The following is a 228,156-nucleotide window of genomic DNA, read 5'->3' as shown; positions in this document are numbered from 1 at the left end:
GCGTGGGTTCAACGGGAGAGAAGATACGAGGAAAAAAGCACCTGCTGAAAAATGTCAAAAATTCAGGTTTTCGTTTTTTGGCTGTAACTGTTGATGCGTTGATCGCAGCGTATTGGGACTGCGCCCAATCGATTTCTCTCGCAAAATTACGTCGGAATAGTGCCACAATCAATTTATTCCAGCTCTTTTGAAAATCGCGAAAATTTTCGCCAAAAATACAAAGCGGTTAACCTTCCTTTTTTTTTGACCAAAAAATTTTTCGTTTCAGAATTGATTCGTATGACTCTTCCCCGACCAATTGGACCCCAAGGAACTCAGAAAACGCAGCAAAAGGAGCGTGGGTTCAACGGGAGAGAAGATACGAGGAAAAAAGCACCTGCTGAAAAATGTCGAAAATTCAGGTTTTCGTTTTTTGGCTGTAACTTTCGATGCGTTGATCGCAGCGTATTGGGACTGCGCCCAATCGATTCCTCTCGCAAAATTACGTAGGAAAAGTGCCACAATTGATTTATTCCAGCACTTTTGAAAATCGCAAAAATTTTCGCCAAAAATACAAAGGGGTTAACCTTCCTTTTTTTTTGACCTAAAAATTTTTCGTCTCAGAATTGATTCGTATGACTCTTTCCCGACCCATTGGACCCCAAGGAACTCAGAAAACGCAGCAAAAGGAGCGTGGGATCAACGGGAGAGAAGATACGAGAAAAAAAGCACCTGCTGAAAAACGTCGAAAATTCAGGTTTTCGTTTTTTGGCTGTAACTTTCGATGCGTTGATCGCAGCGTATTAGGACTGCGCCCAATCGATTTCTCTCGCAAAATTACGTCGGAATAGTGCCACAATTAATTTATTCCAGCACTTTTGAAAATCGCGAACATTTTCGCCAAAAATACAAAGGGGTTAACCTTCCTTTTTTTTTGACCAAAAAATTTTTCGTCTCAGAATTGATTCGTATGACTCTTTCCCGACCAATTGGACCCCAAGGAACTCAGAAAACGAAGCAAAAGGAGCGTGGGATCAACGGGAGAGAAGATACGAGGAAAAAAGCACCTGCTGAAAAATGTTGAAAATTCAGGTTTTCGTTTTTTGGCTGTAACTTTCGATGCGTTGATCGCAGCGTATTGGGACTGCACCCAATCGATTTCTCTCGCAAAATTACGTCGGAATAGTGCCCTAATTAATTTATTCCAGCACTTTTGAAAATCGTGAAAATTTTCGCCAAAAATACACAGGGGTTAACCTTCCTTTTTTTTTGACCAAAAAATTTTTCGTCTCAGAATTGATTCGTATGACTCTTTCCCGACCAATTGGACCCCAAGGAACTCAGAAAACGAAGCAAAAGGAGCGTGGCATCAACGGGAGAGAAGATACGAGGAAAAAAGCACCTGCTGAAAAATGTCGAAAATTCGGGTTTTCGTTTTTTGGCTGTAACTTTCGATGCGTTGATCGCAGCGTATTGGGACTGCGCCCAATCGATTTCTCTCGCAAAATTACGTCGGAATAGTGCCACAATTAATTTATTCCAGCACTTTTGAAAATCGCGAAAATTTTCGCCAAAAATACAAAGGGGTTAACCTTCCTTTTTTTTTGACCAAAAAATTTTTCGTCTCAGAATTGATTCGTATGACTCTTTCCCGACCAATTGGACCCTAAGGAACTCAGAAAACGAAGCAAAAGGAGCGTGGGATCAACGGGAGAGAAGATACGAGGAAAAAAGCACCTGCTGAAAAATGTCGAAAATTCGGGTTTTCGTTTTTTGGCTGTAACTTCCGATGCGTTGATCGCAGCGTATAGGGACTGCGCCCAATCGATTTCTCTCGCAAAATTACGTCGGAATAGTGCCACAATTAATTTATTCCAGCACTTTTGAAAATCGCGAAAATTTTCGCCAAAAATACAAAGGGGTTAACCTTCCTTTTTTTTTGACCAAAAAATTTTTCGTCTCAGAATTGATTCGTATGACTCTTTCCCGACCAATTGGACCCCAAGGAACTCAGAAAACGAAGCAAAAGGAGCGTGGGATCAACGGGAGAGAAGATACGAGGAAAAAAGCACCTGCTGAAAAATGTCGAAAATTCAGGTTTTCGTTTTTTGGCTGTAACTTTCGATGCGTTGATCGCAGCGTATTGGGACTGCACCCAATCGATTTCTCTCGCAAAATTACGTCGGAATAGTGCCCTAATTAATTTATTCCAGCACTTTTGAAAATCGTGAAAATTTTCGCCAAAAATACACAGGGGTTAACCTTCCTTTTTTTTTGACCAAAAAATTTTTCGTCTCAGAATTGATTCGTATGACTCTTTCCCGACCAATTGGACCCCAAGGAACTCAGAAAACGAAGCAAAAGGAGCGTGGCATCAACGGGAGAGAAGATACGAGGAAAAAAGCACCTGCTGAAAAATGTCGAAAATTCGGGTTTTCGTTTTTTGGCTGTAACTTTCGATGCGTTGATCGCAGCGTATTGGGACTGCGCCCAATCGATTTCTCTCGCAAAATTACGTCGGAATAGTGCCACAATTAATTTATTCCAGCACTTTTGAAAATCGCGAACATTTTCGCCAAAAATACAAAGGGGTTAACCTTCCTTTTTTTTCGACCAAAAAATTTTTCGTCTCAGAATTGATTCGTATGACTCTTTCCCGACCAATTGGACCCCAAGGAACTCAGAAAACGAAGCAAAAGGAGCGTGGGATCAACGGGAGAGAAGATACGAGGAAAAAAGCACCTGCTGAAAAATGTCGAAATCTCGGGTTTTCGTTTTTTGGCTGTAACTTTCGATGCGTTGATCGCAGCGTATTGGGACTGCGCCCAATCGATTTCTCTCGCAAAATTACGTCGGAATAGTGCCACAATTAATTTATTCCAGCACTTTTGAAAATCGCGAAAATTTTCGCCAAAAATACAAAGGGGTTAACCTTCCTTTTTTTTTGACCAAAAAATTTTTCGTCTCAGAATTGATTCGTATGACTCTTTCCCGACCAATTGGACCCTAAGGAACTCAGAAAACGAAGCAAAAGGAGCGTGGGATCAACGGGAGAGAAGATACGAGGAAAAAAGCACCTGCTGAAAAATGTCGAAAATTCGGGTTTTCGTTTTTTGGCTGTAACTTCCGATGCGTTGATCGCAGCGTATAGGGACTGCGCCCAATCGATTTCTCTCGCAAAATTACGTCGGAATAGTGCCACAATTAATTTATTCCAGCACTTTTGAAAATCGCGAAAATTTTCGCCAAAAATACAAAGGGGTTAACCTTCCTTTTTTTTTGACCAAAAAATTTTTCGTCTCAGAATTGATTCGTATGACTCTTTCCCGACCAATTGGACCCCAAGGAACTCAGAAAACGAAGCAAAAGGAGCGTGGGATCAACGGGAGAGAAGATACGAGGAAAAAAGCACCTGCTGAAAAATGTCGAAAATTCAGGTTTTCGTTTTTTGGCTGTAACTTTCGATGCGTTGATCGCAGCGTATTGGGACTGCACCCAATCGATTTCTCTCGCAAAATTACGTCGGAATAGTGCCCTAATTAATTTATTCCAGCACTTTTGAAAATCGTGAAAATTTTCGCCAAAAATACACAGGGGTTAACCTTCCTTTTTTTTTGACCAAAAAATTTTTCGTCTCAGAATTGATTCGTATGACTCTTTCCCGACCAATTGGACCCCAAGGAACTCAGAAAACGAAGCAAAAGGAGCGTGGCATCAACGGGAGAGAAGATACGAGGAAAAAAGCACCTGCTGAAAAATGTCGAAAATTCGGGTTTTCGTTTTTTGGCTGTAACTTTCGATGCGTTGATCGCAGCGTATTGGGACTGCGCCCAATCGATTTCTCTCGCAAAATTACGTCGGAATAGTGCCACAATTAATTTATTCCAGCACTTTTGAAAATCGCGAACATTTTCGCCAAAAATACAAAGGGGTTAACCTTCCTTTTTTTTCGACCAAAAAATTTTTCGTCTCAGAATTGATTCGTATGACTCTTTCCCGACCAATTGGACCCCAAGGAACTCAGAAAACGAAGCAAAAGGAGCGTGGGATCAACGGGAGAGAAGATACGAGGAAAAAAGCACCTGCTGAAAAATGTCGAAATCTCGGGTTTTCGTTTTTTGGCTGTAACTTTCGATGCGTTGATCGCAGCGTATTGGGACTGCGCCCAATCGATTTCTCTCGCAAAATTACGTCGGAATAGTGCCACAATTAATTTATTGCAGCACTTTTAAAAATCGCGAAAATTTTCGCCAAAAATACAAAGGGGTTAACCTTCCTTTTTTTTTGACCAAAAAATTTTTCGTCTGAGAATTGATTCGTATGACTCTTTCCCGACCAATTGGACCCCAAGGAACTCAGAAAACGCAGCAAAAGGAGCGTGGGATCAACGGGAGAGAAGATACGAGAAAAAAAGCACTTGCTGAAAAATGTCGAAAATTCAGGTTTTCGTTTTTTGGCTGTAACTTTCGATGCGTTGATCGCAGCGTATTGGGACTGCGCCCAATCGATTTCTCTCGCAAAATTACGTCGGAATAGTGCCACAATTAATTTATTCCAGCACTTTTGAAAATCGCGAAAATTTTCGCCAAAAATACAAAGGGGTTAACCTTCCTTTTTTTTTGACCAAAAAATTTTTCGTCTCAGAATTGATTCGTATGACTCTTTCCCGACCAATTGGACCCCAAGGAACTCAGAAAACGCAGCAAAAGGAGCGTGGGTTCAACGGGAGAGAAGATACGAGGAAAAAAGCACCTGCTGAAAAATGTCGAAAATTCAGGTTTTCGTTTTTTGGCTGTAACTTTCGATGCGTTGATCGCAGCGTATTGGGACTGCGCCCAATCGATTTCTCTCGCAAAATTACGTCGGAATAGTGCCCTAATTAATTTATTCCAGCACTTTTGAAAATCGCGAAAACTTTCGCCAAAAATACACAGGGGTTAACCTTCCTTTTTTTTTGACCAAAAAATTTTTCGTCTCAGAATTGATTCGTATGACTCTTTCCCGACCAATTGGACCCCAAGGAACTCAGAAAACGCAGCAACAGGAGCGTGGGTTCAACGGGAGAGAAGATACGAGGAAAAAAGCACCTGCTGAAAAATGTCAAAAATTCAGGTTTTCGTTTTTTGGCTGTAACTGTTGATGCGTTGATCGCAGCGTATTGGGACTGCGCCCAATCGATTTCTCTCGCAAAATTACGTCGGAATAGTGCCACAATTAATTTATTCCAGCATTTTTGAAAATCGCGAAAATTTTCGCCAAAAATACAAAGGGGTTGACCTTCGTTTTTTTTTGACCAAAAAATTTTTCGTCTCAGAATTGATTCGTATGACTCTTTCCCGACCAATTGGACTCCAAGGAACTCAGAAAACGCAGCAAAAGGAGCGTGGGATCAACGGGAGAGAAGATACGAGGAAAAAAGCACCTGCTGAAAAATGTCGAAAATTCAGGTTTTCGTTTTTTGGCTGTAACTTTCGATGCGTTGATCGCAGCGTATTGGGACTGCGCCCAATCGATTTCTCTCGCAAAATTACGTCGGAATAGTGCCACAATTAATTTTCTCCAGCACTTTTGAAAATCGCGAAAATTTTCGCCAAAAATACAAAGGGGTTAGCCTTCCTTTTTTTTTGACCAAAAAATTTTTCGTCTCAGAATTGATTCGTATGATTCTTTCCTGACCAATTGGACCCCAAGGAACTCAGAAAACGCAGCAAAAGGAGCGTGGGATCAACGGGAGAGAAGATACGAGGAAAAAAGCACCTGCTGAAAAATGTCGAAAATTCAGGTTTTCGTTTTTTGGCTGTAACTTTCGATGCGTTGATCGCAGCGTATTGGGACTGCGCCCAATCGATTTCTCTCGCAAAATTACGTCGGAATAGTGCCACAATTAATTTATTCCAGCACTTTTGAAAATCGCGAAAATTTTCGCCAAAAATACAAAGGGGTTAGCCTTCTTTTTTTTTTGACCCAAAAATTTTTCGTCTCAGAATTGATTCGTATGACTCTTTCCCGACCAATTGGACCCTAAGGAACTCAGAAAACGAAGCAAAAGGAGCGTGGGATCAACGGGAGAGAAGATACGAGGAAAAAAGCACCTGCTGAAAAATGTCGAAAATTCGGGTTTTCGTTTTTTGGCTGTAACTTCCGATGCGTTGATCGCAGCGTATAGGGACTGCGCCCAATCGATTTCTCTCGCAAAATTACGTCGGAATAGTGCCACAATTAATTTATTCCAGCACTTTTGAAAATCGCGAAAATTTTCGCCAAAAATACAAAGGGGTTAACCTTCCTTTTTTTTTGACCAAAAAATTTTTCGTCTCAGAATTGATTCGTATGACTCTTTCCCAACCAATTGGACCCCAAGGAACTCAGAAAACGAAGCAAAAGGAGCGTGGGATCAACGGGAGAGAAGATACGAGGAAAAAAGCACCTGCTGAAAAATGTCGAAAATTCAGGTTTTCGTTTTTTGGCTGTAACTTTCGATGCGTTGATCGCAGCGTATTGGGACTGCGCCCAATCGATTTCTCTCGCAAAATTACGTCGGAATAGTGCCACAATTAATTTATTCCAGCAGTTTTGAAAATCGCGAAAATTTTCGCCAAAAATACAAAGGGGTTGACCTTCGTTTTTTTTTGACCAAAAAATTTTTCGTCTCAGAATTGATTCGTATGACTCTTTCCCGACCAATTGGACTCCAAGGAACTCAGAAAACGCAGCAAAAGGAGCGTGGGATCAACGGGAGAGAAGATACGAGGAAAAAAGCACCTGCTGAAAAATGTCGAAAATTCAGGTTTTCGTTTTTTGGCTGTAACTTTCGATGCGTTGATCGCAGCGTATTGGGACTGCGCCCAATCGATTTCTCTCGCAAAATTACGTCGGAATAGTGCCACAATTAATTTTCTCCAGCACTTTTGAAAATCGCGAAAATTTTCGCCAAAAATACAAAGGGGTTAACCTTCCTTTTTTTTTGACCAAAAAATTTTTCGTCTCAGAATTGATTCGTATGATTCTTTCCTGACCAATTGGACCCCAAGGAACTCAGAAAACGCAGCAAAAGGAGCGTGGGATCAACGGGAGAGAAGATACGAGGAAAAAAGCACCTGCTGAAAAATGTCGAAAATTCAGGTTTTCGTTTTTTGGCTGTAACTTTCGATGCGTTGATCGCAGCGTATTGGGACTGCGCCCAATCGATTTCTCTCGCAAAATTACGTCGGAATAGTGCCACAATTAATTTATTCCAGCACTTTTGAAAATCGCGAAAATTTTCGCCAAAAATACAAAGGGGTTAGCCTTCTTTTTTTTTTGACCCAAAAATTTTTCGTCTCAGAATTGATTCGTATGACTCTTTCCCGACCAATTGGACCCTAAGGAACTCAGAAAACGAAGCAAAAGGAGCGTGGGATCAACGGGAGAGAAGATACGAGGAAAAAAGCACCTGCTGAAAAATGTCGAAAATTCGGGTTTTCGTTTTTTGGCTGTAACTTCCGATGCGTTGATCGCAGCGTATAGGGACTGCGCCCAATCGATTTCTCTCGCAAAATTACGTCGGAATAGTGCCACAATTAATTTATTCCAGCACTTTTGAAAATCGCGAAAATTTTCGCCAAAAATACAAAGGGGTTAACCTTCCTTTTTTTTTGACCAAAAAATTTTTCGTCTCAGAATTGATTCGTATGACTCTTTCCCGACCAATTGGACCCCAAGGAACTCAGAAAACGAAGCAAAAGGAGCGTGTGATCAACGGGAGAGAAGATACGAGGAAAAAAGCACCTGCTGAAAAATGTCGAAAATTCAGGTTTTCGTTTTTTGGCTGTAACTTTCGATGCGTTGATCGCAGCGTATTGGGACTGCGCCCAATCGATTTCTCTCGCAAAATTACGTCGGAATAGTGCCACAATTAATTTATTCCAGCATTTTTGAAAATCGCGAAAATTTTCGCCAAAAATACAAAGGGGTTAACCTTCGTTTTTTTTTGACCAAAAAATTTTTCGTCTCAGAATTGATTCGTATGACTCTTTCCCGACCAATTGGACTCCAAGGAACTCAGAAAACGCAGCAAAAGGAGCGTGGGATCAACGGGAGAGAAGATACGAGGAAAAAAGCACCTGCTGAAAAATGTCGAAAATTCAGGTTTTCGTTTTTTGGCTGTAACTTTCGATGCGTTGATCGCAGCGTATTGGGACTGCGCCCAATCGATTTCTCTCGCAAAATTACGTCGGAATAGTGCCCTAATTAATTTATTCCAGCACTTTTGGAAATCGCGAAAATTTTCGCCAAAAATACACAGGGGTTAACCTTCCTTTTTTTTTGACCAAAAAATTTTTCGTCTCAGAATTGATTCGTATGACTCTTTCCCGACCAATTGGACCCCAAGGAACTCAGAAAACGAAGCAAAAGGAGCGTGGCATCAACGGGAGAGAAGATACGAGGAAAAAAGCACCTGCTGAAAAATGTCGAAAATTCAGGTTTTCGTTTTTTGGCTGTAACTTTCGATGCGTTGATCGCAGCGTATTGGGACTGCGCCCAATCGATTTCTCTCGCAAAATTACGTCGGAATAGTGCCACAATTAATTTATTCCAGCACTTTTGAAAATCGCGAACATTTTCGCCAAAAATACAAAGGGGTTAACCTTCCTTTTTTTTTGACCAAAAAATTTTTCGTCTCAGAATTGATTCGTATGACTCTTTCCCGACCAATTGGACCCCAAGGAACTCAGAAAACGAAGCAAAAGGAGCGTGGCATCAACGGGAGAGAAGATACGAGGAAAAAAGCACCTGCTGAAAAATGTCGAAAATTCAGGTTTTCGTTTTTTGGCTGTAACTTTCGATGCGTTGATCGCAGCGTATTGGGACTGCGCCCAATCGATTTCTCTCGCAAAATTACGTCGGAATAGTGCCCTAATTAATTTATTCCAGCACTTTTGAAAATCGCGAAAATTTTCGCCAAAAATACACAGGGGTTAACCTTCCTTTTTTTTTGACCAAAAAATTTTTCGTCTCAGAATTGATTCGTATGACTCTTTCCCGACCAATTGGACCCCAAGGAACTCAGAAAACGCAGCAAAAGGAGCGTGGGATCAACGGGAGAGAAGATACGAGAAAAAAAGCACCTGCTGAAAAATGTCGAAAATTCAGGTTTTCGTTTTTTGGCTGTAACTTTCGATGCGTTGATCGCAGCGTATAGGGACTGCGCCCAATCGATTTCTCTCGCAAAATCACGTCGGAATAGTGCCACTATTAATTCATTCCAGCACTTTTGAAAATCGCGAAAATTTTCGCCAAAAATACAAAGGGGTTAACCTTCCTTTTTTTTTGACCAAAAAATTTTTCGTCTCAGAATTGATTCGTATGACTCTTTCCCGACCAATTGGACCCCAAGGAACTCAGAAAACGCAGCAAAAGGAGCGTGTGATCAACGGGAGAGAAGATACGAGGAAAAAAGCACCTGCTGAAAAATGTCGAAAATTCAGGTTTTCGTTTTTTGGCTGTAACTTTTGATGCGTCGATCGCAGCGTATTGGGACTGCGCCCAATCGATTTCTCTCGCAAAATTACGTCGGAATAGTGCCACAATTAATTTATTCCAGCACTTTTGAAAATCGCGAACATTTTTGCCAAAAATACAAAGGGGTTAACCTTCCTTTTTTTTTGACCAAAAAATTTTTCGTCTCAGAAATGATTCGTATGACTCTTTCCCGACCAATTGGACCCCAAGGAACTCAGAAAACGAAGCAAAAGGAGCGTGGCATCAACGGGAGAGAAGACACGAGGAAAAAAGCACCTGCTGAAAAATGTCGAAAATTCAGGTTTTCGTTTTTTGGCTGTAACTTTCGATGCGTTGATCGCAGCGTATTGGGACTGCGCCCAATCGATTTCTCTTGCAAAATTACGTCGGAATAGTGCCACAATTAATTTATTCCAGCACTTTTGAAAATCGCGAACATTTTCGCCAAAAATACAAAGGGGTTAACCTTCCTTTTTTTTTGACCAAAAAATTTTTCGTCTCAGAATTGATTCGTATGACTCTTTCCCGACCAATTGGACCCCAAGGAACTCAGAAAACGCAGCAAAAGGAGCGTGGGATCAACGGGAGAGAAGATACGAGAAAAAAAGCACCTGCTGAAAAATGTCGAAAATTCAGGTTTTCGTTTTTTGGCTGTAACTTTCGATGCGTTGATCGCAGCGTATTGGGACTGCGCCCAATCGATTTCTCTCGCAAAATTACGTCGGAATAGTGCCACAATTAATTTATTCCAGCACTTTTGAAAATCGCGAACATTTTCGCCAAAAATACAAAGGGGTTAACCTTCCTTTTTTTTTGACCAAAAAATTTTTCGTCTCAGAATTGATTCGTATGACTCTTTCCCGACCAATTGGACCCCAAGGAACTCAGAAAACGCAGCAAAAGGAGCGTGGGATCAACGGGAGAGAAGATACGAGGAAAAAAGCACCTGCTGAAAAATGTCGAAAATTCAGGTTTTCGTTTTTTGGCTGTAACTTTCGATGCGTTGATCGCAGCGTATTGGGACTGCGCTTAATCGTTTTCCCCGGCAAAATTACGACGGAATAGTGCCAGATAGAATTTATTCCAGCACATTTCAAATTCGCGAAAATTTTCGCCAAAAATGCAAAGGGGTTAGCCTTACTTTTTTTTACGCAAAAAACTTTCGTCTCAGATTCGATTCAAATGACCCTGACCTGACTAATTGGACACCCAGGAACTCAGAAAACGCAGCGAAAAGGGCGTGGGATCACCAGGAGAAAAGTTACAAAGGAAAAAGCACCTGCTGAAAAATGTTGAAAACTCAGGTTCTCGTTTTCTGGCCGTAACTTTTCATTCGTTGCTCGCAGCGTATTGGGACTGCGCTCAATCGTTTTCCCCGGCAAAATTACGTCGGAATAGTGCCAGATAGACCTTATTCCAGCACTTTTCAAAATCGCGAAAATTTTCGCTAAAAATGCAAAGGGGTTAGCCCTACTTTTTTCTTCAGTTTTTGAGCCAAAAATTTTTCGTCTCAGATTTGACTTGTGTGACCCTATCCAGACTAATTGGACCACCAGGAACTCCGAAAACGCAGCGAAAAGAGTGCTGGACGAACAGCAGAGAATTGTGGAATCAAATAGCAGCCGCCGCGTTACTCAGCTATCACTTCCAAATTCATGCTTGCCAAGTTTTCACTCACAGCGTTCATAATCTTGCTGGCTTTACTTTATTTCATCAACCACACGAAATAATACGCATTTTCGGGCAATCGGCATTTCTTCGTGGCTTATTATTATCATACCTTGCACTGCATTTACTCTTGGGTCAAATCTGAAATCATGGCATCGTTCTATGTCTATTGTTCAACCCCCCCGAATCACTTGATCAGTAAAGCTGCCGATTTTGCAGAACCGAATGGACTAATAAAATACCTATGGCTCCCGTCGAACATAGGCTCATCAAATACTAAGCTCTAAGCCACAAACAGCAGAGCACGTCTTACAACTGCAGTACATATCTTATTACGTCTGGAGTTAAATTCACTGGCCATGGACGTCTTCTTTGATACCGATTCAGCTCTCGGAGATAAGGTATCGTCTGAACGATATTTGTCTGTGTTGCAAAACTTTCACGTGTCACCTAAACTCGCGTCAAATTGTTCTGCATAATTCGTCCGAAGGTTGGGAATATTCTTATTCAAAAACTTGTATAAAAAGTCTTCGGGTTTCTACGACAACGAATTTTATTCTCATGCTTCTTGTCAAGCATTATTACAAAACCAAGCAACAGTTTCCTTATTATACTTACAATATTTCATGTGGCATGATATATATTTTACAACGATAATAATATATTTTATTCAATAAGATATATTCAACAATTATCCTATCATACATACACGTATATGTATATGTTGTATGTGTACGATATACATATGTATATGGATTATATAAATAAAACTATTGCTAATACATTAAACGCTAATATTATCCATATAATAATCGTGATAAAATTAGAAGTAATGTTATGTAGTGCTGGTTTTCATCATATATTCGTTACATTGACGTACGAACAAACTGACTGTCATCACTTGACAACTTCACACGCCAACGGATCATTTTATTAATAATTGGCGCTGCGAATCCTTTTTTATACGTTCATTTCCATTCCGTCTAGACAGTTGATTCAAGGTTTCACGATCGTTATCGAATATTCGATGATACTGATGTCAATTCGAAAAACGACATCGGTCGAAATTCAAAAGTGCTGAGTTTGAATACAATTCAAATAAACAGATGACAAGAGTAATTGTTAAAAGTGGTTCAAGTTCCAATTTGCGCTTACGATCGACGACAGACCGAAATATTTACTTTCTAACTTCTTTTGTATACTTATTTACGAATAACATCAAAAACTGATATCACATTCTGCACTATACACAATATACCAATAATTAGGTGTAACGTAAAATAAAAATAAGAATATTACGTAACCACGTGATTGAAACGAGACGATTCGTCGTTGTGTGTATCTGTGCTTGGTAAATTCAATACAATTTGCAAATAAACATCACGTTTCAATTCGATTGATGTTCAGGGTAATATCGTTATAAACTGTTATTACAATACTATCTACTTCGAAATATCAACGCAAGTATCATTATTATTATTATTATTATTTTCTTTGTCGTATTACCCTGACTTTATTTCACATACGCAGACGATGGCATATTTGCTAAAATCGATACGGCTGATCTTAGTAATAAATTGTTTCTATGATTATTAAATTATTTCGGATTTTTTGGATACCGGTTTTGTTCTTCACTCGTTCTTCACAAATAATTTAATTATCATTTCGCACGGTTGGTAATTTATCACTGTGAAAAATGACGTGTCGATCATACGTTCATCTATTTACACCATATTTACAACTTATACTCTATTATACGTGTTTTACGAACTGGGGCGAATCAGTTTGCTGTTAATATTATCAGACAAAACTCAATTTTCAATTTATATTACGGTTATATCGTCATTATTAACGCCTGTTTCCCACAATGTGCATTACTCGTTTGCGAAATATGTTATACATATTAAAACTTTCTATGTATATATGTAATAATATATAATACAAAACGTGTATCCTTTTTCTTTTTAATAAATAGTTCTACGTTTTTAGTATGGTTTCAGGACTACTATTTTATTTAATCATTATTATTATTATCGTTATTATTATTATTATTATTATTATAATATTATTATTATTATTATTATTACTTAACTTTTTCAAATTAATTTTTCTTCTCCCAAATTGATTCAGAAACGAAACAAAAAATAAAAAAAAAAAATGAAACGACGCAACCATCATATATTATAATTTGTTACTACGACTTAAAATAATTTTTCCATCCGTCGTGATAGGAAAAAACTTTACTTTATCCAAAGTTATTCTCATTATACGTATAATAAAATTATACCGTTGTTTATTCACAATTAGATACTATATATAATATATATATATAGGTATAAGTACGTTATGTAATTTTATTAGATTCTTAAGTTTCGTTGAAATTATTTCGTACCCTATGTGTTATTGTATGTACATATACATATATATTTTTTTCTCACGCGTGTATATATATATATATATATATTCTTCAGAGCAATAACCATATTTCATCCATTTCTCGTTTTCACTTAACTTGCTTTGCTCGAATAATATTATCTATGAAGTACCGTCGCTTCTTAGACTTTATATAACGTATTCATACGCGTATAACAAGACTACATTTGTCACGTATAAATATCGTTATTTATTACGTTTCTTCACTGTGTTTATATACAAATTTTTTTTCGTGTTTTTTCTATACGTATATAGATGTGTATACAGAAATTATATTGTACAGTTGAAAGTTGCGAAAAAAATTATTCCACTCGTTACGGTTATTCAGAAACGGTTCGATTATAAATTTCTAATCACAACGTCAATATAAATCAATTTAAACTCATATCGTACGAATTGTGATCAAATAAATGTATCCAACGAATTGTGATTGAATACGAAAATTGCGGAGAGATGAAAACAGTTTTTCGAGACAAAGAATCGGGGAAAAAAATTAAAATACATCAGAGAATATCTAACGATTTTAAACATGATCGGTTTTCTTAATTCTGAAAATTCCCTTTCATATTCAATTTGAACTCATAAATCCCAGTTTATATGTCAAGGACAGATTGTAAATGGGGCGAGTCTTCAGTTAGGAGATTATATTTTTAGACCGAGGATAAGATAAAGTTGTTAAAGGTATCATTTATCAGCCAGTGATTTGGTCCCAATGTAAAATCTGTCGGCAAAATGTACGATATTTGAAAAAACGGTACCAGAAATTTCAATGAAAATTTTCATGTTATACTTGAATTAAAGAATGGTATCATCCAATTGATATTATTATTATTATTATTATTATTATTATTATTATTATTATTATTATTATTATTATTATTTCTCCGTCAAACCCGATTTACAAGAATTTTTCATCACTTTTTTTTTTTTGTTCTTAGAGTCACTAATAAGCTTTATCCACATATACCGAATTGACTCGTAAAATATGAAAAAGTGAATTATATTGTTTCAATTTTAAAAATGAAAAAAAAAAAAAAAATAATAAAAAAAAATCGTTAAACGAATCACTGAAAGTTTCATGAAATAAAAGATATTGATGACGGTAAGAATATTAATTAGCAACATCGATAATAAACTAGTGCTGAGCAACTTCGATACGGTTACTCAACATGCTACAACTATCAGCTTTAGAATTCGTATGCTTTACTTGTCCTTATCCTTCCTATATAAATATGGGTTACAATTATCGTACGACGCTTTGATTTTACTATATTTTTGCCTTAGTTTCCGTTTTTTATTTTTTTCTTTTTGGTTTTTTTTTTCTTTTTTCTATTTTGTGTTTTAATATCTTAAAAAATATTACGTAAGTACATATATATCATATACAATGCGCTTATCATGTAGATATATATATGTATATATATATGTATTGTAATATTTTTTGTTATTCGAATATGTAACGTATGATAAATATGTAATATTACCGCAGGAAATCTTTGTACGACTGTTTTTAGTTCTTTTTTTTTTTCTACCTTTCACGCATGATACGATACTAGCTAAGTAACCTATAACTATATATGCCTCGGGTAGTAATTCCATTTTAATTAATATTAATTTCTTTCTCAGTTAATAGGCTTTTAAATGATGAACGTTTCTCGATAATCGAAAATGATTGCAATGATTTGATTCTAATTTTTACTTTTTTTTTTTTTCGTCAAAAGTCGGCACAACAAAAGACATGGGATGAAATTTGAGTTTCTTCGAATAACCCGTTTTCAGTACAAAAATGATTAAACTTCTGTTTTCGTTTATTTCTTAAACTTTGGAAAATACACACTGAATGCAATTTCAGATCAAATTCGTACCAGTATTTTGCTACAAGCTTTAAGAATTCAAAAACGATCGGGTAAAATTGCATCCGTTTTGATCGGGCAGCAAACGCCCAAATTTATTAGAAGTATAGGAAATTTTTTCATCATTTTTATCTGGATAATTTCAGAATTCTATGCTTCGGCCTTTCTGAGACTTACATTGAAAATTAATACCAGATGAGAACGGCTGTCTATGATTTTATAAAAAAAAAAAAAAACAACAAAGATTAGGATAATCCACGTGCAAAGCAATTTTTCGCAAGACGACATCATCCCCCGCCAATATTACTTGTTCGTTTGTTTTTCTTCTTTTTTTTTTTTTTTTTTTTTTTACTTTTCTTTTTTTTTTAACATACCGGGTGCCTATACATATACATGTATTGTATATTATATATTATAAATATGCCTATGTGCAAATTAGGTACCTACAGTCTGTATATAATCTTATTTCTCTTTCATTTTTCTTTTTTTATTTATTTTTTTTTTTTCTTCTTCTACTGCCTATAACGTCCGTAGTGACGTTACGTATATTATTACATATATTACATATGTATATACCTATACATACATATGTGAATATACATATATACCATATTTGTATATTCTGACCTAAGTTTTTATTTTATCTTATTTCATTTTTATTTCATTCATTTCGCCACCTTGAATCAGACAGTGCGGATCTTGATACAAAATATACCCAAACACAATTTATATTCTTCGTTTAATAGCAATTAATGATGCTGAAAGTAAGAAGAAAAAAGAAAAGAATGGAATTACAACGAATAAAATAAGCCGTATTATTTGAATTTCTTGGTAGAGACGAGGGATTTTTTATTCACAATATTTAATTTCAAAGAACGAGTACATGTAAATAAATTTTTAAGACGATATTTCCGGTCTTGGTTTACACGTCAGACAAATAAACGAGTTTTTTTTTTTTTTCAAATTATTTTTCCTCAACGTTTTTCTTTTCTGTTATCAGATTTTCTTTTACCTATAGTACAATACTAGTTTTAATCGCGTTTTTATCATTTTGTTAATAGTGGATACACATCATTTCTATAATACATTATTATGTTGTACTAACAATTAACTATGTAATGGCAGCTTTGTTGCGAAAATTTGAGCACAGACTATTTATATATATAATATGTATATATATATGTATATTATAATATGTGTCGCATGTATACATGTATGTATACCGTCAGTGTAGAAATAATATATAACAATATACATAATGTATTTGTCACGCACTCGATTTCATTATTATACATACACGCGTGAGTGTAGCGTATAATATTTAATCTTACTACGATTCACGAGTCTAAGTCATCTGGGTAATTTTACACATTTTTAATTTTTCGTTCCTGTAATTATAATTATAATTATCATTATTGTTATTATTATTCTATTTTTTTTTTTTTTTTCATTCATATATTTTTTTCTTTTCCGTTTGTTGGAAGTTTTCAATGAAACACGGAAAACGTCGTGATTACTGCGTATCGTGCGAACTATAAAAAATAAGCAAGATAGTATAAAACGAAATCCTTTTTTACTCGTTTATCAGCGGAAAAACAAAGAAATGTATGTAGTCACGTAGCATATATGTGTATATATACTAATTATTAATATATATATATATATATATACTTTAAGGATGATTTTTGAATCGGTGATGCAAAACCGTTTCGGATGACATCCATCTTTGTTTGTCTGCTCTTTCAGCAGCAATCGGGATGAAAATTTATTTTTAGAGAAAAGTCGAAACAATCGTTAAACAAAGTGAAAGAAAAAAAGTAAGAGAAACAAATTGGAAAACACGTGAAAGGCTGTATTTTTTATTATTTTTTGTTTATTTTTGGCCTGTGCAACGGCGATATTCGAATGGATATTTTAGTCCGCCAGGCACGTTCGGGTATTCAAAATTTAGTCAAATGTTTTCATAAAAAATTTCAATTTTCTTCTCTTGCAGTATCGATCTCGTTTTATGCGTCCTCGTTTCAATGTCGATGTTGTCTTTTTTTTTTTTTTTGTTTTCTTCTCTCCTCTTCTTTACCAATGTTTATATCGACTCGATACATTCTCCTTCGTTTATTTTCATTCTTATTTTTAACATTTTCGCCATTCGGCGGAGCCCTTTTGCCGTAATTTCGTGTTTTTCTTTTTTTTTTTTTGAGGGGGAGGTTTTTTTTTTTCGAATGGTAGAGGGGTTAATCTTTGGCTACGGTGCAGGGCTCGGGCGTTGACTATTGGGGCGGACATCGAACAACCGTCGTCGTCGCGAATTCGCTGAACTCTTTGTCGATCGGCGCTCGATCGTCGTAAAGTGTTGGTGCCTGAAGGATTATACCAGCCGTTCCGACAAGAACGGCTAGCGTAAATATCCACAGGAACAACCTGTCCAAAACCATAGCAACGTACTTCCAGTCTTCCTTCACCTGGAAATCAAGTTCGAAACTCTGAAAATACGGCTTTAAAGCATAGTTTTATGAGAAATTTGCTATATTGGAAAACTGCAAGGTTCGATCGTAGAACTGCAATTGCTTAATTACACAAAGTCGTGGTGAATCGATTTTTTTTATTTTTTAGATTTCTTATATTTTGATTTTGCTTCTTTCCGGCAACCGAACTTCCTCATTTATTCGTGAGAAAGCAAAAAAAACAGAATCTTCTTCTTTTGTAACATGTGGAAATTCAACAATTTTCGAAATATCGAGAAATTGAATTAGAAGATGTTAGAGAGATAGGGAGAATTGTTTCTTAGTATCAAAATTCTTACAAAGCATGCGCATAACAAGAACTAGGCTTTGTCGGCAAAAAAAAAAAAAAAACACTCGACAAGAAAAATTTCACACACCTGATTTATAAAGAATGTTTAAATACATTCACACGTTTGTGTAAACTTGTTTGATCGTGGTATTGAATTCATCGAACAAATAAATTTTACCTTCGTCGAATCCTCGAGCATTTTTGTGTGCTCCGCGATGAACCGGACGCAGATGCAAGATCTGTGCAATTCCGGGGGGCAATTCGAGTGGGAAAATACCGGAGGTGTGCGGAGAACCGGGCTTTTCACTTCTTCGATTGGCCCGTCACCGGATACTGATAATTCCTCGGTTTCCGGGTGAAGAGGCAACGGTAGAGGCGGTAAAGTTGGTCCGTGGATTTGGCAGCTACCGCCGAATCGGACACCGTCTGTTAAGCTGGAAATTCGGGACGGGGTTGAAGTTCCGAATTTGAAAAGTTCTCAAAGCGTCGAATTCCCAAGTTTTTTGTGGCGCAAGGTGAAGTAACGAAATTGAACTTTGACGAAACATCAAAGTTTCGAACGGTGCGAAACCCGACGGTCAAAGTTTCAAAAGAACGAAATGCTAAAAGGGAAAAATCAAAGTTCCGAAAGTGAGAAAATTTTTAAATCTGAAACATCGAAATTCCGAATGATCGAAGATTTTCAGTTCTGTGAATTTCTGGCTTGGCGAAATTTCACCATTTTGATCTGTTTTCGTTTTGGATTTTCGATATTTTTACGTTTGGAATCCTGGTAATTTTGATTTTCCGTTTTTTCTCATTTTTCACAACCACTCGTTGAGTGAACTACGCTGTGTAGGTGTATTTTAATTTTTAGAATTTTACTACATCGATACTTTATTTATCGGAATTTTGAGCCGTCGGCTTTCCGACCATTCGAAGCTTTCTTATTTCATAAAAGTTTGATTACTTCACTTCGAGTCTCGACACCAAATAATTCGGAATCAGGCGGTTTCGGAACTTTTCTAATTCGGAACTTCAACCCCGACGCGGAAATTTTTCGATTTGATAAACTCGCTTGCTGATTGAAATAACAATATGGATTACAAACGTTGTTCAGGGAGGTTCGACACTTCCTCCGAAAATGATTCTAAAATTGGAAGGTGAATTTTCGTCAAAATATTTACTATTTTGCAATATTCTTAAGTTTTCACAACTTTAGTACAAGTTTACTAAATTTTTTCAATTTTGTTCTGTACTGATTTTACGATACTTGTTATACTTCCTGTGATTCTTCCGAGAAATTTGTCACCGTTATACGGTAATAATTATTTCTGTTTTTTCTTCACCATCCATTTAGTCGAATTGATCTTCCCGATTGAAAAATATTGACTCTTTGGCTAGACGCACCTTTTAGATTAAACTTTTCTATTTAAAGCTACTGAATTCTTACAGAAAAAATTAAATACATTCGAACGTCAAATGCAGATACCAAAAAAAAAAAATGTCTAGTTGTGATTAGATTGTTTGAATCTGAATCTTGATCTGGTTATTTTCATTTTCTATCGTAACAAAAAAAAAAAAAACAATTTTGAGTCCAAGATAAACAAATGAAATATACTAAACAAACAGATCAACTTTGAAATATAATCTGAAAACTTCCGACAGCTATAAATACATCAATATTTATTAAAGCTAATTATAGCGATAATTTCTTGATTCAAAAGCTACATAACAAAATAAAATATCTCTTATTAGTCAGTAAGAAAAATTTTAGCATCCAATCATCCATCCAAACTACTGAGCTACTGATGCTGATAGTTGTCAAAGAAATTCATCAAAATAGTGAACGAAAAACTGATAAAACAACATGAAAGTTATACTTTTCCTGCTTTAAATCGAATTTCACGAAATTCCTCGCAGAGTAATAGTAAAAAAAATTTTTTAAAAAACGCATCAAATTTCACTTTACCTAGACGGCGAGAGATCCTCTTTCGATGAAACGCGGCTTTGGAATCTTTTCGAACCGATATGATTATCGGTGTCTTCTTGCGCTGTTGGATGATAAGGATAATAGCAAGGTTTTTCTTTGCCTCGTACGGTCCTCATCAGAACTCTGCCGGAAGAGTATCTGCGGTGAAATATGCTTTTACTACAAGGTATATATACATACATACATACATACATACATACATACAATGTAATACATAAGATATCAAGGAAATCCGAGCACGCTCGTGTGTCCGCGTATTTGATGGATGCGGAAAATTTTTGTATACGGAATAGTCGTACGTGAAAGGATGTACCATAAAAACGTAGGGAAGAAAGCGAGAAGAAGGCTGAATCATAAACAAAAAAAAAAAGAAAAAAAGAAGAAAAAAAGGAGAAAGTCCAGACTCCGGAGAATCTTTCTCTTATATAATATACAAGGTTCTGAATTCTATTATATTCCCGTGTAACTGCGCCTTCGAATCGATGAATTGTTGCTGCTTCTTTTCGAGCTTACGTGCAAGCCCGCGTGATATTGGAAAGCTTCCAGAAAGAGATAATACATCTCTCGTGATAGAAAAATGTATCTCTGATTTTGAGCTTCGGACGGGCTTTTCTTTTTTCTATTTTATTTTATTTTTTTTTTTTGGTTTTTCATTGTTTAGGAACCGTCAAGTTATAACGTAGATGTAATAAATACGGTACTTGGCATGTTGAAATCTGTGGGATTGGGTATCGTTCGAGAATTTTGATTAGAAAATTTTTCGTAAGTGCGACTCGCTAAGTTACGAATCGTTTTTCAAGCTTAAAAAGGTTTTACGATGAGAACCGTTCCTTTTTCACGAGAATAGGTGAAGAAAAAAAATCCTTGCCCCGCAAGCGGAAATTGAAAAATATTCGGACGTAATTAATTAAATTGTTTTCCAACACACGGTGACACGTGGAATTTTTTTTTACCCATGAATAATTCGAACCAGCTTACCGATTCGTCTCAAATTTGTACTGCGGCCTTCGCATGACGAGCAATCGTGGAAGAATGTGGATGAATACTCGTTTTACCCAGGGCGCCATTCTGTGGGTTTGGGGTGACCGGAAGTGGACGTTCAGAACAACGACCGTCACGCAGATGCTGAAACAGTGAAGGGATGCGGTTTAGTTACGCTCGGTAAAATCGACGGAAGTCTAGGATATAAATAATAGGATGATAGGACAGGAAAGGACCTCGTGCAGGATCGCTTTTGATGCGGCCGACTGACGCATATCCGCCGATGAACTCGGGGCGGGGATCTTTTTTTCAACGATCCTAATCCCGGGCTCTCGTTTATCTTAAACTGCTTTCGATATCCGCGAGCGCTCGGCCGGCAAAACCAAACCAAACGATTACAACCCGAGGGAAACAAGGGAGGAAGAAATTGACTGTGTATAACTTTTCTGAAAGCCAAAGAGAGATAGATAGATAGATAGATAAGGTTTGTTATTCCCGTGGGAATGTTGGACAAAAAATCTTGGACACAAGTAAGGCGGTAACAAGAAATAAAAAGAGGTGAAACTAAATGTGGATGTATGAATACATGAAGAAAAAGATATAATGATGACACAGAGGAGGATGACATGTGCGAATAAAATGAAGTGAGATTAAAGTATGATGGAAGAGAAATAAATAAGTAAATAAGTATAAAAAAAAAGAAATGAATAGATGAATTTAAGTAAAAATAGATGAACGTTTCAATGAGTTATTCAGTGGGTGAATAAATAAGTAAGAGAAAGAACCAGTAAATACATAAATAAGTAAATAAAACTGGACAAAATTAACACTAAAAAGAGAGAGAGAGAGAGAAAAGCCAAGAATAAAGTCGAACGTATCACGTGGCTTTAATTTACCCTGTAAAATGTGTCGTTTTTTTTCACTGTAGAATTATGTGAGCTTGCGGTGATCGATTCGAAGGCTTTTTAAATTTCTCTGTGATCCTTCGAGAATTCATTCCCCAAATTGGCGGATATTTAAAAAATTTCGTCAGGAAGGATCGGTAATTTGAAAGCTTCGTTTTTTACCGTATTATACGTTATTTAAATTTTTTTGCAATTTCAATTTCTTGGAAAATTTAGATAGCGTTTCATTCTACGAAATGTTTCGTTGAATATAACGTAACTAAAAACATTACGGATTTTTAACATTCTCCGAAAAACGCAGTTCTATTGATCGACTTCAGGTGCATTGACAAAAAATTTCATTTGTTACAGTAACTAGAAAAATTGAGTAAAACAGGTATCGTTAAAAAAACTGTTTGAATATTGTTGGAATTAGGAAAAACGAGGCACGTCTAACCACTTTGCGCTATCGTCGATCCTTTTTTGGTTGTTGCAACGCAAAATCAGTTTCTGAGGTTTACTCTAATTTTTCAGTCAAACAAGGCGTTAACGTCAATTTATTCTTGCACAAGTATTAAATTTTCGCAACAGTTGCAAGAAAATATAGCAACAGCGATCGCAATGAGAAAGAATAGTAACGGATGCTAGACTTTCCGGTAACAGCTAGAAAGCTAATTTTAATTTCCTACCTAGAACTATATTTTTCGATTGTGGTAAAAAAATAAAAATAATTAAGGACCGAGCGGTAACCGGAACTAAAAATTTCTCTCAGTGTGAAATACATTTGAAATTGTGGCTAGGAGATGGAACGTTTTCAGTCGATAGCTGACGACGAGATTGAATTACGTAAACCGAAGAACGAGGGGGAAAAAAAGCGTAGCTTTTTTTACGATCTGGAAAAATTGAAAATCCGGAAGAGCCGACGAAGCTGTTCGTTCCTCAGGGGAGAATGAAATCCTCATGGGACGACGGGATTCCTCGGAAAATATTTCCGGGTTATCTGCGTAATTTCACTCTCGTACATGTGAACGAAAATCCATCGTTGCTTACTGCAAATTTATACCAGCGCTTGAGATATTAAGGAATAAAGAATCGATAACGTCGATTTGTAAATCAGTATACTGAAAAAATTTACTTGAATAAATTTTCTCTTCCTTTTCAGCAGTCGCTCGATCCATTTATAATTTCATACGAGTTACACAGTCATATGTCGATAACAATCGATCTATCATTGTAATTTTGTAAAGGGTAACGAAAAAAACTGTTCCGGTTAATTTGTGGAAAACAGTCTTTCGAACTGACTTCCAAATCGTAGGATGACACCGAACGGACGGTAACATCTTTTGATAATTCAAAAACGATCTGAAATGAACCGTCGACGTCTAAATTTGTCTTTATACAAGTGTTGTGCGATTAATCGATTAATCGGAAGTTTGGACTAATCGTTTCTTCGATTAATCGATGAATCAAAGTTGCCTGATAAGAATTCTGCGCGTCAATCGGTAAATGGATCAAAACCGTCGATTGATCGATTGATCGAAAAAAAAACGATCAATCAGAGATATCGATTGATTGATTAATCGGAAAAGCTATCAATCGAAATCGTCGATTAATCCATTAATTGTAAATACAATCGAAAAGCTCAATCGTTAATCGATTAATCGCACAGCACAAGTTCATCCTCTCCAGTTTTCAAACATTTTTTCATTCGTAAATTTTCAAACAGATCTTCGTAGCTCAGAAATTAAATAATTTGATAAATACCCGATGTCCGATTATCTTGTTATAATACTGATAAAAAAAAAAAAAATGTCGATCATTGACGAACCAAAGGTCTCCTTGAAGTCGAATCCGCGGAGACCAGAACCGATGAAATCCGGGTTCTCGGCCGAGAAACGGCAATCTAAACTGCGCATTAAACTTTCCAACTTTTTTCACGGTCGTATATTTCCGGAAATCGCCGCAGGCGCACCTAGGGGTTTAGTTTTGTCCACCCCGTGGAACGAGGGGTCGATTTTCGTCCCGAGTGAACGGACTCGGAGGAACGAAATTGCGCCGGACTCGAAGAGCGCTGATCTTAAAGTCCGATCCTTCGAATTTCCGGCTTAGATCCGGCGTCCCGGTGAAACGAAAGGTCGTCGTTTGTCGACACGGAATTGAGCCCCTGACATTGTCTTGAAAAGACGCCGCCTGTTGTACACGGGCAATCAGAGCCGCCCCGTAAAACCGTCTATAAACATCCGAGAAGTCGATTCAAGGGGCTCGGTAAACCCGTTTGCCGTTTCTTCGGGGCTGAAATTAAACGGCAACGGGCGAATTAAAATCTACAAGGTAAGTTACCGCGTTTCGAAAGAAGAAAACTCCGATCCCCAAACCGTATTTCTTTTATTCCCGATGTCGAACGGCTGGAATTTCTTCTTGTTTTCTTATTTTACATACGCTATTAGAGAATTTAAAATGGTCGCGTAGCTCGATACCTCGTCTCGTTTTGAATAATTCATTCCTGAAAAAGTTTGAAAATAATGTATTTTGTCCTATGAAATAAGAGGGAAATATTCGAGTATAAAAAGAGACTCATAGCTAGAAATTACATTATTTTCTTTATATCTTTAATGTTGGTTTTTTTTTCTTTCAAATTTTGGCAAAAATAAAATATCGTGTCGCTACTTCTTGCAAATGAAGGGTAGTTTCATTTTCCATACACATTTCAACGACGCTGGTTACGCGTACCTCGTTTTTCGTAATCCCAACAATATTCAAACAGTTTTTGTAACAATAAGTGTTTTACACAATTTTTCTAGTTACTGTAACAAATGAAATTTTTCTCAGTGTATTATTGTAAGCGAAACGTGCGTTGCCTCGAAAGATATTTCGAGACGTTTAAAGTGTGCATAAAATTTCGTTTTTCGATATTGATCGTTATTGAATGCGAAATTTAGAATACGCGATCTTATGTGTGCGGTAAAGCAGGAGTTGTAAAACTTAATTTTCCGATAAAATGGATTGGTGTGCAGTCTAAGAGTTGTCGATTCTGTTTTTTTTTTTTAATATTATACATCAACGGCAGAAGAACGGTAAAGAGTGAAAAGATAACGCGAAAGAAAATCGTTGGAACATTTGTATAAAAAGTTATTCAACTTCTCGAATTACGTACAGTTACGGTGGAGAATTGAAAAGGAAAAGTGAAGCTGATGTTTGTTCACCCTTTTTAAAAGGGAACTGCAATTTAATAAAAAGAAACGAACAGAACACGGTATGAATAAAAATGAGTCTGCAGGAACGATATTCCGCATATTGTTTCTTCGTGCATTTTATGCCAGATGCAGCTGCGTAAGCTACACGGAGAAATAACCGGTATGAACGTAGGAAATAAATTTTTCCATCAATTTTCAATTGCGATCCGAATTTTATTCAGTTTTATTCACGTAAAAAGTCGTGTTCGCGTTACGTATGAAAATGGTTTGTTAGAATTGTTTCTATGTGTTTTTTTCAATTCACTTTTCTTCAATAAAGCCGTTCGAGTCCGAATTTTCTCATATTCCTAAATTATCTCCAAAAAGGTAATTAAATTGAAATATAGCACTAGTTTTTTTTTTTTTTTTTTTTTGTTTTGCAGCTCATCGAGATTTATTTTTATGCACTTTTAAACTATGTTTATGGAAAAGAAATAAAATGAATCTAAAACTGAATTTTCACGTATAAAATAAACGGCGTTAGGTTCAAGCAAGACTTAAGAAACTAGATAAATCAGACTTGTGATATCTTTTACTACTTTATTCAAAACTCTTGTCCAATGACAAGATTAACCGAATCATCTGTACGGGAGAAAAAGATTGAACAGGAGTTTTGAAGAAAGTAGAAAAAGATATCACAATTCTATTCGATTTATCTAGAATCTTAAGTCTTGTTTTAACCTAATGCTGTTCATTTTGTACGTAAACATTCAGTTCCATATTCATTTGATTTTTTATTTCCATAAAAATAGTTCAGAAAATGCATCAAAATGAATTTTGTATGTGCTGTAGAAAAAAAAAAAAAAAAAAACTAGCGCTACATTTCAATTCGACATACCTGAATACATAAAAAAAAGGAAAGCATTGTTACTTGAGGGAGAAATTACAAGTTATATTTCGCATGCCTGTGCAATCGTTAATCAGTGGGATCAGTTCGCTGCATCGATCCTTCAAAACATCCTGCTCTCATGCATATTCGCCTAACTACGTTTAGTCGTTGATTGCGAAGGCTTGCGTAACTTGCTGACCCCGATTTCCTCGGCCTGATCGAATTTGTTCGGTAATTAGTTCGGCTCTAAGAGAAGCGACCGCTTCGCTGCTTGTTTTGTTACTTTGTTGAAAATTATACGCGGAAAAATTTCGCCGGATTATCTCGGATAAGTTCTCCAGGTGAATTAAAGTACTGAGTGACGTGAAAAAAATTGAAATTGGATAAAAAAAAAAAAATGTTTTGCTATAATCAAATTGTAAAAAATTTATCAAAAAAGTTTATCTTTTGTATGAGAATGATTTAGTGTATGATATGCATGTATTTTATACGGACGGTGTAGTTTTTACTGGTTTAAATATTATAAAATATATAACACTCACGAATAATAATGGAATATGAAATATTGTTTTAGACTCTGACCGTATAATGTTTTTTTTGCTTCCTCACAGTGAATAACCGAGTGCACGTTAAATTTGTTTAATTTACAACTCTTATTTGGTTTTTTTTACATAGTTTAACTGATTGTAAAAATATTTTTCAAGGTAACTATAATATTCGGATATTGTGTGTAAAAAATATTAGTGTTAAAACTGACGAAGATTGACATTGGTTTCCGTTTTTGGAATAAATAAAATTCACTGCAGGATTCAGACTCGAATAACGGTTTTTTACGTTTTTCAATCACTTTTTCTATTTGTTTTAAAAATCAAAATGGCTGGCAGCATTCATATAAAATGAATTATTTTTTTCTTGAATCTTGATTGTGTGTTTTCGAACTGGAAAAAAAAGTTTAAAAAATCAGTAACCAAATCAAAGGAAGAATGATAAAAAAAAATCGAAAAACGTTAATCCAATCTGAATCTTGCGTAAAAATGTTTTGTTTTCGAAAAGGGAACGTTTTTTTTTTTGCTTTGAAATGAACTGAAAAATTTGTCGTCTAAAGACCGGTGATTGGAAAAATGTAAAAAAAATTTTCGCAAGGTTTTCAGGGTTTGTAACAACATAGGAGAAGTCGTTGATAAAATTAAAAAAATTTCACGGCTAACCGTTTACAAATTTGGTACATGAAGAAACAAAGTTGAGTCAAGGAAATACGTCGTATAAAGTATGATCCTTAAATCCGCGACGTGGAGGATAAATCGGGCAACGAAATAGAACCATAATACGAAACACGCATGCGGAAACGCGTCAGCACGGCGCAATTAAACGGAAGAGAAATTTCCTCTTCCTGGACCAATTACATACCATCCTCCCCTCCCTCTCTCTCTCTCTCTCTCTCTCTCTCTCTCTCTCTCTCTCTCTCTCCGAGGGCCGATTGGGCGCGGGTCGAGAGAAGGAAGCTGGGAAAAAGGGGGATGAGGGTCGCATAATCACCAGGAAAAGCGGGCCGCACTTGTGCGAAAATGTATAAGCGGCGAAAAGGGAGGAGAATTTCCGACTATTCTAATCTCGAAGTAATGCTTCACCTTCCTTCCTCGCCCTATATACACGTACATTATGACATGTGTATGGGTTATTCCGCGACTATTCATCCTACTGCAAAAGTTATCGAATACATGAGATATAAAAAAAAAAATAACATTTGAAGTGTCGAGTAGGGAAAAAGACACAAAAAAAAAAGAAGGATAGATTTCATCAATTTCAAGAATTCGGAATCAAAAAGTATAAAGAAACGTTACCCAACGATGAAACGATGAGACCTGACTTTTCAAATTTATAGAATACACTGCGGTACTTTTCAGAAGTGAGAAAAAAAAATTTCTTAATCTTAAAATAAAAGGAAGAGAAAAAAGATTAAAATTTATTAAAAAAGCTTTTGATATTTTTTGGCGTTTGATTTTTCAAAAAGTACAAATAAAAACGCACGATTACGAGAACAAAAAAAAAAAAAAAAAACAACAACTTTCCAATAATATATTTTTCAAACAGTTGTAAGTGTTTGATAAAATATAAGAAAAACTTTTCAATAATTCACATCTCGTGAACGGGTTGAACATAAAAAAAAAAAAAAAAAAAATTGATCAAAACTCATGGAACTTGATTGCACAGAATCCAAAAAGATGACTGAGTTTGGCCGAATCAAAAGTCTCAACTTTAGCATTGGATTGACTTGGCACGGAATACCCTATATACATATATTCGAGGACGGCTTCGAGTTCCATGCCGCGTTCTCGACAGTACAACGGCTCGCGTTTCGATCCCATGAATCTCAATCATGTCCGATAAACATTTTCAGAATTCATTGGCAAAATTTTTTAGTAGCTGCCATTCCGTTGTTACGTTAACGATTTCATTCCTGCATGCAGTTCGAAAGACCATTGTTGTGATTGACTGAGTAGTATTATTCTTCTCTTTTCTTCCCGTGAAAAATGTGACGTAAAAACGAAGATTTTTATATTCGAAACAGTTCTCGCGGAAAATTACGTTACATAATAAGTGAAACGAACTATTTGACTTGGGGTGATATTCATAACTGCCAATATGCATTCAATTATAATATATAATGAAACATTCATTACCTCTGAAACCAATTAATACTTTATTTGTGGCGGTACGTTTTTATTCGCCGCACTGAGAGAAATTTTTAGTTCCAGTTACCGCTCGGTCCTTAACTATTTTCATTTTTTACCACAATCGAAAAATATAGTTCTAGGTAGAAAATGAAAATTAGTTTTCTAGCCGTTACCGGAAAGTTTGGTATCCGTTACTATTCTTTCTCATTACGATCGCTGTTGCTATATTTTCTTGCAACCGTTGCGAAAATTTAATGCTTGTGCAACGATAAATTGCCGTTAAAGCCTTGTTTAACTAAAAAAGTAGAGTAAACTGAATAAACTGATTTTGCGTTACAATTACCAAAAAAGGATCGACAATAACGCAAAGTGGTTAGGCGTACCTCGTTTTTCGTAATTCCAACAATATTCAAACAGTTTTTTTCACAATACGTGTTTTACTCAATTTTACTAGTTACTGTAACAAATGAAATTTTTCTCATTGCAGTATTCGATCTTTTATGATACCGGAAAATACGTTCGTTAAGATTAAAAGTAATAAGGTCAGAGAAGAAGATAAACGAAGAATGAAAAATCACCAATATCACTATTTGTACACATCACGTACAGAAAGTTTTTACACCGAGTGCTATGAGTATATATATAATATATATTATATATATATATTATATATAGCAAATTATTCCATTCCCAGAAAATTCAATCAGTTCAGTTCTGGACCGTTGAATTTCACCGCGGAGGCGAATATAAAGAAGTGAAAGACATTTTTTATCCACACCTCCCCACAAAAAGGGCGAAAGAAAATATAGAAAAAAAAAGGAAAATGCTTTCAAGAATAAATAACCGTCGTTGGTGAAGCGACAAAGAGTCGTTTAGGCGTTCTTCGGTTACTGTGTTTATGTAGTTGTATACGTGATATGTATGAGGCAGGATATCGAAACTGATCGTGAGATGAATCGCGAACATCGCTCGAATAGCTTCGAGTGGTGAAAAATATAGACGAGAGACAGAAATCGAACCAGGAGAAGCAGATATCTCGTTAGGTCAAGTGCTTCGTGGCTCCGGTAAACTTCATCGTTTTCGCTGATCATTCTCAGGGCTGTAAAATTTTTAATCATAAAAATTAATGCATTAAACGTGAATTTTTTATTCTGTTGTAAGAAAACTTTCCGTTCAAAATCAAATTCAATGATTAATGGGAATTATACATCATCAAAAATTACAATATAATGGTTAACGGAATTATCTTACACTCGAAAATTGATATTACACGACTAGTGGATGTATTTTGTATTAAAAATCAAAAATAATGGTTAATGAAAACGTTAATGCAGGAAAAAAAAATTAATGACGTACCTACAGCCCTGATAATTTCTTCAGTGCTTACACAACATTTTGTATATGCGAATCAAATTGACAGAGATTAAAGTTTAATTTACACTCAAGCACGCGCATACACGTATTTGTTTTTACATACCTACAACACACTGCCTAAAAACATTTTCCTTATTTGCGGTAAAACGTTAAAAAATGTAAAAAAATTCCAGAAACTCTGCTCGAATTCCCGTCCGCTTCCCGGTTTTTCCCAAAAATTCTCCGAGGCCGTAGAACCGTGAAAAAGTTTTCTACACAGATACCTGCGGTAAAATTGGTCAGCCTTGATCAGGGACAACCCTGACAAGGGGTAGTTGTGCAGTTGTCATATCGCAGTTATACACGGTGACGGATGATGCCTGGAGATGGAGATCGGGGGGAGCGATGTGCAATGCGTGACGGGAAGCGAAGAGATCATAACGAACGATGTACCGAGTAGCAAGAGTCGACGGTAGGTACGCCAAAGCCGAAGGGTGGTTATTGATCAGTATACACACAGGCGCTAGCCAGGGTTAAAGCGTCGGCGGGAGGGGGATTGGACAAATGGATCGGAGAACGGTATCGGAAGCTCAGTAAGGGAACACGACGTTGGTCGTGCTTCTATCTATCGGGTTGCGCGTGCTGCGGACGATTAATTAACTGCAGATTGCGCCGGGTATGCGGGGTGTACAGGTTCAACCCCTAGGTTATACAGACTCGAAGGCATGTATCGGTCTACGGTATGCCATCGAGGAACCCCTAACGTGTCCTGAACACTGCACACTGCACGCCGAACTCAGGAGAGCCTCGTTCTCCGATCGATCGATCACACCGAGTCCGTGTACACTTGGCTGCAATGACTCTGAGAGGGTTGATTTTTTCGGTGAGTTAGTTACGTTGGCAACGCAGACACCGACCGCAGCGCCGCACCCGGACGGCTGCGAAACAACCTCGAAACGATCGATCCTTGTGAGTATGTACCCGTAATGCGATGCGAAAAAATCTGAATCTCTGTAAGCACAGCGTAATCCATGATCGTAGAATCTTGTATTTTTATGTTAGATTCGATTACGTTGGTAATGATTCTGCGTTACCGCGGTAACCGATTAATCGAAGAAACCTGTCGTATCATCCGAGAATGCTGAAAGCGTCACACATCCAATGATTGTCGGATCAAACACAAGAATATTACAATTTTACGGTCAGGGGTTTAAACGAGAACGATCTTTGTAAGCACAGCGTAACCTATGATCGTAGAATTTCTTTTATTTTTAGATTAGATTCGACGGTTATGGGTTGTGTCACGTTTTCAACATTCTCCGATGATACGACGGATTTCTTCTATGAGTCGGTTACAGTGGTAATGCAGAATCGTTACCAATTTAATCGAATCTAACCTCAAAATACAAAATTCTACGATCATGGATTATGTTGTGCTTACAAAGATTCAGACTTTTTCGCATTGCCAATCTCGAATCATCCGAGAATGCTCTCGACGAGTTCAGAGTAAATCGTTTGAGCCGTTTTTTAGATATCGGATAGGGTGAAAAATATTTCGATCAAGAATCGAATGGCTGGTTTTCAATACTCGAACATTCAAAATGAACCCACTTTTTTCAACCGTCTGTAAACACATCGAGAATATAGTTCTGGGTACTAAAATGAAAATGGGTCTTATGACTGTAAATAGAAAGTCTACCATTTGTGACTATTATTTTTTTTATTACTGTTACTCACATCATATTTTCTTGCGATTATTGTGATAATTTTATGTTGGTGAAAAAACGAATTAATATCGAGACCTCGTGTAGCGGGAAAAATATTGTAACCAGTAAATATTGTGCTTTCAACAACTGTAGTCACTCTAAATAGTCACTTGGATCACTTTCCCTTGTAATTACAACGACATTTAAACCGCCACTGTAACAATACCCGTTTTACTGTAATTTTGTAAATTGTAAACCAGCTATGACACAAAATCTTCCAAGAGTTTGAATTTCAGAGCAACTGAACGTTTGACACGCATTTGCTCGTATATAGAATAACGAAAAATGTATAATATTATTTCGAAATTGTACCTTTAAGGGTGTTTGTTGATAACGTATAATCGCTGGTAGATTAATCAATTTCTATGCGCTTACCCTTGAGAGAGAAGTAAAAACAACATTTAAAAACATCTTACGCTTCTGCCTGCAGCCTGTTTGATTTTCAAATTTTAATTATCAGCGTAAGCAAACAATATCATTCAGAGAGAAGCATCCAGGTTGGATAAAAAGTTTTCTCTCGGTCCTACCGTACTTTTATGTTTTACGTATTTTTCTTTACTCTCTTTTTTTCCATTCTTTCCTTCCTTCCGCAGTTTTCCTCTCCCCATGGGAGCCCTGCAAAAGGGGTTCGGATTTTGCTCTCCCTGCAGCATCGGAAGGGCGCTGGATGGCGGGTTACGAGAAGGGACGGCGCCTCGCTCCTACCGGGGACATAAATTTTCCCCAACTTTGGAAACGAATGGTTACCTAACAGCCAACGGCTTTCGCCCACGCAGCTCCCAAGACTGGGATTAAATTTCCCCTATGGTACTTGCAAATTTGGAGTCAACTAAAATACTGTTTAAAATACAGATACCGTAGAGAATTTCGCCGTTACCGACCCGATTTCCAGCTTAAATTAATCCAAGACCTCGATTAGTGGCAATTTTAATCATCGTTACTTTTTGGAAAATTTTACTCGTTACGAGACATTTATTACATACATTGCAGATTCGTGAAAAGTCAACATATTTGTAAGCTGCAGTGATTTTGGACATAATCACTTGAAAAACAATATTTCATAGGGAAAACTTCAGAGGAAAAATTCCTGAGTGCAAAATTTTTGTAGAATAAAACGGTTATCACATATTATGTAACTAGTTTTCGTTACATCAACTGGTAAACAAACAAAATTATAAACGCGAATATAGTAGTATAAAACGCTCTCAGTTTTTTCGTAAACAAAAGCATCGATGATCCGTTGAAAAATTAAGCAAAAGCAATTCCGAAACCAAAATGACAATCGGTAAAGAAGAGCTTATTTATTTACGTAAAAAACGCATCACTGCATATTTTTACATCATCATCGACATTACCGTCATCCATTATCACTCGTATCATCGTGTAATCTTGAAAAATGTTTTACCTTTCGTCGTTAGTCCGCAGCTTTCATGACTTCTCATTTCTACTTGTACTATTTCCACTCGCTGCAGGGCTGTTGTAATACGCGCGAGCAAGAAGTTATACAGAAAAAGCAGAAGCAGAGGAAAAAAACGAAGAGAAGAAAACACGAGAGGGAAGCAAGAAGGCTTAAGGGGCACATCCATCTTGACCGTTCACAACTGGAACAATTTTTCATCATTTGCAGGGCGAAAGAAATGAGGCGACACTCAGCTTTGATGATCGTTACTTGACCAAAGTAAGAGAGAGAAAAAAAAAAAAAGAACCATCGAATAAACGATAATAATGGAAACGTGACAACGAATATAATATTTAGAACTTGTACTTATAACGCAGCAACTCATAGTTCAATATTTCAAAATAGACACAAGGAAAAAAAAATAAAAATAATTCCATGGTTTATCATCGATAATTTCTAAACAGTCAAACGACAGTTTCATTTTCTTTAGATTTTCCTTTAATCAAAGAAAATGGCTTTTCTAATCCGTTATAATACGTAGAATTAGATCAAATTGCGCGATGGATAAATGAGCTTTTTTCCCCTAATATCTACAAGTAATAAAAATAATAATAAAAATACAAAAAAAAAAAAAAAAAATACCAATCAACCACCTCCTATTTCATGGATTATATTTTCATCGAGACTTGTTTTCGACGATGGAAATAATTAATTACACGGAATCTCTTTCAGCCCGATTCGTAGAGAATAATACAAACAACGGTGATGATTGATCGATAAGTTATCACCTCTGTAATAATAAATCGAACTGTCACGGCGGAGTGTAATTATTCTTGAAAATGGAGAAATCTTTGAATATTTTTCTTAATTTTACTTTTCAACCCGCAGAGGCTGTGACACGCGAATGACGTGCATAAAAGCTCGGAGTATGTTAGTTATGTACCAACATTGAAATAATGCGTCCATTAATATTAAACACCCGGCGTCACAGCGATTTCAAAGACCTTTCACCACCACCTCAAGGCATCTGTACACATTCGTACAGTTTGGGCAGATGCATGTACACGCTCGCTTGTATATTAAAGCACACCACGGGGGCTGAAAGATGCATGCGCGCAGCGTGAGGCGAGTCAATGAACTTTCAACTGCAGCTTGCAGCTTGAAAATCGCGAGGAACTCCAAGCGAACTGAGAGAAATTTTTAGTTACGGTTACCGCTCGGTCCTTAACCATTTACATTTTTTACCACAATCGAAAAATATAGTACATAAATTGACGTCAATGCCTTGTTTAACTAAAAAAGTAGAGTAAACCTCATAAACTGATTTTGCGTTGCAATTACCAAAAAAGAATCGACGATAGCGCAAAATGTTTACGCGTACCTCGTTTTTCGTAATTTCAACAATATTCAAACAGTTTTTTTTTTAATTATACCTGTTTCAATGAATTTTTCTAGTTGCTGTAACAAATGAAATTTTTCTCAATGCATGCCGAGACTTTCGGAATTAATGTATATTAGAACGCAGTCGCGATCCGAACACTTGCTCTTTACGACTCCTGTTTTCTTATTTATTTATTTTTTTCAGATAAACAATTCACCCCCGGGAATGTGAATTTTGCTACGAGGTTGAAAATAAAAAAAAAGAAAACAAGAGGAATGATATTTGAAAAGTATGAAAATATATTTTTTACAAAAATAAAGCTCATTTTGTGTAATGAATTTTATGTTTCGATGCATTTTCTCTCTTTCTCTCTCTCTCTCTCTCTCTCTCTCTCTCTTGGTTGATTATATCTTTTGTGTTGTCCTCAGGACGCTCATTGCTCTAGGACATTTTTAACCCTCTGAGTCACACATCATTATACTGAGAAAACTTTTAGAACAAAATAGTATTCCATGGTTTTTCGAGCCGCTGATTACGAATCTGAAATCGGATTTTGAAAATTCAAGGTGGCAGATACAATGTGGTGGTCGAAAATTTCAAATTTGATCAAATTTGGTCAAAAGACCTTTGGGGTTGCTGATTGGATTCGCCCTAATGAATTTTCAAAATCTGATTTCAGTTTCGTAGTCAGCGACCTCAGAAACCCCTGAGCAGAGTATCTTTCTCCGGATTCGATCGAATTTCAAATTTTTGTACGCTGTATTGAATCCGCTATTCTGAATTTGTGAAAACCTGATTTCAGAATCGTAATCAGCTACCCCAAGAATTCGTAATTCATGTAAAACGTATGCACGTGTAGAGGAGTTAACTTTCTCGGAAATGAATTGTTTCTTCAATTTTCACGAATTTTTTCAACCATTTGCTTTCCAAGAATAATAATTTACATTATATCACAATAATTCCTCTCGAGTAAATTGAAAACCTATCAGTATACTATCAGAAGTAGCAAAAAAAAAAAAAAAACTGCAAAGAAATATGTTGAAAACTTGTCTAAATATATGGTAAGAGTACTTAGCACTATGACTCAAAGGATTAATAAACGCTTTACTTTTTTTCTCTCTCTCTTTCTCTCTCTCTCTCTCTCTCTCTCTGCACCCTTTCGTGACATAAATTTTGACATATCGTATATAAATTTCCTCCAGTATTTGAACGTAGGTAAAAGAAGAACCAGACAGTATTAAAAATGAAATAATAATAATTTCGTAGAAAGATTAAGTTTCCCGTTTAAACGATAAATAAACCTAAAATTCATTCCACCGCGTCGTAATCCCTGTTTTTCTCATTCGTCAAAGTGAGATGCGTGAAAAAGACGAAACTCGTACAAGGTAGATAGGAACATATTTCTCACACGCCTATATATTGTGATTCCCTTGAAATAGGGATGAATTTAGAAAGCAGTTGATTTGAGTGCTTTTCCTCGACAGCTGAACGCCGCGGCGTAGTGCAGTTTCTGAATATTTCACAATCTCGAGCTCGATTTCGAGACGGGTAAAGGTGTGCAAGGGTGAGAGAAGCGACGGTGGGTTACAAATTAGAGACAATCAAACGTCAATTAAACCCCTGAACTATCGGCCGGATGTATATTTTAGAAATTGAAACTCGGGGGAGAAATCGAGATGGGATTTTGGCAAAGCAGGACAAGCCACTTTTGCCAAATTTTCCGCTCAAGTTAACGGGAATCGCAATATCCATGCCCGCAGAGCTGAAACTTATCGAAATCCGCCACCAAAGTGTCCCTTGAGGCTTGGAAAATTTTCTTCTCCAGTAACGACGATTGATCTTCGCACTCCGCGGGTTTGTCACTTAAATTATCGCAAATTCGATCGACGATACGGAATAAATTTTCTGTTCAAGATAGGATTGCATTTCGAAATTTTATCCGTGTTAATTGAAACCGAAACTAACAGCAAAAGGACATTGTGAACATTTGCGTAGTTTTCGGAAGGAGGAAAGAAGGAATCAGAAAAAAAAACATTAACCACTCAGAAACTAATTTTCGATAGGAGTGAGAATTTCTTTTCTCTTCGTGAAATTTGATAGCTTTATTACGTAGGTACGCAGACTGAGCAGTTTTCGAAGAAGAGAAATCGAATGCTAAAGAAAGCTCGGTTGAGAATGAGTTTATTTTTGAAAAAGATTTTCAATTCAGCAGAATGACTGCGAGAAAATTCATTCGATATCTGTAAATTGAAATGTTTTCTAGCAGATCTGACAAACGTAGACTATACATGTTACATAATTTATACATAAGATACAATTTCATTCTCGTGGAATTGAAAAAATATCTTATAAATACACATATTTTATAACTGAAATGGAAATGTTTAAATGAAATATTTCGGACGTTCCGTAACCGAATGAATAGGAACAAAGCTTAACTCGCTAAACCGTAATTAGAGAAATTTCTCCGTTAATTAAAAAGATTACAACGCGCGACTTTCCGCAAGAAAAAACGCGAACTCTCCACTTGCGCATTGCGGATTTGCGGCTAAGCCTTTGCAATACACGCGCACATCGAGCCGAGGCGCTCTTGACACGGTTTATTTGACGTTTGCGCCACGAACACACACCGTTTACTTTTTTCTCACGGCAGAAAGCGGACCGCGTTTGAAACTTTAAATTTCCAAATTTGCGGAAAAATGATATTGTCAATAGGATTAAAAATGTGTGATAAATACAGTAGGCAATTATTGAAGAAACAAGAAAACTACAGAAATTTAACAGACGTTTAAACATCAAGGTTAAAACAATTTTCTGAATACAATTCAATCCGAGAGTAATTGAATTTAATTATAAATCGATATGATTGAACTTTACTTAGTTGATACGGAATAATTATCGAGTATAATAGTATTACATTAAATTTCTCCAATCGAACGCAATTACCATTATCGAGTTGATGTAAAAATTTTTAATAAATTGCAGACGAAAAACGCTTGGAATGACACGTCAGTAATTCTTAATCACTTCTTAGATGCCATTGAAACTGTATCTTAAAATTTTTCTTATTAGAAATCAAATCCAACTTTGCAAACCACCAGATCCTAAAATTATTTTACATTGATATTATAATTCCGCATCGCGCGGTTTTGTCCCATCGTATTTTCTACAATTCTCGCTTCTGCAGGTAGGCGAATCTACACAGAGTAGGTGAATTTATGCACCTATTCATAACTCCGTGCACAGTTGGCTTCAAGCTGAGTACCGGATGCGCGGCTCTGGTTGTACGGGTTACGAGTGTTTCGCTTCCGCAAACTCTTGTTAAACCGGATATGGTTTTGTATAAGAACCTACAGTACCTTAGGTTACACCTTTGAGCACCGTAATTCTGTCTGAAATTTAGTGGCGGAAAGAAAATCCCGAAACAAACTTGATAATAAGATCTGAGCTATTGACATTTGTGACGATAAGTTTGACAAGAGTAATTATTACAGAGTATAATTGAGATTTTATCAAACATGATCGAATTTGTGAGATATATTACAGATTTGATTCTTTTTTTTTTCGTTTTTTTTTTTTTTTTTTACTTTCACTACCCAGAGGAAACGTGCAATTTGAAAAGTGCAGAATGGATACTCGAGGGAAATCAGTGGCGATGATGATCGGCGGTAAACTAAGGATAAAAAAGATGCTGGAGAATATATGTATATATATATATATATATATATATTTTTTTTTTTCAAGCAAAGGGACAAGAAAATAGAAGGAAAAAAATACAGACGAGATTGTTGTAAAATTCGCTGACGATTCAACGGTTCTCTCATCTCTGAATTGTACCTACGTTCGCGCTTGTATTTTCTCCTATGCAATAACAATCACAATAATAGTAATAATAATCGTTAGACGGAAGCGAATCTCCAACTCTCAACGGTCGTTGAAACGTAACTCGCGACGAAATTCATGCCGAGTTTTATACCTGATTCCGTCCCCTGGGATACGAAACGTTGCAATTCGTTCAACAAGCCACATTTAAAATAATTTTTCTGGCGTTTTTTTTTTTTTTTTTTTCTTCAGCTTCAATTATTCTGTAATAATATACATATTTAGTAACATCGTTGTAATAATTTTTTTTCCTCGATTGATCTCAAATTCGCTGAAATGAAATGTCAGCCTGATTTATCGACAAGTAGAATCTGTTATTACTGAGAAAACTTTGACAAATTTGTTTTTATCATATAACAAAGTATTATTGTTGATAAATTGAAATTTGCGTATATAATATATATACATATAATATTTCGTCAAATTTTTGGGGAATAAATGTGAAATATAATGTCAATTATAGTCCTATAATAATAAAAGTATATCAAACGTGAAAGTATGAATAATTTTGATTTCGAATAATTTGGCATTCGTAAGGTCAGGCTTTGTTTTATTCGCGACAATGCTGAGTCGAAATACGTGGAATCGTGAGCATAATAACAGAGAGAAAGAGAGAGATCGAGAGAGAAAGAGAGAGAGAGAGAGAGAGAGAGAATAACCCCGAGTGCTTATAATTATAATCTTACCTATGAACAACTCCGACGTAGTCCGCATAATAAGCCCAACTCAAACATGAACTCATGGCGAGGAAGTTTGGACCATTGTAACCATGCCCGTTCATACGAGGAGGTATTAATAATAGCGTTGTTTTCAAAACTGTGCTAACGAGACGTCGGTAATTATAGTTTACATGTGAACATTGCGTATAATGGATAAATAATGCGTGAGAAAACGAGAATCGCCAATCGTTTGCCTCGAAAGAGCTACTGTGATTAATTCCATGTACTCGTAAAGTGTTCCTCGAAAGCTTAAGAGAGTCGGAGAGAAATTATGAGAAAAAGAGAGAGAGAGAGAGAGAGAGAGAAAGATAAGGAATATTCTGCGGGGTGGAAGAAAGGTTCGAGATACGCTGGGTATGAAACTTTGTAATTCATTCTGACTGCCAAGTTTTTCTTGACAAAGAAAACAGCGTTCCTTTTTTTTTAAGGGCGACGAGGGCGGCTCGCCGCTAATGGCCAGAGAGAGAAATAGAGAGAGAGAGAGAGATAGGAAAGGGCGGTGGGGGGGGGGGGGGGGGGGAGAAAAAGTGAGAGAGAAAGAGAGACGGGGAGTGAGACCGTTTCCCGGATTCAGACCATTCGAAACTCTCGCACGTACAAAGCAAAATGCTTAAAATTCTCATACAGCTATATCACGTATTTGCAAACTTCTTCGAAGCTTTCAGTAATCGCACGTGATTCTCATCCCAGTTGGATACCGAACTACTCAACTCTGCAGACTCCTATCTCGGAGCCAATTGAGAGATTCGTGGGTAAGAAACAGATATATGGACGATCCTTCGATACGGTTCTCCAAGTTCCCCGGATCAATCCGTGCGTGTCTAGTATTTATCAAACCTTGCAAGGTCCGAGTATTTCCAAGAGTAAAATCAGAGAATCCGTAGTCGTGTGTTTTTCTTTTCATTTTCATACGGAATATTTTCACTCCGAGTCTTCGTCAAATTCTCGCTTTAGCAAGCTACGAACGTCATTTACCGAAACAAAAAAAAAAAAAAAAAAAAAAAAAACGAAAAAAAGGATACAAAGAATACTGAAACTGTGAACAAAAGCTCGGACATCGATGCTAATTGTGGACAAAATTTTATACGTCCTTTCGATTTGGTAGCTAAATTTTTTAGGAAGACTAATCCTAGACAATTTTCGAAATCCAAGAACGCCAGCTATCGACTTTTCGTCCGGTGGACATCGTGATTAGTTTTCCGGTTTTCCGGTCCAGTGTATTCGACCGAGTCAGACAGGCGTGACAACGAGTCCCTAGATCGATAGAGAGCCGAGGATGGGCCGGCATAAAAGCACTCTCGGTGTACCGCGAAGGATATTTTCTGGAAACAAAAGGTTATTGTTCGGTTCTGTGTTATCTTGTAAACGGACCTGCATGCGATTCGCGCATGTCGTACTTTTCGCTTTATTGCACGATCTTGGTATCGCGATGTCCGTTGATCCGAGCTTGCGGAGGAACGAGCTTGCAAGCTAGGCTCCGTTACCGTTCTCCCGCGAGATTTGTACGCCCGCGTTTCTTCCCAGTTTCACAATACGATGGCTATTTTCACACACGCGCGAATATTCTTACTCACCTTATGGACACGAGGATCATCGCGAATATTAGATACTTTCCAAGGAGTGGTACAACCAACGAAGTTGGCGGTATTATCTCCACGACTAACAGGAAGAAGACGTGAAGACTGATCAGGATCGAGATCGAGAGTGTCACCTGAAACAGAATCGTTGCACAGATAAGATTTACACCTCGAAATACAAAAACCAGAAATAGGAACAGCGAAAAAGCTCTACGTAAAATTTGGACTGTTCCAAAAATGTCAAATTAACGCAATAAGGTAAGTGTACAAGTTATTGACCCTTTTCTTTTCCAAAATGATAGATTAACGGAACGAATCATGAATTTCTCGATGACCAAAATCAATTGCTACGGCATTAAACATTGAAATTTATTTTTACGTCATTTTAGAACTAACGATCAGACAGATACAACCAAAAAAGTTCAATATTTGGGACAGGGTCAATAACTGGTACACTTACCTTAGTTTGAAACGCAACGATAAAAATACACGGCAGCAAACCAAAGGTCTGATATATCCGGGGTCGATAATTCGTAGTGTAACATTGAACCCCATCATTCAAATTTTCCGCACGATTTCCTTCGAATGTAAGGCGTGGGTTTTTCGGGCGAATAATTCGGAGCCTTATGCTTTCTCTCTTTTCTTTCCTCTGTGTTGTGACAGACGTGCTTTCGTTACATTGGGACGTTTTCTTGAGGCAAGTTCAGCTCGTGCTGGCTTAACAAAAAGCCACGGTAATCAGGGGGGTGATTTGAATGTGGGATATATGCAGCCGCTGGAAAGGAAAGGTGAAGAGAGACTTCCTTGAGGGATTCAGGCTGTCGTTTCGTCCCTCGCCTCTGAAGGGACCAACGTAAATGTACGCCCAATATACCCGAAATGAATTTGGCCCAACAAAATATATTCCCTGAACTTCGCACCTCGGTGAAAAAATCCTCGACAATAATCTAAATCCCTCCATGACGCATTTTTTTATTACACTTTTTATTTGTTTATTTTTTTGTTGAGAATCTCGCAATCATCGCATCACAATTAAATGAATTAGTTTCATGATATCGTCCAATTTTCAACTGTGTAAATGTGTAGAAACGTAAATGTCATGAAATCCCACTTCTGTCACCAAATATTGAGGTAGCCAATTAGTCATTTGAAAAATCACATGAGATCGGACTGAACACGGAATTTCGAATTGTTGGAAAAAAGTTGTTCTTTCCAATTGTCACAATGTGTGAAAATATTCATTACACTCTCTAAAACTTGTGAACTGGGTTTCTTTTTCGATGAAAAAAAGAAACTTGTGAGTTCGAAACCTTTGCGTTTGGTTTGTGGTTCGAAAAAGATGAGACAATATTTTCAGACCCTTTTCTTCTAAACCCTTGAAGAGGGGTGAAAAATTGTTTGTGTTTACTTTCCCGAATGGAAAATTGACTCCCTGTAAACGAAGTGATAATTTTTTTACCGCTGTTCAGTAATTTTTTAGAGTTATGAAGCATCATCCCTGTTGAAATGTGGAAATTTGTGGCCGATATAAAACAATTCCCGGGGGAATAGGTTTTAATTGAAAATGGGAGGGTTCCCTGCCTGTCGTAATACAGATACAACCTGGGGATCTATCAATTACCTTCAATTTCGTGTGTGAGTACAGATGCGGCACAAAACCGAGAACGAGCCGCAGGTGATAGTTAATCGAACGTTTTGCGTCGCTTCCCACGTTACATGATACAAAAAGCCAACGTGTAGAATCGTCAAATTAAATAAAAATATCGCAAGTCGAAACATTGAATTGCCAGAATTCTCACCAATTTTTATTTTGGTTTTGTGTACTCTATCTTTGTACATTTTCAACTTTTCTGTACTTCAACTTTCTGCTTTATGAAATTCTGTAAAGTAAATTCTCGCCTTATTCAAAATTCAATATTGTAATCCTTCTATTTTCTAATCCCTTTGAGTTTACAGTCCTATAAAGTACGGATATTTTTTTTTTTTTTTTTTTTACGAAAAGGTGAAAACTCGAGCTTTATTTTCAGATCAATTATCATACGATCCAATGAGTTGATATTTTTTCTGAAAAGCGACGATCCTTTGAGTTTCAGTTTAAGCATAGGCTGAACTCTGTCGGAGATTTTATTCTTGAGATGTCAAGCGATAGAAACCCTCGGTTTTTGACTCTAAAATTAAAATATCTGAAAATCCTGATGTGATCCACCATTTTTCTTACGTTTATTTTTTCCACCATGCTAGATCCTGTAGAGTAAAAAATGCTCGAATTTTATCAAGGCAAGTTACAAAATAACTTTTCTTGCTCGGTGTAATCGGTGGCTTTTACATAGAAGGTAATACGATAAAAGGTGATGAGGCCGAGTGTGTATTTTGTTTCTTTATGATTATACCGTGTCTGTTAGCCTAATCGCACCACTACGGCCCTAAATTATAGGCAATTCAGGGTACAAGTCCGCTCTGAGCAGCTCCGAGTTTCGTCGTGACGGCATCAGCGTCGCGCTAACAGAAACAGGAGACCAATTAAGCTGCTCAGATTGAACTTGTACCTCGAATTGCCTATAATTTGGAGTGTCAGTGGTGCGCTTCCACGAAAAGATGCGGTATAGGAATCGGACTTTCGATTCCTACGGGAAGTAATATCAGGGAGAAAACATATCTCCGCGTTACAAAAGTGGACTTACATTTTGGTCGTAAGTTTGCAGTACTGCTCTACTCGCAGTGCTAGTATAGTTAGCTGCACTGCGCCTGATGCCCGGCAACACCGGCAACACTAATAAACCGTCAAACTTCTGCGCGCGCAGCTGCGCGCGCATACTCTCGATGCTTCAAACGTCGCCAGCGCTGCGGGTGGCGCTATCGGTACTACAAAACTTGTACCCAAATCTGTCCCACTTTTGCCATACGACGTAACAGGGAGACATGTCTCCACCCTAATAATACTTCCTGAATTCCGAGAATCGAGGACCTTCATTTTTTCACATCATTCATATCGCAATTCTGTAATTGATCGTGATTTTAAATCGCAATAAGTGCTAAGCTCGTTCAAATAAGATAAATCGGGTCGATGTGAAATCCGGCATCGATGTGGCTCGCGAAGTTTCCTCGCAACAACGGCATCGTTGACGTGAAGTAGCATTACCCTGAAAGGGCAACGCGATAAGCTGGATTAGCAATTCCCAGGTAATTTCGCGATCGTTGCTCCACACATACCTCCCCCCCCTCCAACGCCCCATCGCCCCTCTCTCTCATTCCTCTCGCCCTCTCCGTATAATCGAATCTCACTCGAGGTCGGCGAACCCTGTACAAATCATCCAAGTAATTGCTTCAATTATTTATATCCACCCTTAATATTAAGTTCGCGTGTCGATCGGCCAACCCTTGAATTCCAATACATAATCAGAAACAGACTGATCCATTGACAAAGTTTTGAAATTTGTAACGCAAAATTTTTTCCATCCATTTGGTACCACTGATCCAAAGAAATATATAATAAATTAATAAATTAATGATGTGACATTGCTTCTGAATTTTCATGCAAGCTTTAATTGCTATTCAACTCTCCGGAAATCGTTCAGCGAAAATTATTTCAGCACTTTTGCAAATGTTAAACTATATTTCTCTTTCTCTGCATTGATGATAGGCAAGTTTTTTCATTCCATAATGTAAATTCTGTATAAATAATTGTTAAAATTCGTAATTTGATTGGTAAGTTGACAGCTTGATCGTACATAATAGACATAATTAACTGATTCACGTAATTTTTCACTTGGATATCGTTTAAAACAATAATTTCAATCAAAGTAGTGGATTATTTCTACATCTTTTTCTCATCACATCTTTTTTTTTTTTTCTTCTCCTCGTTTCATAAAAAATCATTTGACTTTCCAACCTTTTACCAAGTCTGGACATTTCTCAGCGAATACCGTAAATTAATATCTGAATGAAAATATTCAGATTAGATCAAAGGATTCGCGAGGACTCGTCGTTTTTTAATAATACGACGTTACGCGGGGAAAAATACTATTTCAACTACGTGAATTCCGTAGTGAGAATTAGTCTCGCGGTCGATTAGCCGGCCCTCTATATCCCCGGATCGGATTGGACCGGCGCGGCGTGATTACAGCCGTGATACGGAAAGTCTCCCTTGGCGAGTGTAAAACCTTGTGGCGCGTAATAGCGGCCTGTAAATAGCTAACCACTTTGACATTCCAACCTCGACAGCTCCACCTGCGAACAAGTTACGAGAGCAGAGGAGAAGAAGCATGGCATTTTACCAATTCAACAGTTGAAAAGTTCTGCGGACTCTGTAATAAAAAAGAGAGAAAAGGAGACATAAATAGATAGATATAAATGTAGACCAATATATAGAGAGATAGATAGAGAGAAAGATAGAGAGATAGCAAGAACCAGCTGAAACTCCCAATACCCAAATGTCGCGTCAAATAAACTGGTGGCACACGGTGGGATGGCCAGAAACGGTCAAGGAACGGATTTCTGCGGGATTTCGATTTCGCCGTTTTCTATCTACATTTATAGGGTGTTTTGTATTAAAGTAGCATATTTATTCTCGCTCCCGGTATTTTATTAGTACTCATAATGGAATTGATGAAAAGTCTTATCGGATTTTGGTGAGACCAATGTTTTCAAATAACATGGTAAGAATATCAGTTTTTTTCCAAATACTTACCTCTCAACCGTATTTAATGATGGGGATTTGATCCCGAATGAATTTTGGCGAGAATTGAACTCCTAATTACAAAAGTTGCGTCAATTCAACAAAGTCGACCACCCAAACGGTTTGAAGAACATAATCGAGCCTCGAATGTCAATTTTATGTGAATATTCATATTCTGACGTTTTTCGTACCCAGTTTTTTTATTTTTGTTACAACTGCAGCATAAATTTATACAAACAAATAAAGGGAGCAGTTTAATTCTGTATAAAATATTCTAGGGATCAAGCCCGTCTCATCAAATACGACTGAGTAATAACCATTGTAAAAAAAAGTACAAACAAAAAATTACACCTTTCTTTCTGTTATTTAATTGGAAAGACTTCAAATTCCACGATCGATTATTGAAAATTCGGTTTTATAGATATCCTTCGGCTAAGATATTCTTTCGAAATGAGACAAAAAAACAAAAATCCTACTTCAAAACGAAACACCCCAATGAATAAGCTAACGTCCGAATAATTACACCGATCAACAAGAATTTTAAGCTTGTGTTCTAGATATTAAATTTTGATTTCTTTCACTTACCTAATAAAAGAAAAGATAATTTCACTAGATAAAGTGTGCTTTTTATTTCGACTTGCTGCCACCTTCTGCTTACACACTATCTATCAAAAAACTTCAACATTTATTTGTCAAAGTAAAAAAGACCAAATTAAATTTTCCAAGTAACGAATGAAGATTTTGATTATCATTCGATGCACAGAATCAAAATGTATCAATTTAAATATAATCACGTAGAAAAAATATTTTTTTTTGTTGACCTGTGTTATTCGAGAGAATATTTGAAAATGCGAGGCGAGACGACGCGACTTTGATCCGATGTCAGATGTCCACCTTTTCCCTCTGAAAGCTTTACGACCTCTTGCCAACGTAGTCAGCCGGCTTGTTATGGGTTCACAAATGGATGTCGACCCCTCTGTACACGTTCGTGTTTCTCTTACTTTTTATATATATGTAATTCCGCGGACCCTCCTCGAGCAAGGAAAATATTTCTGGCTATTTTCAGGGCGGCACTGACCGGTAAAAAAGTGCTTCAAAAATACCTTTCTCAAATAAACAAAGTTAAACTTTGAAAAATTCTCTCTTTTCTCACATCATTTTCTGTAATCAACAATATGCGGGTGAAATTTATCGGTAATCCGATTGGCAATGTTGAATTGTAAAAACAACAATGGTTTACTACTATTTTCGCTCGTCGAAATCTTGCAGGGGTGAAAACGAATGGTGATAGAGATTGATGAAGTTTTGAATAAAGATGAAAAAACAATGTCAAAGATTCTACAACAGTTTTCAACAATTCGAGTATTTATTGCCTTCGTAATGAGAGCCCTGCAGCCGGAAGCATATTCCCTTATTATTAATCCGAGGCCTTCGCTTATGTGTTTCGAAGAATTCGCATGTATATGTGGCAATACGTTATCCTCCACCCTCGATAAGTCTCTCTCCAAAAGGGGGCGCCGAAAATCCCTCCGAGTTATCCCATAGATAAGACCGGTGATTGTCAGGCGAGGATGTTTTTCATTGTGTTCTCGAATATATATCGGTATGAATATATCCACATTCTTACGGTATTAGCGGAAAAATTTGTGACCGACGTTAATAACTCGTGCAAAAATAACCCAAGAAAAAAATAACCCGTAGCAAGAAATTAAATTATAATAAATTAAATTAAATTAAACCTGACACGGACAATTCAGTCTTCGTCCTAAAATTTATTTTCGAATGAAAATACGTGCGTTCGGCGAAGCAAGTTGAAATAATCATAACAGTCTTTTTTCTTTTTTCCCAAAAGTTTCAATTTCGATTGTTACATGCGATTGAATTCAATTTACAGTTATATCATAGCACGGGTGACGTCATTTGTTGTTTTACAATCCGCCATGTGAGTTATGATTTTTGTGCAATTAGAAAAGAGAAAGATTATGACCAAATTCTTTTTTTTCGTCAACTATTCGAATACCGAATGAAAAAAAGTTAGAATATGGTCTAATGCCTAAAAAAATTTATACCTGAGGATCAGCGGTTAAAAACAACATACGACCAGGTGATAGCACACATTAAAAACGTAACACTGATTATTTTCAAAATTTTTCTTCTCTATTACAATTTTCTGACAATGGTTACCTAGGATTTTTTAATATTCACTTGTCGTACCATCGGCTTAAATATCAATGACAATCGTGCAAAAGTCGCAATGAAGGAATAAAAATAGCAATATTCTTATATGGAAAAAAGTTTTCGATTTCCGATTACCTCGCAAACTGAAAAGAACTTCCAAAATCAAAGCCTGAATGTAAAAAAACGTTTTTTTACCCAAGCGACAAAATCACGCTCGTTTTACTTTCCTTGCAAATTTTTGCAAAACAATGGTTTATTATACGTGGTTATTTTTTTTTTTTTTTCTAAATATCGCTTATGATGCTTGTACACGTTATGTATTTCATTGTACACACATAATCGTTATAAAATTGATAAAACGTATCGATTTTTGGAAAACCAACATCCTTAATCCGTTCAGAACGGCTCTCCATTGCAGTGATCATACATTTCAAAAATTCATAAAAGAAGTTTCGCTCGTCAGATTTTCTATTTAAAGGATCGGTTTTATCAAAAGGTCCGATAACTACCTAAAAAAAAAAATATATATATATATATATATTGAAGACCGTCCGTTTACTTAATTATGTTTTCTAATTAAGAATTGCATTTGAAATAATAGAAAAAAAAGATGCGTTTAATATTCGTCCTCTAAGTTCCTAATTTGACAGACTGTTGGAAATCAATTTTTTGCCTGTAATGAAAAAAGAAAAAAGAGAAAAAAAAAACATGTTTCTAGAACAGTTTCAAAAGTCATGAATAAAAAATATACAAACTCGGGACATCTTAATGCAAAGTTCGAAACTTTCGAAACATTTATGTACGTGTCCACTGTAATGGATACGCGTCTAACTTTTGATACGGACTTGAAAAAATTCTGAACAAAAGAAGATATTATAGGTGAAAGATAAAGAATCGATAAAAGTTGAGGAAAAAAAAAAAAAAAATTCGTGTTTCCCACCACTAGATTAAAATCAGTTCCGAAAGGGTTAAAGGCGCGTATAATTATTCTGCTGGGACGAAGTTCGGGTTGATCAGCAGGCGGTTCGGGCCAATTGAAAAGCCCAATTTCCCTCCTAATCTTGTGTTTCAACTTCATTATTCCAACGCCGTATCCCCGATAGAATGAGTGTAAGATATACAAGGGAGAAATGGTGGGAGGAAAATGCGAGACCCGCGATAAAATTTATTGCGAGTCGCTGCGCGTGGTTTGGCAGGCATTAAAAAACGCCCCCAGACAGTTGAGCTGCAGCCTTTGGGCAACGATTACGTGCGTCTTACACCCCACGGAAAATATTACCAGCCTCTCTTTATAACTCGAAAAGTTATAAACGGTGATTAAACTGTACCACCCGCAGAAAGCGGGGCGCACGGAATCGGATGGTAATTAGAGTCGATGTCGAGGGCTTTGGGAGAGGAGGTAAATTGTGCCCTGCAGCTGCAGGAGTTGCTCTTAATCAGGCTGGTCATAAATTTTTTAGGAAATAATTCCGTGACGTTTCCGGGTTTTTCCCTGACGTTTTACCACTTTTGTTACACTGAGAAAAACTTCATTTTTTACAGTGACTAGAAAAATTGTGTAAAACAGGTATCGTTGAAAAAACTGTTTGAATATTGTTGGGAAAAACGAGGTACGCGTAATCATTTTGCGCTATTGTCGATCCTTTTTTGATAACTGCAACGCAAATTTAGTTTGCGAGGTTTACTCTACTTTTTTAGTTAATTGAAGCTTTAACGTCAATTTATCGTTGCACGAGCGTTAAATTTTCGCAACAGTTGCAAGAAAATATAGCGACAGCGATCGTAATGAGAAGGAATAGTAACGGATACTAGACTTTCCGGTAGCGGCTAGAAAACTAGTTTTCATTTTATACCCAGAAATATATTTTTCGATTGCGGTAAAAAATGAAAATAGTTAAGGACTGAGCGGTAACCGGAACTAAAAATTTCTCACAGTGTAAGTTACTGAAACCTAAATCGTTGAAATTATCAACTCTCTATTCGCTTCGAATTCAAGTCGATTTGAAAAAAATATATAATGTACAAAAAAGTCAGATTAAGACAATCTTCGTTGTATTTTTTTTTTTTTTCTCGATGTAAAAAATTGAATTTCTCGCATCAGAAAATCATTTCTAATTCCCGTTATGGAAAATTGATATTTTCAGTTTTTCCATCATCGAAATAAAAATAAAATTTCAGGAGATTTAACGCTCATGCCAATTTATCGCCACCCTTCCAGATCATGCGTGGCTGCAGTTTGTCTTATAAATCGTAAGAAGAAGTAGAAACTCCTGATTCAGAAATCAGTGTATAAAAATGATTCAACCTCGTTTTTCTCTGTTTTTTGTCACCGGATAAAATATTCTATAAAATCAATACACACCGTATAGTTTATATATTGATAGGATAAAAAACGTCTCAGTGGCTTACATTATTTATAAATAAGAAAAAATCTATATTCCTTGTACGCGCAAAAACTGCGAAGGAAAAAATAAAAACTATTCACTGCGTAATTCTTGCACAATTTGCAAAATTACATCATTTCATTTAGTTCGGAATTTCATTGATTTTATAAAATAATTTCACTGTCAATGAAAGCTGTACAATAACGATACTTAATACTTTCGTAGAATTAGTAAAACTCTTTTTGTCTCGATGAAATTATATTCACTAATTTGCAAATTGAGTAACAATTTCCAACTTCTACGAGTCAATTAAACTTCTTTCAGGTCAAATGAATCGGAAAAATTGTTTCGTGCATAATCGTATAAAAAATCGGGTTGACAGGCTGTTTGAAAAGCGATAATTTTCATTGCAATAATCAGCGTCACAAAAAGATTCAAAACGTCGTTCATCAATTTTTTTCATCCAAAAATGCGCGATCTAGTAAATCCTCAGTTTGACGAGTCTGGTAAAAAATCACATATGCAAAATGTTTCTGACAGTATTCAGGCGATTCGCTTTTCTGTAACTAGCAGACGAAACTTTAAACTCTAAATTCGGAACTCGAAACTTGATAGATCGACAGCTTCTCTCCGGAACTGAGTATCGACTGAACTTTCCTGCACCGATTGATTTTTCCCCTTTCGTTGCACCTTCCACTTTTATATTTACACCAGTTCAGTTTTACCAGGCCGATCTTGGTGGTTAAATTTAACCCCCGGGGTCAGGTGTGGAATATTTATTAATTCTCTCCTGCAACCCGTACGCTCTCGGCTTCTCCCCGCACGAAAAATGCATCCCTCGAAACTACGTTCGACGGTTATTCAACGCGGCGAATCCGCCTCTTCGCCACGACGCGTATTATTCAATCCCGTTTTTGCTGTTGCGGCACAATTGAATACCCGTAATTAATTTACACGCTCGTTCTGCTCGCGCGAAAAAAAAAGCTTTGCCCATTTTCCCGCTGCCTATACATAAATGAATAGGTGTATCGATTTTACTATTCGATGAATTGTTTCCAGTGATATAAATCAACTGCTTGTGCGTTTACTGTTTATATATATATATATGTATATATATATTCACACGATTCGGATGGTTTTGAAAAATTTTTTTTTTTTATCCTTTGTTTTTTAATAAAGTAGCGATCGTTTGAAATCAAACCGAGATTTTTCCTGAAAAATTTATAATACCTTTTTTTTCCACTTAATGATCATAGAAAATATAAGGATGACGATGATTAGAAGGATATGGGATTGTGTAAAAGAGAATAAACTGTCTAAAATAAGAATATCGTCTCAGAATCTGGCGTGAAATGTAAATAAAGTGGTTTTTGAGATATCGTGGTCACTGAACGTATTGTTTGATATCATTGTCGATAACAATGCTTCTTGGCATTTGATTCGGATAAAAAAAAAAAAAAAAAGAAAACCAAAAAAATGCACAAGAGAACGAAGCTCTATCTATACATTTGAATAAAGCAAACCCCGTTCAAAATGTATAATTGCTTTAAAAACTGGAGTTAAAATTACTGAAAGTCCGTTACGTTGAATCAACAATACGCCGATTTTAATCAACAACGAAAGAAGGTCAACGATGATTTTTTTCGTCAATAATTTTTCCCGATGGGACGTACTGTGGTGGAAAAATTTAATCGCGACAAGAAAGCGTCTTTTTCGTGGGTGTTTTGAACCGGGGAAAGGAGAAGTGAAAGATCACGATAAATCTAGATGCGTAATTATAACCTATCGTGGGTTTCAAGTATCTTCACCCTTGTTTAAATGAAGGTGAAAACAAGCAATGCGAAGACGAAGAGGAGCAAGAAAATAAAACGTGCCTGTATAAGTTAAAAAGAAGAAAAAAAAAACAAAAATGTTCAACTTTTTAAAATTTTTAACGGCGATTTCCTTTCACGAGTTTCAACGTTAAGTTGTAAACTATAATTTCGTGAAGCGAGATTTTTTTTTTTTTCTGTGGCAGTGTAATAATGTATACAGTAACATAATTACGGAATACATGCATAAAAATCAGTACGCATAAATATGTGAAAATTGTTAATCGTCGTCGAATCGAAGGATCAATATTCGCACGTGTTTTTCAGTAATGATATTACACCGAGATGTTTTTCAAAATCTTATACCTCAAACGTGAGACGCGCAGTTTTCACCTTTAATTTTCATAAACATCACGGTTAAAAATCATAGTCAAAGACTCACCTTTTCGCCGCTGTCGCTCGGCAGGTAGAATGTTAGAACGGTGAGAAAGGATATCCCCATGCAGGGAATGATGATGTTTACGGTGTAGAAGAGGGTTTTACGTCGCATCGTTATGTTGAACGTGATGTCCAGGTACGGCTCGTCGCAGCAAGTGTAAAACTTTTCGTTCCTGCGGTAGAAGAAGAAGCAGAATGAGGCATATACGTACACACCTATGTGGTAATAAAAAGACAAGAACGACGTAAACTGGGGTGGGAAAGAAACTTGCAGCCGCGGCAAACGATCGCTGTTGAAAAACTGATGTGTGTGCAAAAAAAAAAAAAAAAAATACTCGAATCTTATATTGTTATAATTAATATATAATATTATAACGGCGAGAATTCGTTTAGGAAGCGAAATGAAATGAAATTAAATATTATGTTAGCATCTGAATTTTTGAAGCAGGTAATCGCCATTTTTAACTGCGCATCTTTCTTTTTTTTAAAGAAAAACGAAACTATCGTAATCACCCCGAAAGTGAAAAGTTGTTTTTGTCTCGATCGACGCGGCTTTTTCTAACTTAGAACCGACCGGGTTTTGGCTTTGATCGGTTCGGTACGTTCTGAGTTATTTAAATAACAAAATTTCAAAAAGAAAAAAAAAAAAAAAAAAAATATCATCTCTCGAGAATGGGTGAATGAATGAATGGATTAGAATAAAAATTGGAAATGTAAGGTTTTTTCGCAGCTGATCACGAGTCTAAAGTCAAATTTGCAACAGTTAATTTTGGCGCATTCAAAAAAAAAAAAATAATAATGAAAATATTTGGATATCGATCAAAATTGGTACTCAGGGGTTTATTGGGTGACTGACAACGAATTTGAGGTCAGATTTGCGAAATCCAAAATGCGGCGAATCGAATACGATTGCCAAAAAATCTACCAAATATTAGAATTTTCGTAGAAATTAGTAACCGGCTGATTTTTGAGTCGCCGACAACGAATCGAAAATCCGTAATGGTGGATCTATTCTAGTGGTTTAAAATAAAAAAAAAAAAATAAAAACATCGTCACATTTTCACGCAACACGGTATCCGAGAGCTTTCAAATCGTTGATCACAAATCCGAATGTATAGTTACCAATTCAAACTGGTCATTAAGATTGTTTTTTTCTTTATATGAAATTGGATCCTGCATATTTGAAAACCGGAAGTTGAATGGCTGTCTCACGGCCATCTTGTTTTCCTACATTACGAATAACTTTTTTTCCTTATAATCAAAAGTTGCGTACATTGTACCGTGAATAAGATTGTCGAACCTTTGTTTTTCGACACTTTTTCGATCTGACCGTGCTTTTTGCGAGTTACGAAGAGCCGATTTCTCAAACAGCTCAATCGCGAGTTTCGTAACGGAACGAACCCCGAGAGGCATCGGGGGGAAGTTTTTTGTTTTTTTTTATTTTGTCAGACCTTCGTTAGCTCGGTCGAAGTCCTTTGGGCGAGCAAACCAGAGGACCCCATCTGTTCCTGCAGGACTCCCGGCGACCCTTGTCAAAAGATAGCCAGCCAACGTTTGAGGATTGACCAATTCGCAATCGCCACACGCCTAGCCTGCATCGTAACCCGATTGCGGTTCGGTCTTTGGCAAATATAGGCCGGAATCTCGACGGCAAATAAGACCCTGGTTTGATTAATAATAACTCTCAGAGCCGGGAGTTCGCGGCTCTTTGTTATTCGAAAAGGCGTCTGAAGTATCCCTTTCGAATTAAAGACGTGGGTTTAATCAAATTAAATTATACGTTATTGAAAATTTTCATTTGAAAATTATTTCACGTCGTTCCTTTGATCAGGAAATATTTCTGAGATCTGTGACACCGAGCTTCAGGTTTCACATTGATGATGAATTTCGTGTGAGAATTTTTGATCGCTTCAATCACTTGAAACTATATCGAAAGCATTTCTACTTTGTTGATAAAAATTTTAACGCCAAGCTTGCTTCTGCTTCTGTAGTAGCAAATACGAGTGAAATGAAATTCTGTTTTCTGGTATTGTATAAGTTTAAGAAGAAGAATATTATCTCACTTCTTAGGTACCGAACCAGTTAAATCAGGAGTTTTCGAAGTGATAAACTTGGGTTTAATTAACGACCGAATCTCAGTTCAAATACTCTTAAGTCTCAAATCTTTACGCGTAATATATTCTTCGTTGTTACAAGTCGATAATCGGACAAAGCCTCGGAACATGGAGATCCTGAAAGAGAATCGTCGGAAGAACTTTTTCCACTATCATATCGGGCGAAGCGAGTTTCGCGCAGATTAACGACCCAGGAATTTATTCTCTCCTTTAACCCGGGTCTTGCATTTCTCATCAGAAGCGCAGCGTTGCGGGAATTTACTTTATTCAATTTGATCGAATTGGCAAAAAAAAAATAAGTAAATAAGAAAAACCTGCGTATAATCTGAAAAATGCTCTTGCAAAAATTTGAAAAATACACTTTGGACGGTAAACCCCCCCCCGCCCAAAAAAAAAAAAAAAAAAATAGATTCAGAGGTAGCTTTGTAAAAAGTTTTACATACATTTATGTAACCACGTGAATTTTCCCTGATTGCAGATCCAATTGATATATCGCGTAGAAAAATTTGCGCGATAATTTCCCGTATAAAATATTCGTAAATTTGGTGTATTATTCAAAACGGTATTTCTGTATTTTCTTTTTTTTTTTTTCTAACGCACCGGAAACGGGGTCGAAGAAAAATATGAAAAGAGCAATTCGCGCTGAGGCGAGTTTTTCTACGTCTTCGGATGGAGTCGTGCGAAAGGGACGTCAAACAGTTACTTAGATCCCTGGTCTGAGAGGGCTTGCGGTAGAAAAGCGACGCTTGGAAAGCCGCAGCATCAATACGAATGTTATTGCACGCTGGACCACTTCGGGCGAGTGCCTGCCAGGCGGCAACGCCTCGTTTATTCACCGAGAAAGGACCCTCTTTTCGTCCTGCTAGCTTATACCCTTTTGCCTAGGATTCCCCGCTCCTTCGCTCTGTATATCAAACCTACCTCAATACATATATGTACATAAGTTTGATACATGCCACACGTGCTTCGAGTGATGATACTTGAAAATGCATTATATCGAGAGGTTTTTTGACGGGAAGTCGATGCGATACAAGGAACATGAAAAATTTAAACGAATATCATACGCGGCGATGAATTACCTTTTAAGTTGACAGGTTTTTCCTTTCTTTTCTTTTCTTTTTCTTTTTTTTTCAACCTTCCAACAGTTTGGAACAATTCCAGTGAATAACGGTTGATTTTTTTTTTTTTTTTTGGAAAGAAGTTCGTCGCGATGCGATTAATGGATGCTGATGAATTGAAATACAGTGATGTAAATGCGTGGATGAATTTAGAACTAATTATTGATTAGGGTTTATTATTTTCCAATTTTATTCCAAAATTTTTTATTTGTTGTAGTAAGTAGCAAAAATTGAGTAAAACGGGTATCGTTAAAAAAACTGTTTGAATGTTGTTGGAATTACGAAAAACGAGGTACGCCTAACCATTTTGCGCTGTCGTCGATCCTTTTTTGATAACTGCAACGCAAAATCAGTTTGTGAGGTTTACTCTATTTTTTTAGTTAAACAAGGCTTTAACGTCAATTTATCGTTTCACGAGCGTTAAATTTTCGCAACGGTTGCAAGAAAATATAGCAACAGTGATCGTAGTGAGAAAAACTAGCAACGGATACTAGACTTTCCGGTAACGGCTAGAAAACTAATTTTCATTTTCTACCTAGAAATATATTTTTCGATTGTGGTGAAAAATGAAAATATTTAACGACTGAGCGGTAACCGGAATTGAAAATTTCTCTCAGTGTGTGACGATTCAATTATGCTCGTTTTGAAATCAAAACAACGACTAAATATAATTTGACTGATAAGGTAAATTACGGGGTAGATACATTCGCCTGATTGTATTTATTAAATAATGTATTTCTAAGAAGCTTGGAAATAATCGATGACCGTATTAGAAATTGAAAACGGTAGACGGTGACGAAGGTTCCAGCGGTAAATAATAAGTGTAAACAAATAACATCAAATAGGGAGGAAAGTCGCTTGGAATATCATCAAAATCAAAAAGGGGAGTGGATCTTTGCTTCGTAACGAATAAGTCGCCGTTATTGCTATATATCTGCTGAAGACCTTCGCAACACAATGATCAAAGTTAAGTTAAGGGGGTATTCTAGTGTAGAAATTTGAAAAAATCGATTTTTTTTTTTTTTATATTTTCAAAGCTTAACCTTTTAAGAATGTGTCCTTGAAAGGACAAGTCAAAATTTCAATTATTTTCAGAGATATAGCTATTTTAGTGACACGTCTTCAATACTGGCTCGGCTGGAACGAATTTTAATCGAAACTTTAAACGCGTTTTTCTCAAAACTACATTTTTCAAAACGGTTGACATGATTTCTCAAGTTCTATTGAACCGATTTACTTGAAATTTGGTGAGAATCTTCTCAATACATGTCTCTATCGCACGAACCATTATTATAACGAAATAATAATTTTTACTATTTTTAAAAAATTCAGAAACGTCCAAAAAAGTCAAAAAAAACGTATTATTTTTTCGGACAGCCGTAATTTGGCAAAACAAAATTTTTTTTCGACTTTTTTTTAGTTAGTACGATAGCTGCATTTATGTAGATTAATAATCTTTTTTTTTTTTTTTCTGATTTTGAAAATGCTTGCAATCGTGACAACATTGGCGCGCCATTTTTTTTGTACCCCCCACTTCAACAACTCATAGCACTTTCAATTTTGTATTTTTTGACTTGTTTTTTTTTTTTTTGTAATCGTGAAATAATAATAAACGCCTGATAAAAAAATGGATGGTAAAAATATTTTTTGTTTTTTGTTTATAGCACTTCAAAAAACACCTCAAATTCATTCCTCTACACTAGAATACCCCCTTAATCGTGAGAAAGCTTTATTTAAAAATAAAAGAAATAACGACAGACAATTTCAAAATAAGAAACCCGAGGGAAGACAGTCTCAACTTGATAACTTCAATGTTGTACTCTTTTTTAAACAATTAAGCAACCAGAAGTACTAATTATCTAATGAATGAATAAATAAATACTTTTGATTGTAGTTGTACAGAATTTTATGTTTCATATTTCTGCCTCAACCATAAAAAAAAAAAAAAAACAGAGAAGCTAGGAAACAGAAAACCAAATATCATTAAAAAACGTCTATTTAGACATGATAACACTATTATTGTAAAATTATTTGTAAGAAAATCTAGCCTTGATTAGTGTGTCTTTTTCTCGAAATATCGGGGTTATTTCAAACTCCTTGTTTTGTTTTTCTAATTATAAGTTTGTAATCAATACTCGCGCAAAATGTATTTTCAGCTGATTTTAAATAATTCCCACAATTTTCAAAATGTATAATTTAATCATTCAGTTATGCCATCAAGACTGAAAATATTGTCAGTTTGTTGGTTCCAAATTTTTTTTTTTTCAATCCACTATTTCCATTCTCTTTTAAAATAATCCATTTGAAAAATGCACTTTTAGTTTTTGCCATTTTCTCAATTTACACGCTGTCCAATTAATTTATCCGGAAAACCGTTCGTTACAACAATCTAAAATAAAAGTGCTGTTCACGGATTAATCTTCGTTAAAATGTTACTTGTTTTCACAATCAGATTATACCTCTATAATTTCTCTGCTCGCAGGCTTTGTACACGAATAGTTTAGATTAATTTCACAATTTCACTCGATAGTGGAAAATCGTGTTCAGGTACACACAGAGTGTCTGCAGCTGTAATTACAATCTGTACGGAAATCCGAAGCCCCGTTTGTCCGTACGTTAAACAATAATCCGTATATAGTGTATTATTTCCTCTACCACTAAATTTCTGTGAAATTAATACTTGCCTGACCGCCGGAACCTCGAGTATATCCCATTCAACAGACATGTAGAATTCGGAAAGATCGACGCCAACCTCGACGACGTTGCTTCCAGATTTCTCGTCCATGTGCCTCAGGTCCACCTGGGATTCGAGTCAATTCGATGATTAGACGAATAATTGCGTTAACGATGATTTCGTTTCGAGTTTCGGTGAAGGTTGCAAGATAAAAAAAAAAAAAAACCGAGTGTGACAATTGTGCGACAAATGGTAGATGATCCGAATGAATCGAGTTACGTCCTTCGTGTCGAAATCACATTGAGAAAAATTTCATCCGTTACGGTTGAGATCGTATATCGATATATTCTTGAATAAAAATATCAAACGTTGTCGAAATTCTACGCAAAATTTATGATCATCGCAACGTTAAACCTGTTCGTTTGGTTTCCCAAGCTTTTTAAGTTGAAGGAAAAAAAAAAAAAAAACATTTCTTAACGTAAAATTATTGCTGTTACGTTTAAAAGAAAACAACGGGACGAGTACAGGTGATGAAAAAATTATGGTGAAACAAGTGAGATTTTTGCCTTTTACGCGGATGTAAAAATCGTTTTTATTTCCTGTAACCGTAACTGGAAATTTCTCTCTATGTAAAATGACCGATATACCCGAGATTATTGCATATATATTGATATCTAAGTATATATGTGTGTATATATACACTTAGATATGAGCATGAATGAAAGCTAGTTTTATACGATTATAATACGATTTCAAATTGCGTGCAATATATCCGCACGATTTCGAATTCGATATAGCCGCGAGCCAAGCTTATACTGCCCATTGATATTTACAACTGTAGTAATTTACACCGATGCATGTATTTCTGGTAGTTCGTTGCGGCGATAAGCTTGAGGCATGTAGTTTTTTTGTTTCTTTTTATTTCTTTTTTTTTTTACAGTCCCGTTTATGCTCGTAATACTTATACTTTACGCGATAACAGGGGGGATATATAGCACATAAAGTATTGATTCGACCGAGCGACCGAGGCGGACCTGATGGATCAGGAGACCAGAAATTGCGAAGAACGAAAGAGAAGACCGAAGACGAATAAGCGCGGTAATATGCACGTAAAAATTCGCGAGAAAAAATAATAATAATAATAATAATAATAATTAGTGATCCAGTGACGTAATATGATGTTTGTCAATTTTCATTCTCTACGTACCGCGTGTAATTACGTAGTCAATTTAATAACGTACATACGTGCGTACGTGAGTTCACACTTGAATCTATAGGCGATAAATACATGCATCCGCGTGTAATTTTTACCACTTCCTATTTATTTTCGTACGTATAATGTGCGGGTGTGTTTGTGTGTTTGTGTTTGCGCGGATTTTTATGTAAAGCACAATAAAGTTTATATTACATCGTATAATATTAACAAAAACCGAAGCACACATATTGAAATCAACAGGCAATACATTTATTTTTCATAAATATATATGTATATTATATATATATATAAAGCACATATATATGTATATCGTTATCAAGCAAGATGATAATCTATGAATACTTTTATGTTACATGTATTATATTAGCTAAAACCACATAGTTTTTTTTTTTTTTTTTTTTCGTTTTCTCTTCAACACTCATCGACACAAATTTATACACAGAATATATAAGCGATTCTCGTTATCAGTTCACACCTGAAAATCACAAGTGACAATAAGCAGCAGCGAAAATCAAAGAAATGCGTAAAAATGAAAAAGGATAACACGTGTCGCAACGTTTGTTTTTTTTTTTTGTTTTTGTTTTTTTTTTTATTAACCGCAGTTTGAATACGTTGGAAATTCAATCGCGCCAATAAAACAAAAACGAGAAGGAAAAAAGACAAAAAAGAAATGACGCAAGAGAAAATAGAAACAACGTTTTCCTCTTCTCTCTTTTTGTTTCTGTATTCGACAATGTGAGGAACGAATCGCTTTCCCGTTTCTTACCATGTACGTAGATACGTGAGAAACCTGCGACCGAGTTTTATTGCCAAATACACATGTTTCAAGTGCGCGAGGATGCGGAAAAAGCTACGTATTTATGTATTGACAAGGAGCCAAATCGAGTAAATATATACAAGAGACTTGTTGGTCGGTTCCGTGTGAATGATATTCGGTGAGAAATGAACCTCGGTAAACATGCGACGTGCCAATTATTCGGAAAAAATTTTTTTGTTATCTTTTTTACGTTCGTTTTCCATTCCTTTGTATTGAAAAATAATACTTAATTTTTCTTTTATTCGAAAATTAATTCCTTCACGAAAATCAAACAAATTGCTAAATTGCCAGTGATTGATAAATTTTCAATTTTGTTTCTTCTTCTATTCAATGCAGCGCACTAGCTGATATTATTTCACGAGGTTGAACAAAGTCAGTTTCTTCAGGAGAATTTGTTAGAAAGTTAGGGGGAGAGAAACACTTGATTGAATTCAAGTGTAGCGAGATTGTACCGAATCGGTTTATTCTGCCAACCGTATCGCATCACGGGTAATTAACTTTATATTATTGTTATCATTATTACCTTTTATACCACCGCCCGAGTCGTTACGTACGTATAATAATAATATAAGAGGGTTGCATCGTGCAGCTTCTATTTCATCAAAGTCGAATTCGTTTTTATCTCCCCACCCTTAGCTTCGCTTTATTTATTTCTTTACCGATATTTCGAGTACTTTTAAACGAGAACTCGTTTTTCGTGTAAATAGCGATACATATCTATCGTTTCTCGGTTGATTGCCTGATTCACATCCACGTTTTACGTTGAACGTTTATGACTTGGCCTCATTTCGATTTTTCTCGTACCTACCTATGTCGTATCTTAAAAGATTATTACGGAAACTATTCTTCTCTAGTCTTTTCTCTGTACCGGGACAATCTCTTGAAACTTGAAAATCAACCGCGCATGCGCCAAATAATTCAATCTCATTGGTCGGCAAAATCTTCACGCAGCGATATTCTTGTCTGCGATGCAGGCGAGCCAACCTGCGCAAAATGTGTACGTTTGAATTTTCAAAGAGCGTGAGCGTTAAATTCCGACCGTTCTTTGAAGAATCCACTTTCCGACCGGACAACAAATGCTTCCGAAACCTTTCCGAGTCGCTGCCTCGATTATTTGAGATTCTAACCTCGAAAATTCGTATCAACTGCATCGCCGCAAGAAACAGTTTGACAGCTGAAACTCGGGATGGCCAGCCTGCGCGAACAGTCGATAAAACTCGCGCATGCGCGGTTGATATTCAAGTTTCAAGAGATTGTCCCGGTATATGGAAAACTGAAAATCTGTTTCCCGTTTGTTCGTTTATAACTCGAGATGAACAGCACCGATTTTGATTCTAATTTTTTCTGCAGATAGCTGCAATGTTTGGTCAGATTTTAGGCTATTCTTTGTTACAACTAGAATAATAATTTTGAAGATCTGACAATATTTGTAAGCCGAGTCGGAATAAGAAACTCTTACAGATGGAAGTTAGGTTAACCCTTCGAGCCATAGTGGTAAGTATTCTTACCACCCATTTTGTATCCATTTTTTGTATATTTAGAGAACTTTGAAAACATGTTTCTTTGCGGTTTTTTTTTGCCATTTCTGATAGTATACTAATAGGTTTTTCAATACTTGAGAGTGATTGTTGTGATATAATGTAAATTATTGTTAGATACAAAATCCAAAATGGCGGATGCAATATAACCGATAAAAATTTTAAATTCGATCGAATATGAAAAACAAACTCTGTCCAGAGGTTTTTGGAATCGCTAATTACGAATGTGATATCAGATTATGAAAATCCAGTATGGCGAATCAAATCAGCGAGCCCGAAAACCCCTGAATAGAGTTTTTTGCACGTATTTGATCAAATTTGAAATTTTCATTTCTCATATCGGATGCAACGTCTTGAATTTTCAAATTCTGATTTCAGATTCGTAATCAGCGACCCCAAAAACCCTTGTAAAGATTTTCTTCACTGGATTCGATCACAATTGAAATTTTCGTCCTCCATACTTTTGAATTTTTTAAATTTCACTTCAGATTTGTAATCAGCGTCACCGAAAATCGTTGAATACTATCTTGCTGTAAAAGTTGACTCGGCACAATAATGTGTGACTCAAAAGGTCAACTTAGGTTAGGTTAGGTAAGGTCAGGTTAGATTAGATTAGGTTGCATCAGGTTAAGTTTCAGGTTAGGTCAGATATCATCAACTTTCGTTCAAAGATTCTCAACAGTAACCAAGATTGTTTCATGCGAATAGAATTTTTGCAGTTTTTCTTTTTTTCTTTTTTTTTTTTTTTTAGCACTTCCCAATATTCAAACTAATATACCTAACACTCAATTCGTCATTCGGATTTGAAATTCACCGAGCATACAGAGAACAGAGACTGAAAACAAGGAGTTCTACTCGTGTCTGTGCGCATCTAACGAGACGGTGAGTCTAGCTGTATATGGATTGGGGGTTGAAAATATATATACATATGTGGTGGCGTTATTTAGGGTTAATTAGAAATTATGTAAATCGTCCGTCACAATGGCGCTGGGCTGGTATGCACACAGCATAAACCGAGGGGTCGAAATTAGATCCTGAAATTTCGCGTCACGTTGAACCTGCAGCTTTGGATTACGCGGGTAACTCAGACCGGGAAAACTAACCCCGTGAGTCGAGTTCGCGATAACTATAATATCCGGTTTGTCGCCGGAAGCACGCTCGTCTCGCTTTATATTTCGAATCTCGCACGACGCTGTCAAAATGTTAATTTCAACTTTACACCGCTCCCGTAAAATTATTCCTCGAATACATACATAGTAAAGTTGCATTGACTCGTACGAATTGTCAGGCGTAAGCTTGTTTTCGAAAACAAAAATTCGACGAAATTTTTCCTCACTTTCAATTCGTTTTAATTTATTTTTCTTCAGGTTGAGTGGTCTGTTTTTTTTTTTTTTTTGTTTTCCCGATTTTCATCGGAAGAAACGCGCACAGGTTATTTATTTTATATTCTTTTTATCGACGATCTTTTCAACGTCGTCCCGCCAAAATTGCCAGTTTATTTTTCATTCGTATTTAATCCCATTGACCGTATGACGGCATTCTTTCGAGTTTTGTAAACTCGGCGTAATTTCAAAGGCCGGAGGATATTCAAAAGGCAAACAAGAAGGGTTAACTCGACGTGAAAAGAGACGAAAGATTTCATTCATTCACAAAACGAATTGTGTTACAGTAGAGCAGTACGTTCCTACGTTTTGACGAAATAATTCCCATTCGTTGAAAAAATTTAACGCGAATTAACAAACTCTTTCGAATTTCGTATTTTTCCTATGTCTAATATCATCTAATTTATAATTGACACGTTTGTGGAATTTTATTGTTCTCAAACCTAATGTATTCGAAAGATATATTCAAAAGCTCGAAGTAAATTGGTTGGAAAAATTATTACGTCGTTTGTATCCTTGGAAGAATTATACATTTGAAGATAAATGAACGAAAACGTAACGAAAGAGAAGAACTAAAAGTAAAACAATAGTGAAACGTTTCGGTAGCTTGAAAAAATGTCAACAAGAAACGGATGGAAAAAGATTAAACAATATAAGACGGTGAAAATAAATAAATGGCAACAAAATGAAATACCATTAATCAGAGTCCCGCGGGATCGGGAAGCCGAGTTAATCTGGTTTGCCTTTGTGTTTTTGTCCGCAAGACTCTTAGCAGTGCTTGACTGATGGATCGATGGCGAAAAGTAGAAAAACACAGTCACCTATCGCACCTTGCCGCCTTGTTCCTAAATTGCTTCTGTTGAACTCTAATTTTTGTCCTTCTGTCTCCCCATTATCGATCGTTGCTGATTTAGGCTCGCGTTTTAGACGCGCGAAAAAAAGTCACGGACCAAGATCAGCAGCCTTGAATTTTTCACCCTAAAGCCAATCAAAGCGCAAATTTTTGAAAGTTGAGAAAGCTACCGAGAAATTCAGGATTCCTGAAATCAGTGGTTTTTTTAATTTTTTTTTTTTTTTTTTTTTTGTCGACACGTTTTATCACTGGATAATTGTGCATTGAATATTTGTCACATTAATGTATTAGCAAGAGCCAGGGAAATCTATTAGAAAATACGAGAATCGTAAAGAAAATTTTACGTATCGAAGATTAGTCTCTAATCGCTCAAAAATCGAGTTTACTCTGAGATGATTAATTTTATCGAGAAGACTGTTTCATACGAATTCATTGAAACACTTTTCTTCGTCACGTAACATTTGCAACTTTTCACTGATGTTGATTGTCATAAAAAAAAAAAAGAAGGCGGCATCTTAAATTGACAACTGAAAAAAAGGAAATCCGTGTTCCAGTGAATTCGTAGAAAATAGTCTTCCGAGTGAAATTACATCGTAAAGTAAAATCGGGCGAATTTAATGGACTTTGAAACATTTTGAAGTGATTCGAAACAAAGCATCGATGTATGTGTACCTAAACTTTTGTTCATAATTCCGTTACTCTCTATTTTTGTATTTTATGAAGAGATATCTTCGTAGTTTTGTAAAGTGCGATAATTTAATAACTATTGCATAATCTGTTAATGAAATTGAAAAACGTGCCAAATTTTGGCGAATCGAATCTTCTTATCGACCCCCGTTAAGGGTGAACATCAAAGGCTGTGGAAACGTTGAGTTTTGTCCTTTCTGCAAGGATCCTAAGACTTTAGTTAATGTTCTTGTCAGTCGCAAATAATCTCCTGCTGCGTTAAAGTCGAGCACTTTCAAAAGGATGACAATAAATTCGGACACGTATCCGTTGTTAAAGGATTTCCTCAAAACGCCCGAGGGCGAGCAAGGTACTCGGAAAAATTCGACGTTTTATATACAATCCTATAACAACTTTGTTGTGTAAAACATTAGTGTCTCCGCATCAGCGAAGCAAAGCAGAGGAAATGAAAGACAAGAATTTTGAATACCTCGAGGTGGTTTTTAAATTCAAAAACTGACGGCAACTTTTTACTTCAAGTTTGACGTTTGAATTAACCGCCAGCAACTTTCGGCGCAAGGATTAAACATCGAGGAGAAAAATACATTAAGGCTAGTCTGGGATTATTAAAACAACCAACTTTTATCGTCGACGGATTTTCTCGTTTCTTTTAACTTCTTATCCGAATTCCGATTTCGAGACAAGCAATTTCCCATTCGGAACAATCGCAGGGAAATTTTGGCACGAGGAACTCGCGACAAAGTGAAAGAAAAAAGGAAAAAAACAATTTCGACGCTACTTCTTGTTTTTCGCCTGTTTTATTCCGTCGGTTTTTTTTTTATACCGCTTCGAGCAAATCGGTTTCCCTGAAAATTGGGCAAATCGAGTGATAGAAATTCGGAACGGTCGGACGCCGCCGGATCGCGTGATACTCCGGCAAATCGTAAAGTGTTAATTTTCCGGCCCCTTTAAGAACCTTTCGCCGGAGGGAGAGGGGGGGGGGGGCAGCGACCCTTTGGACTGTAAAAAAAAACCGAGATACGTTGAGCGTATCCAATAGCAGAGGCGCGTGCAGGAATCAGATTACGGCGACAAACGCGAATGCTCGAAGAGACATTGTAGGATAGGAGATTCCGACTCCTGAAATTAGTCGCTGGGTATAAAAATCCACGAATTTTTACATTGAAAAGTGTCTCTGATTGGTGAAACTTTTTTTTGCCAAACGCAGCCTGGTGTTATTGATAATTATTAAAAACTCGTGAGAAAACGGTGATCGATCGTTTGATACAAAAGTTGAAAATTATCGTTACGGATTTTATCATCAGAAATTTTCTCGAGCTTTGGGCGGTTTTTTTTTTTTTTTTTATTTCATCTTCGAAAATTGACGATGAAAAATATTTTTCCTCCAACCTTTTTCTTTGAATTCTTGATTGATATTATTTTAACGTTCCGAGTGGAATGATTAAGTGATTATAGTTCTAAGCATTCACAAAGAGTGGAAAAATTGTAGAGTAAGATTACAAAGAGAAAGAAGAAGAAGAAGAAGAAAAATTCCGTTGCGTTAGTAAAATTTTTTTAATAAAATTATTGACATCGGATCAATACAAGGAATGTTCGAATTTGTGTTTGAAAATTGATTTGGAACGGATAAATTTTGATGAATAATTATTTAAATATACAGACTAAACGATTTCGTGGCAATATTCTCGCAAACATACAAAACTGTCAAAAATCTCGAAAATTGTCGACAAGAAGTTGACAAAAAAAAAAAAGTACGAATAAGATAAAAATAAGAATGCTTATCGTCGAACGAAACGAGCCTGTGTGCACAAGGAATGTGGAGAATTTTTCAAGTGGAAAAATACAAACTTTATGCCGAGTGTGTACGATGCTTACAAGCTTGAATCTGACGACGAGGACGAAGACGATGCAACGAAGAAGAAGAAGAAGAAGAAGAAGAAAAGGAAAAAGAAGAAGCGTTGCTGAGCTTGAAGCACGAGTGCAGTATAAGAAAATTCGCGAAAGGGTGCTTTCAAGATGTCAAAGCTGGAAGAGTAGCTGCAGGTGCACGATGCGCACAACATACACACACACACACATGCATACATGCATTATAACCACGCGCTGAGAATAAGAGACAAGATTTCATGCCGTTGCATCGTGCGATATATCTTCTAAACTCGCGTGTTGTTAAAATATATGCAAGATTGCAAGATGGACGGGGTGCATTGAGTGCACAAGGTATAATGTGGGGGTCCTACGACAAGGATGAGAGTGGAAATATGCTGGGGAAACATGCCATGCACGTGTAGAGCAGTGACGAAAATATAAAGCTTCGACTTACGAGGGTCTAAAAACGAGAGAGTAAACTGGTGAAAAAATTGGTGTATTTTGGAAATTTATGTCTCGGACAATTTTTTTTTTTTTTTTTTTTCTTGTTGCTCTGATTTTTTCCGTGAATTTTGAAGTTTTGAGAAAGTATAAATTACGAATATAATCATGATTATGTTAGATTTGATCTAGTTTTTATGTTATTGTAGCGTTGTAAGGAGGGTGATGGTTTCTATCGTAGTAATGATTTTATTCCCATGTCGACCGTAAAGTTGACAATTTTTATACCTCGAAAGAGGGACGAAAGTAGCATATTTTTACGTAAAACGAATTTGCGGGAGATATGAGGTCAGTTTAAAAGTACCAATTTAAATGTTCCAATTTTCAAATGAATATTGCGGCCAGAGTTGAGTCGGAAACAAAGTCCTATATTATAGTACAGGAATGAAAGTTGACTTTATTCCCTTGTTACGTAATGTATTATTATTCGGAAATTCTTTCTTCTCGAACATCAAAATAATCCAGGCGATAAAAAAAAAAAAACACGTTTTCCCTCAAGCTGTGTATTATTTTTTTAATAAACTTTAGTTAAAAAAAAAGCATAAAACAAAATAGAATTTATCATCTGAATATTACTTTTTTGATTCACACATGAAAATGTCGATAAAATAATTAACAGTAGCTAATTTCGAAAAACTAACTCATACTTCTGGGATCGTTGACATGAAATCTTAACAGGCGCGCTTGAATATCAAGGGCGAAAAAAAATTGGGAAAAATTAGAAGTTTGTCGATAGTATTTAATTTTTATACATTTTTTTTATCAGAATCGATTGACGAGAAGTATTTTTAGACACTTGATCCTTTTTCCTGAGATATCAACTTTTTCATTTCGCATGTTTCTTTCTTTTTTTTTTTTTTTTTTATCGGTCGTGTAAGAAAGTTGAAAATTTGAAAACCCAATTTCATTTTCATTTCGAACGGTCGCGATTTTAATTGAAAAAATTGAATCATGGAAAAGTGGATAAACTCACTAAGAATACTGTCTTCAAATTTGAAGCGAACTAATTTTTATAACCAATAACAATACTCCCTATAGAGTAATTCGAATTGAAAAAAAAAAAAAAAATACGAAAAAAGCTCAATTTACGTACTTTTGAATAAAACAAATCACAATAGAATTGAGTAATCTGTTATCGATGTATAAATTTCCAAAATTCATCCACTTCTTCAGCCGTTTCCTCGTCGTTAATTTTATACTTATCATTTTCACATTTGAAGCATATCCAGAGATGAATACGTAACGCAAAATTAGAAGCCTGATTAAAAGTTAATTAATTACCCTTAGTTTATTTTTATCAATATTAATTTTGTTCCTTTTAGATGGTGAATTTATTATCTATATCTATATATTGACGTTTCAGCAGCTGTAACCGAATTTATTTATTATAATCTATTTTGTTTATTTTTTCGAGCTATCTTTAGAATACATATATAAGAATAGGTCATTCTGCGATACACAGAAGTTTTTTTCATAAATAACTGAGCAGTTCAATAAAGAAACCGAAAAATCCAAACTACTGTTTCAGAGTTGGAACAGTTGCAGAAAATTTGTTTAAACACAAACAGAAACGGTGAGGATCGGACACTGGTCGTCTTCGCATAGAATTTGCCCGTGTATAATTGACAAGATCGCAAACTATTATAAATTCTAACCAACCTCTAAAGAGCGATGAAAATCTGTCGAATTTCGAAACATTTCAATATACAAACGGACGAGGTGGCTAAATTCCAAGTTAAAACATTACCGAGGAATTAATTTTCAACCCTCCGTCGCTACGAGAGTGAGGAAATACAAAAAGGGGCGTGAAAATTTACCGTTACGCATGAAATTGTGGTGGAGTGGGTGAGAAAAAAAAAAAGTAATAAAAATAAAACAAATAAAATAAAAATAGAATCGGAATAAGAGAGAAAAAACTACCGAAAAGCAAATAAAAATGAATCTCATTCGGAATACTCGCGACGTTTGAAACGCTGGTGAAGAGACGGGGCGAAAAAATATTCTAAAGATCGTTCAAGCGAATATATGGCACGGTTATTTTTGAATTTGTTGAAACGTTTCTAGCCGATTATAACGTCTCTGAGAAAGTTAATTTATATGTGATTATTAAAAAATATTCAAAACCGTCTCAAAGTTTCACCTTCTTTCAAATGATCTCACAAAAATTTTATTTTCTTTTCCGAACTATTTTTGATTAATTTCATGATGAGCTGATTTTTGATTTTAAATTACTTTCGACCGATCCGAATAATTTCGTGTCAACAGAAATCAATGTTTGACGTTTCGAGTGTAACAAAAAATATCGTGAAACATTATTCGCTGTGTGTAATACACGTTGAAATTAGTCAGATTCCATGAAAAATGTTATAAAAATAATAGTAACGATGAATTCACAGTTTCGAGAATGATTTTATCACTGAATTTCAACTACAATAAAAATTGTGAAGCTGAAAAATACGTATATTTTGTAATAGTTTTTTGAACAAGTTGAATATTCGTCATAAATATAATTGTTGGTCAACGCAAAATGAAGAAAAAAGGAAAAAAAGAATAGATTTTACTGTCTGAAATTTGACCGAAACAATATCAAAATCCGTGTGAATAATTTTGTTATAAAAAAAACCGCATCTTTGTTTAAGCTTTTAATATATTATGAAATTGAAACATTTTATTATCGTTTCGAATCGTTAATTATTGAAGATCAATATTTCACGTTATCTGGTTAGTTTCAGCTAGTGTATTTTAACTATAATTTTTAAACCACATAGTAAACATTACGCATATATTCAAAGATTTGAGATTGCTTTGTTAAATTCGAAGCACGTTCGGTGGATAAATTAGCAGCTGCGTTGTCTAATTTTCAGAAGCATTTACGAGTATTACACACCCTGTGTGAGCATAAGACTAAAGTCTAATACATATGCGTAAATGGAGTGGAAAATCCCTCCCTGAAGATCTGAGCAAATTGAGGATTACGCAAAACCTCAGATATTAAACTTACCCAAATTATCTGTTTAAACATCTATTTACCCGAATTCAATTTATCGTATTAAAATAAACCGAGTGTCAAACAATTCTTAGCGATGGAAATATGAACCAAGCTAATTATAATTATATGCATGACAAGTTTGGAAAATTACAACAAATACGGTGACTGAATTTTATCTTATCGTTATCAACATCGTTTGACGGTCATGAATTTGACATTTTTAATCTGTGAGAAAAAATTGTAAGGCTGTTCTATCATTGGTGTTAATATTGATTTTATTCCCAACTCAAGCATAAAGTTAATTTTCTTGTCCTCGAAAGTGGCATATTTTTCCCTAAAACGCATTTGCCGGAAATATGAGATTATATTTCCCGCAAATCCAAATCAGCCGGAAATATAAGGCCAATTTAAAAGTCCCAATTTTTAAATAAATATTGCGATCCGAGTTTAGTCGAAAATAAAGTCCTTTATGTAAAACAGGAATAAAAGTCCACTTTATTCCCTTGGTACGTAATGTACTATAATGTATGATGTACGAATAAAAAGATATATGAAGAGATTTCGCTCGATGTAAACGTTTGAAGAGTAAAGAAACACAAAAGACTATTTTTACACCCTCGTATAAAAATTAAGATTAAAATGACTCGGACGTATAAAATTGGTATGAAGGGGGGGGGAGGGGAGGGGGAGATGAATATAATTTTTGCCAGTGAATACAGATGAATGAAAAGCACGGCATTAACAACGCTAAGAATTTTCGCGTATGCATATTACACTGCAAAATCTAGTCATTTTCATCGAAGAAAATTTCGTGCAATTTTGTTGAAAGTAATTTTTATTACAAAAACGTAATGATTTGCGGTTTTGCGTCTCGCGCGATTTTATAGCTTGATTTTTATTTTGAGTACACTTTTGCGATACACGTATAATACACGATGAATTTGCATGTAGGTAGGTTGAAGTGAACAATAGGCGTATCGAATTTGTTGTTTCGACAAGAAATTGATGCTTAAATTATTTTTATCATGTAATAGTCGTTTATCGATTATTCATCAAACTGTTATATGAAGATCTCGTAAAAAGTACAACAATCGAAAATATTCGAATTGTGAAGTATAAGCTTAGATATCGATGCTTTATTTTAAATCGCTTTCAAATCGTTTGAAATGTAAATTGTTAAAAAAAGTGATAAAATTTGATAAATCCTCAATGTACGACAGTCATATAATAAGATTGTTGAAAGGTATCGATTTTTTGCGAATCAACCTCCTCAAGGACTTAACAGACGAGACCGCATGTCTGCATGAAGAGAGAAAAAAAAATTGTCAATAATTATTGCTCTCGAATATGAATTATATGCAGATGATTTATCGCTGGTAATGTGATCTCTCTTTTTAGAGAACAGACAATAAAGAATAATCAATCTTGATTTACGTAGGACAATAATTATTTAATTATTACCGCGGTATGATTTATTTCGTTCATATGTATTATACGTGTGTATCACATTTTTATGTACATGTTTTAATAGGTATTTTAATATTATGTGTATGTATAGCGTACGGAACGAAACACGTAACAAACGTATATACACACATACATATATACCTATACCTACGTATATGATGCATTCCACACGAAAGCGACCTACGTATGACCCTTACAATCAACGATTCTTTTTATTTTCAAGTACGGTGTAGAGTGCAATGTAAAAAAAGTTTTTAAAAATTCATCCCTCACTGAAAATTTATATTTTTTTGGGAATTACAGATTTTATACTCACTGCTCCCAGAAAGATAACCTAATTTTTGATGGAATAGCACTGATCGATTGGCTTTAAATTCTTCTCATGAACTCTTTGTTGAAAAACATCAATTTTGAGACCAAGATGGAATTGGGGAAGCTTTTGGTGTAGAAGCTACAGGCGAAAGAAATAATTCAAATGTGATAAAAGTTGAATTAAATATAAATTTAAAGAATAAAAATTTATATTTTTCACGTTGTTTCTCACTTTTCAATTTATACTTGTTTCCTCAGTAGCTTCAAAACCAAAAGTTTCCCCAATTCCAACTTGGTCTAAGAATTTTTTTATTCTAAGAAAGAGTTCATCAGAAAAATTTAAAAGTCATTCGAAAATTGTGTTTTTGTGTTCTTGGGAGCTGTAAAAATAAAACCTGCAATACCAAAAAATCTAAAACTCAACGAAACATGATTTTTTTTTGTACACTCTACACCATACTTAAAAATAAATAAAATCGTTGATGACGAAGGTCAGACGTAGGTCGGTTTGTGTTGGAATGCCTCATACATAATCATACGTACATATGCATATACATGTATAGATAAATAATTACCCAACAACGCCACACAACTCCAACAGCATCCTCATGGAAAAGGTATAAAATATGATATGTGCGTTCTCAAAAATATTTGACAGCACAAGCACAACGATGTTATTAAATACTCCAGGATAAAATATGTACGAAGTAAAAGATAAGAAGGAAATAGATTGCATTTGAATAATCAATAAGCGAATAGATAGAATTTTTTCTGCTTTGACGTTTTGATTGGTTTTTATTTTTCTATTTCTTTTTCCTTTTACAACAAAGAAACTTCCCAAGATACACTAACTCATTTTCTAGTTTCGCAACGTTTTCGAAATTTTGTTATTATATTGATCATCAGGAACGAAGGGAAATTAGACAAAGCGAGTCTAAGCCAAAAGACCCTTTCTTATAATTAGGACGCAATTGCGTCTCCGCTAATTAACTACCCCGATACCCTAATTACTCTGAAAATCATCTTTGGCATCAGCGTCGACGATACGAACGTCTTTGAAAGGATCGCGAACCTCGCGGGGAAAGAATTTTGTCACTAACTCGACTTACGAACAAAATTAACTAGAGTTAATTAAACTTTTTGACGGTTAGTAGGAAATTTTTTGGATATTCAGTCGTTGTTTTATTACTAAAAATATTTTTTTTTTTCTGCGCTTCGATTAATCGCAATTCGTATCTAATTATGAAATCCTGTAATTCCTTGTAATTGTGAGTTAATCGTAAAAGGTTATTGAATTTGAAACGAATCCCGTAAGCATAGTTTGGAAAATTGAAAGAAGTTGGCAAAGTAATTACCAGCATAAAAATTAAACGCTACGGAATTTAATTTGCTGTCGGATAAAATCGCAGTTCGGTAAAATTTGTATAATTTTCAAAAATTTTTCACAATTCTGATAACGCCGCGAAGATCTTGTGAAAATTTCGGATTTCCAAAACATGGAACGAACTCTACACAAGATAAAGATCGCCACGACCAGGATAAGAAAATGGGTTTGAAACCTAATTGGAATACAATTAAATTCGGCACGGGAAATTACGACAAATAAACGCGAACTTTTGCATATGAACTTGTTAATAAAAGCTGCAACTAGTTATATTTTTGCGGCTATGAAGCGCAGCTTTAAGTCGCAGTAATCCAAGTGCAAAGTCAATGATTCGACGAATGACTCGCTAATCAACCGTGATGACTTCACGTGACGCGGTCAGTCATCTGAGATCTTGAGTTTAATTTTAGCACGATTCACTACGCTTATGGCTAATTCTAATCACTGAGTTTAGAAACAAGTTTTTCGCTACAGAAATCAGACCACTAATATTGCAATAATTTTGCAGATTGGAAATCGAGTAATCATAATTTGCAAGTTTTCGCAAACAGAAAAAAAAAAAACGAAATAATGCTTCTAAAATTTTAATTGAAATATATAATTGTTTTTGCACGCTTTTGACAAAATTCCAGAAGGATCAGAGCTGATATAATAAAGTTCTTGGATAATATTTAATCGTGATTAACGGAACGGCACGTGAAAACAACGATTGTAGAAAATTCTGCAGTGTTTAACGGGTAACAGAAATACTTGATGTACAACTGTTGTTTGAATGCGAAAAGTTTTGCGCGTTACGATGAAGTATTCGAAGGAGAAGAAAATAAGAAGTAAGATAAGTTACTTACTAAGCGAAAATTCTCAATTTAAGTGGCATCGATTTCCCGTCGTATTTTATCGTTCTAACGTCATTGGATTCGAAAAATAGTAGAGAAAGTGAGTGGGAAAGTTTTTGTTTCCGAACGTGGAATGTTAATCTCGCCAACGTTTGCTATGAATATTTTATAAATGGGCAGAAAGAAAAAAAAAAAAACGGGTATTCGTGCAAATTGAAAATTTCGTGACGCTTATTTACGAGTATGAAAAAAGCTTGGGGAATTTCGCGTCAAAGGAATAAATAAATTGATGAATAAATAATTGTGAAAATCCCGAAATCCACACCGAGTTCAAAGATCGTAATGGCGAGCTTTTATCAAACCATTCAAACCCATAACGAACGAGGGCGCGGCCACGGTTTTCCATCCTTCTAACCCCTGCAGCGATAGCGGAAGAAGAGACACGGAGGGATATATATATACGGGGATGAGAGAAGAATGCAGGGATGAAAGCAATAACGATTCTCCCTACTCTCCGGTTCCGGGGAGAATCTACAACTGACAATGAAATTAACGCTCGGCGTATTATAAATTACAACGTTTATTTATTATTCCTTACCCCTAAAGCGAAAGCTTTTTACTCGCACAGCTGACGGTTTAATTTACATTTTTTTTCTTCTACCCATCAATTATTCTTAGTTTTCGTAATTCCTTTTTTTCTTCCGCATAAAAATTTTCCCTCTCAGAATTCAACGAGGAATTTGAATTTGATTTTAATATATTGTAATGACGTTGAGTCTGAACAAAAATTTTATAGCAAATTAAGAATACATGTCACAGGTTTTTTTTTTAACCGTTTAAAACTAATCTGATCATTCGTAAAAAATATCAAAACGAATTACCGGTAATAATTTCGAATGAAAAGTGAATAAATCGATTTAGAAGTAAGATTATTTAAACGAAGGAAAATTATAAAAATTATCAGTTACTGCAAGTGTTAAATATTCTTACTATTATCAACGTTGTATTTTATTGTCGTGTTCGATATCTTTTTGAAAGGAAGAAACATTTCGACGGTTTGGTTTCATCGGTTAAACTAACACCGGCTGCCTCGACAAATCACTTGAGTGAGCTACTCTGTACCTGAATTCTTGATTTTGGAATTCAACGACTGTCATTTCCAGCCTCGGAATCAGCTGCGCGCACTTTGGCTGGCAAATAAGGCAAATCGGACATCGAACAACCGGCAGAAAACCACGAAATTCAATTACAAATAGCTATATGGTTGTCCCGTATACCTAAATACCGGGAGAATCTCTTGAAACTTGAAAATCAACCGCGCATGCGCGAGTTTTATCGGCTGTTCGCGCAGGTTGGCCATCCCGAGTTTTCAGTTGTCAAACTGTTTCTGACGGCGATGCAGTTGATAGGAATTTTCGAGGTTAGAATCTCAAATAATCGAGGCAGCGACTCGGAAAGGTTTCGGAAGCATTTGTTGTCGGGTCGGAAAGTCGATTCTTCAAAGAACGGTCGGAATTTAACGCTTACGCTCTTTGAAAATTCAAACGTACACATTTTGCGCAGGTTGGCTCGCCTGCGTCGCAGACAAGAATATCGCTGCGAGAAGATTTCGTCGACCAATGAGATTGAATTATTTGGCGCATGCGCGGTTGATTTTCAAGTTTCAAGAAATTGTCCCGGTATGTGTTTATTTCGGGACAACGAGGCGCCACCTATGACCCTAGAATTCATCCATCAACGTCAGCTAACTACTTCCATTTTACGTCAGGCGAATTATCAAACAAAACCCACATACGTTCCAGGAATCTCTAAATTATTATGAGGGATAAGCGGCAAATGTTTGAGAAGTTGATTGATTTTTTTAACATTTTGTTTCGCCGGATATAAGGAATTTTTTTGTTTTCTGCATCAACAGAATTATCTATATGTTGTACAAACCAGCTGATATGATAATCGCTAATTTTGCGGCAGTATAAATTTTATTTATTCAATGAAACGACCAAAGACTAAAAACAACAATTATCATTGGTGAAATTGTTTAAAAATAGATTTATCATTTTAATACAATATCGATGAGTTGTAAAATTGTTCCATCACAGAACTAAGCTAAACAACCGGATGTGAAATTTCAGCAAAACAAATGCACAAATTGTTTCTTTAACAAAGAATAAAATCATTAAAAACAGCAAACATCACATGTAAAATTCTTGAAAAATTGATTTTCCATTTGAGTACAGTATCGATAAATTCTAAAATTATTCAATAACTTTATCGTTGTAGAAATAAAATAAAAGACTGGATGTGAAATTTCATTAACGCAACTGCATAAATTGTTTCTCTAACAACGATTAAAAATCAAAAACCGTACAAATCACTGGTGAAATTGCGGCAAAATTGATTTTCAGCTTTAATGCACCGAAAGATTGTTAAAATATTGATTAATTTCACTACTGCGAAAATAAAGCAAGCCAACGGATGTGAAATATAATTGATAGCTACCGAACAAAGAAATTGCTGAAAATAAAAAGCTGCCGATCGTTCTTCTTCAACAAGTCTTGGATAAACACGCTTCGCCTCGTATAACCAACTCGATAAGCTGTACAGTGCCTGTTATACCCGTAAGGGTGATAATTTCCACCGGAATACCGATAATACCGTATATCCGGTTGCAGGGTGCGGAACGCCGGCGTCGCGACGGTGAGTTTCTGCTTATTTACCGGAAGTTCAGCTTTGCGATTTCCAATGAAGGAAAACTCTACGAAAAGTAAGATCAGCGACTGATCGATGCGGGTAATTGCATCTCAATTTCAATAGTTTTTTAATTATTATTGATACTCTATCTAGTGAAAAAAAAGAGGAAAAAAGAAACGCAAAAAAGACGTCTCAACTTTATCTACTCGAGATCGAAGAAAAATGATCAATAAACCATTTTGAAGAGTTAAAGACGCGTTTAATTCGTTGCTCGTCGTTTCTCGGGCAGCAAAGATCATTATTCACGTGATCTTATTTAAATTTTTAGAAAAAAAAAAAAATGTGGTACGCGTTATAATTTGCAATCAGAATTACAATACGCGTATATCTATGTATTAAGCGCCAATTTAAAATTTTCTATTCATATTGGATCGTTTCTTAAAATTATTATATATACATCGAATAGCATGAACTGAAAATCATTTTCAAAGTTGAGAAATATTTTTCAATGTGCACGAATTGCTTGGGCTTTTTTTTTTTGCCTAGGAATCAAAACGCTCTTTACAATATTTTTCGAAGGCAGGATAAAAATACACGTGTCGGGATAATTACTAAACAATTAGAAGCTGTTTCGCGAAAGAGACTAAATTTTGAAGCAGCAACGGGAAAATCTAGTGTAAACGAGCTCATTATAAACGCGTGCAATATAATTATAATATTCCTTCGGCACAAAGCGAAACTTTCACCGGTCTTTGAAGGTGTAGAAGAATAGTTGACAAATACGGTGTTCCTTTATAGACTTCAAAAGTAACCACGTGTATATAATTATCGCACTTTGCTACACCTTGAATATGTATATATTTATATACATATTTTAGTTGTATTCTTATACAATTGAAGAGGTAGAGAATCTTTAATTATATAGTCTACGCGTAGAAGATGTAAAAAGCGTTGATATAACACGTGACAAAGATATTTTTTTGTAGAAAGAATTGAGGTTTTAAGCTTTTAATTTTCAGCGTGAAACTTTGAAAAAATTGTAAAAAAGCAGCTCTGTATTGCGTGAAATTTTAATCCCGGGTTTCCTAAATTCACAGACAGTAAAAATAAAAAGGAAAGTATTAAGCAAAGAAAATTTTTGATTCGTTATTATTTCGAGAAAGAAAATTGTTTCTACCTTTTATGTTACTCCCTGCATGCATGTATTATGTATATGTATACAAAGAAATAAATCGTGGCTTATCAATTGCGTTGCTGAAATAAAATGTTGCAGTTTTTGCATTTGTACATTGTATGAACAAAATTCGGCAACCGCGAATATAACATAGACTAGAAGTTTCTGAATGGCTGCAATTAACACCTCGGACGAGATATTACGTAGAATATTTAACGAGACGAGTCCGACGGGCAACGGGAGGAATAAAAAAAAAAATCAAACTTCGGAGATAAAAAGAAGCCGGAATACAATATAATGCATAACGAACCGCACGCGAGTTTCCCCGATGATAATTAGTGACGTCGATGTGCCGCGAAAGAGGATGAAACGCGTTTCGAACCTCGGAGGGAGAACTTGATAATAACAGCGAAGAAATATAAAACAAACATCCGAAAGAGAGAAACGAAGCACTTTCAACATTAAAGAGCTACGCGAGGCGGGGGCTTCAATCTGTGGAAAACGGGGTGCCGAGAATAGGGGTGGAATTGCTGGAGTGACGGCCGTGACACCCCAGCTTTTTTCATCCGAATCCTTCGGCACTCCGAGGATAAAAGCACAGGATGCGTATCGCGTATCGCGACTTTCCGATGTTGACAAAAAGGAAACGCCATCGCGTTAATATTTGATACGACCATCGATATTTCATCGTGTAAAAAAGCCGACGGAATATTTTCATTCTTCATCCTCCCGCCCGGCGAGTAGTCTTGGATTTTTATTTTTTCCTTTTTTTTTTTTCTCTCACTCTTTTCAATTATGCGAAACAAGCAGTAAAATATTAAGAGTTCTGCATACAGATCCCGATACCGACGTCTTACCGACATTTCAGCCACTTCACACCTCAGACACAAACCCTTTTTTTCGATTAAGGTTAATCCCCACTCCGGTCAACTTTATCGATCGTCGGAAAAAGCGGTTTGCGTCTGAGCTGTAAAGTGGATAAAAACGTCGGTATCGCGATCTGTACGCAGTACTCTTCTTATTACACTACCGAAATAACATCATTCGCTTGATTCAACCGATCAGTGCTTCGTTCCTATGAAGTTTACACGTGAATTTAACGAATTCGAGTAATTTGTTTGACGTTTGCTGGATCTAGGTAGCCAAAGTTTTTTCTTTCAATTTTATAACCAATAATTTGTGACCATATTATACAGTTGAAATAAAAGTGCGTCATACAGCGGATTTTTTTGATTTACTTTATTTTATTTTTCTATATTTGTGCGATATTAAAATTCCAAGTGCCGTTGAAGAAATTGTACAAAAAAATCTACGCATCGTCTCGAGTAGTTGGAAATGAAAGAGAAAAAAAAAAAACAAACCCACCCACACAATGCAATAATATTAGAATTGTGCATAATTCTACGTAGAATGAAGATCTTTGTGAGCGAAAAAAAAAGTGAAGATATGTAAAGATGGTACAAAAATAACGAATAAATAACACAAAGATTAACAAGTGAAAGGAAAATGCTTGCTGAATTATTGCTCTATGATCGCCTCATGCGTGCAAATCTATATTCTCTAATGATATGTAACGTTCAGCAAAAATGATCAGCCATTAATTACTCACAATGTATTATGTATTATACAATTATATAACAAACAATCTAAAACACACGTTCTACGATGTCTCGTTATGTATATAAGTATACGTGTAAATACGTTATAGATAAAGCTAATAGCCGTATAATCATCATCTATCGATGCATATTACGGGAATAATGAATAATCTGCAGAGTATCGTAACGTTTATTGTGTTGTGTGTGTCAATGATTTTCATTATCGCCTGTACAGAGGTTACGTTATTTTTTTTCTCCCTCTAATTTTCGTTTCGTATTACGCCAAGTTGTCGTACAAATTAATTATCCGCCTGTAATGAATTGATTAGGAAGAAAAAAAAAAAAAAAAAAAAACCCGTCACCGCAATTTTACCAACGATATTGAATAATTACTCATCGGAATATCGTGTTTTTTTTTCCATATCGTACGCGTTTTTGATGCTGAATCATATACCGCTTATGTTATTATATTATACGACGATAATATAATATGTATGTAAACATTGTGCTTCGTTGTATGATTATTATTATATATATATAGATGAATATGTAAATGTATATACATATGCAATATATCTCTGTACTTTTGGCGAGAGTATGTCAATACTTTTTTCGTACAATAACTATATAAATTACACATTTTTATACACAAGACGTATACTGTATGCACATTTATTAACTTCGGTCATCCTTTGTACAACCAATTTTATACCTTTCCCACGTGTTTCGAGCGTAGTGACGTCCAACAGCTATGCACAATCAGTACCTATATAGCTTAGCCTTTACAATTTATCTGCTCTTTATCCGTAGTATTTAATTATAAAGATCTTCCAACGGACCTACAAATATTACAAGACGAACTTTCACGATAACGAAAGAATGTGTTGAACGAGCGTTTAAACTGTATCGGCAAACTTGTCGATATCATCGAACGCACGTTTCATAAATACGATAACAATAATAATAACAATATGTAATAATAATAATAATAACGTATAATAAAATGAAAAAATTTTCAACAATTCGTAACACATATATAGATATATATCTATCAATATTAATGAACGACATCGATCAAACTGCTAATAATTATTTATATAATATTTATGTAATATATATATACATATATATATAATGTAATATATGACACGTCCAACGTACAGCCGGCGGCACGCAGCATTCCTAAAAGTGTTGCAAGAAACGAAGGAAAAAACTTTAAAAAAAAAAAAATATATACATATATATACAAAAAACAAAAACAAAAGAAGGTAAACGAAAATGAAAAAGGAAATCGTTGTTAATCACCACCTTGAAACCGTCATAGGTCCAGGAGCCTAACTTCAATACACAGGTTTGTACGTCGTATGGAAAGAACTCAACGTCAATCGAGCAGGACGATTTATAAACTGCCGGTGGCTGCCATACAACCAGTCCAGTATAGTAGACGATTGCCTTGGTCATCAGGGTCACCTCGTAGTTTCCGTCGGCGCTGGAATCACCGAAGAAAGAACGCGGCGTGACCCTTGGGAATAATCCTGAAACGTCCTCGGAGAAGATGGTCTGCCACCGTTTCTATGGTGTAACGTATCATTTTTATTACGGATCAAGGGATAAACTTGATGTGAGATCGTTTTTAACCGGATCGATTTCTCGCTTCGTCGATATCTGATTTATGGAAGGTGCTTGTTTTTTTTTTTTTTTCTCCACGATTCAAATCCCGTACAGTTTGTAGATAATTTTGAAAACTCGGGAGATGGAAATTGTAATTACAAAGCGAGTAACTCAAGTTTGGTGCTCGTGTGATATATATTGTAACTTTGAGTACTCGGAGTAGTTTCTCGCACAATTAGTTGATAAGTTTGCACGAGCCGCGCTTAGTCTTCGTAAGTTTGAACACGACTATGCAAGACGATAATCATCGGATGATCGGTTTTCAGTACCGTATTTAACGAAGCTGAGAACTCAACGGGGGGACGAGAAATTTTCAAAATTATAGAAGCGAATCGACGTCTGTTAAATCGGTGGCAGTCCTTCAAATCACGTTATATTTGCTATTCGCTGGTAATTTCGTTGCTCCTTCGACTGCATGTTGAACATCGCGTGTAACGTGAGATTGAAATTGTACATTAAAAAACGTCCAAGATTTTTGCAAACTTCGAAAACTACTTCTTTTTGACAATTTAATATGCTTTTCTACATATTTCAGGCCATTGCAGTAAGCATTTTCAGCCTATTTTGTACATCTTTTAAACAACCATCGAAACGTCTTACCGCATCTTATTTCATGAATGAGTCAGACGGGCAATTTTATAGCACAGGTCTAATCAGCGTCTGTATTTATCAGCGTCTCAAATCAGCTGAAAAAACCGCCTGAATTTATGCAATTCGGAATTAACGTTACGGAAATGTAATTTTAGTTACCAAAAATTGGACGGATTTGTGACTCGTGTTTTTTGTGTTGCATAAATGCAGGCGGATTTACTTTACCTTGTATTTTGCCCACGTGACAATTTCACGAAACAACTCGGGGTAAGCATCGCGAAACGTTTAGAATTATCGAAAGTAATCCTTTTCAAACAAAATCTTGCTTCTTCGACTTGTATTTACGAAAACGCAGATTTTACGCCGGGAAGTTAGGAGCTGATAAGAAAAGACTAAACAATTTGTAAACGTTTCCCGATGAACTTTATAGTTGTAAATTTGCCAGAACGATGAAGTTAAAGGAGCAGCGAATTTCCGTGGAAAAATCTGTCGAAAAATGAAAGTTCAAATCACACGGCCTGTACATGTATACCTGTGAGTAGGTTATGTTTTTTTTTTTCATGTTTTTTTGTTTTCCCAAAATTGAACAAATACACGATACGTATACATGTACACGGTATCAGACGTACATAATGTAATACACAACACAGATACAGACAAATCGATAATACACAAAATATACATATACATATATATATATATAATATATATGTAAAAGGTGGCGGAGCACAGGTTGGTGGTTGTTGAAGAATTGGCTGTCGTGGTTTAAAGATGCGGGCTGATAAATCGTAGAATAAATCAATCAGTCAATCGGCTTATCATCTACCATGCGGAATTTACCTTGAAGCCGTCATAGGTCCACGACCCAAACTTGAGGACGCAGGTCTGCTCGTCGAAGGGGAAATACTCGACGTCAATTTCGCAGGATGACTTATATATGGCGGGCGGCTTCCACTCGACCAGACCCTGGTGATAGATCGTCGCCTTCGTGGCTAGCGTCACCTCGAAGTTACCGTCCGCGCTGCGATCGAGGACATTAGTGGTTCTGGGCGCTGCGGCGGGCGTGCGCATTTTTTTACTTTCAATGATTTTCATCTATCAACATCCTCCGATCTCTAATAATCCTATCACATGAAATCCTACTATCCTCGTCTAGCTTTGTATCCCTGATGTTTTCCGTCAAACTTTTCGCTGAACGCCTGCAGTCATGGCAACCAGGGCTACATTTTCAATGCGCAGTGATACAACGTGCCACATCGGTTGCCAATCCGCCGGCGTTCAGCGGCGTAAACGCCTGCGGGCAGGCAACCGAGGCTACATTTTCAATACGACGCTATACGACGTGTAGCATCGGTTGCCTCTCTGCCGGCGTTCAGCGGCGAGTTTTACAGAAAACCTTCTGTATACACCTGGATGTAAAAAAAAACTGAATGGTAAAGGCGGCTAAATTCTTGTAGTTGTATGTGAAACTGATGAACATTTATGACGACACCAAATAAAGGTATAACATTCAATTTGGAGAAAATTTTTCTTCATTTCATCCTTGAATGATATATTTTCACCAACTTGTTCGGACTGATTTGGCAGAATGACGCAATTTCATTAATTCAAGTCGAGATTTACTTTCCAACGGGTTTATTATATTATACAACTGAAATTCATTAGCCTTTAACCTTTCGTTTTTTTCTAATTTGGTACGTACAACCCTATCCAGTTTGTTTAAAAATCTTTTTACTCATTTTCTTTTACATCTTCTGCTCTTCCAATCCTAATTTTTTTATTTCAGACTTAATTCTCTCTGTTTTATATTGTTGTTTACACAGTCCACTCAAACTTCCCACTTCAAGCGTATCCCCAATCTTTCTCGAGCTGATGTATCAACCATAATTTTAATCAACAGCGCAGTTGTCATGTTTCTTACGCTCTGAAAACATCATAATTTATATCACGTGCGTACAATACGTCCAAAATGTATTGATTTAGTTATTAATTAATCTTTTCCGTTTCATCTTTCTGTACATAATTCAGTTCAAATATTAATAAAAAATTTCGTCATTCCTCTACGGAGAAACTTAATTGGATTGCCCTAGATTAAACTTAATGAAGTTTTCTATAAACCCCATAAAACCGGAAGAGTAAATTTGTCGACGATAATACGTTCGTCAAAATTTTCTCAAACGACGATCACTTTTCGGAAAAATTCAGCTCCAATCGATAGAATGCAGATGAACTAGAAATTTCATAAGACAGTGTCGAATAGTTTAGACATCAACTCTGTCCAAGTAATCATTAGGAGATTTCATTTGCCAAAAAAGTGATCGAAACAACGAGTAAATATTCTGTGTAAAATGATTTGATGATCACGGCTTAGTCTGTATCTTTCAGGATATAACGAGAGGCCGATAAGATCGGTATCAAAGGGTCGAAATTTGTTCGATCGAAGGAGGCGCACGTTTCTCGACGAATTTGTCCCGTCGTTTGTGGTTCCCTAATCGGGTTAATCTGACGACGTTGCCGCGAGGGGTAGAAAATACCGGATAAGGGATACGTGGGCATGTATCGAGGGCAAGTTTCGGCGAGAATTCGAGCCGATCGCGTCTTACCGAACGGTTATTCCCGCCTCGGTTAATCCCCTGGGAACGCGGAGAAGTCCCGTGCCCGTGTTCTTCGTCCTCGACAAACCAGCCGCGTCTAATCCCTCATACCTCGCAGGATTCGAGGGCCCTCCTCTCCTCCTACTTTCCTCCCCTCGCGGAGAGTTTCGAAATAAATTGCCCAGCCCTGAGCAAGCAAGCCGTGGATTCAATACCGAAATTCGGTTAAATATTTGCACGGCGGAACGTAGAGTTTATTTGAAAATTTGTACATTTTCCTCATCATCGTTATCGCGTGCATGTAACGCGAGTTTGTACGAAGGGAGAGATAATTCCCAGATATAATTATAAACGGGGTTCATTTTATGCTCAGGGTTATTGTTATTTCAAGTTCAAAAATACGAGGTCAAGTGTTGGTCGTATTTTTTTTTCATCAATTGGGTTATCGATAATATATCGATTTTCTCACTCATCGAGTTTAAATAATCACGAGCTTTCAAAATTTTCGGTAAGTAAACAAGCCGTAAAAACAGTTTTTTTCTCGATACTTTTCGTCATCCTGAAAATGGATCGAAGACTGTCGGTCTGTCCGACAAACTTACGCGCGATGATCCGAAGAAACGTCCGATTCAAAAATTTGAAACTTACAGAACTTGGCAGTTAAATGAAAAAGTTTTGAAAGCATGTTAGAAAATAAAATGTCTGAAACGCAATAAGTTTATAAATTAAAAAAAAAAAAAGTAAATATACGAATTGGGAAAAACATGACCGTTTATTTGGAATAAAATTAAAAGTCGATTTATTTCCGGTACAAACGTAAGTTCAAATCAAACGAGACATGGCAATTTTTCGTGCCCATCATTTCGTTTTGAAACCCTGTAAGTTTCAAATCTTCACGTCCAGCCGTTTCGAGTTCATCGCGGGAATTTTTTTGAGAGACCGATATTTGTTTGAAAAGCTGTTTTTCGGATTCCGGAGATTAGAAAACGTGAATAAAACGAATATTTTTCACACGAACAATCGAGCTAAGCTGTGCCTCTTTGTTCGCAAATTTTTTAAGCAAGTTTTTAAAATTACTTCCTTGTTCGAAACAAGGGCAGAGGAAGTATTCGAGGGTGAAAACAGTGAACTTGGGTAATGGTTTCCATCTTCTCCGACCCGCCGCACGTTTTTCGGTCTCCATCCAATTACGTATTATATACCTACCCTAGTAGTCAATAGGGGAATTTCCCCAGCGATACACTCGCGACCCATATTCTCTTATTTCGCAGTCGCCGTTCCTCCCACGCCACTCGCAAATATAAAACTAAAGAAAACGTCTGGCTGAGGGAAAACCGTATGTAGGTAATTTTAATAATCTTGGCCAGAATTTAAAGTGTTTCTAGAATACGCGAAACGGGAAGAAAATTCTCACTTTTCAATTTATTTCCAATTTCAGAAATGATATTTCTACTCGCTTCGCATTGTTTAATCAAGATATTATTCATCTTTTTTTTTTTCACATTCTTCGTTTTTTTTCCATGTCCTAGTTTGAAGGTTCAGAGTTAATTCTGTGTTTGAATCTATAATTTACAAATTATTGTTTGAAACGATTGTTTTGATAAATTATGAGTTTATTGATTAATACTTTATCAAGATCTTGAAAACAATCTATTTTTGATATTTGGGAGCACTCGCGTCGAGCAAAATATTCGTTTCAGCTAACAAGGTGAGCTAAAATTCGTTCAATTGTGAACAAATGGTTGAAATTATTGTAAAGAATGAAAATCATGAGTCGCTTTGAATTGTTTTGTTCTGACTGATGAAATATTATTTTCCAATTTACCAAAGCTGTTAAATTGCTGACAGTAATGGCTCGTCAAATGTCGAATCTCGTGCCGTAGGATGTGCAACGCAATTATTAGTTCGAAACGAAATTCATTGCTTCAATTTCAGATTCGACCACATTATAACGTCTGCATGTATCACCGACATATACATATGTACATCTGCATATACCACGTTCCTTGTTTATTCACGTGATCCGTGAGATAGTAGGTGAAAAAAAAAAAAATAAATAAATAAATAAAAAAGAGAACGAAAGATTAATCGATTGAATTCTTATTACACTCTGAAATGTAATCGAACAAATTCATTATTTATGAAAGAGGAAAGTGAATTGTACTCAGAAAATTTTTTGCCAACACTGTGGAGAAAATCAACAGAGAATATTATACCCTCAAAGTATTTGAAAAGTTTTCTCAGGGGTTGGACGATATTAGGTTTTCGGCTGATATTATCTAAACGGCTGAGCGAAGGAAAATATTGTTAAACTTTCGTCCGTGTCTTATTAAGTTATAGGTATATCTATAGGTATATATATAGGTATATTTATATCTTTATAAAGCGGCGGATTTTTGCGGTCAAATATTATAAGCCTGCAATCGAGGTTTGAAAATGTTTTTGAGTTGAGTGAAAAAACATGTAAATCGATTTTTGTATCCAATTTTTTTTTTTTTTTTTTCATTTTGTTTCAAGTCAACGTTTCTTTTGTTTTTTTTTTTTTATTCGCATCGCGGGACAAAACGGGAGAGTGAAAACCGCGATATGATCGAGGGTGAAAATTAAACGTTGCCGATGGAAAAGAGGCGTGCACAATATCGAGGCGTGAGAGATTCGTCGCTTCACGATGACGCCGGAAATTGTATATCGAATTCTTTCTGGCAGCTATATCAACTGAATATTCAATTTCCTTGCGGTTGAATTAATTCTGAAAATCTTCACAGCCTCCGCTTTCGTGGCCTTAACGTTACGACCAAACAACTCGCTTCGTTTTTTACCTAAATATTCAAAGACTCGTCTACTTCACTCGCTATTAACAATTAATCTGTAAATAGTTGTGAATAACATTTAACTAATCTCGCCGATATTTCCCAAAAATGGAATTTCAACTTACACAGTTCAACTTGAAGTCCAATTATCTCGAATTTGTAACGTTTCTTTTTTTCTGCAATCATTCTTTCCATAACGAATATCAACAAGGACTCAGATTTTTTCCTCCAACTGTTGTTGGCAAATTTCTTGTGTTTGGTTTTATTTTTTTTTTTTTTTTTTTTTAGCACAGGAAGTTAAATTTGATTATTTGATGAAATTTTCCGCACCATTGGAATATTTTTTTCCACAACTTTAACAATTGTATTTTATTTTTATTTTTTTCAACCGAAAGACGATACATATATACAGGGTGGGCCAAAAGAAGAACGGGAACGATTTTAAACGTGAATAAAATCCAAGCGTATCGACCGATTTTCGATGACAGAATTTTCACTTTGAAGCGCGCGTTTTGATTTCAGTTTTACAAGAAACGTTTCGTATCGTGAAAATAAAATCTCGGAGAATTTGTAAAAACACCAGAATTATTCTTAGAATCACAATTTCAGGAAAAAAATAAAAAGAAAAATGACTTGAACTTTCTTTAATATTAATTTTCTTCAATCTCACAGCGATTTTGATCAAAACCTGTTGTATCTGAACAAACGATACAGAATTTTTCAGAATTTAAAACACGAAACGAAAGATTCGTTCTTTTACTTTCTAGAAAAAAAAAAAAAAATTTCCGAAAGTCGGTTAACACGTTCAGATTTTATTCACGTTTGAAATCGGTCTCGTTTTTTTTTTATTTATATATTTATTTATTTTTTTTTGAGCCACCCTGTATATATACGTAATGGCGACGGAGCTTGGGACCGAAAAAATCTTTTCCTCAACGTTTTAAAGGCTACCAATTTATTTACAAAACTCGACTCCGAAGAAAGTAGCCGCAGTGCACAATCTCTGCGATTCGATGATAAAGAAAAAAAACTTCCCCAGTTCCATTGACAACCGTCAATTAATTTACCCTTTCAAACTCCACGGGGGACGGAAAAAATCATTTGACGAAACAACTCGAATGAGGTACGCAGTGAAAGGAGGCCGCTATGTTGATAATCTTAGGACTTGGACCGACCCCGGATATTCAAATTGTAAAGGCGACTTTCTTCTTGACATCCGGATCGCCGAGTGATCCTCCACTTTGATACTCATTAATAATTTATGACGTAAACCAATTACATTATTCAACGAAATCCGTTTCATTCCGAGAGGAAATTTCTACCGTTGCGCGGATTACTTCAAAGTGCTTCACTATTTTCATTGTTTTACGTAACCGATAAACAAGTAACCAACAATATCGATCGACACAAATACTAGAAACTGTAAAAATATTCGTCAATTAAAATTCAATCAACAGTTATTACGGCGATCCCAAGAATTGAAATTACGATGCAAAATCGATCGTGCAAATTCGTTTTACCACCACGGATGAAAAATCGATGCAAAAGTGGTAAGAAACGCGAGTAAATGAATTGAAAGAAGAAAAAAAGAAAAAAAAAAAAAAAACAACATTTATGTGTAAAAGTAAAGAAACTGATGAGAAAAAAACGAACAAAAATTGAAAAACACACACACACACAATCGTTTGAAAGAAAACTGGCGGACAAACAATAGTAAAAATAAAATCTAAATACCACCCTCTCAAAGTACAAAGGCGAGCGAAAAAGTACCGCTGATTTAGCACCGAGTGCACTCCGGTTCTCTGGATACAATAGCGAATGGTTATATCCCTGACCGCTTTTCCCGCTTTCGTCCCCCGCCACCAAGTTTCCGTTAACACTTCTTTTTCCAGCATCCCATCGTCGCCTGCACTCCACCTCGTCTTCATCTTCGGCCAAAAAAACTCGCAAGCCTTTTCACTATTAAACCTTGACATTATTTTCCTTAGGTGAGAAACTCGACCGCATTTCGATACTCTTGAAGGTCTTTCGCGCGGCTTGAAACTTGGACTTGAAGTTTGATTTGATTTTATTTATTTATTTTTTTTTTTTTTTATTTCTACAACCGTCAATCGTTTTTAAACCGGATTTACCAGTATAAGGTCAGTGTTGTGTAACTATGCTGCAAAATTTTGAATGATTCTAGGCATGCATGTATCGAAAAATATAGTTCTAGGTAGAGAATGAAAATTAGTTTTCTACCTGTTACCGGAAAGTTTGTTATCCGTTGCTATTCTTTCTCATTACGATCACTGTTGTTAGATTTTCTTGCAGCTGTTACGAAAATTTAATGCTCGTACAACGATAAATTCACGTTAAAGCCTAGTTTGACTAAAAAAGTAGAGTAAACCGAACAAACTGATTTTCCGTTGCAATAACCAAAAAAGAATCGACAGTAGCGCAAAATGTTTACGCGTACTTCGTTTTTCGTAATCCCAACAATATTCAAAACAGTTTTTTCAACGATACCTGTTTTACTCAATTTTTCTAGTTACTATGCCAAATGAAATTTTGAAAAAGATTACATCAATTTAGTGAGCACAGCATGATAACTGATGTAAAATCATCCCATAATTTCGTGTATTATAATTATTGGGAGTTCATTCGACAGTGAAAAAAAAAAGCTGCGTGTTATTGCTAGGAAAATTTGGGCCGTCATAGTTATTAAAAGATTATCATAAAATTGAATTTCTTGTAACAACGGTTTTGAATATTATTGGAATTACAAGAAAGTATCGTACAAGCAACACATTTAGTTCGACTATAATTGTCGATACTAAATTTTCTGACGATTGAGACGTTGAATTTATTTGTTCAGTTGATTGACCAAATATTTTTACGCAAACAATGCATTGACGCTAATTTATTTCCACACCAGCATTCAATTATCGAAATGGTTGCGAGAAATTGAATATATAATCAAAAAGAAACGGACATTTATCTCAAAGTGCGCAGCTTTTTGGGATCGGTGAAAAAAAAATGAATAAACGTCCTACCACCTTGTCAAGCTCAAGTGTAACACGAGGATCCTTTGAACGGGTCTTCCCGCAGGACATGATGAACGTGTATTATAAGTCGTGAAAATTATCCTGGAGCTGCGAGTACAGAGAAATGAGGGAGCAAAGAACGTGCGGCATTCAATCATGCCGGTGAAAATAATGCGCAGCCCGTCTCGCGGTGGGAATTTCCATTTTCCTTATGAGCGTTCAAAATTACAGCAGTTTCCGTTTTCCATACCCGCGAAATTAATCGCGGAAGTTTAAAATGTATTTCGGAAATAACTCGCGAAATCTCTGACCCAGAAAATTTAGTTTACGGTACATGATGTATTCTGAACTACAAAGTATCGTGCATTTGTTATTGTTTTCACACAGTTAAAAATTGATTTTCGACGAAGAAAAGCAGGGTGTTTAATTTTCTTTCAAGTATATCGAAACTTGGGCATTAAATTGAAAAATGTTTCGGACAAAAGTGGTTGTTTATGAAAGGGGACATCAGGCGAGGATTCCAATTTTTGGGTCCGTGTCCTCTGCTGGCCCCATTGAGGCCCAACTTTTTTTCTTTTTTTTTTCTGTTTCCTATTTTTTTATTACGTTTTCTTATTTCTCATTGAAAATCGAGTGAGTGTGTCTCGTGGTCATTCTTTGGTTTTCGGCTTCGAACGGGCCCAAAACGTTATTATACGAAGTTTTCTCGCGAAAGAAGTGTCAATGCGTGAATCATTGAGAGGAATTTAAAAATGAGAACGAGTTCCACGATGAACAGAATCGTTCAACATTGTAAAGTGTTTAAGCTGTCGTTTCCATTCTTCATAACTTCGAATAACGTTTTGGGTCTGTTCGAAAACGAAACCCGGAAAAACGACTTGGAGTAAAAGTTATCGACTTTTCAATGATAAATCTGCAAGTGTAATAAAAAAATAGGAGGTTTCATTTTAAAAACAAAAGTTGGGCCTTAATGGGCCTAGCAGAGGCCTGGGACCCAAAAACTGGGATGCTCGTACGATGTTCCGTTTCATATACGACTTTTGTTAAAAAAAATTGCTCAATTTAATGCTTAGTTTTTGATATATTTTCAATCGGGATACCCCATATATTGCACATGAAAGCTCACAATGAGCGAGTTATAAAATCGAATTTGTTATTCGATTCCCGTTATTATACCGCATTGATATTCCATCGGGATTTTCCGCATGCAACTGCAGGGAATTGAGAGGAAATAGAGAAAGTTTCGACCAGCGTTATTCCGAACACTGCGGCATCATCATTTCGCCATTGTCCTCGACAGCACAATAAGAGCTGCAACGCGACCCATTCGCTCAATAGAGAATATACCCTATAATAAGCGATGAGAAATACCCGTTCACCAAAAATTTCGCACGTTATGCGAAATCGCAAAATTACATCGCGAATTATCCACGAACGTTAATTCCACCCTGTTTCGTCGATTGCGCATGAAAAGCGCCACACATAAATAATAAAAAACGTGCATATAACGTCTTGCAAAGAAAAGTATACAAAAACTATGAAAGATAGCAGCGATGCTAATCTTAAAACAATGTACGCGATTAGATAGTCAAATTTTTTTTACCGTGCCAAAATGAACAAGATGTTGCAGAAAAAAAGAGAAAAATAAAATACAAGAAAAAAAAAGAAAAAAGAAAGGAAAAACAAAAAAAAAAAACAAAAACAGCTCGTGAAAATTGAATTCTTCCCGTGCACTTTGCGCGTTACACAATTATCAGGCAAGTGTCCCGAGCCTTGGTGCCGTTTTAGATACGGAAGTATCGGTGGAAAATTCTCCCGAGTAAATATCGTCGAGGGCAACGTCACTCAGGCAGTTTGGAATGTCAAAGCTTTGGGACGAAGCCAAGCGCAGCGTTGAGGCCTGGTAAATCAGACCGCAAGGTTCGCCACCCTCGTCGCAAAATCCACCTGCAACCCCGATTTCGACGGACCACAAACTCTGCACGTCCTCGATTAACTGCAGCGATCTGTTGGCCAATTTCAATCCGATCAAAAATGAGTCGTATTTTTATCCTAGTTATTATTGATATTCGGGCGGGGTCGAAACTCCGAATTTGAAATGTTCCGAAAGCGCCAAATTTAGAATTTTTTTTTTTTTTTTTGTGGCCAAAGCTGAAGTAAAAGAATCAAACTTTGACGAAACGTCAAAGTTTCGAATGTCATGAAACCCGCCGATCAAAGTTGGGTAAGTGTAAAATTCAGAAAATGTGAAAATGAGAAAATTTGAACATCGTAAGCATCGAAATTCTGAGTAATCGAAGATTTTCAGTTCTGTGAATTTCTGGCTTGGTGAAATTTCACCGCTTTCATCTTTATTAGTCTTGGTTTATCGATATTTTTACATTCGAAATCCTGCCCGTTCCGATTTTTGGTTTTTCTCATTTTTCAAACCCACTTGTCGACTAAACTACGCACTGTGAGTATATTTTATTTTTTCGGAACTTTGCTCTGTCGTAACTTAAATTTTCGGAATCTCGCATTTCGGAACTTTGAGACATCGGCTTTACGAACAGTCGAAACTTTGTCGTTTCGTTAAAGTTTGATTTCTTTACTCCAAGTTTTGGAAGGAAATAATTTTCAAAATAATTTTACTCGAGCGTTTTTCACCCGATTCTGAGGTATTTCGCTAGAAAACTGTTTTTCCGACATTTGTCTATTTCTCTCCTATCCTTTCCTTCAACCTACTTGGATTTGCTAATCGCAGTGATACTGGGGGCGAAAATGCAGTCCAAGTTTTTGTCGGGAGTCGCTGTTATTTCTTCAGAATGCAAAGCACAGTCCTCACAGTTTTCGCACAGCATTGTGCAGTCGTCGAGAGCCTGAAGCGACTCTGTAAACCTCGCTTTGACTTGATTTAATCCCGCCGAACAGTCCGCTTCCAGGCTCAGTATCTTCCGCTTGTAAAAGTCCGAAACACTCGGTGACGTTGCCCGGAAAATGCAGCTCGACTCAACCGAGTCCAGATTCCGATGCAGTTTAAAGTATCTTCCATCATCCTGCAGCTCCTGAGAATCGATCCGTCGATTATTGATCCTTACAAGTATTTTCAAAACTTTTCCCAATTACAACGTGAAATTTTTTCGTTCCCTTTTTGATTCAAGGCCTGATCGAGGAATCGATGCAAAATAAAATTCGAAGCAGGGTTTAAAAATTGACCAAAATTGCATAATTTTCAATACATTACAACTATACGTTTTTTTTTTTTTTTTTTGCCCGTCAGATTGAAGGTTTTTCTTTTTTATGTTTTACACGAGATCGAGAAACTCGTTGAAGTTGAATGCGAAAATTGAGAAAATTTATCGCAAGTACTGTGAATTTTCGAACTTCTACAGCTGTTCGGAAAACAAAGTCCGAAAGAAAAGAAATAATTGACTCACTTCTGATTGCGAGTGGATTAAATTCGGTGGCTGCAGCTGATATCCAAAATAGTTTCGAATAGCTTGGTAATCGTGGAACTTTGAATACGAAGAGAGATCTGAATGGAAGTGTACACGTAATTAGAGTACGAGAAGAACAATTAAAGGGTGATAATTATGCGACAAGTTGAGCGAGTGTTTTCTCGGTTAATCGATACATTTGAATCGGGATTCGAGAAACAAAATCTGTAATACTGAATTACGTACAAAAGCTTATTTTCAAATTGATACACAGTTGAGGAAAAGATGAAACCAAATTGGAAAAATGGTAAAAACTGACCTTGAACCGGAGGGGGACGAATTTTCGAACGAACGGAAACCACGTGACGAATAGTATTATCGATTTCCTGTTGGAGATTTTTTCTCTCGTCTTGAAGCGCGCGTCGAAGATTTTTCAAAATTTCGCGGAGGTTAGAAATTCGAGAGGTTAAAACCGCGACGGAATCTTCGTCCGATGATGCAGCCGTCGGGTTTTCGTCGGCAGGCCGCAACATCGCCGAAAAAATTTTTTTCACAGGTTTTCTTCTCCTCAGGTTCTGTGCATTTCGCGCTTTTGAGAGTTCTCCGCGAAACGCGTGAAATAGCGTAAAGAGAGAAGAGGAAAGAAAAAAGAAAAAAAATGTCAGTATGTATCGGAATTCCGGATGAAGTTGCAGCCGAGTATCTTATCTTCTTTTATTTTGTACATATTATTTTTTTTCTTTTCGCAGCTTTTCCGGTACGTCAAGGTCATGTTTTACTCCTAACTTTACCGACCGAGCAAACTCACCCTTTTCTATCTCTATATGAAATAAACGGACGAACGGAAAGGGTTCAAATTTAAACGGTGTATCGCTCTTTTCTAGCGGAATTCAGAAAAGTTACCGATATTCCGAGAATCGTAAGAAAAATGTGTAATTTTTTGACACGCGTTACTATTTTTATATGTCCCATATTTCAGGGGCCAAAAAGTGCGTAGCTGAGATAATTTGCACAATTACGGAATTGAGTACCTGAATTCCGTTACAAAAAACCGATGCACCGTCGAAATTTGAACCCTTTCTTATCGTTTGTTTAGTTGATATAGGAAGAAAAAGGGCAAGTTTGCTCGGTCGGTAAAGGTAGGAGTACTTCATGACCTTGATGACACGTTTTTTTCTCAATAACGATTGACTGGTAAATTTTGTTACTACGGAATTTTTGATGTACCCTAATTTTGTATTAAAAAATTTTTAAATTACATATCCTGTGCAATTTTCCGAAATTTGAAAATGGTCCCAGATTTTTATTTTAATTAGTTAGCGAACATTTTTTTTCCAATCTTCGGTCCTTGTTCACTCACTGGATGAAACTTCAAAATTCAAAATTTTAAATCACGTTGTATGACAAAACGCGTGTGAATCTGAATTTCAAACCGTGAAAATTTTAACTTCAACTGTAATCCGTGTGAAAAAATTTCAAAGTATTTCGAATAAGTCTACGTGCAGCAGACGAAAAAAAACGTTTTTCGTGTCGGAAGTAGAATCTGGTCGGAACTGATGATGAAGTATTGCGTAAGAAACGATTTTCTAATCAACGTTCACAACAAGTAGGAATAAAAGATGCGAATATTGATTCAAAAAACGACGAAACTTTCTTCAGCATTCTGCAACTAACCGCCTGACATTTAATTCGGATTGATGACGACAAGAGCAGAATGCAAAGAAGTTTCAGCCTGCATCAAGGATCCTGCATAACCGGGATAATATCTCGGTAATAGCCTTCATTACATACACACACCGTGAAAACTTTTTGCATCCATTAACGAGACTTAAGGCTATTCACCGTGAAATTAGACCGCGGTAATCGCGTCAGTATTATAACGTACGATAGGTTTATCACGTTCAAATTGCAGCAATTTGCTTCACGTGTCTTCTTCAGGCTGTGCAGACGAGAAAAGGTAAATCAAAATCTTGACGTCGCATGAACATTTATCGTTCGACTCTGTTTTCTGAATGAAATCAAGGTTGAAAAAGAAAAATATTTGAATTATCCGTAGTGTTTTGAAACTTTTCGAATCCTTGATCCTGTTCCAAGAATTTTTCTTTTCACTCTTTTCAAAAATTCGAATTTTGGGATCACTCATTTCTTTTATCTCGCTATTTCTTCTTTTCCTCAAACTTCATTCTCTGAAAGGAATTTCAAAATTTGCTGTCGTTGAAAGAATGAGGGAAGAAGAAAAACCAGAGGTGTAATTAGAATCAGAAAATTTCGGTAATTATTACCGACTCATTGATAAACTAATCATCTGTAGGGACGTGTTGGAAATATTTGAAAAAAGGGCTGCGTTGCGTGAACAGATTTTTGGATCTGATCAACGTAAAAACGAAACAATAGTATGTGTTCAAAAAGGATAATCGAGGTACGAAAGGAAATCAAAGATTCATATTTTAATCTCCCCCGAAATTGCAGTCTGATCGCTACAGTGAATTACGTTTGACGTTCTGTCTAAGCGAGGATATAGTGATGAATGAAATGATTGATGTGCGATGATACGAATTCGCAGCACAAGGTTTAGCGGCTGTCATTCGCAAGCGGAGATTTTATATTTATCAACATTCGTTGCGTGGTGATTGCGGGAAATTTAATTAAAAAATACGGATGTCATTGCAGACGTGAAATGACTGTGCAATAAAATATTAAATCTTTGAATCTCACAAGCAAAAATTATTTTCCATCTAGGATTATTAATCGCAAAATTGATCGACAATCAAACTTGAGAGGTCAAAAAAAATTTCATAAAACTTGAACACGATAGCTGCAAAAAGATTACACCTCAAAAACATGTGAATTATTAGAACCGAGAAAAGGTTGACAATTTTGCTCAAGAATTATATAATTTAAAGTGATATTGATGATTTTACGTAAATGATTATCGGTATCCTCTGATTTTGCAGTTGAAATAAAAAATTCTTTGATTATTATATCACTTCCAAGTTACAAGTATTTGAACTTTGATCCAAAAATTCTACAATTTAAAAATTCTCTCACTAAAGAGCGATTTTGACCAGTTGATCGCAGACTTTTGAATATACCTAATCGACAAAAATCAATGTTCAATCTTTTCGAAGAAACGAAAAAGAATCCTGAAACATTTCGCAGTCTATGAAAAATGTGTGAAAATTATAGAGGGACAGAAATTTATCTTCCAAACTTTTTCTAATATTTCGAAAATAATGAGATAAATTTTTTCAACGAAGATCGTCAAAGTGTTGAAAAATTTGGCAAAACAAATGGTTGAATCAAGCGCAAAGTTCGGTTCTTCGAAATGAAGTATAAAAAAAAGATCTTAAAACGATGAGTGTAAAAAATTGAATGCTTAAGAATTTTTCGAATTTCTTTTGAAAGGTAGAACTTTGAGACGAAGGTAAACGAATGCGCGTGTATATTTGGGTAACTCGGTTGAATCGGTTCGGTAAAAATAATTTCACAAAAGTTGATAAATTTGCGTGTCTTTCGAATATTTATTACACGAAAAACTTGCAAAAAAATAAATGATACTAAAACTTGGTTGATTTAGCAGGGAACGTTCCACATTCATAAATGAGTGAAAATATATTCCCCCCCCATCTTGGAAAATCGTCAAGACGATTCAGCGATATTCGAGTCGTTCGTTTCGCCTTAAGACGAGGGGTTTTATCTTCAACCGTCTTATATAACGTGGCGTAGACCGACTGCTAGCTGGCGTGTATAAAAATATGTAAAGGAATGACGAGCTGAGATACAGAGCCGTAAAACGGCGTGTAGAGATTGCGAATCGATAGTCCATAAGGGTATAAATGCGCTTCGGGATTATCGATACAGCTGTGAAAATGGCCGGCGGTATTTGACGGGCGCATTTCGGTCGGCTTGAAGCGAGGCGTCTCGATATCGATTTCGTATTTGTACCAAGTTTTATCGCCGTCCCCCATCACGTACGTGTCGCCTTCCTAAGACAGACTGGAAATTTCTAACGTAGTTTAACGCGGCGATGGAAAATTCGTTGAAAGAATAAAATACACAGAGTTTTTGAAATTCAAGCCACAGGCTCGACGCCGAAAATTGATGCAAGCCCTCTTTTGGATTCACTCAAGTTTTTTTTTTTTTTTTTTTTTTTTTTTCTTCAACGGGGTATTTCAGTCGCTGATATCGACGCTAGGCGGTGAGTACGAATGACGTCTGCGATATCGACACGTGCATCATATTTCAATCGAAATATTAAAGATGTGTAAAGTTTCCATGCAAGCTGTCAGTCGGATTGAGACTCGAGATATCGAATACTTGTTCAGGGAAAAATTATCTGTTTTACAAGTTTCTAAAAGAAGCTTGATCTGTGAAAATCGCGGGCATCGTTTTATTGAAAAATTTCATTTTTCCTCAATAAACAGTCGCATTTAAGGACTTTCTAAATCACGGTCTCACTTTTTGTGGCTTTGTACATTTTTTTTTTTTGTCTCATATTTTGACCGTACGGCGTACGCTTTGCGAAGAATATCCTGAAATTATTGCTGAGAGATTATAATGTTCGGAAAACACATGGATCAAAATTGCTCCGTAATGAAACCGGTCTAGAAATGTTTTAAGTGAAAAGTAGTGTGTTGAGAATTTTCTCAAAAATTTTCAAACCATTCAAACGATGTTTGAAGTTGAACAAAAAATGGAAAAAAAGTCGGTCGATTACGGGGGTGGTCTCGAAATGTTCGAAACAGAAAATACAGTTTTTGAGAATTTTAATAAAGAACCTTTCAATATCGTTTGAAATATTTATAAATAATAGATCAGTTGACTAAAAAAATCGGGAAAAATTCAGGATACTGTTTCAGAGTTTGGACGTTTGTAGAAAATTTTTTAAACTCAATAGTTTTCAAGAGAATATATACCGTAATAAATTATCCGATAAAGTTTGATACACCGAAAACTTTTTCAAAAGAATAAAAATGTTCACGACATTGAAATTCGACTTTAACTCTTGTTAACTCTCTCTCTCTCTCTTTCTCTTTCTCGTTTTCTTAGCGAAAGGAAAAAAGAAAAGCTCGTACAACCGTAGGTATAAAAGTGAAAAGACCGGGGCAAATAAATCGTCTCATTTGGTGGCGCAAGGAAGTTCGCGTCACCGAAGAACGGCGATGTTGGAAACGAAAAGAGAAGAGGGTAAACAGCTAATGGGCCGACCTCGGATCTGGAAGGTAGAAAAGTGGCGAGCTACTAACGGTGACCGAGGCTGCAGAGGCATCTTCGATTCGTCGTGGCAAAGTATATAAGGAGAAGGTTGACGTGGCGAGAAGTGCGGGGAAATAAGCGATATTCAATGGAACGCTCGCCTGGGTTCGAGAAATTTCATCCAGTGAAAGGAAACTCAAGAAACGAGACGCGAGAAAATAAACTACGCTTGACAAAAATCACCAAAATTCCAGCTACTTAGTGTAAAGAATTTTTTACCGCACAAATAGAAGTAAAATATTCTAATGTAGGAAAAAAAGAAATTTTCGTTTTTTCTTTTATCTCAGAACGATCGGCGAACTTTACGTTGTGATTTTATTTGTTTAATTCACTGTAAACAACAAACGTCAAATATATTTATAAACAGGTAAACAACATACGGGTTGAACCGCAAATTTTCGACCGTTTAATTACGTATAATTAATCAAGGGGTGAAATTATTACACCATCGAATCAAACTTAACAAACAGAATACACATCTGACAGTAATTATGGTTAACGTATCAGCTGGAGAATATTTGTCGCTTGTTATGTGGCAGTTGATGTTCATTTGGGATTAAAATTTTTCCTGCATTCGTAACAGTTTTTAATTATCGCTTCCGTTTACTTATGTCTATTTAAACAGCTGTTCTTTTTATCATCATTGTTACTTTCTATTTATGTTTATTCGTTTTATAATACGATTATAATTTTCGAAGATTTTTACTCGCCGCCGCAGCGCCCATTTCTCATGCGATATAAAGATGATCTATCGACCCTACTACAGTACAGGTAATATATATATATATACTTAATGTCTTATACATAGTGATATAAACCGACACGTCTTTGCACGCATCGATGCGAGTAGGTATAATATTTTACAACTAAACAATGCGATAAAACGCTGAATCGAAACAGTCTGCGTACATCTATGATATTTCATTTCACTTTTTAATCGTGCGTTTATCGCACAAGTTTGCAAGAGACTTAAATCAGCTTATTATTACACATACTGCATTTTAATCGCATCAGCTGTTGCGTGTGAAATCGGTGATGTTATGTATTATAATTATAATGATACACAGTAATTTGCGAAAAAATTTTAACGAAGCGTGTACCGCGTAACGCTACTCTAAACCGCGTATGCGTATCCATGTGTAGAGACGAACGTGTGTGTTTGTTTTAATTTACACACATACATATGTATACGCATAAATACGGATAGTTTCCAAAATCCATACCGCACAATTTCCAATTTTCCAACATCATACGCTTGGATTGTGAAAACGAGCAGAGCTATTTCGACCATGATGAACGGATATAATATTCGTAACGATTGAACGCTTCGGCAATCGCCGAATGTTTCCGAAAAACGATTTCAACGATCGAGAGGCGAATGGGAGAAGAATTTTAAAACGCAAGCAAGAAAATAAATAGATAAATAAATAAAAAATTTGAAATTTGTTTCCTCGTGTTTGATGAAGACGAAATTAGGAAAATAGATGAGATTGCGAATAATCGACGTCCGTTCATCGGTCAGATTTTGGGGCCTCATGCGGTGCCCGGTTAGGCGTAATTTTTGAACACAACGAATATCACGCATTAAGCATCGACTTACTTGTTGTAGAGAACAATGTCAGGCCGCCATATGTGATCCGAGGGAACGTGCAGCATGTGAACGCCGCCGTATTCCTTCGGCTCCCATCGAAGTTTGTAGTCGTACCATGACTTGAAACAGAAGAGAGTAAGAACACACCTCAGAAAAATCGTATGGCGGTAAAGTTTAACGACAAATGAGCAAAAGCAAATATATACACACCCGTGTTGATTTTATGTTGAATCATTTTCACGAGACATTTTTCCCTCATATTCTATATTGATCAACTGATTGAAGTACCTACGTTTATGACGAATTCCATGCGACCTCAACCAACGGCTGACCTTTACCATTTTTGATTTTGTTTAAAAAAATTTCTGCATTGTTCCAACTCTGAATCGGTAGCCTGAATTTTTCCAGATTTTTTAGTCGACTTCTCAATTATTTATAAATAATTAAAATGATCTTGAAAGTACCTTCTTTAAAATTCTCAAAAAATTCTGAGAAGCTGTATTTTTTTGTTTTGAATATTTCTAGACGAGACCCATAGTGGGTCGAATTTTTTCCATTTTTTTTTTTTTTTTCATAGCACATTGAATTTTTTTGTTCAACTTAAAATATTGTTTGAACGGTCTGAAAATTGGCGCGAAAACTCTCGAAACTTCTACTTTTCATTTAAAACATTTCCAGACTGTTTCCATTATGGACCGATTTCGATCCATTTTTTTTTTTTTTGAGCATTCAACTTCATAATGAAACCGGTTTAGATATGTTCCAAGTGAAAGACAGAAATTTTGAGAAGTTTCTGGATATTTTCAGACCGCTTAAACGATGTTTTAGTTGGTCAAAAAGTTTAATGGTGCGAAGAGATATTTAAAAAATCGGTCCATTATGGGTCCAGTCTTGAAATGTTTGGAAAAGAAAACGCAGGTTTTAGCAGAATTTTTTGAGACTTTTCAAAAAGGTTCTTCTCAAAATCAATCAGTATTTATAAATAATTAAATGAATTAAAAATCTGGCAAAACTCAGGGTGCTGTTTCAAAGCTGGGACAATTGCAGAAAAACATTTCAACATAATCAGAAATGGTGAGGGTCAGACGTTGGTTGGGTTCGCGTAGAAATTCCCCTTAGGTATACATAAATTTCCATAAGCTAAGAAATGCGGCGTAGCATGATTAGGCTTATGGTTGTAGCTTGAATAGCTATTATTGAACAGTGTATCAACATATTGAGGAAAAAGTATTAATATCGGTCACAGTATTCCGAGTAACTGATCAATGAGGAAAATATCTGACCCATCGTAGCAGCAGTCCTTTGGTATTATGATTATATTTTTAAAACCCTCATTCAAAAATCAACCAGATTTATCACTATTTGTTAATTTCGCAAAAAGAAAAGCGTTGGAATAGTATTGGGGAAAGTGTCTGTTGGTGATTTTGACATATCTTGACGCGTTTCGTAACCAGTTGCACTCGGTTAGTCTAGAATTGAGGAATCTGAAATTTTGAAGACGCGAAACCGATTACGCTGTACAAGATGAAAATTCTTCGTTTCCAACCAGATTCGACTCCTTGTTATTCATTGCGCGGTAAACTGCAGTTCTTTTAATGAAGTGCAAACAAGTGCGTACGATAATTTTCAATCAATCGTGTTTGTCAGTTACAGTTTAGCCAGTGTATTACGATACTCGGAATTGATAAGATGTATGCCAAAGTTCAACAATGTCATCGTCTCTCAAGCCTTAAATACCAAGAGTGGAATACGTGTAGGCAGTACTTCTGCCGTTAGCCCGAGTAGTGGAATGATCGCGAGTCGAAATGCCAACGTCAAGTGCCATTCTGCCGCTCCATTTGCTTTGTCAGCTAATTGCTTCGAATTCGAACTCTGGCGTTTTCAACATCGGTAAGACTGAAACTGCGCCTTTTCACTCACACGCGTAAATTATGTGTTCGCTTTTTCTATTGGCAGCATCGGCTGGAAGTCAGACGTCGGTTCAGATCGCCAACCGATTGTCAGCCAATCTTCTGCAGGGCTACATTCCTCATCCCGACATCGGCTTCGCGTTCTAAATTCACGATGAAAAAGTGACGTGGCAGCGAGCGAGACGGCGATGCATCGGCGAAGGTGCCGATTTGGTGTCGATTAATTCCGCAGCCAAATCCGAGCGCGTTTCCAACCAGAGAATATTGAGAGATCGCCATATGCACGTTGGAGTTTTGCGTAAGCCTGATAAAAAACAATGGACCAATGTTCGAACAGGTAATGTCCTTGGACCTGGGTCCCTTTCCCTGTGTGATAACTGTGATTCATTAATTCAATTTCTTTCCGGCGATTCAGGGATGATCCAGCAGACTTTACCCCTAGGGCGCCAAACGAACCGTTGGGTAAATCGGACTGCGCGTCAATGTTAGCAGATAGTAACAGACTGGGGAATTGGAATTGCGATATTCGGACGACTTACATGTGTGAGATCCCAATCAACGGGTGATCTCGCGAAGTGTAGAATTCGGCGCCCGCAGCCAAAAGCATGTCCGATTTTCGAAGACGCAAACCAACGCCTCGACGATGCTTGAAAATGATGCTGCGGTGAGGACTCGTTGGACTTCTTCATTTTCGTCATCGTGTATTCAAAAGATGTACAACGAATCTTTCTGTGTATCGAATAAACTGTAACATTCTATCAAATTCCAATAGTATCCTTCAGTAATGTATAGGTCAGACATTCAATCTCAGGATGGTTAGCGGATGAATCACCTTTGGTTCTGTACAATTCCGTCAATCAGTTTCCCGAATGAATCATTGACGACGTTAAGGACCCCTGCGTTACATGTAACTCGAAATACCTTGCTATTCAACAACTGTGCCACTCGCTTCGACTCGTTCAGCAAAATCGACTCGTCCTTGAACGGTCGTTTTCAGGCAGTGGAACAGGTTTCATGGGTCCACAATCACCTTCACGTTGCTCTTGCAGAAATATTACAGTCGCGTGTAATGCTTTGATTTTCTAAACGCTCCTCTTCCGCGTGACGTGTATTGTACACGTAAGTACATCGAAGCACCTGACTCCCGGATTTTCAACTTTTATAACACGAGTTCCCATACCGCACAAGGCTCTGAAAGTGGGCGAAAATTTCTCCTCGCGAATTGTAGACGTGGCGGTTCGGGATGTCCAGTCGTAGACTAGCCTTCATCACTCAAATCCGAGAAGGATTCGATGCCATAATCCATCTCCACCGTGATTTTGCTCAATTTCTACATCAAAATGCGTTACATACCAGCATCATGGCAGCCATGCAGTCTGCGAAATCGAAAAAGCGGATGGTGAGGTTGCAGGGCATGTGGCAGTAAAGGACAGGCTCGAACCCATCGATCATTCGTTTTCGTAATTTGGATACCAGTTCTACGACGATGCCGGCTTCCGCCGGTTCAAGAATGATAGAATATCATAATCGGATGAAAAATGCCAGAGTCGAGGGGTCACTCACTAGGCAAAAAATGGCGTACACTAATTACTTACAATTACACAGATCACAAATTTATGAAAGTGATTACAGGGCTTACAGACTTATAACAAAGATCACAGAGATTACAGATATTACCTGAGATTAGATAGAGACTTGAAAAAGATATCAGAGAATAAATGAGATTACACTAACCTGTGTACACCGTATTACAACAATGGTTAACCCCTCGACCACATTCTAGTCATTTTGAACGATCCGACTGTCAAACTATTTTTCAAATTGTTGACGTCTTTGTTTGTATGTTATTCAAATTTGCTGAGCGTAATTTCTTTGACGTAATACAGAAATGCTGATCCATTGGTGTTCGCTATTACTGGAGAAATTAAATATGACATTGCCGTGTATTCTTCAAACGGTTTTGTCTCCTTGCTTAAGACTTTTGATGGAAAGACGTTACGGCCGATTCATCCTTAAGGCAATTAGCGTTTCACTGCTCCTCCTGTCTCTTAACGTCGACGAGTTTCTTCGATGAAATATAAACGGCAATGAAGTTATTGTTTTGGTATCACAATACGCACTTACGCTCAGGTATACATTATTCATCATCGCTACATACTCTTGACGCAGTTTCTGAACTTTAGTGAATTATTCATCCGGTGTTATAGATATAATGTATACAAAGTTGGCAGTATTACCCCGATGCCGACGTGTTCTCTTGAACAACTGCACACATCATGAATTCATTCGAAGCGAAAACGCGACCTTTATGCATTTGAATCCGTAGCGAGCATCTAAAGGTGGGTGTATGATATATTTACGTATTGCGGCTGAAATTGAAATCCTTTCTACGCGATATCGTACTTGAATCTTGACGTTGTACCAGCTTACGTATACAGTAATGAACCAAATCGTGACATTGATAAGCGATCAAGACTTGTCGATAATCCGAACGAATATTAACTGATGACTGAACGCCCGGAGTTCCGTCAAACTCGCTATTCGAACTACGAAAATAATTGAACGAAGGAAACGGTAGGACCCGGGAAAACAAGGAAAAGGGGAAAGGGGAAACTGGGGTGTTCGAGGATTCGACTGACGCGACGTTGAGGGATGAAACGTCGTTCCAAGACGTGCCTGGCATCCATCCTTCACCTCTCACTTCCCGGGAATGGTTCATCTTCGGGATTATACCGGAAGTGGAAAAAGGGAGAGAAGAACGGCTGTCATTTTTGGACTTGGTCCAGATGAGAAAGGGGAGAAGATAGAAGAAGCCGCGACCACGCCCAAATTAATTAAACCCATTATCATCCCCGGCGTCCTGGGAGAGGAGATCGAAAGTGAGAATTGGTAAGGCTTAGGATTAATTTAAGACTCACAATTACGGCATGCATCGAGAATCTGACAATTGTTTTTGACAATTGAAATTCGAACATCGAAAATGAGGTCCAATCATCTCGTCGAGTGATGAATTTTACTCACCTGTTCCACCCAGAGATTCGTCGTCATGATCTGGTTCTTCAGATTCTGAAACACACGAATTTTTCAAATTTTGATCAGTCGGATAATTAGTTAATTTTTTTATTTTTTAATTACCACCTGAGAAACACAAGATTTTAACTACCTGATTATCGGTAAAAGAGAAAAATGGCTGATTTAAGCTAGACAGACTCTGTGATTAATTTAACGTTACAACATTTCTCTGAAAAGACAATTAGGTTTGGTTGCTTGAATGTTCTTTTACTGTTTTGAAACTATTATAGGCTAGAGAAAAAGGAATGTGAAGAAGTATAGACGCATATGATTGCAAATTCATCGAATAAAGTTTGCCGAATCGACCGATCGAATCTTCGTCGTGTTATTCTTACCAAACAATTTTAACTTGTAGGAAACTCGTTTTTCACAATTTTTTCGTTATAATAATAATCCATCAAAAGAAGATCTTGCGAGGACTTGCTGAAACTGAATCTTGTGGAATCTTTTCTTATCAAGACTCTTGGAATGATTCGTTTGCATAAATTTACATTCCACGAATAGAAATAAATCATTGGTGAAACTTTGAAAAACAGCGCGGCTACAACCGTCAAGACTCGATGAAAGAGAAATCGAATTTCCTACCATGGCCAGATTACCTAAAATCAATAATCGAAGCTAGGTGATCGCAACAAAAAAAAATTCTAGTTACGGTTACCGTGCAGTCCAGAAGCATTTCCATGTTACTACTAGAGCCGAAAAATCAAGTTCCAGATACAGAATGGAAATGAGTTTTTTAGAAGTGACCAAAAAAATGTAGGATGTGTTCTTCCTCTCGTTTTGTTTTTCTTCTTCAATGTCATTCATACAGTATTTTATTGCATTTGTTGCGATAAATTGATGTTAAGGTCCTGTCAACCTGAAGAAAAATGCAAAACTAAACAAACAAACTCAGCGTTGCAATTTCCATAAAATTTATTAATTGATAACCTGCGGGTATAACGATTACACTGAATAGTTACTCGTGTCAAATTTCCTCCTAATTCCAATAATATTGAAGCCATTGCTGTAACAATGTTACTAGAATCCTCCAGTAATTATAGTAAACAAAATTATTTCTAGCAGGGAAAAAATATTATTGGCAGTTAAAATTGTTGGGGTTGAATTTTGGTTTGTTTAAAGCGTTTCCGAAGGGTTCGAAAACCCTGAACTCACCCTCGGTTCCGCGCGTAATTCAAGCCATATTACCGACCGTTACCAGCAATTACCAGGCATTAACACCACCGGTAATCACTTTGATGACGCGAAATGTTTACCGAGCAACAAGGCGGCTGCGTCGCGTACGCGTTATAATTACGCCTCCCACCCCTTGCCGCAAGTGTTTTAACTCTCCCACTAACAATTTTTCAACACTTTCATCCCTGCCTTCGACGTCAGTTCTCGAAGGTTTTACACATTCGTACACCCGGTAGAATTATTAATAATTTAAAACTCTGAAGATTAAATACAAATTCTAGGTAAGATCGCTAAAGAGACAGATATTTACATCGGGCCCGATTATGACCATGATTTGGGCCTGGCCAGAAACGTAACGTGTCATTTTGGAACGCCCTGATCAGGTTCAGGGCTGGGTTTTAGACAACGTGGCAGACCCTGATTAGAACTGGATCAGGGCCTCAGCGGGCGTTTGTCTCAACAAGTTCACGTTTTACTACTTAATTAGACTAAGCCAACGGTTGTTCAGGTTTATTGATTTTGGGAATACCAAAATAGTAGATAGCCACGCTATATTACAATTCACAGAATAATTTTATCACGAGAACGCCACGAACTACCATGACGCCTGGTGGCTGCTCGCGGTACTTGCAAGGTGTCAGTTTTGGTCAGGTCCAGATCAGGCACGTCTAACAATAAGTAGAGCAGGTACTCAGGTACTCAGACATGCCTGATATTAACCTAACCAGGGCTACGTCAGGCGCGCTTCAATAAGAGATGTCTGATTGCAACCTGATCAGGGCCTCGTCAAATTTCTGACCGGGTGAATGTAAAAATAATAACTAAATAGATAAAAATTGAAAAAAATCGAAATCGTTAACTGATTACAAATAAACAACAAAGTAAGAACCGTGAAAAAAAATAAAGAAACAAATAAAAAATCAATGCCATCGGCTTTTTTTCTTCCACTCAATTTGATTACCGTGGAAGCGGTGAAAAAAGGCGAAGATGTGTTATCCGGACGATTTTCGAAGGCTCGTTCGACGGTTGGGAAATTGGAGCCTGCGAGGCACTTTACGCGTGGCGTGTCTAACGGGGCGGGGGGGGGGGGGGGGGGGGGGGTGAATTTGTGGCTGAAAATTAATCCTCGAAAAATTGCGGAGGCATTACGGTGCGTGCAGTATCAAGGCAATTGTCGGTAGATCGGAGGGTGAATGTTTTTTTTTGTGTGATATCGTATATTGCAAAAAACATTGTTAACTGCGATCAATTGATATACACCGACTAAATCCGGCCCAGCGGGAATTTCGGAACGAGTTATTCGTGCTTGTTTATGACGCGCAATTCTGGGACTCGCCAACTCTGATAATCCATAACGATCGACTCTCTGACATCTCGACATGACCGATTACTCGGTCGGTAAAGAGATTCGGTCGTTTGGGGAATATTTTTTCAAACAATGTTTACGGAAAACGTGTTGAAAGTATGGAAAATAATAGAATTATTGTTTTATTCCGTGTATCTAGGTGTGTATAATTATTGTTATACGTAGACTGAATTCAATATTTATGAATGTATTCAAGTTTCTATTCTCGATTCATCGATTCAATTACGAAGATCACTCAAAGTGTTAAAATAAACGTATCGACGATACTCTTAGACAATTAACTTTCACTATCTAATTTTCAATATAGAAACGCTAGATGCAGTCAATCTTAGAATGCGACTTTTACAATATGAATATGGATTGCTGTAAAAGTACAGAAGAAATTATGGTACAAAAGAAAAACTTTCGATAAGTGCAATTAATGTAAGACCTCAAGAATTTTATGCAAGAAAGGAATATCAAGGATCACAACAAGTTGGCGACAAATGAAATACTTACGGAAAAAATAAAAAAAAAAATACTTGTCTTCTGCAAAAATATGCTTCGTTGCACTTTTTTCGCTGGAAGTAAGACCAAGTTGTTTTTACCTCCTTTCCAAACTTTTAAACATCGTTTTGACTCTCATTACATTTCAGGCATTTTATTATCGTCGCATCGTAATTACTCTGTAATATTTCAGCGTCAACATAACGAATGACAAACTTTTTATAGGCTAACTGATTTCATACAAATCACAATATGCAAATCGCTGCGGTAAATTGTACCGTACATTTTTTATAAAGTACCGTTCGCAAGGTGGATGATAAACGCACTCGATATCCTGTAACAATAAAAATTTCTCTAAAGCGGTAAAAAGTTGAAAACCGACGTCAAAACAGCCGCGAGTTATTTATATATTACCCTGCACGTGACGTTTCATGACCTGGAAAAAAGTTTCCAGGTTCAAATTCAAGAAACTTTTTGTAGCCGCCGCACGGAGTGACTAAATGCAATAATTCCTAGTAAATACGGGAGTCCCGCATTTCTCACCCCCTCCCAATCCCATATATTCTCCACCCCCCCCCCCCCCCCCCCCCCTCCCTCTTAAATTTTCCCTTCCTTCTCAACCCTCGCAAGTCTGTCGAGGGAATTTTCTAAAGTTTCTTCGCTCGAGAGTTTTCAATCGCGGTCTAAACGCGGTTCAACCTCATCCCTTCTCCACCCCACCACCACCACCACAACCACCAAATCCAACTAATAAACCTTCAATTCCTCCACTTGCCGCTTGAACAACTTTCGCCTGCACAGGCAAAGTGTACACATACACACGTACACGTGTATGTGTGTACGTATAGATTTTAGTTTCTGAGATAGCAATTCCATTCCCGTTACCAGGTACTTGAACAATTTTTCTTTATTTATTTATTTTTTTTTTCACAGTCCTTAACCGGATTTTTGTTTTCCGTTTTCCAGAGAGCTCAATAATTTTCACTCGATAATCTCAGATAGATTATTCGTCCCATGTTTTTTTTTTTTATCAATCGAAAAAGTCCTCCGTAATTTGTTCAAACTTTGAAACTCGAAATTTCAAAATTCTATTTCCCGAATGAATTGACAAATATTTTTTTCACACACGTCCTAATAGCTTCGAGTATTAAATCGGTTCTCTCTGCGTAATAGTTTGATTATAAAGCATCAATCCATTTGGATCCGCAAATGTATTATACAGAGTTTGGTTTATTAGTGTAAGTAAATAATTTGCAAGCGAGAACGGACACGTATAATAGCCTAATCCTAGCTGATTATGGTTCGCACAAGCCTGATGAATCGTTTGAATCACAAGTCGATAATGCGAACGTTAACGGGATTATGTATACCTCGAATTGAAATGCATTATGCATGTACAATCGCGGCTAGAGTTCGCTATCCTGACGCTCCTCCTGAAACTAGTCCTTCGAAAAAGCGGGATATGCGTGCGTGTATATATATATACAAAAGTGGAAGAAAAAAAAACCAACAAAGTAAATGTAATATTAATAATTGTCAGCAATTACTACGGGCAGCAAGTGCACGCGTTTGAGTCCAGCGGTTTGCTAACCAAACTTGTCGAAGAGTGATCTCTTAGGAAACGAAGTAATGAGATTTTATGTGTTCCAGTTTTATGAAAATAAGAATAAGCGGTAGCGATTGTGAAGTGATAAACTTATTGACTACCTTTCGACTGCAATAATGGAAGAAATTGTCTTTTGACTGGAAAAAAACGGTCGACTTCAAGTGTGGAAGAAAAGCAGTGAAGTGACTGCCCGGATAGAAGATAGAAGAACCAAAAACACGAATATCGAGTGTAAAAATATGAAGAGTCATATAAGAGTGATATATATGTATACATACATTTACGATTATCTCGTAGTAACATTAATGAAAATGACCAGTTTTTAGTCAACGAATTCCTGCTCAAAGAAATAAATATTTCAGATCAGTGAAACAGTACGATTAACCCTTGGTGGCACAGCGTCTTATATATATGAGACACCTTTTTTGAATGGGTTATTCAAGATTTGTACACAATTTTTGAAATACCGCTGTCATTTTTTTGCATCACTGGACTTCTAAGATGGCAATGTACATGTTTTAAGTCAGTGCTATACATGAACAAAGTGTTGAAAATGCCTGTTTTTACAGAATCAATGAAGTTGTGGGAAGATTGTGGGGAGTAGAAAACTAGAATTCTGTGATCTTGGGTTTTTGGGGTCGCTCATAACGAAAGCGATGTCAAGAAAAGGCGAATCCAATATGGCGGGCTCAAAATATAAAAATTAATTCGATTTGATTGAAATTTCTTGCCGGGCGATTTTCGGGGTCGCTGAAAACAAATCCGATGTCAGAATTGAAAAATTTGAGACAGCGGATCCAATGTGGCGGACTCAAAATATGAAAATTGATTCTATTCGCTCGTATTAGGTCGACCATTTCGAATTTTGAAATTTCTCAGATCTGACCCCATCTTTGAAATCAGTGAGAGACATCGAGAACCTCTGTAGGTCCAATTTGAATGAATTTAACTGCGGGAAAAAAAAAGTATTCTTCAAAGGATCGAGTACAATAAAAAAGAAAAATCTCAGTCGAACTTTAACCACAATCCGGTATTTCAGATCTCTATTTCTCGATGTATAAAATTGCAGAAATGTCGTCGTTCGGTTGTTATTTATGAGTTTCCGGCGTCCCGTACGGGAGCTACTTAACGGTGTATAAAAACGATGTGATGTATCGGTTAAAACTGCGCAGCATGGAGGCGAAGGGAGGGCAGTTTGCTCTGGGCAAGGTATAAATATATCAGAGCTTGCAGCCGCGGAAAGATTGATGCGATTCGCAATCACGAGCTTAGAAGTAAACCTGCCGTGCCGCTGCCAAACGTCTCCGAGACAAATGGTTGCCGCTTTTTAACGCTCGTCGATCCGGTAATTAGAAGCTGTAAGCCGGATGCGCAGTTTCTTAGTTTTCTCTGTTATAAGCAGAAAGAGATTCGGTCTATCCGTTTCAATTCTTTGGTTTCCAATTGTAATGAAATATTCGATTAGTTTCGTGGGATTGCGAGCAAAGCGAGCGCTTGAGGTTGAAATTCGATCCATCGTCATAGGTTAAAGACTTTTCTATTCACTTGCCAAAGAGAGAGAGAGAGAGAGAGAGAGAAACATGAAAATCGGGAAAGAAAAAAATGATTACTAAATGTAAGAGATGTACAAACCGTCCAAGAATATTTTCTCCAAATTCCAAGTGAATCGTGAAACGTATCGCCGATTGAAATGGTGAAAGTTATTGTCAATGACAATGGTTCAGATTCATTGATTCTGACGAAAGAAATGTGCAAATAAAACTCGATCTACGTACTTTCGAATAAAACAAAACAAGAATCCATCTCGAATGATTGGTTGTTGAGGTATAAATTCGATAAATTCAACAACTCTTTCAGCCTTTTTTATTCACACACTCGTTTATTACAACCCCTAAAACACCAAGGTCCGAACGTTCGGAATGTACAATCGACGTGGGATCGATACTTCGGTGTGTCTGAATTCTCGGTTGAATTTGTGTAAATTGCACGGTTGAACAAACACGACGAATGTATGCGATCAGCAAACGATGCAACGACTACAGCACGCGCATATATCCGTCAGCGAACGGGTTTTCCGCATTTCCTTCTCACATAGTGATTTTATAGTCCTGAGTGCGATTCGCTGTACTGTATTTTCCGCTCTCGTGTCCCCCGCGAAATTCGCTTCGTCACTTTGACCGATCGTCAATAATCCCCGGCATCCGGAAGTCGCTGCGGTGTTTCCGGTGACGGAAGACGAAGGATACTGCAGGAAAATGTAAACGAGGATTGGAACTTCAATTCCGCCAATTTGGTCTATTGAGAAATACACTTGTGCGGAAAGGTAGTAGGTATAGTACGGATACAAATATGCGCTGAACGTTACGGTGCGAAAACCATTTTAAACGGAATTTTAAATCGTTTAAAAATTGTCGCGACTACGATTACAATTTCACACGAGTTCAATTAGATTTTGATTTTGAACACGAGCCTTTTGTAATGTGAGATGAGATTTTTTTCACAATGCGTGATATAAATCTTGTAGAAAAATCATTTCGACAAATTAAAATTTGTTCCAATCAAAATTCCCCCCCATCGAACAGAGCTGCGTACAAAAACATTCCGATGGCACGAGGTACTCAAGCTGCGCTTTAAAGCTCCGACTGGCTGATACTCGGGGCGTTTCAGAGGCTAATAATTAATCACAATCAGAGTCTCTCGCTGTGGAAAAGAGGGAGGAAGCGGCATGCAATTATCGCGATAACCCACTTGAAGGTAGATCGGCACGGACGCCTCGCCGGCTGGATTGAGAAGCGGAGTAGAGAACGAGATAGTGTTTGATCAATGAGCGCCTCTCTCTACGTGTTTCCGGGCGCATTGCACTCACTGCCGTGGATATTCAACCCCCGTCTATGATAATACGTGCACGCGATGTCCCGCTTCTACCGATCGCGACTTTTACAACGATGCGAGAATGATGAAAAATAGAACAAATGATAAAAAAAAAAAGAAAGAAAACAAAAACTTGTTTCAGGCTGGCCGTAAGCCGCTGGTCGAATTTCCAGTTTACACATCGAAATGTCGCTGAATCCGAAGCGTTTGGGGTTTTACCGCGATATTCGATGACGATTTTCATGACTTCGAACACAGAGTTTCTACACCGATTTCAAAGTAGATCTACGTCGCGAATTTTCCAGACAATTCGACAAAAACTTGGACTTCGAACTCTTTACCGAATGTGAGATTTATGCTACATGACGAAAGTTGGATAAATTTTTTACCTCGCTCTGCAAACTTCCAAGACGTAATAATTAAAGCGACGATTCGATCGCTGCAGCTAATTTTACTCGTTAGATTTCGCCAGTCAAATAAACCCGATGGAATCAGCCTCGAAGAACATCCGAATTAAATGAGCGGTAAAAATACCGATCCTTGCAAAGTTTCCACCGTAATGTATCGCTCTCATTTTACGCTGATGTCTGCCGCGTCTTCTCTCTGACGCTTTTCACTCCTCTCTTCGTATTCCGCCCCTTCAATTACACCCACGCCTTAGCGCCATTCCGTCATCCATCAAGCCTGATTAACTTTCCGCCTCATTATTTGCCTGTAAAAATTCACCCACTCGCCATTCGTATATCCGTGAATAGAACGGGACGCGGAATATTTTATCGGAATTGCAGCTGACACGAATGTACGATATATATATATATCCGATCCATCAGATGTCGCCTTATTTACACCTGTAACGACATTCTCAACCAAGAAAATTCCAGACACTTTGCGTGTCGCGTTTCTCGCCAAAATCTTTGCAGCACCCTGTATAGTCCAGTCAAAATGGGTCTGAATAAAAAATATTCGGGGTATGGCCGCATTTTTTTGTACAGAGATTTTCGACCCCCGGTAATTCAGATTTGTAGTCATTTTTGAGATGCATAGCCGACGTTTCGCGAAAACAGCAAAATATGAGGTTTTTTGCCTTTTCCTCAAAAACTGCTATCTATAGATGAAAAATTACTCGACCATCGTGTAGAGCGGAAGATTCTACGTCGAATTATATCCTCACATGTCGGAAACGGAGTCGGATTAACAAATTACGAAAATAGAAATTCTACTTATCGACGGTATTTGGGGAATTTTGTTGAAATAATTTCATTTTTCTTAATTTGTTCGTCAAACTCCTTTTCCGACATATGAGGACATTATTCTAGGTATGTGGAATTTTCCGCTCTACATTATGGTCTAGTCATTTTTCATCTATCGATAGCAGTTTTTGCTGAGAAAAAAAAAATATTCTACTCATCGACGGCATCTGGGGAATTTTGGTGAAATAATTTCTCTTCCTTAATTTGTTAATCCGACTCCGATTCCGACACATGTGTACATAATTTAACATCAAATTTTCTGCTTTGCATAATGGTCAAGTCATTTTTCATTTATCGATACCAGTTTTTGAGTAAAACCGCAAAAAAAAGTAATATTTTGCTGTTTTCTCGAAAAGCCGGTTATGCAGCTCAAAAATGACTTGAAACTGGAGTTACTGAGGTTCAAAAATCCCTGTCGACGCAACAAATGCAGCCGTACCCCGAATATCTCTTAACTCAGACCTATTTTGACTGGACTAATATGTAATCCGTTGGGGGTAAAGGGGGGCTTGCGAAAAGTAACCAAAAGTCAGTCGTGGCAATTATTCGCGTATCGTTCCCTAGAGTTGAAATATCTTGACGCAGAGAAGATTTAAAATTCTGATACCTAATTTTTTTTGTTTTTTTTTTTTTTTTTCTTGTAGGGTGGGCGGAAAACGAACGACGGACGAACGTCAGAAAATCTCAGCGCGTCAAGGGTTAGAAATTTACACAGACGCCGTGATAAAGTCTGAGTAATTAAATTCGACAGCAATTAGAATGTCGAGATCAGATTAGAGTCAAGCGAGCTGAACCAGCCGGCTTCTATTACGGAGGGATGACGTAGCATGGGATGAAACGATAATGAATCTTATCGTCGCTCCGACGCCCGACGCGACGGACCCCACCTTCAACTTATAGGTATACAACCGTAGGTACGAAAGCAGAGAGCGACGAGCAGCACTGCAGCTCAAAACGTCCGACAAAATTCACCCGGACTTTCGTATCCGTCGATGTTCCTGATCCTCTTATAAATAACATAAGCCCGTATATTAATTTCACCATTCGCAACTCGAGAAGTTTTGCGGTGAGACCAGTTTCACGATTATTGTCATCGGTTGCGCAGTTGTACGACATTTAAAAAGCTCCCATGAATTTCGAACGAATTTGTAATTAAAATTAAACGTATTTACCACTAACTAGTTACAGTAATTATTGCACTTGTAAGCTTCGAAAGATTTCAATGTAATTTATGGCAATTTTTGTTTAAATCACAAAAATTATTTAGTCAAATTTTCGAACAATTCTTGGCTTCTTCGTTTGTTCCATTTTCTTTTCCTTTCTTTTTTTTTTCGATCACAACAGATTCTGACAAACTTTGTACCTTCGAACGGTTTACGTAACTCGACTGTATCTAAAAATAATTTGTTTCGACGTTTAAATGATACTTCACAAGGGTTGAATTCGCGTTTTTTAATTTCTGATGAAAAAAAAAGTTTTTTTCAAATCGTTGACGCCTGAGCTTGTACCGCTCGAATTTGCCTGGATCGATTCTTATCACGTGGTAGGAATGTTGTTTCATCCATGTTCATCATCAAAGACGCAAATAACTTTGATTCCTGAAGATATATTCAAAAATTTTTTTTTTCTCGCCATCATAACGACTAATTCATTCCGAAGCAAGTGATCAGCGTCCAATCAATTTTTGCGAATATCATCATTATCGTTCCATCAGAAACGGTCGAAGTTACACCGAGAAAAATTTTATTTGTCACAGTAACTGGAAAAATTTAATAAAACAGGTATCGTTAAAAGACTGTTTGAATGTTATTGGAATTACGAAAAACGAGGGACGACTAACCATTTTGCGCTGTTGTCGATCATTTTTTGGTAATTGCAATACAAAATCAGTTTCTGAGGTTTACTCTACTTTTTTAGTTAAACAAGACTTTACGTCAATTTATCGTTGCACGAGCATTAAATTTTTGCAACAGTTACAAGAAAATATAGCAACAGTGATCGTAACGAGAAAGAATAGCAACGGATAGTAGAATTTCCGGTAACAGCTAGAAAGCTGATTTTAATTTTCTACCTAGAACTATATTTTTCGATTATGGTAAAAAATGAAAATAGGTAAGGACTGAGCGGTAACCGGAACTAAAAGTTTCTCTCAGTGTATGTGACATGAATAAATGTATTGCTTCAGGTAACAAAGGCTCGAAAATATTGTTCCAAATCCGCGACCCATTTCCTCGAGTCGTTCAATCCAAATGATTTTCAACTCTGCTCACTCCTCGAGGAGGATTCCGGCCTCGCCATTTGTTTGACTCCCTTAATCCACGCCTCCTGATAACGGGGTGATATACGTGGTATCACATAACTTTCCAGGCGTTACACGTGGGAGAACCAAAAGAGAGAGAGAGGGAGAGAGTGAGAGTGAGACTCATACGCCCAGACTGGAGTTTAATTAAAACGGTCTTCCGAACTCAAAATTCCCGCCTTTGCCGGCGCGACGTGTTAGCCTCTCTCTCTCTCTCTCTCTCTCCTGCGAAGGATTCAAGTCGACCTTTTCCGAACCGCCGCGGAATTCTATGGCGGACACTCGAAGGTCTCTTACAGCGACTACCCGCGGAATTGAATGGAATTTTTATGAACCGCTCTGCTAGGTGAAAAAAAAAGAGAAAAAGAAAACAACCCCCGCGGGATTTCCCGGATTATAAACGAGCGGTGAATTCATTTTCCATGAGGAATCGTCCCCATATCCGAGTGGTTCGCAGCCCGCTTATCATCGCGATAAAACTATTTCTGAACCGCTTTTATAGGGTTTAAAGTTGAATAGCGATATCCTGCAGGAAGGGTAGCGGACATATAACGACGACTGAAAATTAGCTAGGCGACAATCGAATCAAATTAGTCCAACTTTGATGATTAATTGCTGTGGACAATTTTACCATCGATAGGATAGATAAGATAAATCAGTTAAATAAAAAATGTTTGTAATAGAGGCGGCGTTTAATTACCGTGAATAAAAAGGGCGAAAATCATTAATTTTCGTTACGCTTGGCGGTCATTTTTCAAGCAATCGAACATTCCACAGGATTCTCCAACGGAGCCTGAAAATCACTTTACAACCTCAATTTTTTAACAATCGAGTTAATTTTTTCAGGTAATACCACTCAATATAAACTGTCGCATAGATTTGTCTGCCTGAAATTTTATTTCCGCGGTTCATTCAATTCGTTCTATTGTTAAATATGTTTCATAATTAATTTCCACGTGAATGCGATGTACACACATTCGTGTGGATAAGTGAGAAGAATTCAAGGTACAAGTCTTGGGCAAGGAGTGTCGGTAACATGTCGGTAACGGGATCTGTGTTCAGGACTCTCCTTGCTTATCGACTGATAATATGTATATTGTATATTGTACATAATGATGCATGCATTGACATAAAACTTATTGTTAATTATGAGAAAAGTTTGCGAGGAAAATCCGTGAAAATTTCATGTACCGCGGCTTCGAAGCGGGTGTGAAAAAAAATTTTCACCTTTATAGGGGGGAAACGGATTATTGTGTAAATTAAGAAATATGCAAATATGCCTTCGCCCATTAGCGTCGAAAGACATTATACTTGGAGATATTTTCGTGAATTGCCCACCGCGTATATATCCCACAGCTATATGTATATACGCTCGTAATAACGACGGTTATTTTTTCAAGACTGCAATGAATTGTCCCGCGGCAAATCTTTCGTTCGAGAATTGTCGGAAAAATTTTGAAAATTGGGTTTAGATCGTTGTTGTGACGTTAACTCGCGGTCACGAATGATTTTTCAGTGATATTTAATCAAAATTTTCAATCGTCGTCGCTAACTCAGTTTTACACATTACACGTCGTAATGGCACTGAAAAAATTGATCTTCAAACAATTTCTTCGCAACGAAATGTTGACCAAAAAACAGATGTCAGACTTCAGACTGATAAAATGAAATCATTCAAATTTGTATCGACAATGCGCGATGAAAAAGTATAATAAATTATTATCTCAAAGATAAAAAAAATTCATTCAAAGTGTTTAAACGAAACATTTTCAAAGTTCGTTTCAACCTATGAGATAATAATCTACAAACTGCAGACAAATGTAACGAAAAGTAAATCTAAGGATGGAAATAAATTTTTATTTTTTTTTTTTCATTCTTCTTTCCACGAGCTTTGAGAGCGCGATAAGCTCGAAACAAACTCGAAGGATAAGAAAAGATGAAAAAAATCATTCCACGTATCGCAGTGCGTAAAGATAATCCAGAGCAGAGCGCAGAAGCCCCTGATGGTATTGTGTGGAGAGGTAGAGCTTGCAAAGTACGGTAGAGAAGCGGAGCTTTTTCCTTTTCATTTTCAATCCCTGTGAATCGGCGATGAGGAGAGAATGGAGAAGGAGAAGTAGAAGGAGGGAAGCCAGTTTTAAACTGAAATGTAAATCGGTAGAATATTCCCACCCCATCCCCCTTGCTCCCGGCTGGAGTCGCGGCGTTTCCTTTCAACTTTCGCGCCCATAGAAGCTGAGCGGACCTTGCAGAATTAATGTCGCTCGGTCGTTTTCACAGTCTCTTTGCTCCCGTGTTAGTATAACCCTTTTCACCCCATCGCAGACGGTTCGCAATGCCGACCCAAATTCTCCAGTCGACCCCGCGATATGAGCTACAAACACGACTGTCACGCTTACTTCCTGTAATTGTTGTGATCACGTTTCTCAGCCCTGGTAATCATGCGTCGACGCCATTACAGGTGAATAATAACACCGCGTGATTGGAGGTGAAAATTTTTTTTTTTTTAACTTTTTTGTTTGTTAAATGGCCGTCTTTAAATATTGAATTCCAAACAGCATTTCGTCAACTACGATTGTATTCAATCGTCGACACAACTTTTTTACGGAATTGTTGCATAAAAATATTTATGTTAGATCGATCAAATTTTTTTCTTGTCAGGGAAATTAATTTTGAATAACGCGCGTCGCGGTGTGAAATTCGTGAGGATGAAGTTATCATAACGTTACTGTAACGATGCATGTTTAGGAAAAATCGTTCATTCACACTGTCCGTTAGCAATGTCCGAAATTTAGTAAATCATGATGGACAAAAAAAAAAAAAAAAACATGCTCTTATTTTTAAAAGCGAACTTGTTTAAAATCATTCTAAAATTCTGCAATAATGTTTTTTTTCTCTGACGTTTCGTTAAGTTAATGTTACTAACTTTAGCCTCAGTGAAATTCGCTGAACATTTGGAATCGCACGTTGAAACGTTTAAATCTCGTTAAATTCGAATAATTCATACAGTCTCAATATTCCACAGAGAAAAGTCTAATTATAAGTAATTTGATGCAGGAAGCTCAACGGTGCAGAAATTATAAACATTTCTATGATTTTTTTGAACGTTCATTGGGTTAAATGCGATAATAAAAGTTGATTTTCTTACTTTGAACGGGGAGTATAATTAAGCTCTCTCTGTCTCCACCTTTCTTTTTCTTTCGCAATTCTTTCTGTTCCTTTTCTTTATCCAGTCGACCGAGCGAAAGCTAAATTGCATTGTACGTTCGAAAAGGATGACGTTGCGTTAAAGTCTTGTCTGATTCAGGTACAGTCCGATAGAAAACAATGTCCAATTGAACGAATTATGAAACAAAGGCGAAACAAGTTCAATTCGCAGGGTTAATCACTCGGATAATCAGGTTGAATTGAGTCGAAACAACGTCCTTCGAATAGATGGAGAAACACAAAGGAAGAAAAAACAAATGCTAGGCATTTAACACGAAAATAGCTCACTAACTTGTACCAATTTTTTTAAAGTGTAAAAAAAAAAAAAACTGTTCGTAATCTATAATCGATTTCAAGATATCACAGCTGATTTTTTATACAATTGTATTTATAATTTTCATATTTCAATTGTATTCAACAGATCTTAGTCTCAAATTTTTAATAAGCTCTTCGAATAATGGAAGGAATAATTCATGAAAAATGAATAAACGAATGGCGTATCATGATGAACCAATACTTAATTTCGAAGTGTGTATATTTCTGTTTATTGATTCTGATGAAAAAAAAAAAAAATGTTCGAATAAAACAAACCCCAAACAAATTGAACGATTGCTTCTCGAGATATACAAATTCCAAAAATTATCCGAATTATTTCCCTGGCATACTTTTTGACTTGACGGTACGCCTGACAAATACTCGTAATTTTTATAGTCTGAGGTATCAGCGATGCCCCGACAATTCGATAAGGAGTCGACACCTGAGTCCTGCGTGAAGTAGGGCGCAATTGCGAATTCAGAATCAAAAAAATAATCGAACGCGACTCGATTGAATCGGTAAAAATTAATCGATTGATCGATGACGTCGTATTTTTTTGATACGGTGCGTACGAAACCATAATTTCGTAAATTTCTGTACTTGGTCTTAATATTAGAAAAGTTTTTCAATTTCAGGTAAAAATATTCACTCATCATAATCAAGTACTTAGTAAGTAAGATAATGATAATAATAATTGGTAATTTAATGAGCTATATTGACGTTGCATTGGATCGTTTATGGAAGTAAAAAACAAAAACCGATCGTCAGAAAAAACAATCCAGTCGCTCGATTGATCGAGTTTGAAGAATAATCGATTATTATTGGTCATTCTTATCAAAAGATCAACGTATGGGTTGAGATATTTTGCTTGCATCGATTGCGAGAATCGGTGAAAATCCAAAGCCGGGCGTAGAATAGCAGAGAAATAGGTGTGCAGGGAAAGGAAAGTGAACCAAAGCTTTTTTCAGCTTACAAAGAGAAGCTTAATTACATACGTAGTATCGCCACAGCTTCCTGCTGGAAAGCCTTGGAAGGTTATTCGCCAACTTGAAACATCACCTTTACCTAGCAACAAATAAGAAATAAAAAAAAAAACATCGCAAAAGCGAACGGGAAAAGAGAAAATCCTTTTTCTGCAAGGTATCCCGAAGAAGAGCCGAAGGGGGAAAGAAATCGTTTTGTTTTCAAGTTTTAATATGAAAGCACGCGTCTCGTCCGCTTCAATTTCATCAACCGCTTTCTCCTCCGTCTCTGTTTTCACCTTACGAGACCTCTTTCTTTCCTGTTTTTCATTAATCCTCATGCTCCCTCATTTTCTTTCCGGTCGCAACGCGGACTTTCCGCTTCGTATCCTGTCCTTGAACCAATAATGTAAAATTCTTCCGAGATTTCCGCAACGATATGTGGATCTTGTCTCGTTTTTCATTTCCTTCTATTTGTCCTTTCTTTTTTTTTTTTTCTTCCGAACGAAATACTGAAAACCACCGTGAAAATTATATTTGACTCCGCCAGCTATGCTTGAAATTTTCCAATTTCAGAGTCGATATTGACGTTTCAGGTTCTTCGTTTTTTGAAAATCATCGATCAAGAGACCCGCGAGCTGGATCTATCGAATACGGCTATCGCTCCGATCGGTTTAATAATATCAGACGGAGAAATGCGATGAATCAAGCTAATGGAGGGAATTAATATCAATATATCACAATTCGAGAAAATACGAACGGGGCGGGGGAGGTTTGATTTCGCTGTGCGCTGCAGGATTTGGCTCGCCGCTGGTAAAACAAAGCCAAAACCTTGATCCGCGGACAATTTCGGAGACAAATTGGCCACACTTCACCGCTCCGGTGATTTATCTTGAGTCGGTGAACCACTCGACCTAGCTTTATATGATCTCCGACTAAAATTCAGCCCTGATTTACAATTCCCGTAAGTTCGCTGCGCTAAAATCCGAACGGCAAGAAGAGCAATCTGCAATTAACGTTACTCGCGATTAATTATTACAAAACGTATATAACTGGAATTATTTCTCCGTTTTTTTATTCCAAAATGTCCAAAAGATTTTCAATTTTTCGTACCTATCGAGCAGGACAATTTTAACCTATAGGTTTGTATCCAAATAATTTGTATACAAATATGGTTTTTTTTTTTTTTCAGTATAATGTTACAAATATGCGTTTCACGTTACGTAATAAAGTAAATAATACCAAAAAAACAGACGAAAAATTACTCTCCGCTGCACGTATCTAATTTTGAAGAAAAGCAAAGTGGTTCTGATAAATTTCAAATGGTAAATATCAAAAGAGCCGGAGGGATTCGCATAACGCGAACCTCGGCGAGACGTTTATTCGAACTCACGAAAACCGGCCGTCATTAATTGAGTGATCAAGGCAGAAGGTTCGGGGTTATACGGAATATGGAAATGTATGGGGATGATTTTAGTTCGTATTTGAATTCCGATAAGCAATTCAAGGATTTGCACAAATTAGCATCGCGAAGCGCGTCTGCGAGGCGACGCCGAAATAAATCTGCCGAACATAGCCGACGAAGCGCTTGTTTCTTTGTGTATAAAAAACGCTCTTCACTCTACCTCCAGAAATCCGTTCGACAGTTGAAGAACAATGGAATGATTCTGAGGATTTTTTATTAAATAATAAGGTTTTTTAAACACAGTTTTTCACGATCCGTATTGGAAATAGGAGAAGACACAGAGAGGGAGAGAGAGAGACGTGGTAGATCTACACTCGTCTCAATTTCATTTTACGGACTCATCTTTTTATCTTTTTATTTATACATTAATGTGTTATTTGTTATTAATTATGAGTTTTCTTTTTTTTTCTATCAACCATCAGGCTAATTTTGTTGGGCGTGCGACGAGTAGTGTTTCTTTTATATTGTAGAAATAAAGTAACGAACTTAAGAATGGGTAGATAAATAAAAGAAATGAAAAAATAGAAGTTCCCAAATTTATATAAAAGATTCAATTCCTCTTGGTGTCTGTTTTATTTTTCTGATTTTATTACGTAAATTTTAGAAAAAACTAAAATCGTTACAATTTTTGTCTTTTCGTTTACTATTCGCTTAACCGGTTGACTGGTAGTGGATTATATATTTATCTACATATTTGAATAATTCTGATATTTCCGGATGGATTTGAGCGAAAATTGGTATATTATTATTCCGGGGGTCACTGAATCCAAATTTGAAAGCAGAAGTGAAAAATTCAATATGAGGTATTTCAAATGGCGACTAAAAATACCGGTAATTACGACCCTTGTACCAAAAAGACAAGAACTTATTCCACAGTCTTTTGAAATTCTTTACTCGGGGGGTTTTTATATTATTATAAAAAAAAACAGTCAGCAATAAAACCAAAAATTCACTTCAACTCATCCTTATTTTCGCTCTCAGGGGGTGGCAGATTCAAAAAATGATTTCTGAAACGAACTCAGGAACCCAAAAGAAAAAAAAAAAAACCCGGATACCGATTTCGGTGTAATTTGGTCGATCGTATGTGGCTACCAGTTTTGTAACGAAAACTGGAAAAACTAGCACCAGTCAACCGGTTGATATTTTCACATTTTCGGACAATATTTTTAATGTCAAAAAGACAGCTGTTGGAAACAAAGATGCGCATCTTAAGCGTGTTAATAATTCGGCGAACTCTTCCGCGCAATTTAGCCAACAAAACTTGACCACCTACCCAAGTAATTAAACTTTAGATCAAGATCCGGGACCCACAGAATTGTGCAATCATTCGACCCAATTTCGGCCCGGAAACTGCGAGTATGATTCAATTCTGGGATCCCGTTAATTCCCCGAAGGGACATGGCGGCTCTTCCGTTTATCCCGATTTCAGTGCGTGATCAACGCCTTTGGGAAGAAATGAATGAACGCAATTTTGGATAAGAGTTAAACTGACACTTTACACAAAATTTACAAAATATTGCAATTTCGCAAATTTTACTATTCGACGAGTAAAGTCACCGGGTTAATGGATTTTCACCCACGAATTAACAGATTTCTCAGCGTGCGCGTTGTTTTTTCGATCTTTCAATTATCTTACGATTACACCGAGGAAAATTTTTTGTTACGGTTAGCGCTCGGTCCTTAAATACTTTAATTTTTTACCACAATCGATAAATACAGTTCCAGGTAGAAAATGAAAATTAGTTTTCTAGCTGTTACCGGAAAGTTTGGTATCCGTTATTATTCTTCCTCATTACGATCGCTGTTGCTAGATTTTCTTGTGACTGTTGCGAAAATTTAATGCTCGTGCAACAATAAATCGACGTTAAAGCCTCGTTTAACTAAAAAAGTAGAGTAAACCTCACAAAGTGATTTTGCGTTGCAATAACCAAAAAAGGATCGACGACAGCGCAAAATGGTCAGGCGTACCTCGTTTTTCGTAATTCCAACGATATTCAAACAGTTTTTTTCAACGATACCTATTTTAATCAATTTTTCTAGTCAATATACAAATGAAATTTTTCTCAGTGTAATTATTTTTCATTACAAGTGATGGAGACGTTTCAGAGTTTAAGGGGTAAAACTCGGTGCTTTGTATACACGAAATCAAGGGTCATTTTCTCCAGTTTATTTAACAAAAATGAAGAAATATTTTTTCATCCCGTTTTTCATTATTGTTAATATAAGTCTAGAAGTACGAGAAAAACATTTTTTCACTAATAAATTTTCAACCGATCAACTCCAAATTTCAACTTCAGCTTCATAATGACATTTTCTTTGTGAAGTACGCAAGATTATTTCGACGGATTTAAATGTAACGATTGTACGACCGTTTTGTGAACGAATTTTTCAAAAAAAAAAAAAGAAAAACATCATTTCCTTCCAATTGACGCCATATCTGAAAAATCTGACGTACTTCACTGGATTTTGGCATCTTTTTTAAATCTTTACCGTTTCTTTTTTTTTTTTTGTTCCAAATACCAAAACTATAGGTCATTCAGAAAAAAGTCAACTTTCCTTTCATCGGTCGATAAAAAAAAAAAAAAAAAAAAACAAATCACGTACTTCAAGACTAATATTAACGCGTATAAAAAACAAAATTAAAAAATACGCGTTCATTTTTTTTTTTAAATAAATTGAAAAAAACGATACTTGATTTCGTGTCACACAAACTATCACCCCGTACAACAACACCCCGAATTGCATCGGGTGACGAACACAAATGAGGCGCGAGCTAAAAGAAGGGAACAGATTCGGATGGAAACCTGTGATTCTGTCAAACCCCTTTCACCGAGCTGCCTTTACGAACCGATCGACAAGTCTGCAGTAGGAGCAGAAACTCGGAAGAGGAAGCGCAAGTCTGTCGGTGAGAGAGCGGAGAGTTGTCATAGACAGCGTAACCCGATCCTCTCTACTCGAGGTTTGAGAAAACCGAGTATTTCTAGCCACCAGAAGCCGTCTATTCGACTCGAGATTCGCCGAACGCCAAGTTATCCGACCGCGAGGCTTTATTTATGGCCATAGAAACTTTCCTGCTTCATTTATTTCGAACGTAATATACATACCTATACGCGTGTGTATATATATGGGGCATTCCACGCCAATTCGACCCGGGTTTTACCCTTGATCTCTCAGATTTGGCGAGAGATTTTTTCGATGATTGTCCTCACTTTGAAAGGTACTCTGTTTTTTTTTTTTTTTTTTTCATTCTTTATTTTTTTCTTCTTTCGACTCAATTTGAATTTTCTACAATTTTTAGAAACGATTTTACCGACCGACCATAATTAAGAATTTGAAGAAATTCTGAAAAATCCTGCGCTAGAAGATATCACAATTTTTAAACTTGGACCCGGAGTGGGCCGATTCTCCCTTCTTACTGTTTTCAACCTTTTTTCGAAAAAATAACGTTAAAAAAATTCGAAGCAAAAGTCGTTTTACTATTGGTGGTTGCTGAAACTTTTTATATGTCACACGGGATTTTGGAAAATTTTTTCAGATTTTTAATTTTGGTCGTTCGATAAAATCGTTTCTAAAAATTGTAGAAAATTTCAATTGAGGCAGAAAAAAAAAACAAAAACAAAAAAGAAAAAATCGCGCACCAAATCTGAGAGGTCAAGGGTAAAATTCAGGTCGAATTGGCGTGGAATGCCTCATATACGTACTAGGAAGAGAACCGAGCGGCCCAGTTTCCCAGAGAAGCTGCAGCAGAGAAATGTCAACCCTTCATCCCTTATAGCTGGTCATCCCCCCACGTTTCGTTTTAAAATTCCCTGACAAAGTGCCTGCACGCTGTTTTCTTTACCGCGAACAATGTTTCACACCCCGCGTCGTATTTTCACTACGTATCCTGGACATTTCTTTGCGGTATATTTTGGCGAGAAAGGAATCGCTCGAAATCAAAGACGTTGATTCAGTTATCCGTTTAGATGATTAGTTGAAACCCTACAACGTAATTGAATCGTAGAATAGCTTTGTCAGGACACTTTTGGCTGGTCAAAAGTCTCAAGTATTTGTGGATTTTATTACCAGCGATGGTCGTCAAATTTGTGTGATTAGAAAATTCTAATCACGTTAGTACGAGCTGCGAAAATCTCTTCAGAAACACAGAAATGGAGAGTAGGGTAATTGTGAACGAACGATTGAATATATCAATTCAATGAATTCGTTCGATTTCACTATCGAAAAATGATTCGACATTTTAGTCCGATAACTATTTTCTAAAAATATACTGAAACGTTTTTTTCATCGTGTTAGCATCGTTGAGTATTCGGTTTTATTGTTAGTGCGATGTACTGACACTTATTACGATTGAAAAATAGTAGTAACAATATCATTGAGTATTGAATACAAGGAAGAAAAGCTGATCCAGTTATTTTGTGAAAAGGAATATTCTGAATAAAATAAAGCCTGATTATAGAGTGAAAACAAATTAATCTGTTATATTTTGAAAATTCATGACGGTTGCTTCGACACGGTGATCGAAAGTTTGAAATTTTACAGAACACGGTGAAAATACTCTATGCACAGGTTTCTGGATTCGCTGATTAGATTTTCCATGCCGAATTTTCAAAATCTAATTTCGGATTCGTAATCAGCGATCTCAAAAACTGATAATTTACGTGCAACATGAATTCCTATAGAGGGGAAAAAATTTCAAAGTTCTCTAAATATACAAAAAAAAAAATCGTACCTCGGGTAGTCGAGATTTGATTATCCTGACGTTTTCATCCCCCGCGGAGTGTAAAATTCCAACCGGAAATTGAATAACGCCGACGAAAGTTTGTCGTGCGTCATTGAAATTCTTTTTTCGTGCAGAGAATTCAAACTGTTTCAGTGATTTTTCGAATCATGAATTTATATCGGTGTATGAACGATAATTCTAATTCGTAATTTCTGTATTTTGCCAGTTTTTGTTAATTGCCTTATAAATTGTCGGCCGAACGAAAGCTCGGAACTGATTGTGATTTGAAAATGAGGGAAAATTCAATTCGTGCATCCGTCAAATGCGGCAGAAAATAAATTCCAGCAACGTGTGTTTGTGTTCGGTGTGATGCAGAAATAACTCGCTGTCTCGGTTTCAGATCCACACAACGATGATGATAAAGAATTCCGGGAAGAGGGTGAAAACTTTAGTAGACGGTGCGGAGGTCGAATACGGCTTAGCTGTAAATACATTTCCTGGATTATTCAGAGGGCACGAAGGGCGAGGAAGAATCTCGCTAAGTAAGAATAAGTCGAGAAACTAGCGTGAGTAATAAATTCAGCTTTGAACGTGGCGTCTACGTCTCTCCTTCATTCTTCATTCCTCTCTCTCTCTCCTGGGAATCTGGGATTAAGAGTTAGAGTAAGAAATACAACGCGCAAAGTTAATCCTGACGACGATGATGATGATGATGATGATGACGTCGACGACGAAGTTATATGCGACGCTGCTTAATCTCGGATGAAGAAAATAATGCCTGCAGGTTCAATTCGTCTCTTTCCTTTCGATTAGTGTACATCAAACTTTTTCATGCTCACATTATATTGAACCGTAAAAACCGAATAATCGAAATTTGTTTGATTACAGACAATAAATACAATGCGCAACTATAAATTCACCGATAAAGTAAAAAATCCTCAGTAAAATTTACAATTTTTAAATCAATCTTATAATATTTTTCGCTTGCGTCGAAAATTTTCGAATTTAAATGAAAATTTAACCAAAATTTAATAGCTTACGATATTCGGTACAGATCTTGATATTCCGTTTCGTATATAATTTGTGAAAAATTGCCGAAGATTTTTCTTGTTACGAAAATCACGAATTTACTATTGTAAACGAACGTGGGTAACCGTTTGCCGATTTTGTAAAATAAAAAAAAAAAACACACAAATCTCTGGTAAATCGATATCCCCCCCCCCCCCGAATTTTTCCCGGAATTTGAAAACTGTAGAAAGATCATCTTCCGCGATTTAAATCATTACTCATCCGGGATGTTTATTTTTATTCCTTCACAAGCAATTACTACGATATTATTGACGCAGGAAGGGTGTTAAAGAAATTAAGTAGAAATAGCCGGACGGGAACGAAGCGAGCGCGGATGAATTCGAATAGGCGAATGAACAGCGAGCTACCGGAATAACGTTCAAAGGTGCATGGAGCTTGCACCTGCATTGAGGGCAATTCGCGGCGCCACGTGAAATAAAAGCTCACCACTCCCGACGTCCCACATTCGGCGACGCGGATGTTGCAGGAGAAACGGCAAAAGCGTGTAAATACATAGATACGTATGTGCCGTACATACATGCATACATGGGTAGTTATAAAAGTGTCAAGGGAGCTCTTTTTACCCTGTAGCCGGGCATTGTGCTCCTACGTACCTTATACTCTCTATACTCTCCGTGCCGCTGCTCCAGTGAGTCGAATCGGGGCCAATTTGGTTGGCCTCGGGCCAAGCTCGAAATATATTAACATACAAATAACTCCGCGCCCTTCCGTCGCCTCGTTCTGCTCGAGGAATGAAAAGCGCCGTGGCGAAGGATCGGAAGACGGGGGAAGACCGGGAGGGTGGTTTTCGCTGTTTCGAGAAAACGCTTCTGACAAATGATCAGAGAAAAATCGGCGGTGTGGCCATTTTTATACTGGTACGAAACATTCTTGTTTTTGAAGCAGCTTATTTTTAAAAGCTTCAGTTTCGGTGGCTCAATTTCGAAAAACTTGCCCTTGAAAAGATCGACTTTAAGGACTCGTTTTTGGAAGCTCGGCTTCGACGGCTCGATTTCGAAAAGCGTTACTTCGAAAAGCTCGGTTCGAAAGGCTCAATATTGAAAAGCTCAATCTTACAAGGGTAGCTGATCGCTTGACGTTTCGTTCGCTTGAATTATTGTACAAGTTTTGTTAACGATTCGAAAATCGATGGTTGGAGTTTGGTGATTTTTCAATATATTCAAATTAACGAATCATCTTTACTGATCTCATTTAATGGAAAATGAGAAATACTAGAGAAATCGGAATGTGGAAAAGTCACGAAGTACAGAAATATCAGGATCGTCGTGTTTGTTGGTGTTTGTTGGTTTCTGCACGAAGAGAAATTTCTAATCGTGGTTAATAGACAGTGTCCTTGACTACTTTTCAATTTTCTGCCAAAAGCAAATAACACGGTTCTGGCCGTGAAAATAAAGTCAGTTTCTTATAGCTTTAACCAGAAAATCTAGTACACGTCACTTTTTCACTATTGTAGTCACTTTTAATATATTTTCCTGCAACTATTGTAATAATTCTATCTCGTTGCCGCAATCAATTGAAACAAATGTAAATTTGTAGTAAACTAAACAAGCGGATTGAATGTTGCAGTAACCAGAAGATATTCTACAACCAACTTTAATCAACCCGAATGCTTTACTGGTCACGAATTTACTTGTAATTTCACAAGCATTCCAACCGTTATTTTAAAAACACCCTAATTACTGTAAAATTTCCTAGTAACTATAATAACGAATGAAATTTGTTTCATTGTGATTTAGATTTTAAGGTAAAAATAAAAAAAATTCAAACCGTAGATTTCATATCTCAGACCGAGTAAGAAAAAGCTCGATGAATTATTACGGAACATTTGTGCTGCAGTTTATAATCGGATCCAAAAAATGAATGCATAATGTAATACAATCTGCGATATCTCTCTTTACACAGCTTTGTGCTTCCACATCGTGCCCGTAATTTTCAACTTTGAAATTTTCACTTAATCCGTAATCAATATTTCCGGATAATAAAACTGCACGTATAAAAATTTCGTTCATTCGTCGGATATAATTCTCAAAATTCGAGTGCACAAATTATCATTTTTCTTTCACCGCCTAAAATAAGACCTTTCGATCATTCAGGCGATTAATTCGTTACTCTCTTTCAGCCACCGCGTTCTGCTTCGTAAACGAAGCAAACTTCACTCTTATGAAAAGTATATAAGCTGTAATTAAGACCGTTGACGTGTAAAAGTTTTGTAAGAAAGCTTATACACGGTTTTCAAGACGTCCGTTGGCAATACGAGAGAGAAACTTCTTGCTGATGAAATGTTGGAAACTGGAAAGAGTTCGAAGACGCGAGAATGAAAGAAGCAACATCGTAACTTCGTTGCTCAGATTTGACGTGCGGGTTCATTTCGTTTCAAATTGACGCGTGTCAGCCTTACAGATATGAGAAAAGTTTGAGTAAAACCACAGCCAGGAACTCGAACTCCGAATAATTCGAACTGTCGAGATGTGATATCCGGTATTTTTGGAAAAACGAAGAAGACTTGATCTTTGCGACACGCCAATTTCGGACTAAATTCAGAGCGAATTATTAAAGAGCTGAATTTTTTATTCCACCGTTACTTTTCGACTCGATTTTCAACTAAAATTGAAACTTACAATGTTATAATTATCCTAGAGAATTAGAGATCCTGGAAAATCCAAATCCGACTTGTAAGCTTTCAAATTAATAATTCGAAAAGCTCGAACCAATTTTATTTATTCACTTTTTCCGTAGCTCATCATCGCTCGATATTTGTTGAAAAAACACGCCTGCAGCAGAGATTGTATAAAATCCTACATGAAGATGAAAAAGATTAAAACGAACACGAATCGACGTTGCAAGAAAAAAGTATTCACCATCTCTCGTTTTACGAGTCTATCTTCTGTCTCGAAGCAACATCGCTAAGTTTTCCTTCAGCGTCACTCTTACGTGCCTTCGTGTATGAGATACGGGTTTCGAAAGAATCGTAAAACCGTCTATGAAACTAGAGGATATGAGAACAGATGTCGGAGAATATACGCTATGCGAGGCGAAAAATGGACGAGGATAAGAACCGGGATATTATGCTCGGCCGAAAAAAGTTTCCCATTTTGATGGTGAATAATCAAACGCCTCTCTTCATATTTTCTACTACAATATGTCGTAACCCTTGAAAGGCGATAAACTCGGAGAGAAATAAAGATGAATAGCGAAAGAACGAGAATGGAAATGTCGATTCATTGCAAAGGATCTGCAAGCGGCTTTAAACGGTCGATAGAAGATTAAAGAGATAATTTTCAATTAATTTTACGTTTAAGTTATACTTTAAGTATCGTCGAAACGGATAAATTGATCGGTTGGAATGAGTTTGAAACAATATTCAGTGAACTTTTTCTGGTACGCATGTTTTCATTTCTTTCTTTTTTTATATATATATAATTATGTATATATATATACTCCCGATTGAATTTCGACATTTCATCCGTTTCATTTGCGATAATATTAACTCACGGAAGTAAAATTGGGTGAATATTGTATATTTGTTGATCAACTGATGTGAACTAACGATGAGTGGGGATGAATGATTTGCGATGCGATAGAGAAAGACGAAAAGAAAAATTAATGAAAGTGAAAAAAAAAAAGAAGAAGAAAAAAAAAAAAAAAAACACTCCGTTGAAACTAACAACGCTAAAAAATCAGAAGAGTGGCGAGATGTCACGAAAGAGTTTTTGTTCGATCAGCTGCAGACTCCGTGTTTCAGGTGAAAGGAGCCTTTTCGGTTTGCATCGCGTGCCAGAATCTCACGAGCCGCGTATTATTTATCAAATTCCATCTAGTTTCAAAGCTTGAGCGACGACGTGATCGTCGATATTTTCGTATTCAATTATCTGCGAAATGTCACTTCCTTCTCTATAACTCGTGATCGCAAAAAATTGTGTGATAATAATTGGTTCACTTATGATACGTATATATATATATATGTTTTTTTTTTTTTTTGTTTTTTTTTTCCATTTATTTATTAATTTAGAGCGAGAGAAAAGCCCAAGAGGCGAACTCTAGGCAGGAAACACGGCGGATACGGTGAATAAAACCTTTTTTGAATAGCGTCAATGTAAAATATAAAATACGACAATTATCTGCTATTGTTGAGAAAAAATTCAATGCGTCTGAAACGAATAGAAAAAAAGTTTATATAACTTCATGTTTTCGATTTTTCACGAAATTTTAAACCAAACTTGTCGAAGCGTTGTGACAATTTTTATTTATTTTTTTCTATCCGTTGACCTTCGGCAGGCTTACAGGATAATTGAAATAAATCAAACAAATAAATAATGATTACGTACATTCTATGAATGTGCACAAGATAATTTATTTGAATCAAATCTTTATAATTCACAAGAATTCATTCGAACTTCTGTAGTTAAGATGAAAACATTTCAAAAAAAAAAAAAATTGTAAAATTGAATTTTGATGTTATTTTATCTGACAATGAGATTCAGGTTCTTGTTTGTTGTTTTTGTTGTTTCACTAATTCGCTGGAATTTCACAAACTTGGAAACAATTTTCTAAACTTGCTCCGAAACTTGTATTATCTCCAAAGTTTCTAGAAATTGAAAAAAAAAAAAAAAAAACGGACACGAATATTTTCGGCTGGTGAAAAGCGGAATAACGTAACTTTACACCAACTGCCTGTACGATTTTATATTCACGGCTGGAATTAAGTTCCAAGTTTTCTCCTCCAACCGCTTCCTGAATAGTTTTGTATAACCGTGTTATTTATTATACCTATACTTATATATACGAGAAATTTGTATTAATCAAGAAAAAAAAAAAAAAAAAAGGAAACTCGACCGGTTCCGCAATTTTCCTCGTTTTCCGCTGTTTTCTTTGATGCCGCTGCTGCTGCAGCTACACATATATAGGGGTATATATATATACGTAATCCTGTATTGGAAATATATAAAGAGCTGCATGAAATACCTATAATCGAAATATTCCGATCCGCGAGTATAATATCCCGCGTGTCACTTCCCCGTCCGCTTTTCAATCTTCCAGATATTCATCAATACCGGGACTGAAGTTATGATCCGTATAAATCGGAGCTGTATGAACGACGATTTCGTTGCCGTTAATATTATTATAGATAAATTTCACGATATTACACCAACTCGTACGAATTCAAAATCTGATGGTACAGTAGTACGATTTTCCTACATTGTGCGTCAAATTTCAACGTTTAACACAACAATTATACGTCTCATTATATTTCTCAGACAAATGATTTTTTATTCAAACTCTTTAGGTATTCCTCGTTTTTCCACCCGGGTTTATCCGATCGTTCGACTAATTCGTTGCAAGTGTTGCAACGAAGATTGAAAAAAAGAAAAAAAAAATTTGACATTATACGAGGGAAAAAAATCATCGATGTACGATGAGGAAAGTTCAGATTCAGGCCTTTTGAAACTATGATCGTTGAAAACCGACGAATGTGGAAAACAAAAAATAGTCAAGCAGAAATTTTGCGATTTTGATTAACATCTACAGATGTCAAACAGGGGTCGCCGAGGACCCCGCGTCAAAAATTACTGGGTAGAAACTGATACATAGATTCGAGTAAGTCGAAAAAATACTCTTCAACCATCGTGATATTTCAGCGCAATTTAGTTATTTTTGACAACGTGAGAAAATAAAAAATGTCATAAAACGACGAGATATCGGAAAGTACATCGTTCTACTGGCAAAAAAAAAAAAAAAAAATCATCACTCACTGAATCAACGATTTTTACTACATTTTATCATTTATATTGGATCAAATCAGATTATCTTCAATGTTTTTCGTACGGAATTTACGGCGAAGATGCCGTGGAGTCGATTAAAAAAAAGAAAAAAAAAAAAAAAAAAAAAATGGTCAATTTGTTAATGCTCAGACCATCGAAAAAGTAAATCAAAAAACAATATCTTATACCTCGCAGTCTCATCAAAACTGTTATTTCTTATAAAAGGTTCTGGACTTGGGAGCGTAGGGATAAAGAGGAGAGGGAAAAGAGAGAAATGTCGAGAGAAAGTTGGAGTGGAGGTTGAGAAGAGGATGGAAGTCGGTGGGGGGGGGGGGGGGAGGGGGGGGGGAGTGAGAAAAGATACGCGGACGTTATTGATTTCTCGGTGAATTGAAAGGGTGCTGATCAGCCGTGAGTATATTTTGCCGGCCACTTTTCTCGCGGCGCGGCGGCGTAAAAGATCTGTATTCACAATGTTCGTAATCTCCGATTGTTAGCGAGTGCAGACGGCAGATGGCAGCCAGAGTGCAAGCGGCGAGCTTTTTCGAGGTTGAACGGGACGAAAACAATTTCTTTTCCAATTTCTGCACCCTTTGTATCCCCGTTTCTATACACAGGCGTGTGTGTGTGTGTGTGTGTGTGTGTATTTGTGTCTATTTATATAAAGTGTACGCATCGTTACATTGGAAATATAATTAATGAAGGTAACGGAACGGCTAGTGATAATAATTAATCATACAACTGCCTCGGAACTCTGCGGAATTGTCGTATGGCTATATGTAATATTTAATGATGAACCAAAATTATGGCTCGATATGATAAATTAATCCGCAGGCTTTGTTCAATGCGAGTCGCGGCAAACTTTCGTGTAGGTATAATAAACGGTAACTTGAGCCATTTTATTCAGTCGTAATATTTCCAACGTTTTTCCGTAAGCTTTTACTTGTAAACGGATTTTACGTTTTTGTTTTTCTTTTTATTTTAAACAAATGAGGTAATCACAAGCGGAAATAGTCCGCGGGGAATTTCAAGTATAGATTCTTTTTTTGGCGATGAGATATTACGTTTTTTCTTATTTACGGCTAAGCGAGGTGAGATTCGCTCTCAGATCGGTGATTGGCTGTTGCAATGATTTCAAGAGATTTTAATGTTACTGGCTTTGCCAATAGTGATTTGCGATTTCAACACGTACGAATACACGTGCGATTTCACACGATTGCAACCCGTTTCAAGCAATTCCAATCGATTTCGAGTGATTTCAACTGATTCCAAGAGATTTTTAAAGTGACTAATTTTCAAAGTGGTTTTCTTTTCATTTCAACGAGTTCGAATATACGTCCGATTTCACACAATATCAAGCAATTTCAAGCGACTTCTACCGATTTCAATCGATTGCAAATGATTTTAAGTGATTTCGAGCGATTTTAAAGTGACTGCTTTCCAAATTGGTTTTTCAAGCGACTGTTTTTTAAAGCGGTTTGCCAGTTCAACAAGTAAAAATATACGTTCGATTTCATGCGATTTCAAGGGATTAAACGTGATTTGAAGCGATTTCACGCAATTAGCCGCGATTTCGAGCGATCTCAAGCAATTCGAAGCAATTTCAAGAGATTTCGAAGTGATTTCAAACGATATCGTAGTAACTACTTTCCAAAGCTGTTTGCGATTTCGACAAGTCGAATACGCTCTCACGGCTGTGAGTATAAAGTAACGCAACTTTGAATACCTGACGAGATTGCAACTCATTTAACGACGATACCCGTTTGTTCGTATGGCTCTGTATTTTGCTAAGCCAACCTCTTAGCTCGTGGTTAAAATCTTTGCCATCGACTGATTCCTGCTTGACAAGTGTCCCATTATTATTCATTCCAGGATCAATCATTTCAAAAATATAACATACAACATGCATTCATACAATTTTAATAAATCAGGGCTTGTTTTTCAATGCTTGAGAACCTTGAGAATGAACTTTTCCCGAATTTCCAAAAATCCCGTCACCGATTTTTCTCCACCAAATTTATTTCAGCACGTAATATTGTAGCCGAAAATGTATCTCGCATCCACAAATATTTCCCCGAGTGTGTCTCGTCAACGGATACCAGTTCGGTGGAATATAATAGGTACGTTTCGGGAGGATGGGTTTGCAGATAGTTTGATGAAAACGGGGTTCGAATCACCCACCAACCTGAGGAAACCGTCGGACCCGTTTATCTCGGACAGCACGAAGTCTTCTCTGCTCTCCAGAGGATTGTAATTACATTCGCCATTATATCTTCACCGTAATTCTACTAGGTATATATATATATATATTATATACTCGTATAGCATTCCCGTCGACCTGCCAGTTGTTTCATACGAGTTATGACGATACTCGGGCTACACAAACGCGTCGCTGCATATTCGCGAGTTTGATTGAATTCTGGCGAGAAATTCGATTGTTCGAATGTTCACGCTGAGAAAAATAAATTTTCGCAACAGTTGCAAGAAAATATAGCAACGGTGATCGTAACGAGAAAGAACAGTAACGGATACCAGACTTTCCGGTAAAAGCTAGAAGAGTAATTTTCATTTTCTACCTAGAACTGTATTATTCGATTGTGGTAAAAGATGAAAATAGTTAAGGACTGCACCCTTGTTGCCCTTATGGAAAAAAAAAATCTGAACTCAGTTGTAAGTTCGACGCACCCGAATCTCCTAGATAACTCTAAATTCTCATAAGAAAAAAGTTAAGGGTGTGAATTTAAACCCGAAGAACTAAAACGGAGAAAGATAAGATAAAAATTGCAAAAGTGATCTTTTATCCGCAAATCCGGTTTTAACCTTCAATATTTTTTTTTTCTCTCCTCCGCTTTTGGAATACGAGGAATACCGTCGGTTCGATTTCTTGTCATGAGAGTTATCGAATCGTCAACGACTTTGTCATTCCCTTCACATTGCGTCGAATACTCGACTAAGAAAACGCTTACCGGAACAGTTCAATTTACAGGTTCAAAAGTTTATTTAAAATGTGTGAAAATGAACTTCACCGTCGGAGTAAATTCTATGAATTGGAACGGTAATGAAAAATTTCAATTCCGAATCGATCGAGAATACAATAACCGTGAATAATTCTTTCGGGAGAAAACAAATCGTATCGATCATATGATGCGTTGCACGTTCAATTACCCGAAAAATGTGGGACGTTGTCGTCCGAGTAAATATGGGTCAATTATTTCCGGAATTACACCCTTCAGCGTAAAAGAAAAAAAAAAAAAAAAAAAAAAAAAAAAAAAAAAAAAAAAAAAAGCGAATAAAGACTGAAAGCAGAAGAATGTAATGAAAGCGGAAAACTGATGGAATATCGGTGGAAAAACGACAAAGCGACACGAGCCGTTAATCGGGTGAAAATATTTCACCCGGAGGTTTTGCGAAAACCCCTTTTTTGCGGTACTCGGCAAATATACCCGTATATAATATGGTCGGTAGGCTTAGCAAATTAGGTAACAGCAAAGTTTCCGCTTATCTTGATCCTTCGCAAAAAGTGACTCGCTCGTTACGATGTAGCTGCTTTTGTGAATCCCCTGCCGTCTGATTAATACAGATTGTATTTAACTTGGCAAAGGAGAGGCGGGGGAAGGGGGGGGGGGGGGATCGAAAATTGACTCCGTTTACCTGCAAATAACATTTCCGATACCGCAATGACGATAAATAACGGGAAATACAACATTGTAGAATTGTTTAACCCTTACACCGCACACCGGGGTCAAAATGTTGACCGTAAACTTCGTATAAATAATTCGATTTCATTCCAGATATATACATAGAAATTAGAAATTCATTTCCACTCTCGAGAAACATCAGCGTAGGTATATAATTTTCAGGAAACCCGTGAACTGTGCACACTGAGAAAAATTTCATTTTTTACAGCAACCTTAAAATTTCCCGAAAATTTTTAGCTGCTGAATTAAAATTTATTCAATTACGCTGCGTCAAAATATTATTCAAAAATTCCTAAAACGATCGAAACTGTTCCGAGCAAATATCTATCGATCCTTAAATGAAACAAAATTTGCCTTCAACCATCCTCACAAATATTGACAGGTTTTCTTCAGGCGTTTCGCGATACCAAACATGCAATAATCGAGCTTTTCTGTTGAGAAACATCCAAGAGATGCGCGCCATTTTCTCTCTCTCTCTCTCTCTCTCTTTGAATTACGAGGCCGGTTAACCCCTTTTTGGTTCCCGGAAATAAAAAGCGCCCCGTCGAAAGCCTCCACCCGCCCCCCCCCCCCCCTCCTCTCCCCCTTCTCTCTCTCTCTCTCCCCCTTTCGCGGTGTTTCTTCCCAACTCGCCCCGTATTTCGTCACTATTAATCTTGTAATTTGAACCCTCCCAAACACCTCGAGCAGCGTTCCACTCTCGGCCCACTTTTGATCTCGGCACTTAGCGATTTACCCGAGTCTTCTTCTTCAACTCGAAAATCTGCCCCCGGCCTCTCTCGACCTTTCCGCTTTCCAAACCAAACAGCTTCGACAACTGATCTTCAGGCGTATTATCCACCCTTAAGGTTTGTTTGTCATTTTATTTTTCACTCTGCGTCGGTTGTATTAAGAAAGAAATTTGAGAAATCAACGTCGTTAGACAGACAAAATTACGCGAGGAAAATCCTACGCGAAAGTGTAATTTTTCAGTTGTTCGACCAAGTTTGGGGAAATCGATTTGGAAAATCAAAAGCCGAGAATCCTCGGAGCGAAATTAACTCGCTTCTTGATCGTTGAACCCCCCAAGGAAGTTGTACGAGGTTTCTTGACGAAGTCGCAACGATCCGGTCGCGGCATTGAAGCGGGAAAGCTTTCCAAAGGCCCGAAGGCTCCACGAATAAGAAGAAGAGTCAAATATTAAACGCTCCGTTATTACACGTTTTCGGAAAAGCGAAGAATAACTCTCTTGTTCTGAAATTAATTTTATTTTGTTCCTAAATGCGGAACAAGTCGCAAAGTCGTCTCAATGTAATTGACAATTCTGTGAAAATTTCTCCGCTGCTTTAAAATTGAACCTTGCTAACGAGAATCAATAATTTTCTTCAATTCTAAAACGAGATTTTTATACATTAGGCATTCGTTATATCAACGCATCCCTAAGAGGCCAAAAAAAAAAAAAAAAAAAAGAGCTTAAACCATCGAAGCTTCGTTTGAAAATTGTACAGAACTTGATAAATTCGTTCGAGTTGACTCTAAAATAGCCAATGTTTATTTTTCACAAAACAATTTCGACGAATTGCTGCAAAATTTTTTAGTTTAAAAACGTTGCACGGACATCGATTTTATGATAAAAAAAAAAAATGACAATGAATCATCGTTATCTGATCTTGTTTTCTCTTCTTTTTTTTTTTTTTTTACGCAATTCAAGCGAACACATTCGATGTGTTTTTTTTTTTTTTTTTATTTCTGAAGAGAATATTACGATTATAAAAAATCAACGTCTGTATAATCGTTACGTAACCGTCGAAAGGTATCGATTTTTGGCAACACCAACGCTCAACAGCCGCTGTATCTGTTTTTCGTAAATTCGCGAATCTCCTTCGTCGATATGTTTGCTACCTCGTTAGCCGTACGAGAGGAACAATTTCGGGGTTAATCTGTTTAGGCAGGGTCGTTGTTTAGCGGTCGACCGGCGAAGGTGAGGCTTGAATAACAGCGGAACCGTGATACATTTGTAGACGTTAGGGTGTTGCAAAAAAAAAAAAAAAAATAATAATTTGCCATTTTTCAACGTGGAAACCCCTAAAAAGTTTCTTTATGTTAAAAGAAATATTCTGGGTAAAAAATGAGCGTTCCAATTTATGCGAAACATCGTCCTCATTCGATTTTTCATTATTTCTTTCTGACATTTTCTTTTTTTTTTTATCTATGAAAAAGTGGATACAATTTTTGTTTTTTTTTCATTGCCTATATTGATCAAAATATCAATTCGCGCCGTAAATAAGACGAGCACTTGCGATACTTAGCCTCCGGTGTATGTTTCGGAATTGTATCTGACGACGAATTATGCATTAATAATTCAATTGACACATAAAATATTCACAATTCGATATAAAGTTTTGATTGAGGAAAATAAAATTCCCGATCGATATGTTGTTACATTATGCATCGTGACATTTGTGTTGAATACAAAGTTTTTGATTCGCTATCATCCAGCGTAAATTCTGAAAAATGTTTGATAAATAAATAAAAAGTTCAGTGTAAACGATATTCAACATAACGTAGAACGTTCATCTTTGAATCCTGAATCCTGAATCCTCATCTCAACTTGAAAAAATTTTTGAAACACTCTGATAAACGTACACGGGGCAAATCTTCTTTACCAAATACCAGAGAGAAAAAAAAAAGAACCTCCTTCATCACTTTTATATTAAAATACGTTAACTTTTCGAGTCACACATTATTCTACTGATCGTGAGTTAACTTTTATAACAAGATAGTATCCCAACTTTTTTAGGGTAGCTGATTACGAATCTGAAATCAGATTTTGAAAATTCAGGACAATGGATTGCATACGGTGGGAAAAAATTTCAAATATGATTCAATACGGTCAAAAAAATCTACGCAGAGGTTTTTGAGATCGCTGATTGGATTCGGCCTACTCAATTTTCAAATTTTAACTTCAGATAAAAAAGCCTGGACAGAGTTTTTTTCCCCCGGATTCGATAGAATTTGAAATTTTCATCCGCTCTATTGGATCCGCTATTTTGAATTTGTGAAAATCAAATTTCAGATTCGTCATCAGCTACCCCAAGAACTCATAAATTATGTAAACCATGTTTATACGTGTAGAGTGGTAACTTTCTCAGGATTGAATCGTACCTTCAACTTTCACGATTTTTTTCAAATCAATTTGTTACATCGCGACAATAATTCTCGAGTATCGAAAACCTATTAGTATACCGTCACAACTAGAAAAAAATCTGCAAAAAAAAAAAATGTTAAAAAATTCTCTCAATGTACAAAAAATGGATGTAAAACAGGTGAGAATGGTTTTTCCGTTGCGGCTTATCGTATGTATATCTATGTAAGTATCGAGACACGAACCTACGTGTAAGGGAAATGAGAGCCAGCCGCCAGCGACTCTGGATCAGCCGGATGTTACGTTAATCTAGCGTAGAAACACGGGTGAAATTTGTAACGTATAGCGGGGGTGATATCGGGTTAGGCCTCGTGCCTCCATGATGCGGGATATTAAATTATTTTACCTTGAAGCGGAAATCTGGTATACGGAACATGCGTCGAGCTGACGCGTTGTCGCATCCAGTCTTCGAGGTACAACTTGCTAATATACTTGGATATATAATTCATCCGCCAATTTATCATCAAGTCTTCGAGCTAACGAGAAGCATCCGGAGCTGTGCAATTGCGAATTAGGGGTGAAACGCGCGTCGTCAAAATTCGCTCAATTACGTTTCCTAATTCTTGTAAGGAAGCTCAGCCACTGCCGGGATAAATGATGAAATACAGGTTCAAAACGTGAAAATTCATATTACGACGATCACAGATCGTATACGATATCATTCGGCGGAAATTTAATATACAAAACTTGGCACTCTGATCAATTTTTGCGAGCTTTGTTACCTTTCCCAACAGAAATTTGCAGACCCGCCGTTTCAACAAGTTCCGAAATGTGACAAACGAGAGTCGAAACTTCGTGTATAAAATTCGTGTCGAAAAGCAATAGAATAGATTGCAAACCATGATACGTGGCTTAGAGTAATAGACGACTGAAAACTGCAACAAAACTGCAAAAGCTGCAGTAAAGCGGATAAAAATTCAACTCAAACTTACATTACACGTTAAATCAAAGATTCATATTTCAAAGAAGTTATCCCGGGATGATCTCGGCGATTTGATTTCTCTTGTAATATGTTTTAGTAGACTAAAAACTAAGCGATACGTATTTTTTGTTTTTTTTCGATTTGCCATTAAACACTTTAAGGGGGTGAAATCACCCTCCAAAGTAAGGCCTGTCAAGGGGTGATTTTCTAGTTTCATCCGCAAGAACATGATATTTTTTAACCAATCCAACTGGAAAAGTTTTTTCGTAACGAGAAATGAAAAATGTAATTTTTTTCAATAAAAAAAAAAAAAAATACCTGCCAAATCGTCGCTTGACATGCGATACTTCAGAGGGTCGTTTCATCCCCTCAGAGTGTCGAACGGCAGATGACAAAAAAAATAAATAAATGTCTCGCTTAGTTTTTAGTTTCCAGCAACATATTAGAAAAGAAAATAAAATCCGAGAGATCTAGCTGGGATAACTTCCTTGTTAGTGACGCGGGTGTATCGGCAAAGTTCCTTTTTTTCCCGGGTAAAAGCCGAGTCGAAAAGGGATTGTCAGGAGTTAGCGATTAGGTGTGAGTATAAGAAGATTGGCTCGTCAACCCTCCACCTCCTCCGCCGCCGGTCGTGACGAGAGAGAAGCCAAAAGGGAGTTTCAGCTGTCTGAGGGGTCGCCGGTTGTTTAAACACTTTGGGTTCTCGCCGGGCCGTTTCGAGAGTTCAGAGATAATGTTTGGGTCATGTACCGGCTTTATGCCCCACTATCTAAGGGGCTGCCAGAAGATTAGGGTGCCACGTACCTCGATTCGAGGGAGGGGATGTTATTGCCACCGTCAAGCTTACCTTCGACAGCTAGTCGCGTTATACAGTCGTATGGGTGGAATATACGTATACCCGTAAAGAGGGGAAGTTTAACGCGCGAGGGTCGAATCGACCTGCATTTGCGCTGTTCGGGATGAGTTTCATCGAAACGGACTCGCATTTATAAGCAATTTAGAGTCGAATTTAATTTCGAATTGAGATTGTTTTCGATTAACGAACTGCGAGTCGAGGTACTTGGGGCAGGATTCAAGTTTCGAATTGGAAAACTTCTGAAAGCGCCTAATTCCGAATTGTTTCGCGACGAAAGTTGAAGTAAAGAAATCAAACTTTGAAGAAACAACGAAGCTTCGAATGGTCGGATAACACGACGGCCTTAAAGTTCCGAAATCCAAGGTTCCGAAAAATTCAACAAAACCAAAAATCGAAATGACCAGGATTCCGAAAGTAAAAATGTCGAAAATCCAAAACAGAAAAAGCTCAGATTGGTGAATTTTTTCCAAGCCTAAAATTCACGGAACTAAAAATCTTGGATCATTCGGAATTTCGATGTTTCTGAAGTTCAAATTTTTTCACGTCTGCACTTTCGGAACTTTGACTTGCCTTCCGGCATTTTGTCCTTTCGGAACTTTGAGCGTCGGGTTTCGAACCGTTCGAAACTTTGATGTTTCGTCAAAGTTTGACTCCTTTACTCTAACTTTCCGCACGAAAAAAATTGGGAATTACAAGCTTTCGGAACGTTTCAAATTCGAAATTTCAACTCCTCCCCAGGTACATTTCTTGACATCGTCGCGAGTCCCTCGGCTGCAGATTTCCATAAACCTGCGAGCGATGTGCGCACGTTTGCACGCCTGCATATGGCAAGTCTGCAGTTTGCAAGGTAAACCCTGAGCCAGTAACCCGACGCAGTACGAATCCCGCAGCTTGCAAGCTCCGTGTAGAGACATGTCACTGCACGTAGAAACAGAGAGAGAGAGAGGGGGGGGGGGGGTAGGAGACACAATCAAGAGAGATATTTTGCATAATGTTCCTCCACATTTGTCCGCCCGCTGCAACTGCAACGTTGCGATAATTTTGCAAGCTGTATTCAAATGTAGCAGCTTTGAAATCCATTCGGTCGGTGAATTTGTGGCAAACTCAGCAAGAAGGTCCGGACGGTTAATCGGTTCCATTAATCCAAACCACCTGGCGGGCAAATTAACCTTCGAGTTGAGCAAGAAAGCTTCACGCTGAGCATTTTGACGTTCGACTTGCCACTTTAGCTCCGCGTTTTTGTTAAGGATGAACCGAACCTAAAGATCGGTCGAAAATCTGTATCGATACCAAAAATACGACATAACGAACGTTTCAAAGTGCGGATGAAGTTGATCGAGTTTAATTTGGTTGGAACAATATTCCATCAGTACGAAAACAGTGAATAAAAATTACAAATTTTAGCTATATTAACACGGTTGTTTATGATTTTGAAGAAGTCACGTTGTCGAATCATTTCTACGATAAAGAAATTGCAAAGATTTACCGATTTCAATAAACTACGTCTGATTTTTTTCCTTGGTCAATTCTCTGTAAACTAACTAATAAAATTTTGTTTTCTATCTTGCGTTCCGGTTGGTCAAAAGCACACGATTACTGACGTCATTACACGTAAGTGCAGATGAATTGTAACCAAGAAAAAATCATTCAAAGTAGAAGACAAAAAAAATAAAACGCTTTACAGTTACCCGGATGATGATTTTGTATATTTGTATAAAATTCATCATTTACGAATACAAAATGAGCGGTACGTATTTACTTAAAATCCATCAAGTAACGACGAGATTTTTGTCATCGTCGTAACAAGTTGATGCAATATTGCAACCTCTTCAAGGTTATCAATAATCGTGCTACCGTAGCTGAAATTTATGTTATTAGTAATTTTTTTCCAACTAAACTAAGTTCAACTCGATCAACTTCAGTCGCACTTTCGAACCTTCGAACTGGACTGTGATATGTAATAACGTTTGGCGTGTCCTTTTCAAAGATTTTATTACCGGCTCAGCAGAAACCCGTCTTGTTATATCGATGCACGGCTCATTAAGCAGAGCAGTCGTTAATCCCAAATTGCGTTACGGCGCAAATATCGCGGATCATATTAAGAGGCTGATCCTTTATAGGGGCTTTCGTAAAACTGATACTCCCAACCTCTTATATCTGGCACGCAATGATACAGCATAACACACGGCAGAAAAAAAGGAGTTCGAAATGATCTACCGATTTCCGATCGATACCTGTTTCAGGACATGTAAAACCTTTAGATTCTTTGCGTCAATTGAAGAAGGTGGGAAAAATTTAATGCCGCATATTCAGGCAGTACGAAAGTGAACGTCATCGAAGGAGAAGAAAAGAAAAGAAAAAAAATATTCCGCTCAAAGGATGTCTTGTGACCCGTATTTTTGTGCCCGGGTTGAAATTTCGAATTTTGAAAACTTCCGAAAGTGTCGAAATAGCAAATTTTTTGAAGGCGAAACTTTGAGTAATGCAATCAAACTTTGACGAAGCAACAAAATTTTGAGTGCTTCGAAACCCGATGCTCAAAGTTCGGAAAGCGCAGACTTCCAAAAGGGTTCAATTCCGACAAGTCAAAGTTACGACGGCGCGAAAATGAGAAAAATTTAAACATCTGAAACGAGGAAATTCCGAGTGATCGAAGATTTTTAGTTCTGTGAATTTCTGACTTGGTGAAATTTCACCACTTTGATTTTTCACTGTTTTGGATTTTCGTTCGAGTTTCATAAAGCTTTTTATATTTCTTTACTTCAAGCTTCACCGTCGAATAATTCGGAATTAAGCGCTTCCGGAACTTTTCAAATTCGGAACTTGAACGTCGCCTCGTTTTTTCACGACCAAAAGATACGTTTGTGCCCGAGCGACGTGAAAAAATGGCTCGTAAGATATCTTTTATTCAGCGCATTTTTCACCACCTTGCGAGTTTTGTGCTTGTATGAGATATTTTGATGAGATAAACTTTTCTTATCCTGCCTTGAATTGATCTCTGCACCTTTAAGTCTGCAAGTTTTACCGAATGTGGTGCGGAAGGAACGGCGCAGGGAACTATTTCACGTGCGGTATAAATCTTCCGGCACCGCGTTTCGGATTGAAATCCAGTAATTTTATTCCACCCTCGCAAGAATTCCCTGCGATCAATGCCTCCGATTCCATTTCGCCACGTGTGCATCTCGTGATATTTCATTCGAAAGCATTCGCTGTAAAGTTTCCGAAAAGAATAAAAAATCAAAAATGCAATTCTCCAAGAACTTTTTTTTCACCCAACTATTATCGTTTATTAACTTGCTCTAAATTCTCTCTTTATCCAAAGAGTTTTCACTCGTCGTTTGTAACGATCAATTTTTTGTCCAACGTTGTATCGCAAAATCGAATCGATGAGCTTTTATCAATCATGCCTAAATCGATGCGGTTACTCCTGAATCAGGTCTGATCCTAAGCCGTTTCTGAGTGACTTGCAAATAACTGTGTTATTCGTCCGAAAAAATCGATCGATCCAGACGAAACTAATCGATTCGTTTCTTCAAAGTTATTATTCAAGCTTTCGCCAATGCTTTTCATCCCGTTTGTTTTTATTCCGCAATACAAACTCAGTTTCAATGTATTTTAGTTTTCGGCATCCGGGCAATAAAGCTTGGCCAACTTTATGCTACATAAAGTAACATGTACAATTTACCGATCACTCGATTCGTTACATCGTCTTTAATATAGCCGAAAAATTCCGTGTCGCTCATCTTTGCATTTTCCACTTTTCCGTACCTCCCAGATAACAGCTGTCAGTCAGATTCCTCTCGTGGGGAGAAATCGTTCACGGGGGTGAAGAAAAAAAGGAAAAAAAAGGGGGGGGGGGGGGCGGGGAAACAAAATAGACGGGATTAGAAATTTTCGGGCATCCTGGAATCCTGTTCCAGTTTCCTGCGGGAGGATCGATCAGGGTTAGAAGGCATTAATCGAGCATCCCATCTTTAACGCTGCTGCTGCTGCTGCTGACCGAACAAAGCTTGAGGGTAGTTTCCACATATCCATACCGATTTGTACTCAAGGGGAAAGCGAACGGGCGTCTCTCTCTCTCTCTCTCTCTCTCTTTTCTTCGTTTTCTTTCTCGCTCCGTCAATGGGCAGAGGCAGAAAAAGGCCAGACCGTAGATTCCTCGTCAATGCCTTCATCCCGCAGGCCTATCGCAAAGATGGTCGATCAAGGTCCGCCTTCCACTTCCCGGCATATCGAATCGGGGTCTTTTCTGCTCTCTGGACCGGAATTGTTCGATATCTTGAGAGACGTAACATAGCTATTGCCGGTTTATACCTATTTCTTACTTTTGCTTCTGTCTCCCTCCCTCTCTCTTTCTGAGAAATATTCGTTGATTCATTCGTTCATTCTCTCTCAATGTGACATTTTTTTACCGCAACACGACAATTTTTTTTACGATTTATAAATCCCGAAGGTTGCAAAAAAAAAAAAAGGAGTGGATCGTGAGTAGTCAGTCATTTTTCACAATTTCTTACCGTCTAATAAGAGATTTGTTTATTTATTTATAGAATCCCGAAAAATCTATCATTGGAACTATGTATTAATCCAAGCAACTTGAGTTTTCGTTCATACTTGATCGATCCAAACTTTAAGTAAGCCGGATCGTCTCTGTCAGAATATAAAAAAAGCAAGAAAGAACTGTTCAAAAAATCTCTTTCGCCGTTATTTGTGCTATCCCGACTATTTGATAGAAATGATTCCGAAAAAATTCGAAATAACACAGGATAAGATAGTTGCAACGATTTGAGAAAGAAGATTTTACAATGAGAACATTTGAAACGATCGAACTCTGCAGATGATTTTGATCCTATTCTGATTATTTCGGCGGCTCGTTTTAGTCACCAAAAATATATCCAGAGATTGAACAACGATTGATCGGTTCTAAATTCAAGAATCTCATTATCCCAGAGTCGATTCTCGAATGGGGATAAATAAAAGTCAAATGGAAACGGAGACTCTGAAAATAATAACAGAGTATCGTTTCTTCGTTGTCAGAGTGTGGAAGATGAGAAGAGTTCAAAAGTTTCGAGTTGCTTTGGAAAATTGAATTCAGATTGTGCAAATTACATGCAACAAATTACTGTTCTGCCCCTGAACGAGTCAGATAAGAGTGCGATGGATTTCGATTGAATCGGGTACAGGTAAGTATCCTGCCCATCGAAACGAAACCGATGAATATTCTATCAGACATTTTACTTCCTTCACCGCTCGTATTTTTGCAAAGGAGCTTTTCCATCAATTACCAGAGGTATGATAGATAATACTGCGGTAAAATTTCCGATACGGTCGAGAGCAGCTGGAAAGAAAAAAAAAGAAAAAAAAAAAAAAAACTGACTCTCTCAGCTGCATTACGTATACAGTGAAGAGATACGCTGAGTCTGATCATAGCGGGATGTTTCTACTGTATTCCTTGAACGAACCCGAATATTGTTTGCCTATTCACCGATCTTTGTTTGTAATAAGGCGCAAATACGTGACATTAAGAGAGAAAAATTCCAAGCCAATTTACCAAACATTGATCCAAAAATTACAACTCTAAAAAATTGATAATTTATCTGCTGAATAATTTTACATGTCTGATGCAAGCCGCCCTAAATGCGTAAAATATTTCAAGAAATCCGTAACGATGATAAAAACCCGAGGTCATCGAATGTTTGAGGAAATAACAACGATAATACGCGGAAAAATGTCACGAGCGGAAGAAAATTTCGATAAAACAAAAAAATAAAAAAATAACGACATAACGTTACGTTTGGCAACACAATTCATCGAATAATTTCGATTCTGGCTCGTCGTTAGATGTAATAATTAATTATAACTCTTGTTTATTTAAAGCCAGTATAATTTACGTATTATTGAGAACGGACTCTACCTATCGGGTATAATAAAACACTTCACTCAGCGCAAAAAATACCCTCAAGTGATTTGTAGTAGAATAACTGAACGGAGATAATCGCAGGATACATTATTGACGACAAAGAAAAATCTCTTTATTGCTGGTTGATTTTTTCACTGTGTTGAAGAACCAGGTTTAAGAGTATTGATAAGGAACTGAACTGAGAAGAATTTCAATAATCGTCATAGTTACTGGAAAATTCTGGTAAAATTATTATCGTTAAAGAATAACTGTTTAAATTATATCGTTGGAATTGGATGAAAATTTTACCATTGTAAGTAACTGTTTAGGGTTATTTTTAATCGTCGATACTATATCTTCTGTTTATTGTAATATTAAATACGATTTTTCATTTGACTGTCGTTTTTTAAGGTAAAAGAAATTTCAATTCATGTACAGCAAAATTCTGTTCACCGTAATAACGAAAATAGTACCACGTACTAGATTTTTATTTTGTTTTCGGTTACAAAACTAATTTTTATTTGGTAACCAGAGCTGTGTGTTTAATTTTTCGGTCATGGTAAAAAATGAATACAGTCAAGGACGTTTGACGGTAACCATGAATAGAAATTTTTATCGGTGAGTGATTAATTGTTATAAAATTATTTTTTTAAATACCGTCTCGGTTCAATGTAGGTATATATATAATTCAGACTTCAGCTCATTCCTTGCGGAGAATCCATACAACCGCAACGTGTCGTTACGAGAGAGGAAGAAAAACGGGTGCGAAACTCTTTCGCATTGAGTACAACGTCACGAATAAAACGTAGAGGGTGAAAGAGGGACGCCTTCGTGAAACTTCGTTAGAGACGTAAAACGGTATTCCGAAACGTTAATTCACACACTGAGGCTTGCAGTGCTCAAGGTGGACACAAATTTTTGAGAAAAAAAATGACATGACATTTCCAGCTTTTCCCTGACATTTTCCCAGTTCTAGTAAGTTGCTAAAACCTGAATTGTTCGGCTTGTTAGTATCTTTATTCGGTTTTCAAATTCAATTCGAATTAAAGAATCATGTAACGTACAAAAACAGTCAGCTTAAATCAATTTGTTTTCTCGATATAAAAAAGTAAACTTGTTACCTCATCTTTCCATGAATAAGTTAAAAATCCCCGTACATTTTCAGGTTTTCCATGACCCTTTTAAATACCCTGACATTTTTAGGTTATTCAGGTTTTCCATGTGTAAGGACACCTTCAGCCCTCCTCTTTGCTTCTCGACACAGAATACGACACGTATGGGATTTTCTCTTCTCGCGGAGACTCCGCATGTGACAGAATTCACGTAAAAAAAAATCGATAACAACAAATTTCCATAGATGAGAAAATCTGTCTCGTGTGTAATTAAAAAAATAACAACGATTCCAAGCTTTGGTTTTATAAACTTCGACTTTTTATATTTTGATTTTTCCATAGAATATTTCAACTTTCTGTATATTGTATCATATATTCATGAACACAACGCGCATGAAGACTTCTGCCTTGCGAATTGCAAGACCATCAATTATAATCATCTAATGTAGAAGCTTTGAGAAACATAAAAACAAAAAAAAAACTGTCAGGAGGCAAAATACCGGAAATCAGCGAATGATGGGATTGAAATATCGAATTTTCATAGATACAAAAATCTAATTCCTAGAATTATAAAACTGTACAAAGTCCAAGTATAGAAGATTGAAAATGTGAAAAGTTGAAGTGCAAAAAGACAAGATACAGAAAGGTCAAAACATACTAACGAAAAAAGTTCTGACGATTCTAAATTTTGGCATTCCGTACTCTGATCTTTCCATTTTCTTACTTCTCCATATTTTGCTTTCATACGTTCTTAAATTCTTCAAATTAAATTTATCAATTAATTCAAGTCCATATACTTTTTCATCATTCTGTATTTTTACCCCCACCAACGTCATGAATTAATACCGTGTTAAAATCGATAATACCAGGTGACCTTCCATGCGAAACATAATATTAACAACTCGTAATATTCGAAAATATCCTCATGACATCAGAGCCTGATTGTCGGTGCGATTTCGTCACCACACACGCAAAGTTTTCAATCTTAACGAGATCAAATCCAAATTATTTTGGCTTTCAAATAACTGAATATAACGCATAAATCAGTGAAACGTAATCAACAATATTCCCGTTCTACTTATATCCGCAAGCAAAAAAAAAAAAAAAAAAACACGGCAAACGGTCGGCTCTCAGTCTGGTTCCATAAGTTTGATTTTTTTCATCCACCAGACGACGCGTTGCAAAGTAACAATTTCAATATTCATACCGTTTCGTTGGTGAGAATCTCGAGCCTGGCGAATTTTCGTCAATTTAAACCCTCGAGTCTTCTGTGTGCCTGTACACGAGCATAACTCAAGCATACGTACACCTTGGCACACACACACACAGATGCAAACTTACATAAACCATATTAAGGCGCGCGAAGCATCGTTGAAGCGTTACATTTCGGTACGCTTAGCGAAAATGAAATGACGGTGTCTGCGCAGGGGGAAACAAATGTTTACTGCCCATCCACGGGGAGTCGCAAGCTGGCTGTTACACATCGGAGAGCTTTCTCGTACCAACCCCGAGGTATGCAAGCCTACCTGACTCGGTGCCGTCTAAAACCATCAACAAACTCTCTTCTCCGTCATCATAATGGAAGGGGCAAAAATCTCTCTCCCGGAGAAATATTCCTTCACCCTTCCTTACTACTTTCCCCTCGCTTCTCCTTGCTTCAATTCTTTTTTTACTCTCCCTCCTGCCTCTCCAGCCAAAATTGTGAAATTTTTGAACGTCACGCGTCAAAGTAACAACGTTTTTCGTGCATTTTTTTATGTCGTCTTTATACATGGAAAGAAAGAAAGAGAGAGAGAGAGAGAGAAAAGTTTAAAGCTACCGTCCCTCTTGGTTTAGTTTATTGCTCCGTTTTAAGTACGAGACTGCCGCAAAAACGATCCCTTTATTTGCGCCCTCGTTTTATTTCCTAACCGCGAACCGCAAGCTTTTACCAAAATTACACCGAAAAAGATAAATTACGCTGTGTGATTATAACGTAATTCGCATAGGAACGCGCTACGAGAATTCTTGCTTACAAGTCAACGGATACATTAATGTTTATTTATCACGCGTGGAACGTTGTACTTTGTTTCGGAGCAATCGATTATTTAAACAAAGTGGTTGTTTGCGTAAAGAAAATTGACGAACGTTCGTTTCGTCAATTTGATTTTCTGGGCCGTTGACAAATCGATAACTTACTTATACACTTAATTTTTATATTTAGATATTATTTATGCTTGTCATTTTTAGTGATCGTCGATGCTGCTTACGTTTCAAAATCGGTAGAAAATGAATGAAAATTGGTGCAACTCGTCACGGGAAGGGTTTTTGATAAAGGTAAAATATATTATTATGAAAATAATTGAGAAACAAGAGGAGATTAAAAATTGGATTAACGCAAGGATTAAACGAAGGGCAAAGCAAGTGCACGCAAAAATTTATCATCTACGAATAAATAAAACATAAAAATGACGAAGGATCGCACAACGTCACGTGATTAAACTTTTGAGGTTGAGATTCAAACAATTGGAATAATTCAACGTCGGTGAAACAATAAATTAATATCACAGATTTATCTAACTGAAAAATATCCAGTCAACGAGGGATTAATCATTGTTCCAATCTGGCTTACACGGGTTACAGTGATCTCTTGTATTCTTTGTAATCTTTAGCATTCCATGTAAGCTTTCGCATTCTTTATACCCACATAACACGAAATCTTTCTAAGAAACTTTCAATAAAATATTTCATAGAAAGATTATGAGAATCTTTTACGAACAACAACAATCAAGAAATCTTTCGCAAGTTTCTGGCGCGTACATTTTAAAATTGCAGGAACCTTTTTTTGTAATATTTTTGAAATGTTTCTTTCCTTTCGTGAAAGATTTCAGAAACTTTTCTGAAATATTCATTGCTACGTGGGTTTAAACAGTGTCACGTGTGCCTCAATTATTTCACAATGATCGACCCCTCGGTCTGTAAAATAAACAGGTACAATTTGTAAACAGCCAGGAAAAAAAAAAAAAAAAAAATTGACCAACGACATTATTGCGATGAAAACCAAACATACTTTTTTCTCCTTATCAAACGATTCAAATCGTTACGCTAACGAAAACCTGGAATCGCTTTTACAATCGTACAAATCTCGCATCCCAACCGTTTTCAACGGATTGAAATTCTTCCCGGTTGGTTTGGTAGACGGATAAACGTAACCTTATATATATATATATAATCAAACGACTTACCACATCGATCAGCTGGGAGAGTTTCAGCTTGATGCAAACCCTGAGTACGTCCGACGTGTTGACGACGGGACGCACAAGTTTGTTATAGTTTGAAAGTAGATCGTCGTATAGACGTTTCGCGTCTGGATTACCGGCGACCGCGACGTGGACGACCAACGCCGAGAGAAGCCAAACGCGGAGAGTCTCCCCGATTGTCGGGGACATGCTTGCCCCCCACCCCCCACCCCCCAACCCTCCACCCTCCACCCTCCACCCCCCCACCCCGACCCAAACCTTATTTACCCCACCGCGAATCTTATTTTGTTTTTTTTTTTTTTTATCCCTTCGGTCACTTTCACAGCAAAGTGGATTTACTTCAAGGGTACACGCTCCTTGTTATGTTATTATTATTGTTGTTTTTGTTATTCACTTCAAGTCTTGATACACCAGCTTCGATAATTATCACAGTCACGGGTGTTTTAGAGGTGAGGTTTATGTTTTTTTTTTTTTTTTTTGTCTTTTGCCTTTCTTTCCCCTCTAGTCGTTCGTCGACGAGAGTTTTCTTTATACGTTGATGAAAATTTTGGAACAATCGTTGTATTACATAGTTCTTATCACCACCGCGAAACAACGAGTGTTTTGAACGTGTTTCGTTGCGTTTACTCGATCTTATTTCTTCTTGTCGACTCTTTTTTTTTTTTTTTTTTTTTTTTTTTTCAACTATTATCGTCAATACTTCACGTTCGTCAATCGATTTTTGACAAACAGCACGAGTCTGTTCGGTGACTCGAACAGCTTCGCTATCAGAACCTGAAAAAGGATCGCGATATTTGGAGAGATGAGAAATGGACGAAGGGTTTAGAAAATCGAAAAAAAGGTGGGGCGGGAAATGGAGGGAGACCCACAATCCTGAATACGAGTTCTGCATAAAAACGCGAGAAGAATTATTATGCGAGATCGCGCGGATTCGATTTAGGATAGCCTGTAAGAGCGAGGCTCACGCCACACTGGCTGGAAGGAAAACGCCGACTGAATAATTTCCTATTTCGCTCTTGTTTTTCACATACTTATTTTACTGCCCGATTGTTAGTTCGAAACTGTACGTAAGGTTGTACGATATGATTGGAATCTGGAAAAACACAGCTTACTTTTTTGTCCTTTTACTTTTTGATCATTGAATTTACGAAAGAATTGGAATGAATTCGATGCCCGAACTTTGAAACGATTTTCTGTCAAGTCTCGTTACGAGATTACGTTCTCATATTATGCGTTGGGATTTTTTTTTTTTTTCTTTATCAGACGAGACAACATGAAACTTGAAACGATTTCTGCAAAAAGTAATTTCGATTCTCTCTGACAAATGATAATACGCTAAACTTAGTTCAGGATTGTAATATATATATATATATATATCATATCTGTTTAAAAGATGACAAAGATATTTAATTTGTACTTTTCGTACAAGAGTATAAGATAATTAGTCTAGATTGTAAGAAATAATAATACGCGTTGCAATTATGAAAAAAAGAAAAAAAAAAAGGAGAAATTGGCAAGAACGATAAATCGAATAAAATTCCTGCCGATACGGTAGGAAGTAAAATTCTGAACGCAGAATTGAGATGAAAATTATACAACGATTCAACCTGACGAACCCGATGAAATAACTTCCGGTAGAAGGATTTAAAGATGAAAAGAAAAATGTTTTTTCGCGGACGCTTGCTGCTGTTTATGGTTATCGTCGTTCTCAGCTTCGTCGTTTTGCATTTGCATAAACTTTGTTCCAATAATTATAGCGCACGTATCGTACCCGGAGAAGTTAAGATAAGAAACAGTCCGTCGCTTCGCGGCGTTGATGATCCCTTTCTCAAGATATGATGCGAAATTATACTTGGCTGGTTGGTTGGTTGGATGGATTTCCGCGCCTCGTAGTATACGCCAGATACGAATCTTAATTAAAGTGAGATATGTACTAATTCCGGAGTTTCAACCTGCAGCGAATCATCGCGGCGCCGCTCGGCTGAATTTCATTACGGATATGAAAACGGCTCCGCGAAATTCCTGAGAATTTCGCAAAATTTCGTTGTACGGCTGCCCTTTCATTTCACCCACCGCGAATTAAGCTCTTCTTCTACCCCTCACATTTTGCACACGGAGAGAAAGAGAAGAGAAAATTTAAGTGAAAATATTTCACGCTATAAATGCGCAAGATTATACCCTGAACAGTTTCAACTCTTTCTAGAGTAAATTCTACGTTTTAAAAATTATGTTTCACCAAAAAATCTCGTGTTTTCCTATTTTCCCGAAGCTTTCGGTCAAATCTGTTCTTTGATTCTCTCCGTGCAGGCTCCGGATACGTAAAAGGTATCGAAAATTTGTTCGATGTATCTTTTCGCCTCTCAAAATCATCCCCTCGGAGCGACTCGGAAAGCCCGAGAGAAACAAAGCGATTATTTCAATGCTAATGTCTCAGCCGTGTGTGAAATTTGAAAAACCGATCAATGATCCTCGCTGACAATATTTCACCGCGTAATTGTTACTCGAATTCCAAAACTGGTGCACTCGTAATTGCCGCAGTAACCTTTCCCGATCGTATCGTAACTTTAAAAAGCAAATTTTGCCAATTTTCGAATACCGATTTGATTCTCAGGCTTGATATTAGATTCTCCATTTCAAATCGTCTCGCAAAAACGTTCGTCAAAGTTACACGATCGACTTACAAACAAGAATTAATAAAACAGTCCCAACTATCGTTTCAGTTCAATTACGTAAAATAAATCAAACGATCAAACATCCGCACCGTTTAAATACGACCAAATTTCCACGCCATCTCTTTCACTCACGTCAGAAAAAAAAAGCATAATTTGTCGTTCGGTCGGTGGTAATATTTCGATCAAAAAATGAAAAAAAAAAAAAAAACTATCTTGAGATGCGGTACGAATAAGACGAGTGAAAACAAATACCTCGAGCGAAATTCAACCATAAGTAACGAACGAAGGAAAAAAAAAAAGAAAAAAATGAAAAAAAAAGCTCAAGGGTAGACAGGAGGAACGGAAAAAACGAGCGCGGCTCGAACCGCTCAATTTCCACGACTGGGGGTTGATGATAATTGCGAGAGTTTAGGGATCGGCGAGGGTTGGACACTGACCTAAGTACCGTCGGGGCACTTTCCGATTTCCCGCCCCCTCCCGCCGACGTAGCGCACGTCGTATCCTCTCTCTCCCTCCCTCCCTCCCTCTCTCTCTCTCTCTCTCTCCTCGCCTCTCGCACTTCGGCAGGTTCGCGCAGCCTGCACACTCGCGCGCACTTCACCCACGACTGACTGCGCCTCGGCCCCTCGTTTCAAGGCGAGAGGGGCTGTTGGCAAAGAGGGCGCCACTGGAACCGGCCGCCCCGACTCCCGAGGGATGGATGCTGCGACCTGGCCTGGACCCGCTGCGCGCGCCACTCTCGGGGAGAGAAAGAGAGAGGGAGAGAGAGAGAGAGAGAGAGAGAGAGAGGGTGGGGGTGGTGGGGAGGGGAGATACTCCGACAAAGCGGAGCCGGCATCAGCTGTTACCAACATTCCGTTATACCAGCCAGAAACCCCGAATATTAACCCGAACCCTTCTTCCGTCGAACCCTCCGGCGATGCTTTCTTTTGTTTTGTTTAATTGTTTTTTTACTCGTATTTTGTTTATTTTTTTTTTTTTCTCTTCTCTTCTTCCCGTCGTCTACTCTTTTTGTAACGCTTCTCGGTATCCCCGCAGGCGATTTTTATCGCTGCCGGTATTATTTACACCGGTGAACGACGGTCTTGCGTTGACATTTTATATTTGATTGGTCCTGCAGGCGGGTAAGATTCGATGTAAGCGATCCTAGGAGTTGGGGGTAGTTTTTGTGAAATTTCCTCCGTTTAGTTATTTTATCGACACTTTCGCGTGTTTGACTTGAAAGAGAGAAATAAAAAAATAAATAAATAAATAAATAACAAAAGGTAGCGCTGATTGAGATTATCCGCTCTTTTGAATTTTCTCCATCCCTCCCAACTTTCGTTCATTTAAAACCGAGGCCGGTATCAATTACACTAATCGTTGGCTGTTGTATATTTTTCACGTCAGGTGTTGGATGTTACGCGTTACGTTTCAGGGGTAATAACTGTTTCTCGGAGTGATAATTAACGCCCGTATATTTCTGCTTCAGTCAGTCACAGTTGGTAAACACTCACGGACACAGACTTAATGTTCACAGCGAGTATTGGTTCCCAGATTATACGCATTGTAGCGTAGGTCGTGAAATGGCAACAAAGAGAGGAGCGAACGGTTTTACCTCCCCACGAGGCAAACACAGCCGACAGTTCAATAACTAATAAGCTCGTCGTTAATTCTAACGTTTCCTGCGTTTCCCGTTTCACCCTCAGTCGTGTATATATTCTGCTTGTAAATAATTTTCGATACGACACGTGCTGATTCCACACTCGCATTCGTCTCTACGCGCGTCGTACGTTCGGTCATGTGTGAAAGTGAAATGTAATTACCGAACCTTTAAGAAGTCATTGCCGATAACAAATTTATTATAATCACACTAAACTTGACTATTTTCATCCACTTTATATTTCCTAGTAACTAATTGTTATTCATCAGCCTTTGAAGATACTCTCATCGTTCTCAGGCAGCTTTCGCAACATTTTTTGCGACCTTTGTTTATTCCTCGTCAATATTTTTATGATCGTTTATGCAGTTTCTACGATTTCGTTATCTGTTTTGTAACGGTTATTGTCTGTCACGTTCCGTTGGCACAAAAAAAAAAAAAAAACAAAAAGAAATAAATCTTATTTTTAAGAATACAAAATTCAAACTACATAAAGAAAATTTTTTAGACATGCGTTTGTGGACGTAATATCAGTCAAATGAGAATGAATTTCTTTCTCTTGAGGTAAGCTGCATACATTTTCTATTTGTTTAAGAAATGAATAAATCAGAGGTGCGTAAGCTTGTGCAAATAAAATAGTGAACAACGATTATTTTTAATCAATCAATCGCCCATTCGATCCTCGGCAAGGTTAAAATACGCCTTCTCTGTACATAAATGTTCATTTTTAATTTATTACATTAAATCAAACTGTTTAAACTCTTGCAATGTAATCCGTATGTTTCAATTTTTGTGAAAGCGTTGAATAAATTTGTGAGTAATCTACCGTGGCTCAACAGGTCACGTCTTACATGGTGTTAAAACGAGTGAATATCATAAAATATCATTATGTACTTGTTGTTCCCCACCGACGTCTAGAGATAAAATAAAATCTGATGAGAATTTTGGAACCGCAATTGTTATTAAAATTTTCACTCAAATTCGTCGAATTCAAAGAAAGGATCAATCGCATTGATTGTTGCGTAATTAATTACATCCGACTGCGAAGAATGTTCGAGATTCGATTCGGCTTCTAAATTTCTAAAAATCACGCAACCTTTCCGTGCATAACGCGGTTCGTTTCGTTATGCAAATTCAGGTTGTAATCCTCGGGGTTTATACACTTGGATTACGTACCTCCCACAACCACATTACGTATATTCTACACATTCCCGTTTCTTTCTTCTCTACAAATTGGAAGATTTAATTAAAAGACTAGAATGCGTTACATTTTACTACGTGAGATTTCCATAATCGCTTGCAGGTTGGTTTACCTCAAAGGTTTGCGAGTAATATTTCGAGATATAAACACGACGCTGTAAACCTTCAAGTTCGAATCATTTTCAGCGAGAAATTTGCGCCACAAAGAAAATCTGATTTTAAAAAATGCGATCTACTAATCGTTGCAAAAATCTAAACGCTCGTTTAATGACTTTTCGTTGATACATCAAGGTATGGGGTACAAAAAAAAATGTGTATATATATGTATGTATATAACACGTAATAAAGATAAAAACAATCGGAAAAGATTTATTCCTGCAAAGAGGGAAAAAAAAAAACGAGAAGAGCGAAGGGTATTTTCTCAGTTAAGGCAAAAGAATGTTCTGCACACACTCCGCTACGTGACTGAACTCGTAATTGTTTTGAGGATGCATGGGACGTATAGTCAGGTCAAAAATGTGTCTAATCAAAAACAACAGAAAAAAGAAAAAACGAAAGTTGAACAAGATAACTGAAGGAGGTGGTCAAGTTGAATCTGATTTAAAAAAAAAAAAAGTCTCTGTGATTCAGAAAGAGACGTTTCGACATTGAATATAAATTGCAAGAACCTTGGAATTAACAACGTCAGAGGAATCTAATTATTCCATTATTTCGTCACCGAAAAATCCGTACAGTTCGTTTTATTCTATTGAAAAATATCTCATTTCATTCGTAAATGAATTTTCTACAAGCTTAAGACTTTCCTAAAATCTGTCCAAGACAGATTTCGTTTTTTAGTTAGCCAGTTGGCACGAGAAAAATCTGATACAAACAATTATAATAATTTACATAAGTTGAAGTTACAATTCTTCAAGAAATACGTAATTGCTCATCACGACTCGACTTGAGATGAATTGAATCGGCTGTTGCTCGTGAGAATCTAACAGAAATTATTGATTTTTCGGTGAGAAAATATTAGAACAATTAAATTTCTATGACGCAGTTGAAATAATTTGGTGTTTATACTTGAAATTCGGTATTTCGAGACGTACTATTTTATCACGGTAACTTTCACAATTCAGGGCAAGCTTAATAGGCTTCAATAAAATCATTTTATAAAGTTTGTTGTCTGTCGTAAGTATTGTTTTATTGACGCAAAAAAAAAAAAAAAAAAAAAAAAACAAACGAAGAAAAACAAATTATTATCAAGGACACAACGTTCAACTATAAAGAAAATTGTTTAAACATATTTATGGAAGTAATATCAGCCAATTTCATTTTATTATCAGTTCTGAATGAATTTCCTTCTTTTCAATTAAACTGTAGGTATCCTTTCTTTTTTTTCTTTCAACAAATTAACAATTCAGACAGTGTATAAGCTTGTGCAAATAAAATTGTCGATTGTTGATTACTTTTAATCATTCATTCATCAATTCATTCGTACGTTCCCGCGATTAAAATACTCCTTCGCCGTATATAAATATTCATTTTTAATTTTGACGAACGTTTGAACGTTTTCGTAACATGCGTTTTATTTTTGTCGACGGCTATAAACTTGCTAAAATCGTAACGCTAAGTTTCAGAAGAATGTGACTATACTTTCCGTAATAACGAAAAAAAAAAAAAAAAAAAAAAAACAAAATACAGATTGTAAAATTGAACATATTGAAACGTGCAAATATAGATTGAAAAATTCATCCTACGAGGTATCGATACGTTGACGCTTCGGCGTCTTCTCGCAGAGTGTAAACCGATGAAACTCTTTCGTCCTTGTACCCCAAATGCATTTTACTGCTTTTCTTACTCCGATTTACGTGGTAGGAGCGCTGATTGAACACTTAAAATTTGTAACCATATCACCGTTTCCTCGCTAAAACATTACCAAACTTTTTCAATCCGACTGTACATCCCGAACATGACCGTCAAGCCTTGCAGAATTCTTCCCTTAAACCTACACGAAGACGGAGGACTTCCCACGGGTGGCAGAAAAGATATTAATGATCTTCGTCGCTCCGCTTGGAAGCCGAGGCGTCGCGGGTGGGTGGGGGGGGGGGGGGGGGGGGGGAATTATGTGGACGTACAATATATATATATACCTATCTTCACCTCTCTCGCAATCAGCTGCGGCGTCGCGACGCCGCCACACCTCCAACTCTCGGAGCTTAAACGCGGACGGCGTTTCTATGGCGACGAAATATTTTTTAATTCCCATTCTACCTATTACCCGGAAGTTGGAGCGTTCAGTTTCGTGCGACGCGGTGAAAACTCTTCTTCAAAGTTTCTCAACCTCTTACTCTGCGGAGAGTTTAACTTTCCTGGCTCGCGAGATTTTCACCATCGACGAGTTATATTCATCCTCAAATCGAAATATTCGCTGAATTCGCTTTTTTCTTCATTTACTTATTTTATTTATTTTATTTCTTTTGGTTTTTTCTTCATCGCAGTGTCGGTTGAATGTGTAATAAACAGGTTTATGGAGTTATAAATAAATCAACGATTGGCATTCAATGGTAAAGTCTTTACTCGTAGATTTTGAAAAAAGGTAATCTAATCACAAGATTTTTTCACTCTCTTGTTTATCCGACTGACCCGTGAATCTAGGTAAATTCATAAGTATAGGAAACAATCGAAATTTTTAAATAATTTTTTTGGAAAAGGAATTTGCTATTTCACGATCCTTCCGAAACAACCTGAATCAATATTTATGCGATTCACAGTTTTATAACTGGTGTAAAAAAGAAGAACTTGAGCGTCGGTTGGCAAGGGATGCCCTATACATTTTTACCCACACCGGCTGATAACTTTCATACAATTATTGTTATTACAAGGATTTTCCTAATGCTCGTGTAATTCAAGTAATTCAAGTAATTATGTACTTTGGAAGCTGCGTCGTTTTCATTTTCTCCTTATTTTATTCTCTATGCAGATGATAGTGTACTTTACTATTGTTATTATGATTCTTTTTTTTTCTAATTCTCTGCTTCATAACTATAATGCAACTCGTCAAACATATGTCCGTATAAAAATGATCCATATTGAAATTTAAAAAAACGCAACAAATTTATCAGAATTCGAGGTCTCGTCTACTAAACTTTCGCTGAAATTATTTCACTTGCGTTGACAATTTGTTTCGTTAGAAAATCTTGAAAGTTCAGTTTAAGAAAATAGTGACAAAATTGATATCTTCTCACAACAGTTTCTGTGTACGCGGGCGTGTGTATTAAAAAAAAAAGAAAAGAAAAAAAAACACATTTGTCATTAAAAAGTAATTCTAGCCATGAAACTTTTTCCGGATATCGTTTATCAATGATTCAATGTTTCTTCTCTTTTGCTGAAATTTTTTTTAAACAGATTCAGACTTTAAGAAATCACGCGCTAAATTTCCGAACAGAAAATATATCCATTTAAGTACATAAAAAATGGCATATCTAATATTGAGAAACGATGTTGTGATTTCAATTTTTCAAAACAGACGTGTCGACTTATATACTCATATCGGCGCAATTTCCTGCGAGATTTGAAAACAGCACATCGAGTCTGTTTTCCAACTATCCCGCAATCAGCGGATCTATATGACCGAGTTCACATCGCTACGTGGCATTTCTATGGCGATAACGCGCATCGTGCCACTAAAGGAGCGGTTAACGAGACATTTTGCGTAACCAGCTGGGAAGCTCAGTCACCGCAAGACACAACCCGTTCCCAGACAAAGCCTGATTCCATCCTGGATTATGCCCGGTGGGAATGTAACTTGCGGGAATCGGGATTTGCCTCAAAATTTTCCTGCCTCAACTGCACGCAGCGATGTTGAAGTTAACCGTTTGAGTCATTGTAGTAACTATTTAATCTTACCGCCTATTTGATATCCATTTTGAGTATTCAACGACTAATTATTTCTTCGAAAATAGCAGCAATCGAAAGTACTGAAATTATAAAGAAAAAGCTTGGTCGTCGATGATTCGTTTGAAATCTTTTCAAATACGGCGAAATATTTATTACATTCCTCAGATTTCATTGAACGAAATAAAAACGCTTTTTGACCACTCATTTTTCTGACGGAAGAAAAGGTAGTAAGATAATAATATCTGACAAAGTCATTAGGCATACATTCAATTACAATTAAAAAAATTAACGTCAACAAATAATCAAAATCATTCTCTCGCCAAAATGGCTCCAATGTCGCAATTTTTGAATATTTTTCGATAGCAATTTTTTATATCACACGTCAATATATGCCTAAAAACTTCCTCAAACATTATTATCTTATTATCTATTCTTACATTCAAAAAAATACTCTGCATCTTTTATCTTTCTACGGTGATGTTACGCCGTCACGTTAACAATGACTCCGCTGTATTGAGAATATTATTTTCTACACTAAGTTACCGTACCAGATACCATTTTTCCCGAATAGCCCCTTCGGCGTTGCAATTTTTTCACCGTCGTTAATATCAGTGTAATGTTGTTAAATTAAATACGCAACCAGATATTCTCACCGATTCGAAACGATGCATCGACACAAAAGCTTTTTTTCGTAATTCCATCATTTTATATTACCGTAATATTTTCAAAAGAAATTCCCGTCACGGCTAATAATGCATTACGCAACAAGGGAATAAAGTCGAGGTTTATTCCCGCGAGTCGGTTTACTGCCCGAGTTGACCGAGCTTGACCTCATATTTCCCGCAAATGCTTTACGCTTACGAGCTAATAATATTCTGTATACCTCGTCTCGTTTTTTGGGCAAAAAAAGTCTACTCGAGTTACGGTTGAGCCGGGAATAAGGTACATAATAATAATAACAACAATAATAACAATAATAATAATTCGATGAATATTCGATCCCGCGAATATCTCGCAATAAAATACATATCGGAAGGATCGATTCGTCGGGAACGCGGCGAGGATGAAAAATGTGAAAAAGTTGGCGAGTGCCGGTGATCGACGGACACGTTCGTCGGGAGTCGGTTGATCCTCGCCGACGTTGTAGGCCGTACACGTTCCGTCTCAAGTGGGAGGGAAAAATCCCCCCGCGTCACTTTATCGCGAAGGACTTTGGCGAAAAGCCAAAAATCCCGATCCGATCAGCCCCGGAGGACTTGGACACTTCCTCGAGCAGATCGGCGCTTTTGGAAGAAGCGAAGCCGCCGTGTAGTACGGGAGGAAATTCCCACCCGGGTAATTTTATTCGACGTTTTTTCCATGGCTAAATTGAGCGTAAGGAGATACAGCGGGAATTTCTATTCCTTACGCGGAATATTTCTGCGATTCGTACGCCGGATACGAACTCTGAGGCCTCCTTGGCTTACGCGAATTTTCACTGTATTACCTCCGCTCGTTATGGGCATGATAACAACAATGACGAAAAAGTTAAACGCACCTTTTTGGAGCTTATCAAGTCTCGAGAGGTTCTCTTGACGGTGAAATCTCGACCCTTTCGATGCAAAATTCGTCGAGGAAAAATCCTCCTTACGTCGATTTAATAATCCCGCTCTTTGATAAAAACGAATCGTTGTAGACTTGCGATGACGGTTTCTTGAAAATTATACCCACACGCATAATTGGCCAAAGTGGATTAGACCGCTTTTCTGTCATCGCTAGTGCCATGGATTATAGACACGCTCTCTAATTGTACCGTTACTTTGAGACTAACTTACGAATTTGGCAAATATCAATTTTTGAAATAATTACGCCCGGACTTGTTCAGGTGAAAGTTTCTTCAACAAACTCACCGAGATCAAGAAAATGATCGGTTATTAAAAAATTCACGCAAAATTTTTCCACTCAATTTCAGACAGGACACTCGATTTAACATGAATTCACGAATAAGATTTCAAAAACGAGTTTTTTTTTCTTGCCATTTTGGCAACATGCAACGTAACACTGTCTTTGAAACGGATCAAATTCCCGTGGAATAAAGTTCTTCCTGTCAAGTAAAGTATCGCGACTATCGTTGAATTTTATTTCAATAGCTTTTCACTATTATCCATCTGTTTCTAAGTGACAGAAAAAGTTTCGTACTTTGGCAAAACGTCGTTACAGCGGCAAAATTATGTCATATTGTTAGGAAAAACGTTGCGATTACCGATTGTAACAATATTACGTAGGGGGGGTTTAGGAAGAACAGCGACTGTATAGTCGAAGCAGAAGGATGGACGAAAGAATAGAAAATTCTTCGGGGATATCGTTATAGGCGAAACAGAAATCCGCAACATACGTACAATAACGTCTGACGGGGTGAAACGCGGAATGTTGAGAATGTGACGGAGGTTCCTGTTCACGTCCGGAAGTGCCTTTATTTTCCTGATGATTTATTCATACGTCCTCGCGCAGAATAACCGCGAAGAAGAAAAGAATCCCCTTTCCTCAAAGAACCAAAAAAAAAAAAAGAAACTTCAGTCCGTACAGTCAGCAGACAGTTTAGAAACTGTTGGAGAACGAAATTGCGGTATTCTTTCATTTTTTTTTTTTTTTTTTTTGGTTTCTCTGCTTATCGTAGAATTGATCGCGGAAGCTTCTCACTTCCGGTCGAAGAATGATTGTTACAAATGAAGCAGGAGAGAAGAATGATTTTTCTGACAGATTTTCCATGCTTCAAATATGGTACGATAAGTTTTAAAAAATGTTGTATTCGGTTAGAGAAATAAATGATTTTAAATTCCTTCACTTTCACTAGACTCAATAACGATTCTGAGACGAATTATCGATAAAAATTGAGAAGAACAGTTAATGAAAAAGAAAAGCGCAAGAAATGCGTGAGGCTTGAAAGACTTACGTTACTTTGAAAATTCCGACATCTGGAACAGTTGAACAAAAACTGGAGATCAGTTTCCTTTGTTCGTAAAAATTGCTTCAAAAATGGTGGAAAAGCTGCTGGTGAAACGGTGATATTTTATACGTTGAATACCAAAGCTTTAATATATTCCAGAAATTCTCAGTGAAGAAAATTATGCCGGTGAAATATCGTTCATTGTTCAAATCGAAGGAGAAAATTTATAAATATTCATGAGAAAGTTGAGCGGGGATTTATCCGTTGACACCAGCTATTCTTTATGGTGATGGTATAAAAGATGAAACCGGTCTGCTTCCTCAGTGTACCTGCACTCACAATCGAAGTTTACCTTGTACGATACGCATGAAGTATACAGCTTAGACTGTGTAAAAAAAATCGACTAGTTTTTTTTTTTTTTTCAAAATTCAAGTTCGAAATATTGTTTCAAATGATGAAAAAAAAAAAATGCTGTCAAAGTTTGAACACTTGATTTTGATAACAATAGATCCGTCAGGAATTTTAAAAACCTCGTCAGAGATAATTTGAAGGAAATTTAACGTTTCATAAAATTTTACGATTAGTCTGATAATTTCGGCGAAAAAGTAGAAAAATCATAAAATTTACTGTAAATTCTACTTTGACTTCGAATAACTGTTGAAAGAGTAGATTTTTCATAAAATTATAGAAGACCTATTTTGTAGAGCGTTCAATTCGCTAAAAAAATTCGGTTCGGTCTTATCAGCGCACCGATGCGTTGACGAATGACAAGATCCCAAAATTAAAAAAAAAAAAAAAAAAACAATTTCCCATGTTATTTGAATTGGAAATAAGAAATCGCGATGTTACACCGTTTAATACTTATATTAAAAACTCAAACTTTGGCAGGATTTTTTTTTTTCTTCAACTTTCGGCCGGTTTCTTAAATTAAAAATTTCAATCTTCCTACAATACATCCCGTATACCTGAAAAACTTATACCGATCCAAAATTACGATCCCGTTTTCATTCGACTTGACAAATTTCAAGATGTACTTAAAAAAATTTTACCTTCTCACGCAGGATAAATAAGCAGTTTATTTTTTCATCCCATATACAGAACTAAGAGATTAAACAAGAAAAAAAAAAAAAAACTAGTTTCTTGCCACTGCCCGAGGATTCATTACTGTCAAATAAAGTTTTAGCTTTTGCATACGGATAAAAAAAAAAAAAACACACACACACATCGGTCTTTTTTCGACGGCAGGATGCGCTGAAAATTCGAAACGTGATAAAATTTATCAACGTTTATAAAGGGCTCGAGGTCGCAGACGGGCCGGAAATTCGATCCCATTTATAATATTGTACAGGCCTCGAACTTTATATTGCCGCGAACAATTTTTCGAACGGCGCCGCCCTTCGTTGTGGCGGCTTGTGTATCCAAGCCGAAGGAAATCCTTCAGATATTGAAAACGCGGGTCGCTCAGAATTCCGGATTACCGTCATTACGTCACAGCTCCGTTGCTTGATGCATGCTCGATTCATCCGCCTACACGTGTGAGCCGTAAGCTCTGTCCACAGTGCTTTATGCCGAGGGTAAATTTATTTACTCCGGGTAGCGTCGTCCCGGACTCAGTTTTAGTTTTTCCGGCTCCGTATTACACCCTGGTGCAAAAGACTCGAGTAACGCGAGTTCGAAGATTTTCGGTACGAGGAAAGATTTCGATACACGCTCTTTACCTTTCAGAATCTTGATGCAATTTTACGAAGAGAGCTCTCAGATTAACCCTCACTCCACGTTAAAAAACATTTCGTAGAGCGTGAGTATTGATTCGAATGACTTGAAAAAATTCTTGGATTCTCTTTGACTGTTACATTACAAAGCGGATCGTTCATTTTTGGCAAAATGAAATTTTGAATACGAAAAGAAAATTCATAAATTAAGAAATCACCAGAGAATGGGTCATTTTACTCGGAAAATTATAACTCACCGAAGTTGCAACATCTTGTGCTGAGAATTGCTCAAGAGACGGATATTTGAGAAAAAAAATATGGCGATACTGAACGATGAAAACAGGTATTTATTTTAGTGCAATTAAATTTTTGCTAAATTTATGGATTAACGATCTTTACGATATTTCATCGTTTATCTTGGATCAAACCAAATTGTTTCCGATATTTTTCACATGGAATTTACAGCGAAGATGACGGGGGATCATTTTGACCCAAGTGTGTAACCTAAGGGTTAAACGAAATTTCAATGGATCGATCATGTTGATCGTTTCACCCGATGTTTTTAACAATTTTCGGGTACTTCACACACGATGATTACTTCAAGGTCAAAGTTTTTTGAATATATTTGCACAGATTTCATATTAATATTTCAATTAATTGCATGATGATGAAAGAATATTTTTCGAAAATTGCACGAGGAAGTCCGAAGTTTCCAATAGATTTCCTCAAATATTACCTCATAATCCCTCAGGATTCGGAGCATTCGAGTGATTTCGCAATATCTCAACGGCTGACATAAGCTCACTGGTTTCAACAATCATCAATTAACCGGACCCTCTGGCGAGTCTGAAAAACGATCACAACTCATCCCGTCGACACTAATCAGCTGGTGCAGGCGTGTCGTTTGAATTGCTATAAAAAATTATAACCACATGTGTAAGTATAAACAAAAGCGATACCTTTCTTGAAATTAGTGAAAAATTAAAAAAAAAAAAAATAATAACACCGAACCAAAATAAATTCTATAAAACCTGGTGCCGTTATTTCAAGTTCAATTCAAAGTTTAAGATCGTTCTGCCAATATAAAGTTAGCGATGGCCAATGAGCTAAAAATAATCGATGCATCGATTAATCGAGTCCAAAAATGTAATCGAATACGACTCGATTAAATCAGTAAAAATTAGTCGGTTAATCGATTATTTCGTATTTTTTTTGAAACGGTGCATGTGAAATGAAAATTTCGTAAATTTCAGTACACAGTTTTAATAGCGGAAAAGTTTTTTGATAATTTATAGTTTCATTAGTGATATTTTTCAATTTCAGGTGAATGTATACATTTATCTTTCACTTTTTATATCAAACAGGTACCTACTCAGTAAGCAAGCAAATGATAATAATTGATAATTCAATCGCAAAAATCGATTGTTAGGTAAAATAATTTAGTCGTTCGATTAATCGAGTTTGAAAAATATTTCATTATACTCGATGAACGGGTAAGAAATAATTCATATAATCGAACATCCATTATTTTTGGTCATTCTTAATGTAAAGCATATTTAGGCAGCTTATAATTACAGTCTTTAAGCCTAGGGGCAAAACTACCAGAACGGTGTGGACGTGCCCTTAAGCGTTTACATATCGAGATTCAGCGGGGCTGGTATTGAACCGAGAACCAACCCCCTACCTCGGAAGGGTGAAACAGAGGGACCCGCAAAAAGGAAGGTGAGGTGTGCGTTTATATTCGGTAAGATTGAACGTAACCCCGGATTGTTGCTCGCTTGAAAAATTTCGCAGTCTTCGCATTTCGTCATTTGATTGTATCGGGAACTGTTTAGCGAGGCAACGCCAATTTGCAGGATTGCAGAAATCGGGAAATCAGGAATTCGCCGTGAGAGTCGCCAGTAGCGCACAAATTTTAATCAACTCCAGTGAAACCCTGATATGTTTAAGATTCGCTGTCACTCGAAATTTTCTTTCTACTTTCTGTCGAAAAAATTTACCATCGTGAAATTGTTCACTCTTATTTAAATTAATATCAATTTTACAGCAAATTGGTAAATTGCTAGTTGACTTCGATTTCCGCGCTTTTTCAACAGACGTATTCGGTATATTTCATGATCGAGAATCAGGGATATTTTTCCCTCAAAATTACTACGATACCGGTGTACCTGAGACTCAATTTGAAGTACAGTACAACTTCCACGGTGATTCTGCGATTCCGGGAGACTCCAGTCCGTAAGGTGTTCAGGTGCCAACTGAGGTCATCCTACAAATTGCCCTAGAAACCGCGGACAGCGTTCGGAATATCTATTTCAGAATGTTCTAGAAATAGTCGAGGAATGGATATCTCCGAGTCCTTGTGTAATATATCTGATCGTGACATGTACAATAATATCGTTCGCACTTCGTGACAACGGGAGCGAAAAATCTTAGCGAAACTAATTGACTTAACTTGAGCGATAATATCATACGTGATAGAATGTCAGTTTTTATAGATTCAAGATCGTCTGAGAATCGATAAGAAGATGAATAAATTGACGTCAAACGAGCGAATGAAGTTGTAAAGTAAAACAGCGAGCGATGATCAATTATCGCAGAATTTCAAAGCGTGACTTGTAATTTAACTATTTTTTTTTTTTTGCTCCGAATACCTGAACCATGATTTTTTTTTTTTTTTTTTTTTTTTCATGCCCATTCTTTGTTCCTGTTTAAATTTTATTCGATATACATCTTATACCCGTAAACCTTTAGGCGGTAATGGAGAGAGAAAATTCAAACGGAATTCGGCTGGAGAATGGCGATTATTCGTTTGTCTCGACTTTGTTCTGTAACGAAGGCTGAAACAAAGCGGTGTGGTATGCCGTATTACAAATACAGGCGTGTATAATAATATCGTTCGAAACAAAGGATTTATCAATGTTTTACAACTTTTTATCGAACAAATAACGATGGCATTGCGAATGATCCGTCTCGTCGGCATTGCACGAGGAATTAGAAAGTTTCGAAGGGTGCCGCGTCCTAATTGGTATTATGCAATAATACTGTACATACACGCATTTATACGTGCGTACACTTGGTATATATTTATCTATAATGTAGACAGCGCGAAAGATTTCGGCGCTCGGGCAAATATTTAGGGATATGAATATTGAAGAACTTTTGGAAGAAAAGTTTTATCGTTTACTCACTTCGCGCGAATCGAATGACAGGTTCACCTTTTCCCTCCCTCTTCGTCTCTCTCTCTCTCTCTCTCTCTCTCTCTCTCTCTCTCTCTCTCTTATACTTCGTTAGGTACTTTTTATTCCCCCCCCCCCCATCTTTCTTTTTTTCTCCGATCCTCGGAGCTAATGGAAATTTACCTTATGGCCGGGGAAAAGTGGAGAGTCGGTAGTTTCTTTTTGTCGTTTTACTTTCTCGTTTTATTTCTCCCTTGAAATCACTCAAGATTAGAGGGTGCAAAAATTTTTCTCACGCGCATGATAAAACAAGCATCGTACTCCGTCACGCCTGACGGCTTGCATGCTCTTCGGCATCGATTTTCGCCCGAAATGGATCGCAGCTGCCCGAGCATGCAAAAGTCAAAAAACTTTTCCGAGCCATTATGGCCGGCGGTGAAGGCATCATAATTTATGCGCAAACTTCTACCGCCAACTGTTATTTATCACCTCAGCCACCGGCCAACTCGCTCGACGATTTACCGGATCCCGGATCATCCGAAAATTGGAATAATCGCGTTGGTCTTCGCATGTTCGAAGAACTTTGAAATTTTGACTCCGTAACTTATTCGTACCTACACTGTGTTGAAAAACAAATGTTCTCTCAATATTTATACCGATGACTTTACTAAATTTGACGATACTTGGACTTGTTTTCTCTTCTTTCATTCTACGTTCTTCGTTCACTCCAAAACCCTCTACGATCTTATGAGTAATTTGAAGAGTCAGTCTTGTCGAAAATTGTAATGTGTGGAAAAAAATAATTCACAGCGAAATCAATTTCATTGGTTCTGGAGAATGTTTCGTATTATTTGTACAGTCTGGAACGTTCGACGACTTTCTTCCGTTGTTTTACTGACATCTCTGAATTGGCGAAAAAAAATTTTGATTTTGCAATAATTTAATTGCAAGATTTTGGGATTTCCTCATCTTTTCAAAACAAATGGTGATTAATGTTTTTTCACCTCTTTTTTTCAAAAGTAACAGCTTCCAGAGTTTGCCACACATTTCTTCGAACCGTATTTCGAAATTTGTACCAAAGTTTTGATACTCTGATTTCACAAATGCAGTACGAGTAATTTGACGTATTTTGAAAACTTTTTGACTACTGATGGAGATTTTACAGACTGTGTCTTGAGAATATTCTGTAGTGATTCACTGAAAAATAATAATTTTGAGGTGAAATTTGCGAAAAAATGGAAATGAGATTATATTTTCTCATAAGTTCTAAAAAATTGTAACAGGTTCTTCATTTTTTTTTTTTTTTTTTTGTATTATTGACTTTCAGAGTTGGTAATTAGTTGTAAAAATTTTATTGGAATAATAGTGAGAAGATGTTACGGAGTGGATGACGTGTGAAGGAACCTAATATAGAAGGAGTACAGTGATTGATCACACACTTGATTCGTTGTAAAAGATACGAGGAATACTGCGAGAAAATTTGAAAGAGAAATTATTCGTTGGATGGTAAAGGCATAGGCTTAGTTTGATCGAAGGACTTCAAGTGTATTTAAGTGTGGGCCGAATGTAAAATGACTTAAGGGTGCGTGTATGGGAGTAAGGATCTGAGAGACCGGCTAGCTGCAGTTTAAAATTAGCAGATGTAGTGAGAAGCTGTAGCAGCTTAGGGATCAATCTACTGACAGAATATGGAAATCGAGATAGCGAGGTGATGATAAGAGGAGGATGCAAAGATTTTCCCATCAGAGATACCGATTAAACTGTATTTGAGTGCTACTTTTCTTATTGCACCATCGTACTCGGACGAGATTCCGAAAATCGAAGTAAAACTAGGTTCGGAATTAGTTTTCGAGAAATTATCGACCGCTGGTTACATACCAGCAGCTGATAATGAGAACCGGAGAAAGGGTCAGAAGTGCCGTCGATAAATGAGGAAGGAAGCGGAACGAAATCCGAGCCCGCGTTCATTTCCAGCGGCCGGCACGCGACTCGATTGATTTTACTTCCTGCGTCTCCTTCGCCATGACATTCTCGCAACTTCCTGCTCGAGGCGACGCTCGGAAAAAGGAATGGCGTAATCGGCGCCGCCCGAATTGATCACCGCCGCCATGACAGGGTCCAGCATTACCGACCGAGGAGATGCCGCGTCATCTTGCCCGAAACCCAGCTCATCGCCATACTGCGAATAACAAATTGAAACAATGGGAGGCTTCTAGCTAGAAAGCGCACGGGCGCTGTGTAACTTCCCGGTTTCGGGGCTACCGGGTCAAGGAACGTGCTTGGGAATCGGAAAGTTAGAGAGCGTCGTTACAGCTCCGTGAATAAGAACGATGGCCGTACGATTGATAGATAAATCGGTCCGCTCGGTTATTAGATTTTTCGATTATTTAGTTGATTGGTTGTTCCGATTGATCGTTTCTTCGAACAATTGATCATTCAGCCATTTTGAATATTCGTCTCTTTTATCGATCGATTAATCGATTGTTTCGATTGAACTTTTTGTCCATCAATCGTTTCGACAATCGTTCGATACCTGGACCGATAGAATCGATCGTAACGGTTGATCGGTTTTTCGACTATCTAGTTAATCGGTTGTTTCGATTACTCGTTGTTTCGACTACTTGAATATTCCGCCATTTCAAACACTCGATTTTTCGATCAAACAATTGATCGATTGTTCTAATAAATCGTTTTGCTAATCGTATGATACTTAGATCGAGTAGCCGCACATCCATAGTATGGATGAATATTTGGCGCATGTGGTCCGAGCGGGAACCAACGCAAAGTCGTTAGTGTAACTTGTTTGACAATTGCAGAAATGTACGTCCCGACCGATGACCTGATTCTTCATCTCCCGGTCGTTTTCCTCGAGTATTTATTGCCCACGCGCAATGCTCTCCTGAAGCAGTTTCCCCTGTTTTCTTCGGTGACCAGAAGGGCTTTTATTGCCCTCAGAGCACGATGTGACAGCTCGTGTAATTCGACGTTTCCGGCGTACGAAAATGCCAAAAAAAACAGTCAAGCTCCAGACTTGAAAAACAGTACACGCATTTCGATGCACTACGCAAAATACATCGTTTAACGATATTTTCTGTGTTTCACCGCATTGGCTTTGTTGATCGACGGACCACTTTATTCAAAGTAACACAACATCGTCGCATTGGTGTCAGAAGTAGAATTTCGATTTTAAAGCAGTGATGGTGAATTTTGAAAATATTCGATTCGTACACCATTCCGTGTACACTATATTCTTATCGCTTGTTGGGAACCGCACTCGAAATAGCTACGATTAAGTCTTCGCCACAAGAAACTACTGAGGATTTAATTCCATCAACGTCAGTCGAAACGTAGCCCCAAAACCGATCACTACATCTTGAGCAAAAATCATTCGACAGTTTCAACAAGAACAATAACAACAACAACTACTACTACTACAATTTGCACATGAAAGAAATAATGAAATTCGTTGTATAGATCATCGACGCGAAAGTGAAGAAATTCATTTACGTTTACAAGACATTATAACAAGGACCGCATCGAAGGCAGATCAGAAATGCCAAGTCGCCTGAATGATGTGACGACGCAAATTCAAAAAGTCCGTAACCCCGCGATCCGTCAATCTCCTTTAAAATCCCCTGGTTTCTTTCCATGAAATACTTCAGACCTGGTAGCAAAAGTTACCACAAAATTAGTACATTGTACGAAAGTTGATTTCCCATGAATCGCTTGTTTTAAGCCCGGACAAGGATAAGACTTATCGAGCGATGACACCTAACCTAACACGTTAATGCTGCTATATGAGAACGACATAGAATATAAAGAATAACGTACGGCTCGACGGTGACATTAAAACTTACAAAGAAAAAAGATCAATGTTGCGCGAAGACAGACACGTGTCGAGATATGAGTTGACAGGGTCCTCATACATACGGGATAATTTACGATTAAACGAACTTACCTAAGTGAAGTTCAATCGTGATTGTATGAGCGCCTCTTCCGAAGAGATCAGTCCCTCCCTCCCTTTTATCTCGTGCGAAATGCCAAAAATTTTTTAAGCTACCGTCACTGAAAAAAGTCTTTCAAGAATGAGGATCACCGATCACGCCTCCTATGGCACGTTTGGAAGGCCCCATAGGGGGAAAGAGGCTGTTTTTCGTTTTTTTATTTAAAATTGCGGTGACACTGGGGCGAAGTGGGGATACTACACAGTCTGATCTCTGAAGGAAGAGGCGCGAAATACAATTATAATAAGGTGGACGCTAGTACGTATCATGATGCTGTTGATAGAGACAGAGTTTCTCGATATAAAATCGATACTAAATCACCGGATGTTGAAAATGATAATATGAATTTTTATTCATTCGGAAAAAAATCCCGTATACCATCCAAGGATGCTATCAGATAGCGAAAACTTGAGAAGAGAAGTTCGTCCTGCTTAAAATATTTTTTTTCCCCTGTCTTCTGTTTCAGAAATAGCGGTAAATTGTGTGGCGAGTTGGTTTTTCCTAAAATAAGCAATATGCAAAGCCAAACCGTCACAATGAACGAATGAAGAAATAACCCAGGACTAGGGGCAGATCTTAGCGAGCACGAGAATTTGCGGTTACACTCACAATCAGTAGTATACAGGTGTTCCATTTTAGTTGAAGCAACCTAATATTTTGGGGAAATGACATTGTACGCGAAAATGTTTCCCATCAGAGTTTCATGGTATCGAGGAGGACACTTTACGGTATAAATGCTATGAAATTTTTGCTAACGCTCTGGCGAGATTTCGTATAACTAACTTGCGATAGTCGGATTACAAACGTATCATTTTTATCTCGTACCGAAGTAGTTGATTTTGAGAGGAATCGAACGCGATAAAAAACAGTGCTCATTTGCGTAATTTTGATCGCGGTCGCAGGATGAAAGCGAAATTTCTTGAGTTGGCGTACGGTCTGAGGCTCAGGCACTCGCATTGCTTTCTATGAAAGAAGGCGATGGTGTATTTGCACTATTTTTCAAATATCCAAGTGCTACTTCAAGGTGGGTAGATTTACTTTTTTTGCGTTTGATTCTTACCAGAATCGGCTATCCCTCTGCATAGAATAGAAACGGTACGTTTTTATTGATGTACAATATCAAAACATTGAATATCAATGATGAACATTCAAAAGAAAACAAGAATCCAAAATTGAAAATCATTAGAATCGATGAAACATTTCCCCTTCTTCATACGGTTCTCAAACTTTGATGTGCAACATACTTTCAAATCGTAGATCAGAAAAATATCAATGCGGCCTGAATTCTGGAGCTTTGTTTACTCATCATCATATTGTTGTTTCTACAGTAACTATGCATGTTTATGATATGAATAGTCATTTCGTCAGTTTAGAACCGTCGGAAGTTCAGTGAACGATAACGAAGCAAGGCATACGCGTACCGCAAAAACTTTACTTCTTCACCGCATGTTCTGGTACGATAATGCTACCAACTTCAACTTCTATGATATTCTCTATTCTGATGTGATGTCAGTACAAACGTTCGTCCATAATGCAGTAGGATGAAAATATACAATTCTTTTTACCGTATCATTAATTGCTGCAATCGATTTATAATTATAACGTGTTACACTCACACACCGAAAAGAAAGTTTACCAATTTCAGCCACAATTACTATTGTTCCAGCAATAAATATTGTATACGAAAATACGATACCGTGATGTCATCCAGGCAACAAAGCCATGCAAATATGATTAACACAATATCTTATGCGTAAGCATACCTGCACTATGTCACGACGGACCTAAAGCGAACAGCTCTGCGAGTCTGACAAGTACGTATTGGGAGAAAAAGCTTTGTGAGCGTAGGGGGGATGGTTTGCGAAAATATACATTCAGCTGGATCATCGGATTCTCATGAATATCCACGAGCCCAAGAGATCTGGCTGACTTGGAAATTCATTTCATAAAGATACGTTACAGGACGTTAAACTTACCTGTGCTCGTATGGCTAGTTGTTTGAGTACAAAAAGTTGTTGGTGACAACAGGATATATTCGCATCACAGGGAAATGTCAAAACCGATATGTTTCGCAAGTATATTTGAAACACGATTCCAACATCATTAAATAATCAAATGAATCGTCATGAACCTCGATTCGTCGGGTTGATAGTCCCATCTTCACACAATTCACTGTATCACTCTCACACACATAACGAGCTACTTTCAACGAGACTCACGTGTTATTCCTTCCGAGTTTCGACTGATACTGATCTGGTTTTGGATTCTTCTCCATATATAGACTTTGGACTGTACTGTCTTGTTTACCACTCGTTGTAGCGTGCGTAAGATGAGCGTACTTGGATTGATTCGCACACACGTCGTAGTATTTTAATACATTCCGCCCCTTTACTAATCTCTAGCTGATCTATAGCGGTCGTTCACCCCCCTCGCCGTACCGTACCTTTCTGTTATTACATATGGTTTCAAGTAATGCTCTTCCAAACTGTAGTCCTACTGCGTAGACTTCTTAATTTTTTACGCATTCTCAGGTTGAGATCGCGTTGAACATCGGATTATAACTTGGTAATCGCACGGGGCAATAATGATCTGGGGCAATGACAGATTACGAAATTATAGGTCATATGCTTCGCCAAAACTACCTATGCTCGTATGGCTGGTTAAACTAGAACTGCGTTCAAAACAATTGATACGTGTAAACCGCATGCAATTTCAGTTACCTCCGGATCTGTGCCGTGTGTTTCGTGAAATTTCAAAAGAAAAAAAAAAATTAACCACCGTTGTATTAACACGGGAAGTCTACCCAATTTCGCCGCCGTTTTAAACGACTCTGAAAAAGAATTTCAAAATTCGAAAAAATACGCGGCACAGATTACTCTTTCACCTTCAACATGCTTCAAAAACAAATTCGATATCTATATAAATAACGGAGAAAACTTGCATCGCGTAAACGTCTGCAAGCGCTAGCTGCGCCGGGAGTAGGCTACGTCCTATTATATTGCAGCGTGCCTGGATGCATCCAAAGTAGTGCAATTTTTCATTTTCCAAACAGATTTCGAAAGTGAAAGTATACTTCTACAATAGGTTTATTCTCATTTTGCGTTGAAATGCTGCGAAATAGATGAAAAATACGTGCAAACATGACTAATTAACTATTCCTAATACAAGTAACTTGTGAAACATTCATTACAAACCTACCGCTTTTGTACCACTGGAAGATAGCTGATTTTGGGAGGAATCCAATGCCACGGACAACAGTGCTGTTTTGCATAATTTCGATTGCGGCCGTAATCTTGCAGCGATGTATTTTGAGCTGGCTTGCGGTCTGAGGCTGAAACACCCGCATCACTTGCCACGAAAGAAGACGATGGTGTATTTGCGCTATTTTCTAAATTTCCACGTGCCATAACTTCCGTGTACTTCATGGTGGAGAGATCGTCTTCTTAGGCTTCGGATTCTTTTCACAATCAACTACCTTTTCAAAAAATCAAAACGGCAGGTTTGTATTGATGTACAATATTGAAATATTGGATATCAGTAATGAATATTAAAAAGAAAATATTGAAATACATTCAGCTTGATAAAATATTTCGACGTTTCGTACGGTTCTCAGACTTTGATGATCAATGTTTCTCTAACCGTTGGTTGAAAGAATAACCATGCAACCGAATTCCGATGTTTTCTTCATTTATTATTGTATTGGAGTTTTGTAGTAACGATGCGTGCGCAGAAAAATAGTTGTTTCGCAACTTGAGAATCGTCTGAAATTCAGTGAATCGTAACAAAGCAAAGCATGTAATGCATATTGTGGAAACTTGACTGCTTCAAAGTCATTCGAAAATTGTAGAATGGTGGATTCCTTCCACACATTTCGATGAGATAACGTTACTCACTTAAACTTCCGTTATGTTCTCTATTCTGATCTGATATTGTAAGTGCAAACATTCGTTGATAATGCAGTAGAGTGAATAGAGAATAATCTGTTTCCCGTATTATTTAGTGCTGCAATCGACTTATAATTATGACGAGTGACACTCGCGTGTGTATGAGCTAGTACGTGCAGAAAATTGAGTACCAACCCTACGACAGTCACGGCGTCAATGCCAGTAGAACGAAGACATGAAATGTTAACAACTTTCCAGCATCGCTGCTGCCGGCTCATTAAGCCTGGGAGTGATGCGTATGCCTGGCAATTATCACCGGTTTGATTCGAGACTAGGCGTGGCTTGTTTACTATGTTACGGACATTATATCCTTCGCTTCGAGTCTGCGAAACAAAAGGCCCCCTCCGCATACTTGTTTCAACCAATAGTTAGCCAGAAATCGGCGATCCCCACCTTGTTGGAATCGAAAGGCTTTCCGCTGCGTGGAACGCGACGCAGATATTCCTTACAATTAGCGAAGAACTAAACGGTAAGTAAGATTCATTGCCTGCTCATCGTCGGAGTAGGAAAGAACGGATTAGCAGACGTTGAGTTTCATTTCTCTCACGTGTTTACTGTGAATTAAAGTTACCGTACGACCGATAGATTTCGGAGTATTTCGACCGGATTTTGTAATCCTCGAATAACGAGTAAGTAGCTGGTGAATACTTAAACAGAAAAAATTTACGTTGATTTTCATATGCAATGTCGAATGGGCGCCAATTCCGGTACAAGGAATTATTAGGACGTTGAATAACGTTACGATGAACATTACTCATGATATCTACGTTGTTTTATTCTACGAATATTATAACGGAGTTACATCCGTCCCTTAAGGGGGTGCCCTGATCTCCAAATATTGAAGTCCACGTATCTCAAACGCGAAAAATGGTTCACCATCCCTATTCTTTGCGTAATTCGGTCCCGAAGTCTGACCCAAAAAGGAATTGACGGTTCATTCTCCTTCAATTTACATAAAACTCTATTGATCGGTTTCCGAGACATCGTCGACGCTGTACCGAGAGATTTCCCGGATTCGCATGAACGTGAAGGTCGGTTTGAAAAATTTTTCAACGTCAAAAATCGGAATATAACAACGTCGAAATAAGAAAATGTAAATTAATCTACGTACGGGGTTCGAACTTGGAACGAACGCATCGCTCGCGACATTTGTTGTACCGTCTGGGGATGCACCAAGGACTCAAAATGCTCGCGTGAAAACTAGTTCAATTTCTCGAAACTTATATCAGTTCAATGGGAACTCTCGTTCTTCCGATTATTTGAAATTCTGTATTATTGAGCATTGAGGACATGATGGAAAAGGCGATTCGATGGAACGAATTATTAGAAACGAATACAAATTTTGTGGATATTACTCTTACTGCGTCGAATTTGCTTTTTACACGAATTTTTTTACATTAAACGTCACTTGTGTGCATTTCATCTCTCCGAAAGATTTGAAATCTGAAATTGTTGGCCGTGGAATAATAATTTGAATTAAATTGATTGGTGAAATTAAGCATCGTCCGTACCGTCGTTTTACCGGCTCAAAGAACATTCGACGAAAGATGTGAAATTCAGATAAAGTTTAACTTAATTCCTTTATCTATTAGTGATTATGGAATAACTCTATTCAATCTTCCGTTTTGCATACGGACGATTGATGAATCTCTATCGACGGACAACAAATCCATGAGAATTCGTGCAAAACTTGCAAATATATTACGTTTGTACCGCGTATCCAGGTATATTGAGAAACAATTGTATATTTTTGCAAAAAAAGTTTTATAAGATTGTGAGTTAGTTGTCGAATTCGCACAAAATGTCTGGCAATTCCACTTTACGGTACAGAAATTGCACTCCCGCTTCGCTGCTGTGTAAAAAGACATCTGCAGTGAATTGACAGCAATTTTCAAGAACGAACAGATAACAGTGGTTATAACAAATGCGTACCTGTATTACTTGTGGTCAAAAAATTTTGACTCGAACCCTACGAAGCAAACAGGACTGTTTGGATGACTCGGATAATTTAGGTATCCGAATAGATGAAATCTACCTTTTCGAATATTTCGGATAGTTCGAATACCCAGGAATTCACGTACCTACTCGAACTATCCGAATAGTTCGTATGTCCGAATTCGAAGCGTTGGATCCGGCGGATCCGGGTTATCCGGATAACGCCGATACCCGAAACACTCGTAGCTCGGACAAAAATGTGGCGAACAGATTGTCACAGATTAAAGAACCACAGGGGCGTTGCAAGTTTACTCGTGCACTGACATAACAGTCGCAATGTTTCTGTTAAATTTTGTCACATCTTGTGCTGTGTGGATCACACGTACCGAAATTGGCTGATGACCCGTATCCTCGCAGTAGTTTCGCGAAATTAATTTTAATAAGAGTTCTCAACGTACGTCGGTGCCACCTTATCTCGATAATGATTCACGGTGGACGGCTCGCATTTTCATACGATATTACCGATTAAGTATTCCCTGAGTGCTCACTTGGACCGACGCTTGGCGCCCATTGGTTACGGCACCAGTATCCATTAGCTCACGTCAAGTCTATTCGAAAATTGGAACAGAATAATCCATCGGTGGCTCCTCACCACCCATCGAAGAATTTTGAATCCAGAGAAAGTTCGACAGAAAGAAGTAGTGATGAAGACAATGTCGGTAGATACGTCGCTTCGCCTGGCAAGAATTCTATCGACCTTGACATTGCTATGGCCGCTAGCTCCTGATGCGAAGCGTACCGAAGTCATAAGACGTCGGAGTTTGACGCTCTTATCGGTAGCTCATGTAGTCGTAATGTTTCCATCAATGATAAGTGGAACGCTCGAAAACATGGAAAACCGCCTTGACATGTTCCTGGGTAGCACAGACATGATAGGAGTCGGTAGTCTGCTACTGTATATCGGTATCTGCTACATCGAGGAAACTCGCCTTCATGTTGAGTATAATCAAATCTTATGTATCTCACTAACTTATGTTGAAAGAAAATGAGTTACGGGCCGATGTTTGATTTTCTGACAATAAACGTGCATCTTGCATTCCGAGCGGAGGGAAATTCCGTGGTCATAATTATAGTCGTTTTAAATTGTGAGAACTTTTGAAACTTTTTCTCCATGTGGTACAAAACGACTGGCAAGTTTTACCGTTACCAATTATACTTACACGGTGACCCCGAACACTTCCTCACTTTTTTTTGTAACACACTTCTCTTATTAATTTACAAGTTGTCAATAGTAGCTTGAATTAGGGAAAGAATTGCTGAATTTGAATGAGGTTACTTTCGTCATGTTACTGACTCTCCATATTTTGGTAATCAATTTCGCAACTTTTCACCACCAGAGACCAGTAGTTATGTTTTACATCGAAGTTATACATCGTCACCTGTAAATTGACTTCAGAAGATAATTAAGATGCAGAACCCATTTCGGTGTCGAATCTTATCGCCAAGTACGTGTAAACATGTCGGCTTTTGCAAAGAAGTCTCTTATCATAAAGTTGCCCATCTGGCTGTGAAAGAATATGGTCAATTTCTTATGTTCATACGTTAACGGTAACCGAATTAGAAGAGGACGGTCATTGTGTGTAATGGTGTGAACGTATTACAAAACGAAAGTATGTCCGATCAACATTTATTAGCGACTCCGTGAAATTATCGTGATTATCTCAACATTCAATCGGAATGTCAACTGCTTATCTAAATTGCGTGCTGCTTGTATTTACCTTACACCTACTCGCTCTCACACGCATTCCCGTCTCCAGATATTTCGTGAATTTCTATCTTGCCTGTCTTTTTCATACCACGGCAGTTTACAAATTTGTCAACCTGTGATACGTTGAAATATTGACGTTTTATAGACACGTCAAAGTTCCACAAGCTCCGTACTGTAATTCATCTTCCCGAAGCAGCTATTGTATAAACGCTGAACTCAGTGAGTTCGATAAAGATGCATGATGTTTCGGATCATTCAACAGAACTAAGTAATCTATTCGTTGACATATCAGTAAGGTGTCTTGCGTGACGAATATACGTGAATGGCTATCTATAATTCAATTATTTCTAGCTCATACACTGAGTGATTCACGGCAGAAATTACCTATTTTCATGCTATATTAAATAAATCAGGAAGACGTCCGGTTCTAAAAATCATTCGTTGAAAACTGCACGCATCTCCACCAAACTTGCCCTCGAAAGACTTGTTTCACATTCTTTGTCATGCTTCCAAAGAAGTGTTTTGATTCGTAAAACTTTTTACTAGGGGTTGATAACCGAAATGACGTCGTTCATGAAAGAAGCTAACGACGAAGAATTGGCTGCGATTCAGTTCTACATGAAAAAGTGTTCATCGCTACATATGGGACTTTTCGTGGTGGCCTTGTCCATACCATTCTCATATATTTTTTCACCTCTTATTCAAGATCAGCCCTTGCCCGGTAGAACCGCATACCCGTTTTCAATAGAGCCACTTTGGATTTATATTATGCTATTTATATCACACTCTGTTATTATTATTCAAATTCAAGGCGCAATATGCATGACCGTAACATTTGTGGTTCTAACCTGGTTCGGCGCTGCAAGATTTGATATGGTGTGCATGGACATCAATAAGGCAACCACAGAAGCTGAATTGAAGAAATGTGCTGAAAAGCACCAGGAATCGATAGAGTAAGGTTAATTCTGTACTTTTCCTTCAATATGCCGTATCTATCAATGATAAATCGGGCACGCTGCGGAAATAAAATAGTACTTCGTGTCACCAGAGCAAGAAAGCGAATTTTTGACGGAAGTAACGTAGTTTGCCGACTTGATGACTTTCGCTTTTTCGTACGAATATCACCTATCAATTCTTGTAGAGAGTGCAGAGAAAGTCCCTCTTGGAGTGCCTCTGAAGCGTCCAAAATAAAATAACTATGATGTTCAAATGGCGTCCGCAAAAGTAACTTATGGGTATCAAAGAGGCTATAGTCAGTCTGCGCATGCGCAGCCCACACCCTTGTAAAAAGCGCCACTCGTCACACGCTTCACAGGCACCGAAATCGGGACCTCAGATGCCCTTGTTACAATAATATAGCGAAACACACACCTATACGGCATATGCCGATCCTAGTAGTGTCGCGCATAACGTGCAAGATTGCGAAACGGGAGGACTTGAGTTCAAATCCCCAGCGCGGCAAAGCTTTTCGTTGACGCTCCGTCCGTAACCTCGCGGTCGAGTGCCGTGGGGGTTACGAACTGATCAACTTCACCCATTTTATATGTTCACAGTTTTGGAAGAAACATTCGTAACAACGTATACATCTGTTGTCCTCTTGTCCCAAGATACACCTGGTGACAATGAATCTGAGACGGCTAATTTCTTACACTGGACAGTTATGTTGGCAACACAGAGAAACCTACAGCGCCGTAGTCGGTCAAGTGTGAAACTAACTCAATCTCAATGAACACAACATAACCCCTGACCGTCGAATCTAACCTCAGTTATTGAGATTGAGTTGGCGCTATGGCGTTGTAAGTTTCTCTGTGTTGCCAACTGACTGTCTGGTGTGAAAAATTAGCTGTCTCAGATTCGTCGTCCCGAAGTGTACTTGCCGAGTTTGTACCTCGGGAAAATGCGACATTGAGAAATATCGTCGTTCGGAAGTATCCAATTTACATTGAAATTTCTCTCTGAAATAGTTTTGGCAGATCGAACGAAACCTCGAGAAAAATTCTTTAGTAAGTTTGATAATTTTTTCGCGGAGTATTAAAAAGTTACAGTTCTCCAGGCAAAACATGGTCCAAGGCAGATGAGCTTTCCTCACATTTTACAGAAGAACGTTAATGTAAGTAGATTCGTCATTGGAAGCCTGTTTTCCAACATTTCCTACTTCGCAGTTTCATTTTCACCAAACGAATGTATACTTTGGTTTTTGTGAAACGATCATACAGATTGTGCATTTAGTTCAGCCGTGTATCAGGTGGAGTTAAGCATTACAGGTAACTTGGATGATCAATGTCGTGGCGAATGAATGGTATGAATTCTCTTCTTACTACGCGACCAGCTTGTAAACGCTTGTTTCTTCCAATAAATATTGAAACTTTTCAGGAAATCAAATGGGGTTTTTACAATTTTCAGCTTTGCGAACAGACTGTCGACGAGTGTGGGCCGTATGGCTTTTGGGGTGGCCGTAAGCAATTTGCTGGGCGTTATATTTGGAGGAGTCGTGATCACTTACGTAAGATTGAACTGTTACGGATGAAAATTTATATATTTCCAAACGGTTGATGTCCGTCGTCTGTAAAATTCGGAAAAATTTTTTTTTTTTTTTATACATTTCACGGCGATACAGAGGAAATTTGATTCCATTGATTTCTTCAAGTTGATGATCTTCATGTTGATAGCCACGATTCACCTGTTTCTGTACGCTTGGCCAGCGGACTACTTGGCTCAGTCGGTAATTGACTTAAATTTTTCTTGTTGAGTCCTTTATATCAGGTGCGGCAAAACCTAAGTTTTGTTATGCTTGTCAACTTCGATCTGATCGTAATCGTACGTCAGCGATCCTCACTGGGATGATTGATGTTGTGACTTTGACTTTTACTGCACCTTGGCCACCCGGAGAAGTGACCCAGAAGTTACAGCGCGCACAATAATTTAGCGGCCCGCGATGTAAGCTGGAAAAAATTTTATCTTCCAAACCATATCGCGAGATTCTGTTGGGCGCCTGGCGTGGTCAACACACTTCGAAACCTTCATCTTCGCTGAACCTCGGGTAATATGCTCGGTATCTCAGTACCGCGGTGAGGGGAGGAATGATTTTGAAGAGAGGGAGAGAGAGAGAGAGAGAGAGAGAGAGAGAGAGAGAGAGAAAGAGAGAGAGAGAGAGAGAGAAAGAGAGGAAGACACTCGACAACAACACGCTGTTCAACAAAAATTAAATAAAATCGTACAATTTACAATAGCGGTGATACAAAACAAACAAGCGAATTTGGGCTGACTGTGAGTCAGCCTTGGAACTTCCCGTTATTTGTGCTCGAAACTAGTATATTTCGATACAAGAGGCCAAACGAGCGTTTTGCGCACTGCGAGTCTGACGGCAGCACGAAGCCGAGGTTTGATGGTTTGATGGTTTATTGCGGTCTTTTCCATGGCAATGTTGGGAAATAACAAGAAAGGTATACAGAGTTGAGCTATATGCAGAGTCTCAGATCCAAAAAAAACTTAGCCTAGTTTGATATCTAGTGTAAAGAAGAGCACAGAATAAAGACAGAGAACTACGACATAGACAGGAGTAGAAATGTAGTGATAGAAGGATGCAAAAATTGGAAGAGTGAAAGACGGCAAAGACAGTGTTAGAGGTTGAGCCTCGGCTTCATGCGGCCTTCAGACAAGTAGTACGCAAGAAGCGAGTTTGGCCTGGCATATCAAATACTGTTTTTCTTCACGCTTGCATGGAAGTCCGGTTTGTGTAGTGTTTGGGGACAACGAAAGCCAGGCAGGTAATAATTCGTGATCAGCGAACCAAAGAATATGAATTTTTCAATTTTCATCAAACTCCGGATGTTGTAATTTTTTTCGAGCATATTTACTACGTGAAATCTTTATTTTGCGAATGTGACTTTAGATATGTGATCAGCGACCCCAAACACTTTCGGATACCAATGTTCATGCAAATTCGTTCATCCGTTGCGAAGATAACACAATTTTTATTTTATTTTTGTGTATTTGGTTTTTCAAATTATTTAAAAACCACTAAACCAATCACAGCCAAAATCTAATCGGGTCTAAGTCTGAGAGAGGTGCGTCGATCAAGTCTAATTTCATCAAAATCTAACTACTCGTTCTCGAGATATCGTCGGACAAAAAATTGATCACGCACGTACATCCATACATGCATAAATATATACACACACACAGACGTCCATTTGAAAATGATCGCAGGTGATTCTCCGGACCTCAAAACGTGGAGATCTAGTGAGAACTCAACTTTTCATTCTCGGAGTGATTACAATAACTTCCTACTTTCTCTGAAATCAGAGAAACGGGAAGTCAAAAAATAAAAAAAGTGATTCAAAATTCGTTCTGTGCGATACAAAATTAAACAACAGAAAATTATTCGTAACCTACGCTATTTCTTAATCTACCGAGCTTGCAGCTCCTTAACTAAAATCCAACTCAATATTTACGAGTCGCAAGTGCGCAACTCTCGATTCGAAACCTAAAAACTTTAGCGCCACAGCAATAATTACTCGAAACCGAAACTATAACTACTTTCTCGACGGTGCGCCGCCGGACTATCGAACAGACGGCGTTTTCAATATCACCCGACTCGGAACTTCGACGCTACCGCGAGTGGTATTGAATCTGAACTGAACTTGACAACTTGAATTATGATAAACGTTATTCTTTACTTACCTCAACTGAACAAAATCTTCCTCCGAAATCGTCGCTATTCCGTCGTTCCGCAATTTCCTCGAATTCATTGCCGACTTACTGCTTGATGCCGTTGGAACTCGAAAAATAATAAAAAGACAAGATGCCTGAAATATTTTATTCACTACTCGCTAAAGTGTCCCCTCTCGGAATTTCGGATGTCCAAGGGTTCCAGGGTACTTCATCAACAATTTGTCCTGAATGTGACATAATTAGCATTAGAAATAATATAATTGACTATCTGGTCGTTTGGTTCATTCATGACGTCTTTATTGGACGCAAGATCTCACCTGATTGTGAGCTATTGTTAGGCGAACCGGAGATCCGAATTCACCAATTGGCCCGTTTGGCTAATTTTTCATTATTCTGTTAAGTTTCTCTTCTAACTTTTCGGTACCCTGTGGCTGATAGTTTCTTCGGACATATTTCAACCAATTGCCGCATACATGTGAGTCGATACACATCGAAGAACGTACTGGATTACCAGTTTTTGGTTATTAAATATTAGGTAGCGCGTATAGGAATCGGGTAATCATCATAAGCATACAGGAATCACAGGGAACAACCTTGGTAATATTCATTTAAAGTCTACACTAACGCTACTGCTCAGCTGATGTGTGAAGTCCGGTGATCCCCGGATTACGATCGAAGAATCCAATTGCAAAGTTCAGCGAATGAAACCAATTCGCAACATTGGAAGAAATACTTGTACACGTTTGAACTGAAAAATTCTAAGGATCAGCCAATTGCCTTCTGCGGCAACGCCCCGTAAGCCAATGGCCAGACACGGCAGTACGTTTGGCACATATGTAGCAACGATAATAATAATGCTAACAATAACGATAACGAAAATGATCGTGATAATGATAATGACAATAAACAGGATAGCTCACCTTCTGTCATCTTATTGGGGCATGGACACCTTGGATACTTATGGAACATCTTGTTCGAATTTTCCTACCGTACTTCAAAAATCATGAATAAATTGAGCGTACCGTTTTCTTAGCTCACTCAAATGATCGATCTGTTGTTATCACCTGCACTTTCGCAAGTCATTAGATTCATTGATAGCATTCAATTTCTCCCGTAGAGCCAACGCGTAGCGGAATCCATTTTACATGGCGAGTGGGTAGGAAAATCGCCTAGGATGCATAGCTCGTTATTGCTTATGATGCGAAGGGCCAATGACCGAGCCACAATCAAGGTTGATGGCATGCTTCCTCCCTTGAACCTGCAAATGTTTGGAAGTGTACGTATATGACGAGCCTGTAGTATAATTTTCACTTTTTCACAAACTAGCTTAACCTTCGGATTTTCGGTTTTTTGTTTCAGGGGTTATCAACCAGTTTCTCGTACATCGCAACGCTGCTCGCTATTTTCGACGAGTGAATACAGAAGCAGATAATCCGTAAGGTCACAATGCTTTTGTCGCATCAAGATACGTACACCATCTTCTGCGTATGAGCCAGTTTGTCTAGTGATTTAAACCCAGCAGCCAGGCGACGAAAATTTGATTCGTCTGTTATTTCCGTTTCCACGTTACGTGATAAAATCATTATACCTAGTACGAGCTATAATGCGAAAAGCAAACAGATCGAGCTTTTAACGAGGTATTGCTCAGTGAGACTTTGGAAGCTGGCAGGTGTATTGTGACGATCTTTTTCAGTAGAACATAATAAGTATATGAAAGATCGAATGCAACTTTGGTTCATGTGATTGCAATAGTTGGAACGTAGAATACACTGGAACCCATAGAATAAACGAATAATCGAAACCACTGAAAGAGCGTCAAATGTAGTAGATATCTTGATACATTTTTCAGCAAATTTCATCCAGACTTCGCCCGCATCACACACGTTTGTGCACAAATTCTTCGAATCCTTTTATAAAAGTGGCTGATCGGCCGAATCGATGCAGATCGTGAAACCCGGATGAAACGGTTGCATCGGTCATACTCCTGTTCCGCGACGAATAAATGACCCAGTACGTGTAAGAAATGTCGGTGTGTAACAATCAGAGATTATATAATGTTTTGAAAGAGTCGAGAATATGAGAAATATTCTACAGTTCGCGTAATGTAATATAAAATGATAAGAAAGGCGACTCCAATTTTTCAGAATCATTTGAAAATCTCAAAGGTTTACAAGCTCGTCTACATTCTAATCGATGAAAATCACCAAAGCGCTTCAGAAACTTGGAAGAAAAACAATCGAATTCATCAGAAAGTGAATTGCAATTAAGTAAAACAGAAAATACAGTTATTGTAAGTTTATAAAAAGCTGTTCTATTATGTGAACTTCGTTTTTGAAAAAAGAAAAACTCTCAGAACGAGATCTCAGATTACAAGCTGACTCCGAATACACTAAAGCAGTTGAGCACGATTACAGCATTTCATTAGGCTACTTGTAACCAGCGTGACTTATTGTTAGTCGGGGTCGTGGCAACGTCTCAACAAGATGAAAACGATATTATTCGATGTCACGTTCAATATTCGCGGAGTCAAATCGCCGCCAAGAAACTGTAGGGCGAACCTCTCTACAAGTTATCACGCCGCTGCTCTTCGGGCACCGATAACATTTTGATCCAGGTCTTAATGGAAAGTTTCGAACCTTTGTCGATCGAGAAGATCCGTTTACACGCGATTGTGAACGGTGTCGAAGAATTGCGGAGAAGTTGACGGCTGCTATTCCCTTCGAGTTCCTGCGGCGTCCATTTGGCGTGAGACTTTGTCGAGGATCTCGACTGATTGGATTTGGTGAGACATCGTTTCGTATCGTTACATTATTCTTAGTTACTCTTTTTCTTCACATTGCGATTGAATATGCTGAGACGGCGTACCTTTTTGACAAAGACAATTTGACGAATATTAAATAAAAATACACACCACCTGCCGCGGCCGTGGTCCGTCGGCTGACAGGGCTCTAGGCTAATTAGTTAATTAATTCTATAAATTCGTTGGGCGCCAATTGGTTCGAGGAACCAATACCTAAATTTTCTTTTACAAATTGACCATTGGTGAATAAATAATTAAATAAGAAATTCATCTAGCTCAATTATTGAAATAGAAGAGACGACGCAAGGAGGATACGTGGAGGACCAAAAGTAATTGCAAGACGATAGAAAAGCCCATAGGCGAATATATATAAATTTATTTACTTACTACTTGACGATATATTGGATCTAGTTATCCATCTAATTGACGAACTTAGTTAAATCGCCGACAGACGGTCGAAGTAACTATTACACAAAACAGTTATATTTAATATCAAATTTGACGGGATCGGACCCAATACGGCCGAGACTCCTCGAGGACTGCTTACACGTGAAGCGTGTTTATTCTGCGCAGCTAGTTTGCCGATCTTGCTGCCGATCTGCTGCGAGGTTTGCAGACAGGGGTGTTTATTTCGCAGTCAAATACAGTGTGAGTCTTTCCTCGTACAGCGTGATACTTGGTCTAATCTATAGGTTGACAATGCAGATGACGATTGTGTTTTTACTAATTTTCTACCTACAGGGTTAGTGTCGATTATCAGGGCTCGGGGGTTGATCGAGTTCTCGAGGAGTCAATTCGAGTTTTGACGTCGAGGAAGAGTTTTATTTTTCTGTCACATCGAAGTATATAAATATTTCGGAAAAATGGAGTTGTAGATTGAAATGTTCCCTGCGTAATTTCACAGTATCGAGGGCGACACTTTACGGCAATACTACAAAATATTGAATATCAGTGATGAACATTGAAAAGAAAATATTAATCCAAAATTGAAAAATCATTCAGCTCGATAAAACATTTCCATTTTTCACACGGTTCTCAGACTTTGATGTGCGACACACACTGTTAAAAATGATTGTGAGTTTACTACCCATTTGCTGTACAAAAGAGGTGTAGATTCACAAATTCAGTGCAACAGCGTGAATTACTATGCATTTGTTCGAAATTTACAATGAAAATTTTTGATTTTACTAAAATTTATAGGAAAAACACAAAAAAGTAATTTGATATCACTAAATTTTGTAGTAAATTTATCGTGTTTGTAAATTGAATACACAGTAAATGTACGGTGAATTTACTGTTTTGCATCCGGATAAAACTTCTAATACAGTGTAAAAAGTTTGATACAGAAATTTTTAACAGTGTACTTTCACATCGTAGATCAGAAAAATATCAATGTGTATTCTGGGGCTTTGTTTACTCGTTATCGTATTTAGGATTTCATAGTAACGATGCACGTTGAGAAAAAAATGGTCATTTTGCAAGTTTAGAACCGTTGGAAATTCATCGAACCGTAACAAAGCAAAGCATACGCGTACCGCAAAAACTTGATTTCTTCACCGCATGTTCCGGTACGATAATGTTACCAGCTTCAACATCTATTATATGTGTTCTCTATTCTAACGTGACGTAAGTACAAACGTTCATCCGTAACGCAGTATAATGGATGTACATAATTATACTTTTTCTGCATTATTTAGTGCTGCAATCTACTTGTAATTATGACAAGTCACACTCACACACCGAAAAGAAAGTTTACCGATTTCAGCCACAATTGCTATTGTTCCAGCAATAAATATTGTATACGAAAATACGATGCCGCGAAGCCATCCAGGCAACAAAGCCATGCAAATATGACTGACACAATATCTTATGCGTAAGCATACCTGCACTATGTCACGACGGACCTAAAGCGAACAGCTCTGCGAGTCTGACAAGTATCTATTGGTAGAAAAAGCTGTGTCAGCGTAGGGGGGATGGTTTGCGAAAACATACGTTCAGCTGGATCATCGGATTCTCATGAATATCCACGAGCCCAAGAGATCTGGCTGACTTGGAAATTCATTTCATAAAGATACGTTACAGGACGTTAAACTTACCTGTGCTCGTATGGCTAGTTGTTTGAGTACAAAAAGTTGTTGGTGACATCAGGATATATTCGCATCACAGGGAAATGTCAAAACCGATATGTTTCGCAAGTATATTTGAAACACGATCCCAACGTCATTGAATAATCAAATCAATCGTCATGAACCTCGATTCGTCGGGTTGATAGTCCCATCTTCACACAATTCACTGTATCTGTTCGCGCAACTTCATTATTATTATATTAGTTTGTAAATTTATCACAGCAAATACTTTAGTTTCGTTATATTCGTATGTTGTACCTATTTACCACGTATAAGGTGACTAAAGAGTCACAACAATACATTTACTTTCTTATTCCACATGACAAGTAGTTTAACGTTATAGTAATTCAAATTACGTACTTATTGTCCACGCCAGAAATTCGTGGGCCGATACTCGAATCGGCAGTTACGTACGTTCGCTTGGCCGGTGAGGGCGCAGCGCAAGTTAGTCGCGAGCGCTCGAATAGGTAGGACGTGTTAGGTTTGCCTTAGACACGCGCGTCGATTATTTCGTTTCGCGTAGTTTTAAGATTTATCCGTTTAACACGGTCGGGGGAGACACGGCACACCCTCCAGTAGGGCCGGAGGTGCCCGTCTCCCGGGCGAGCGTCATTGCACTTCAGCGTTGGTTCCCGAGACGTCGGGACCGCTGTTTGCACGGCATTGGGCCACCATGACGCTCCCCATTCCCTGCTTCCACGAGTGCGTGGAAGTTGCGGAGCACGGTTTCTCGTGGAGACTTAGATGAGTTGGCTTAAGATTATTGAATGATCATTCAATCTGGTTGACGAGGAACGCACCAGCGACTGTATTATCCTGTTTTATGATGATCTGATTTGCAGTTAATAAACACTTGTCTTGCTTCGGCTTTTCCCTCTGCACCGCGAGGGTTTTTATGCCGAAGCAAGCGTCTTGTCTTTCCCGCGAAATCGTGTTATTTATTTATTCACCCTCTCACTCACTCATCCCATCCCGATTGAAGTTAGAGAAGAACTCTGGTCAAACGACCTAAACAGTATCACTCTAGCACACATAACGAGCTACTTTCAACGAGACTCACGTGTTATTCCTTCCGAGTTTCGACTGATACTGATCTGGTTTTGGATTCTTCTCCATATATAGACTTTGGACTGTACTGTCTTGTTTACCACTCGTTGTAGCGTGCGTAAGATGAGCGTACTTGGATTGATTCGCACACACGTCGTAGTATTTTAATACATTCCGCCCCTTTACTAATCTCTAGCTGATCTATAGCGGTCGTTCACCCCCCACGCCGTACCGTACCTCTCTGTTATTACATATGGTTTCAAGTAATGCTCTTCCAAACTGTAGTCCTACTGCGTAGACTTCTTAATTTTTTACACATTCTCAGGTTGAGATCGCGTTGAACATCGGATTATAACTTGGTAATCGCACGGGGCAATAATGATCTGGGGCAATGACAGATTACGAAATTATAGGTCATATGCTTCGCCAAAACTACCTATGCTCGTATGGCTGGTTAAACTAGAACTGCGTTCGAAACAATTGATACGTGTAAACCGCATGCAATTTCAGTTACCACCGGATCTGTGCCGTGTGTTTCGTGAAATTTCAAAAGAAAAAAAAAAATTAACCACCGTTGTATTAACACGGGAAGTGTACCCAATTTCGCCACCGTTTTAAACGACTCTGAAGAAGAATTTCAAAATTCGAAAAAATACGCGGCACAGATTACTCTTTTACCTTCAACATGCTTCAAAAACAACTTCGATATCTATATAAATAACGGAGAAAACTTGCATCGCGTAAACGTCTGCAAGCGCTAGCTGCGCCGGGAGTAGGCTACGTCCTATTATATTGCAGCGTGCCTGGATGCATCCAAAGTAGTGCAATTTTTCATTTTCCAAACAGATTTCGAAAGTGAAAGTATACTTCTACAATAGGTTTATTCTCATTTTGCGTTGAAATGCTGCGAAATAGATGAAAAATACGTGCAAACATGACTAATTAACTATTCCTAATACAAGTAACTTGTGAAACATTCATTACAAACCTACCGCTTTTGTACCACTGGAAGATAGCTGATTTTGGGAGGAATCCAATGCCACGGACAACAGTGCTGTTTTGCATAATTTCGATTGCGGCCGTAATCTTGCAGCGATGTATTTTGAGCTGGCTTGCGGTCTGAGGCTGAAACACCCGCATCACTTGCCACGAAAGAAGACGATGGTGTATTTGCGCTATTTTCTAAATTTCCACGTGCCATAACTTCCGTGTACTTCATGGTGGAGAGATCGTCTTCTTAGGCTTCGGATTCTTTTCACAATCAACTACCTTTTCAAAAAATCAAAACGGCAGGTTTGTATTGATGTACAATATTGAAATATTGGATATCAGTAATGAATATTAAAAAGAAAATATTGAAATACATTCAGCTTGATAAAATATTTCGACGTTTCGTACGGTTCTCAGACTTTGATGATCAATGTTTCTCTAACCGTTGGTTGAAAGAATAACCATGCAACCGAATTCCGATGTTTTCTTCATTTATTATTGTATTGGAGTTTTGTAGTAACGATGCGTGCGCAGAAAAAGAGTTGTTTCGCAACTTGAGAATCGTCTGAAATTCAGTGAATCGTAACAAAGCAAAGCATGTAATGCATATTGTGGAAACTTGACTGCTTCAAAGTCATTCGAAAACTGTAGAATGGTGGATTCCTTCCACACATTTCGATGAGATAACGTTACTCACTTAAACTTCCGTTATGTTCTCTATTCTGATCTGATATTGTAAGTGCAAACATTCGTTGATAATGCAGTAGAGTGAATAGAGAATAATCTGTTTCCCGTATTATTTAGTGCTGCAATCGACTTATAATTATGACGAGTGACACTCGCGTGTGTATGAGCTAGTACGTGCAGAAAATTGAGTACCAACCCTACGACAGTCACGGCGTCAATGCCAGTAGAACGAAGACATAAAATGTTAACAACTTTCCAGCATCGCTGCTGCCGGCTCATTAAGCCTGGGAGTGATGCGTATGCCTGGCAATTATCACCGGTTTGATTCGAGACTAGGCGTGGCTTGTTTATTATGTTACGGACATTATATCCTTCGCTTCGAGTCTGCGAAACAAAAGGCCCCCTCCGCATACTTGTTTCAACCAATAGTTAGCCAGGAATCTGCGATCCCCACCTTGTTGGAATCGAAAGGCTTTCCGCTGCGTGGAACACGACGCAGATATTCCTTACAATTAGCGAAGAACTAAACGGTATGTAAGATTCATTGCCTGCTCATCGTCGGAGTAGGAAAGAACGGATTAGCAGACGTTGAGTTTCATTTCTCTCACGTGTTTACTGTGAATTAAAGTTACCGTACGACCGATAGATTTCGGAGTATTTCGACCGGATTTTGTAATCCTCGAATAACGAGTAAGTAGCTGGTGAATATTTAAACAGAAAAAATTTACGTTGATTTTCATATACAATGTCGAATGGGCGCCAATTCCGGTACAAGGAATTATTAGGACGTTGAATAACGTTACGATGAACATTACTCATGATATCTACGTTGTTTTATTCTACGAATATTATAACGGAGTTACATCCGTCCCTTAAGGGGGTGCCCTGATCTCCAAATATTGAAGTCCACGTATCTCAAACGCGAAAAATGGTTCACCATCCCTATTCTTTGCGTAATTCGGTCCCGAAGTCTGACCCAAAAAGGAATTGACGGTTCATTCTCCTTCAATTTACATAAAACTCTATTGATCGGTTTCCGAGACATCGTCGACGCTGTACCGAGAGATTTCCCGGATTCGCATGAACGTGAAGGTCGGTTTGAAAAATTTTTCAACGTCAAAAATCGGAATATAACAACGTCGAAATAAGAAAATGTAAATTAATCTACGTACGGGGTTCGAACTTGGAACGAACGCATCGCTCGCAACATTTGTTGTACCGTCTGGGGATGCACCAAGGACTCAAAATGCTCGCGTGAAAACTAATTTAATTTCTCGGAACTTATATCAGTTCAATGGGAACTCTCGTTCTTCCGATTATTTGAAATTCTGTATTATTTAGCATTGAGGACATGATGGAAAAGGCGATTCGATGGAACGAATTATTAGAAACGAATACAAATTTTGTGGATATTACTCTTACTGCGTCGAATTTGCTTTTTACACGAATTTTTTTACATTAAACGTCACTTGTGTGCATTTCATCTCTCCGAAAGATTTGAAATCTTAAATTGTTGGCCATGAAATAATAATTTGAATTGAATTGATTAGTGAAATCAAGCATCGTCCGTACCGTCGTTTTACCGGCTCGAAGAATATTCGACGAAAGATGTGAAATTCAGATGAAATTCAACTAAATTCCTTCATCTATTAGTGATTATGGAATAACTCTATTCAATCTTCCGTTTTGCATACGGACGATTGATGAATCTCTATCGACGGACAACAAATCCATGAGAATTCGTGCAAAACTTGCAAATATATTACGTTTGTACCGCGTATCCAGGTATATTGAGAAACAATTGTATATTTTTGCAAAAAAAGTTTTATAAGATTGTGAGTTAGTTGTCGAATTCGCACAAAATGTCTGGCAATTCCACTTTACGGTACAGAAATTGCACTCCCGCTTCGCTGCTGTGTAAAAAGACATCTGCAGTGAATTGACAGCAATTTTCAAGAACGAACAGATAACAGTGGTTAAAACAAATGCGTACCTGTATTACTTGTAGTAAAAAAACTTTGACTCGAACCCTACGAAGCAAACAGGACTGTTTGGATGACTCGGATAATTTAGGTATCCGAATAGATGAAATCTACCTTTTCAAATATTTCGGATAGTTCGAATACCCAGGAATTCACGTACCTACTCGAACTATCCGAATAGTTCGTATGTCCGAATTCGAAGCGTTGGATCCGATGGGTCCGGGTTATCCGGATAACGCCGATACCCGAAACACTGGTAGCTCGGACAAAAATGTGGCGAACAGATTGTCACAGATTGAAGAACCACAGGGGCGTTGCAAATTTACTCGTGCATTGACATAACAGTCGAAATGTTTCTGTTAAATTTTGTCACATCTTGTGCTGTGTGGATCACACGTACCGAAATTGGCTGATGACCCGTATCCTCGCGGTAGTTTCGCGAAATTAATTTTAATAAGAGTTCTCAACGTACGTCGTTGCCACCTTATCTCGATAATGGTACACGGTGGACGGCTCGCATTTTCATACGATGTTACCGATTAAGTATTCCCTGAGTTCTTACTTGTACCGACGCTTGGCGCCCATTGGTTACGGCACCGGTATCCATTAGCTCACGTCAAGTCTATTCGAAAATTGGAACAGAATAATCCATCGGTGGCTCCTCACCACCCATCGAAGAATTTTGAATCCAGAGAAAGTTCGACAGAAAGAAGTAGTGATGAAGACCATGTCGGTAGATACGTCGCTTCGCCTGGCAAGAATTCTATCGACCTTGATATTGCTATGGCCGCTAGCTCCTGATGCAAAGCGTACCGAAGTCATAAAACGTCGGTGTTTGACGCTCTTATCGATAGCTCATATAGGCGTAACATTTCCAACAATGATACGTGGGACGCTCGAAAACATGGAAAACCGCCTTGACATGTTCCTGGGTAGCACAGACATGATAGGAGTCGGTAGTCTGCTACTGTATATCAGTATCTGCTACATCGAGGAAACTCGCCTTCATGTTGAGTATAATCAAATCTTATGTATCTCACTAACTTATGTTGAAAGAAAATGAGTTACGGGCCGATGTTTGATTTTCTGAAAATAAACGTGCATCTTGCATTCCGAGCGGAGGGAAATTCCGTGGTCATAATTATAGTCGTTTTAAATTGTGAGAACTTTTGAAACTTTTTCTCCATGTGGTACAAAACGACTGGCAAGTTTTACCGTTACCAATTATACTTACACGGTGACCCCGAACACTTCCTCACTTTTTTTTGTAACACACTTCTCTTATCAATCTTTAAGTTGTCAACAGTAGCTTGAATTAGGGAAAGAATTGCTTAATTTGAATGAGGTTACTTTCGTCATGTTACTGACTCTTCATATTTCGGTAATCAATTTCGCAACTTTTCACCACCAGAGACCAGTAGTTATGTTTTACATCGAAGTTATACATCGTCGCCTGTAGATTGACTTCAGAAGATAATTAAGATGCAGAACCCATTTCGGTGTCGAATCTCATCGCCAAGTACGTGTAAACATGTCGGCTTTTGCAAAAAAGTTTCTTACCATAAAGTTGCCCATCTGGCTGTAAAAGAATGTGGTTAATTTCTTATGTTCATACGTCAACGGTAACCGAATTAGAAGAGGACGGTCATTGTGTGTAATGGTGTGAACGTATTACAAAACGGAAGTATGTCCGATCAACATTTATTAGCGACTCCGTGAAATTATCGTGATTATCTCATCGTTCAATCGGAATGTCAACTGCTTATCTAAATTGCGTGCTGCTTGTATTTACCTTACACCTACTCGCTCTCACACGCATTCCCGTCTCCAGATATTTCGTGAATTTCTATCTTGCCTGTCTTTTTCATACCACGGCAGTTTACAAATTTGTCGACCTGTGATACGTTGAAATATTGACGTTTTATAGACACGTCAAAGTTCCACAAGCTCCGTACTGTAATTCATCTTCCCAAAGTAGCTATTGTATAAACGCTAAACTCGTTGAGTTCGATAAAGATGCATGATGTTTCGGATCATTCAACAGAACTAAGTAATCTATTCGTTGACATATCAGTAAGGTGTCTTGCGTGACGAATATACGTGAATGGCTATCTATAATTCAATTATTTCTAGCTCATACACTGAGTGATTCACGGCAGAAATTACCTATTTTCATGCTATATTAAATGAATCAGGAAGACGTCCGGTTCTAAAAATTATTTGTTGAAAATTGCACGCATCTCCACCAAACTTGCCCTCGAAAGACTTGTTTCACATTCTTTGTCATGCTTCCAAAGAAGTGTTTTGATTCGTAAAACTTTTTACCAGGGGTTGATAACCGAAATGACGTCGTTCATGAAAGAAGCTAACGACGAGGAATTGGCTGCGATTCAGTTCTACATGAAAAAGTGTTCAGTGCTACACATCGGAACTTTCATGGTGGCCTTGTCCATACCATTATCATATATTTTTTCACCTCTTATTCAAGATCAGCCCTTGCCCGGTAGAACCGCATACCCGTTTTCAATAGAGCCACTTTGGATTTATATTATGCTTTTTATATCACACTCTGTTGTTATTATTCAAATTCAAGGCGCAATATGCATGACCGTAGCGTTTGTGGTTCTAACCTGGTTCGGCGCTGCAAGATTTGATATGGTGTGCATGGACATCAATAAGGCAACTACAGAAGCTGAAATGAAGAAATGCGCTGTAAAGCACCAGGAATCGATAGAGTAAGGTTAATTCTGTACTTTTCCTTCAATATGCCGTATCTATCAATGATAAATCGGGCACGCAGCGGAATTAAAATAGTACTTCGTGTCACCAGAGTAAGAAAGCGAATTTTTGACGGAAGTAACGTAGTTTGCCGACTTGATGACTTTCGCTTTTTCGTACGAATATTACCTATCACTTCTTGTAGAGAGTGCAGAAAAAGTCCCTCTTGGAGTGCCTCTGAAGCGTCCAAAATAAAGTAACTATAATGTTCAAATGGCGTCCGCAAAAGTAACTTATGGGTATCAAAGAGGCTATAGTCAGTCTGCGCATGCGCAGCCCACACCCTTGTAAAAAGCGCCACTCGTCACACGCTTCACAGGCACCGAAATCGGGACCTCAGATGCCCTTGTTACAATAACATAGCGAAACACACACCTATACGGCATATGCCGATCCTAGTAGTGTCGCGCATAACGTGCAAGATTGCGAAACGGGAGGACTTGAGTTCAAATCCCCAGCGCGGCAAAGCTTTTCGTTGACGCTCCGTCCGTAACCTCGCGGTCGAGTGCCGTGGGGGTTACGAACTGATCAACTTCACCCATTTTATATGTTCACAGCTTTGGAAGAAACATTCGTAACAACGTATACATCTGTTGTCCTCTTGTCCCAAGATACACCTGGTGACAATGAATCTGAGACGGCTAAGTTCTTACACTGGACAGTTATGTTGGCAACACAGAGAAACCTACAGCGCCGTAGTCGGTCAAGTGCGAAACTAACTCAATCTCAATGAACACAACATAACCCCTGACCGTTGAATCTAACCTCAGTTATTGAGATTGAGTTGGCGCTATGGCGTTGTAAGTTTCTCTGTGTTGCCAACTGACTGTCTGGTGTGAAAAATTAGCTGTCTCAGATTCGTCGTCCCCAAGTGTACTTGCCGAGTTTGTACCTCGGGAAAATGCGACATTGAGAAATATCGTCGTTCGGAAGTATCCAATTTACATTGAAATTTCTCTCTGAAATAGTTTTGGCAGATCGAACGAAACCTCGAGAAAAATTCTTTAGTAAATTTGATAATTTTTTCGCGGAGTATTAAAAAGTTACAGTTCTCCAGGCAAAACATGTTCCAAGGCAGATGAGCTTTCCTCACATTTTACAGAAGAACGTTAATGTAAGTAGATTCGTCATTGGAAGCCTGTTTTCCAACATTTCCTACTTCGCAGTTTCATTTTCATCAAACGCATGTATACTTTGGTTTTTGTGAAACGATCATACAGATTGTGCATTTAGTTCAGCCGTGTATCAGGTGGAATTGAGCATAACAGGTAACTTGGATGATCAATGTCGTGGCGAATAAATGGTATGAATTCTCTTCTTAATACGCAGCCAGCTTGTAAACGCTTGTTTCTTTCAATAAATATTAAAACTTTTCAGGAAATCAAATGTGGTTTTTACAATTTTCAGCTTTGCGAACAGACTGGGGACGACTGTGGGCCGTATGGCTTTTGGGGTGGCCATAAGCAATTTGCTGGGCGTTATGTTTGGAGGAGTCGTGATCACTTACGTAAGATTAAACTGTTACGGATGAAAATTTATATATTTCCAAACGGTTGATGTCCGTCGTCTGTACAATTCGTCAAAATTTTTTTTTTTTTTTTTTGCATTTCACGGCGATACAGAGGAAATTTGATTCCATCGATTTCTTCAAGTTGATGATCTTCATGATGATAGCCACGATTCACCTGTTTCTGTACGCTTGGCCAGCGGACTACTTGGCTCAGTCGGTAATTGACTTAAATTTTTCTTGTTGAGTCCTTTATATCCGGTGCGGCAAAACTTAGGTTTTGTAATGCTTGTCAACTTCGATCTGATCGTAATCGTACGTCAGCGATCCTCACTGGGATGATTGATGTTGTGACTTTGACTTTTACTGCACCTTGGCCACCCGGAGAAGTGACCCAGAAGTTACAGCGCGCACAATAATTTAGCGGCCCGCCATGTAAGCTGGAAAAAATTTTATCTTCCAAACCATATCGCGAGATTCTGTTGGGCGCCTGGCGTGGTCAACACACTTCGAAACCTTCATCTTCGCTGAACCTCGGGTAATATGCTCGGTATCTCAGTACCGCGGAGAGGGGAGGAATGATTTTGAAGAGACGGAGAGAGAGAGAGAGAGAGAGAGAGAGAGAGGAAGACACTCGACAACAACACGCTGTTCAACAAAAATTAAATAAAATCGTATATTTTACAATAGCGGTGATACAAAACAAACAAGCGGATTTGGGCTGACTGTGAGTCAGCCTTGGAACTTCCGTTATTTGTGCTCGAAACTATTATATTTCGATACAAGAGGCCAAACGAGCGTTTTGCGCACTGCGAGTCTGACGGCAGCACGAAGCCGAGGTTGAGCCTCGGCTTCATGCGGCCTTCAGACAAGTAGTACGCGAAAAGCGAGTTTGGCCTGGCGTGTCAAACACTGTTTTTCTTCACGCTTGCATGGAAGTCCGGTTTGTGTAGTGTTTGGGGGCAACGAAAGCCAGGCGGGTAATAATTCGTGATCAGCGAACCAAAGAATATGAATTTTTCAATTTTCATCAAACTCCGGATGTTGTAATTTATTTCGAGCATATTTACTACGTGAAATCTTTATTTTGCGAATGTGACTTCAGATATGTGATCAGCGACCCCAAACACCTTCGGATACCAATTTTCATGCAAATTCGTTCATCCGTTGCGAAGATGAGACAATTTTTATTTCATTTTTGTGTATTTGGTTTTTCAAATTATTTAAAAACCACTAAACCAATCACAGCCAAAATCTAATCGGGTCTAAGTCTGAGAGAGGTGCGTCGATCAAGTCTAAGTTCATCAAAATCTAACTACTCGTTCTCGAGATATCGTCGGACAAAATAATTGATCACGCACGTACATCCATACATACATACATGCATAAATACATACACACACACAGACGTCCATTTGAAAATGATCGGAGGTGATTCTCCGGACCTCAAAACGTGGAGATCTAGTGAGAACTCAACTTTTCATTCTCGGAGTGATTACAATAACTTCCTACTTTCTCTGAAATCAGAGAAACGGGAAGTCAAAAAATAAAAAAAGTGATTCAAAATTCGTTCTGTGCGATACAAAATTAAACAACAGAAAATTATTCGTAACCTACGCTATTTCTTAATCTACCGAGCTTGCAGCTCCTTAACTAAAATCCAACTCAATATTTACGAGTCGCAAGTGCGCAACTCTCGATTCGAAACCTAAAAACTTTAGCGCCACAGCAATAATTACTCGAAACCGAAACTATAACTACTTTCTCGACGGTGCGCCGCCGGACTATCGAACAGACGGCGTTTTCAATATCACCCGAGTCGGAGCTTCGACGCTACCGCGAGTGGACTTGAATCTGAACTTGACAACTTGAATTAAGATAAACGTTATTCTCTACTTACCTCAACTGAACAAAATCTTCCTTCGAAATCGTCGCTATTCCGTCATTCCGCAATTTCCTCGAATTCATTGCCGACTTACTGCTTGATGCCGTTGGAACTCGAAAAATAATAAAAAGACAAGATGCCTGAAATATTTTATTCACTACTCGCTAAAGTGTCCCCTCTCGGAATTTCGGATGTCCAAGGGTTCCAGGGTACTTCATCAACAATTTGTCCTGAATGTGACATAATTAGCATTAGAAATAATGTAATTGACTATCTGGTCGTTTGGTTCATTCATGACGTCTTTATTGGACGCAAGATCTCACCTGATTGTGAGCTATTGTTAGGCGAACCGGAGATCCGAATTCACCAATTGGCCCGTTTGGCTAATTTTTCATTATTCTGTTAAGTTTCTCTTCTAACTTTTCGGTACCCTGTGGCTGATAGTTTCTTCGGACATATTTCAACCAATTGCCGCATACATGTGAGTCGATACACATCGAAGAACGTACTGGATCACTAGTTTTTGGTTATTAAATATTAGGTAGTGCGTATAGGAATCGGGTCATCATCATAAGCATACAGGAATCACAGGGAACAACCTTGGTAATATTCATTTAAAGTCTACACTAACGCTACTGCTCAGCTGATGTGTGAAGTCCGGTGATCCCCGGATTACGATCGAAGAATCCAATTGCAAAGTTCAGCGAATGAAACCAATTCGCAACATTGGAAGAAATACTTGTACACGTTTGAACTGAAAAATTCTAAGGATCAGCCAATTGCGCTCTGCGGCAACGCCCCGTAAGCCAATGGCCAGACACGGCAGTACGTTTGGCACATATGTAGCAACGATAATAATAATGCTAACAATAACGATAACTAAAATGATCGTGATAATCGTAATGATAATAAACAGGATAGCTCACCTTCTGTCATTTTATTGGGGCATGGACACCTTGGATACTTATGGAACATCTTGTTCGAATTTTCCTACCGTACTTCAAAAATCATGAATAAATTGAGCGTACCGTTTTCTTAGCTCACTCAAATGATCGATGTGTTGTTGTCACCTCCTCTTTCGCAAGTCATTAGATTCATTGATAGCATTCAATTTCTCCCGTAGAGCCAACGCGTAGCGGAATCCATTTTACATGGCGAGTGGGTAGGAAAATCGCCTAGGATGCATAGCTCGTTATTGCTTATGATGCAAAGGGCCAATGACAAAGCCATAATCAAGGTCGACGGCGTGCTTCCTCCTTTGAACCTGGAAATGTTTGGAAGTGTACGTATATGACGAGTCTGTAGTATAATTTTCACTTTTTCACAACCTAGCTCAACCTTCGGATTTTCGGTTTTTTGTTTCAGGGGTTATCAACCAGTTTCTCGTACATCGCAACGCTGCTCGCTATTTTCGACGAGTGAATACGGAAGCAGATAATCCGTAAGGTCACAATGCTTTTGTCGCATCAAGATACGTACACCATCTTCTGCGTATGAGCCAGTCTGTCTAGTGATTTAAACCCAGCAGCCAGGCGACGAAAATTTGATTCGTCTGTTATTCCCGTTTTCACGTTACGTGATAAAATCATTATACCTAGTACGAGCTATAATGCGAAAAGCAAACAAATCAAGTTTTTAACGAGGTATTGCTTAGTGAGACTTTGGAAGCTGGCAGGTGTATTGTGACGATCTTTTTCAGTAGAACATAATAAGTATATGAAAGATCGAATGCAACTTTGGTTCATGTGATTGCAATAGTTGGAACGTAGAATACACTGGAACCCATAGAATAAACGAATAATCGAAACCACTATAAAGAGCGTCAAGTGTAGTAGATATCTTGATACATTTTTCAGCAAATCTCATCCAGACTTCGCCCGCATCACAAACGTTTGTGCACAAATTCTTCGAATCCTTTTATAAAAGTGGCTGATCGGCCGAATCGATGCAGATCGTGAAACCCGGATGAAACGGTTGCATCGGTCATACTCCTGTTCCGCGACGAATAAATGACCCAGTACGTGTAAGAAATGTCGGTGTTTAACAATCAGAGATTATATAATGTTTTGAAAGAGTCGAGAATATGAGAAATATTCTACAGTTCGCGTAATGTAATATAAAATGATAAGAAAGGCGACTCCAATTTTTCAGAATCATTCGAAAATCTCAAAGGTTTATAAGCTCGTCTACATTCTAATCGATGAAAATCACCAAAGCGCTTCAGAAACTTGGAAGAAAAACAATCGAATTCATCAGAAAGTGAATTGCAATTAAGTAAAACAGAAAATACAGTTATTGTAAATTTATAAGAAGCTGTTCTATTATGTGAATTTCGTTTTTGAAAAAAAAAAAAACTTTTGCAACGTGATCTCAGATTACAAGCTTACTCCAAATACACTAAGGCAGTTGAGCACGACTACAGCATTGCATTAGGCTACTTGTAACCAGCGTGACTTATTGTTAGTCGGGGTCGTGGCAACGTCTCAACAAGATGAAAACGATATTATTCGATGTCACGTTCAATATTCGCGGAGTCAAATCGCCGCCAAGAAACTGTTGGGCGAACCTCTCTACAAGTTATCACGCCGCTGCTCTTCGGGCACCGATAACATTTTGATCTAGGTCTTAATGGAAAGTTTCGAACCTTTGTCGATCGAGAAGATATGTTTACACGCGATTGTGAACGGTGTCGAAGAATTGCGGAGAAGTTGACGGCTGCTATTCCCTTCGAGTTCCTGCGGCGTCCATTCGGCGTGAGACTTTGTCGAGGATCTCGACTGATTGGATTTGGTGAGACATCGTTTCGTATCGTTACATTATTCTTAGTCACTCTTTTTCTTCACATTGCGATTGAATATGCTGAGACGGCGTACCTTTTTGACAAAGACAATTTGACGAATATTAAATAAAAATACACACCACCTGCCGCGGCCGTGGTCCGTCGGCTGACAGGGCTCTAGGCTAATTAGTTAATTAATTCTATAAATTCGTTGGGCGCCAATTGGTTCGAAGAACCAATACCTAAATTTTCTTTTACAAATTGACCATTGGTGAATAAATAATTAAATAAGAAATTCGACTAGCTCAATTATTGAAATAGAAGAGACGACGCAAGGAGGATACGTGGAGGACCAAAAGTAATTGCAAGACGATAGAAAAGCCCATAGGCGAATATATATAAATTTATTTACTTACTACTTGACGATATATTGGATCTAGTTATCCATCTAATTGACGAACTTAGTTAAATCGCCGACAGACGGTCGAAGTAACTATTACACAAAACAGTTATATTTAATATTAAATTTGACGGGATCGGACCCAATACGGCCGAGACTCCTCGAGGACTGCTTACACGTGAAGCGTGTTTATTCTGCGCAGCTAGTTTGCCGATCTTGCTGCCGATCTGCTGCAACGTGTGCAGGCAGGGGTGTTTAATTTGGCAGTCAAATACAGTGTGAGTCTTTCCTCGTACAGCGTGATACTTGGTCTAATCTATAGGTTGACAATGCAGATGACGATTGTGTTTTTACTAATTTTCTACCTACAGGGTTAGTGTCGATTATCAGGGCTCGGGGGTTGATCGAGTTCTCGAGGAGTCAATTCGAGTTTTGACGTCGAGGAAGAGTTTTATTTTCCTGTCACATCGAAGTATATAAATATTTCGGAAAAATGGAGTTGTAGATAGAAATGTTCCCTGCGTAATTTCACAGTATCGAGGGCGACACTTTACGGCAATACTACAAAATATTGAATATCAGTGATGAACATTGAAAAGAAAATATTAATCCAAAATTGAAAAATCATTCAGCTCGATAAAACATTTCCATTTTTCACACGGTTCTCAGACTTTGATGTGCGACACACACTGTTAAAAATGATTGTGAGTTTACTACCCATTTACTGTACAAAAGAGGTGTAGATTCACAAATTCAGTGCAACAGCGTGAATTACTATGCATTTGTTCGAAATTTACAATGAAAATTTTTGATTTTACTAAAATTTATAGGAAAAACACAAAAAAGTAATTTGATTTCACTAAATTTTATAGTAAATTTATCGTGTTTGTAAATTGAATTCACACTAAATGTATGGTGAATTCACTGTTTCGTATCCGGATAAAACTTCTAATACAGTGTAAAAATTTCCATACAGAAATTTTTAACAGTGTACTTTCACATCGTAGATCAGAAAAATATCAATGTGATGTGACGTGGTATTTCGTACCCCGCCACATTGTTTAATTATCGCACTTTCCTACGTACGAATATCGCTAAAAATAACGAAAGCATGTCTGAGGCCAATACTCCAAAAACGAACGACTAATTACCTTTAAGTGAAATTCTCTCTATTAAGCTAATTTTATTCTATTTTCTAATTTTGTAACGCTCTACGAGAACCATCTACGAGACCTTCGCTTCGAGATACCAGGACACTGCCTGACAGGGGTTACGTACCAGCTCAACACCGACCACCACCGACTACATGACGAACGAATACCGCTGAAACCACTCCCGATGGATGCCTATCTAAGTTGTTGAACAGGGTCGTGCGTGATGCACAAACAGTACCTCCAACTATTTAAGACTTATCGGCCAGGAGCCGAACCACGAATCAATGCTTCTACCGCTCGGATGCATCGCCAGACGGCGTACAGGGCTGTGCGTCGAAAACACAACAAAGCCTCCCGTCGACGATATTTATCAGCCTGGAGCTGAACCGACCATGACACCTACCAAGTCGTTGTCTATCAAATAGAGGACGGTTTTCTCTTCACGAACCGTCCTATCGAAGGGCTGTGGCGTGGAATAGGCTAGACTATGCTGACCACGTGGATCTGGTGGATATAGTGTGGGGATCCGGGTCGAGGGCCATCACCACCAGATCGTTCCGGCATGAGGGCTTCGATGAGCGAGGGCCGGGATGCGGCACCAACGAAATAGCTACAACGGGGAGTACCAGTAAAGCAAGGAGTGAAGTACAGTCGGTCGCAAGTCCAAGAGATCGGTGACGTAATATTATCGCACACCTCAATATCGCAACACACGAGCGGCACGACCTCCCCTCTCACCGACGATGCGGCACAGCTGAGGGTAAACATCTCCGACCACCTTCCGACGTCCCGATACCTCGATACCTGTCGTCGAGGAAGAAGAAAAACAAGCGGCGAGGGATTATCGCCGCCTATCCGTAGACCAGACCTACGCGACATGCTGGTCCAATTAGAATAACGCAAATTTGAGGAAGAATCACGTGACAGCAGCGCCACGAAAATCAGAATCATCGCTCGTCTCGACACTCTACGTTCAGTTTTCACTCTAAGAAGACGTGCTATCCCTATATCGTACCGCTATTACTACCTCTTGTATCTCTCGTATCGTAAATTCAGTTTCTCGCTTTTGTGACCGCATCTTCGGTGCCTTCTCTATCTTCTTTTTTACGTAAGTGAGATTCCTTTTCTATTTTGTGAAGCCACGAGATTACTTGCAATATATCGCATCTTTATCTCTCTCTTTCTCTCTATCTTGCAGTTGGTCTGCGTGAGCCACCTGGGCTCGTATCTTATTCTTTACTATTTCTCATCTCGTCCCTTTCTATCTCTTATTGCAAGTAACTTCGCGACTGGTTGACTATTACTTACGCATTGTTAGTGACTATTGCTTTATTTTGTTATCTTTCTCTTCTAAAATACCTAAATGTCTAATATCGCTGTATAGCAGCGTGTTCTGTTAAATGGTCAATTCTTATCTTAGTTATCGAGCATTACTGTCTCGCTATACTTTTTCCGATTAATTCCTAACTGTCTCTTTACCTATTATCTTTGGTTAGTTTACCTTAGTGAGTGTACCGCGTGAGCGATCTTACATCGCCGCGTGGTCCCGCTCGTCGTTCATTTGACATTGGAGTATTGCGCCGTATCGCCTAACATCTCTTCATTATTTTCTTCGCTAATATCGCTGATCGTAGCTGTCCGTAGTCTCTTTGGTTTATCGTACGTTGCGTGTTAATTCTTTTGAGTATTAATTGTCTTAATCCCGAAATTATCTTTCACCGTATCGAATATTACCTTTCTTTCTTCTCGCGCTTACCGCAAACTAGAGACTACGTATTATCCGTTATTTTCTATATCTTATAATAATTCTCTACTTGACCTGTTTCCTTGAATTTACCTCGTAATTCATAATTCCCTGCCTCTGTATATTTCTGATAATTCTGGTAATGTGATAACTATTACAATTTTTGTATCTCGCATGTGTCTTATAATCGCTTCTCGTATTTTATGGTTTACTTGATCGATGCTTAATTTAAGTACCGTATATCTTTTTCTGTTCTGCATATTCATTACGAAGCCTTATTAATTATTACCTTGAATCATAGTATCGCGATCCTACGTATATCTCGCGCTTATTCGGAAAACGTTTTGTTGTTTGTTAAATCCCTCGCCTAACTTTTCTCTGGCTGTAAATTAATTATCGCATCTATCTTAATTGTATCTCAATCTCTTCAGTTATTTGCTTGTTATTAAAATTTATCGCTTCTTAATCAATATATTCGATACTATTCCTGCCATGCTTCACCTGTTTCTTATTTTATCTATTGGATTCAACCCCTCCCCTCTACCATTATCTTGTCTATACTGAGCAAGCTGTGCAAAACCGTCGTAGAACCTGATCTTACCTTTATCTGTACCTTTTTCTCTAATTATCTATTTTCTGACGCATGTGCGTCTGGCGCCCAACAATCATATCTTTCTCTTTTCTTATCTCTCTCTATCTAATTATTCAGGTTAGTGACTGCGCCGTAGGGTAACCGATCATATTATTTTACAACCCTTGAAAATCGCGTTACAGTGAATTCTGGAGCTTTGTTTACTCGTTATCGTATTTAGGATTTCACAGTAACTATGCACGTTGAAAAAAAAATGGTCATTTTGCAAGTTTAGAACCGTTGGAAATTTATTGAACCGTAACAAAGCAAAGCATACGCGTACCGCAAAAACTTGACTTCTTCACCCCATGTTCCGGTACGATAATGTTACCAGCTTCAACATCTATTACATGTGTTCTCTATTCTAACGTGACGTAAGTACAAACTTTCGTCCGTAATGCAGTATAATGGATGTACATAATTATATTTTTGCTGAATTATTTAGTGCTGCAATCTACTTGTAATTATGACAAGTCACACTCGCAGGTATATCAGCCGATATGTGCAAAAAAATTAATTACCAACCCGGCAACAGTCAGGGCGTCGATGCCGGTAGAACAAAGACATAGAATGCTAACAACTTTCCAGCATCGCTGCTGCTGGCCATTAAAGCTGGCAGTGACGCGTATGCCGGGTAATTATCGTCGGTTTGATTAAAAACTAGGCGTGGCTTGTCTGTTATGTCGCGCACAATGTACGGTTCCCTTCAAGTCTGCGAAACAGAAGGCCCCCTCCGTATACTTGTTTAAACCAATAGTTAGCCAGGAATCGCCGCGTTCTACCTCGTTGGAATCCAAAGGCTTACCGTTGCGTGACGTTCTGCCGACAGAATGCGCAAAACACGACGCAGATATTCCTTACCGAAGAACGAAACGGTAACATTCACTGTCTGCTCATCGTCGGAGTAGAAAACAACGTAGTAACAGACGTTGATTTTTATCTCTTTGAAATATCTACTGGGAACTGAAGTTACTGTACGATCGATGGATCTTGGAGTATTCCGACAGGGTTTTGTAATATCTTGATAGCGAGTGAATAGTAGCTGGTGAATACTTAAACAAAACACATTCTCGTTGATTTTCGTATGCAATATCGAATGGGCGTCAATTTTGGTACAAGAAATTATTATAACGTCGAATAATGTGCATTGAGAGAAATTTTTAGTTACGGTTATCGCTCAGTCCTTGACTATTTTCATTTTTTACCACAATCGAAAAATATAGTTCTAGGTACAGAATGAAAATTAGTTTTCTAGCCGTTACCGGAAACTCTGGTATCCGTTACTATTCTTTCTCATTGCGATCACTGTTGCTATATTTTCTTGTAATTGTTGCGAAAATTTAATGCTACTGCAACGATAAATTGATGTTAAAGTCTTGTTTGACTAAAAAAGTAGAGTAAACCTCACAAACTGATTTTGCGTCGGAATTACCAAAAAAGGATCGACAATAGCGCAAAATGGTTAGGCGTAGCTCGTTTTTCGTAATTCCAACAATATTCAAACAGTTTTTTTTAACGATACCTGTTTTACTGAATTTTTCTAGTTACTGTAACAAATGAAATTCTTCCTAGTGTATTGATTAATATTACCTACTCATGATATATACATTGTTTTATTCTACGATTATGATAACGGAGTTAGGTGCGTGTCTTAAGGGACTGCTTTGATCGATTTTGACGTTGACGTATATATCTCCAAATATCGAAGTCCACGTATCGCAAACGCGAAAAATGGGTAAACAGTACCATTTTACACAGAATTCTGATAAAAAACCTTTCTGTCCATTTTTATTTGACGCAGAAATAAAAAATGGCACAGATCCCACGAAATCACAATTGTAAATTCGTAGAATTCATGCCATCTCTTTATTTCTGCGTCAAATAAAAATTCTACCGTAGTACATTTTTTCCTGCCAGTGACAAGTATAATTTTCTTAAATTATGAACGGAAAACTTTGCTCGCCAGTATATGTATATATCTGTAAACTATTATGGATCGAATATCTGCCAGACCCACTCGACATCCCCTCGGAACATGGGACACGTCATTCTAATTTCCAAGCAACGTGTTAAACATGCGTCACACGCACAGTATTGGCCGCAAAGAAGAAACATGTGTGTGCGGTCATTCGTCAAAGGTGTAAACTACCTTTGAAGCCTCAAAAATATGCTATTTTTTAAGAATGCAATTTTTTATTTGGTCCGATCTTCGTTCGCTAATAGTCATGACTAAACAAGTATATCTCTAAAAGTGTTGAAATCGTGTAAAAATAGTTAAAGAGTATGCCGAAGAATAAGTGCCGAACTCTGTTGTGAGAAACTTCCAGAGTTGGGACTAAGCGTTCAAAATTTTGCTGAAACAATAGACAGAATTTTCCACCATACGTATCGACTCATAGTGTAATTTTTTTTCTTCCGCGACATTTTAATTTGGCAAAATTCCGATTGTCGAAGTTAAAACTAGATTTAGAACCAACAGTCGATAAATTATCGACCGGTGGTAGATTACCGGCAGCTAATAATGGGAATCGCAAAAGGGTAAGAAGTTCCGTCGATAAGTAAGAAATCCCGCATTCATTTCCAGCGGCCAGTGCAGAACACGGTCGATTCTACTTCCGTCGACGCCTTCGCCGCCTCATTTTAGCAACTTCCTGCTCGAGGTGACAGTCGGAAAATATAATGGCACAGTCGGCTCCGCCCAAACCTAGCACCGCCGCCTTGACAGAGCTCAACATTGCCGACCAAGGAGTTTTCCGCGTCATTCTGCCTGAAACCCAGCTCATCCCCAAACTATCAATCAAAAGTTAGTACCACGTGAGATTCTTAGCCGGAAAAGTTCGCGGACCTGACGCTGAGTAACTGTCCAATCTCCGAGCTTTCGACGAGCAGCGTGCTTGAGAATCGGAAAGTTAGAGAGCGTCGTCATATCTTTGTGAGTACGAATGTTGGATGTACAATATTTCGACTGTTTAGTTGATCGTTTTTTCGATTACTTGATGATTCCGATATTTCAAATATTCGCTTCTTCGATCAATTGATCGATCGGCTATATCGATTGACTGATTCTTTTTTCGATCGATCGATCAACCCGCACATCCTTAATACGAATGAACATTTAGCGGAAGTGATCCGAGCGGGCAGTAACGCAAAGTTTGTAGTTTCAACTTGTTTGAAAACCGTAAAAAAACCTACCTCCAGACCGGTGACCAGATTCTTCGTCCTCCCGTCGTTTCCCTCGAGTATCTATTGTCCTCGCACAATGCTCTCCTAAGGCAGTTGCCCCCGTCTTCTTCAGCGATCAGAACGGCCTCGATTGACCTCAGAACCCGATGCGACAGCTCGTTTAATTCGACGTTTCCGGCGTACAAAAGTGGCGGGGAAACTGGAGGCGAAGACTCTCGCTTAAATCGCGTACCGTCGATGTCTGCTTGCAGAAAAGTCGCCGCCGTCGCGGTTGCGGAGTTCTGGGATATGAATGAAAAAGAGCTCGTTGTTACTGAGTAGAAAAATCCTACTCGTCAAATACTAAAATTGGCAAGCTACGAAGATCTATTAGGATTTGAAAAAAAAGAAAAAAAAAATTAAAACTACTGGAATTGAAATCAATAATTTGGATATCGATGCTCCGTGACGATTCACTTGAATATTATCGAACAATCCGGTAGCATCGTTTGATTTCGCTTTGCGATAGCTAATTTTATTTTAAAGAATATTTTCTGAAAATTCACTTCAGTACGATTGTTTTTTTTTTCCATCGTGTGGGAATTGTTGAATATTCAATCTTCACGACGTCGCACCGAGACTGAGTGTTACCTACAAACGGTAATCTTGAATCGACAACGGAAAAAAAATGTCATTCGTTTCAGTGAACTTTGTAGAAAATGATCGTCTTATTGTAATAAAAATTTGACCGCATAATATAATTCGGTTTCAGAGCAATTGAGCATAATTATCACTTAGTAGTGAAAATAGACGTCTTACGCTACGTTACCGTAACACGTAAGATTTTGGTTAAAAAAAATACAATGAAATTTAGAATGAAATTACAAGAGTTGAATGTATCAACGCATCTCTATTCACTGATTATTATTGAACAATGCTGATGAAGCTAGAATTTTGAAAAAGGTTAGAGAATTTCGTTTCATTTGTAAAAAATATCACCTTCATCCGTGCGTTTCGTTGCATAAAATTAGTGTTGATTGAAATTTTCGAGTTTCAAAGAACGATATTTCCGGTGAAAACTTTGACTTTAAACCGTACTAGTCGTGAAATTTTTTTCCTCGATCAATTATCCCGAACTAGAGTTACGGGTCTCTTCGACAGGTTTGAATCTCAGGTGATTCAAAATTTTGCACCGTAGAAACCGACGCGATTTCGCGGGCTTGAATCCATTCGGAATATTACGATTCTCGAAAATCTGAAATCGAATAAAACAGAACCGTCTATTTTACCGTCACGTTCACCATAAGTTGAATGATGAAGAGGCCGAAGGCGAGGAAAGCCAGCGCCGTTAAAGCGATCTCGAAAAAGTCCTTGAGCGAAAGATCGTGACCCTTTCCTTTCCCGTGGTGATGATAACTCGGTCTGTGATGATCGTGGTGATGATAACTCTCGTGGTGATTCGGGACGTAAATATGCTCCTCGTGTACTTGGGGGTAAGGGTCAAAGTGATGGTCGATGTAGTCGGAGTGATGGAAGTGGTGGGTGGCCGCCGACGAATATTCATCTGCGAAGGGACAAACGAAAACATTCATTTTTCATTCGCGCATTCACTTGGAAATCGAGCGGATGGTTTTAATTCATCGACATCGATTCTCGCTAATTTTTAACGATTTTCACTGATTTCCGAGCACTTTACGCGATTTTTGGTCATGCCGAGATCAGACGGAATCACTGAAAATAACGACAAGTCACTGGAAATCACCTGGAACTCTAAAAAATCCATGGAAATTACTCAGTAAATTTTAAATCAGTGGTTACTAGTTTCGATTTCCAATTGTTAAATTATCACGACTCTTCCCGAATGAATTGTTCCTTGGATTTTTTGGACATCAAAACCGCAGGGATTGCGGTAAGAAATTAATTGTCGCCATACGTTCAGATTATACATTTACGAGCGCATAATTGTCCAATGATAAGTTTGCTGTGTAACTTTTTCAACTACAATTCATTTACTTTCAGTTCGCAGAACGTTTTTGCCAAATTTTTCACGGTTTGACGGATTTGAAAATTGGTGACTATTTAATTACCCGGACCGGATGGATCAAAGCTCCCGATTTTCCCCGTCGATATTGGCGCCGGCATCGCGAATCCCGTAACCGCGCCATCGTATTCATCCTCTTCTTCGTTGTCGTACTGTCGATCGGCGAATTGTTTCTTCTTTATTTTTGGGTCCCTTGGCCGAGGCGAGTAGTGGCGATAAATATCATCGAGGGTCGTCGTTCTGTCGACAAAAATCGGTCTGTCATAATTTCTCTTCAATATCTATTCTCTTCGGAATTCATCCCAACTTTTAAAAATCCCCGAGTTCCTCAAAAATCAGGTCGAATTTATGTGGATCATAATCGTGAAGATTACTAATCTGAAAATGCTCAGGCAACGTTCAAAGAGCTTTTTGGAAATCGTAATTTTTTCTCTGGATTTTCCGGGATTTTTATGAGATATTTGATCGATCGAAAAAACGAAGGAAAATAAATTTCCGAACAACGGTAATATCCGAGATTTTTAGATATTTTTTTTTAGAGAAACGTCGATGAATTCTAAAGATATTTCCGAAAGTCAATGAGAAAATAGAGAGATAAGCAAAGATTCATTGGAAATATTTTCACGCGCTTACTTGGTCAGCCAGTCCTTGTACTTGGAGCTTCCTTCGTCAGAAAGCATTTTCTCGTGTATAGAAACGTTATTGTCATCAACGTAATCGACGTAGGAATTTTCCGACGAAATGTCCAGACGTCGCTTGACACGAGAGCCACCGAAAGCGGTGAGAATTTTCTCCGCCAAAAACCCGTGGCACAGATACTCGTTCATTTTCTTTCTGTAATGTACGTAAAAATGTGCTTGCAAGAAAATTTTTGTCGGTTGAAAACTGTTTAAATCAATCACATTTGCGGATTCAGTTTGAAAAATAGTGATATTTTGTATTGATGTGTGGCATTCGAAATATGAAGAATCATGAAAATGGTTTCGTTTATTGTATGCAAAGCACAAAATACACAGCATTGGACAATTGGGTTTCAAACGTCGATCATGAAATTAAATTTGAACTGGTTTTTATTCTAAAAATTGTCAGCTACTCAAATTTTAATAAAAACTCAGAAGACGCGTGGAATTAGTTTATTTTTCAAACTGCATAAAAAAAAACTCGTAAAGATTTTTCAAACGTCATATTATACAATTTTCACAGTATATACTGCAGATGAATTTAATCCATACACTAAGCGACTTAAAATGACTATTATTAGTAACAACAATTTTCTCAAACTTTCTTACGATGCTTCACGAAAAATCTGAAACTTGAACAATAAATGTCCACTCGAAGAAAAGTTTGTTGGAATTCAACAAAATTGCTTAAAATCAAAAAGAGTTGTTGCATTTCGATACAGTTGAATAGATTCTGCTCTAATTTGTAACAACATCTTGCTGATCCGCGTTTATTTAACACGAACAAATCGGTTTCTAATTTTAGCAATATGACCCACCAACGATACGCATCCGAGAAAATATTTATTAACAAGGAAAATCGGCTTTGTTGAATCTGGTAGAAAAAAAAACAAAAAAAAAAAAAACTTTCCAACAAAAAAAAGGTGTTTATTTATGTTATTTTGTATAATTCGAAGTATAGAACAGAACGGCTGACTTTTAACAAATATTTTCTTCAACCTTAAGGACGGTTCTTGAAAAAGAATGACTGAATCGTGTGATAAAAAATGTATTTCTCTGCGTGTATACCGTAAAGAATGATAATATCTATTAAGAAAAGAGTCGTGGAAGTGGGAGCTGAAGGAAATGAAATAATTAAAGATTCTGACCTGTGAAATCCCATGGCGTTGAAGGCCTCGCTTATGGTGCCGTTGTTGTAGGCTCGACGCGAGCCGGTGTAATTTTGAACATGCTGAGGCTTTTGATCGGCGAATAGGAAAGAATCCGGGAGTAAATCGGTGGCGAGAATGTCCTCGGAGTTGACGCAGAATTCGACACCGTCGTCGAAGCATTCCTGGATTGTTTTAACTGCGAAAATAGCGAGCCAGGCGAGGAAGAAAAGTCGACGAAGAGCCATTTTGCATATAATTTGCCGGGAAAGAAACCAAGGCCGGACTGTCAGAGACGAGGAAATTTCGCTAACTGTTTCGAACCCGACACCGTCACGACGCTCTGCATCCCGGCGTCGAGTAATTTGTGCAGCTAGCTAACACCACATGTGTAATTTCACGGCGATTCTCCGGGCGCCGTCACCTGGAAACTTGTGAGTTCAAGAACACGGAACTACCTCTTCGTCTCTTTTTAATTGGACGATTTTCACGAAGCGATTTTAAAGTGACAGCGGTACGATTTTTTTTTTTTGCAACATTATAAATTCGTAATTTTCTATTTTTTTTTTTTTTTTTTACTACGCCCGTTAAATTGATGCGGAGAAGATGGATATAAGTTTGCTTTTTGCGAAGCAATGACAACGTCTAGGTGTTTGTCGACTAGCCCGAAGAGTTGAAATTTTTTAGCTACATACGGAGGGTAAGGAATTTTTGCATCCGCCAAAATAGATTTCGTTGGAGTCCGTTCAATCAAATTTTTAATCATTTCAATCACACGTTTTCTTGATACAAAATTCACATTATTGCAAAGAACTCACGCCGTGTTAGTATCTTGAATAAATTGATAATCAGCATGATCAAAGGCTTGATTCAATTTTATAACAAGTTGTCACAAGTAATTCGTCCGACAAAAGTATTGCGTTGAATCAAGTAAGCATTGTGTTAGCCGCATTTGACTATAGCATCTAGTTGAATTCATACGAACAATACTTGACTCAAATAATCCTTTCCCTCCACGTAATAACAAGCGTCGATTTTATTTCGCGGTTTTTTATTTTATTTTACGCACCGATTGGTAATTCCCATTACCGCATTACTCGAATTGACAAACAATTTCATCTTCTGTCTCTTGGACAACAAAACTAGTTGCTTTTGCTTCGAAGCGTAAAAACAATTCTGAAAATGAAATCTCAAATTCGAGGCAATTTCGTAGGTGTATTTTTTTCGATGCCATTGTACGATTCAGAATCGAAGTCATATCATACGCATATTTAAGCTGACCTTCCGTAACGTAAAGTACAAAATTGTCAAACCGCGACATTATCTGATGCATATTTAGTATTCTATCCATGCAGCTCACAAAATAGCGATAGTTGGTCGTTGATACACGGTTATACAGGCGAAAAAACAACTCTGCAGTCATTGCAGCATCAATTTTCTGACTGTGTTTATCGTACATACACAATGTATGCATGTATTCACTCCGGCAGTTTGACACTCAAATACTGTTAATTTAATAATTTAATTAATAGTTAATTTGCCGACTTATAATACGTCGAATTTTACGTCACGGTCCGTCCAGATAATTTAGATAATTGGACGTTTTTTCAATTCTACTCTCGAAGGTGTGTGAAAAAGTATTTCTTTGCGTCACCGAATTTTCGTACGAACTATAACAAGTATAACCAACGATCTCATATCTTTTATCGGTCTTCCATCATTTCGAAATTTTTTTATCGAAACCAAGTGAAATTCTTAAACAGTAAATAATCATAATCGCCATCATTTCCATCCAATTACAGAGGTTATAGTGCCGCTGAATCAAAAAACGTGCAGGTTTTCGCTGTAAAAAAACTTTATTGTTAATAAATTCTCGAAAAACCAAACCCATGCAAAAAAAAAAAAAGTATTAGTAGGTAGGTACAAGTTATATTATATTTTCATTATACACTGAGGTAGAGAATGAAAATTAGTTTTCTAGCTGTTACCGGAAAGTCTGGTACCCGTTACTATTCCTTCTCATTACGATCACTGTTACTAGATTTTCTCGCGACTGTTGCGAAAATTCAATGCTCGCACAACAATAAATCGACGTTAAAGCCTTGTTTGACTAAAAAAGTAGAGTAAACCTCACAAACTGATTTTGCGTCGGAATTACCAAAAAAGGATCGACAATAGCGCAAAATGGTAACGCGTACCCAGTTTTTCGAAATTCCAGCAATATTCAAACAGTTTTTTTTTAACGATACCTGTTTTACTCAATTTTTCCAGTTACTGTAACAAATAAAATTCTCCTCAGTATACAGAATGTAAGCACGTCGACGCAACTATACAAAACCGACCCAATTCTATACCACAAATCCGTTAATTATCTTTGTATAATATAATCAGGCTTCTGAATCGGATAATTCGATAAAAATATTTTGGTTTCCGCAAAAACCGGAAAAAAAAGGAATTAAGGTTTATATTCGTCGGAGCCCACGCATACCCACAGCCACCCGTCATAAGGTATAACCTATATTATTCTCACGTAACATTTACACCTTCGAAACGCGTGCTGGGTGATGTAATTGGGACGATCAATCACACGCGGTCCGTTAGAAGCACTGTGCCGAGCAGAACCTGGCCTGGACGATTAGGGGTGAGTTCCAAGGGATTGCGGGAAGAGGGGGGTGGGCGGGGGGAGGGTCAACACGCACCTTCGCACCCTCGCGTTAGGTACAAGGGAAAATACACGAAATGGTCATAGAAAGCGATGCGCTATTCTGTAAGAGAGAGCCGTGAAGCATCGTATGTATATATATATATATATATATATTATATATATATCCGCTCTTTCTTTCCTTCTCACTCTTCGTCGAATTTTCATTTTAATCGTATTTTCGCGAAACGTATAAGGAATAAAAAAGAACAATCCGAGACGAGAAAAAAAAAGAAAAAAAAAAGAGACTTGGAAAAACCGAACAAACTATAACAGACGAGTGAAATATGTGAGAATATAAAAGGTTTGACGAGTGAAATATTTTTTCAGGTATAAAGGAAACGGAATTATCAATGCAGAGAAATTATATCGATGAGGAACAATTGTTGTAACATTAGCGTTTTTAGAAAAATAAGCAATTATAGAAATTATACAGGTTTGGATTCTTCACTGAGGTAAAATTCATTTGATGTATGGTCAATGGAAAATTGTGATATACAATGGGTGTCGTTAATGAACGACGGTTTGAATGTCGTTCGAAATAAAAAAAAAAAAATTAAAGATAAAAATTAGGTACAAGTAACTGTTTCGTTTTATCGGTACTTGATTTTTCGATTGTAGCCACGAAACTCATTTTCATCTTCTGTGTGCCTGGAACTATATTTTTCGGGTATGGTGAAAAAAGAAAATAGTTAAGGAGTGTACACTAGATGTGGTTAGAAATATATTTCAGTGATCGGATGATTTTTCTACAATTGTTGTATACAATTGTTTGAAGACAGTTTTGAATTTTACCACCATACATGTGAGGCGGTGCTAATTGTTGTCTAGTTTTATAGGAACTGATATACATGTAAATAATCGAGACAATTGTTGAACGAAATCGTTGGTCAATAATTAAACAATGTCAATTTGTCAAAATACAATGTTACTTCAAGTCGTTCGGCTAATTCAGTAAAATTCCTCATATTGTATGGCTGTGCAAAAACATTAATGGTTTTAAAATTGATCAAAATTGACCAAATTCCTCGGCCGTTGCGGTCTTTTATTGTTGGTTAGTTTTTTTTTTTTAATCAATTCAGGAATTCAACATCAACATCAAAAGTATTTTGCGTTGTTGAAAATACATTTTCTCGTGTTTTTCACATATACAGAGTGATTTCTTAACGATTGCACGGTCCGTTGTTTGCTAAAAATCAAGGCACACGCGCCGCAATTTGAAATATCAGGCTGTTCGCCAGGGCGACCAACTGTCTCTAACCTAAAAAATTTTGACAGTTATGAATCGACCACAACTGCCACCGATAACTGTTAAATTTTTTGAGGTTACATACATCGCGGCGAAACGTTATCTAAATTTATTACGTTTGGTCGCCACAGTTACTCTCGGATTGTTGCGCATGCGCATTGAATTTCAGCAGACGACGTACCGTGCAGTCGTTAGGAATTCACTCTGTATAAATTCGTATATTCGTTTGTAACTCCGGAACTGCTTGACCGATTTCAATTATTTCTCATTCATTGAATAACTACAATGTTTGGCCAGGTCTGAGGCAATATTTCGTGACAATCGGATAAACAGTTTATAATATATGATGACATTTGGAAACCAAGTCGGAACGAAATCACACACTTATGCGAACGCCGAGTAAACTCCTGCAGATCAGACAGAGAAAAATCATTACATTCAAAATAGTTATCAGTGTCGCGAAGTGGTCTGAAAAAAAAAAAAACAAAAAGTTCGCGAAAGCATACATATCTATGTTCAATAATTTCACCGCAAGAAATTCTCACGAAGTGTCCTTGAAAGATTGTGTAAAAAAAATGAAACAAATAAAAAATTACAACAACAGTTGCGAATTAGATTTCGGTTTTCGGTGCACAGTTAGTTTTTGTTTGTTTTTTTATTTTTATCAAAAAAAAAATTTGTTAAAAAAATAAATCTCCGCCACAGGTGTTATTGCAAAATAACGCGGTACAAGTCGTCGGATGTGTGTGCAAAATACTTGTATAAATTCACGTGTTAGCGCGGTGTTTGCCGGTGGAGAGATAAAAGGATGAAGCGTGATCCCTGACGCGACCCATCGAGGATAAATAGGGAGAGTATGGGGTTCTCCGGGGTTCTTTGCGGTACCGCAACGCCGAGCATTTGTTGTGCCGGTCCATAGTTATTAATTTTCATCTCACGGGCTGTTCCGTAACTGGCAGCCTATAGGTACATAAATATAGCCACTCTGGGGAGATATTAGACAGGTGAGAGTGTTCCCAGGGGAACAAAGCTCCCATTACCCCCACTTACGTACAACGGGTTCAGGCTGCTGCTGCCGCCGCGCTCCTCATCCGGGAAGATTCCCCCCCTCGCCCCTTCACCGCCGCCCCCTCCCTCATCACCGCTTTCCCGCTTCCAGCCTCTTACCGGGACCCTAAAACATTCATAAGAGGTCCCGCAAGTGGTTTTTAATAAACGTGTTTAATCATCGGTGTCACGTTCCTAGCGGCGAAAATCCTTTCGGTACGGTGTCATCAGATGATAGGGGATTTATTCCGTTAACCAAATATTCTTACAACCCTTATGCCGCAGAAACACACCTCCCAGTGTCTATATGTACGGACACTTACTTAACGTCGCGTTTTTACTCCCACCCCTCGACGGAGATTCGGTTACATAAGGGTTGCCTCGTCGTATTTTTATGACCATCCACGCTCGGAGAATATATATACGGCTGTAGGTTAGACGTTACGGGTTTAAAAAAAACTTTTATGATGATAAAGAAGAATCGGAATTTTCATTTTTAGCGTGTAATTTATAGTGAAATTTGTTTAATATCGTTACGATAATTATTGAAATAATCAGAAGTGTATTTGGTACGAATTTTGATCGTTTATTCGATATGAGAAATTTCCGACACTGATGACGATTAGGTGCACGGTGTGAATGAAATGAGCAGACTTTGCTCAAAACTGCACACTGAGAAAAATTTCATTTTTTTATAGCGACTAGAAATATTCAGTAAAACAGGTATCGTTGAGAAAACTGTTTTAATATTGTTGGAATTACGAAAAACGAGGTACGCGTAAACGTTTTGCGCTATTGTCGATCCTTTTTTTGGTAATTGCAACGCAAAATCAGTTTGCGAGGTTTGCTCTACTTTTTTAATTAAACAAGCGTGTAACGTCAATTTATTGTTGCACAAGCATTAAACTTTCGCAACAGTTAGAAAAAAATCTAACAACGGTGATCGTAATGAGAAAGAATAGTAACGGATAATAGACTTTTCGGTAACAGCTAGAAGAGTAATTTTCATTTTCTACCTAGAATTTTATTTTTCGATTGTGGTAAAAAATGAAATCAGTTAACGACTGAGCGGTAGCCGAAACAAAAAATTTCTCTCAGCGCAGGAAAAAATGGACACATCAAGGTTTTCGATAAACAATACCTTCGTCGACTGTAACTTTTACTATAAATTCAATAGATTTTAATCTGCATTGTCAGTAGTTTTTACTGTTTTTTGGAGTAAATCTTGCATTTTAAGCACAGCTTAGTATACGAACAATCGCTGATCAAATCCGCTTCCAATTTCTAATTTTTAATGATACAATATTTGACGTATTCAGGCTTCAAAGTTCTTGCCTTTTATCCACCCTGAATTATTTCAATCACTCTATATCGTTGTTACATAATTACATATTCACTTTCAGGGATATAACAATATTCAGCTTAATAATTCATCGCATAGGTATACAAAATTTTTCGAATAAAGTATACATGTCATCAAGCGGTCTCGATTTTAGTAAAGGATACAACGATTAGTGCTAAATAAAATGCAAAAAAAAAAAAACCTGTGGACTAGTAATATTACAATAATTGAAATAATATCTATAAAAAAAAAAAAAACGTTTCCAATAAAATATTATCAACCTACTATTACCACGAAATCACGATCGCTCGGTAAGATTTTATGAGGTAAGAAAAGCGAGTTATCGAATACGCGGATATACATATAATATATCCTTATTCCTAACCTTTTTCATCCCTGAATCGGAATGGTAAACGCATTCGATATTGCTCGATAAACGAAACCATCACGCACCGCGATATAAACCGTAAGATTTACCGGCCACTCGGAGCGCTTTCCTTTCCCCATCCGGAATTGCTTTTCCCCAACGTTTCTCCGGGCTTCTGATGTTGCGTTACTTTCCATCTTCCGACTGGCCAGAAATCACTTTGCGAATTCCTATAGCGTCGTATTTTACAACCACCCTTGAGAACTTTTTACGGCCGGGGGTTGAAAAGTAAGAAGATGATCAAAGATTCAAAAATCTTGCATGCGCAATTAGAAATTCCGAAATTGAAATGGTGGCGGTACGATAATTCCGAAAAATGTTTCAATTCTCGAAGCGCTGCGGTTGAATGTATTCTCATTTTTTCACGAGTTGCATTATGATTTTGGTCGAGAATCACTTTTTCTAATTTTAACCCAACTTTAAGTTTTCGAAGCTCTGGAATTCGGAAAACAGCTTTTTAAAAAAATTAAATAATTTGAAAACTGCAGAATCTTACAAGTAAACGATGCGCATGAAAAATTGCCACCTTCCGGTTCATTTGAACTTCCTGTCCTACGGGTAATAAATCGATTTTCAAAGTTTTACCGACAAACCTATACTTTGTCGTCTTTGGTACTTTTTATCAATTAAAGATTATGTTTTTCCAAGGTTATAGGTTGATTTAAAATTTTTTTATAAATATCATTTTCATTTGGCTGCCAACTCCTATCAGTTTCAGATTTTTCACTCAGCCTTTTCCGAGATTATCGCAGAAGTTTGTCGCACAGATTGAGAGATTCTTTTCTCTTTTTCCTGGCGATAAAAAGTATCGCGAAAAAACAGATTTTCCGGTTTGTCTTTCAATTTTATTTTTCTTTCGCATTTTTACTGACGTAATATTTTCTATACGTTATCCCAACGTGTTCAGGAAAAAATTCAAACGAATCACACAAAAAAAGGGATACGCATCTCATTCCTTTCTACAGTTTCAGTTCCGAGACTTGTAATTTCGACATTTACGTCTCTCAAATTATTTGAAACATCGCTAAAGGCAACAACCACATGAAAAAAAAAAAAAACAAAAAAGTAATTCTAATTTGTCAAAAACTATGAATAATATATTTACAATAAGTGAAAACGTGCCAATCTTGCCAGTGAAATATTTCGTGAAAAATTCTAAACTGATGTTTGTGACTTTCTTTTTTTCAAAACAGGCCCAAAAATTCTAATAAAATGAATCAAGAATACAATAACAGATTGCAACAAAATTTTAGCGAAAATAAAAAGATTTCTGGAAGCAATCGAATATTATCGTTCCGAAAATTAAAGTGATGGTTATACATAGATGGAGAGTAAACAAGAAATTATGCTGACGGTTAATTTCAATGCGAAAATGAAAATTCTTTAAACGATTTTAAAAAACAACGATTATACTCTACCTAAACTGTAAGGCATGCTTCTTTGAAAAAAAATAACATACTTTTTATATTTGACTACATAAATTTGTTATTGATAAACTATCCGATTACGTCAGTGAAGATTTCATATAATATAGTTGAAGTGAAATCGCAGAATTGAATGGAAATTTTTTTCTTTCGTAAAAGCCGTTTGATCCGCGATCGAAGAATTAGTATATTATCAATATAACGCGTGTTATATCAAAGTTTAAAGAAACGAAAATAAAATCGAGGGTGGAAAGGAATGAGAACCGCTGTTTTCGCGGTGGCTTAACACCTACTGAAGCAGTGTTTCGAGGCTGTTTCGTAGCGTCTAGAGGCGTTAATCCTATCTTGCGAAGATTCGAAAATATGAAATGGGGATGGTGCCGAGGGAGAGGTAAGTGAGGTCTTGAGAGAAAGAGGGTTGGAGAAAGCGTAAAGAGAGAGAGAGAGAGAGAGAGAGAGAGAGAGAGAGAGAGAAAGAGGGTTGGATAACCATTAGTTCGCGGACAGAAAAATCCGAGGGTGCCAAGTTAGGGGTGGCAAAAGGCGGGGGGAGGGGGCGGCGTTTGTGAAAAGCATGCGCTCTTCTCACCAATCACAGAGCGCATTACTCTGCAAATCGAGAAGAACTTCTCCCGCGAACAAAAAAATTCTCCCCAACCTTGCCTGAGACGTCGCGTCGGTTATTTCTCTCGATTATAAAGAAGAAAAAAAAAAAAAAAACAATACGATAATTGTAAATTTGATGGAAAATGTAGACGAAAATTAACGCTTGTTCGATATATCATTTACAGTAAATATGATACCATCCATTTGATAAATTACATACATTATAAATATCACAATTTTATCACAGGCAATTATGTAAGAGATTATTCAACAGCCGATTGATTGGGACTAATTTTAATTCTTTCACAAGTAAATCGAGAACGTTTGAAAGATATTCTTTTCCAAGTTATCGTCGGTAGTATTAAATAAGCGGATCAAAATACTATCCACAGTGTATTTTGAATTGTAGATTTTTCACGAAAAAATGAAAGGGGAATAAAATATGCATGAGATTTGATAAATAGGGATGAAATACCGCAAGAACGAACGAAAAAGGAGCGGAAAAAACTGTTCGGGGATACGGAAGACGTTTAACACGATGTATTATTGAGTTTATTCGCTTTACAAAAATACCTATACATACCTTATAACTTGAAAGCGGACGGTTGAGGAAGAGGGGGTGAGACAGACAGAGAGATAGAGAGAGAGAGAGAGAGAGAGAGAATAAGGGGGAGAAATACGTTGTGAAAAGCGCCCATTTTAGACTTGCAAACATATAAATCACGCCGCGAGAAAAAAGGGGTTGGGGATGCTTGAAGGGGGTTGAAGATCTTAGCCGGCACTCAAGGATCCGGCATAACACGGCCATATTCCGCGCATTCAGGGAGCGCAGAACGGGGGTCGGTCGGTTGAGTTGGAAGGAGGAGCCTTTCAATGCTGCTTGATAAAGGGGATAGTAGGCAGGATGGGGGGAGAGAAGCATGCAAGAAGAAGAAAAAGAAGAAGAAGAAGGTGAAGAAAAGGAATAAGAAGACGTGAAACAGGACCCAGAGGGGTGCGTTAGTATGTGTATTGTGTATAGTAAGCCACGACTCGATTTTCCGAAAGCGTGTTAACCCGCACTTACACCCACGCAACACACTCTCGCCGACATTTCTCTACTCTGTAAATCTAGCAGAAGTGTATTTATTTTTTATACGATTTTTGTTTACGCTGTTCTATTTAAAAAAAAATTTTTTTTTTTTTTTTTTATCATCCCAAGGCTTCTTTTGTCGCGTCGAATAATCTTTGGTAGCGACATATCTGGAACGAGGCTGAAGTTCCGAATTTGAAAGGGTCAGAAAGTGCCTGATTCCGAATTATTTTGCGGCGAAACCTGAAGTGAAGAAATCGAACTTTGAAGAAACGACAATGTTTCGAGTGGTCGAAAACCCGACGGCTCACAGTTACGAAACGACAGATTCCGAAAATGAAAATTATGGCAGAGCAAAGTTCCGGAAAGTAAAGTTACGATAGAGCAGAATTCTGAAAAATAAAGGTTCGATGATGGGAAATTCAGATAATTAAAACACACTCGCACAGCGTAATTTATTCGAAGAGTGAGAGGGTTTAAAAAAATGAGAAAAAACGAAAATCAGAATTAACGGGATTCCGAATGTAAAAATGTCGAAAATAGAAAGATCAGTGGTGAAATTTTACCCAGCCAGAAATTCACAGAACTAAAAATCTTGGATCATTTGGAATTTCGGTGTTTTTGATTTTTTAATTTTTTCATTCTCGCACTTTTGGAAATTTGACTTGTCAGAGTTACGCCCTTTCGGCATTTTGACCTTTCGGAATTTTGCCCTTTTAGAACTTCGAGTGTCAGGTTTTGGACCATTCGAAACTTTCATATTCACAATCAGTTATAATTTGGAAAATTGAAATTTCTGCTCCAGCTTGAATATCTTTTCATCCTTCAATTGGAGGAACGTAAAAATTTCAACCGCTCTGATTATTGCCGATTATAGTAGGGCGTGCATTTATTCAACTTTGGTGAACGATTGTTTCTGGTACTGTAATTCGCAATGATTGTCAAAGGTTTTTGAGGATCATTTTTTAACTACGGTAAAGAATATTGTGGTTTTGTCGTAGACAAGCTTACAGAAATTAGCAGTCAATAAATGTGACAAGAGAAGCCGGAGAGAAAGGCAAAAAAATAAAACCGTAAATTAAAATTAGTCAAACTATTCAAACCTTGTCAAAGGATTGTTAAGAAAAATTTTCAAGAAATCAAATGCAGGTTATCGTTTAATTTCCACTCATAAGGATTCTCTTCATTCGAAGTGACGTGATTGGTGAAAATTATCAGACAGAATTTCTACTACTACTCAGATCCCGAAAGATCAATCAACACATTAGCATCGAGATTTTTCAAATTTCTTCATAACTCAAATAAATGTATAAACGACAAGTGAAAAACATCGTTGAAATACACGGGCCCAAAATTTATTTGTTAAAAATCAAACCTTTTCTTCGTTGTACGTTTATAAAGCCAGAAAATTTATTACACACGATTTTGGTTGAAAACATTTTTGCTCCCAATAACCAAAAAATCCAATAAATCGGGTGTCCGTTATTTTGCTATCACGATCGCTTGTATCACATGCGATAATAAAATATAATCATCGCAGAATAAACTAATGCCAAGATCTTATTCAGATGAAAAAAATAGTAGTAGTACCAACACCGATACATATAATCAATGCAATCACTCTGACAAGTGCGACTTGGATCTATCAAACTTTCTTACGTGTAACTCTAACAATATATTTCATGCACATTTGTACTATCGACACAACGATACCTGCGGTTTCAAAATAAAGGAGAGGGAAATAATAGCACATTATGTAACAAGGGAATAAAGTCGAATTTTATTCCTGTGTTACATATACACTGAGATAAAATTTCATTTTTTACAGTAACTAGAAAAATTCAGTAAAACAGGCATCATTAAAAAAAACTGTCTGAATATTGTTGAAATTACGAAGAACGAGATACGCGTCACCATTTTGCGCTGTCGTCGATCCTTTTTTGTTAATTGCAACGCAAAATCAGTTTGTTTGGTTTACTCTACTTTTTTAGTCAAACAAGGCTTTAACGTCAATTTATCTTTGCACGAGTTTTAAATTTTCGCAACAGTTAAAAGAAAATGTATTAACAGCCATCGTAATAAGAAAGAATATTAACGGATACCAGACTTTCCGGTAACAGGTAGAAAACTAATTTTCATTTTCTACCTAGAACTATATTTTTCGATTATGGTAAAAAATGAAAATAGTGAAGGACTGAGCGGTAACCGGAACCAAAAATATC

At 37.5% G+C, this 228,156-nt stretch overlaps 4 protein-coding genes and 2 long non-coding RNA genes across 16 annotated transcripts; 3 read left to right on the top strand and 3 right to left on the bottom strand.

The window, feature by feature from the left end:
• Positions 1–15,072: 15,072 nt before the first annotated feature.
• LOC107227896 (acetylcholine receptor subunit alpha-like) lies at positions 15,073–153,182 on the bottom strand. Of its 6 annotated transcripts, none has more exons than XM_046736926.1 (11): positions 152,979–153,182; positions 105,465–105,509; positions 100,543–100,652; positions 82,681–82,861; positions 58,278–58,393; positions 52,366–52,534; positions 40,873–41,009; positions 21,175–21,321; positions 20,176–20,334; positions 18,403–18,658; positions 15,073–17,893 (listed from the first exon to the last, which is right to left on the bottom strand). In XM_046736926.1, exons 1-11 carry the CDS (start codon positions 153,180–153,182, stop codon positions 17,702–17,704), a joined length of 1,716 nt encoding a protein of 571 aa, XP_046592882.1. In that variant the 3' UTR covers positions 15,073–17,701. The 6 variants fall into 6 exon arrangements, with proteins under 6 accessions (XP_046592882.1, XP_046592884.1, XP_046592883.1 ...); XM_046736928.1 differs by having other exon boundaries at positions 20,176–20,319; XM_046736927.1 differs by lacking the exon at positions 82,681–82,861 and adding an exon at positions 80,887–81,067.
• On the top strand, positions 30,716–33,625 carry LOC124293922. The gene is made up of 3 exons (XR_006903797.1): positions 30,716–31,120; positions 32,511–32,724; positions 33,390–33,625. It is a non-coding gene; the product is annotated as an uncharacterized LOC124293922 (long non-coding RNA).
• A 78-nt stretch (positions 153,183–153,260) lies between the features above and the next one.
• On the bottom strand, positions 153,261–156,165 carry LOC124293921. Its single transcript, XR_006903796.1, has 2 exons — positions 156,103–156,165; positions 153,261–153,767 (listed from the first exon to the last, which is right to left on the bottom strand). It is a non-coding gene; the product is annotated as an uncharacterized LOC124293921 (long non-coding RNA).
• A 22,445-nt stretch (positions 156,166–178,610) lies between these two features.
• Positions 178,611–188,331, top strand: LOC107219219 (odorant receptor 22c). Of its 3 annotated transcripts, XM_046737023.1 has the most exons (8): positions 178,611–178,777; positions 180,712–181,078; positions 182,398–182,572; positions 182,663–182,804; positions 184,255–184,354; positions 184,469–184,573; positions 187,643–187,801; positions 187,885–188,331. In XM_046737023.1, exons 2-8 carry the CDS (start codon positions 180,788–180,790, stop codon positions 187,939–187,941), a joined length of 1,029 nt encoding a protein of 342 aa, XP_046592979.1. In that variant the 5' UTR covers positions 178,611–178,777; positions 180,712–180,787; the 3' UTR covers positions 187,942–188,331. The 3 variants fall into 3 exon arrangements, with proteins under 3 accessions (XP_046592979.1, XP_046592978.1, XP_046592980.1); XM_046737022.1 differs by having other exon boundaries at positions 182,398–182,804; XM_046737024.1 differs by lacking the exon at positions 184,469–184,573 and having other exon boundaries at positions 182,398–182,804.
• A 6,366-nt stretch (positions 188,332–194,697) lies between these two features.
• On the top strand, positions 194,698–204,144 carry LOC124292601. Of its 4 annotated transcripts, XM_046737020.1 has the most exons (8): positions 194,700–194,865; positions 196,800–197,166; positions 198,486–198,660; positions 198,751–198,892; positions 200,343–200,442; positions 200,558–200,662; positions 203,451–203,609; positions 203,693–204,144. In XM_046737020.1, exons 2-8 carry the CDS (start codon positions 196,876–196,878, stop codon positions 203,747–203,749), a joined length of 1,029 nt encoding a protein of 342 aa, XP_046592976.1. In that variant the 5' UTR covers positions 194,700–194,865; positions 196,800–196,875; the 3' UTR covers positions 203,750–204,144. The 4 variants fall into 4 exon arrangements, with proteins under 4 accessions (XP_046592977.1, XP_046592975.1, XP_046592976.1 ...); XM_046737019.1 differs by having other exon boundaries at positions 194,699–194,865; positions 196,779–197,166; positions 198,486–198,892; XM_046737017.1 differs by having other exon boundaries at positions 198,486–198,892.
• A 7,126-nt stretch (positions 204,145–211,270) lies between these two features.
• Positions 211,271–216,314, bottom strand: LOC107225323. Its single transcript, XM_046736798.1, has 6 exons — positions 216,067–216,314; positions 214,872–215,072; positions 214,285–214,478; positions 213,487–213,761; positions 212,228–212,499; positions 211,271–211,825 (listed from the first exon to the last, which is right to left on the bottom strand). Exons 1-6 carry the CDS (start codon positions 216,312–216,314, stop codon positions 211,645–211,647), a joined length of 1,371 nt encoding a protein of 456 aa, XP_046592754.1. The 3' UTR covers positions 211,271–211,644.
• Positions 216,315–228,156: the final 11,842 nt, after the last annotated feature.

Source organism: Neodiprion lecontei, chromosome 4 (genome assembly GCF_021901455.1).
Source record: "Neodiprion lecontei isolate iyNeoLeco1 chromosome 4, iyNeoLeco1.1, whole genome shotgun sequence".
Taxonomy (NCBI): Eukaryota; Metazoa; Arthropoda; class Insecta; order Hymenoptera; family Diprionidae; genus Neodiprion; species Neodiprion lecontei.
Note: the sequence above shows the minus strand (reverse complement) of the source record. Positions and strands in the feature narration are given on the sequence as shown.

What these genes read in the sequence shown, in the direction of transcription:
- LOC107227896 (XM_046736926.1), bottom strand. Translation starts at nt 153,182, where the DNA reads ATGTCCCCGACAATCGGGGAGACTCTCCGCGTTTGGCTTCTCTCGGCG. An exon ending in GACATTGTTCTCTACAACAA is followed by an intron (nt 82,862 to 100,542) that starts GTAAGTCGATGC and finishes CCTCGATCGCAG; the next exon opens with CGCGGACGGTAACTTCGAGG. An exon ending in TGCTCGAGGATTCGACGAAG is followed by an intron (nt 17,894 to 18,402) that starts GTAAAATTTATT and finishes CTTGATTTCCAG; the next exon opens with GTGAAGGAAGACTGGAAGTA.
- LOC124292601 (XM_046737019.1), top strand. Translation starts at nt 196,876, where the DNA reads ATGAAGACCATGTCGGTAGATACGTCGCTTCGCCTGGCAAGAATTCTA. An exon ending in AAGCACCAGGAATCGATAGA is followed by an intron (nt 198,893 to 200,342) that starts GTAAGGTTAATT and finishes TACAATTTTCAG; the next exon opens with CTTTGCGAACAGACTGGGGA. An exon ending in ACCTGGAAATGTTTGGAAGT is followed by an intron (nt 203,610 to 203,692) that starts GTACGTATATGA and finishes TTTTTGTTTCAG; the next exon opens with GGGTTATCAACCAGTTTCTC.
- LOC107225323 (XM_046736798.1), bottom strand. Translation starts at nt 216,314, where the DNA reads ATGGCTCTTCGTCGACTTTTCTTCCTCGCCTGGCTCGCTATTTTCGCA. An exon ending in AACGCCATGGGATTTCACAG is followed by an intron (nt 215,073 to 216,066) that starts GTCAGAATCTTT and finishes CGTACATTACAG; the next exon opens with AAAGAAAATGAACGAGTATC. An exon ending in ATCTGGTCACCGGTCTGGAG is followed by an intron (nt 211,826 to 212,227) that starts GTAGGTTTTTTT and finishes TTTGATTGATAG; the next exon opens with TTTGGGGATGAGCTGGGTTT.
- LOC107219219 (XM_046737022.1), top strand. Translation starts at nt 180,788, where the DNA reads ATGAAGACAATGTCGGTAGATACGTCGCTTCGCCTGGCAAGAATTCTA. An exon ending in AAGCACCAGGAATCGATAGA is followed by an intron (nt 182,805 to 184,254) that starts GTAAGGTTAATT and finishes TACAATTTTCAG; the next exon opens with CTTTGCGAACAGACTGTCGA. An exon ending in ACCTGCAAATGTTTGGAAGT is followed by an intron (nt 187,802 to 187,884) that starts GTACGTATATGA and finishes TTTTTGTTTCAG; the next exon opens with GGGTTATCAACCAGTTTCTC.